Source organism: Leptosomus discolor, chromosome 3 (assembly GCF_034619465.1).
Source record: "Leptosomus discolor isolate bLepDis1 chromosome 3, bLepDis1.hap2, whole genome shotgun sequence".
Classification (NCBI taxonomy): Eukaryota; Metazoa; Chordata; class Aves; order Leptosomiformes; family Leptosomidae; genus Leptosomus; species Leptosomus discolor.
Window position 1 is genome coordinate 8,754,802 of NC_141393.1, and position 288,358 is coordinate 9,043,159.

General features: G+C 42.8%; 3 protein-coding genes across 9 annotated transcripts in view; 2 read left to right on the top strand and 1 right to left on the bottom strand.

Moving 5' to 3' along the window:
• HSPA2 (heat shock protein family A (Hsp70) member 2) overlaps positions 1–2,141 on the top strand; it is a 2,401-nt gene extending 260 nt beyond the window's left edge. Inside the window, exon 1 of the mRNA XM_009948412.2 lies at positions 1–2,141. This exon is cut by the window's left edge and continues 260 nt beyond it. Within this exon, the coding sequence (XP_009946714.1) occupies positions 1–1,736 (1,736 nt within the window). The 3' untranslated portion in view covers positions 1,737–2,141.
• Positions 2,142–49,228: 47,087 nt separating this feature from the next.
• BRF1 (BRF1 general transcription factor IIIB subunit) lies at positions 49,229–220,254 on the top strand. 3 transcript variants are annotated; one of them, XM_086463613.1, is made up of 19 exons: positions 49,229–49,415; positions 63,176–63,256; positions 94,573–94,746; positions 119,357–119,388; positions 128,622–128,694; positions 136,877–137,026; positions 138,615–138,708; positions 149,130–149,256; positions 150,858–150,897; positions 150,986–151,078; positions 151,838–152,113; positions 175,792–175,853; positions 178,026–178,107; positions 178,205–178,260; positions 180,032–180,288; positions 214,676–214,727; positions 215,018–215,020; positions 217,785–217,953; positions 220,184–220,254. In XM_086463613.1, the coding sequence occupies exons 1-19, from the start codon at positions 49,229–49,231 to the stop codon at positions 220,219–220,221; spliced, it is 2,046 nt and encodes a 681-aa protein (XP_086319739.1). In that variant the 3' UTR covers positions 220,222–220,254. The 3 variants fall into 3 exon arrangements, with proteins under 3 accessions (XP_086319739.1, XP_086319737.1, XP_086319740.1); XM_086463611.1 differs by lacking the exon at positions 215,018–215,020; XM_086463614.1 differs by lacking the exons at positions 136,877–137,026; positions 215,018–215,020 and having other exon boundaries at positions 49,251–49,415.
• BTBD6 (BTB domain containing 6) lies at positions 130,304–133,561 on the bottom strand. 5 transcript variants are annotated; one of them, XM_086463619.1, is made up of 5 exons: positions 133,353–133,561; positions 132,789–133,089; positions 132,421–132,511; positions 132,034–132,152; positions 130,304–131,831 (listed from the first exon to the last, which is right to left on the bottom strand). In XM_086463619.1, exons 2-5 carry the CDS (start codon positions 132,998–133,000, stop codon positions 130,799–130,801), a joined length of 1,455 nt encoding a protein of 484 aa, XP_086319745.1. In that variant the 5' UTR covers positions 133,001–133,089; positions 133,353–133,561; the 3' UTR covers positions 130,304–130,798. The 5 variants fall into 5 exon arrangements, with proteins under 5 accessions (XP_086319745.1, XP_086319744.1, XP_086319743.1 ...); XM_086463618.1 differs by lacking the exon at positions 133,353–133,561 and having other exon boundaries at positions 132,789–132,895; positions 132,959–133,140; XM_086463617.1 differs by lacking the exon at positions 133,353–133,561 and having other exon boundaries at positions 132,789–132,907; positions 132,959–133,140.
• Positions 220,255–288,358: the final 68,104 nt, after the last annotated feature.

Consider the following 288,358-nt stretch of genomic DNA (forward strand, 5'->3'; position numbering starts at 1 on the left):
AGAACCAGGTGGCTATGAACCCTACCAACACCATCTTCGATGCCAAGCGTCTCATCGGCCGCAAGTACGATGACCCCACGGTGCAGTCTGACATGAAGCACTGGCCCTTCCGTGTGGTGAACGAGAGTGGCAAGCCCAAGGTGCAGGTGGAGTACAAGGGTGAGATGAAGACCTTCTTTCCAGAGGAGATCAGCTCCATGGTCCTTACCAAGATGAAGGAGATTGCTGAGGCCTATCTCGGGCGCAAGGTGCAGAATGCTGTCATCACAGTGCCCGCTTATTTCAACGACTCCCAGCGCCAAGCCACCAAAGATGCTGGCACCATCACTGGCCTTAATGTGATGCGCATTATCAACGAGCCCACAGCAGCTGCTATAGCCTATGGCTTGGACAAGAAAGGTACCCGGGCTGGAGAGAAGAACGTGCTCATCTTTGACTTGGGAGGGGGCACTTTCGATGTGTCCATCCTTACCATTGAGGACGGCATCTTTGAGGTGAAGTCCACAGCTGGTGACACCCATCTGGGTGGGGAGGACTTTGACAACCGCATGGTGAACCATTTCGTGGAAGAATTCAAGCGTAAGCACAAGCGCGACATTGCTGGCAACAAGCGAGCGGTGAGGCGGCTGCGTACGGCTTGTGAGAGGGCGAAGCGCACCCTCAGCTCTTCCACGCAAGCTAGCATCGAGATTGACTCCCTCTACGAGGGCATTGACTTCTACACCTCCATCACTCGTGCCCGCTTCGAGGAGCTCAATGCCGATCTCTTCCGTGGCACCCTGGAGCCGGTGGAGAAGGCTCTGCGTGATGCCAAGCTAGACAAGGGCCAGATCCAGGAGATCGTGCTTGTGGGTGGCTCCACTCGTATCCCCAAGATCCAAAAGCTGCTACAGGACTTCTTCAATGGCAAAGAGCTCAACAAGAGCATCAACCCCGATGAGGCTGTTGCTTACGGCGCTGCCGTGCAGGCGGCTATCCTCATGGGAGACAAGTCTGAGAACGTGCAGGATCTGCTGCTGTTGGATGTCACCCCTCTGTCCCTGGGCATCGAGACAGCTGGTGGAGTGATGACCGCTCTCATCAAGCGCAACACCACCATTCCCACCAAACAAACTCAGACCTTCACCACCTACTCGGACAACCAGAGCAGCGTCCTGGTCCAGGTATATGAGGGTGAGAGGGCGATGACGAAGGACAACAACTTGCTGGGCAAATTTGACCTAACAGGCATCCCCCCGGCACCCCGCGGAGTCCCCCAGATTGAGGTCACTTTTGACATCGATGCCAATGGTATCCTGAACGTCAGCGCCGTGGACAAGAGCACGGGTAAGGAGAACAAGATCACCATCACCAATGACAAGGGTCGCCTTAGCAAGGATGACATTGACCGTATGGTGCAAGAAGCGGAGAAATACAAAGCGGAGGATGAAGCTAACCGAGATCGGGTGGCAGCCAAGAACTCCCTCGAGTCCTACACTTACAACATGAAGCAGACGGTGGAGGACGATAAACTGAAGGGAAAGATCAGTGACCAGGACAAGCAGAGAGTGCTCGACAAGTGCCGGGAGGTGGTCTCTTGGCTCGATCGCAACCAGATGGCCGAGAAGGAGGAGTACGAGCACAAGCAGAAAGAGCTGGAGAAACTCTGCAACCCGATCGTCACAAAATTGTACCAGGGAGCCGGAGGGGCCGGGGCGGGTGGCTCCGGCGGCCCCACTATCGAAGAAGTAGATTAAAGAGGACTCAGTATGGACTGGTTTATGGACAGTCACTCCATTCTTTGCTTTGTATTTTTTTTTTTTCTAACGTTTAAGGAAAACGTCCTTGCCGATAACAGAGTTTATTCTGTTGGGTGTGTATAAAGGCAGATCTGTCAGCTTGGTTTTGATAAAAGGGAAGGCACGTCCTGCTTTATAAGGTTAGTAATAGACAAGTTTTGTTAATTCAGATACAGCTGTTTGTACTCTGGATGTTTGTCTCTGTTAAGTGTCTCTTCTAAAGTAACCACTCGACTGTTGCAGTTGACAAGTTTCAAATTATGCATGAAAATCTTTATGGAAGATTTAAAAAAAAAAACCCAACCATGCCACATTCGGCTTCTGGAAATTTTGGTAATAAATAAAACATATTTAAAGCATAAACCTATCCTCCTCCTCTCTGTGAAGGGGCAGCGGGGGGGGGGGGGGGGGGGGAGTGTAAGGAAGACCTTCCTGGCCGTGCGGGCAGTCCCCCGGCTCCGCGCCCCCCGGACCTGCCCTGCCCTGCCCCGCCGCGGGGGGGGTGCCGGCAGCCCGGGTCCCCCGGCCCCCCAGGGGTGGCCTGCACCCTTAAAGGCATTTTGAGCAGAAAAGGGGTAAGAAGCGGCCGCTGCGGGCTCGGTGGTGTATCGGGGGGGCGGCTGGCCCCAAGGGAGCCCAGCCCGGGGAGGGGGGGGGGGGGGGGGGCGAACCGGCTTCCCACGCGGGGCGCTGGGGGGGGGAGGAATGGGGGGGTGCCGTGGTGTGGCGGACCCCAAACCCCGCGGCTGGTGTGAGCCACGGCGGGGGAAACGTTTCTGCGAGTTGCGGGGGGGGGGGGTTGGTTTTGGGCAGGACCTGATCTTCATCGGCAACCGGTGGCCAGGGCTGCGGCGCTCAGCCCGGCCGCTCCGGCAGTTTCTGTTGGTGTCGCTGAAATAAAACAACGGGGAAAGAAGCGCAACAAAAATAGTCCCGCTGGACTGGAGGCTGGGGTCGGTAAAATAGAGACAGGTTTGTGGCCAGCTGTATAAATCGCTGAGTTATTCTTGAGTTGCTAGTATGGAAGCTGAGCTTTCTATACTTCACTGAATGTGGGTTTTTTTTTCCCCTCTTAAGACGGTCAAAAGTGCAGCTGCCAAGGACACCCCGAGAGCGCTGAGTAAGGACCTGAGATGCTGAACTTGGTAGGACAGACACAATTTGTAGTAGTTAAACTTGTCTGGCCTTACTACAAACCCTCTCCAGCGCTTTTCGTGTGTTTCAAAAAAGCAAAAAAAACCACCGCAAAACCTGCTGCGTTTAGAGTCCGAGGAGCTGCGAATTAACGAGCTCTAATGGAGAAGCCTGATGACATGCACATTTTGGACTGGCTTGTCCTTTAAGGGAAAAAACCGCAGAGCAGTGGGCAGCTGAAGGGAACCGTCCGCCGTGTTTTTGTTTGGTTGCTGGTCAGGCAGCAGGAGGGTGTTGGTGTGCTGGGCACGCAGGCAGGCCCTGCCCCGCTGGCTCTCTCTGCTACAGAGAACTTTCAGGGCTCCGATTCCTTAAGCTTGTAGGTGGTGTATATATATATATATAAAAAAATCTATAAAAAATACTTTGTGATGAGAGGGCAGACAAAATTAAACTCGTTTAGTATTTGATAATTGGCAGAGATGTAAGACTTCGGTTTACTACGTGCATTTCTCTCGGCTGGTTTGCAGGGGCACTGACTGCTGGTTTCTCTTTGCTGGCTGCACGAAGGGGTTACAGTTGCCCCGGGGGAATGCGAGGCTTGTAAAAAGAGTGTTTGATCAGCCGTTGTCACAGGTTTATTGAAGGGTTCGTAGGTAAATGGCAGTGCCATCGCAGTCAGAAGTCACTTACAGCACCTGCTGAGTGCTTCGGTGACAGCCGGAAAGGCTGTGATCAGGCTGGGTGCTTTTGGTGGTTTTGGGTTTCCTGGCAATCAGCCTCTTGATTTCCAGGCTGTGATGTATATGTGACCCCTGAGAAGGAGAAGATACCACGACTTTTTCATTTTGTTTCCCTAGGAGCTAGTAGGTAAATATGTTTATGAATAGCTGTAGGTTATCTATAAGTGAAAAGTTGTTGCTGCAAACTGCTGTACTTTGTCAGATACCCTTTTCCTAACCGAAATCCCACTTTTATGGGACAACAATAAGGATTAGGTAGCACCCATGTTCGTTGTAAATGCAGGTTGACTATTTTTTCCATTAACTGGCTGGTAATTGCCCTTGCCACATAGTTTCCTTTACTTTTCAGCCCTTGGTGTGCATTCCTTGGCGTCGCTTCCCAGTTATTAAACACAATTTTTTGTCGTTTTCCCCAAACGTCTATTTAAGTGTATTGCAGAGCTAATGTAGCTAAATGTGCACAGCAGATAGTTTGTCACACGCCTGTGCTGTCATCTCCCCTTTCCCTCACCTTGGCCACTGCTCTCTGTGCCCGTTTCAGCAGTGGGGCAGGCAGGGAGTAACAGAGACCAGAGAAGTGAAGTACCCATCCAGATGGTTAAAATTCCCTGGGGGCTGAGGGCATGAATATGTTAACACTGGAGTAGTTGTATATGTGTATATATATATATATATATATATATATTCTTTTTCATAGGACAGGGATATTTTTTAGTATGGACACACCTACACTGTGTGTGGGATATGTAAAGGACGAGAAACTTCTGCTGACTTACATGATGGGAAAAAGATTTGAAGTCTCAAGGCAAAAAGTAGCCTTTCAAATACGTGAACAACCCCCCAAAATGCAAGAAGCAGAAAACATGAAGGGCTCAGAGCTAGATTCCTTACATTCATTCACTTAGTTTATAAACAAAGAGTAACTTTGAGTTGATTTTCAGTACATTATACTTACTGTAGAGTGGAGTCTGATCCTGTTAGTGGAAACTTCCCACGGACTCCTGTGGGTCTACATGTTCCACCCCAGTTTCTTAAAGAAATAAAGTAATGTCAGAGGGTAAAATGGTGCTCCTCATTCACAAATAGGTGTATTTGGTGTATACATGTAGTTCTGGGGAGTAGTTGCACATTTCAAATTCATTTGGTGAAGCCAGGAAAATAATCTTGTCTAAAATCTGCAGTTTCATTGCTTCCACATTCAGCGTCTCTCATCCTTTGTACTGCCCTGACTCACAGGGAAAACCAGCTCCTTCTGTCAAAATCATGGGCCTGGGTTTCTGAACTTTGCTTATCCTTGAACAAGGCTGTGCGAAAGACCAAGCCCATAGGAAGGATATAAAGTGGTTACAACCTTGTAGCGCTCCTGTAACTACAGTGTTAACTTCTGATGGCTCCTTATATTTGCTGATCGAGTTTATATGGATGGTATTATTTCATATAGAGAAACACCCATAGCATTAATACTGGAGAATTTAATCACCCAAATTAAAACCCTTAAGCTCCTTAGCACCTTGCTCGCAGTGCAGCCAGGTGTGGAGCAATGCAAAGCAATCTCTCCTGCGCGCGATGCAGGTCGCTCTGCAATTCCCCACCATTGCTTTGCAGGGGAGGGGGAAGAGCCAAAAAAAAACCCAAACAAAGACAAAAAGATTACTAAAATGACATGCCATGTGAGAGCCCTCGGAGGGAGCTGAGGACAAGAGAGCTGTCTGAGGGCAACCCACTCAGGAGCTGGAAAGCTGAGACGTGCTCGGACGGGCTGCGTCCACCCAGCCGGCCGGGTGAGTCAGCCCCGTGCCCTGCCGCCTCCAGAGCGTCTGTTTGAAGTTCTGCACAGAGGACCTAGCAGACAGGCTGCAGCCCTGCTCATCCCTTGTGATACCATCTTAGAGACAGGAATGAATAGATCCCGGCAGCCTTCCTTTTATCTCTCGGGAGACACTGCGTAGAGCCCTGCAGGCTGGGCAGCCTTTCTCTTGGGAGCTGCCTGTCATTTGTTTGAAAGGTTCTCCTTGGAGCTTTGGGGCACTGCGGGGTGCAGCCAAGGGGTGACAGCTCTGGAGGAGACGTGGCATCTCAGGACCGCACCGTAAATTTTGTCTTCCCCATTGCGAGCCACTCCCACAGATACATATGAGGAACAGGAAGAAAAGAGAATTCACATTTCCAGTCTTGGCACTGACGTTAAATGCAAGGCAACATTGAAAACCGTGTGCTTACACCCAACATGCATACTGAATTTTAAAGTTCCTTCTTTCAGTCTTGTCAGTGCGTTGCAACATAAAAGCATTTCAAGCTCTACTTATTTAAAAGGTGTGCCACAATTCTCCTCCTTTGCCCTGTGCCTGGCATGAGTTTCCCTTACTGTGTCCCTTTAGAAAGCGTGCAGTGGTCTAATCTCTGCCTACGTCAGGAACGCTGTACCTTGCACATGGGAATCCTGTGATATTAAACCAGCAAAGTATGTGGATGCTCTTACAGCAGCAAAATTGTGTTCTGTAGTTGTTCATCACAGGAAAGTTATCACCCCTCCCTACCCCACAGCAAAACAAGTTATGCTAGTAAAGCTTCTTTAGCACACCTATGTGGGTCAGGTATCACATCTCTCTGCCACTCTCATCCACATATTTATGCAGGCAGAAGCCTATAGCGTAGACCTGCCTCTGGAGCAGATTTTGCTTGCAGCAGCTTGGTGATTATATAGTTGGGCAGGCCAGCATTTCCAGATGCAACAACATATTTCACTTCCACATATGAAACAGCAGTATTAAAAAACCCTGATCCACCCTTGCATGACCCATTTCCCTTTACTCTCTCCTGCATCAGTAGGGTGGAGACACGGACAAGCTGGTTCCTCTTGTCATCCCAATAACAGCACCAGCCAGGAATTTTAGAGAGGGGATAAATTTCCCTCTAAGAGCCTACGCGTTTTTTGTAGTCTTTCTTTTAAGGAAAATCAAAGGCAGTATAGGACATTTTTGTTCCTTTTCCATTGTTGAAGATACTCTCTCCCAGCATTCAGGAACTGGTTTTTGTGTGTTGACCTATGCAAAAGTTGACAGATTGCTGTTGCATCCTGGACCAAGAAGGGTGAGGTCATTCTTGCTCGTGCTTGGGTAGCAGTTAGCAGCACCTGTACTCTACCCGTGGGAGCAGATCACAATGTCACTGCTCCAAATGATTGCAGGTCAGCAGTTTAAAATATGTTTTGAATAGGATTAAGGAGACAAAAACACTTCCAGAAGTGCCAATGCTATGTATTTCAGGCAGGACTCTATAGAAAACCTCGTGGGTTTAGGGATCTTGGCTGCTCTGCTATTTACTGGCAAGCATCGTGAAATATTTTCTATCAATCCCTGTAAGAGCTGTTGCACAGTTGAACTGGCAGTCTAGCGATCACATGTCGTAGCTGAAAGCAGCATTTCTTTTTGCCAGGCTGTGTCTAAAAACGTACATATTTCTTTCAAAACAACATTTATTTCTCATTTGGCATACTCCTTGTTGCTGCAGACCTCATTCACATGTTTGCAAGCGTACTAACACGGCCTGGTTAAAGGCAACTGATGCTAGCGAGTCCTTAGTCCTATCCCCAGTGCTATGGGTGGAAGATGGCTAAACTAAAAATTCTAAGAAGCTAAAAAGCCTCTGTGATAAACTAAAAACTAAAAGTAAAGTTCTCTGCAATAATTACCTTCAAAGCTCAGATAATTGAATAGAGGAGATCTTGTCTATAGTACATTTTCACTTTTTTTCCTAATTCTATATCAGGGAGATAGTTATTATATCCTACAGAAGAAATAGAAACTAGGTTATGACATTTTTGTTAAGCTACACAGATTTCTGAGCACCTCAGAATACAGAATCAAAATCAAAATTTTGAAAATACAATTGAGTACATTTAAATACTTCTTCCCTTCTGTTAGAGACATGTTAATAACAAAAGGTTGATTGTTAGGAGCACAAGGCAAATGCCTAGCTGCATGAAAATAGCTGACAACTGCTGATGTTCAATAATCTCATCTGATAAAACCACGCAGAGGGAGTAATTGCATGAGGATTTCAGTAAAAGAATGTGCAGCTGGTTTTTCTGGCTGGTTTTTCTGCGTTCCGGTAAGCCACCGCTTAGGCAATTATTGCCTCCTGATTTCCATTGGACCTTTGGTCTCGACTCAGTAGCTAATTCTGCCTTTGCCTATCAAACACCTTTAGTCAGTTTGCCTCTGTGGATACAGTTGCCACTGAATGCAGCAGGCAGCCAGGCCACAGGGCTCTGAATGTGGGGCAAGGCTGGTGCTGGTGTCCCAGGAAGATGAGGACACGAGGTGGACACGGTATCTCTCCAGAAGTTGCAGTGCAGCTGTCTCACAACCCTTTGCTTTGCATGATCCAAGGAACGGGACTGAAATGCGGCAGTGTTGATATGTGGAAACAGCGCCAATTGCTGAAAACAAGGAATTAGGAGCTTCAGTTTTGCACAAATCTAAAGTGAAAAGCCACACCAGTGTTCATAGTGTTACGCCTAAGGACATTATTTATTCCATCCATATAGCACGATCCTGTTTTTAATGAGCAGACAGAAGCACTTGGCAGGTAGTAGTCATGGCGTAGTCATGGACCAAGTATTAGCTACTGTGAAATTGAATTCTGTACTTGTGTGTCTAATGCAAACAGTAGTGTGAACACACAGAGTCTAATCTTCCCAGAGAAACCAGGGATAACATTTAACTGCCCCTGGGAAACGAGGAGGAAATTAATACGGTGGGTATGGAAGGCAGAGACTTGACACAGCAAGAAGAAACAAGAGGCAGAGAAGAGGTGAATGGCTGGATGGTGAGTCAGTGATATTTTTGTGGAGTTTATGCATGTGTTTATTTTCTGGGTGTGATATCCAAATTAAACATTAGATATACCTAAAGAATGGATACATATACATACTGTTGAGTGTTCCCAGCTACTGGGACGCGCATGAACACACAAACACCACAAGAAACAACATTAAAAGAAGCTTATTAAGGCTGCAAGGTCAGTTGTTCAGTATTATGATGATCAGAGCAAGCCTATTTCTTGCTTTCTTTCTGCTTATGCCTCAAAACCAATTTTTAATTACACAGTAACAGGTTTTTTTAAATTTTTTTCTTCTGTAGGACGCCTGCCTCAGTTGATGCGCATGATGGGCAGCGTATGCTCTAAGAAAGTAGTATTTCCAAGTTCAATATACACCTTATTTACTGTGTGCTGTCCACCCCCAGCTCTGGAGAAGAATTATCACTTAGGATGGTGCCTGCGGAGCTCATCAGCAACAAATCTTGAGTGCTTCACAACATTATCCATTTAGTTTTCAGCCCTGAGATGTGTATAATTCCCACAGAATCCACACAGAAAGAAGGTGATAAAACAAATTGGCAAAAGCCAAACACCATCGGTCTATTATGGGGCTTCCACTGGAAATGCCAAGGAGCTCTTTTTTCGGACAGCTCAGTATTATGCACCTCTTGGACTGTTCAAAGTGGTGTTCCTGTCGGCTTCGGTCACAGCTGTGGGCACTGAGTCCTGCATTTCAGACTGCCATGAAGCCAGGCCATTTGCTCAGAAAGAAGAGAGCATGCAAATAATGGTCATTAGGGTTGAATGCGGGTTGGAGTAATTTGCCTGGCATTCTGTGACTGAAGCCCATGTGGAAATCAGTTTCCCACGTAGCCTTCAACTGCTTCAACCATTACCCCTTAATTTAACTTCTTGTAATCTTCTGGCTCACTCATTTTACAGCTTCCGACCCTTGCAACAGCTGAAGCAGGGATCCAACAGGCACTAATCTCCTTTGCTACACAATGCCAGGCTTTTAATTTTTTTTTCCTGACTGGTACCCATTTGGGCTGTCAGCACAGGTGGGATGTTTGGTGCTCACCTCTGCAGCCTTAGCTCTTGAAATACTTGGGCTGAACTGATCTCCTCCAGCAAGCACTTGGTTAAGGGCAGTACAGTGCCGCATCTGAGTATCCCAAGCCTCCTACCCTGGTAACACAGTCAGTCTCAGGGTTCCCCTTAACAGCATTTTCTGTCCTGGCCCCTGTGCTGGACCACAGCCAATTCTGTCCCACTCCACAAATCCCTTCTGGATTTTTCTTAATTTTCCCCTAGTTCACCTGTTTGCTGCACTGATTCTGAGGCTGTCCCTGCCTGCCTAGCCAGCTCTGTCTTTAGCTCTCAGTGCCTGTCTTTACGTTCACAGTTGTTCTCCCTGTAGGTAGTTCTCAGTCTTAAGTTTCTTCCCATCTTTCGTCTGTGCTTTTTGTGCCAATTTTCTCCCAACTCTAGTACAGCCGAAGGCTTGTCCCCCCTGCCTCCTGCACTGCGAACGCTAACACAGGTACCCCTGAGTATCTGCAACACATCCTTCACTTTTGCCAGTTCTTTTGGCATGACTTTTACTGGAGCCAAGATCGGATGATGGTCTCCTGAGGCTGATGACAGCCCTGCTCTATAAAAATGAGTTGATGAGCCATCAGTTCCATACCTCCCCCTTTCCCCGATGGGGAGCCTATTTCTATAGTGCTGCCTGGCTGCTGTGGATGAACCTGCTTCTCTCATCCTCTTAAATATGTAACTTGGCTGCCAAGTCATGGCTATGCACTTGGCAGCCTGCAATAGCAACTGGAAACACAACATACACAATACGATTGTCAAAAAAAAAAAAAATAAAAAGAAAAGAGACGGCTGTAGACAACAGATCCAGAGCTGAATTTTCAGGCTGATTTGAGATTCTTGCTTAGATATCCATGAACTGATTGCGTTTGCATGGATAAACCTTTAAAGAGTACAACATGAGAAAAGATGCAGTGTTTGGAAGGCTATGGAAATGAGGAAAAGTTAGGGACAGGCTGTTTAATGGAAATTTTCTTTCCCATATTGTATTGTTCATTTGTTCTTCCATGTGGTCATGATCATCCCAGTGGTGCTTTCAAGAGTGTTTTCCCTAGTTAGAAACTACTGCAAAAATGAACGTGTCATCTTTAAGAGCTGAAAGCACAGGAAATGTTCCTTCTGTCTTACTGAACTGACCTGTCTAAAAGTCTTAGGTCAGGGTTTTTCACCTCTTCAAAGTACATACTGGCCTAGTGCAGCTGTAGTAGCAAAAGTTTCCTAGATTGTGGCTGGTTTTCACCTTATAGCTGACTTGATCTATTGAGACCAATGGTCTTCCCCCTGTCGCCTTACATTTATCTGCATCTCTGCTGGCCCTTCTCTGACTCCACCATGAACTGATGTAAAATGCTAACTCAACAGAAAGCTTCTCATTTACTTTTACTGGATTACAATTTTTGACAGTTTAGGGGGCCGCCTTGCTGTGGGGACAGAGAAGATAAAGAATCAACACAAAGATAAATGATGGGAAAACTGTGATATGAGCAAGAATGCCTCTTCCATCAACAACTCTTAGGCTGCTTAGCTGTAACATGAAACCTCGCCCTTCGTGAGGACTTGACTTCTGTTGGCAAAAAGTGCTTTTGTCAATATAACTTGTACCAATTTTGGGTGTGATCGAGGCGGTACCAGTTATACATGGCACTGATCCACTGTGAATGACTACTACGAGAGGTTCTCTGCTTGCAAAAACAAACGCTTCACAATGTTGCGAAGATCAAAAGCCCTCCCTCAGAATCATGCCCTTAAGCGACCTGCCTTACCGTGCAGGAATTATTTCCAGGGGCAACTTGCAAAGCTCAGGCTGATGATTGCTCGTGCAGGGACCTAGGTCGTGTCACAGACTTGTGACCGGTTTGATATACTTTTAAATCTTGCAAAGTCCCAAGCTAAAATACGTTTAACGTTCAGAGCACTGTACAGACATCAGTGCCCAATAACAGAGGGACTAATGCAGCTGCCTTCACTGCTGCCAGTCCTGGGCCAGTAACCAGGGAAACCTCTGCAGCTCCTGACCATCAAAACCACGCTAAGTCCAAATGAGTGGCTGTGGAGATGTTATTGCATTGAAAGCACTTAATTTCCCTGTTTGCACTAAAATGTTACCCAGGGAAGCTGCGTCCCAGTCCACAGAGCAGGCTGCAGGGGGATTTACGTGCTGGGATCTGTGGTTCCTAGGGGATGGCAGACTGTCACCAGGATACTGCTGTAAACAGTGGCTGCCTTACCCCTTCGCTGCTGGCTGTGTCCCAGGCAAGCACCATGCTGGCTGTGAGTCTCACCACCCCTCCCAGCTCCATCTTGTTGCTGCTGTTCACATTTGCCTCCGCAGCAGATCCCTGGGGCCAAGGGAGGCCCCATGGGGTGGGCAGGGCTGGGCAGGGACCTGTCCCACTGACCCAGCCAGGGAGCACAGTGGCCAGGGACAGTCATTCAGCCATCTGTCCTAGTGAGAAGCAGCTGAGATGTGTTTTGAAGACACAGGAGATATTTTCTCCTTCCTGTGATGTGTTGGTAGACCTTGCTATTCCGTACTACCACCTTTTCTATTTTTCTTTCGTGGTTCATAATCCTTTGTGTGTAACATAAAGGTACAGCATTTGCATGGCCCTTTTCATCCAAGAGTTGTAAACCAGAATTAGAAAGCTGGAACTGAAGACTTGAACTGACAAGTTGAAATAACCACTTTTTGTCAAAGGATTAGAGCCACAGTTTCCTAATAGTCATCTCTGTGGTCAAACCATCGCATGGACTGCTGGCTGCTGACGTGAAATTATGCTGGTGTCCCATATCCAGCACTCTACTACCAAATTAGATTGAGCAAGAATTTGTGAGAGCCTTGTGGCTGGCTGGCTGAATGGTACCTAGCAGAAAGTCACAGAAAGCCTTAAAGGTTCACCTGGTTTAAATTTGTAGGCAGATGGATTTTAGCAATAAGAGTAATTTTGCTTTAAGGGTGACCTGCAAATAATAGTTGCAAGCCTCTCACGTTATTTAAGAAAGAACTAATAGATCTTATTTATTTCCAGGAGATTTTTTTTTTTAATGGATTTTTAAAAAAAATATATAGATACTGTAAAATGCTGTTACTAGTAGTTTTGTCCAGTGTCCCCTGAAGGGTCTATCTGCTGTTTATTTAAAGTTCTCAGAATATCAGGAAAGTGCATAATATATTTTTAAACAAAGGTTTCCTTTCTCCTGATACTTAGTCTCTACAATTACGTAAATATTATTTAAAAAACCCAAATGAAACCAATGTGCAGTTTAGTGGATGGCTCCATTTGATTTCTCAGTCTTGATTCACTGTCAATCAAAGTGATGTGCCTTAGCAAGCTTTCAGTTCTTTATTCATAACCTGAAAGACATAAAGAAGGACAGATACATGTTTTTCTTTCTTATGCTGGCAACCTTTATTCTCAGAGTACGTCTGTTCAAGTAACTCACACACAAACAATATCTGGGTGAGAAGCAGACTGAAGAAAGATAGAAAGTGGTCCATACGCACAGTGCTTGCATTATAAATTATTTGTTGGGCTGAGAACTTGAGCATAGATTTATGACATATACTTTCTATGTTCTTTCTTGCAGATGATAAAACTAACTCCAGGGGTGTGATACTGGAAAGATGAAACTAACACACTTGAATTTGCAAGGTAAAAGAGTGATGTTTAGTTTCAAATTATGCAGGTTTAGGGGGGTTTTTTGGTTGTGTTTTTTTTTTGGTTTTTTTTTTTGTTTTTTTTTTTTTTCCAATTGAGTCTGGAGCTTCTTAACTGCTGCTCTGTGGCATCACGGTAATGGAGAAAATAAAAAGTCAGAAATATGCATTTACTCTGTACTGCTCTCAAGCTGAACCCACTACAGGACAGCTAAAGTGTGTGGCGAGTCCTGCCATGTGTCAGACACGCGCACCACGCACTGGAGCAGCAGTGCTGGATGCAGGGGCCAAATGCCACCCCAGGTGTCTGTAGCTGGATGTCCACAGACTGATGTTCCCTGTTGCCGGTGTTACGTATGACCCTGTGCAATGGTGAGCACCAGAGGACTGCAGACCTTTAGGGAAACCAAAGCTCTGCAGGGGACAAAGTGCACGTAACTGTGCTTTGAATGTCTGTGGCAGTTGTGGATTAAGACTTTATCAGGCCATTTAAACCATGGGGGCAAAAAAACCCTGAGCACCCAAACTACATCTGCCCTGCTCTCTTCTCAGCTGCAGGGCAGGGATCACAGTGGAGAGTGGCGGTGGTGGGTCAGTCACACACTGCTGCCTCCTGCCCTGCTGGGCATTTTCCAAGCCTTTGTCATGGTAGAGCCAGGCTGGTCACCTCTCTCCTGGTCACACGGCTACTGCAGGTGCCTTTCATGGTCTGTGTCTCAGCAGCTCCAGCCAACTTCTCCGCTGGGGCTGGGAGCACTGCTGACACTGCCTGGTACCTCTCCAGGGAGAGGTGTGAGCTTCCTGGCGACCTCTGCCTGTCTCTGCCCTCAACGGTCCCAAAGAAAATGGGATGGAGCAGCTTTAAAATCTTCCTAAAGCCACTTGAGACACTGATTGCTTGAAGGGTTTATGTGGTGCAGTGCGTATGGTGGCAGGAGACAGAGCAGGAGGACCTGGTGAAGCCCCTTTACTCTTTGCTTCTGTGTTGTTGAAAGCAATGCCTCACGTTGACCTCGCCACAACCCAGATGAGTTCTTAGTGTCTGTTAGAGGCCAAAATAGATATGCCTTTGCACTGTGGGATGTTGACCATTTTGTACTGCTGCTAGTAATTTAAACTCATACCGCTGCATGCTCATACTCTCTATGTTTCAGCTCCAATCCAGCAGCTGAGGAAAACCCTAAGGAAGGAAAAATATTCACTTTCAGGAAATGCGTGTCAAGACATTAAAGAGGTATTTCAATTCGACTAGCTCAAAAAGAAACAAGATCTTCTGGGTGGGAATATTTTCCTCCACTCTCTGAGGATCATGTCTGAACAAAACATGTGAAACAGGAAGCCAGCTGTCATTTCAACAGGGTGGATGAGCGGTCTGAACATAAAAACAGAGCCAGACATGTCTGGTGTTGAATGCTAGCTCAGGCACTATCCTGGTATGACTTTGGTAAAGTCATTCAGCATCTTTGTTGCTGTTTCCAGATCACTTAGAACGAGGTAATAATTCTCATCTACCCTAAAGAGTATTGTGTGGTAATTAATTCATCTGTGTAAGGCACTTCAAAGATTAAAGTATCATTATTATTATTATTATTAATTTTATAAATTCACAACATGGTATAGCTGGCTTTCATCCATTACTTAAAACCTCTTTGATCTAAATAATATAGTCACAATTTATTATATTAGCAACTAAAAGTGCAACTTCAGACACAACCTTAGAGGTGAAATGTCCTATTTCTCTCAACATCCCCAGCCTGTTTTGTGGTTATAATAGTTGAAAGTTAGTTCAGGATACCTGCCAAACACATTTCACTGCCTGTCCCTTTGAAATTGAGTGCAATGAAGAGAGTACATACCAGGTAGATGGACACTGTGTCCTTAAATGTTATGTCTTGGTCAACCACTAGCATCTTCCGAGATGACTGCAGTGTAACGCTCCCTGAAAAGCAGCTGGGTGACAAAGAAAAATTGCATAAGCTGTCCAAGTGGGTACAACATGAATATGTGACATTGGATGATGTCAAATCTGAGTAACTGCTGGTATTTCGTATCAGCAAGGCATCGCCCAAACAGATTAGAAAGCTATTTCTACTAACACTACCAATTTTTTTGAGGAATTATTGTTTTTCTCCTCTGTATGTTCTCAGATGCTGCTTTGCTTTTGAAATAATCAAATGAGTCACATCACATGTATCATTTGCAGCAGTTATGAAGTATGTCATTTGGAGTTTCGAGAATTACATGTGTGTAGCTGGTAGTGGAGGGACTAGGGTGTAAGAGAAGTAGACTGTGAAATATCACAGGTTTAAAATCTCTCATTTGTGAGTTTCAGTGGGAAAAAATACCAAATGCATGTTGTCCTCGACATATGCAGAGGAATAATCCTATCACCTGTTTGAAAGCCTTCCAGTCTGTTACCTAAAGGAAGCCAAGAACTTGGGCCTAAAAACCCGAAGGTTGTTATCCATTTTACTCTAAGTTAAATTCCATCTGTTACACGGCATGCACCAGGAGTGCTAACACGACTGGGAACCTGGGCTGCCTGCCTGTGCTGCTGCTGTTCCCGTCAGTGCTACAGGGCTCATTATTTGCTGCTGTCACTTATCAGCGTTGCTTCCCCGTAGGCTAAAAGCGAGGAGGCAGCAGGCAGAGCTTTATATCTCAGAGGCATATACCTGAGATCACCAGGGCTGTACACTGGCTGCATGGCCTTTGACTTAGGAATGTATCTGTAGAACTCATTGGTCCGTAGCCGTACTGTCCTTTCAGAAGGGAAGAGGTGTCCGAGTTGTCCCCCTTTTCCTTTGAATGTGAATGTCACTCTTCCAATGTGTCCAGTGCAGAAAACATGCTTCTTGGAAATATGTCTGGTAATATCCAATTCAATCCACTCCTCAGTGTGTTGATCGGACTCTGTTAGTAATTATCTCAAAGCCTGGGGTGGAGTGCTTGCTACAGATATGTCTCAACCACATAGCTAAATATTTGGTATAATGCAGGCCCTTGAGCAGAGACTTTGCTCTTTTTCATAATGGTCTGGTGGTGTCTGTCTCTGCAAATGTGCAGACTTCACAGTGACCTTTCTACCTTCCATTTAGGAATGAGAAACTAGATGAGTTCTTCATGGCCCTGCTCTTCTACTTATCTTTTTACTTGGAAAAAATTGCCCTGGAAAAGAAATGCAGATCCTTGAATTTGTGAGTACAAGACTTTAGGGGTGTAAGCACACAAAGCTTGCCCCAGCAAATCTGGAATCACAGGGCAGACCTTTGCGTAAGAATTAGCGTGATTTTGCATATGAGCAAGGACTGTTTGCTATACCAGCCCAGTCTATGTATGGGATACTCTTGATCTCACCATTTATGTCTCCCCTCCCCATGTCCTCTGTGCTCTCCAGGACATAGCTCCTCTGGCTATGTAGAGAGACAGATTTTCTGGGAGGGTTTGAACCCTGCTTTGCTCCAGCCTCGCCCTGAGTGGCATGCACTGTTGTTCACGTGGCATGGCACCACCGTAATCTCCCTTTCAAGATGGTAGCTGGATCCAGTCCTCCTGCCACGGGGTCAGCAAATAATTTGCCTCTTCAAAGGAACGCTGCAATTTGAATAAATCATTACTACTACCACCTGTGATAAATCTATGTGAGTGCCCTGCATGGAATTACCATCCCTTAATGCCATTTCCCAGTAATATCGTTAGCAATACAGAGCAGCAAAGAGTTGCAACTGAGTCTGCCGGGTCTCAGTTTGTGCTGTGGTCACACATCGCTTTAAGACTTCGTTTCTAAATACTTTGGCATGACTCTCAGGTGCTAGAAACATGTTACAGCATGAGGATTATATGCTAAGAAAGCAGTTCCCAAGTGAGGGTGTGTGACCACACTTGCTACTTTGCAGACTGGAAGTGGGGATGCCAGGGGAATAGTTTAGGAGCTGCTGTGTTAGAGGGTTGTATGCCTTGGGAGAAAGCATTGCAGAGTTACAAACCATGATTGTAAGAAAATTCAATGATTTTCTGGAGTCTAGAATAGTCTGAGAATTGATTGGTCATTTTCTTAAAACACTTAATGATTCTTTAGTTCACAATTCATGAAGCCTTGATATAAAGAGCAGCTGATTTATCTGGATTGAAGAAAAGACTGTTGGAGGATTGCTGGCTGTAAGGAATTGATTTGTTCTACAACCATAGATTGGCAGGTGTTTCTTTCATTGTGCAAGGAATAATTCATAAATAAAGAAAACTATCAGTGTAGTTTCATGCACAAAGGTCGTAGAATCAGTTGAGGTGCTCTGGGCTGCAATCTACAAAATGATCCCCTCACTTTTGGCTGGTAAAGGATAAGGAGGCTACTCCGTGGGTCGTGACACCTTAATATGGCTCATATCATCTGTCATCTACTGCTGTGGCAAATACAGAAATGGACTGAAACAATGAGGAGTTTGGACCTATTGCAATCCAGGGTTATGTTTCCTGGATCAAGGGGGCTCTGTGGTTAGTAGGTATCAGCTATAAGCACTGGATCAACACTGCAGTGCTCCCAAAGTGAGTCGTAGGAAATATATACTGACTCTCCACTTCTACAATACTGTTTTATTTAGATTCATTACCTCCCCTGAAAGGGAGTGGCTTGCTTGTCAGGATTACCTGCATGCAGTGTTAACATCAGAGAAGCTTAAAGAAGAGACACTTACCATGCAGAAGCAGGAACTCAGGATATTGATCCACTGAAGCATAAATACAAGGAATGAAAATAAAATGACAAAAGGGAATTTTAGGTCCTATTCAGTGTTGAAGTTCATCCTTAATTGTTTTAGCATCCTAGCTGACTTGGAGGACCAGGGAGATATTAATCACGGCGTGAAGAGCTTTCTGATATTGCATCTTGTTTCCCTGTTCAAGACCTCCCATTTCCTCTATTATCCACCTAATCTAATTCTGAACTTGGTATGTGCTATATTGCAAATCAAATGTAGCAAGGACTGTCTTTTACCTCCTGTGGAGTGAAGTTCTGAAATGGTCTTCTACTAGGAAGTAGTGGGGGAAGGCACTCTTTTTCTGAAGGTGGAGCTCTCTGAGCTTGTGAAAGGGATTTTATAACTACATAATAGAATCATAATGACATAAAATTACACTTTTGATAAGAATCCTTGTGTTTGTGGTATGCTGACGTATTTGAGAGAATGTGAAAGAAGACTGCATAGCCATTTCTTTTCCTATAGCTACCCCAGATAAATCCCATGATCAGGGCTGTTGCTAGTGGCCTGCTCAGGAAGAAAACTCCCTCCCCCTTCCTCCAAGACATAATTTAGTTTCAGAGGCTTTTTTGCTTTCCTATGTAGTACTGGCTATGTGCCACAAGTAGAGACAGACTGGAGGCAAGACATGCCAGTACCATTTCATGTTTCTTGTTAGTAATACTTATAATTTGCTCCCAGTTAAACTGACAGACAAATTACTTGGAGACAGGGCTTGGTGACTCGCCTAGTCCTTTATCAGCCTTGTGTTCCTATATGACTGACACATCCAATGGCTGTGCAGTCCTTGAGCTGCTCTTCTTGTAGGCCCTGTGTGATAACCTAGTAACACAGAAAACAATGCTGGTTATTCCTGCTCCTAGATGGTGTGTTTTGGGGTTACTGCCATTTGGGCTGCCTATTAGAGATGCCTAACTCAACTGTTGCGTCTACCTTTGTCCACAGGGAGCCAGGCCTGATGGTCTGAATAGCTCCACAGCTGTCTTCAACCTAGACTGTGTAGAAGTATTGGTGTCCACAGTGCCTCAAGAGAACATCCAAGACCATCCTGGCTTCAGAAGTCGCTGCTTCTGTGCATTAAACTTCCTTTGAAAAAGAAAATATTGGAAGGGGTTCCTGTCAGAGAAAGTCAGGACGAATCTGGACATATTTGACTTCTTGTGACTGTCTTTTGTTGATGCCATGCTGATTCTTTGTAAATCAAAACCTGAGGCTTTTCTGGCTTTTTCTAGGTTCAAGAAGAACTTGTAACTAACTTCAAAAACAACTGACCAGTTTTCCAAAGCAGTGGGCATGAGGCATTCCCCCACTGGAGACAGCTTGGGAGTATTCACCTCTGAAATATGTGACTCTAAGAACAAAAACTCAGCAGTGGTGAATGAGACATGAACGGAACAAGGGCTATTATTTCTGTCCTGCATTTTCTTTCCTCTTTAGTTTCTTTCTCTTTCTGCTTCCAACCCTTTCATGTCTTTTGAGGAAAATCTACTGAGTTTTATTAGCAATTATCCTTGAGCAGCCCAGAGTAATTGTCCTAATTTATTGAAGGTGGGTTGTGTAGGGAGCTTTAGAGCTGGAGGCCGTCAGGGATAGGACAGATAAAGCCAACTCTCCTGAGCGTGAAAAGAGGCTGGTAACTTTTAGGCCGGCAGTGCTCCCAGGCACCGGCAGACAGTCAGGTGGATTACAGGGAAGCAGAGGAAATAGAAAGCTCTTTGGTTTGGTATTTCCTTAGTGTTTGATCTGAATTGGTTTAAAATACAGGCTTGTGGTGTCAGCCATTCCTGTTCAGAGGCAGTCCCAAAAGCACTTCATGTGCCCTTTTGAAGAGGAGTAAGTGCTGTCTCTGAATGAGCCAGACCCACCGCTCCAGGCCGCCCGGTGACAGAGCCTGCACCTGGAGATATCTACATGCACCTCCAGGGCTTTTATGCATGTTGCAGAAAGGGTTCATAAGCTATGCAGGATCAAAGACGGCAATCTGGCGGGCTGTGGGCTTGCAGGTTCTGTTGTGGGGGGCAAGAGGGACTGTCTGGGCCTGAGCCCCAGGCCCTGTGGCCCCACTGGCATTGCCAAGCTGCGCTGGAAGCGTCTGAACCCAGCCTCGCGACAGAGGGGTCCCCTGATGATGGTGTCATGCAGCGTGTTGTTTTATGTGCCCAAAAAGCACCCTTACTTCCCAGGAAAAGTCACTCTTTCTAGCATCCCTTCTGTCCAGAGCACCTTCCCTGAGAACTTTTTTCCCTTTTTGTTTTAAACAGGACTATGATATTTTTGGAGAAGAAAGAAATGGACGATGTGTTGGCGAAGTTAGCGGCGACCAGGATTCACCTTGCCAAGGTGTACTGTAACCTTATTCTTGGACAAGGCATGGCACAGCAGCACCCCATGCCTAGTGGAAAGTAAGCCAGTCCCTTCTGGAGGCTCTTGCTATGTCAAGGGTCACAGCAGCCCAGGGCCAAGGCCTCTGTTGAGTGACACAAGTGAATGCCCAGGGTAATAAATGTCTTAGGAGCCAAGGAGTCACAGAGGGCTAAGGGACCATGAGACAGAGTAGTGTCCTGATCTCCCTGCAGCTCTACCTCATCCCATAACCAACTCCAAAAGTGTTTCTGGTGAGCTGTCGCCAACTGATTTGGCCACAATGAGTTGCAGCAGAGCTCTGGATACCAGACTGGAAAGCTCTAGCCCTGGTATGTGGAAGCCTTGCTAGATGTGCGGAGCAGGAAATATTAAAGTCAGCAGGGCAAAAATCAGTGTCAGCCCTGGATCTTATCCCTGCCACTTCCACTTAACTAAATATTGAAAGCAAATGGTTATGTACCTGCTGGCTGCCACTGATCGCTGCACAAATTTCCTCTTATGCCAAGCCTGAGATAAGACTAGTCTAGCAAGTGAAGGAGACCATATTCCTGAAGGGCAGCAAGCAAAGTGAAGAGATAAGAAGAGGTTGTGCTTGGGCATTGGAAGTGTAGGACTCCTACCTCTGAGCAGGGAAGGCGGTGCCTGGCTTTCTCAGAATGGTGGAGAGCAACTGCTCTTGAGATGCAATGGTCCCAGTGATGAACTGAAAGGGGAGAGAAACCCATAGTGGGAATTAAAAAAGAAACTGAAGAAGGCAGGAGAGGATGGGAGGGTGTTTGAAAAGCAGGGAAACAAAGTGAGTGATGAGGACAAGAAAAGGGGAGTTTTAACAGGGGACGAAGGTGTTGTGGTTTAACCCTGGCCAGCAACTAAGCACCACAAAAAATTGTTAGTGGAAGAGGAATGTAATAACAGAGAGATTATACACCATGCTGGTATTAGGGACTCTTTCCTCAGCCGTGTATATTCCTGCACAATGTTTCCTTTTCCTGGCAGTAGAAAGGAGCTGGCAGTCCTCACCCAGCACCCCATTCCCACGGGATCTTCTCAGTGCAGTTTCAGGCACATTTTTTCAGTGAGTGAAACTGCTTCCAGGCCCCCAGAGGAGTCACAAACATTCGCCTGCCTTCCTGCAACACATCTCCGGGCAGCCTTGCTGCTGGCTGGGGTGTGGGAACCTGGGTTTCCTTCTAAGCGAGAGGAGAAGGTAACCTGTGAAATGATGGAGTCAAGGGGGAGCTGAAATTTCTGTCCCAACAGGGCTTTCGTTTTAGTGTGCCCCATCCCACAAGGTGCTGGACTCTGAGAATTAAGAATGTGTTCCCTCCACATCCTGGCACATCAGCATTTCACCAGGCAGTCTGGGGAGCAGCCTTCTGTGCCAAATCCCTGCTCCCAGATTACTGCTGAGCAGAGCATCCTCTTAACCTTCTCGCTGGTTGGACAGGGAGGGTCACGACAGCATTTCATTATTTCTGTTGGGTGGCCCTAATGTCTGCACTTATGACACTCAGTTGGAGGAACTTCTTGCAGAAAGTAACTTGAATCCAAGAACTGGATGCAGCTGGATAAGACAGCCTGTGGTATACCCAGCTAGTTATCTCTGCTGCCTCTTCACTAACTTGTATTGTCTGGTGGGAATGGGCAGGGTTGAGGCGAGAAAGAAGTCTAGTGGCAAAAAACCACCAGCATGGGAGTGAGAGCAGAGAGCTGAAACAAGAAACTGTGTTCTTTAATATTTCCATCACAGTGGGGGTTAGAGGCTGGCAGTGGATTGGGATGTTGGTGTCCAGGCTGGGAAAACACAAAAGCTAGAAAAGAGCTGTGGCTTAAAGCCTTCATGGTGTAAGGTGCCGTGTGAAGCGAGACCTCACTGAGTCACTCATAGCAGGGTGGCGGTAGCTGACTACAGCTGACTTCAGAGTTAGGCTAATGCTGAGCATGTTATAATGTAGGGCACTTCCCATACCATACAGCAATGAAACAAATATAATCTTTTCCAGGCTGACTCAGTTTAGCCTTAAATGTTATCTGGATCCTCCCACACCATTATATGAACTGCCAAATACAAGAGCGAAGGGACAGAACTGATCAACACTCTTAATTATAAAAGATGGTTAGGAATTTTTTGAGCACATATGTTTTCAGATGGGAAAGGTCCTTCATCAAAAAGGAAACTGTGGGGAAGGTTACTTCTGATGACTTTTTTTTTTAACCTGAAAAATGTTTAGATTAAAAAGCTGAGAAGCTATTGATTATGTACCACTCCCAGTCCTACTATATTTTCTTGTATCCCACCTATGGGTTCATGATAGTGTTGAAGCTTCTGCTTTTCACTCTACTTCACCATAGCAACATTTAAATGAAATCTTATACTATGTTGGTAAACTGCTTTCCCTTCCAGATCTGCCAAGTGTCTATGTGTTCATATGAAATTATTGATTTTTCATGTAAAGGTTTTCTCTGAAATTTTAAAAAGCGTGGCTTAGGTGGAGAACATCTTCATCTTAACGATTTACATGATTTGTAAAATGCAGCATTAAAATCCTATCTTAATACTATCCCAGTCTGGAATTTGAGAGAGTTCCTCCAGACCTGTTATTTGCGTGTGTTAGCATTAGTCCTTTTGTGCCTCCAACGCCGAGGAAGGAATAGGTGTGTCTGGCTTTCTCCTTTTAAGTTGATGGGGATTGTGCAACCTTTTTGTGTTGCCAGTTTCCTTATGGGCGTTTGTCATAATGGGGAAAATACAGAGTGTTCCCCAAGGTGCATGCATCAGTGGCGCAAACAGAGTTGAGCCAGCCCTTACTGATCCTTGAAGCTGGCTTGATCCACGGGCAATGGAGTCACAGCTGTGGTGGAGGGAGCTGCTAAATGGCACACATGCACATGCTTCCGCTCGTGCCCCTGTGCACAACAGTAGTTCTTGTAGATGTCTGAAGCCGCTGTCATCTTACATCCCAAACCCCACGCTTACTGCACTGTCTGCCCTTGGCTGTGCTGTCCTCTTTTTTTATGCATGAACTTATCCTGCCCCCCTCACATCTCTGAGAAGAAATCACTATTACTATACTACTAGAAGGCATGATGCTTTTTGCTCACTCTTTCATGTTTCTTACAAGTCCTCTCCTGAAGCTTGTGTCAAGTTTGATGTTTTCCTGACCTTTTCTGTATTTTCCTAGGTAATTAGCAACTGGGTCCTAGACATGGGAGGTGCCTCCTAATTCAAAACTTGTTCTAGGAAACTTTACTTCAAGTAGGTCTCTCAGCTTAATACCTCACCTGAGGGAAGAAAGCACTGGAAGAAAGAAGGGTGGAGACCCCTGGCCTTATTTGACTCTAATTATTAGCTTTATTTTCTGTTGCTGGCCTTTACGTAGGCTTCTCTGCTAAACTAGGGACTAGTTCTAAGGCACTGCATGAGCTGTATAATGTTAAAAGGTGAAGCTGGATTTCACATTTAGGTTTAAGGAGCTGGGGTCACTTTAGATTTCTCCACTCTGGCACTCTGAGGAGTGAATACTGTGCTTTACCAGAATTCATAAGGAATCAAAAGCATCAGAGTTGTTCTGGGAGTTCTGCTTTGGCAAACAGCCATGCCATACTTGCAGAGTCAAGCTTCTTTTCCCTTGCACAATATGTGAAGTGTCAGGAGGGTTACGGCTGGTGGAAGCCAGGAAGGGAGATACATGGTCTTCTTGATCAAAAAATCATTAAATAAGTCAGAAGATGGTAAATAGAGCCATAGGGCTGAAAGGTATTATCTTCATGGTCTGCTCTGCAGTGATGTTTCTGGGTTGATGGCAGCTGGGGATACCCTAGATGTGTGGAACACTTGATGTTATGAGGAAGATGAGGGACATGTCAGGAGTTGGTGAGCTGATGCTTGGACAGGCTTTCCTGTGCATCTGGCAGGACCAAGCTGAGGACCTGTAGGCTATCAGGGAAATTTTGCTTCCATTTCCATGAGGGTGAGTTGTGCCATCTCCAGGAGAACTGAGTGGCTGTTAGGATGTGTGCATCACCCTCTGCTTTGATGGCTGTTTCCATGATGGACAGGCATTTGGCTTTGTGGGAGAATCCCCAGGCTCAAGTGGGAGGCGAGAACATCTCTCAGGCTTCCACTGGGCAAATTGCTGCTTCTTCAACAAAGGCCCTTTGTCATTCTTGGGCATGTTTTACATTTCTTCTTGGAAATACATCAGGCATCTCCTTTCTGGTTTTCACGTTTACCGTCTCAGCATTGGCCTGGCTTTGTGCCCTCGGTAACTCTGCTTGTTTCTCTTCCAGTGATGTCAGGAAGAGTTTTTTACTGACTTCAGTGGGAACTGGGTTAGATCAGCGCTGACCACTTTTGAGAGGCCCACGCAGAGAGCTCAGTCTAGATAGCATAGCAGGGGAGCCTCGTTCGCTCATCACATCCAGCTTTGTTCTCTGTCAGATTTAATTAACTAAGCCATACAATATTTTGCGTTTTCTCCTTCTGAGGCAATGCAGAAGTCCTGCCTTTCTTTTGGACAGTGGGTCTCCACATGCTAGTAATGAGGATCTACCAGCAACAACTTTATTGCCCTGGTGAAATGCCAGCTTGGCATAGCCTCATGAGTCATATTCAATGCTCTGTTCAGAGAACTGAAAGGACGACCGCTGCTATTAATTTTGTGCTCTCGTTCACTGCCTTAGGAGAAAAGCATCGTTGCAAAAAGATCGGAGCTTCTTTGAAGTAAGAAAGACACAAAGATAAATGGAGAGTGTGACTGTCAGCCCAGACCATGTCCCTCCCTTGCACTTCCAAATGTTCCTTTCCTTTTTGGTTCCCCTAGTAGTTTACTTGTAGGGCACAGTTCCTAGAAAAAAAAAATTACCTCTAGGGCCTAGATGTCCCTATAAAATACCATCTCTTTGCCCTTCAGCCCAAGCCTTTTCCCCTTGGAGCCCTCAGCTGGGGAGTCTCAGTCCCTCTGTGGCTCTCAGACCCCAGGCGGTTCCCACCACAGCCTGAGGTCCCTGTGGGAAGTCTGGTCTATAGATTTCTTCTCATCGCTGGCCTCATAGTTTCATCTCTGTAGGTAAGAAATGTTACAACCTCCTTTCATCTCCATTGCCCTTGGTGACATTTCTCGATGCCAATAAGCTCTTCTGGCCTGCAGCATACAGTTCCATCAGCCATGTATGAGAGTCACTGTGTGGCAGGCCTTCAGCAAATTAATACAGAACGGCTGGGCCCAAATTATACTTTGTACTTCATAAACTGGGAAGCCTTTCCTTGAAAGAGCGGAACTGTGGATTCAATTCCAAGGATACACAGCAGTCCCAGCAATGCCATCTTTTCAAAAACAGACTTAGTAGAGATTCAGTTTATTGGGAGTTGTTTCAGCTTATGCCAGGGATCACAAACGTTAAATAGGAGTGAAAAGATAGATTTTATTTTTTTAATCAGTGAGCAGACATGTGGAGGTGAGATGCAATGAGTTCATATTTGGTAGTAATATTTTCTGTGATCATAATGCTGTCATTCAGAGAGGGGATCATCTTGTTTACTTGAAGCTGCCCAAACAATAGCTGTCCAGTCAGACCATGCCCTTCGGCTGTCTGGACAGCTATTGCAGAAGAGAGAAGCTCAGCCAGAGGGTGAATTGTTGCATCTTGAGACAGATGTGTGTGGTAGGAACCCCCACAGAATGACTCATCCCGTCAGTCTCTTTCCATTGATTATTGAGAGAAACTGGGTGGAGATCTCAGGTTATCTCCTTAGTTTCTGGCAGCAAGACTAAGCCAAATTGGCCAGTTGAGCAAGATTAAATCCATCTGAGCTAACTCTGTTTCTACCCTCATCTGTCTGCACACCTTTAAAACCCCAGTCCTTTCAAATCTTCACTGATGCATGCATAGTAAAGTTTGATGGCAAATGGTTGCTGGAATTTTAGCGGAGTCACGCCAACCTGCCCTCTGGGATGCAGTGGGACTCTGGGCCTCTTCCCAGTGAAAAGGGGATCTGTGTTTTCCATTTAGGGCTTCTACAACTTCTGCAGCTATGTGACTTGGCTTGTGTTCAGACGGAAGCACTTCCAAGTGATTCGGGAAGCAATCGGCAGGATCCTTTGCTCTGATGTGTTCAATCCTGCCTGAAGAGACAGGAACAATGTTGACTTGCAGAAACTGCGAGGCCGGACTGCTCATGCAAATACAGTGCGATTGCCGTGTCCGAGGTACACATTTGACATACTGGTGAATCCTTAGGGAACCTGACCCATCTGAGGTAACACCTGCATTTGTTTTCTTGAAAGAAAAGTCCACGCCAAGCATCGTTCCATAAACAGCATGGTTCACCAGTGCTCACCAGTGCTCAGTATGCTGCTGCCCTTACCGAAGGACAGTACTCAATATCTGTCCCAGAACCACTACTGTCGGGGCAGAGACCCTCAACCTTGCATGTGTGATGGCCTGCCGGGCTTCTCTGAGTTGTTCGCTACCAAGTAAGGGAATATTTTTCTGCATAAATAGGTTTGGTAGTGCTACGAGGAAGGATGTCAGACAGCTAGGTCTTCCTCACCGGGAGAAGAGCCATTGGACTGAGGATTTGTTAGAGAGGAACAGGAGGTGGTCCTGGGAGACCTGACAGAGGTGGTACTCTTGGATAACTGATAGCAAAGCAGCTACTGTCCATCGTAGTGCTTTGTTAAAACTCAACTTTTCTGGGGAAAGGAAATATGCTTTAACATAAATTTGAACAGAAATTAATCAAAACCTCTCAAAATCAAAATGGGATGTTTATTATTTTCCCTCTCATGATTCATTCCAACTTCTTATTTCTTCTTGACTTTTAGTTTTTAATAGTATTCTGATCAGACATTTCTGATGTAATTTATTCTGGAAAAGTAATTTTGTTACTACATTGTACTTTTAAAATATAATTTTGGTTGTAATAGAAATAGAACCTTTTCTTCTGATTCATCATAAACCCCAAAATATTTCAAGTCTGGGTACACCACATGAGAGGAATTCCATTTCCCATCCAGCCATGGTTAACAGCAGTATCACTACAGTACTTTTTAATGTAATAACTCATTTAAACACAACCACTGTAAATCAGTTTTGCTGTGCTGAAGTGTATGTAAGACTTTCCCTCATAAGTCTTCTTTTTTCTGCCTGGAAATTAGAATTTGAGAATGACCTTCATTTGTATTGGATCTTCAGAGTTCTGCTAATCTAATGAATGCTACAGCACTGTATGTGCAAAATCTTTGGACATACCTACAACACGTGACCAGCAAGTCTGATATTTCTGAAAGTGTGAAATTTGCTACAAATGCACATATAATTGTTTTGTGCATGCCTTGGAAGCTGGGTGCATCCCAAACATCTTGGCTTTATAGCTTATGCAGAGTCATCTAATTTGTATGCAACAGGGCCAAACTTTCCAGGGAGCGCTAAGCTTCCCTTGGATGTATGCAATTCACGTTGTGTGCATGCACACTCCAGCCAGAAACATGACGTGGTGTGCAAGGTGCTGAGGGTATAAGCATGGCTATTTGTTTTATCCTGGAGGACAGCAGATATTCTCTGCTAAAGAAGGCAAGGTTCCTTGCTGGTTTGCCTGGGAAACACTACAAATCTGTCCCCCTTCTTCCTGTTTTCCTTTGCTTCGTTGTGTCAAGCAGATTTACATGATGTTTTTTAACAGGGTTGGCATCACTGGTACTCATTGTAGTGAGTTAAAATCTTTTATGCCTGATGGGACGATGGAGGAGGAGGAGGAGGAAGAAGAGGAGGAACAAGAACGAGTAAGGAGTGGTTTCTCCATCCTGACAAATGACCTCAGTTTGCCACCTCTGAGAAGCCCCCAAACAGGGTTAGTAGTCAGAGCATTGTGCTCTCAAGAGCATGGCAGAAGGTGACTGTAAGCAACTAGCAGAAGTGGTATCTGTGTTGGGTGGCACAGTTTCACACTGCTAAGTAAATCACTCTGAAATTGCAGCTTAAGAAGCCTAACTCATTTGTCAGAGGTGGGGTGATGTAGCACACAACGGCCCTGACTGGGTGACTGGAGACCTGGACTGTAATTCCTGGTTCTGTCACTAACAATTCCTCCTTCATCTTAATGCCTTCATTGCACCATTTCTGAGCAGATTATTTTACTGACTTATTTTGGGAAGTGCTTTGACACCTGCAGATGAATGTGATTATTTGTGTCAACTCTCATTTTCTAAAGGATTAGCAAAGCAACCAGGAGACATGGCTTACTACAGTCTAAAAGTTGCTGAAATTTTGCTTTTGAAGGGAGTTACTCTGGAATCTTTAACATATTGTCTTCACATTTTTTTTATTTCCATCATCTCTCATTTTGTTCTCAGATATAGCTAGCCTAATTTATGACTCATTGTGAAATAAACATAGCAAAGAGAAATGCTGTTATTTAAAATATCTACCAGGTCCTCATTTCATTTTATCTTTTTAATGATATAAATATATATATTTATTTTTATCATTGATTTTACATGATTATGAAAGCAGATCTTAGATGTTCAAACTTAAAATAAGCAGTTGGGATGTCAGTATCTTGAAACAAAAAGAATTCATGGTAAGAAATGGTATCATTTTACCTATAAGACTATCTGTACATACTAATCATTAGCATCAGGAGGAAAATTTAGGATGAAATCCCAACTTTGTCATAGTCAATAAGAATCAATGGAAAAACAATGGATGATTAAACAGTGGAACAAAACCAGAGAGGTAATGTTTTCATCACTGTTAAGAGGAGAAAATTGACATGTTAGTGCTGATTTGGAAGTTTTTCAGCAAAAATATCTATGCTGGTTAAAATAATACTTTTTTCCTTTCCAGTTTTTAAAAGGATGAAATTTTGCAGCACAATTATGATGAGAAATTTACTACTTCTGGAGTAAGCAGTAGTCCGGGGACTAGATCACTTACGTGGGATGGCCCTGCACTGCCTTATTGAGACAGACACTTGAATTGCAGATTCACAGCTGTTATTTAGTCTCTTCACTTAGAGTGGCACATGTTATATTTACACCTATGTAGCGTTGTGGCCTAGGCTTGTTTTCCATGTATCAGGTGAGTCCTTTTACCATTGGATGAGGCTGTTGTGGCCTGCAGTTTCTCTTTCAAGCTTTTCATTAGACATCTGTTTTGGTATAGAGCAAAAATATTTAAAAATAACCTCTTAGAAATTTTGTGGGATGGAAAACACATATTCTCTCCCAAAGGAGAAGAAATATAAAAGATATATTTAGAATTGTGTATGAGACCGCTATATCTTCCTCATATATGTGACATGGAATGGTACACTCTTTATTAAAAATTAACATTTCTAGGTTATATATTCATCTTGGGCAGACAAGTTAGTGCTTATATGGTCTGAAAAATGGTGATGAGACCTTGAGATGGTGCTTTAGTTGCAGAGAGCCTGTCTGGGCCAAAGCATGTGCAACTGTCCTGGCTGCATGGACAACTTCTGGATGGTGCATACCTGGCTGAACACGCAAGAGGCAGTTGTGGTATCATTGCCCTGCAGCAGCATGGTTTCCCTACTGAATGATGCAGCAAGATGTTGGCTAATACCTGGAGCTGAGCTACAGCACAGCTTCCTTCTCATGGTCTTGGGACAAACCTTCCAGTTCCTGCATTAGGAGTCCTCTACATCCTAAAGGATGGGTACAGCTTTGTCTCTCTAGCTGTGATGCTCTGATCTGTGGACTGACATCCCAGTACACTAGTCCTTGCAAAAGCGCCTTGCTTTGTCATGTCCAAGCAAACAAGTATTGTATGGGGCCTTAGAAAGCCACACCAGTGCTGCAGGGCAGTGTAGACGTGGTATGTGCTAATACTGGGATTTGTGAACAGTCCCTGCAGTGCCTGGGGCAGAGATTTCACGGAGTTGCACACTTGGCCTGTGGTGGGCCCAGGATGACAGGAGAAGACCAAAGGGTGGAGCATGCGCTCACGTAGGCAGCAAAGCTCCGGGATGTGAATGAGCTTTTTGTGCACTGTCGCTTACCTGCAAGGTCTGTGTCACTGCAGAGAGGAGGAAGTGCAGAGCAGCTACTGGTGTCGCTCAGAAGCAGTTGAGCTCCTGGAACTGAAGGATGATGTTCACCATGTTGCGTTTGCCCCTTTCCAGATTCAAGGCAGGTTCCTCACAGTCTCCTTAAGCAGAGCAGCTCCATGGGGCTACTTTCTTACCATGAAAGAGTGAGCAACAAGTGACTGCTTTTGGCACACTGTTTTCCTTGGACAAAAGGCAGCTCCGGACCAGGCATGGTCTCAGTTACTTCTGTCTGCACCTAGAACATGCTGTTTGGCTCACTCTGCAGGAGTTACCTGGGTAAAATCTGATGTTCCTAGTTCCCAGTGAGCCCTGGTTTAAAACACTGTGATCGTCAGCCAAGCCCTCAGCCATGGCTTTGGGTCTAAGTTTTCTGTGGTAATCTAACAACAACCTTGAACTTTCCAGAATGGATTGAGAAATACCTTGAAGTTCAGATCCTTTAGTCAGCAGAGTCCTTTCCAGGGCTGCCTTCTCAGCGTTAAGTGTCTGCTTCTTCTGAGGTAATGTATGTCTAACACAGACAACCCATGCTTGTTTAAGCATGTAAGTAAGACCTGGCAGCCTTTCACACATGACGGTGAGTCATCTTTCCAGCAGGAGAGAGTGAGTCAGAAAGGGCAGTTGACAAGCTTTATTTATCAGTCTCCTGTTATTTGGCCCAGGAGAATTTTACCCTGAAAAACCCACCCTTGTTAATGACAGGCAGAGCTCAGACTTGTATCATACAACTACTAGCTTTTTTCCTATAGACTTTGCATGCAGCTTCATATCAGGAGATCATGGCAGGTTGGCCATTTCCATGAATTTTTATTTTTAAAGGGGTTCTGAACGTGCCAGCTATATTGGAAGAACTTGCCTGAGCTATGGTTACCAGTAAGGGTACAAACTCCAACGCCCCTCAGTGATGAAAAGAGCCTGGGGGGTTCTGTGCAACAGCATTTATAGAGTTCCCATTTACTTTCTTCTCTTAGGGCTGCTTTGCTCCAATCCTTAATTTAATGCTGCTAGTGTCTTGACTGGCTTTTGATTATGGTTCTGCCACTCATAGGCTCCATATAGGGTGTGTCAGGCTTCCAGTGTAAGTGTCTATTTTCAGAAGTTATATTGCTCTGTTGTAGAAATTCCCGCCAAGCAGAAAGTTGGCAGGAGGTGTTGCAACTCAGAAATGGAAAAAGACACAGAGAAAAAAAAAAAATCTGCCTGATGATTAATTAAGGAAACTCTGTCCTTGGGGATTTCAGGCTTTGCAGCTGGGAGAGAGATGGCAGTGTATCAAGGGGAGCCATCTACATCTGGGTTGACCATAATGTGTAGTTGGGTGTCTTGAGGTATGGAAAGAAGCAAATTAAGATCAAGCCCATTCTACTCGTGTGGCAGGTGGGTTTGGAGCAGTAACCTATGAAGGCAGCACCCACGTAGTAGCAGGGCTACAGGGCTCAGCAAGTTCCATGAGCTGGCATGGCAGCACCTGGAGGTCTTGTGGGTTCCTTGTCTCTGGTCCCTCTGGTTCAGTCCTGTTCTTCTTGTCCTGTCAGGGGCCAGTGCCTGATGTACATGGAAAACCAAGGCAGTCTGACCCTACCCATTTTTCTGCATGAGAGAGACAGGCTAAAAGCAGCATTTTGTCAGCAAATAATAGGTTTTGTCCATTTTTGCTTGGACTCATACAGGCATTTTAGTAGTGTTAAGCTCCAGTGAGACCAGGGGACTAATACTCCTATATGCGTTCAGGAATGCAGCTTTTTGTTATTACTAACCAAGTGGGGACTCACTGGGTGCTGCAGTGGTGAAAGATGCCATCATGTTACCTGTCCCCTCTCTGTTGGGGCAGGGGGGAAATAATTTTTAGTCCATATTCCTTCCCCTCTCAGATAGACAAAACACTCCATGAATCCTTGAGAGCTCTGAAGATGCTTCTTATTGGTCCTGTTTTTTCTGTGGCTTGTCTCCCTTGCCTTCTTAAAGTCAAAGCTGCACATACCAACCATCCTTCCGGCCAAGGAGGACAAATAGCAGCTCCTTTGTACAGACAGCTGGCACCATCACCTCACTTGCTCCTCACCTGGGAACGGGCGTCTTACTTGTGATGCCTTTTTACCTGCAGGTGTGCTGGGGGAAAGAGAGCAGCAGTCAAACTGGAAATTGGACTAGGCAGTGATTTGCAGTAGGAAGAGAGGTTGTCAGTCTGGATTTCCTTAAGCAAGGCTTCCAAATGTTGGTGATATGTGTTCCTGCTCTGGCTGGGACTAAGGCCTTCATCTTGTAAACAAACTGCACTGGAAGAACCATGTACCAGCTACAGCTCCTGTGGCTCAGACTAAACTGTAAATTTTTGCAGTGAGATTTTTACAGCTTGAAGCAAAGAAACCAAACTGCAATTCACAGAATGTGAAGATGTTCTTACCCCAGTTCTTCTTCCACGTGAGAGACAGCATTTAAAGGTTCAGAGAACGGGCTGTAAGTACACCGTCACCTATTACAGCATTTCTATTTGGAAGAGACACTGATAATATAAATGTAGTGTATTTCTCCCTGTGATTTATTTACAGAAGGATAAACAGAGCCTTTTCCCCTTTCCTTGAATACAGTAGAAACAAATACAAACAAGTAGTTTTTGGACACACATTCCCAAGTCTGCTGGTCCTGACAAGGTCTGACCTCAAAAGGGTCCTCCTCTATGTGGCTCCTTGCTTTTCTCTCTCCTGTATCAAGCCAACACAAGCACATCAACTATGACCACGTCTGGGCAAGCAGGGAAGTCCCTGACTTTGTGAAGTCCTGCCATGGAAACCAGATCTTTGACAGAGGGCTTCCATTGTTCATCTGTTTTCAGTGCATTAGGAAAGGATAGTTATTCTTTCTACTGAACCTGGAGAAGTACGCATGACATGTTTCTGACTGCAATGGGATGTGTGGGGATTGTGGATTAAAGACTTGCCCCAAGGCTGTTATTAGCATTTTTCAGTGTAATAATCAAGAGATGAAGGTACACCATCTAATTTAGGTGTTCATAGCAAGTCATCTCAAGCCAGTGCCCAGATCTTTATATTAATTGGATTGGGAGACACAGTATTGCAGACCTGGGTAGGCAGGGGATTGACCCACCCATTGCTCTTTTGTACTTAGAAGCTATAAGAGCTCTAACAGCTCAAGGGCTGTGATGGATGGATACGTTGTTTTTAGAAGGAGGAAGGTGAGATTGAGAGAGCGTTACGCTCCGCACAGAGAGGAGCAGCTCAGATGCATGGAGTTCTGCTATGGACTGGGTGATGGGACGGTCAGGAGCTTACGGGCCAGGATCAGAGGGAAGGCCAACACAGGTAACATTGTGGTAGGCATCTGCTACAGATCACCTGGACAAGAAGACAAAACAGATGAAGCCTTCTCTAGACAAGTGAAAGAAATGTCACTGTTTCAAGCCCTGGCTTTTATAGGGTATACTGACTGACCTGAAATCTGCTGGTCAGGAAACACAGTAGGCACAAGCAATCCAGATTTCTGGAGTGGGTCAGGGACAATTTCTTGACACAGGTGCTGGACAGGCTGAGTAGGGAGATGCTCTGATTGGTTCGCTGCTCAAAAACAAGGAAGAAGTGATTGGGGTTGTGATGGTCAATGGCAGCCTTGGAGAGACCAAGAGGTGGTAGAATTTAAGATCATGAGAAAGCAATGACCCTGGGTTCAGGAGAGCAGACCGGCTTGTTCAGGGAACTAGCAAGCAGCTTCCCTTGGGATATTGCTGTGAAGAGTAAAGGGACACAGAGGGTTAGATGATCTTCAAGGATCATCTCCTCAAAGCCCAAGAATGGTCCATACTGTTATTCAGGAGGCTAAGCAGGCAGTGCATGAAGCCAGCTTGGGTGTACACAGAGCTACTGACTGAACTCAAACATAAAAATAAAATGTGTAATGGGGGGAAGCAGGGACAGGCAGTCAAGGAGCAGTGTAGAACTACACAGGCATGCAGGGATGGGATTAAGAAAGCCAAAGCTGGGCTTGAGCTGATAACTGGTGACAATGTGAAAAGCAACAGGAACAGCTTCTACAGATACATTAGCAGCAAAAGCAAGACCAAGAAGATGCAGGTCCACTGCTGAATAGAGCAAGTGATCTAACAATGAAGGACACACAAAAGTCTGAGGTTTTCAGCGTTTGATTTCCCTCAGTCTTTACTGACAGAGTCTGCTCCCAGGCATCCATGTCTAATGGCAGAGTTTGGAAGAGAGAGGTACTGCCCACAGTTGAAGAGGGTGATGCTGGGATCACTTAGGTAAACTGGACATATACAAATCCATGGGACCAGATGCGACGCAGTCCAGCTAGGCATAAGGAAGAAAACTCTTCACAGTGAGGGTTGTCAGGCACTAGAGAAAGTTGCCCAGAAAATGTGTGCAATTTCTATTCTTGGAGGCACTCAAAACCCAGCTAGATGAGGCCTTGAGAAGCCTTTTGTTTCATTAAGCAGAAGACTGCATGACAGTCCTGCAGAAGTCCTTTCCAACCTAATTTTTTCTATGATTCTCAGTAAGCATCTGGATGAAGAGCCCCTGGAAATATGCCCCTGAGATCCCTGGGCACATATTCAGGTTGCTAGGGTGGGCTGGCACCTATGCTACCGTATCTTCACAGCTCTTGTTACCTATCCTGGGAGCCTGCACCTTGCACATCTCCAGCACACAGTGCAAACATACCTCATGCTTTTGCCTTGTCCCTGAATGGCTGCTGCTTCAGATGTTGCTGGTTCAGCAGGTTGGCACCCACAGAAAGGCTACCATAAGAACTTCAGGTTTAATTTAGGTTTAATCAGTGTTTTGGACATGTTAACATTCTTTATTTCAACACTATTTCAGAAGGGCTGCCTCGGAGGCTACTTAATTCTCTGGAGACTTCTGGTTGGAAGCATGAGCAGATTTTCCAGGCCTGTAGCAGCAGACTGTGTATTTCGACAAGTGAGACAGTCTGTCCACTGCTCACTGACTACATGGAGCCATGAATGTCCTGGAGCAAAACTCAGGAAGTTTCTGAAGCCTCTGTGTGGATGATGAAATCTTGGGGAGCAAAACCCTGCAAGAACTGAGCTTAACTTTGCAGTAAGGATGTAACTTTACAGGACAAAGTTGCATGTGCCTATTAGCAATTAGGTAGACAATTTATATCATCTCTTTGAACAGTAGTCCTTCTTCTCGATGTTGAGTCTGAACTATTGGCTGATGGAAGTCCAAATGTCGCTCCCATGTATAATCTTTCAGCACAAGTTCTGTGACTACGGAAGTGTGCGAAACCTTGCTGAGAGCATATCTGCATTAAAATAGGATGTTGCTGTGCAGTTTTAAGTGTTCGTTTCTGAACAGGGCTTGATTACTGTGTTACAGTCCACTTGGCATGAGTAGAACTATATTCTTTTTTAGTTTTAGACCTTCTCTCCACAGTCAGAAACACCTGGCTGTTGTGACTAGAATACCACTCAAGGGGGGACATTTTCCCAAGAAGGGAAAACTGATGTACACTGAGCAGAAGGTTGGTAGCAAAGCAGGGAAGTCAGATAAAAATCCAGGAATCTAGCTTTAATATCAAGAGTCATCTACTGCTTTAATGGGCTTACATGTAATACAATAAGCACTGCAGGATAAGAATTCTCTATGGATTTTTTTAAAATTATTTTTATATTTATTTTTTTTTTAGCAAAGATCACTGAAAGATTCCTTTCAAAATAAACATCACTGTATCCGGAGAAGAAAAAGAGTTACCGAGTGAGAACAAACAGACAAATTGGCTCTGAGTTTTTGATTTCTCCATAATGTTCTAATTTAAAGCAGAATAAGCAAGAAAAAAGGAAGCAGAGGAACAGTAACTTTGCAGCCTGAAAGAACAGAATTCAAGTGTTAAGAGGACATTTACAAATACTGTTATTAACACCAAAACATTGTTTTACCTTTCCAATGAGTTCTAGATGTGTCTTTGTCAGTAAAATTGAGGATCAGAAACTTGTCTGTATATTGTATTTTGACAGAATACTTTTCTGTGGTTTCACATTCTCATCTGAGGTATCATCCAAGCCAAGCTCGTCCCTGATGAATTCATATCAATGGATTCACAGGCCAGGAGTGTGGCCGTTTCAGTACCCATTAGTCTGGGATCAAATTGGTAAACTAATTGGCCCAGTTTGCAGAACTGACCCCTGGCCCTCACTCAAACCACCCCCTGCAACAAAACATGGGCACTTCAGAGCTGTCACATCCTTCTGTCCCCTCACTTTCCCAAGCATCCACAGACAGACCTTCTCACCCAAATTGGTGAGATACATTCAGGCAAAACGCACCACTTGGCTTAGTGCAAATCTTTCTGTCATGCTTCTGCTTCTCAATGAGTTCAGCCATTTGTATGTTTTAGTCCATTTGTGCCATCCGTAAACCTACTCTGGGAGTACAGAGCATGGCTGAAACCCCCAAATGGGGCCCTGGGAGAGGGAGCTGCTGAAGAGACCCTGTGCCTGCAAGGGAGGGAGAGAGAGAGGAGTCCATATGGGTGCTGGTATTTTGCCTGGGATCTTCATGGCTCTGAGAATGTTGGCAGATTTTGGAAACAGAGCACTGTTACTCACAGAGTACTTACAAGCAGGTCCCAGCTTCTCGGTGTCACTGTCTTGGAGGGTCAGAGAGGAGCCCAATGGCTGTTGAAGTCACACATGCTTTTTGCCTTTCAGGGGAAGACAAGGACCCTGGCTGGTAACAGCAGGTACACGACAGCCAGTGGGAGGTACTTTCAGTGCACAGCACAGAGTTATTTTGGTCTCACAAAATGCAGTACCTTTGCTATTTATCCTTGAGTGTCTTTTACTAGCACTGTGTTTATTTATACTCACACAACTATAGCACCCTGCCTAACAACGTCAATAATTCTCAATGCAATGGCATCTGTAGTGGTGAGCAAAACGCAGGAGCTGGCCCCCGTCCGTGGCAGACTGTGCAGTGACGACGGCAGTATATCACAGAGAACTCGGTCATTCTTGGCTTGCTCTCACCTGGAAAAGGAACGGAAAAAGGGAGCTGGAGCTCAAAAAGGCAAGTCGCAAAGGCATCCCCATAAAGGCTTAGTGGTTTTGCCAAGACAATTAAAAATGTTTTACAAGGAATCCAGTAGGTTTATAGGAAACTTGGAGATCTACGAATGTCAAGAGCTTCTCATCCTTACAAGGCAAAGCTGTTAGCAGCTTGCTTCTTACAGTTACTTCCTGAGATATCCCGTGCTTAGCACATTCCTCAACTCACTCAATTCATGCTCTAGTGATGGTATTCTAGTCTGGCAAAAGGGAAATTAATGGTGTCCAACAACATGCCATTTTACTCTTCCAGGAAAGAGGTGATACAGGGAGAGAGCAGATTCAGCATACTCATTAGTTAATATTTACATCAAAGAAATGAGCTGGTCTTTTGGCTGACCTCTGAAAAAGGAAGATTAATTTGTTTGAACAGGGCCTTTTAAGGGGTTTTAAAAATCCTATTTGATAATGTTATGCAATAATCAAGGCACACATAGCATCTGGACGTACATGCTCTGTTGGTAAGTGTGCCTGCCTGTTCAGAGGGACACAAATTTCCTGGCACTGACAAGAGTGATACCTCAGGGCTTTTTGTGGATTAAGCCTTCTCCGTAAAGGTCAGTTAGCCTTTCCCGTGTTCCCTGTCAAACTCACTGACACTGAGCCTCTTTCCTTTGCTAAAGATGATTCAAGCCTTGGAATATGCCCTTGACTAATGAGCTATTTTGGTTTCAGAGCCAGCTGTTTCTCTAGTGCAAATCGGTGTAGCTCTGATTTGAAGTAAAAGGAGACGACTTTGGCTTTGACAACCTTAGCTGCTTTGCCAGTATGTCTGTTTTGGCAAACCCTCCAAGCAGAAACACAGCTTATATCCACAAAAGAGTGCTTCGAGCGGTAGGTCTGATTCCAGCTCCCTGCATGAAGGGACATAGAGAGGCAGAGGCTGCTTGGCTGCTGTAAGGGTATCAATACAAGGCTTTAGCTGTCATGGCTATGAGCATGATTTCTTTTGCCATCATGATGGAAAAGGCTAGTCTGACAAATCTCTTGAGTGTGGGCCGGGCCTGAGGATCTGGCTGTATATTTGGATGCCCCCTACTGTCATTTTCACTCTGCTGAAAGATCTGTGAGCTTCTCCATTCATCAGTATCTCCTTGATGTCTCTTAAAAACTTCCCCTTTCTCTCCCTGCCCTCTGTGCCTTCCCAGCATGCCAGCTGCAGTGCCATGCTCTCAGCTGTGGCTTTGCCTGCTAAAACCTGTGCCTTTCTCCCAGGCAGGTCTTTCCTCCCCACAGTGCTAATTTTTCTGACAGCTCAACAGCAATCCCTGTCCCACCAGCTCACCACCATGCCCTCTGCTTGGATGAAGGCTCTCCTTCAGCCCCTGAGCTTGCCAAACCTGTGCTTGGCTGGTTTCTTGGATCAGGTCACATTCATCTTTGAGTGGATTCTTCCACCTCATCCTTCCCTTCCTTCATGGCCAAAGAAATCTCTCTCTTGATCTATGTCTCTATGTAACAATATAGGAGAGCCAACTAAAAAAAGTAAGGGGCTTTAAGTAACCATATCTCCATTGTATAGCTAGATAACTTGGGGCCAGGAATATCTGGTGCATAGCCCAAGGTCATAAAGAAAGTCTGTGTCAGAGCCTGCAATTATAACCATTTTTCCTGAATGCCAGACCCTTATCTTAGTCATTACAGCACCTGTAATAGCTCTTTTCTAGACACTTCCTTGCATGTACCAATGATTGTTTTTCCTTCCATATTTAACAATTTCTGTCATGAACTCTTTATTATGTACTCTGATGCAGTCTGACAAAACTATGTTTTCCCATTACTAAAGCAATGGAAGCATATAATTCTGGTGAGATTTGGCTTCTTCAGCTAATGGAGCAGCAAAGTTTTTTCTGTTGCTGAATTTCCCTTAATTCTTGAAATCAGCACTGAGACAAGTCCATTCGCATGACATTTATCTGCTGATAAACTGGGATCGTGAGTATAAAATCCAGACTTCTTACATCAGTCTGAGCATACCAGACATTCTCTAGGTCAGTACTTGGAAAAAGGCAGCTTATGGGGCAAGAGTGGATTTTATACATATGACTTATACTCTAGTTTTAGCATAGGAATATCTGAAGCATGTATTGCCGACTCATTTGTTAAAATACTGAATCTTGAAGCGAGGACTGCTTGTTGTCATAATCTTGCTGATTGTGTTTCTGTGCTTTCTAGTATGTGTCATGGAAAAAATTGTCTGTCATGCCAGACGTTGCCTCTGAGGAAGGTCATATTCCTTTAGCACCTGTTGATTAACACAACACCTGAAACACCCTTCCTTACATTTAATTATTAAGCATGATTGAAACCTCTGTGGGTTTTTCTAATAGTTGTTGGAATGCTGAGATAGTAGATATTTACCTGTTCTGGCCTGCTGGGTTGGAAGAACCCAGAAGTAGTCATTTGTTTACATTAAGATTTCTATTATGATGAAGTTTGCCCCAGAAGACTCCACAGCTGGAGGGTGCTATATCTGCTAACATCCCGATGAGTGCTGTGCTGCTCTTCCAGACCTCCTTCAGGGCTGACTAGTTTTTGTCATTTGGGTCTCTCAGGCACCTTTTCTAGTACAGAAATAATGCAAAGTCTCTTTTACACCCTGGAGGAAATATCAACTAGGTGGGATTATGTGGCAGTGAAGGACCAAAGCGACAGTGTTGTGGATGGTGGGAGACTGATGGGTCACGGTCCTGTGGCAAATAACGGGTTGAAAACAATGTATGAGCTACTCAGTGGAATTGCACGGAGCTAGATGACACCTCCCTGGCCTGACTTTCTCTCTGAGACCCCGTAGGGAGAGGTAGCCATCCCACGGGTCATGGTGCAGGTGGGCAGTCATGCAGAAGGAAAGAGGCCATGATGCGGTACCACAGGTATAAGCGCTATGAGCTCGTCTGCAGTGGAGTTTGGATGGGAAGGTCTCACCCTCAAGTCAGGATTTGATGGATTGGATAGGGCTGATGAAGACACACAAGGGACCCAGGGTAAGCCATGCCCTTTTACTCCCCTTGTGGATGCTGCATGTCAGCGTCCCCCCATGTCACTAAAGGAAAGCAAGAGTCCTGTTGATGTAGAGAATACATATCTGAAGCCAGTTACATCAGCCCTGTCCCAGCTGCCAGGCATGTTGTAGCACAAATGCAGGATTTCAGCAATGCTGTTCAAGGTTCATAGGCTTTTCAAGAGAATTGTCAACCCAGGCCGGTGCTGGTTGCGTTACAACTGAGTGCCTAAATCAGCAGGTTAGGATTTTATTTCTGGACTGGAAAAAGAATGTTTGCCTTGTGATTTCCCAGCTTAAAATCTCTATGTGGTAATTTTTTTTTTTTTTTTTTTTTCATTATTCCTGTAATTTAATTGTGGGATTTACTCTTTGGAAAAAACCCAACAAACACAAATAAAACCAAAACACCACAACAACATTTCAGTTCTGTTATTCAAAAGAAAATTTGTTAGCAGGATACATGCAGCTATAAATTAGAATGTTTATTAGTTGTTCATTTATTTCTTAAACTATGAGAGGAAGTTTTCTCTTTCTCATTTTTCCCAACCAGGTTCTGTCTGGGAAAACTGATAAAATCTCACCTTTTAACTGCAATTTCTCATCCTGTTTTTAGCAGACGTGATGGTTGCAAATGAAAGGTGACCACAGAGGGAGTGGTTAAATTGTCTTTGTTTTACATTGTTGTATGAGCTGATGATTATTAGTCACAGTATATATTGGGAAAGGCTCTTCATAATTTTATATGCCACAAAAATAGTTGGGTTTTGCTCTGAGCCCACTAAATTGCTGTTTCAGCTGGATATTTGTTGCAGCTTGTTTGATTACAAAATCTTTGGTCATCTGGATAGTATTTCTGTACCACGGATGAGAAATTACAGTAGTAGCTTTAAAGCTTTATTAGGAAGAAAATTCTACTCTTACTATTTAGCATGGGATAGACTATGAAGGGAAGATAGGATATGTGTTAGAAATGCCAGCATCATAGTTTTGGGTTTTTTTTGGACATCCTTGCTACTTCACATCATATATAAAGCCCCTTTCAGTAGAGGCTCTATACATGTAAAACATCATAGGCAAAAAATGTATAGGAACATCCTCTTCTAGCTTTCCCTTACAAAGCAAATCATATAGTAGTAAAGCTTAACATTTTCTGAAATGCTGCATGCGTATGGGTGTGGAATTGAACATGCTTAGAGCTCTCTGAAATGCTTCTCATGCTGCTATTAGTACACACACTTTACTAACAACATGTATTATTGACAACGTTGATGTCTACTGTACTCATATAAAAATTGATGCTTTTGTGTAATTCAGCAATATGGTACAAACATAATTCATGTAGTGAAAACTGGTTCAAAAAGGGACTGAAGACCTCATTGTTCAGTGGAATACATAATCTGCTGACTGCTCTGTTCAATTTGGGCTTCAGACTGTAAACTCCTGGGTCAGGTTTTTTATAATCTTGGTGTGAGCTGACTGATTGAAGCACAGACAATGGAAGGGCAAGCCAAAGGCTCCAGATCTTACTGGCATATTGTTATATCAGATTCCCAATTTTAATTTACTGAAAAAAATACTTGTTTATCCCATGAGATGGGGAAGAAGAACCAAAAACGGTGACAAGTGGTAGTCTGAATCTGCAGCACCTTGAAACAGAGAGCTAAGAGAGGTGAACCAACTGTTCCTCCCAGGGTAGTGCTGACTTCCAGACCTGTGCCTCAGTCAGACCATCAGTGCTGCAGCTCCCAGTTCCCATCTGAGAGGGTGCACTGTGAAATGCAGGAGACAGAGATGATCCAACCCTTTCTGGGTAAAGCGGAGATTGTCACGGCCATGGTCACAGCATTCCCCCTTTGCACTATTGCTGTGGCATTTTTTTTTGGTGAAGAAATGTCAAGATTTACTGCTTTGGGAGGGAACCTGTTTTGCTTCTGGAGGTGTAAAAGAGATTTCCTAACTGAGTGACAGTGGGGAAGGAAAAATGTGTCTTGCACAGCACTAGAATTCGTCTCTTAAAGTATTTTTTAATAGAAAAAAAATTGATGCACTGAGACCTAAACTGATTATAAATATAAATACATAATTTTGAAAATTTTGGCAGATTTCACCCTTTTGATAACATCACATTTAAAGAAAATATTTAAATGATTTAAGTGATTTTCTTTTTTTTCCTTTTTTTTTTTTTTTTTTTTTTTTGTAATTTCTGCGAAGTCAAATTATCAGTGTGAAATAGTTTGACTTACTCCAAGCATTTTTTATGGCTGCCCTCTGAAAAATGTTAGTCATCTAATTTATTCAACTAATTCAAACTAGGAAATCTGCCAAATTCTTGAAAATTCTCCAGTGACAGGAAAGGATTATACTGTGGCTTCTCTAAAATCTAGCGTTTTTATTTAGCCGGCTCGTAGCTCTAGATAGTGGCCAACAACTTGTAGTATTGACTGATGATGTCTTTAGCACTGGGTCAGCTTTGGCATATTTGAAGTACTGGGACTCTCTCTGCAGAAAAGCAGGCAATGACACACAGCTCATTGAAAGGATAATTCTTTGATGTCTTTTATGACCCAAACAGGAGAGAGCTGGCCTCACCTACAGGCAACCAGTACTTATCCAAGCTGCTTGCTCTTGTACTCTTTCCTGGTGCTAACGGGCTGTGTGAAGGAGGACACCGTGTTCCTTGCCCTGCTTCCAGCCTCTCTTCCACGCTGGCAAAGGCAGAGGCTTGTCTGCGGCTGCAGCAATGTTTTCTTACCTCTGCAGGTTTCAGTCTGAAGGGGGTCCCTGATGGCCAAAGGAGCCGCGACATTATCATATATAAATACACACTTTTGACTCTACGTTGACACACAGATGTTTCATGGTCTTAAACAACACTTGACTGGCATATTCTTCTTTGATGCTAGCACAGTCATTCTGATTATGGCAGACTTCTGCCTGTGAAATGCCAATAAAGAGAGTTTGGACTATTAATACTGCCTGGTGACAGCAGGATTTTTAATATCCTGGTCTAATGTAGCTCATGAACTCCTGTTCAAGAGGCTGCCTTTTCTCCTGATTCTATTGATGACTTGCTAGGTATAATTTGTAAATGGCCTACACTATCTTAGGCACTTTACAGATATAGTTTATAGCATTATTTTTAAACTGCATTGAATTTACATTGATGCTAAGCAGATAATCCACTATTGTGCACCTATTTTTCCGAACTTATTCTTCAAAACTAAAGGAAATTCTTGATATGCTTCTACAGCTGCCCACTTGCTAGTCTGAACTTCTGGCTCGTAGTTCCAAATTTGGGAAAAAATGGAAACTATCAGTAAGATGTGCAGCTTGCTTCTGCATTCGAGTGTACAGATCCATCCAGTGTAATTTCCCTGTTTTTTTCCCTTGCACGTGAATATTAACATTTAGGGAAAGTCTCATTTTCAGTCTATATAGAAAATGTATGTGCACCAAAGTGTCCACTCATCAAGTGTGCACACAAAAATGGCACTTATAACCAGGCATTTCCTCATTTCAGTTCAATTTCCAGGTACACAGACAGTTGCTTAAATTAGGCAATTAGCTGACTGGAATGGTTCTCTGACGGTGAGTGATGAATTCATTAATGTTTGAATGAACAAGTCTCAGAATACAAGAGCTGCAGACAAGCGGAGTTGTGTTTTCACAGGAATATTTGCCTGTGCTTACATCCCCAAGTGATAGAGGCCTTTAGTTATTCAGTGCAGTATATAACCAATGCTTCATTAAAAAAGGTTTCCTCTTAAATGACTTCCCTGAACAGATTCTTTTGTGTTCAGACTGTGGCTGATTAGCACTGCACTACTTATCTGGAGGAAGAGTTGCTCTTGTGAAGTGATCCTGATTGAGAAAAGTTGTAAAACACACATAAAAAATCCCAACTGACATGCAAGAGGTGCGATGGGAGCAACTATTCACCACTCATTATAGCACAAGAACTCAGGATTACCAACTAGAAATGTTTAGGCCATTTTTAAACTTTTAAACTTGCTACCCAACTAAATTGCGATACACTCCAAACCACCGGATGCTGCAGATCTTGAAAGCATAGACAGACCAAAACCTGATTAAACAGATAAAAAGTCTGCTAGTGTGTATAAGCCTTCAGCTGACAAAATCCTTAAAATGCAGATTGCTAGAAATTAGGAAGGCATATCTATTTTTGCCTTGCTTACAACCTTCCTAAAAGCACTCACTGATCAGCCGTGCATCTTCAAGTGGTGTGCTGGCAGGGGGAGATGTTCAGAACAGAACAGCTGCTCACAGCTTCCAGAGGTTTGCTGATCAGAGACTTCCTCAACTGGCAGTGGCTTCTGGATCTTTGTACTCCATATCCTTGGACTTTCCTCCTGCTAATTTCTTGGTGGATTTTCTAAGCTACAGTATTTGTGCTTTCTGCTGTCCTCACGTACTAAGGATCCTGGGAAGGTAACTGGGAAAGCCATGGGGTCCCTGCCATTTACTCAGGGATCAAGGTTCAGCTGCAAAGTGCTGTCTCTGAGCAGCAGGGATGTGATTGCATGGAGGTAACTTCAAGTGTTTGCTAAGCTGGTTTACTACACGTTTTAATAGATGCCAAAAACTTTTCTTCTTAGAATGTTCTTCCCAAAGCTTTTTTAATCACAATTTATTAACGAACGTCGTGAAAACAATGTCAGGAAATAATTAGAAAAGACTCAGATCAAAAAAAAAAAAAGAAACCAGATGGGAAAATCGGCCTAACCTGCGGGAGCAGTGCAGGTCCTCGACAATTTCATTTTCCTTGGGTGCCCCCTCGTGTTCATCGCTAGTGTAGCCAAATGCATCCAAATGCATTTAGATCGGCACAGACAAAAAAAGAAGTATCCACTTGTTATCACCTTATAAGGTTAATCCATTTCGAAAACCTTTGTTCCCCCGTCTATCTAGTATCCCTATGACTTCATCTCCAAAGAACCCTTGTGCAAATTTGCAGGTTGAATGACTACTTTATGCCTTAGACAGTCCAAAACCAAAGAAGGCTTCCTCTGCTTGTGTTTTGTCCCAAGTTATGTGCGTATTCGAACATCTTGAGAGACTTCATCAATGGTCTTAGGCCTCCTTTTAAGAAGAGCAATTCCAGCTGAAATGCCAGAGCGCTGAGGATGCTCACAGCAGCTGATCAAATCACAGGATTAAACTTTGTGCCTCTAACTGAAAATACTTCCCACAGGGGCTGGTGCGTTGGGACGCTCAGTACTCAGAAGGTTGAGCTACGTCCAAAAAGCCAGAGAGTCTCTGGCTTTTCTGTCATGTGACACTTAAGCATCTGCTTCAAATAATTATATTTATAGAAGAGGATCCATCTCTGGTGGAAGTACGGTAACATGTCATTGGCCTGCTCTAGTGTATTCCCTGCTGGGCTGTTCAGCATTTGCAGGAGCGGAGTGGGATTCCCTCACACTCCAGTCTGGATTTGTACAGCCCATTTGCATTCTTCCTACTGCTGTATGAGCAGTAGTAAAAAAAAATTTCTGATTTTCAAGCATATGAGAACAGTTCCTCTCTTTGAAACCTCAACAACTGAATGTCAAATGTGCACACCCATGGGTGGGTTATTGTCGGGGTTCCTGGAGACACAGCAGGAAGGAAATTGGTCGCTCTGGGCTAACAGACATCCTGATCACCACTTTTTGTCATACTTAGGAGTGAAAATAGGAGGTAAGAAATGTGATAGTAGGTGAAATGGAAAACAGGTCCTTTCATCCTCTTAACTAAAAGGGCAAAATATTGCAGGAAATGGAGTTTTGTCAATACTTTTTTTTTTTTTTTTAATCGGTCGGTTCTTCCTGTGATTCAGGCTTCACACAATTTACTGAAAGGTTATTATTTTGTTAGCCTAACTGAACCGAGTTATGAGTTATTCATTCAGCAGGCTGAACGTTACTGGTAAAAAAGATTTTAGTTAGCCCTCTTGCAAGCAGAAAGGACAAAGATCTTACAGAGGTGAAAAATTACTTACATTTTGTCCAGTAGAAAATGATCCTACAGAAATGTTTGAAACATTTAAGGGGTATGGTGTAAGAAAGCTTTCATGAGTGGGAGGCAAAGGACTTCAGTCTTCATGACTGGGAACCCATTTTCTTTCATCAGCACTAACTTCACCTTATAAAATAAAAATTAAAACACAATTCCTTCTTCAGTTTGACATTAAATGAGCTTTTTTGCATAACAGCTGTATATTATACTCTCACTAGGGCCCTCTGCTGCTCACATTCAAAGTGAAAAACTCTAAACTTCTTTGGGACTCCCAAAAGGCTCACAATGCTTAAAACAATCAAAACACTGACAATTTTGGAAGGGATGTAAAAATGAAGCCCTCACGGAGCAGGACTACCTTAGTCTCTACCTAAGTGAGTTAAGAAGAAACTGTTTAATGGAAAGGTATTCCTGCTTGCTGCAGGATTTCTTGTGTTCATGCTGGCCTCTGTCAGAGGCACAGTATATGACAAATGAGCTGATCTGGCTTGACAGTTGTTAACTAAGATATTCTGATATTCAAGGGACTTTGCTGAGAGAGGAAGATTATTTATTTCATGGGGTTTTGTCTTCCTATTATCGCTAAAAATACTTGCCTATCAGGGATATCATTTTCCCCTGACATTATCTACACAGTGCATAATTTTGTGAGATCATGCTTGGCTGCTGTGGAACTCATTACCTCATCACCTCACAAGCAGCAGGAGGAACTCCAGGAAGGAAATAAACTGCAGAAGCAGAAGGAATCTGAAGAAACCAAAAGTTCTTATTTTCACAAACGCATCCCTGAGAACAGAATAAAAAAGGACAATAAGAAGCCAAACTGTGTATATAGTGGCACAATCTCCATTATGATATTGCTATTTTCCTTTTGCAGATGACCAGAACCTGCAAATTTTTAGGCAAATGACACAATCTCAAGCCGATGAGACGCTCAGATTTTTGCATGGAACAATAAAGCTTTAGTATGTGCCTCTCCATGTGCTACAGCACGTCATTTTGTACAATGGATCCAGTCAGTTTGTAGAGATCTGTGTGATACTTGGCTGCATCCGAGTCATTTGGTGGAAGACAGACACTGACAGCAGCGAGTTTGTAAGAAGGTGAAAGTTTCTACTTACTGCATGAACTGACTTGTGTATTCCAAAAGCCGGCAGATGAAAGTGTATACAAACATCCAGCCACAGTATCTATTCTGTCATTTTCCTTCCCATCTGTGGCATGGCACGCTAATTTACTACATGCAGGTTGAGTGCTAAAGCAAGCAGAAACTTTCTTGGATGAAAACTGAGTTCTTTGATTCGGGAACTAACAACCCAAAGAGTTATAAAGCACTAGACTTTAATGTTATGGCACCTTTGTTACACAAAGCTTGAAGTGCTTTACTGAAACTGATTCATCATGCCTCACAAAACTTTTATCTATGTATTACAGAATGATCAAATTAGAATTGATTGATGAATTAATCAATTTTTGAAGCATAACAAACATTATACTTTTGAAATGCAAATACAAGTGTTGCAGCCCCAATTCTATCTTCAGGGAACACAGAAATCGGCATATGGAAGGTGAGAACACAAGGCCCACGTTTTCCGCTGTGCGCCATGTTGTTTTTACATAACTTTTAGTTGTTAGTCAAAAATAATGTACCACTGAGCCGCAGTGCAAATTTCATTCGTTAGCGATACCATTTTCCCCACAAATCAAACCACCTAAATTGGAAGGACAAAGATTGGCAGAAAGGAAGCGTTATCACCCTTGTTTTGTCACACAGAAACCATGGCATGAATTTATTAACTTACATAAGGTTAGGTAAGAAGTCTATGATGCAATGAATGAATCCTGGAAAAAAATTTAGGGAATCCTCATGTTCTGCTTTGAGCACAAGGCCTATCACTTAAGACCTGAAGCACCACGGGCCCTGTTTTACAGAGCTGCCAATACCCAAGTGCATTGCCTGATGCTGGTAGATGCTCACCACTGTCAGCAGAACACTTTAAAATGGAGGAATGCAAATATAACGCTACTTTTGGGAGCCGGGCCCGCAGCTGCTCCTCGAGAAGCACCTCCAGAATCATCCCGGTTTCCCCCAAATCTGACTGGCAAAGCGCCTTCCCCCCAGCGCCGCCTCAGGGGCCCGCCTGCCGCTGCCCGGGCCGCGGTTCAGCGACGGCCGTCCCCGCCCCAGGGGGGCAGCGAGGGCCCAGCGGGCCGGAGCTCCCCGTCCGGCTTTGGGTCGCCCCAAGCCGTCGGGCCCCGCTCCGGCGGCCGGTCTGGCCTCCTTAACCGGACTCCTCCCCCGCGTCAGAGCCACGCTCGGAGCGCTGGAGGCCAGGCGTGGCTCGCAGTCGCTTATTTGGGGGTGGAGAAGGGAACCCCCGAGGGGCAGAGGGGCGCTGGGGCCTCCCGCGGTGAGGGGAGCACGGGGCACCCACCGCACGCCGCGGGCGGGGAGGAAGGGGCCGCCGCGGAGGTGCGGGGAGCGGCAGGCGAAGTCTCGCGAGAGCGCGCGGGGGCGGCCGCCGCCGCGCTCCTCCCGCTGCCGGTACCGGCGAGCGAGGCCTGCGCCGAGGCCGAGGCCGCGCTGCGCCGCGGTTAGCGGCGGGAAGGAGGAGGCGGCGGCGGCGGCGGCGGCGACGGGCCGGCCGGGGCCTGGCCCAGGCCGGGGCGCTGGGCAAGATGCCGGGCGGACGGGTGTGCGCAGCCTGCGGCTGCTCGGAGATCGAGGTGGACGCGGCGCGCGGGGACGCGGTGTGCACGGGCTGCGGCTCGGTGCTGGAGGACAACATCATCGTCTCCGAGGTGCAGTTCGTGGAGAACAGCGGCGGCGGCTCCTCCGCCGTGGGGCAGTTCGTGTCGCTGGACGGTGAGCGCCGCCGGGCCGGGGCGGGGCGGGGCGGGGCACACGTGCGCCGGGCTGGGGGAGCGGGGCGGGGGGCGAGAAGTGCTGGGGGACAGTGTGGGGGACGAGGGTGCTGGGGGACAGGGGACAATGTGAGGGGCGAGGGTGCTGGGGGACAGGGCACTGTGCGTGGGGAGAGGTGCTGGGGGGACAAGGGACAGTGCGTGGGGAGAGGGTGCTGGGGGGACAAGGGACAGTGCGTGGGGAGAGGTGCTGGGGGACAAGGGGCATTGCATGGGTAGAGTGTGCTGGAAGGAGTATGGAGGACAGGGATATTGCATGGGGCTGAGGGTGCTGCGCCAGAGGGTAGGGTTACAGGGATGGTGCATGGGGGAGTGGGTACGAGGGGGTGAGGACAAGGTGTAGGGAAAAGGGTGCTGGTCAAAGGGGGACAGGGTTGTTTCGTGGGGGACAGGGTGCTATGCAAAGGGGTGTGGGGGACAGAGCGTTTGGAGAAGAGTGTTGTGCAAAGGAGGGGCAGGGATGGTGCCTGTGGGAGCTAGCGCTGCACAAGATGGAAATGGGAGATAGTGCATGGGGTGGGAGGGCAGCATGGTGTGCAAGGTGAGACAGAAGTGGGGTGGGTGTGAGGCTGGAATGAATGGGGAAAAAGCTGTGCAAGATGTGAGAGCTGTTCTGTGTGTAATGGAACTAAGTGTATGAGGGACTGGAGCTCTGGATGGTGTGGGGTGGGTGCATGAGGGAAGGTTTGCAGCTCTGTGTGGAAGGACTTGCTGCACAAGGAACGGGGAGGTATATAGATTATTTGGGGTAGAGACAGGAGAGTTGGGTGTTTGGGTAGAGGGAGTAGGTGGAGGCACAGAGGCAGTGTGATGGAGGAGGAAGAGGCTGGAAGTGAAGGGTCAAGACTCTCCTTCTGTAAATAGATGGCTTGGGGGTGTGTGTGAATTCCTGGAGGATAAGGCCTGTATTCCTGAAAAAAGGCTACCTGAAGAGGACATAGAGTTTGGAGAGAATGAAAATGAGTGTGGGGAATGTGTATAAGGAGAAAGAAACATAAGCAAGAAGCATGGGAAGGAGCTTAGCAGTGAAAAAAGAAGGACTGATAGATTGTATGGCTGTAGGGAAGAAAGAGGATTTCTGGTGGAGAGGGCAGCACTGCATATTGGAGTTTGGAAGTTTACTGTGGACTAGGATTTGTCTGATACCATTCCTGTCTTCCAACTCAGGGTGCCGGTGTTACTTTTTTTTATAGCTTATGAGCAGCTCTTGTATTCTTCACTTTTTCCTGTAGTGATGTGGAGACTACATATTTAAGGGCTTATACTGCTTTTTCCCTCCCACCCAAAATTATGCAGGACAGATGGCATGCAAGCAAGAGCTCATTTTGGGATGGATTTATCCTACAAAAAAAAAAATTACAATGAAAAGAGAGAAGTGCACCATACTGAGGCTTTTTCTTCTGAATGAATGAATTGCACAGTAGTTCCCCAAGTTCCTTTAAGGGACTTTTTCCCTTTTGTACAAGTCCTGAGATGCTGTTGTTGGCTGATCTTTTTTGATGAATAGTACATTAATTCCTTGATCTTGTATAGCTAGTTACCTGTCGTATGTTACTCTAAAAAACAGTTCTAGCACCTATGAAGACAGATAAGCACCATGAAGATAGGTGGGTGTGTAAAAGTGAAAATGTATCAGGAGCCCATTCTAGCGTGTTTGTGGTGGCTTTATCTCGCTGGCACAAGATGTGGTTGCAGGGCCTTCACTGCGTGTTCATACTGTGATCTTCTAGCTAGTCCCCATGTGCATTAATGTATATATTTTGGTAAAGTGTTGTTTGTGGAAACAATAGAACAGGACTTTCAAAACAATGTTGTTGGTAGGTTTGGTAACTTACTGCAAGAATGAGTGCAGGCCCTGTTTCACACAGTGAATGTTTTACGGAATTTGGATATGAGTGGTTTATGCTGGTATAATTCTTTATGTACCCCAAAAGATGCTTCTGTTGTGAATAATTTTTTTTGCTTGACTTCAACTGGGCGATGGAAGCTAATCTGAAAAGATGTATTTGTGCTGCAGTAACACTGTCTTCATGATGTGTGCTTGTCTATTATGCTTGTATGACACTGATTTAAGTCCTTGGGAATGGGGAGAAAAGTCCTTTCCTGTGTGCAAGATAGAATTTGTATCTCTGAGTGTTGTGCTGGCTGGAGAATTTCCAATGGAACGTACATTTCTTTTAAGTCAGAAAACATGTACTTGCTGAAAGCAACATTTTCTGGTAAGCTATAGCTTTCAGTGACTTCTGGGTATGTAAGCAGGTTTCTATCGAAGTTACCTGTTTTTAACGCTTTTTTCTGACAACTTTGTCAGCTCTTTAGGTCTGTGGCTCTGAGGGATCCCCTGTGTATGAAATGCCTTGGGCTGAGGCTCCTCAAACCGCAGTCTGGTGTTCATGGGAAACCCTAATGTATGGAGGGTTTGAAGTGTCAGAGGTGCATGGACTACTGTTTTTGAGACCCTGGCTCTTGGTCGGTAGGGCTGGGTGACTCAGGGATTGTTGTCTAGGTTTTGCAAAGTATGAGGGCTGTCGGTTCTCTGTAGCAGAGCCAGGAGTTGAATGGGGCTCTTGGTGTTTATGGAGTTCAGAGCTCCTGGTTGTGCAACAATATTCCCCAAACCCTTTCAAGATCCACGAGGGCTTCTATTTGTGTGCTAATATGTGTTGAATGGTGTTAGATGCCTTTATTCGTAGTTTATTTTCATCTTCATCATAAAGAAGCAAGAGGGAGTGGAAAGCACTGAGATACTGTTAGTGACTTCTCTTTGGTACATCTAGCAAAACCTTTTATTTTGCCAAGCTGTTTGTTAAGGATTCAGAACCTTGCATTTGTTTGCTGAAGGAGGAAGAGTCCTGCACTTCTCTATATTAATACAAAGTGGCCTGTCTAGATCATGCCAAGTTCTTGCTAATAAGCCCAGTAACCTCACTATAAAATATGGGAAGTCCCTTCTTTTGTTCTCTCAGGGTTGGAAGAAGGTGCAAGATAGCAGTTGAATTTTCCCAGGCAGCATTTACATTCAGCTATCAATGTGCTTAGTGTAGGAAGCCACAGCCTCAATGCTGGTGCCTTTCACGGGGAAGTTTGGTGTAGCCAGTGTTTTGCAAGTGTGTGAGTCTCTTTCTTTCCACTATTTTGAACAGTTTTAACAACTGAGCATTAGTGTGCTGAGAAAGTGTGGGCTTGTGCTTGAATAGGACTGAAAGATCTTGCTTTGCTACTGTAGCAAGGGTTGGGGAAGTGCAGGCTGGTAAGTCTGTGGGGCAAAAGGGCAGGTGAATATGGGAGAAGAATATTTTTTGGCAAAGTGAAGGCATGCCTTGTGGATCTTTTGGATCTTTCTGAAGAAGTTAGTAAGTGGACAGAGCAGATTATTGGATTTGCAAAAGGAGGTCAGCAAGATCCTTCATCAGAAGCTTTTAAAGAATCTGAGCTGTCATGGGTAAGGGAAGATCCTTACAGAGCAGAGTAACTACTCAAGTTATGAGAAACAGACTAGAAATAAACAATAAGTCTCTTGAAGGAGGTGCCAGAGAAGTTCCATAGAATCTGGGCTGATGATCTAGAAAACAGGTGAATGATGAATTAATGAGGTTTGCTGGCAACACTGAATTATTTGGGGTAGTAAAGGCTGTAGAAGGACCTGTTGCTCTGGGTAGTAGGATAGCAGATGGGATCGAGAGTTGCAGTGAGAGTTAAGATTGTCCCTTTCTTCCACATGTGGGATGGTAAGCATCTGGACTGGCTAGTATAACTTGGGAAGGAGATCCCTAGGTCTTAATGGATAGCTGTGTAAAAACATTTAGCCCAGTGTTCATTCGCAGTACACAAAAACAGAGTGACGAGGGGAATGTTAGAAGTTATCAGGAAAAGAGTATGTCAGCATATACATACACTGTTACATATCCACAGCACTGTCTGCAACTTAAATACTGTCTGCGGTTCTGGTGTCTTTCTCTTTTCTTCCCCCTCCTCAAGAAAACCTCTAATAGAAATAGAAAAGATACAGAGAGGAAGATGAGGTGATCAAGAGGAGCGCTTCCTGAAGAGCTTCTCAGTTAGAATGACTGAATAGGCTCAGCCTCTTCAGGCTGGAAAAGAGATGATTGAATGGGGACGTAGTAGAGGTCTGTAAGTACAAGTAGAATAACATGGCAAGGATGAGCAATTGTTCGGTATCACATAATGCAAGAGCTAGGGAGCGCTGAGAAAACTAGCAGGTTATTTTAAAGGTAGCAAGTAGGAGGTTCAGAAGCATTAGGAGTTTTTGGTTTGTTTTGTTTTGTTCAGCAAAAACATTAATTAAATTCTGAATCTTAAGTTGTGGATGTTAGAAGTTTGCATGAGTTAAAAAATGATTGGGCAAACAGAACGAAAATGTGTCCCGGCCATTAAAAAAAACCAAACCTATTTCTGGCTCAGGAAGTCCTTGAGCCACAGAGCTCTAGACTCTGGGAGACTGAGAAGTACCGCGACAAGCTTTCCTCCTATGTTTTGTGTTCATTTGTAGGCATGTATATAAATGGACTTTACTATTCAGTGGTAGGATGCTGGACTAGATGGTCCTTCGTCTGACTTGGCACAGCTGTTCTTTTCAGTCTTCAGAGGAGGGTCATATTCTTTGAGCTCTGCAAAGATGCTTTTGAGGTTTTTGCCCATTCTTGTAAAACTGGCCCAAGAATTGGGCAGCTATGGTTTTGCAGGATAAAGTGTAGGTGTCACTGGATATTAATGCTGTGTTTGTGGGGTTTTTTCATCTTGTGTTTTGGGAAGTGGTGAGCACAAAACTCTGACTTTGACAGTTATATAGGTATGCTCTCTTCTGAAAATGCTTAGCTAATTCTTCTGATCTCCTTGCGAGAAGTTGGTAGTAGAGATATTTACAACTGTGGGAGTCTGTGATAAGATGTCCATAAATCCAGAGTGCAAGGCAAACATTTATTCAGAGTGAGGTTTATGAATTTGCGTATGCAGTACTTTGTAGTAAGGACCTTGGGATCTTCTCTGATGGTAGTTGGGGCATATAAAAGGAGATAGTGTGCTTATATAAAGATGCAAAGAGAGAGCTAGGCCATCCCAGTCCTGATGAGATGCCCTTTGGAAATGGGCATGACCTGTCTGTCTCAGCATAACACTGATTCTCTTCGTTGCCTTGGTCTTCATGGAAATGGAGGATATGACTGCTTAATCCCACAATTCTTATTAACGCTGCTTGTCTTGGGGAGTGACAAGTCATCTCTTCTTGTGAGGTACCTGTCGCTTGCTGGGTCATGAGCTGGTAAGTTCTTTCACTAGCAAGTGCTTTGGAAGGGGACTTTTCCATTGAGGTAGGAAAGTCCTCACAAAGCAGAAACTAGTGAAGGCTTTGATAGGCACCATACTGGTGCAGTTAATTATAAATCCTAGTTCTATTGCAAGTGGTCACAACCAGGTGGGAGTCTAGCTTGAGGCTTAACCCTGGACCTGTTACACTCTTGAAGCTTGTGAAGGCCATGTGTGGAAAGTGAGTTTCTGAGCCTGACTGATTTGACCCTGGAAAAGTCTCCAGATACTAGGGGGAAAGAGTTGTCATGCCCATTTGAGCTCCAGGAAACGTTGTTTGCACAGAAAATGAGGCATGTGCTTTTTGTAGCTGGAGTCTAATTTTGAAGAATAACTGTTCACATCATAATTGATAGCCAGTTCAGACTATCTCAGACCAGCCAAAAGAGGTTGCTCTCTGTGGCTTCATGTCAAATTTGGGGAGCATTTGAATGAAAATTCCTCATTCTGCTAACTGGAGTGAATGCATCTTGCTTTTTTTTTTTTTTTTGTTCTCCTTACCTATGTTCTTAACAGACCTCTATTGATCATAACATTTGAATGCATCCCAGCATGAAGTACAGCGAAACAGGGTCTAAGAGTGAGCTACATTTCTCCCTCTCCATTATACTGTAATTGCATCCTGGAAAATGGAGTTCCACTGAGCCCATCTCCAGTCTGTGTTGGTTTTACGGCACCTGCCTCTGCAAATAGCGAGTTGTGAGTCGTGCGCTGCATTTGAAGGCAGAAAATTTTCTGATCATTCTTTCACTGTGTCTGCGTGGGAGTCCCCTGTCTTGTGGTAGTTGTTGGGAGAAACTGTTTCCACAGGTAGTTTCCCTGAGGCTGACTGATTATGAAGCTGATGAGAGTGAGGGGAGGAAAGCTCAACATGGTGCAAAAACTGATAGTCCAGATCTCTCATCATGTTTTTTTTTTAAAAAAGCTGAGAAGTGGAAGTCTAGGGCTTCAATCTGTCACTAATCAGAGGAGAAGAAAACAGTCCCGTCTGAGAGAGCTGATGTGCAGGCAGCGCAGTGGCAAGCTGCAAGACTCAGCTGAGAAAATACAGCACGAGAAAAGGGCACTGCAAGGCGTACTGAGCTTGTGATCCTGAACATACTGTGTCTGGGGAAGCTCAACTTCCTTTGTTTTAGAAATCGCCTTTAAATGCTAGGTAGTAAGTTGAGAAAAATAGCACCTGATCAGCTTCTTGGGCACAAGCCTTAAGGCAGTCTGGAAACCTGCCCTTTAGGAATGTCGGGGATCTCTCTGTGTGCTTGGTCCAGTGGCAGGAGAGCTGCCTGCTTTACCAGGCACTGCTGGCCCTTGCTGTCCCTGACCAGCTTCTCCCTGGGGCTCCCCCAACCCTGTCCGTGGCCCCAAACCCCACATCAGACCCCTGGGGGCATCAGCACCTGCCCCAGCAATGCCACATCAGGGCTGGCTTGGAGATCAGACCTCCCTGCAGCCCTGTCCTGCCCAGTTATGGGCCCCGCCGAGCCAGGCCCATGTCCTGGCCTCAGCCCATCCCTATGGCCCTGCCTGGCCATCCCAGGGATGTGTCTGACCCTGGTTCCCCTTGCTGGGCCTGATCCTGACCCCCACATACAGGCTGACATCCCGCCTGGCCTTGGCCCATCCCTGGACCTGATGCCCTGGGCTGTGGCTGCCCCTCTCCTGCTACAAAGTTCAGGGTCACATCTCTAGTAAAAAATTAAATCAGAATTATTTTTCAGAAGCTTTTAGCTAGCTCTTACTTAGCGTGTGTCTTCCCCAACCAGCTGCCTATTTTTATAAAACTGACAGAAACCTCGTAGTTTTGAGACCTCTGTCCCCCTCTCAGGTTTGTTTGAAAGGGGGCAGAGAGAGGAGAGGGGGGGGCAGAGAGAGGAGAGGGGCAGGCAGCGCTGCTGTGTGCACTGTTTTCCCTGGGGAAACCAGGGTAGAAAATGGAGGTTAGCATGATGAAATGCAGGGTCTGTAGTCTGAGGCAACAGAGCTGTGGGATGGAGAGGACAAGTTGGTCGAGCTAGGGGCATTTCTCAACTCCAGATAAGACCTACAGGGTACTACTTCAGTAGGAGGGTTATGGAGCGATTGTAGGCTGGTTGCCGAAGTGGGATTCTTGCCTCCCAGGACTTGCCCTGCCTTTGGGATCGCAGGTGAATGTACATCACTGGTGTGTCTGTGTGAGATTGAACAGTGTGACTGTCTTGAATTAGCTGTACTGTTTTGTGGTCGATTGCTTGGAATTTCTATTTGTTTTGGTGGCTTTTGATTAAAAATACGTAATAAAATTAGTAATGCATATTCTCTTTGAATGCTAGGTTGGCATTTGTTATTTGAGATTTACAATAACTGGTGTGAGTTAAAGTCTTTGAACTTACTTTTACATAGTGACTAGGCCAGGAGGTTTTAGGGTGGTGATGGTTATACAGAAGTAGTGATAGAAATGGGAGGCTGCAAGGGGCATTGACAGCATTGTTCCAACTTCAACACTGAGTCAGGATCACATAGAGCTCATGGCTCTTGTGCAGCGTACGTACATTATGACTCTCCATCTCCAAATGTACAAAGATACTTATTTGAGGCTGGTGGGAAGAATGCTGCTTGTGGAAAGGTTTGTCCTTGGTTTGGCTCATAGGGAGAAAGGAAAGTTTTGAACTAGTAGCTCTTAGTACACCAACAAGTGTTTGTTAAAACTTCTGGTGTAGGATGCTCCACAACATCTGTAAATAGGCTGTTTCAAATATTACAATATCAAGGAAAAGTTTCTTCCTGCTCACACAATTATTTTTTTTTTGCTGGAAGCAAATTATAAGCAACTTACTGCAGTGACCCATTTGCTTTGCCATAAGTGTTGCACGTGTCCCCTTACTCTGCAGTGTCCCTATCTAATGTAGCTTACCCTTACCCTTTAGTAAAGCTGTGGTATGCTCATTTTTTCAGGTGTGCGCCTATGGAAGCTTACTGAAAAGTTTTGTATGAGCTACATTGACCTCAAGCCTGGAACTTGACTGGTGTTTGCATTGGTCAAAGTATTTCAGTCTTTTGGGGTTTGTGGAAATGGAAAGTTATGGTCAGCGAACTGGAAAGAAGAGAGGGACTAGATACAGGGAGGAAAAGCTTTCATAAAATCTAAGCTAAGCTTACTAGCAATTCATCTTCTATGCCCTTTTTTGCTCTGGGACTTCGTAAGGTGGACGATTACTGCTACAGTGAGTGCTAGTGAGAGAGTTGGTAAAGAGGATGAACTCTTTATTTGTATCAGATTCTGTGTTTTCGTGTAGTCAGTTGTTACGTACAATAAAGGATTCTTCTGTATTTTTCAGTATTACAAAAGTAAAAGGAGTAGGGGTTTTCTTTTTACTTGATAGTTGTTCATTGGTTTCCATGTAGGATATATTGATAGACCAAATCCTGACATAAGATATTTCATACAGTGCAGCCTCAAACAGTCCTGAAGTGGGTTCCACCAGTAATACACACACTAAACTTGAAATGAAAACACTGGATACTGAAAAGTGAAAATAATGTTAATATCAGCAAAATTCCTCTTACTTGTGGTCCAGATTTTTAGAGATGACACTAATTCACAGTTAATTTTAAATTACGTAGAGTGGTCATGATGGAATTTGCAACACAGAAGAAAGTATGGATATGCTAGATTTGCAGACCTTTTTAGGGAACCCTGAAAAGTATTTAGCGGTTATATTTTGTTCTAGGTTTTCTCATTACAAAACTAATTCATAATCATGTTGTGTTGAGAAGGAAAAGGAAACTTGCATCTACTTTATGCAAAACATAATTATCCGCTATATGTTTTAGTAAGATGAACTTGAATCAATTTTTGCTTCTCCTGAGATCCTCCAGGTGGCAATCTTGCATCACAGTTAAGTGTATAGTGGTTTTTTTTTTGGTTTGTTTTTTGGTTGTTTTGTTTTTTTTTTTCTGGTATTGAGTCTTTTATATGCTGTTCTTGTGATGGCAACACATGCTTGCTTGAAGTGCTGCAGAGTATACGGCTGTCAGTTGTGAAAATGCTGAATCGTGCATGTAACTTGGACACAGACTCGTTTCATAGACTTGTGCAGCCCTAAACTTGGATGTGGTGGACACAACAGTATATTTACCTCTTCAGTTGGTAGTTATGAAAATAAGCCCATAGATAGCTAGCTATGCTGGAGTAGATTTAAAGTTTGCCTATGTAAGTTTATTCAGCAGTACCATTTCAGCAGTCTGTGGTGCGTGCAGATCTGTTAACTCCCCTGTGAAAATGACTGAGAAAAGAATTATTTCAATTGCAGACTTCAGTAGTTCTGTGCATTTGGAAAACTTTAATCATCATTTTGCTATTGTAGGCATGAATTGTAATGGGACACTTACTTACTCTCCTTTTGACTTTGATAGTCTAACTTAAGTAGGTAGGTCATTAATTTTTATATATTAGATTATCCAGTCTACCTTGATTATGAAACCATTGGTGTGATGCAGTCTGCATTCTTTACAAGACCCAGATTTTATGCTGGGTCTGTAAATACGTGTTTTTTAAATTGAAGGTTTTTCTCCTACCTTGTCCTGAAGAAAGGGCTGGTGTTTTTTGGTTTTAATTTCACAGGGAAGGATTTTGGTAGGACTCGTCATGTCAAATAGCAGATACACTTCAGTTCAGGTTGCAAGCAGCTTCATTCCCTGTCTTCACTTGCTCATTTGTGTAGAGGACACAAAATCCATAACACTGGGACTGAATCTGTTTCTTCTCCAGGTGTTGAATCTGAAATTCAGCATGTCACTAGCTCTCAGAAAAGTGCCCTTTAAGCTGCAGGTGCCCAAGTGGCTGCTCTTTGCCCTGTCTGTATGGAGGGATGTGATAATCACTGTTCCTACTGTTGGTCGTCTTTTTTGTTGCTCTTCAAGGTTACCACAGACTTCAAACTTTCTTTGCTCCTTTTACTGCTCGAGGAACATTTTTGTAGAGAAGCAGAGTGATGTGACTTCCTTCGTTAGTGAGTCAGTGGAGCAAAACAGAAACAGCCAAGGTGCCTGGGTCTGACCCTGCACAGGGCAGCTGTGCCCCAGGCTGTGCTGCAAGGAGTAGATGTGGGGACAGCTGCTCCTGGCTGCTTGAGGGACAATCACTGTAGTTCAGCACTTGAGTAATGCGGGGTTGTGGGCTGGGTCTGGACCTGTGTGAGCTTTGATGGAGTATCATCAGTTTTCCAGGTGTATGATCTCTTGCATCTTCAATTCTCTTCTTTTGATGTCTCGGGGCACTGTAGCCCACTGAGAGGACGACAAAAAGATTGAGTAGCTGTACTTTTGTGCTGCCTAACACATATCTCCACACCTTTTGTTGTCCAAAAGTTCATGTAAACGTCCAAAGCTAACTTGAAGAGGAGAGGAGGCTTCAGTTACGCAAAGCTGAGAATCTGAGTTAGTTTGTAAAAAAAAAAAATCAGTAGGTGATAATGTACCTTGGGAGGAGCCACCTCATGAAGGGTGGGTGTTTGAGTTGGCTTAGGGAAATGTTAGTGTTAATGTTGAAGACTTGGCAGGCAATATTTGAAGACACAAAATACTTCTTGGATATATTTTTGTGTATTTTGAGAGCTGAATGTGAAAAACCAAAAGCCTGTTTAATTCGCTTTTGAAGTTGTAGAAGGAAAAATGGAAAAGGTCAAGAAATGTAAAAATTTCAGTTAAGCTGGGATGTTAATTTGGTTGTGCCTAGTGATTGCTGTTCCTTTCCTTTGTACTTTTTAAATGACTAGCTTTGTAGGGATTTTTGTCTTTAAATGAATTTGATGATTTCACAGTTTTCTTTTTTTAAGAGTTTATCTTTTTATTACCCAGCTGAACAGTTACGTTAATGAGTTTGGTTTGCATTCTGCTTGTAAAGATTAAAGCTGATGGTGAGACTTCATAGTCAATGGCGATATTAGTTTGCAGTTCTGAGAGTGTAAGTGCTCAACAGACTAGTTTTCTGTCAGTTTTCAAAGCCAAATGCTAATTAGAGATGTACAGTCTTTCCAGTTATCTGGCTGAGAAATGGGCCATTCTGATAGCAGAATTTGTCTTTCACATAGCTCTGCTAGTATCTGCTGCAGACTGTATAGCTTGGAAGGAAACTACTTTTATGTTCAACGTTATGTCTTGATGTCTAATGAGGAAGAGTCTTAACAAAAACACTGAAATCTCAACTTAATTTTATTTGCTTGTGTTCTTTCTGGATTTTAGCTTCTAAGTAAGTTAAATTATTTTGTTAATAGGATTGTTTATTACCACTGTGAGATTGTTTTTGTGCAAGCTTTTCAGTAGTAACAGGGAAACCTGTAAAAGAGTAATGTAGCTGTTTTGACAATGATAGTCTATTCAACAGAGTTCAGTATTGTGGTGTATTCAAAGATAGAGGGGACTGAAAAGTGGAGCTTTTGTGGACAGGTGGGGGCAGTGGTGCTTTTGACGCAAGTGCTGGGTGAACCAGCCTGCCCTGCTGTTTGTTCCTGCTCCTGCCCTGCAGTTTATGGTCTCCTCCACTGCACTGATGCCTGAGTGTGTGCTCTCCTGCTGCAAATCAGACAAGTGAGGTAGCCTGTGGTTAAACCAAACCTTAAAGCAGCAGAAAAAGAAGGGTAGAAGGCAGAATTTCTGAAGTTAGATTTGCTACTGAAGAAAAGGAACATAAAACTATTGCCACTGTTGATTTATTTTTTACCAGGTAAACCATTCTGATTAAATGTACGCCAACAATGTTATGTGTACTAGGGTAGTTTGGTAATCTCTCTCTGTTTTGCCTCATTGGTTTGTTTTGGAGCATCTGGGGAAATATAAAACTGTCGCTATAAAAATGGCAAGGAGACATTGCAGTCTCTAATAGTCTGGAACAAATACAGAGTTGGGAGGATTTACCTCTATATCCAGTGGTATAGTGGTAAGTGAGGAGGTCACTATCAAATACTGTTCATTTCTAATTAGGATGTTGAGCTGAAGTACTTTACATGAGAGCTTCTGATTATTGTTTGTTGAAAGGATCTGTTAATGAAGTGACAGTGAAGTCAGTTTCTGTTGTGGATAGCACTGGAAACCTAATTTAAAGGTTGTATGGAAAATTAAGCTTCGAAGGCTTATAGAAAATAATTCTGCAGGAATATTAGCTTTTCTGTTTGTTGTTGTGTTTTGTTGGGTTTTTTTGTTTGTTTGTTTTCCCTCAATATAGATGTGCATTAAATGCAGCTGAGAGGAGACTAGTTACAAAGTCTAGGTCATAGCTTCTTATCACTTGTACCTGCTATGGAAATATCTTACTCAGGTGTGTAGGAGAAATGTCCTGAACTGCTTTCAAGGACACTTCACTCCTCTGTATGTTTCTATCCCAAAGCCATTCTAGTTTGTTCTAGAGAACTGGTGTGAGATGAGAAAACATAGCTACAAGGACGTGAGGAGAAACTGTAGGCATCGCAGGCAGCGATGACTTTTTTTTTCCTTATTCTGAAGAGCAGACTACTTGAATTAAGTAGAAGTCCAATTACTAACAAATTACTTGTTTTCAATCCTGTGCAATTTAGCTTTTTGGTCTCACTTGCTGTTAAGCTGATGGATTAGAATATCCTGCTTGAGGTAGCCTGATTGTTTTTTGAAAAACTTCCTGCTTTAGTGGAAGACTATTTCTGTCTTCAGTAGTTTAATGCCCTGTTCTGCAAGATTGGTTTGCATGAGTAGTTCCATTGACTCCCAGCGGACTCTGCATTCAGGCTTCTCAGCACTGGCACAGATGCATAAACCTGCCTCTAGTTTACGCTAATTTACAACTTGGGCTTATTTTGTCTCCAGCCTTTCAGGATGTGAAAGTAGCAGATCCAGACTTGCAGTTTTTGTAGCCCAAGTGTCATGGTGTGTGCCTAATGTTAAACTGAAGTTATTTTAAAGTACGTGTTATGTCTGTAGTAGCCAACACAGTCATTATTGAATGTTAAACATGTTTTATGTTCTGTAGTGCCAGTAATTAGCTATGAAAATTCTGTATTGAATATTCTTCAGACAAAAAATATTAACTAAGCAATTGTTCCATCATTTAATTTGAGAAGTATTTTACAGTATTGATTTCCATGTTCTGCCTAAAATAGGCATTGTGACATTTTTGTACTTTCTTTGGAGCTGAGATCAGGAGGGCTTTATGGAGCCATGTAATTCTTACGGTATCCCAAGGAAGAAATAAATTGCACGGGATTTGTACTCTGTCTTAAGCCCTTCAAGCACTTCTGTTGCCCTTCTTAATGTAATTTGGCATGTTGTAAATTATACAGATACTAAATATAGTGGCACAATAGATTTTCTTTTAGTATTTTAATTCATTTATTACATATGACATGTCTGGTTTGTTGTTTTTTTCCCTAATAGGTGCGGGCAAAACACCAACTTTAGGAGGAGGATTCCACGCCAATCTGGGAAAGGAGTCACGAGCACAAACTCTACAGAATGGTACTTGCAAGCTTTAGTCTTGTAGATATGACTTTTTAAATTTTAATTAATATAGTTGATTACAATTAATTTTTAGTTGTGAATCTGACCTCAAAACCTTGGCAGGCCACTCATCATTCAGTAGACAAGTCTGCCTAGTGCTGATTTTACCTTGTGCTCTCATTTGGTTGTTATACGTGATTTATGAGGTCAGGTAGCTGGCTGACAAAGGGTAATGGCACCTGACAATACTATCATAGTTCAAAAAGGGCTTTTTCAAGGTTGACATGCCCATTGCACCTTTTTATTATTGGTTAACCTGTTGTGGCTTTTTATTTTATCAGTTTTCAGGGTTCTTGAAATGCTTTATGAGTGTTTATTTTTAAGTATAATTGTTCAAATGCTTTTGTTTTTATTCAGTGTGTGAGCTAATGTGTATATTTATGCACACTTCATAGTAATCGTGCTTAATATATGACTGTTGAACAGAGAAAAATGGGAAAAAATATTCTCATTATGTCCTATACATTTTATTTGAGATCTGCATAATCTACACTCTTTAAAGAGAATGAATAAAACCAGCTTTTATTCCAGAAACGGAATGGCCTTCCAGTTTCAGTTGCTGTTACTTGTATCAATGGAAAGTTGTCATCATTTTTTGGCTACTTAATACTCTATTCTCATGACTCTTGGCGATGACAGCTGATGGACTGTCATATCAAAGACTCAGAAGCTGACATGTAATTAACCAAGGGATGGAGATGGGTTTTACTGGTATGATGCTCATTTTGGGGAGATATTTTAGATAAGGGTATTTTCCTAAATTAAAGTTTTATACTCGCAACTTAAACACAGAAAATCTTACCTGATACTATGCCTGCATAGGTATATAAAGGATAAAATTGATCTGATATTATATCTCCATAGGTATTGAAAAGTTAAGATTGATCTGTGTTGTTGAAATACAGCCAGATTTGCTTAACTCTACATTATTCAGTTGATTTATATACAGATTGTTTTAAATACAGAATGCTTTATTCAGCTGTTTGTACTGAACAGTACTGAGCCCTGCTTGTTTGGCAGAGTAAAGCTTAAGTTTCATGTGAGCTAGTTTCAGTGTTAGGGCCAAAGTTATTATCTTACACAGACATTTTAAAAACTCATAAAATGTGACCTGTATAAGCAGTGGAATAAAACCACTAGAATACCTTTTACATTTAGTGAGGTTTGTCTTTGGATGAAGGACTTTAATCAAAACTGTAATTTTACACAGGCTTTTCAAAAATAAATTGGCTTGTCGTGCATAAGGACTGCCCAGTTTCTTGTCTTTAATTGTAGAAAAGTAAAATGCTGAGGGGAGAAAACGCTGTCCTATTGCTTCTTGGAGCATTTGAATCCTTCAAAAGCCCTTTTGGTTATGCTGAAATGTAATCACAATTTAAAACAGTGTAGGCGTTCTTCTGGAATCTAAACATGGCTTCTTTCTTGGATGAGTGTTTGCTGGGGAATATGTCTGAGCATCTTCCTTCCCCACAGCTTTTATGCGTGGGGCTTGCCTAATTGCACACAATGATTCTGACTTGGCTAAAGTTGATCAGCATCATATCCAGGAAATTATAATTGCTTTAAATGAAATTATCTCCCCAACAGTTTTGAAACAGGAAAATAATTTTTCTTTTTACTATACCTGTCTGAGGCTCTTAGTGTGTTTTCTTCTCTCTCTTTTTTTTTTTTTTTTTTTGTGACTGTCCTTTATATAAGAAAAAAGTATTTGATCTTTGATTTCTGTAGCCACCCTGTATTTGTCACGCTGCTGGTCTGTTTCTGGGAAAGTTCTTTTCAATGAGTTAAGTGATGTTCTTGTTCAGTCCCAGGCATGACAACAGCAGCTGAAATTTCAGGTAGAGCAATTGGTGTTTGAAAGGCTTTTCTTTCTGCTGCTGTATAATGAGCTAATTGTCTGCTGCGTTTAATCACACTTTTAGCTTTATATAATTTTTAATTGCAAATTGAGCTATGGCAATGAACTTAAAATCTCGCCCTGTCACTGTATGCCCATGATCATGGCTTTTTTTTTTTTTTTTTTTTTTTTGTGAAATCATATTAAAATCCATTGTGTTTAGACTTGAAAGTGTAGCAAGGTAAATGAACTTACTGTATATACTTTAAAGAAAAAGTATGAGGTTGTTCATTGAGTGAAACTGAGGTGCACTGATAGTTGACCATATTGAAAAGGAACAGTTATCCTTGGAGTGCTATGCTGCCTGATCAGAAAAAGCGCTGAGCTACTTATTTAGCCGTTTGCTGGTGCTACCACTTTGCATTCCCAAAGTTAACTGAGTGGCAAAGGAAGTGCTGAAGTGAGCTCCCTGTGGGGATGCTGGTGTGGCACAGCTGGTGAGAGTGCTTCAGTAGGCCTGTTCTGCAACTCGCTGACGGCCCTTACGTCAAGGCTGCTGCTACCTTCAGCCGTGTCAGCACGGGATTTTCTCCTCGATGGTTCTGTACAGGCTGTTGCCAAAGGGAAGGGAACCAGACTCTGGAAAGCAGGGGTGGATGGCGGAGCCCAGGCTGCGCTGGAGGTTGTCCCCAGTGTATCCGAGAGCAGCTGAGAGTGTGTGTGTGTGTGGTCTGGGAGCGCTGGCAGGTCTCGCACTGTGCCGGGTCTGCTTGCCAGCAACCTGCAGGCTTGTCATGATGCAGGGAAAAGTACAGCAATGGAGCAGAGACTTGCTGTTTTTTAAAAGACAACCACGTCCCCCTGCTTTCCCTTCCCTCCCCCATGTAGTTTGGGCCAAATTCTTCCTTGCTTTAATGTCTGTCTTTTCAGGGGAGGTGAAAGGGATGTGATCTGGGCTCACTGTTACTTAATCACTGGCAAAGCATCTGGGATTGGCTGAACGTGTGATGCTGAAATTTTTTGAAGCTTATAATGAAAGAAAGTTTAGAATTAGATGAAAAACGTTTTTTTTTCATTAGGATACCCAAGGTAATAATTTTACAATTTGTTTTCTTTTCCTCCATTCTGAAGTGAAGAAATGCAGAAGTAAAATCTCCCAACAACTGCTCAGCAGTTGTGGACTCTTCTACAATGTTATTACTTTGTGCATTGGTGTTTTTGTATATATGCTCTAAACAAAGCCATGAGCAAACCCTGAAGGTGTTATAGATTCCAGGTTTATACAAGAATGTCTGATACACAGAACTAGTCTCACTTATCACACTTGCCTTTGTTGAATGTTTCCTTGCTACTTCCAGTGTGGTGGTGCATGGCAGTTCATAGTCTCTGCCTTTCTTTGCTGAACCAGCTGATGTTTGTGGGTGTTCGTTTGGGAATTGGCTGCTTATAAAAACTAGAGTCTTGTTTACACTTGCTAAAATATGTATGCAGGAAAGACCTAATAATTTGTATTTGTTCATAATCAGTTTAATTTTCAGTGTGCGGTACTGTGCTAATTCAGCGTACTAAGCTCCACAAGTTCAACAAGCTTGGGTCCACAAAATGCTTAGTTATCTGTTCATATAGAGCTCATTTTTGTAGTAAAAGCCTATGAGATTATGTGAAGAGTTTCAATTTTGTTGTAAAGGATTTGACAAAATAGCCAGACAGTACTGTTTTTGTAAGGAAAGAAGAATTATGAATAAAATACTATCGCAGAGAGGGGACGCTTTGACGAGACTTCTTCCACTGGTGCCTGAGCCTCTTCAAATTGCTACAGTATTGCTCAGCATTTATGGTTTCTTCCAGGGCTGAAATACAGAGTTCTGTCTCTTTAAAAATCTCATTTTACAGCACAGCACCACATTACATAATCTCTCTAAATAGCTGGTTTATTCTTGTTTCCTTGCAGGCAATCTGCTCTCGCTATATCCATGTCACAGTCGTAGTTACAAGGGAGTTGTTCTTGACTTGGAGCTCTGATACTTTCAATAGTCAATAGTGGCCAAAAAGCAAAGGGAGAGGGGAAGGAAGGTCAATGGCGTGATTATAACTTGAAAGCTTCAGTTGCAGATATTCAAATTTGGTTTAAACTGAGTTTGAAGATTGCAGCTGCGTCTAGCTTAATCCAATTTCTGAACTGTTGTGCTGTGTTTTTAACCACTTCTTTAAATGAATGTGTGTTTTCCATCAGTCCTCTTAAATACCAAAACATAGCTAACAGTATTTTAATGCTAAATGGGAAAGCATTTCTGAAGATGTTCTCTAATGCATTTTTGACTGTTTGCAGTTAAACTATTTGCTTAATTCTTTAGCTTTCATTGTCATCACTAATTTCATAGCTGGTTTATTACAAGTGATTATGGAGGGCTCTACTTCCTGCCAGAACTATACAGCATGAATTAGATGAGTATAACGTATTATATGCATGAAGAACAGCAGTGTCCAAAGAAGGGGAACAGAGAATGCTTACAAACAAGGGAGGAGAGGATAGTAGAATCCTAGAATAATTTAGATCGAAAGGGACCTTCAGAGGTCCACAAAGTGTTGGTTTTGAAGTTGCATTAAGCTGCTCAGGGCCTAGTGCAGCTGAGCTTTGGGTATCCCCAACGAAGGGTATGATACCGTCTTCCTGGACAACCTGTTCTCTAATGTTTGGCCATCCTCACCATGAAGAATTTTTGCCTTGTATCTAGTCAGAACTTATTTTGTTGAAATATGTCTCTTGCTTCTTGTTCTTTTGCTGTTCATCTCTGATGATTCTGGCTCCATCTTCTTTATAACCTCCCACTGAGTAGCTGAATACACCAGTGAGACCTCCCCCTTATCTTTCTCATGTTAAGACTGAGCAAATTCAGCTGTCAGCCTCACGCCGTGCGCTCCAGTCTCCTAATCATCTTAGCGGCTCTCTGCTGGACTTGCTCCAGTATGTCAATGCCTTGTCTGGTGCAGAGGAGTCCTGAACTGGACAAAGTACTCTAGATATAGTCCCACAAGTGCTGAACAGGGGATAACGATCACTTCCCTTGGCCTGCTGGCTACAGTCTTAATAGTGCAGCTCCAGGATGCAGTTAGCCTTCATCACCGCAGCTGAGTGCTGCTGAGTCATGTTCATCTTTTTGTCCATGAGAAATCTAGATCCTTTTCTGCAAAGCTACTGTCTAGCCAAACAGTCCACAGCTTGTATTGTTGCCCTGCAGTTCTTCTGTTGCAGGTGCAAAAAAAAAAAAAAAAAAAAAAAAATTGCATTTGCCTTGAGGTTTCTGTCAGCTTATTTCTGCAGCGTCTTAAGCTTCCTCTGAATAGTGGCTCTGCCCATCAGTGTATTAACCGCTGTCCCAGTCTGATGTTGTCTACAGGCTGGCGAAAGGAACCTGCTGTCCTATTGTTCATGTTGTTAATGAAGGCATTAAACAGTATTGACCTTGCTATCAATCCCACTTGTAAGTCTGATGGTTAAAGCTGACCACTACCCTTTGAACCTGGACAATTTTTCACCCAACTTGCAGTTTACCTGTCTAGCCTCTATCTCCTCAATTTGACTGCCAGGGAGAATGATGAAATGGGATGAGGGAAGAGCAGTGGTTACTGTTTACCTTGACTGCAGTGTGTCTTTTATTCCAGTCAGGCACAATCTGCCTCCATTAAATCTGTGCTGGCAGTTCCTGGTACCCTTCTTAACCATTTGCAGACACACAAAAGGTTCCAGGTAGATTTGTTCCATAGCCTTCCAGCAAGCTTAGGGGAGGCTAACTTGCCTCTACTGTCCTACTTCTGCCTCTGGAAGAAAAGCCTGATGCTTGCTGCCTTCTAGTATAGAGAACCTCGCCTGAGTCCTGCAACTTCTTAAACATGGCAAAGATGCATTTTTCCCAGTGCCCTTAGCATCCTCAGATGTATCCCATCCAGTCCAATTGACTTGTGTATGTAGATTTTTCTTTAGTGAGCCCTTGTTTGGTCTTTCTCTACCATGGATAATGCTTTGTTTCATCCAAAGTCACATAGAGAGACCTGTGAGACCTGAAAACAGCCGTTGCAACAGAAGACCAAGGAGACTTGTAAGCTGCTGTAAAGCCAAGCTGCCGCACGCTCTGCCTGCTCAACTTCTTGGACATCAATATGGAGAGTCCTTGTGTTTGGGGAGACTGTACTTGAAGACTGACCAGTCTTCCTGGCCCCTTTGGCCTTCACAGCAGTACCACAAGGGGTCCTGCATACCACTTCTCTGAACAAGCTGAAGCCTGCCTTCTGAAATCCAGGGTTGTCATTATGCTACCCATCTTACTCACACTCCTCAAGATCTTAAACTTTATCATCTCAGGGTTGCTGTAACCAAGCCTGCCATCAAACTTTATGTTCTCCACCATGTCTTCCTTTCTAGAGAATAGTAGGTGTACCACAGTGCTGCTTCTACTTGACCTGTTCCTGACAGAACGCTGAAGTCCACTGTATTGCTTATGCTCCGCTATGATTTCACCACGAGAACCAGGACATCTTCCTGTTGTCTAAAGAAGGCTTCATCTTCAAGATCAGGTGTTCTATAGCAGGTGCTCATGGCAGTGTTTCCTTTGGTCTTGCCTCTCATCCAGACCCATGAACTCCTTATTGGCCTCTTACTTGTTTTTCAGCACAGCTTCACACACTCAAGCTGATCCTTTGTGTAAATTAATAAGTCCCCTGTCACCTTCTCCATCTTCCTTCTTGTGGAGCCTGTAACCACCCATCTCATGACTCCAGTCGTGTGAGCTGTTCCATCATGTATCTGTCACCCCCCAGTGAATTTGTAGTTTTGTAGCTGTGCATAGACTTTGAATTCTTCCAGATTGTTTCCTTTGTGGGATGAGGTCTTTTCTTTGACTCTTCGTCCTGTATCAACTCCCATCCCTGGCTTTGATTTCAATAATGAAACGTCTGGTCTAGTCTCTCTGCCATTTTCTTGTCCTTCTTGCTTTCATTTCTTCAATTCATACCCCATTGTCTTTTCTCTTGTTGACTTGTAAACTAACCCTTGCTTAAAGTTCTCCTTTTCAGGTCTTGTCTTGTATCCTCTAAATCTCTTTAATCACTAAGGGTTTGAAAGACTTCTTCTTCTAGCCAGACCATTGCTTCAGTTTTACCCTCTTTGATCTGTCTGTCTACTGCCTTGTTGCTTATGAGTCCTTTGTTATCATTAACAACTTCTGTCTCAATCGTTTCCTTCATCTCTCCATTTGATGTCTTAACATCTCTCCTTGAAGGATGATAAGGTGCATCTTCCCCTTTTCATGTAGGATGATCTTACATGTTTTTTGTGTATGGGTGTGTTTTGTTGTTTGGGAGGTTTTTTTTTGGGGGGGGGGGCGGGGGCGGGGGGTGTTGAGTTGTTGTTTCAAGTGCAACCTCTTCCTTTGGTAAACTTATTAATTCTCAGCATACCTCTTCCATCTAGTCCCATGTCATGGCTTGAGCTAAGGTAGCAAAGTTTAGATGTCTGTGTGAACTGTCATCCTGAACTCCTTTTAGGGTCTCTGCATAGAGGCAGACAGATGTGGGGGGTGATTAATTTAATGTGAAAGGAAGTCGAATGACTCATTCTCTTAAGTGTCTGTTTCTCTTCACTCAAAGGAGTCTAGATTCACTAAGCTCAGATGCTCATCTCTGAAGATCACGGTGCTGAATTGTAGGCTTTTGTGTCTGCGGGTTTGTGTTATCGCCTTCCTTGTTGACACAGACTTAAAGTGGCCAAAACTGAACTACTGAATTGCATCCTACTGCTCTGCCCTTTTGCATGTTAAGAAGTTTAAGCTTCCTCTCTCTGAGGCCACTCACAGCTTTCCTTCCTCTTGTCTTGTAGATGCATCCTCTCCAGTGTCTGCTAAGACATGGATGTGTCCTAGCCATAACACTCACATATTTATTTCTTGCACAAGTGTCTCTTGACTTTCATTTCTCTTCCTTTCTGATCAGAACATACTCCAGAGTCAGGAAAGCAGAAAAGTTGTGACCTGGGATGTTAAATCTTTGGTACTTTAACATCTTCATCAAAGAATTTTTAAAGGAATGTTATTTTCCCAACCTGTTTGCCTTTTCACGTTTGTGATTGCTGTTACTTAGCACGTAATGGTTCAACAGGGAACTTTTCTGTTGTTATTAGGCTGTTGTGCTTGTGTTCCAGCTTCCTCTACCTCTGTGCTTCTGAGGCTGGGTTGAGCGTCAGTAGGTATGGGCTTTCCTGGTCCTCTGCTTTGATGCAGGCTCTGGTAAGTCACAGAAGTATAAGCCATGGCTCAGATGCTGGAGTCCCTGATGGCTGACCTTCAGGGTATCTCAATAGCTTACACACCTTTCTCAGAACTTCAGCTTTCAGGGTTTGCAGGCAACTTCACTAATCAGCAAAGACTTGGAGACAGACAAACCACGTATTTAAGAAAAACGAACAAAATAACCTTAAAGGCAGAAAACCCACTCTTTGGCCAATGTAAGGTGTTCCAAGAATTTGGATAAAAGCAGCAGAAGAGTGCATTTCCCTGCCTATTTCCCTATTACTCTTGGGGACCCATGGCGTTTGATTCCAAGGAACCTGAGGAAGCCAGGATCCTTCTGGTACTGTGGCTTCTCCTTCAGCACATGGAGAATCTCTTCTTTCTCAGAATGCTAATGAGACCCTGTGCTTCATAATCTCCAGTTATCTTTGATAAATGACCAGTCAAGTTCATCAGCTGATCTAGGACAACCTTTTGGTTATGCATTGATTATTTAGTTCCTACTTGAGTTCAGATTTGAAAATGTTTATTGTCTTAAGCCTTGGCCATCTCTGTGTTTTGATAGAGAATGATGAATAAAGTACGTGTCTCAGAGATGCTTTGGATGTGCTGCTTGTCCTCACAGTGGCAGTATCAAGGGAGAAGAATCCATGTCTCCTTTAATGAGATCTGTTACATTTCTAATGAAAAGGGTCTGGGATCCTTTAAGTAAAGAGTAGAGGATCTGCTGGAGGTAATGTATGGTAGGATTTTGCCAAGAAACTGATGAACTTTGAGCACAGCATTCCACCCAGTTGAAATATGTGAATCGAGCTTTGCTGGTCGTCCTTATTCTGTTCTGTGTTTGCTTAGCCAGAATTGGAAAAACTAGAAAAGGCACTTCTAAAATTTCTTGGAGGTGTTGATTCAGTCTGTATGTGGACTCAGGACGCTCTCTGTTGTTACTTTTAATTTTGAAGCTTGTCCTTGAAGTTGAAAAAATAAAGAAAAACCATTGAAGTCTTAATCAAATGAGTTAACAGATGACTTTTGTTGTCTTAACTAATAACAAAAAACATTTGCATGTTCAGCTGCTTTGAACTGGCCTGTTTGTGACTGGGGCTAAAGGTGTCTTTCATGATTCCTTTGCTCTGTTTCCTCTCCCGTCTCTGTTCTGTTTCTTAGTTTATTAGTTGACTGTGGGCAAGAAGACTGTTGTGCCAGGGAAGCACAAATCTCTGCTTCATTTTGACAAACAAAAGAAGAAATGCCTTCTAGATTTCTGCATGCTTGTGAAATTTCTTGCTTGGATTTTAAAGTTTTAGCTTCTTGTGTCTTAAAATTTCTCCTTGTTAACTTTGACAACTTCTATGTGACATAAAGTAAAACAATATATATCACGTTTGCTGAATTCACTGATGGAGATTTATCTCCCTACAGCCTTATGTAGGTAATTGGAACCTGTCATTTCTCTTGAGAGCAATCCTTTACTTAAAGACAGTTTACCTAGCGGGCTAATGTTTTTTAAAACATTTGCTTTTTATAGTACCATTCACAAGGAGATGAACTTGGATATTAATAGGTCTATCTTCCTTCATGTAAAAGGTGGCAGAAAATAGGCAACTGCCTCTCTCCTCCTTCCTCCCCCTCTAGTAATGTCTATATAATTCTTTGCTGGTAATCTGCCTCTTCTAACAAGCTTTTGAATTAAACCATTTTAGCTTTGGAATGTTATATATGTCAGGTAAGATAGCTTTGGTTTAAGTTCCGTGTAGCTGCTGCTCTGCTTTTTTTGGATAGTGAAAATACGTATGCTACTTATATGGCATAGGACTGACTTTGAAATATTCAAACGTGTGTTTTGAAGTGTTTGTGTCATTTTACAGGCACTATGGTTCAAAACCTGAGAGGGAGAATCTTGTTGTTTATTTGTAATGCTGTGTTCTCTGATAGCACCTGGATCCTTTTCCGTGTGTTGAAAGTGCCTTCTTGTTTTACTCTGAAATAAATTGGAGAGCTGGTGATGTGACAGTGCAGGGGAGCATTCCCTTAGCTGGAGGGCCTGCAAGTGTGATTTGCAGGTGGAGCTGTTGGAGTTTTCTTAGAATCACAGAATGTTAAGGGTTGGAAGGGACCTCCAAAGGTAGTCTAGTCCAATCCCCCTGCCAGAGCAGGACCACCTAGAGAAGATGGCTTTTCTTAAGTAATTGCCACAATGTTAAACTTCTGGACCCTCTATAGGATTAGCAATAAATCCAGTGCCTGTGTACACTGTTTTAATAAAGACGACTACGATTTATTTGCTTGTGTTCTTGCAGACATGCTTGTACTCATTTCACCTGCGCTTGCAGCTGGACATGAGTTAGCTGAGATCCCAGTCTGCTTTCATCTTCTTGTGACTGATGGTCTTGGAGGAACCAACATGCATCTGATGTGGGATACAGGTGACATCAGCTCAAGCGTGTCGGCAAAAGGATGTGCGGGCACATTGTATTCCCATTGTAGGGCTGTAACAACACCTGCCCAGGCACATCTGGCACGGCATCTCTCATAGACATCCAGCAGTGGCTGAGGGAGCAGTATCAGAGCAGTGTACATGGGGATGCTTCTCCACATTATCACCTCATTCCTCATGCAGAAGTGCATGTGTAGCTTTGATTGTCCTTGTTGTCTTCCCAGTTGCGTGATGTCTCCTCGCAGATGGACAAGCGCTGCCGTTGCGTGTACCAGTCAAAGACTCAGGCAAAGACTTTGGCTCCTGCTCAGTGCCATTGGTACAGCAACCTTTCTCAGCCAAATACAGTGCACTGGTGGAAGACCCAAATGTAGGTATTAAATACAAATTAATAGAAACTACAGCCTTGCACCAGGTATGAAAAGTGTGTTCAGTGGGAGGGTCCGGTGTACAGTACAGCCACACCAGCAAATTTATCAGCAGACTGACCTATGTCAACCCCCTGCTCGAAAAAAGAAACCAACAAAAACCTCAAAACCAAACCGTGGTCCCAGCCTGAGCCAGACCAACTCTGTGGACACATGCAAGTTACTTTTAACCTGGATGATTGCTGTGGTGCGCTCCTGGCAGGTAGTTGCATCAGCCCAGAGAGCTGACGTGCTGTGGTGTGCGAGTGGGAATGAGGTGCTGTGTAAAGGGTCAGGAACTCCTTCAAGTGGTGTTGCCATCTGAGGCCTTCATCTTGTAGAGCTGCAGCTCTGGAGTCCAGTTCCACGATAAACATCTCTAACAGCAAAGCCAGTTTGGTTCCATCCTTTCCCATCCCTCAGCTGCCCTTTCCCATTCCCCTCATCCAAATATGCTGGGCCTTAGCTTGGGCAATGTGTCTGTTTACTGGGACAGTGAAAAGATCTGGGTTTCACAAGCAAAAAAAAAAAAAAATAATAAAAAGAAGCAACCCTTCTTTTTTCTTCTTTCTTTTCCTACTTCCCTTTGATCATTTAACTCCTCCACATGCCACCACAGAGTGGAGGAGGGAATGGATGACGTAGAGATGAGCACGAGCCTCTTAAACCAGCTTTGCAGCAGGAAAGGCTGAATGCAGAACTGCGTTGTAAGCTTCTCTCTCATTTAAAAATTTTTCTTAAACGTATATTTATAACCCACTGTCCTGTTACGTTTGGTCCTGCACAGTCAGAGAGAAGGAAGGTAGTTTCTGTTCTTTTGGCTTGACTTCTTATGAGTGGGAAGCTTTTTAGAAATGTTCTGTTCATTGACTGCTGCTAGCAGATGGATGCTCTCTGCTTGAAGTGCCTCAGGCCTTTATATCTTCCGTTTTCTTCCCCTCCCTGCTCCCAGCACACACCCTGGAGTGCGCAGGCTGTGCTAATTTAGTCGCAACTTAAAAAGGAGCGATGAAGAAGAAATGCTCAAGTCTAATAGAATTCTTGTCGCTTGCAACGTCTTTAGGGAGTACTTTTTCATTTCAGGTTCCCTAAGGATTTTTCCAGCATGTGTATGAGATGTTCTGTGATACTTCACTGGAACAGCAGTAAAATTCTTAATGCATTAGGACCAAAATGCTAATTCTGTTTATATATGAATCAATTCAGAATATACAGCATACGTGACATCCGGTTTGATTTTTCAAGTGATCGTAATAACCTAGACTTGACTGTTTCTAATTCTGAGATGGCCTTTCCATCTGTACGAACTATAAACTTTAAACAAACAGCTCATTAACTTACTATGTTAAAACATTTGATCCAATTACTGAGTTTTACTAAACTGCCTCTTGCTATGTCAAGAGCTTTCGCCGCTTACTGGTAGAAGTCGTCTGATGCTAGCTTTGAGGAGTTTGATTCAATTTTTAACAGAATCACAGAATGTTACTGTTTACTAGTAGAAATTGCATGTATTTTAAATGGAAAAAAATTATACATAACCAGAACTAAAATCTGTTCCATGCTGATTACTATGCCTTAACTTAGTGGATGTCTTAAAAATACTGTATAGCTACAATCACCAGGTGGTGCTGTTCCACACCGCTTAAAACACTTTCTGAAAATAAGTTGAAATTCTGACATTGTCATAGTTATTCAACTGTAATTTCATGGGAGGAGCAGTGAGAAAGAGAATTTCTTTCTTTAATCATGTTATTAAAGTAGAGCCTTTCCTGAAAATTTTGGGGTTTCTTTTCTGCTAGCTGCTCGGAGTGGAATTTCCCACACGTAGTTTATGACCCTCTCTCATGTAAAAATGGTATATGAGATAATTTCGGAGGTTGGATGCTGGGTGTGTGGGACTATATGTGGGCTGTAGCCTATGTGATTCCTTCTTGGGTGATGAGTTTATGAAGGCTTGTATTAAGTGAGGTGGAAGATTGAAGAATGATGTCTCCTCATAAACTGAACATAACCTGTTTCATGAATGACCTTTAATTTAACCTCATGAGTTTTGAAGGGCAAGAACTCCAGCCCGCTCTGGAAGAAGGGTCTTCACAAGAAAAATTCTGGGCTTCTAATAAACAGCTTCTTTTTAATGTCTTCAATAAATGTAATGTTGTTCTTCTTATTTAGAAAAAAACTTTAGATCATACATAGAAAATAAAGTCATTTTTTCCCTCACCAGTTTTACAGTAATTAGAGTTGCAAATAAAGTTGTTTTTTTCCTAAGGCTTTGCAGAACTGGCTATTTATGGATAAGCTGTGGACTGGGAAATCATGAGTTTAAAGCTGCAACCTTTTCCTTTAGATGAAGATTTTTTTTTCCTACTCGTGATACTCAAATAATTGAATCCTTTTGGACAATAAAGACAACTAAGTACTAGTCTGCTTAGACTAAACCTAAGTACCGTCAACCATATAGGTAGAAATGAAGGAAGTTCAAGGAATTGCAGGAGGGGAGAAGAGTTATCAAACGCATACCTCTCCTGAAGGCATCATTGCTATCATTTTAGATGTAACTTCCTACATTGAGAATGTCACACTCGAAAAATGAATTGAATGTTTCCTACGTAGTGATTTTTTTAACTTTGTTTTCTAATAGAAATTGTAAGCACATGATACTTAACCAGTAGAGACAGAAGTACAGCGTGGTTTTCTTGAACCCAGGCTCCAGTGTCGGTAAGGACTACCAGCAGTGTGGCAAGGAGATGCTTTCTGCACGCTTAAACCTGTGTTTGAGCTGTGCTCTTTAGACCCACTCTGGATGTCAGCGGGAGCTATGTTTGCTTGGCATTATTGTTTGGGATCCCAAATATGTACCAAGAAGTCTGGCTTTAATCACCTAGGTTTAAAGCCTTCATGCTGTTAATAACAAAGCTGTCCCAAACAAACACAGCATAAATTAAGTGAAAAGGTAATTGAATACTTAGCTGTTTAAAGTCACTTCAGAGTATTCCTGCATTTCCCACCCAACGAGGCTTCTCTTAAGTTTGAACAATAGAAAAATCAAACATGGATCTTTCTTCAAAGAAAGGTCATTAGGACTGAATGCATCAAAACAAGTGGCTAATTACATTCAAATGTGTTACTCCCTAAGAAATGATATTATGCTAATGAGCATATAAGTGATTTATTTAATAAAATAAATTAGGAATGGGATTTTTAGAAGAAAGCTGTGTATTCTTCCTTTATGTGCTCTAAAACCAGTTGATTACTGGTACTTTTGGGTAGTATGTTATGAAATGCATAATATTAAGAAAACGGTTTAGGATCATAGTTCCAGTTTCTGGGGATATATACAGAGCTGGGTTCACATACAGGAATTAGAGGCAAATGTTCTCCTGTGTGACTGTCACTCAGTAAAGAGAACGTATATGAATAATGTTTAGATTGTACCTTAGATATGTTATTTGATTGCTTTTATAAATCAATATTCAGGGAAAGCATTCCATGCATTTTTATGGTAGGAATCATAGTATTGCTACAAAGGGAGCTGTATAAGGTTCAGTAGTCTGTGCTTTGCTTTGTGGTCCATTTAGGATGAATTTCTGAGAACGGGTTGCTTTCCAGACACTGGTCATTAGGTCTGGTCTGAGGGGTTTTTTTTTGATAGCAGTATAGAACATACTGAACAAGAAGATCACTTGTTTCCTGTCATTGCAAAATTGATATATAATCATAGAATAGTTTGGGTTGGAAGGGACCTTTAAAAGTCATCTAGTCCAACCCCCCCGCAGTGAGCAGGGACATCTTTAGCTGGATCAGGTTACTCAGAGCCCCGTCCAACCTGACCTTGAATGTTTCCAGGGATGGGGCTTCTCCCCCCTCTCTGGGTAACCTGTTCCAGTGTTTCACCACCCTTATGGTAAAAAATGTCTTCCTTGTATCTACTCTAACCCCATCTTTTTTTTGGTTTAAAACCGTTGCTCCTTGTCCTGTCACAACAGGCCCTGCTAAAAAGATTGCCCCCATCTTTTCTGTAGCCCCCTTTAATTACTGGAAGGCCGCCATAACGTCTTCTTGGAGCCTTCTCCAGGCTAAACCACCCCAACTCTCTCAGCCTGTCCTCACAGGGGAGATGCTCCAGCCCCCTGAGCATCTTCGTGGCCTCCTCTGGACCCGCTCCAACAAGTCCATGTCTTTCTTGTGCTGGGGGCCCCAGAGCTGGATGCAGCACTGCAGGTGGGGTCTCACCAAAGCAGAGTAGAGGGGGAGAATCACCTCCCTTGACCTGCTGGCCACACTGCTTTTGAAGCAGCCCAGGGTACAGTTGGTTTTCTGGGCTGTGAGTGCACATTGCTGGCTCATGTCCAGCTCTTCATCCACCAGCAGGGTTGCTCTCAATCCCTTCATCCCCCAGCCTGTATTGATACCGGAGGTTGCCCCAACCTAGGTGCAGGACCTTGCACTTGGCCTTGTTTAATCAGACACAGATATCTTCGGTGTTCTTTTGTTTTTAGAAAGCATTACATTATCTTGCTTAAAAGAGAGGTATAAACACAGCAGAGTCTCCAGTCACACTGTCATGGGGTAGCATGTGTGATCATCCTTAGTAGTCATCCTGGTTCTTATTTTCAGGGGGTTGCGGAGCCACTTGATGGCAGAAAGGCATTTCTGGTTCCTTTGGGCATGTGTGCATATACATGCAAGCTTAGACAGATGCATAGAAATCCTTTACATGGGAAAAGACACTTCCTAAATCAGGTTAGGAGACTGACGTCTTTGCTCATGGAATATGTTTACTGCATGTTTTGAGGGAGTACACAGACAGCTGAAAACTTCTGCTTGGAACTCTTTTTAGCATCTTGGATAAATCAGAGGAGTTGCATGTTACTGATGAACTTCTCTCAAGACTTACTGCTGTGCTTCTTGCCAGTGCTTGTCTCACTTCTTTTCCTTGCTCTGGCTGATGCCTGTAGAAAACTGACTGCTTTTTCTTTTTTCCTTGATTTGTGGCTCACCACAAAATCTGAAGAGCACTGGGAGCTGATGCAAGGTGTGGTGGTGGGATGGGTGGCGGATGTTTGATTTCCCCTTTCAGCTGTCTCTGGTAACTTCATCCTCTGATATTTTACGTGATTTGTGATAAAAGAAGAAAGTAGATTTCTTCTAATCAGTAAAAGATTAGGAAAAGGCACTTAGAAAATAAAAAATTATGAAAAGTACAGCCCCAGCTGCCACAGTTGTACCTAGTCTTTAGGCTGAGGCTTTTGTGTGTTCTTTCCTGTTTCTTACCCTAGGTTTGCTGTGAAGAGAGGAAAGCAGACTTTATATGAAAAAGCAATAAATCAGTAATAGCTCTTAGTTTATCATTCACTCCTCTCTAATGACCAGCCTCCATTTTAAATGTGAGATGAATCCTCAGTATTTGCTAATCCGAATTCATCCTCATTTCTGAAGATAAGCGCAGCTATCTTCCTATCGTCAGCAAGTCAGCATCTGTAAATGAGGGAGATTTTAGAGGGATTGCCTTATTATTCTGAGTCCCATGCAGCTTGCCAAATCCAAGCAGGTGTTACATTTGCCTACTTCCCTGGCCGCAAAAGCTCTGTGAGCTCAGGGAAATAGCTAGAAATAAAATAATTGAATGTCGACTGAAGTCTTGTACTGCTATGAAATCACTTACTAATGTGGGTGAATAGCTTTGCAAATACAGTCCCTTTCCATTAAAAAAAAAAAAAAAGGTCTATATCTAAAGGCTTCTGTCTTTTGGGAGGTGGGGAAATAATCTGACGTTTTTAGCTGGATGAAATCTTTGTTTTTAATCTTAAATACAAGGAAAATAATTTACAAGCTTGCTTAGTGATACTGTGCAAAAATATGTATCTTGAGACTATTCAAAATCATCTCAAAGTAGATTTAGAAACTATGGTTCCTAATGTGCACTAGGAAAAAAAAATTCTGCTTCTGGTGCAAGCTGAATCAGTCCTTGAGCGTGTCAAGAAAGAATACCACTTTTCAAGTGATTTTTGGAACAAATCCAGGGTGCTTGTGAGGTGACGTTTGTTGTCTGAGTGGTCTGTGTTATTCCAGCTGGCCCTATACTAAAAGTTAACTCTTGCTTGCTGCCAGCTTCTTTCTTGAGAGAAAATGGGTATCTCTAGCGTTGGTCAAAATAAAGTTGTTAGACATCCTGTGGATCATAAACATACTTCTGTCTCTTTCCATTTTGGTCCATGGTGAGTCTACCATGCATTGATGGCAGATGGTCTTCTTAAGGGTAGTTTGGACCCTATTTCAGATCCTGGAGAACTGGGAAAAGAAATAATGTTCTCTTTGAAGGATTACAGTGGTGCTTACGTGCTCTTTTTGCCATCAACTAGACAGTTTTCCTACTGTATGTGTGGGTAGTTTTGTTCCCCCCAACTCTGCTCTTTGCTTTTCGATATGACATATGCAACAAATTTCATTCCAAGATCATTTCGGTGTTTGATACCAGCTTTAAGAAGAAAAGGAAATTTGATGTTGATCAAGGTCTTTGACACAGAGAAAAAAAGCTTTGAGTTGTTTTGGATTTCTGAGAAACATTGATTTGTCGTGCCAGGAAAGTCAAATTGTGGGATTACAGTGGCACTGAATATTAAATACCAAATATAATCCTAAGAGAACTTCAGCAGAAGGTAAAGATAAGCATAAGGGAGTGTAAACGGTGACATGGAAACAAAAATAAAGTTCTTCGAAGAGTACATTTGGAGTGGTTTGTCTGCTCTACATCTTGCAGCAGAAGTGAAGGACTGCCACCTGCCCCCGTGGTTCAACGCAGAGAATCGTGTGTGGTTTTCCATCTCCTCCAGACGTACTCGCTCACTATTAAGCTAAGAAGAAGGATCCTTATGTCAGATATCCATTCCTGATTTAGTCTGTAGAAAGCATAAAAGGGAGACAACATAATAACAGCCACTTGGAACAAAATGTTGTTGAAGTTTGAGTGCTGCGATTTCAAAACGATAAGGGGCACAGTTACCAGAAGCTAGAACCACAGTTGATTTAGGGCCCTCAGAAATGTTTGGTTGTGCCAAGTTCAGCTTCCCATTTATAGGATCATCACTGTCGATAGGAATTGAATGCTTATGATAATTAAAGCTGGATTAAACAAAGTGACACCTATACTTCTTGTTGTGCAATGATCTAAGATGGTGTTTGACAGGTTCAGTGTGTCTTGTTGCTGCCATGGATATGTGGGCATAAGGTAGTCTTGCACAAAGCTAGGCAGATTTTCATCTGCCTATCTGCCTTTCCTAACACTCTAGAGTAAAATACAAAAGGTAGGAAGGAGGAAGGGCCAGATTATAATTGTTTTGTGGGGGAAAAGGCTGATCTTTGAGGTTGATTAATGTAGCAGTAGAACTTCTGAGGCCTTCAGTGAGGAGATGCTTGTAGCATAAACAGGTCTGAGGCAGGCAGTTGATTGAAGTGTTTGTTTATTCTTGTGGATCTTGAAAGAGGTCAGTAAATACTATGGACTGTGCCAAAGCAATATGTTAGTTAGGTTTGAGATGATGCTGATGTTAGTGATTCCTAAGGGCAGCTTCCTTGATTGCAGCTCCACAAAGTCAAAGAGGACAACAGCAAAAACCTCATTTTGGTGTTTACAGCACCTGCCTAATTGAAACTCTGAGGCTGGTAGTGTTTTATAGCCAACTTATTTTAAAAAAGAGATTTTCCAAACACTGTCACTAATCAGAAAAATGCTGTAAAGTCGAGACCTGTCTGTAGTCAGACTCAGGCAATATTAAATTCAGATAGATCATTCTCGCAACTGGTGTAAGAACTATTTCTGGGGTATGTGGCAATCAATATTCTCCTTGTGTTGAACATCAACATCTACTCTGTAGGAGCAGTGACAGTATCAGGGGAGAAGAATCCATGTCTCCTTTAATGAGATCTGCTAGGTTGCTGCATAGCAATCATCACATAAATCCACTGATTTCTGTTTAAGTCTTTAGTCAGTATGGTCTCTGGTAGCTATTTTTCACCATGCCATATTACCTAGGGGAAAATGAATTAATAATGCGTCTAGTCTTGGATATGTATGCTTAATGGATGATCTCACATCCTATCTTGGAGTCATACTGCACAGAAAAACCCCTGTTGTAATTGATCTTTGATGTTTAGCCCATAAAGAACAGAAAAATGTCATCGTTCTTACCCAAAATTTTCTTTAATGACTGGCAAACTGGAGGCAGGTGGATTGTCTAGAAGAACAAAGGAAGTTGGTATCTAAAGATTTGGTTATGACAAAATTTCTCAGACTTTGTTACATGAACAAGTGTTGAGGTTGGGGTTTTTTTGGAGTGTATTGTTAATATATCTAATTTAGGAAAACTAGAATGGAGGGGTGACTATGGAAAAGAAATTTAAGAAATTTCTTAAAAAGGGAACCTGAACAGGTGGAGCTTTGCTATACAGGTCAGGTTGGTCTGTCTGATTGACATTGCGTCTGTAGTGTTCTGCTGCCAAACTGTGAGCAGGCTGGAAGGCTGTAGTACAGAGTCAGCAGAGATGGCTATTTGGGGAGGAAAGGGTGGGGGGATTTTTCCCCTGTTCTGTACACTCAGAATACGGAGTGTTACTGTCATTGCAAAGTGGCCTCTCTCTTAAGCTTAAAGTTTTGCAGGGCATAAGGACTTTAACCTAGTAAATCATTTCAGCCCATTTTTCTTACACAGGATCACCCCATATCATGCATTTTTCTTGTGTTTTGCCCTTCCCGGATTCATATGTTACAAGCAATGGGAATTTCCACCCGTTCCCCTGGGAAACTATTATGAGCTCCAGTGAATTTTGTTGTTAAGTTCCCGTTAACATGGCGCTTACATTTTCCTTTAATTTCATGTTATTAGTCCTTAGGCATGAACTCACACTTGTATCTATTTATGGCTTAAACTTCCATTGTCTTCCAGAAATCTTGTGATCTTCTGCTGTTCTCTTAACAAATCATGTTTGTTAATTTGGTGAAGGCTCTTAAGTTCAATCTCTGGGTATTTATAAACACCCTCCTGCTATCCCCTCGCCGTGCTCTCCATCTTTAATTCCAGGGTGATCAGGGTTCCTGAGGAGGAGAACAAAGTCTAGTGAGAATTCCCTCCTCCAAGAACAGTTGCTGATGACATCCTGTATATAAAGAGTAGCCTCATATAAATGGAAGGGATCACAAACACACAGATAGATAGTGTTCAAATATGCCAAACATTTTCTAAGAGGGCCGTGTTGGCTCTGTAGAAATACATAGATGGCATTGTAATTTTGATTCTTTACTGGAACAGTCTGTACATCTGACTTGTATAAACATTATTGCTTAAAGAAATATAAGGCTGTTCCTGAAATATGTGCATTCTCTCTTTAAATGTAAACCTCATTTCAACTCCAAGCTGAAGTAGATAGCACGAGAGACTGGCTTGATAAATAGCTTCACTGATTCACTGCATTGTTTAGCTGCGATTTGTGGGAACTTCACTTATTTTTAGTTTAGAAAGGAAGGAAATTTACAAGTTGAGGATGAAGCTCTGTCCGTAACTTCTTCCATCATCTATGGGCAGTGCAGATAAAATTATCAGGGGCAGTTGTAGCTCTGATGTAAACAGGCCTTTTCTAGTGGTAAAGGAGAGCAGCTCCCTTAGATTCATACTCCTTGTTATCTGTAGCTGATGGACTCAGCTGCCAGGGACAAACTAAGGGCAGAATTTCGTTCTTTAGCTGCAGCCTGGATAAAGATTGATGCTCTCTTACCTAAGTGCCGGGTTTCTTATCCCTTTCATATGAAGGAAGAAGTATTTTACCACTTCTGTCAGCTTCATATAAAAATACCTTAAATAAGTATTAACCTAATGGAATCTTTCTTGCTTTTTTAACGGCTCTGTACCTTTCCCAGCTTGATTTCGCTTCTTCTCTTTTTCTACTTCCATTTTTAGATCATGTTTTATCTCTTATCCCTTTGATATCTCTAATAACTGCCTCTTTTTCTTCACCCCCCTCAACTACTTCTCTCGGCATCCTTTTTCCCTTGATGCCTTCTCACCATATTTCCATTTTTTGAGGTGATACAAGAGATTTGCCAATTAGTTGATATTTATGAAATTTTTACTTTTGGAATGACTGTGTCATACATCGTATTTGGCTGCCAGACGAGTAAGGTCTGGATGGGCAGAGAGTGCCCTTTGTTAGATTTGCTTCTAGAATTAGAGGTGAAGGAAAGAAAAAAACCCAGAACCCGAGAGTACCTTTGGGCTCACAGGCCTTTTTTCAGTGCTGAAGAAGAAGCAGCAACCTTAAGTCAAATACAGGTTGAGAGCAGAGTGGGCGTTAGTCTCTGTCAGTAAGGTCTTTCCTGCCTACACAGTCGGATGATGGAGAGTGGAAATAACTTACCACTAACAGTTGTATTTTGACAGAACAACTGGCATGCAGAGGAGCGGGGCTGAACTGTAGGGGAGGAAAATATTTCTGCCTGTGTCTGAGGACAAGTAAATTCTCAGACATGTTATAGAAGGTAAGTAGTAAAGCTGGACAAGGAAAGTAGGGAAGGTTCATAGAGATACGCAGGAGCCTTTTGGCAGGAAACGGGAAAGGCTGGACTGGCCTTCATAGGAGGGAAGGTGGATTAAACAGCAAGATTTTTTTTTTACTTTTTTTTTAAACAATCTTAGTATGTGTGACCTTAGCGAAGAGTCGCAGCAGTGCAGCTGAGAAGGGGTAATTGTTCAGCTGTGGTAACTCAGTTACTTCTGCTCTTGTCCCTGTCCCCTTGGCCTGAGTGGCAGTTCTGGCCAGGGGATAACCTTCAGCTCCTGCATCCTCCTTGTACATGCAAAGCACCTCGACTCCTGGGGCTCCTGTCTGCTTCTGTGGTGTTCGCAAGAGACTGAAAAATGGCTCCTGTCAGTTTTCACTCTTCTTTGCTTTGCAAAAGCCCTGATCTGCGGGGAAAGCACTAGAACTTACTGTCAGCAACCAGATAACGCTGCACTGATTTATATGCTGTTCACATCTGTGAAGTTTTCCATTGCAGCAATGGATCCTTTTGTGTTTGGTCTTCATTTTTGTTTTGTTTTAAGATTTTGATAACTTTTACCAATTGGCTGTATTCTTGAATTTTTCTATCTGTGTGGACTGATGACAGTTGCTTATTAGTTAAATACTTTTTGCTTTCTAAGTATGAAACAAGTTCTGATCTCTCTCATAATACTGGAATACAGGTTTTTTAAACTTTAAAAAAGTGATCTTTTCAAAACTGTCAGATTATGTCCTGAGCAAATTTTTTTTTTTTTTCTTGCAGTGATGTAGAAATGATTTTGGATAGTTGAAGGTAGTATTTGGATCAGCAGTAATGCTGTGTGACAGCAGACATGTTTCATTTCTTGTTGTGACAAGAGTAACAATTGGTAATTGATAAGTGTGGGGAGAAGGCTTTACATGTATATAGATATAGAAAAATCTCTAAGAATAACTGTCATTTAAAATGTAATTTTAAAAGAAAAATTCACTGTCCAAACGAAACAGAGGAAGATTAAAGCAAAGTCTAACCAGTGGTGCTTTCAGAAGGAAATCTTGCATGCTCAAAAGCTACCACTACCTAAAAGTTCTTGGTTTGTTAAATTTGTCTTTCTAATTCCCTTAATGTCAGATAGGTAAGGGTTATGCTACATTAATCATACATGTGCTCACAGTTCTTGCCGGTAGTGCAGCCCTCCAGCTGTTTCGACTTTGAAACAGCTGCAAATCTTACATGAGTAAAAAATTCAGTTGACTAAACTTTTGATATTAAAAAAGTCCATATTTGCTTTCTTCCAAAATTAAACGACCTGAAGCATTATAATATACAAATACAGCTAATGAACATGTTAGCATTTATTTAAACTGTGATAAGTCTGGCTTTTCTGTAAGCTCACTTGTATGAGCGGAGCAGCAAGGGCTGGGAGCAGTGGCAGGGAAGCAGGAGGAAGCGCAGGGGTAGTGTGTACTTTTCTCTTTGACCCATTTAGGCTGCAGTCTCACATTTGCTTTAAGTCGATCCACGTGTACGCTGCTGCTGACAGTGCTTCTCCTCACCCCAGCCACATTCTGCTGCCGTTAGTGCCTGGGAGTCTGCTTCTTGACTTATGTGAGGGAACTGGTCCAAATGAAAATTCAACTTTTTGTTGTTTGGGCTAATTTTCAGCAGAGCAAGTTCCCTCATCTGTGTCAGCATGTGGCCATGTACATGTCATGCTGGAGGGGGGAATGCTGTCTGCAGCAACAGCTTGGGCGTTAGCTTGACTTAAAACAGTCGTGATCCAGCACCTTCAGATGCTAGTGAAGCAACAGACTCATTTTTTTATTGTGTTTTTTGATCTCAGCATTGGCTGTGCTTTTCCAACTCTTGACACCAGAGGTGAAGTTCAATAAGGACTTCATTAGCATGAAGTTCTTTAGCTGTATTAAAAAAAAATTAAGCAAGGATAAGAAGCAAGCAAGCAACTATCTAAGGATGATGGGACAAGATTAGCAATAGGTTAGGTGCAGCCCATGAATAAACTGTATGGCTTTTAGTCTGTTGTTGAAGCAGGGGTAGCAGTTAGATGGATAATGGGAATGAAATGGCAGCAGTAAAAATACCACCTGTGAGGGAAGCAGAATTCTGGGAACTGAATGCAAAAAGTCAGAGGAACCACTTACAATGCCAAATTTTTCAGAGTGGGTAAGGCAAATTAATTCAAATGGCCAGTTGCTGCTTATGCAAAGAGGCTGCCCATGTGGGAGTGGTATCATATAATCGGGGAATGGAAAAAGTGCTTGAAGAGGAGGGTGGGGGAAGTTACGTGGGCGCTTTGCAGGCCTGCTTTGGCGTTAATGGAATACAAGGGCCAGTTTTGAGGGAATGAATATTTAAAGAAGTACAGATAAGTGCTGGGAAGAGATGTTAACAGCAGATTTTCTAGGTGAAAGAAAAGTAGCTTGGTATCAAATATTTAAGAAGTGGTTGGAGTAGTGACCACTATTTGGATTTTTAAGCCATTATTCTTAAAGACGCATGCTAGTTCTCTTTAGCTGAATGAATGAATGAATGAATGAATGAACATTTGATGTGCAATGGAAGGGCTTTACCAGGAGAGAGCAGGAGCTGCACCTGGTAGTTGGGGTGCTCTCAGGGGAGGCAAAATGGATGGGTTGGATTATTGTCAGCACGCAGAGAAATTGAATACAGGACTCTGTGCTGAGATAGTCTGGTTTTGGCTGTAAGAAGATAAAGCAGAGGCATCAATCCTTCAGTAAACAGGTCTGGATTAATTTTTTTTTTATTTCACAAGGTTATTTTTATCAAGGATCAGTTTACTGGTTTGATTTTCTGTGCATCCCCACAAACAGTTGTGCTGGTGCAGCTGGTGGAATATCACAGGGAAAGGGCCAGTGACACAGGCATGGGGATGCGTCAGTTGGAGGGGGGCTGAGCATGCACGGACTCCAGGTTGCTCAGCCCTAGGACTGACACATCCCGTGGAGGAACTGGGGAGTTCTTGTGTGGAAGAGCACGGATCTGGGGCTGTGGGGTGCACCCACAATTAGATGGTGGCGAAGCGGGGATTTGGAGCTAGGCTGAAGTTAGGCAGAGCGTGGGAACAAGGCCAGCACGTTCATCACTTTCCTCACAGGCAGTTAGGTGTTACTGGGAATAACTCTTAGCTATCCTTAGTAATATTGAAGTTGTTATTGTGCGTGGTCAGCACTGCTGTAATGTCCTACTGTGCTGCTGCTTTTGCTGTTTGTTGGCCTTTTCCATTACAGGCTCGCAGAGATAAAGCTGCTTCTCGCTCATGGGATCGTGCGTGTTGCTGGAAATGCTCCGTATGATTGCTGCAGCCATCGCCTCGGTTTCCTCCCTGCCTCCCTCCATTGTTTGGACTTGTAATTGTTTTCTTGTCTTTGATCACGGGACTCTACCCTTGATTAGACTTCTGGGACCAGCCTTCATAAAGTAGCCCTAGTGTTACTTGTGGACTTTCCCTGTTGTGGCTTTATTTGTTTATTTTACTTATTTGTAATACAAATAACATAGAATCCTGGCATGGAGCAAAGAGCAGGAAATTCATTCAGGCTTTGAGCTGGGACTTGCTGAAGTTGAAAGATATGACAAAGCATGCAGGGATGCCCACACATAAAACCTGCTCTTTTTTCCTTTTCTCAGGAGTTCTTTTGGGGAGCCTTTTCAAAGAAAGAAAAGGAGTGAAAACCCAAATGCAGAATAAAATCTGCACATAAAATTCAGTCAGTGAAGTAATTCAGATTCTGGAAATGAATACCCAAGCAAAACCCATCCGAAATGTTTCCTTTAATAGAATCTAGTGTTTGTTACCATAACAATCCTTTCTGCAAAAAAAAGGATTAGTGCTGTTAACATGACTCCATTGCCCAATTCAGGGAGTGCTAGTTGCCAGGGCCCCTCGAGCAAATTGCAGAAAGGGGGAAAAATCTGTGTGCCTGAGTTTTGATGATGCAGTTTAGTATCGTAATAACAATTCAGTTAAGCTCTGGCTGTGTTCTGCCTGTTATTTCCCTGGAAACTTATGCTTCATACGGAAAAGTACTACTTTGAAAGAGCAGTGTTACAGTCTCTGTCAGTCTGAGGGGAGGGTTGCAGATGAGCAGGCAGAAGCCAGATAAGAGTAATATATAGCTGTAGCTGCTTGACATTACTGACTTTTAAGGGATCCAAAAAAAGGTGTGATTCCTCTTGAATTGGGGAAGAGAACAAGATGTTTCGGTAGTAACGAGATCATAAAAGAAAGAAAATTGGTTGTAAAGAATGGGATGATTTTCGCCCTTTTTCTGTTTTGCTGCTGTTATAACTTAAGCTGCAGTTTTGCTATCGACTGCCTCTCGTGTAAGCATTTAATATTAGCAAATTTTCTGCAAAGTATTTTTGTGACAGTGATTTCTAGTCTAAACGTTTTACTTTGTAATAACCACTGTTTCCTCCATCAAAAGAATAGAAATTTTCTGAAATAAAAGGATAGTAGCATTCAGCAGTTCTATCTGAACTTGTCAGTTCAGGTCTTACGTGCCAGTTCAAAGCATTGAGGTTGATTGATTGAGAAGAGCGTGGTGTTTCTTTCAGCATGCTGGGAATAGATGGGTAGAAACACTTTTTTTAGTAGGCTTGGAACTGAAAACTGAAAAGGTCCTTTTGTTTTTAGATGCAGATTCAGGAGCGTGATAAACTTTACTACTTGGTAGCCTGGGAACTTGATTTTGTGTGTTACTTGCAGAAGTGCAGGCTTCTCTCTCACTCTCTCCCCCACTCTCTCCTTCCGCTGCCTCCCCCTCCACCCCAATGATATGATGAGCCTTTGAGAAATAAATGGGAACTGCTTGATCTGTGTCCTGTATGTTGCAAAAATTCTGTGGTTTCTAGACTTCTGGTCTTTAAAGAAGAATAATTTTACTGTTTTACTGATGAGGGAAGGAGGATGATTTTTGTAACCTTGCCGATGAGCTTGTCCTGCTTTTTTAAAAAGACACCGTTCCTTGTCCTTTTCCCAAAGATTGTTAGACACCACTTTAACGCCATCACTAAATTGCAAGGGCAACATGAAGTAAAGTTTTGACCTTAGAGGCTCTGTTTCTTTTAGTTTGAGAAAAGAATCCCAGGATCTGTAAGACCCCAAAGAGGCAACTCTTATTGCAAGTTACTAATAAAAGATGCACCTACTAGGAGACTTGTTTTACCCCTGTATATTTTGTCTTACATGTTTTAGTCTGCCTAGCAATATAGAAAAAAAATGCAATACTTATTTCTGACTGTTCCACATGATGATGTTCCTTTATAGTACTGAGGGACAGTAGTTGCAAGTTTTTAGACTAGTGTCCCACTCAAACTTTTTAAAAAACTGTTCTACTGGATAAAATGGATAAGGAAGTCAGGGAGCTGTTGTCTTGAGTTTTGTTTTATAACCCAGAGCACGGCAGGGTTTAAAGGTCTGGCAGTTCTTTTTCATCCAGTAGAACAGTTCAATTCATTTGAGTTTGTAACACTGCAATGTAATCTGGTGAATACCGAGTTGAGCAGATTGCTAATAAATTGCATTGTAATGTCGGATATTCCCACTGTTTTGGCTGAGATCATAAGGCTTGTTGCATTCTTGCAGATAGCTGGACCAGCTCACTGCACACTGGGACCATATGGTCAAACTGGCAGTAAGGGCATTAGCCAGCCGTTAGGGCTGATTGAAGCCACGCTGGTAGTCTAGAGCAAACTAAAATGACAGTCAGGAGATAAACAGCAAATGGAAGGTTATAAAATGCCACCTAGCTAGCAAGGAGCCGTGGGAGTGGGAGTATGTTCAAGGGCTGATAGACATAATGCATTGTTGTGGGTTTGCTGGAGGGAATTGCTCATCTTCCCAGCCCTGTAGCTTGCAGCTGCTCTGCTGCTCCTCCCTGCACTGACCATATTGCTGGGGGAGCAGTCACTCATGTAAGAAGGTATGTGAATGCTTAGCAAGGTTTGTGGCTACCATTGCACAGTTATGAGGACTTTTCATGTTGAGGACTGGCAGTACGAATGGGTATTTGGTCTCTGTTCTTGTTTGTCTTTGTCAACAGTAACTGGAGCAGTGGTTAGAGAATTTATTTTGATCAGTTATTTTCTTATGCCAAATTTCTCTAAGTATGAACATCTGCTCTTCAGATACCAATAGATGAAATCACTATATTTATAGTTAAATAAAATATTACGGAGATGCATTTTTCATCTCTGGAAATGTCAGGTCGGTGAGATTAGCAGGAAAGGTTGGAAGTCACAAAATTACATACTTTTGGTTGTCATCTGACTGGGATGAGGGCGCTGTAGAACGGTTTGGTGCTGTACTGCAGTACTGGGGCAATAGCATTTATCTGCTACCTGCCTTTTCTTGGAGTTACCTTTTTGATGGTGATGCTTCTTGAATCTGTAAAGGAACCAGAAGGAGAACAAGGTATTTTGTGTTCTCTGTGGAGGAGAAATCTAGAAGCGTGATTGCTAATGCTAATTCCAGCCTTTTGTTTTGTTTTTGTTAGTGTTACATAAGATACCAGAAAAACAGAATTTTGTTGTCATGTTAAATTCAAAGGGCGGGGGTGGTGATGGGGGAACAACAAAGCTTTTGATCTTTCTTTAGTAAATAGGAAACTGGTTACAGAATGTAAATATTTATCTTAGGTGATGCTATAAGCAGTATATTTCTTTCTCTCTCATAACAGATAAGGACAAAATCAAGTTAGTCATCAAGATGCACATCTTGTCCTATGTTAAGTTGTTCATTTTGGGGATCAACGGCAGTGTAACAGTTGTCTTACTTTTCCACTAACTATGTGACTGACGTAATACTACAAAGCAGATTGAGGGAGTACTAGCACACAGCATTAAAGCCTTCACTGGTGTGCTGAAGGTTAAGTAAAACATTCAAATCAACAGCATTTCCTAAGTGGACGAGTACCTTTCTGTGTTCAGATCTCTTTGGTATTTATCAGTAGACAATGACTAGTCACCCCTAAAGTTAACTGCATTTTAAAATATTGATGCTGGATGAAAAGCTCAGCTAAAAAAGCATATATTACTCAAGACATGCTTGCTGTTTACCTAGGGTGGATTATGATGAATTATATTTCAACACTTGAAATTAAGAAAAGGTTTAATACTTGGAGAATATTAATGGTTGCTTGGGGATGGGACCAGCTCAGTGGGAAAAATAGCTTATGAAAGAAATGAATCTCAAATATCTTCCTCAATGTTGTTGTTTTCTCTTCTGGTATGTTCTTTGTTTCTAAAGTGCCCTCTGAGGTGTGGAGCCCTGAATGAGAGTGATGTTCTTGGGAGAAGGATTACCTCGTAATGAGGAGTGCTGGGGGAGAAGTCTCATGGATGCTTGTCCTGTTCTTAGCTGCATCTCTAGCTCAATTGAGCTGTTCTCTGGTGTGTGCCCAGGACCACAGTGGCTGCCGCTGTGCTGGTGGCATAGGAAGCTTCCTCATCACCTCTTCTTGCTTGGTGGCCTGCACAAGCCTGGTCCTTGTGGAGCCAGGTGGTTCCTGCATACCAGTTCCACATTAGCCCAGGAAGCATTCAGGAGAGTGCATGTGGCACTTCTTTGGCATAGGAGCCACTGTTCTCTTTTAAGTTTTTACAAAAGCTTTACTTAAAAGCAAGATTCAGACTACACTTAAAACTGCTGAAGTTGTGTCTTGCTATCAGCTGCCTTTGTGACTTTAAGGACATTGAATTGGACCATCTTACTTAAAGGGAATGCTGCGCGCTTGCTGCTGCAATGATTCCAGTCTGGATCTCCCTGCAGCTGAGGGAGAGGTATGTGGGCATGGTCATGCCTATTTATTTCTTTTCTAATGGTTGTACATCTGCATGTAGTGCCTAAAATCTATACAGATGACAGTTCTTTGTAACTTCATCTCAGCAGCCATGCGTGGCAAAATACAACCAGATAAAACAGGCAGCTTAGGTGATAGGAAGAGGTATCTATCACTTTAGATAGCCTCACTGATTCATGCTGGCCTCCGCAGTGGACTTGCTCGGGGAGGGGAGCAATCAGGCAAGCTGCTTTGCTGCCACTGCAGAAACGAGTTTTAGTACTCAAGGATGGGTAATGTTTTTATGCCCTGCCCTGATGAGAACAAATTGATGCTTTCTTAGGAGCACTGAAAGCCTTGAGCCCACTTCAGGCTACAGATTGTGGAGTGTGAAATAAAATCAGGGGAGGAAGAGCGCTAGTTAGTATCAGTTTTGGGAAGATGAATTATTTGTATTTGGGAGTCTGAGGCTGATGAACACCAGTCCAGCGCCTGCTGATGACAGTGGAAAAGCTATTCACTTAATGGGCTTTGGATTACTCTTAAGTAGCTTATTGTACCCACACCTCCTGTGGAAGGTGACGTATTCTTCCTCTGTCATTACTTCTTCATCCACATGTGTTACACCTGGTTGACCAACGTGCCTTAAAGGAGATCTTGTTGGTGAGTGCACTCGTTGCCACTTGTGCAGGAAGGAGAAGCTGTTGCTTTGTGGCCGCTCCTGTTTGCCCAGAGTCTTGCTGACCCTGGCTGCATGTCTGGAGTCACTTTTTGTTAAAGCTGAATTGAAGCAGCATCTTTGGCAGAAGATTGTTCAGAGGTTAAGCATTTTTTATTGTGCTATTAGTAATGATCGTGTAGGGATTTGTGTAAAATTAAGATGTGTAGTCTGTGCAGGTTCTGGTGTGGCTCTGGTAAGCATTGTTTGGTCACTATCGCTTTCTGTGAGCAATGGTGGCTGAGGCTTATGGCAGGCATCGTGCCGCCTGCAGCAAAGCCAGTCATGACATCTCTGAAGGGAACAGACGAGCGTTTCCTGTAAATACATGTGCTGGAAACATCTGCCCGGCACATTGAATTAAAGGATTTTTCTTGATGTGCTGTCTGACCCCGTATGCTGAGGAACTTCAGTACTCTGTTTTCCTCATGACTTCCCCCATCTTAAGCTGTCTTTTCGGCACACTCTTCCGAAGCTGAAGCTGTGAGGATGGACCAGACCTCACTTCCTGCATCTGTCCCAGCAGATGTACCACTTCCTGCCATGAATCATCCCAAACATACTCCTTTTTTATTGTTTTATTTAAGGGTGAAGGCACATTTGGTTTTCTGAAGCCACAAACTAATCTCTGCAGTCTTGCAGCCAAGCCTTAAATGAAGGCTCGGGTGTGAAAGTGTTCATAGGAAGGAAGCGCCTCCCATCGGTGGTGATCACGGGCAAGCCCGGAGCAGAGCTTCTTTCCTTGTGGGCTTTGGCTGTGGTCAGAGGAACTGCAAACTTCGTCAGTTCTTGGAGAGATGCAGCAAAACGTCTCCTCTGTTTGCACGTCAGTGTCAAACACACCATGACCTCCGGTTTTCAGAAGTACATTGCTACAGCTAACCAAGTGCTACTTGTCAAACGATGTTAAAGGAGGGGGGCATAATCTTTTGTCTGAGAAGTCTTGGCTAGGTTTTGGATCCTCTCTGGGGCTGATGTTTGCAGCTTTGTTTTCCAGGGCTCATTTATTGCATGTATTTCAATTCCAGCAGTCCAAAATGAGGCAATTTTTTTGTCCTGAGGAGCTGAGGATGCATAGTTCTTGAAACTTGAGAGCTTACTGTATTTCACACAGAGATGAAATCCAAAATCCAACCCCTCAGTTTTGTCTTTAAAAAAAACCCACCAAAAAAAAACCCAACCCAAAAGCACATTAACTACAAAGTTGTTAAACGTTTTTTTTTTCCCTTGTTAATTTTTCTAGGGAAACGTCAGATTCACCACTTGGGAAACCAGCTTCAACTCAATCAACATTGTCTGGATACTGCCTTTAATTTTTTCAAGATGGCTGTGAGCAAACACCTAACCCGGGGGAGAAAGATGACCCATGTAATTGCTGCATGTCTCTACCTGGTGTGTAGGACAGAAGGAACTCCTCGTATCCTTTCACATTTCAAACAAACAAATAAATAAGTAAATAAAAGATACTTGTAGCAAGTCAGCTATCCCAGTTAGATCTTGTTTCAGAATTTGAAAAGGTAAGTGTTTACGAGCTAACTTTGTCACTGCTGGTTTTATATAATGAAGTAAAGGGGAATTTTTCCTGTGGTTCAAGTAAAATTTTTCCCTTTCTAAATGTACAATACTTAATATTTACAAGGAGCTATAAATGTCACTCTGCCTCTCATCAATAACTCTAAATTTCTTCTTTCTCAACATTTTCTTCTAGTATAAAACTGCACTTTTCCTGTGCTATGCTAGGGATTTCTTGTTTGTGGTGTAATTTTTTATTTGTTTGTTTTGTTTTTCTTTTTTAAAACAAATGAAAATTAACCCCAAGCCTCCTGCAGTGGCAGCATTAAAGAACGGATTAGCATTCCAGTGGGTTTTCCATCAGATATATGGATTTCCTTCTCTTAATGCTTGCAGGAAGGACAGTATCGCTCCCGTTTTAGTTTTGGGGAAAAAGGTGTTTGATAAATTCTGAAATTTGTTCAAAGATCATACAGGAAATCAGTGGCTGGAGGTGGGACTGCTTACAGGCCAGATCTGCAAGTGAGTACTCCTTGCTCTACATCATCCCTGTTTTCATCTTGTAGAACTTCATTACAATCCATATAAGCTTTAAGTACTGATGACCATCCAAATGTATTTGTTTTATATAGTTTTATTTCTTTTATTTGGTGTTTCAGTTGCTGGAATTTGGAGTTTAGTATCAAACAATTACTTCTGTGTTATTTTAGTTCTTTTCTACTTTAAAGCGGTATGTGCATATCATCAGTATTCTATTTGATTTGACACTTTTTCTAGGTTGCTGTCCTCATTCTATATTTTAGCAGTTGAACAGCTTAGCTTTCTTTTTAAGATTGAGATGATTTTTTTTTTTAGTTTAGAAACTACATTCAGTATTCTAAAATTAGTGCTTTCTGATAGTGTTTTGGTCATTGCATTTGCATGTTTAAAATAATGTGGTTTTGCAGGAATAATATAATTAAAAGGAAAGCTTGCCTATTACCTCGTCTTCTAACGTAAAGTCTCTGTGTGAACTTTGAACAGTATAAATCTATCATTAGCATAAAGACAGTGTTGATTTAAAAGCATTACCAATATTTTTTATGCTTATGTCACATTTTTAAAGTAATTTATTTGCAGTTGGTATTTGATACTACTGAATGATAGCCTAGCCATAATATGCAAGTCCATTTTCCCCCACTGGTAGTGATAAAAAAGCGTTCGAAGCAGTATAAGCTGTAAGAGGCAAATAGGTATATTGTAATGTAGCAGCCATCTGTGCATCAAGTGTGGCTAACTTCTCTAGCAGACAGTCCTTTGCTTGTTTTATATCCTTCTTTAAAGTATTGTATCTCAGTTATATGGAAGATGTACTGTTCTGGTTGACACCTCATAAATAACCTAAATTAATTTCCCAGCTTTTTTCATTAAATGGAGATAATATCCTGTGTGACACTTCACATAAAATACTAGGAGTAAAGTATGAATAAGACTGCAAAGACGGGCTCTGTCTTTCTATATAGATATCACGAAGTACTCCGTCTTCATCTGCATGGTTACTGTGCTACCTGGGAATCAAGAAGTGGTAGTACATGACTGTATGGCTCAATTCTGTTAATGTTGATTTTTTTAAAAATCCATTAAATAGACTTAATTTTGTAGTTGATATTAAGTTTTAACTGTGCTACTTGTGAGAGTGAGTTCTGCTTCTGCCTTTGTTCTACTGTTTGGATTTTGTTTTGTTGTTTTTTTTCTTAGTATTTAAAGTCCAGTGTCATTTGAAAAACAAACCCCAAATAAATTATGGATTCTGAATATTGAAATATAAGTTCCATTTCTGGTATCTTATCCTTTCATTAGACTCTTGAATACTTGAGAGCCACAGGTGCGTATTGCTGGCCTTTGAAATTAAAAATATGTTCAGGCCTCCACAGATTAATTATGATGATCATTATCAGTGTGCTATGTTTGTTTCCAGCTTAGATCCAGCAATATAGAAATGTGCTACAGGAGGCAGATGTGTTCCCAGGGCCTTTGGTCCAGAGGGACCAAGAGCAGGTGTAGAGGGTGGCCATGTGACAAGATGCTTTAGCAAGAATGAAGATGCACGTTCAGGGTGATAAGCTTGCAGTTGGCTTTGGTCTTCTGGAGAAGCCAGCAGAGGATGGCATATGCTGTGTGGAGGAGAAATGTGCTGTGTGATATACTGTTCAAAGGAGATACAGTTTTCATAACACTTTAAGATTTATATGCACTGCTAAGTAGATTTGCTGAGTTGAAAGTGTTCATTGTCATTGTGTTGGTTGTGGAACTCTTATGAAGAAATTTGGGATAAATTTTGAAAAGGAAGTTCAAGACTGAAGATTGGTTAGTGTGTTTTAGAGGGTTTTAGAGGAAAGAGATAACATGGAAGAAGTAGTGATGGGCAGCAGCATCCTCAGAGCTCAGAGACAGCACCTTGGTTTTGGGTGGCCCAAATGAATTAGTGGAGTGACTTGGAAGTCATAGAGGCAAGAGACATTACCTGGGGACAGATCAGTCTCTGAAGTAGAAGACAACATGTTTCTTAAAAAATATTATGGTAGAAGGAGCAAACTGTGTATGTGGCTTAGGGAGGTACAGTGGGAGTAGTCAGGGGCTGAAGTAGCAAGAAATGTTGTGTTCTCTCCAGTGGCAGAATCAAAGGAGTGGGAAGCGTTTGGAGAGAGAAAACAGGATTTAATTGTGTCTGCATTGAGTTCAGTTTGAGGGAGTGGAATGTATTTATCTGACGTGGGTATCTGCTTATTCTTCTTTTTTTATAATGTACATGTCGCCAGCCAGCCTCTGTGAAAATGTGAGGAAAATTGTAGCCACGTCTACTGGTGCAGTCTGAATTATGCCTGAATAAACCTCAGCCTGAAAGAGGAAAACATTAAGTTGTCCTTGGTTCTTATGCACTGTTTAATTAATGCAAAAATGCAAACTATTCCAGTAACATTATTTTTTTTAATCTGCAAATAGTTCAAAACCATAAAAGTTTATTTATCTAAAATGCAGCTTTTATTTATAGTTCTTTAGAAAGTTTACTATATTGTTTGAGATCTGAATTGATTTTACATCAGTTCATGGTTTTTATAGGCTTATTTGACACAAAACCCCACAATGCAGCAACTTTGACATAGCTTTTCATTTGCCTTGCTTATATTACTTGTCAGTGTTAGTGTTTTAAATGGAAGATGGTTACTAGCTATTAGCTGAATTTGGGATGTGTTTCATCCTTTTGATGAGCTGCCTATAAAAGCTTTAATTTATTGCGCTCTTTATAAAATGTGTCTGTATCATCAGTGTCAGAAGTAAAAGTATAATGCAAAAAATACATCTGAAGGAGACACTGATTTTTAAATCCTCAGATTTGATGGGAAATGGTTGCCCCCCTCCCAGGAGAGTGATGCAGAGCATTTCCAGTGACATCTGACTTCAGCTGGCACTGCCAGCGCTCCGGGCATTTCAGACTTTGGTCTTGATTTGTTTCTTGGAATAGTAACAGTCCTCAGTTGTTTCTCTTTAATGTTTTGAACAGCTTTTCCACCCCTACATATGTTTAAATGGAAACAAAGGGCTCTTTAGCTGGTCCTGCCGTTCCCAAGAGAGGGGACTTGGGAAGAGCCGGGCAGACTGTTTCAGTGACTTATGGGCTCGGCTGTAACCCGTGGCTGCCCTAGGGTCACTCAGGAACAATGAGAGCCTGGCCAGGATTTTCCAGGTGGGATATGAGTTTGTTTTAATCAAGGAACATTTAATTCTGTTTGTAATCGTTTTTACTGTACACAACTGTTAGAAAAACTGTACAACTGTCCACTATTTTGTTTGTAATATTTTCCAACACTACCACCTGGGTTTTTTACAGCAGCATTTTACATGGCCAGTGTCTTTTTTCCTCACACACATGCACCTTTTTTATTTTATTTATTTATTCTTTTCCTTTGAAGCTCTCTGGAAAATGCACCCGTAGTGGTAAACAAAATCCTGTCCTGTTAGAGTGTAGTAAATAAAACCTTTTCCACATGAGAAGAGTCCTTGCCAAGTTCCCTTAATAGCTGTCTTGTGTAAATATCCCTCTGTTTGCCTCTGGAGGTAAATTTGGGGCAGGTTTTTCCCCCTCCAGTAAAGCTGATCTGTCTAGATGCCAGGGGGCTCTCCGAGCCCTTCCCACCACCCAGGGCTAGGTCAGCCTCCTGAGATTGAGCTTGCCCAAGTTATTCAGATGGTCTTCAGCGGCTTTGCATGTTGTCAGAGGAAGGAGATGGGGTGCTCCTGGGGTCTGTCCAAGGCAGCCAAGTGAGGCCTCTCTTCTGAGTTTTTTGCAGATGAACCTTTCTGCTAAATGTCTGAGAAAAGTAACCTCTTAAATTTGAGCGTTGGGAACAGAAGGCTGACAGGAGAAAGCTTGGTGCCTTAGTGTCTTTTACATGTAAACTTGCCCCGGGTGGGAAAGCATAAGGCACTTTTCCTCCCCTGCTTCCTCTGCCCCGTGAACCTCCCTTTTGTTTGAGGGAAGATCATGAAGGCATTGCAGGATCCCAGCAGGCAAGAAGGATTTGGAAAAGAAATGGGCATCTCCTCACTGAATGGGGCTGTACTTTGTTATTTCCTATTTGTCTGCAGTACTTGTACTTTATTGCCAAGCTATTTGAATGCCTCCTGGTTTAGTGTGTTTATTTTCATGTCACAGTAAGGGAAGTTGAGAGTATTTATCTTCATTTCCAGGTGCAGAACTGAGGCTAAGTGACACATTCTAAGTTACCCAGAAAATCTGTGGTGGAGTAAGGAACCGGTCTCTTTAATCCTAGATTAGGCAGCAGCTACTGAGCCTTTCTGCCTTGTTGGTCTTTGCAAGAGAAGTTCAGCTAATTTCCTCTCCAGCATTAGCAGGCTCTGTTGGCTTCCATACTGTCTTGGGAAGCTTTGTATAACCTCACCATGAGAGCCTTTGATGGATACGCTCTTTGTTTCCCTACTAACACTTCAAGGTCTATCTTTGCAAGCAAAAGGGCAAGACTTCCTTTTTTATTAGAAATGAAAAATTAGATCTCCAGCAATCTTTTGACCTCTACTAAAAACTTCCTGGAGCCAGCAGGCCCTAGTGTTCCCAATTAAAAAGTTAACTTTTGAAATTAGGCTTTAATCAACAAAATTTTAGAGCTCTAGTTAGGAGAGTTAATAAAACCAGTTTCTATTACTGTTTGGTTAAGGACTTTCTTTTTAGTAACTGACCTTTTACTATTGATTAAATACAGTTGCATTCAAAATGTGTTTTGTTCAAATGTTGAGTGTGACAAGGACATAAAAGACTAAAAATGGATTTTGAATTGCACAGTTAAAATACATATAATATTTACAAAAGCAAATTACTTTATTTCATGTCACTAGATTTTTTGTGTGTGTGTGAGGTAAAGGACACCAAACTCTTACTTCATAGAAAGTTGAATAGAATATTTTCAGTTGGAAGGCACTTACTGCCTGACCACTTCAGGGCTAAACAGAAGTTAAAGCGTGTTATTAAAGGCATTGTCCAAATGCCACTTAAACACTGACAGGCTTGGAGCGTCAACCAGCTCTGTAGGAAGCCTGCTCCAGTGTTTGACCACCTTCTTGGTAAGGAAATGTTTCCTAATTAAGCATTTGCTTGGACTTGAAGTCTTGGAAGAGCCTTGTCCACTTCATTTCAAAATGAAGTTTTAAAATTGGTATGCTTTTGAGTGGATGCATTTTAGCTGGGAGAATTTCAATCTATTAATGAAAAATTGCCGCCTTAAATAGGGTGCGGCTAATGTTGCCCCGTGTTATTTGCATCTATTTCCAAATAGTTAATGTGTTTGGTAATGCTTGGCTTGTGTGATCATTCCTATTTGGTCCCACAGGAGAAAATGCTGGAGAAGTAGGGAAGAGGGCAGCCAGGGATAGCAATAGAAATTTAATTTCTGCACCTTAATTTCTCCCCGTCACCCTCTCCTCCAGCCAGGGTTGGGACTGCTGAATTTCAACAGCAGGGCTCATGACCTAAAGCCAGCATGTCCAGTCACCTTTTCCATGGAGTGAAGGAGAATCATATGATTTCTCACTCACAGTACTGCCTCACACTTTTTTTGCCATATAGAGAGAGATGTATAAAATGGAGAGAATGAGGTGCTTCATGTTTCCCATTGTTGGGAAAGTAAAATTTTCCTCTCCGTGTGCTCGTTGACATTGTGTGCTCCATTGCGTGGCTCCGTTCTCTTCCCCGCTGTGTCCCATTACTGCAAGGGCTGGTCCTGGCTGCTGCCCTGTGCTCGTGGACGGGCAGCAGTGAGGCAGCAAGGCAGGAGGAGTCGGGATTGTGTCACTCTCAGGTATCTTGCCTGGCTCCATCTGTATTGCAGAAGAGCCTGTGTTTCCCTAGGTCCTGTGTCTTATTTGTCAGTGCCCTATGGATGTCTTTGTAGTATCTGAAGTCATGCTGGGTACTCAAACTGCTCCACTTGTATCTGGTGATTTGCAGTGTCTTTTAAAGAGAATTCCCTCTCGAGAAGAAAATCTGGAGCCTTTCACACTGGTTGTATGGTCCTGTACCTGGAGGACAGGGCTGGGGTGATGGTTAGTGCCCCTCAGGTTCTCCTTTTGTCCCTTGCGGGGGAAAGCCATAAACCTTGCTTGTGTATGACTCAGATGTGGCAGGAAAACAGTGAGTGTGATGGCTGACTAGCATCATCCTGCAAGGTGCCCTGTCACTGAAAGTCGTTGAAGATTTCCACAGGGAGACTGTCATTTGAATGTGGGGATTCTGTGCTTGGGTGATTTTTTTTGTTCCTTTAAGGTTTTGAAAATATAAAAAGGGAAGGGAATTTACATTATGGTGTGTGTCAACTCAACATTTTACTGTTTAAATCCTTGTGCTAAATGCCCATTGTGGGTGCTGCAGGGAGGGAGGGGAAGAGCTGCTGTAAGTGCAGTAGTGATAATTGACCCACTTAAGAGAGCTGCTCTAATTTTGCATGTTACAGCATCCTGGAAATTCAGATAAGAATGTTGATCTCTCCAGCTAATAGGATTTCTAAATATATCATCCAAAAGAAGCAGGAGGACTGTAATTTTGTGTGTGTGTGTGCTCAAGCTAATGTTTTGTTTAAGAATTGCACACTCTGAAAATCTGCTTTTCTGTTAACTTACTAACTCAGGATAAAATAGTGTTTGACCTCTGGTGCTGGCAAGGAGAGACCTGATCCTGCCCCATTGAATTTGGTGATGAAATTCTCACCAGCTTTTGTGTAGACGAGTGACCAGCTTTTTTCCCCTTCAGGATGTTGGTTTCCAACAGGTGGCTCAAATTGTCAACTTTTCCATAATGCAGCATTAAACAAAATACCTGCAGAGATAGAGAGGGGGACAAGGTCACAAGATGGCCTATCAAGATTACAGTTTTCAGCTGGTTTTGATAGCTTTGTTGGTTTTTTTTCCTCATTTAAGGGAAATTTTGAACAGTAGAGGTCAAAATAATCCTCTTCTGAAACTTGACTGCAGGAATACTTTATTGCTTTATAGAGCAGAGTGTTTCAAGTCTCTCTCTAGGCAGTTCTTTCTCAAAGCAGATTTATGAGTACGACTGCTAAAACCATGGGATTTGCACTCAAGAGAGCTGTTGCACCTAGATTGTTTTAATTTTGGAGATCCTTTGCTCTTGCTCATCATACCTTTCTGTGTTGGGACAAAACCAGTCATCACAGTCCCTCTTTGAAAGGAAGGGACAGGCTTTACTCTGTAGGCTTCTGGATTAGGTCTACTGAAGCCTTTGTCGCTGTGGGCTTGAATTATGTTATGGGCAGGTAGAAGAAATGTTTATGGTTTGGCAGTCCTGTGCTCTGTCACCTTGTCAGGCCTTGTGTAACGCAGAGGTACTTAGAGCAGAAGCATCTGAGCCAGATTTTTAATGTGTGTAATAGTGGTCTGTTATTGCGTGCATAAAAAAAATAATAAAATTTGTTGTATGGTCTGTCCTCTTAGTAATTAGGTTCTAGTTTGGGGTTTGTGAACTGATGAGACATTCTTGTGGTAAACGTGAAACAAGGAAAGAAGGAGAAGCAAGGAACAGGCAAGCTATGGAGGCATATGCAGGGCAGCCCTCACCAGCAGCACTGAGAGGGGGTGATGCTTTGAAAGTGGTGGCAGAGACATGGGAACTAATGAGGGGAATGAAGGCGGGACGAGTTCTGGGTGATGGATGAAGGGAGGGAAATGTGATGGCAGAGAGGCCTCCTTCCACTGAAACAAATACAAAGGAGGGATGATAAGGAAGGGGATCACACCTCTGATGTCTTTGACCTTCAGCAATCCTTGCATGCTTGTGAAAATAAATATTTAACAATCTTCTTAAAGCTTGTTTAAAAGAGGAAATGATTAGGTTGGCTCTCTGCTTAATTCAGAAGTTTATCTTTGTATCTGAATTTTGGTGCTTATGTCAGCAAAAAACAGCATTATAACTGGGTGGTGTTTTGACCTGATGGGAGCTAATATGTCGCAAACACCGGCTAAATAAAAACCAGTGTGGTACAGCCGGTCATTGTGTTGCACATTCTTGCTTTTGTCAGAGGATGTGCTGGATGTGGTGTGGGATGTAGAAGAGACGCTTCCCCTTCCTTCCCTGCACACCCACCCCCCTTAAGAAAAGAAAAAAAAGGAGGGGGGAAAAAAAAAAGCGCGTTACCTGATGCTTTGTTTAAATAAATCCTGGTAGCACACATGATCAGTTACAGTCAATGTTTTTGATCCGATCACTGAAAAATATTTCTGGTTGTAGCCATCACTAATGTTTTCTGCATTTTAATACTGTAGAAGTCAATTAGAAAATTAAATGCTCTCCTTCATTAAAATAATTTTGAAGATTGTGTATTTGAATTTTAATGCAGTAAGAATGATGCCTTAGAAGGCAAATTCATATTATTAAATAGTTTAATTAAGATCAGTAATGCAAAATAGGCTGAATAAAAGCCAGTGCATTGAAACCTATAAGCACTTCTGTGCTTGCTATCTGCAAATACTATTTTAGCTTGAGGTCTTCTAAAACTGTGTCCACTTTCATCATATTCTTAAGCTTTTTCTGTCTTCAACTTTTTGATGTTATAAGAACAAGGTGAAGGTGTATCAGAGAAACAATATTACCTTTCAAATTTGTTTTGGAAAACCAGTATTCATTCTCATACTGGCCCTGTCCTCATATCTTGAAAGTAGTCTTGATAATGATTTCTTACATCCTAATAAAGTATAAGCTTTTTAAAAATTGGTAAAAGTACTTCTCAAGAGCTGTCTTATTTCTTCAGATATTTGTCACTAGGATTTTGTTTGCATTACGTAGTCTTCATACACAAACTTGATATTGGAAATGCTTCTCAGTGAAAGAATTTTAGTATTTTGGAGTCTCACCTGGAGGAAAATTGTGAGCTGAGCTTTTTCTAACCTTTTCACTGTTAGCCTGCCTTATGGCAAGTCCATGTCCTTCCTCGAAGGCAAAAGAAAATGTCTTTTAAGTTTAACTGCCAAACTGGCTCAGTATTGTAAGTACAAATGATGTAATACTCAATCACATGGTGGTATGTCTGCTATTTTCCCCCCTTTGAGAGAGAGAATAATCATTCCATCTTACCCTGTTTCAGCAGTTTGGGAAAATAGCAGCCTTAAATGAGACCCAAAACAACCAAAATCTTGATTTCTTCCAGAGCTCTGCTTTTGAAGCTACATGTTCCCTATGCCTTCTTTATTTTGACTTGCTAATTGGAAATAAGATGTTGAAGATAACGTGTGCTTTGAAGCTTGTGTATTGTGTATTTTATTTAGATTTAATCCTTTAAACATTTGACAATAAAACATAAATTGTGGAGCTCTCATCTTTCGATCAGCTGTAAGTGAATCATTTAAGTTTTCAACATCCTTCAAGTTTGGGAGAAACATAGTAGTCTCAGTGATGTTTTGACTGTATGTGTTGGTAAAGTGCTATGAGATTTGCTAATCAGTATTTTTAAATGGCGATACATAACTGTTTCTTCAATGAAGGAGCAGCTTGTCTGCCAAAAATAAAGTCTTAGCTTATGCCTCGACAGGGAGTAGAAATCAGCATGCTCTTCAGATTCCTTTTGTATTGGTAAGCAGGGAGGAATGGTGAATGATATATTTTATGTTATCATGTATGAACTACTCATGATGGAAAGCAAATTTTGAAAGAGGGGAAATATATAGACTGAAAAAATACCCTTTTAGTGTGGACAAAAATTGTGACTAACTTATAGTATGCCATAATCTTTTTAATATGAAGATAAATTTGTGCAGTAAAAATACATATTCAGCAACATGACGTGTACTAACTGAAATGTGAAAGTTTATTACAGAAAAAAACACAACTCCAAACATTGCCTCTGTCTTATTGTCAGGAGAATTTCTCACTTTATCTGTTGTACAGTATTTTTCCTTCTATAATTGGTCCTTTTAACTTTTTATTGTGCTTGTAGAGAGCCTTTTGGCCTTGCCGTTTCCAAGGGGAAACGAAGTTGTTCTTGTCATTTCAGGTACGGTAATGTGTGACACAATTCTAGGACAAAGAAAGAGCTGGTGTTTCAAGTTTGACTGCAGAAAATTTGAGACGTTACCTGAACTTGCTTGCTTCTGAGAAAGCACCACAGTGTCCTTGCTTTGCAAGGATTTTATCCCCTTCTAGCTAACTTGCATTAAAAATACACTTCTTCCCCCCCTAATGAAGCCATGGCTTCAGAGTAATGAGGTTCTGCCTATTCAGCTCCAAAGGTTGTGAGATTATAGGTGCTTTTCTGTGACTTTTCCTGTTGGGCAAAAGAGGTGGGCTGTCTGAATTGAGAATATTTCCTTTGAAATTTGCCATTGAAATCACCAGTCGACCATCCTTGATCTCCAGGGAAATGAGGAAAGAAATTAAAATAATTTTAAGTCAGAACTGAGGAAATCTTCTTTTAAAGAAACATGGGGAGGTTTCAGCTGCTGTGTCTCAGTTGGTACCTGAAATCAGAGAATGCTCTGTTCTCTGTATCTGGAGTTGAAAGTTTGATTTTCTCACGTGAGTGCTGTTAACTTCTGCAGAATCTAAGTTGAATTTTCTCTTCTATATGAAAATTTCTGTCCTTAAAGGATCAGTTTTCTAGAGAATGCAACAGATGGACTGCATCTGTGCTGCTGTCTCTGAGGAACTCCCAAATCACTGCATTCTTGTCACATCTGGAGGACCTAGTTCATTGCCAATAATTATTTCCAGCGCATATTCAGATTATAGATTTTCAATTGAAAAATATTTTTGTCAATGTTCAGTTTAATATTTAATTATCTTCCACCTAGACTCTAATCTTTTACTGTGGCAGAGGAAAGTAGCTCAAGTATTGGTTGCTGCTGTACTTATTCCTCAGTCTTTGAGCTGGTGGTGGCTTCAGTATCTCAGCTGTTATTCAATGATGAAACAAGAGAATGGTCCAGTCCTTGGTTTTTGCTGATAATGTTGGCAGCCCTCCCAGCAGAGCTGTGAACTGGTCACTTTCCTCCTGTTGCAACTGGAGAAGTTGGGAGCATAATCAGGAGCCAATAACATTGGCTGAGAGGTAGTATCCAGAACACGAGGACAGCATCGAAAAAAGAAGCCATGAAAAAAAAAGTAGCTTGATGTAAGTGTTTCATCACAACAGTCCTTCCTACTGACTGGTTCTAGGATGGGAGGGAAGAGCATACAGAAGATTTTCCACCAGCTCTCCAGGAGTCAGTGAAGGTGTGGTACGTACAGGAAAATGGTTATATAGGCAGTGTATCTGAAGGTGGTGAAATACGCAGGAGGCAATCCAGAGAGCCTGTGCTCTCTGTAGGATTGTAGAATAATTTAGATTGGAAGGGGCCTCTGGAAGTCATTTCTCCAGTGACCCACTCATGTCCTCATTAGATTGCTGAAGTCCTACTCTGGTGGAGTGTTGGTTGTCTCTAGCAATGTACATGTCATACTCTCTCTGGGTTTTACTACTTTCATGGCAAAGATTTTTTTCTTCTTAATACCTAATCAGATTTTCTCATGCTGCAACTTGCATCTGTTGCCTTTGGTTCTGTCTGCATATGTCTGAGAAGAATATGACTCCATATTCTCTGTACCCCCTCATTAAGTAGTTAAGATGACATTGGATCTTCCCTAAAGCTTTCTCTTTCCCAGGCTCAACAAGCCCAGCTCTCTCAGCTTTTCCTCATATATAACATGCTCCAGCCCCTCAACCATCTCTGTAGCCCTCCACTGTAGTCGCTCCAGAGTATTGAAGTTGTACTTAAGAACCTAGACCTGAACATGGCTGTCCAGATGCAGCCTCGTAGATAGTGAATAGAGGGGAATGACCACTTCCCTCGACTGCTGGCTGCACTTCTGCTAATACAACTCAATATGTGTTTGGCCTTTCATGATGCAAGAGCATGCTGCTGACTGCGGCTCAACTTGTGCCTGGGGCCCTCCAGCTCCTTTTGGGCAAGCTCCTCCTTAGCTGGTCAGTCCCAGCCCGTACTGTAGCAAGGGGTTACTCTGTCTCAGGTGAGAGACTTTTCAAGAAGTTCGAAGTTCAAAGACAGATGCAGCTCCTGATGGTTCTACAACTTGCTAAATCCCCCTGGATGGCAGTCACACCTTCTGATGTATTGACCGCTCCCGCAGCTTGGTGTCATCTGCATACTTACCTGGGGTGCCTTCTGCCTTGCTGTCTCATTGCTAATTGAGACAGCGTTGTCCCCAAGGGATGCCTACAGTAACTGTCTGCGAGTTGACTTTGTACTATTAATCACAGCCCTTCAAACTTGGCAGTCCAGCCAATTTTATGCCTACCTTCTAGGCCTGCTAGCGAAACTATGATGCCTCGACAATTTGGTTTTAAGAACACCATGGCACACCATGTCTTCAGCTTTGCTGAAGTCAAGATAAGCAGCACCCACCTCAGTGCTAGTTTCAAATAACTGTCTTTCCACTGGGCTGTTTAAGTATTTGGCTAGTGCTCTGTATAGAGAATTTCTTTTTGCTGAGAGTCCAGAGGCATCTGTCTTCTGATGGGGGACACAACAGGTTTATAAATCTGCTCACAAATTTATAAATTTTTTAAATTATTTTTTTGGGGCTGGTGAGTAAAGCTTCTTCCTGACTTGCAGAAAACCCAGATTCGGTTCCATAAGGGGAGTTAAAAGCCAAGAGAGTAGTCAGGGCTGAACCCTGCCTGTTCTCCTTTTGAAGCTGCTGTTGCTGTGCAATCTGAAATGCAAGAGTTCTGGGGCCAGGAGAAGAGCAAACAAGTGGAAGCTTTTGTAGGTGAACAGCCAGGCTTTGAGAGGGTGCATACCTAGTTCAGCTTCTTTCTCAGGTTGTTTCTATGTTTTTTTCTTACTGGTGTATTCATTATATATGATTATATTGACTTAATATGGAAATAGTTTTGGCAGCAGGATTGTAACTCCAGTTTGTGTCCTCCTAGCTGAGGGTCCTGGTGGTGGAGGTGTAGAATTTATAGCATTTCACGGAGAAGGTCAGTATTGCAATCCCTATCCGCTGGTTGGAGAAACTGAGGCACAGAAGGGAAGCAAAATAACTTGATCATCAAGGCAGTAACATGACGTAGGTATGTTTGGGTCCCATATGCATCTATACCTCATACTGCTGTCTCCCATGATGTAGGAGTCCTGTTCTACATGCTACTCTCCCATTTGATTTTGCTAAGACCCTGGAATACACTTTTCCAAGTGTATTGGCTAAAGCCCTTGGAATTTTTAGCCAAAATTGTGAAGAGGAGCGACTTCTGCAGGCTCACTAGCTCTGGTGTTGTACTGAGCTTGTTGTCAAAATCCTAGGCTGAATTTGTAAGTCTCAGTGGTGGGAAGAAAGTTACCATTTTTCTTGAAAGCTTTGCAAATACGACACAATCAGTGAGCAGCTGTAAACACGAGACCCACAATAGCATTCCTAGTTGTTGTTTGGAGCAGAGCTGTATTTTAGGAGCTTGCCGTCAGTTCACTGTAGAATGTTATTTGAAATTACACTGCTAGGTTACAATAAAACTACTGCAAGACTGTGTGAAAGGAGTCTAAAGAGATACTTTCCAGCATATTACTGGCAGTTTTTATTTTCCCAGAGGCAGAGGATATGTACATCATTACTGATTTTTTTCTTTCTTTCATGAAGAATTCCAGCAGCTGAGATAAGTTTACAGCTTCTTAAAAAGTGATAATGAAAGAGCAGTCTGTGCTGTGAGAGAGACGTGAGATAAGTGCTTGCCATTGCTACAGCATTCAAAAGAAGATAATACAGGGATAAAAGTTTAAAATGACACTTCAGGAAAATATTCCTCAATTTCTATCTTGATTAAAACCATTTAATGAAGGTTCTTAACTTTTAAGAACGTGAGAAATGCCATTTGCAAGTAAATTAGCTTCAGTGTGTTCACTAACTGATGCTGTGCAACATTGTCTTGTGATGCTTTGGGAGTTCCTACTTAAGTGAAGTAAATATTGACAGTAATGCCAACAGAATTGCAGTATCCGTGACAAGTGGAGAATTGGAGCAGATTGCTTACTGAAGACCTGAGTTTTCAGTAGGATACGAGTACGTGTATTCTGCCCCCTTCCTATCCTCCTCTCCCCGTACGTGCCTTGCCCCAATAAAGGATTTTCCTTTTGCTCCTTAAGGATCCCATCATAAAGATGAGTAACCAATAAACAAGGAGTTGACGCTTGATTTATCTTTTTTAACACTGAGAATTCATGTGTGTATTTACAAAGTGATTTTAGAGCAAACTGGTGCAAAATCAAATATTAAACTGAGTAACAGATTTTAAAGTTATTGTAGGAGCTTCTTAGCTATGTGTTTTGGATAATAGGGGTATGAAAATTAGGACTGGCATACTTGGAAGGAGGGACTGAATCTGTGATACGCACAGCATCTCTTTTTATTATAAGGAACTCAGGATGTCACTTCACTCTTAAGCTCTTTTTGCATGTTTTGGACAGGGAGACAAATTTCTATGTTGATTTGCATATTATAAACCCACTAGTTAGATCAGGATGTTGCATTAAGACAGGAGGTAGCTTGGGTCTTTCAAAGGCCGGGAGATGGTCTGAAAAATAATTATTGACCATAAAGTTAGTTACCTACTAGAGATTATAGCTGAAATACATTTGAAAGCTTGTTTCTCTGACCCTTGGGAGAGACTGGGAATGCCGGAGTCAAAATGTGTGTTATAATAGTAAAATAATCAGAAGATTTCAGAGCAGTTTACCAAGGAAGGGGAAACGGTTGTCTTCAGTATAAAAACATGATACAAAAGGATGAAATGTTTCTTTGTGGGGCAGTGGCAAAAATAGAAACAGAAACCCAGTGTCCTGAGGCAGAGTCCCTCTGGGCTGTGCCTTTCAATTTCTTGGGAAAAACTAACTCCCAAAGGGAAGTATTTCTTTCCCACCCTTTCATGTAGATAAAATACAAAGTGTATCAAATGCCTGCGACTGTATTTTCCCTGCTGAGTAGATCATCTCAAAGATTTATTCTCGTAGTTGAACTCTCTGAAAAGTTAGCTATCTTAAAATCTCAAATATGTCATCTTTCTTCCATGCCATGTAAACTCCTCCCTCCACCTGCTGTATTATACTTGTTCAAGGACCAAATTTAATCTTTTTCTAGGGGCAACTTTTCAAGACATAAATTTGTTTTAAACTTAAAATCCGGTGTATTACATCCTTGAAGAGGAATGTGTCATGATGAGAATTGTATCCATTTCAAAGTATGATGTATCACTAGTCTCTAGCCATGAATGGTATTTAAAATTGGTATTTGATATTTTTGAAGTTGGAAAAGCTGTTGCAGTTCTTTTTCTTTTCATTAGTTCTTCTTGAACTGTGTTCAGTTGGGCTCTCAGGAAGGGAAGGTATCTTCTTACCCTGCCAGTGGCAGCTAAAGGTAATCTCATCTCTGTGCATTGCTGTGAAGTAGAAGTTAAGACATGGTTGCATATGGCGGCTTGCCCACAGGTTGGTAAATTCAAACATGCTAACTCAGTTGCTTCTGTCTGCGACCGTATCCCGAGATACCGGGATAACTGCCTAAGGAGGTAATGTGGATTTTCTACTCCCGTACTGCTAAATAACCCTCCCTTGAACACTCTTACAGTGATACTCTAAAGCATATCCTGTGCAAGATGCATTATTCTGTATTTGGTAAAATGCTTAATAACTTATTTGGGATAAACTGCTATTTATGAACTATAAGGCAAGCCCAGTTTCAAAAGTGTAACTCTATTAAAATAAAAATAAAATTCTGTATACCTCTGTGCTGTTATGACTTATGTAGGTTTCTGCTGCAGTGAATGTGTATCAGTTTAGCTCCATGTGTTCCTGTTTAGTTTATTGATAATAACTAAATCAGACTGTTCTGAGGAGTTCAGCCAGTGTAAAACTGGTGTGCTGTCCTGGCTTTCAAGCACTGCTGATAACCTAGTCCTGAGCACCCCGTTTTCGGCTCCGTGATATGTTTAAGTTCTGTAACAAAGACAGGTGAATGGGGACATTATTGTGAGTTACTGTAATGTCTTTAATCAAACATGCTTTGGTTACTACACGACTAGTAGTTAACAGTTTGGTAGCATTTCTGCAAGTGTTGGTCAGTTTGTGCCCCAGGAGAGAGCTGGCCGCATCCATGAAGCTATTATGCCTGGCGTTTTCCAACGGAGTGCTGTGGGTGTGAGGGAGGGTGGGAATGCAGAGAGCTCTCCTGCCTGCCGAGGTGAGGTTTTCTGATCCACAGGAATATACCGTTGAGGGGAAAGGTATTCCTGTGCCGCCTACTTTCTGAATACAAGGGCTCCCTGTGGTGCCTGGTGGCAAGTATCCAGGTCAAGTAGTGACAGAGGTTTCTACAGGTATGTGCCTACAGGCATCTGATACAGAAGGATTTATTCTGTCACTGTGTTACATGACATATGGTGATATGATTCTCTTAAAGGCCTTTGAGAATGGGAAATTTAACGCGTCCCATTGTAGTACTTCCCACTGAAGGCCGTTAAGGAGTCAGCAGCCTTAGAACAGCAGAGATGCGATTCATTTTTTTGAAGCTAGACTTTTTCTTAAAACAAAGACTCTAGTGTCAGAAATTTTCTGCTAATTGAGTCGCACTGTTTCACATGTAAGATATTAGATAATGCCTCTGCATGGATAAATCAAGTTGACTGGGAGTGGCAGGAAAGCAGCGCCTGAGTTTCTGTGCAAACTTCCATGTCCCATGCTGGTACAGCAGCTGCCGTGCTCCCATCCCAGCAAAGGTCTGTCTGTTGAGATAATTCTCCGAGGAGCACTTAATACCAGTGCATTAGACTCAGTATGGGTATGAAAGCAAAGATGTAACGCTTGGCTTCTAGCATGGAAAATGTAAAACATTCTGTGTCTACAGAATTTGGTTTTGTTCTGGTTTAGTTGAGCACTGTAGTGCTACTTCTTGGAGAGTATAGCTGGATGTTCACTGTGGGTAAAGCAGAGCAGTACTAAGATGAACTTTTGCTCAGGAACTGTGTACGTACTTACAACAAGAAAGGTGTTATCAGTTTTATAAGACTTTGGGTTACTATAAAGCAGTTATTCTGCAGGCTTTTGCTTCTTATTTATTTTAAGGTTTCTCTTTCAGATAAGGTAGGTCTTTGTGTTTTGGAGCCAGCTGGGGGAGAACTCTGCAAACAGCATTACTTTAAAGAGAAATTTGAGAAGGTGGGATGGGTGACTGGGAGGTTGTCTCAGGCTCTAGTTTGATGAATGCTTTAAGCCGGTGTATGCTGGCGCGGCTTCAGAAAGAAGTCATCTTGCTTTGCCCTTGCCTGCTCAGTCTTCTCCCAGTCCGTCCTCTGCCTTCTATCAGCCCACGTGTTTGTGCAGTTACATGTGAACTGGGGAGTGAATCTAGCTGAAAACAAGCAAAAAAAAAAAAAAAATCAGACAGTTCCCTGGGCTGGTTTGCCGCGTTGATGCACAAATAGCAGCCCCGGGGGTGGTAATGGGTCAGAATCAATCCAGTTTGGGGCAGACTGGCAGAGATTATTCTGTTGGTTTTGGGGGTTGGTGGTTTTTTTTTCTTCTTCTTTTTTTTGCATCTTTCCAAACTCTTCCATTTGGAGTTTTCTGAAAAGCAGAGTGTCAGGCTCATGACAGTGCTGGTTTTCCTTTACGACCTTTGAGCAGGCAGTGATTTTTCTCTGCTTCTGGTTTCTGCCACTTCTCTGCCTCAGCCAGCTGCTTCACATTTCCAAACGTGTGTGTGGCTGCTGTGCTGAATACCCGATTGTCATCTCAGAATAGTTCTTCCAAATCCGCACCTCTGAGTTTTGTGAAACTTTTCTTTCACTGTCGGTACAAGAGTCATAACCTTTACAGACTTTGTATGCAGGGAAAAGAGAGAGAACTGAACTCCTTTATGTTTACTTAAATCTTTACTATTGGTGTCCTCCTTCCCAGCTGCTTTTTTTTTATGCCTACTTTATTATCAAATGGTCATTCCGTGCAGATTTTTGGACTGTGCAATTTCATACCTGCTTGTGTGTTTGAACTCTTTTCAGACACAGGATGTTTTCTGCAGCGATTTTACTATTTATTCTTGTTTCTTTTTTCCTTGCAGCTTGAGCTTTGCTCCTTTCCTGGTGCCTCTCCCATTCTTGTCTGCCAACCCCGCTCTTCTTTTAAGTTCTTCCTTAAACCTTGCTTCTCCTAGCAACGTCTCTTGTTTTCCCTCACCAGCGCTCGTTCAATTTACTGTTCAGGGGCCGGGGTCTCTCTTTCTTGTTTGGAGACTTTTTGTTGTTTGAATATAGCCAACTGTTATTTATACATGGTCACATCATCCAGGTTGAAGATTAACCTCATTAAATTAATATTTACATTTTCATTCTATGCCTAAATTTTCTTGTCCCAAAGTAAATATACTAACTAGATTATCTTTCAGTAGCTTAGTACAGATATTCATCTGTATCCTGAATATTTTATTCATCTGGTATCCTGAATAATTGAGACCTGACTGTATAAGCATTTTGGGACAAGAAATGTATTTTTTACTTTTTTTGATTGTGTTGCACTGTGTTATAAATTTACATGCGACTATGTAAATACTTTGCAATATCTCACAAAGCAGGTTATTTACTTGAAGTCAGTAACACTAGGAATACAGCCTAGCCCCAATCCTTTGAAGACCGTATTCTCTAAGGGCAGCATTTTCAAAAGTGCTGAACGCTCACTGCATATTCAGCTTGCCTGGTGTGCTTTTGAAGATGTTCCTCTAAGTGGGAATGACTCTGAAGACAATTATTAAGAAAAGTTACAGCATTAATTTAGTAAAGACTGAACCGTACGTGTATTGGGGAGTCTGGAGGTTAATGTAGCTCGCAGGCATTGGATCCATCCAGTCTAACCAGCTGTGGCGCCAGTCAGCAGCCCAGTTGCCCTGGATTTTGTCTGCAGTCACTGCAGATACAGGAGGGTAGAACTGGTGTCAGAGGCTAATTCAGATCTTAGGTGAGCTAGAAAGCTACACTTCTAAGCCTTTCAGCTAATGCTATGAATCCAGGCAGGATGAATGCAGCCCAAAATGCTATCTTCTTTTTAATAGTCTGCCTAGGTGGTTGTATGATGATGAATTACTGCCGCTAACTTTGTCTTAACTGTGAAGATAGTGACGTTGCACGTGCTGAAAGGGAACTGCTGGAGAAACATCCTGATTTACCTGGGGAAGGAGTGCGGCAGTGCCTTTTGTCCTTAAGTTGGGTATTTTAAATACAGAATATAGAAAAATACAGTTTTATGAAACAGACATGCAGCTGTGTACAAAGAAGGAAAAAACCCCCAGAGAACAAAATGCAATTCTTTTTTTTTATCATGCATTAATCTCCACATAAATAAAGATAGCTTTTTATAAAAATCACATTTGTGCTTACCAGTTTGATTTGTTAAATGCTGGTTTTGTTTGTATACTGGCGTGCAGCCTGTGCTATGTGGACTTCTTTGCACAGACAAAATTGCAAACTTAAGAAACTTTGGAAGGTGGCTCTGTAGGATTTCAGCCTCAAGGCAAAGCTTTTATTAGGTTATCAGAAATGAGTTTTCTACAGAAGAATTGGTTTTGGTTATTATTTGCTAATAATTTTAGTTCAGTGTCATTGGGAAGACAAATGTTTACCTTAAACAATTAGTGCTGTCAGTCACTTTTAATTAATTGCTAATTAAAATGGTGAAAGTTTGTAAAGCAGCAGAGATAAAAGCAGCAGAGATATAATCGTGATGAAAACATGGAAAGGGAAGTTTGTGAATGGGGTGTTGAACTGAAAGGTGGAAACCTGGGTTCAGGGCCAGCCAAATGCTGTCACTAGTTTTTCACCCTGGTATCACTCCACTTCTGTGTCCACCCTCCCTTTTGTCTTATCTCTGTGTGTTTGTTATTGTAAGTGCTTCTGGGAAGTTCCCATCTCTTACTTAGCTTATACAGAACGCTAACATTGAAATTGCAAATATTTAATTTCATTCAGAACCTGAGAAAAATTTGGCTTAATATTCAGAAGGTTTTTTTACTTTTCAGTCAGATTTTCTATTAAGCTTTTCTTTTTTGTTTGCAGCAGGTCACAGAGAGTGACTTTATGTTTAAATATTTTATATATTTAATGGATCTGGTTTTAGTTTTTGTTAGAAAGCATTTTAACTTCAGCTGAAAAAAGGTAACACTTCGTTAGTGGACGGCACAACTCTTACGGATGTCAAATTTCTGCTGAGTGGCTTACAGTCACGATTCCTTGGCATTAGTCCTCTTTCCGTGGTATGGCTGATTTTGTAGTAAGCTTGTGAAAATAAGTAAAAAAGTCCCGAGGGTAGCTTACGAAAACTAACTAACTAACTAAAGTAAATACTAGACTGTTTTATCTTCTCTGTGCTGCTTATATGTGCCTGTATCTCCTAGATATGGCATGCTACATGTGGAAGAATTTTGACATAATAGCATGAAATAATCTGTTTGAAGGTTTCCTGATTATTATAGATTGTCAGCCACTAAAATATACATTTTTTTTTCTAAATATATTTTTTTTAATTTTCTTTTTAGGAGGAGTAACAACCCTATCGTAAATGATAGTTGTTATTTTAAAAGCATCTTCCACAATTTATTCCTGCATCTCTATATATAACTTTGGCAAATAGCAGTTTTCCCTCCTGCTAAATGTTAATATTGAAAACCAAGGGGATTTTGCTGCATGTAAGTACTTCAGGGTTGCTGGAGTATGTAAAATGTAGGTCTGTCTGAAGGACAAATGTGTGCTTGTTTGGGTATTTTGAGGTTTAGGTTTCCGGTACTGTTCATTTCATCATGAGCTTTTGTTTCCTCTGGTGCTGTGAATGAGATCATCATTGCTGTGATGATTCATGGTGCTCTCACATTATCCACAGATTACTAGATTATAAAAGCAGAAAGGGAGTGTTCTGGCCGCTTGGTCTGATCTCTTGCATCACGTTGGTCAAAGGATTCTCTTGAATTAAACCTTTTGAAGTAAAGCCTTTAGAGTCATCTCATTTTGATTTAAAAGTTTCCAGTGATGGACAGTCAATTGCATACTTTGGTGAAATTAGCTTAAAGAATGTGCAATGAAAAGCAATTGAAACTGTTAACGCTTTTTTCTTGTCCTTTTTCTTTTGTTTTTAAATTGGGTGCATTTATAACCTAAGTCCCCTTGTGTTTATGTCCTGTTATTTTGTATGTGTGTATCTACGATATCAGTAGCTTTCTATCCCTTTAAGAACTTTTCCATGTGCCAGCTGTCTCTGTATGTAAAATTACCGTGTTTTCTTTCAGCCTCAAAGAAAACATTTATCTTATGATTGTATAATTTTTGAATACGTATTAAGTATTATCTGCTGGTTTCAGCTGTTGTTGTATGCTCTCCTGAACTGTTCCAACTCTGAAAAGGAGTTTGAAAACAACAGCCTGTTTTTACAACTACTTCCTGCTGATAATTGTGCTCACAATATTCACAGTAAAGGCCAACCCATTGCTACTGCATGACTCAAATTTCCCCTTTGCTTTTGCTTTGCTGTAGCAGCTACACGTCTAATCAGGGAGAGAGATTGCTGGAGGCTACCTTAAATGAAACCCAGAAATGCCACATTTTTACTGTGACCTTTGCTTACAGTTTTAGTGGACACTTGAACTAACTTCTCCATGGAGCAGTGCAACTGTATGTTGAAGCATCTATAGTGTAGCTCTAAATTGCTTCAGAGTTGCCTGAACCCTGAAAGTGAATTTCCCAGCTTCTGAGCTCTAATCTTGTGTCGTTATAAATGCATGCAATGCTCTCTGTTTCTTCTTACTTGGACAAAAAGGTGTTTGTTTTTTTTTTCTTACAGTAATAAAGCCTGAGCACTCGTAATGTATTGTTAAGTTTAGGTCTTCCACCAAAGTGTGTTTAACAGTTTGAGAGAAAGAAGAGTGCTTCGGTATACAGATTTCATGACTGTAACTGAAATGCTTAGGTTAGAAAAGTAGCTCTCAGGCTCACCCAAGATCTGAATTGGCGTTTGGCACTGATGCTCTCTGACTCCTCCTGTCTCCAGCGACAGCAGACAGACTCTAGGACCACTCAGTTGCTCACTTTGGTGCCTCAATAACCTATGAGCTACTTTTCTCTTGGTGGTTGGTTTTTTTTAAAAAAATTATTTTCTAGGTTTTTTTCTTTCCTAAATTATAGTGAAGTCTATCAGATATGAGTGATAATTTTAGTTTATCTCAGTGGTGAAGGTATCTCAGAGTGGGCGTGGTGTAACCAGATGCTTCAAGTCAGTAATGAGCTAGAGCTAGGAACATTTTCAGACCTAAATATTTCTCAAGCTTAAAATTGGTGTAGTGGTTTCTTCTTAGATCTGCTTGATGAACTGACAATTATTATGGTTCCTTGGCAATTACATTGTTAAAGTCTTTCCATTTTCCCCTTTCTTATTACTTTGACCAAAAAGTTGCATTCAGTAGCGCTCTGTGCCGATTTCTAAGTTGTATAGTTTACAGATTGGTTTTGTTAGCAATTTCCTTATTGTGTTAAAATTTAAGACTACTCTGATGTCTTACATAATACTATCTATAATGGATTTTGGATTTTTTTCAGAGACATACTGCATTTTCAGCTAATTAAATAGCCATCTATGCTGTGTTTTTTAATGCTAAAAGTAACTTTCACCAAATAATATTAACATAATGTATTGAATTTTATAACAGATTTGGAGTACTAAATTCATACAATTTCAAATGCAAACTAAGGCAAGAAATGGTCAAGGATAAAAATACTTAGCGAGGCAAAAGTTTATGTATATACTGATTATGTTATCTGAATTATTCTCCTTCCACAGCTGATAGTATTTAGGCGAAACATGTACTATATTACTCTGGCGTACTTTAAGAAGAACGTACACTAATACTTGCGTTACTGCGATGTACCAAACTATACTGACATCCCTGTATTTTTTTAATACTGGATTTCTTAACACATTGCTACATACACAAATGCACATACACCCCCACATACATGTTGTCTTTGCCTGCCTCACTCTATCTCTCTCCTTCTCTCACACTTTACTTTGACACTCCTTTTTTAATGGTAAAACTAGAACCCTTTTACAATGTGTAAGCCACACCTGAGTAGCTGATAGGAGATCCAGCATATGTTTGTTACTTTGATAGCAGCGAGAAGGCTACCTTTGCACCTTAAGCTTAATGGTGCTTGTTTTTTTTCATTTTAGATACTGTGAAGACAATGTATTTATAAGTTTGCTTACTTTCAGTAAAATCTAGTGAAAACTTTTAGTGATTTTGGCTTGGTTTTAGCTATTACGAGTTCCAAATGTACCCATAATGAGTAGTAGATGGTGATCTAATATTTTTGCAGCAGCACAGGATATGATGGAGGGAGTGAAAACTGAAAGGTAACAGCTGATTTCTCGGTCAGAGAAGAGAGCAGCCAAAGCAGCTTTCTCCTCCCAGCTCTCATTGAAGAGGACAAAAGAAACTGCAGTTTTCTTAGTTTGCTCTTCCATCTGTTTTTCTGGGATACTGGGCACCTAAGCTGGCATAGGAGACTGATGATGCTTTATATTCTTAAATAGAGTGTAATAATAGTATTCTATCGTGATGCTATTATTGATTTTTGTTATCATTGGGTCTTTCTTAGGCTGCAGTATATGGTGAGTATTATAAATCACACAAGGTGTTGCCTTGTTCTTTGAGACCATCGCTTGTGCAGTGAGTGGAGTGGGTGCTGGAAGGATTTTCTGGGGAGCTGAACTGTCAGCTGGATGTTGGCTGTTAGCAGAAGTGGTGTGTCCCAAGTACCTAGTCCATATTTGGTTTGTTTGACAGTTAAAACTGGGTTTATTTCTTCCTTTTCTTAGTGTTGTTAATGAAATTAAGAAACACTGTCACATTCAACAAGCACATATATTCCTTGACTTCCTCACAGACATGTTACTTGACCTCAGTGACCTTCTTCAGGTATTGTATCCTTTTTAGTTTAAAACTTTTGTTGAAATGTTAAACTTTAATTGCAAGCAAAGAGCTGTCAGCATGCGCTATTTGGGGTGTTGCAATTTCTCTCTAAAAATTCTGAATTTGAAAACCACTGGGTTTGTATATGAGAATAATTGTTCAGTGAAATTAAATATCAAACAAGTATTTTTTGCTTTTAATGTTGCAAATAATGTGTCAAGCATTAGCATGATCCTTTCATCAGGATTCAGTCACTGTAACAGCACAGGGTCAGATGTTACACATTTTTAAAACAACAGCTGTTGAAGACAGAAATAACTTTTTTGGTAGGTAATACTGTGTAAATGGATTAGTGCCCTACAGAGATGTGTTTTATAAAATGTATTTTGAGAGAAATACTTACTTGCTCTGTATGTGGAAACAGAAAGCTCTACGAACAGATGCTGTCTTACCCTCGTTCTCCATGTTACTATTCTCCATGTTTTACATACAATGTGAGTAGGTTAGTTGCATCTATTTTTGACCTCCCAGCTGTCTTGGTAAATGGCATCCCTCTGAAGACTATTTATTGCTTGAAGCAATCTGCTGGAATTGCAATAATCAAATGAATCTTTAATTCTTAACATTAGTAACTTTTTTCTAAATTCTTATTGAAGTATTTTGATTGCTTATAACCAAATACTGCATATGTAGAATGGGAGCTTTATTTCCTTCTAAACACAGGTGATTCTTCATAGTGATTGTAATGAAATAGCATAACAGTAATGTGAGGAATAGTCACACAATGTGAAGAGGAAGAAGAAAAAGGTGGTGTATTTGTAAAAGGAAAAAAAAAGATGTATGGTCAGCACGAAAAGACAGGAAAGATTGAATGATCTGTCTTTTCCCCTCTGTACATTCCAGCCAGAAAAGGCGTCGAGATGGGGCATATGAGGACTAAAAGGTTCAAGAAGGGTAACTGAAGAGATGGGAGAGACAGAAATAGATTAGTAGTAGGGAAATAATCAACCCCGGAAAGAGGAAAAATGCAAAATTTCAGTATCATGATCTGTATTTATGTATTCAGCTGTGTGAAGGCTTCTGATGTGCTCTGCTTTATAGCTTCTTTAAGATGAATATGAGCAAACAGGAATCTTAAATGGTATTGTTAACTGTATCTAGCCAGAAAGTCCTGTTTAAGAACATATAAATGAGCTTTTCAGGTCCTAACTTGGTTTCTTCCCCACCCTGAGTTTGTTTAAAAAAACAAAACAAGAGGAAATGGCCTCAAGTTGCACTGGGGGAGGTTTAGGTTGGACATTAGGAAAAATTTCTTTACCAAGACAGTAGTCATACATTGGAACAGGCTGGCCAGGGAAGTAGTGGAGTCACCATCCCTGGAGGCGTTCAAAGAATGTGTAGATGTGGCACTTCGGAACATGGTTTAGTGGGCATGGTGGTGTTAGATCAGCGGTTGGACTAGAGGATCTCAGAGGTCTCTTCCAACCTAATGATTCTATGAAAACAAAAAACCAAACCAAAGCAAAAAAACCTCGGTGACAGAACATTTATGGCCCAGGCAGAAAACTGCAGTACATTTTGCTTTAGATCAGGCTTTGCTCACAGATTGTGTGCCTGAAAAAGAAGAGCAATTAGTTCATTAGGTTGTACTATATTAACTTGATGTGCCTCTTTTTTTCAAGGACAGCTCTCCCATCCTGAAGCTGGGATGTGAATGTCATTAAAGAAAAATAAAGGTTGTTAGCAGCAGTAGTAGTAGTGGCAGTCGTGTTACCTTTCCAAAATATTGAACTTGGTCAGATTCATCTGTACAAAATACGTCATACTGGTCCAGGTAACTGTTTTTCTTGGTAAAATGAGAAAGGTGTCAATTTTGTATCAGAAGAAAATCACATCTCAAAGTCTAAAAAATGAGCTACTGCTGACCTTCACCAGCTCTTGCTTAGATGCTAATAGCAAATTTTGAGATTTTTCTTCAGAATTTTCTACTTGATGCAGCTCAGTTGCTGCGGGAGGTGATGTGACCTGTGGGGCTGCTAGTCATCTGACCACAGGTATTTTTTGAAGAAGGTTACCAAATGAAACGTCCTTGTAGAGTGTTTTCATGGAGGCTACTGCCTGAATTACAGAACACCTTGAAATGGGTTTCAGTACATTTGAGGGGGAAAAAAAGGTTAACCACCTTTTGTGTATTCATCTAAAAGCGAAACAAAAAGTAAGCTATGTAACTCTGGCTACCAGCAAAAAAGATAATTGAAAGCCTGTGAAAAGGCCATCCATTGCTTCCTTTTGCCATCTTGCAGCTGGTAACAATATTAGCTGTGCTATTCTGCATCCCACTTATGGCACCCTTCACATCAGTGACCTTCAGTCAGTGTCTTGCAAGCGCTGGGAGAGCTGGTACCCGCTGTAGCTCACATCATAAGAAAGGTGGTAGCTAAAAGTAAGAGTATTATGAAGAAGATTTGAATCTGCTGTTGCCTGCAACTCAGTATTTGTTTAATGACCTAAGCATATTTGTGTTCTTTCTCTTTTGTTGTTCTGTTTACCTTTGTTAATTTAAAAAAAAAAGGGGGGTGGGAATTGTAAGCGTGGCCTGTTAGGCTGTACAACCTCTCTTCCTGTCTTTGTTGAGTTGCTTTGGGATTTTGTCCCCCATTCTCCATAAAAAAAATTTTAAAATGCTGTCCTTTCTAGTGTAATGTGCTTTTAGAATAGTAGTATGCTGCTAAAACTTAGCAATAGAGGAAACTAATTCTCACTGTTAATGGCAGTCTGTTTAAGAAGTCATACCAGTTTTCCTCTTATGCTCATGACCGAGATGTGGAAGTTCATCTTGCCTCACTGGAGAACAGCTACACTTCATAATAGTTTTTGGAGCTTCAAAATGGCTATCATCTTGGAAAACAGAAAAGAGAAAATTTTTTTTAATTGGAAAGGCAATTTCTTTTTATTATTTTCTCCCATTTTATCTTCAGTTGAAATACATCCTATGTCTTGGAAACCTCCTGTTGGAAGTGGTGTCAGATTCAGTATTCCTCTGGTACGTTAAAACTTTAAAGCATTATCTGAAATGAACTGAAAACGTCCAGACCACTGCTACAAATCAGGCTCCTTCCTTGTACAAAGCAGTCATGCTGCATGTTGATTGAGTTGGAAGGACGATCAGTCATCAGTCTCTGACAGAGAAACTACTTGCTTATATTTTCAGATAGAGCATTTTACTTGCAAATATAGTCTTTAGAGAGGTCTGTAATCAGGCCTTTTGTTTGCTTTTTTGTTAGTCCAATCTGAGCGACAGGCCTTGCTTGTTTAGGAGAGTTGCAAAGCTTGTCTAGCCTTGGCCCAACTTTTGAACAGTTTAGGTTTGCTCATCTGTTTCAGAGCACCTTGTTCCTTGCACCTGGAGAACTATGTGGCTCGATCAAATCAAAACAAATTTTAATCTCAGTGTGGTGAAATGCTGCCATTCTCATCCTCAGAAATGGCAGTTTCTTTTTTAGCCTCTTGTAATCTCCAGCGTCATGGTCTTTGCAATGTCGTCATAAAAGATTTTGGCAAGAGGTGTGGGCAGTGCTTTGATCTCCAGTTTCAGCCTAGTAGAATACAATTTTAGTGTGCCTTGTGGTGTGTCCTGCTGTTAAACAAGGCTAATGCTTGCTGAAAAGGTGTTAGACAGAGCCAGGGTCTTTATAGGGGTGCACAGCAGGAGTATTAGCTGCAATGGACATAATTAATTAAAATGAGATGTTTTGACTTGATACCAAGAAAAGGTTTTTCACCATGAGGACAGCCAAGCGTTGAAACAGGTTGCTGAGAGCAGTTTTGAAGTCTCTGCCCATCATGTTTTTCAAGATTTCGAGCAACCTGGTCTGTTCTGACCCTGCTTTGAGCAGGAGGTTGGGATGGAGATCTGCTGAGATCCATTCCAACCTGAACTATACTGCTGTTCTAGATAAGGGAAGTAGTGCTTCCTTGGCCTAGTCCTCCTTTGGTCTCTCTTCCACTTCAAAACAGAACTCTCACCCCCTATTTCTTTATCTTCAATTCTCCTAGTCAAGTAACAGTACTTTCTTGTCTAGAAGGATTTTTATTGTGAGTTATTTTTGGACACTTGTTTATATTTATTTCTTCTAGAGGCAGCATTGGCCTCCTTGATTCCTCTGTGCTTGTTGCAAATTACTCTTTTGACTTTCTTGCATAGATGGTATGACAATGGTCTATTGTACCACTGTGGTGTTGGAAGAAGAATGCTAGGAATACCACATAAGCGATTAGTAAAAGTAGACTCTCCCTTTGGAGTCCCCAGACTGAAGGCAATGCTTTAAAGCATAGCATGAGGGGAGGCTGCTTAATTTTGATTTGTGTCTCTTTGAACTGCAGTCTGACAAGCTGGGTTTGGTACGTATTTGTAGTTTTGTGTATTGTCTTTCGAGGTTAAATGTAATGTTCCGGTTGCAATATGGATCCAAAAAATAAGAAGTTTCATTCTATTGTGTGGAGAAGGTTAAAGTATTTCTTAAAGACTATACTCATTTGGTTCAGTTTTTAATACCCTTTCTTCATTTAAAGTTATTAACATGTTGACTGCATTTGCCTTTATTGCCCCTATGCAAATTGCTATGTTGATTGAGTTAATTTAAACAACCTGGTTGGGACCTTCAGGCATTACTATACTAGAAATGTTAATAATGAATCAAATAACCACAGGTGCCTCTTTCCCCAGCAACAGACACTCTCCTTAAAAACTCATTTGCTTTTCATGCTTGCTTAATTATTTAGGCAAGCAGCCATGGATGTTTCACAGTGTGAATTCTCATCGTGTTCCAACTGCCTGGTCTTTCTTTCTAAAAGACAGAATACCTTAACCACTGTCACCATTTGTAATATTTTTCCAGAATGCCACACCATGGTCTTGAAATTGCTTATAGTGAAAGGGTATTGATTTATAAATTTATGGAACTTATGGTCCAGCCAAACCTTTTATTCAATGATTGCAGCTTTGGTTTTGCTACTGTCAAGAAGGTAAAGTGACCTGGTAACTCTATGAATGGGAGATTCCCTGTTTCCCAAAGAGAGTTTAAAATTCTGGAAGGTGTTAGACTGATGAACAGCTGAATTCCTGTGTTACTGGAAACGAGGTATTTGTTGTTATTTCTAAAAGTGGAAGTATATTGGTATTTGTGAACACATCAGGCATGATGTGAAAGCGAGAGGAAATTATGAAAGGATAAGAGTCCCTGTGGAAGTGCCCTGTTGAAATCAGCATCTGATGACTGACAGATGTGAAATGAAAAGACCGTGTCTCCAAAAAATACTGTGAAGGGCAAAGAGTATAACAAGTAAAAGGATCTTTCTGTAAAGATGTAGCTGAATAATTGGAAGCCATTCCTTCTCTAAATGCCCCTTTTAACAAATATAAAGTGTCCTGTAACAAGAGCAGAAATTAACTAGTGGTAAAGGACAACGTCTTAGAGAATCTTAGGTTCTCCTGTAGAAACTTAAGCGTAAAACCAGGGTTTTTTTGCCTTGGTGAGCACATACTTTTTGTCTGAAAGATTTCTTCCTGCTGAAGACTCTAGTTGTTTTTTTAAAAAAAATAACAACTCGGTGGCAGGTTCGTATGTTTGTAAACTTAGTTAAATGTGAACTGAATGTAAAATAATATTGTAAAAACTATCAGGGTATACAGATACTTTAAAATATCCCCTCTGACAGAGGTGGACTCTCTGTTGTATTAGGTGTTGATGTTCAAACCTAGTGATGGCATCAAGTTTAGGAAATTTTAATTTCTGATAAAAATATGCAAAGAACACAAGTCTTTTGAAAATCTATAAAACAATTGTTATACTTTGACAGTTTTGATTGGGGAGAGTTTGAGGAAATACTTTTTCAGTACAATCCTTCTAAATTAAGAAGGGGGGAAAGAGACTGAAGTCGATGTGGTAACCTTTAAAGCAACACCAATTCAAGTCTAAGCCAGAGACATCCTTTTAGAAGGGCTTGTTGTTTATTCACCATTCTAAGGACTCCTATAAAATTAGGTTTTATGAATGCAAATGTCATATGGTTCTAAATTTGGAGCATTAAGCTTTTGATGGATTGGAGTATATGAATTTTTATAAGAAGTTCTTAATGAAGAAAGAACTAAAAGTTAAAGTAGGCCTCTAAATCAATTTTCTTAATTTTCTAAGCTTAATGGAGCACAAAGCCCATACAAATTATGAGAGTAAAGAAAGACTCTATATGCCTCGTATATCATATATCATATCTCGTCTGTCACAGGATGTGTGTGTGCATGAGTAAGAGTTGAAATTAGTGGCAGTGGCATGAAATTCTAGTGAAAGGGTCTTCTTCCACTAAAACCAGAAGTTCTTTAACACTGTGTTTCAGCAGTTCAATGCCATTACAAATTTCTGGGTGAGCTTTATGCCATCTTTAATTTCCCATTTATGAGAAATGCCCCAGAACCTGTGAATACCTGGTTTCTTTTGAAGAGGAGAAGCATATTGTTTGAGAGGGCCTGAAGTCTCTTTTCCTACTGATTTGCCAGGAAAACTGGAAGCAATTAAATATTCCTGATTCTTTTTCTAACTTTATCCTGGCATTAAAAATGTGTGAGCTTCATGAGAAAAACAATATAGAGCATGTAATCCACTGTATATTATGGTTTCTTTCTAAATTTGTAGTAACCAGAAACTGCAAAGAAATGCACATCAAAAGAAAGAAATTCCCTGATGTATCATTTCTATTTGAATTTATTATTTTGTGTAAATACACTACCTACACCTTGATGTTGGGTCATAAAACACTGATGATGTGGGTGAAGTGGAAAAGCAGGTTAGATGTAAGTACATTGTTTCTCAAATAGACCATGGATCTGGAGACTTTTAGTTAGGCCAAGGAGAGGAAGATAAACAGTCATCAAGCAATTTTATTGTGCATTTGTCTTTGCCTTAGATTTAATTCGGTACCCACTTGGATTGTTAGAACTTCACTAAAAAGCCCTGCTTCTTTATTTGGTCTTCATATTTATTTGTTCTTTGGTGATTACATTTATGGAAAGTTTACTCGGGAGGAGTTTCTTAGAGAGTGATGTGGTTTGATGGGGGCAAACATCAAGTATTTGGATGTCGTGACCAAAAAAAAGCCAGAAGGAGAAATACTTGTTTGAATTTGAGGGTGTTTTTTTTCTAGACTAAAATGAAAGAACAGGATGAGTTTGTGAAGCCTCTGATGGAAACATCATACGTACTTGGCTCCACTGAAGTAACTTTATTGATTTGTTCAGTGAAATCGTCCTTGCAGACCAGGATCTAAGTGATGAAGTTTAAGATTTATAGTAACTTGGTCAGCCAACTTCGAAGGCTGAAACTATAGCCAGACCCTGCTTTATGTTAATATTTTTAAGCCAAAAGGTCAAAACAAGCCATTCCAAGCTTGCAACGAATTTAGAGCATCTAAAGCCAACTGAAACACTGCAGATATTTGCTGTAGTAATGTCTGTTTTTTCTCTTTGGCTCATGGAAAGTCACATGCTCTCAAACTCCAATATGAATTGCCAGATTCAGTAGGTGCTTATTTTTCTATGTAATTTGGTGACTTATTTCCTAAGAAATATCCTTCGTATTCAAAAGTATTTTTCTGTTCACTTCCTTCCCATAGAATAGTATTTCTATGTTGTCTAGTATTTCAGGAAAAAAGGCAGTAAAATTTAAGACTATACTCTTGTATCTTCTAGGCCAGTCAAACCCGTTGGTCAGTCATATGGAATGAAACAAATTCCAGACAATATGGAATGAATTGCCATCATACCATGTACACTTGATGGCACAGTCGCTTTCAGGATACATGATCATTCTGAGGATTTCTTTGAAGTTCTAATTTTTATTTTTTTTTCTTAATTTGAGTAAAATACACATTAAGAACACTTTCAGATAAAAATTTAGAAGTGCTAGGTGAAAATGTGTCAGGTTTTTTGTTTTGTTTGTTTGTTTAAATATCTGTGTTTATTTTTGCTAGTTTGGTACAAGCATCTATACACTTGGGAGCAAAGCTTGCCTTTAAACTGTTGGTAAAGCTCTGTTGTGAAACTGAAAGAGAATATACTTAGTAACAGGATTTTTTTATTTCCATAGCCTTGTACCATAATCAACAACTCAGTTGTGTAATTGACTGCATAGTAAACACCTTCACTATCCTGGCATATGAAAGAGAGGGGCAGTTCTGTTACATAAAAGCAGTAGAGTATATACTATCCTTAAAAAAAGCAGAACACACTATTTGTTTGGAGTGTAGGAGGATGGAGTTTTTTATACTAACTTTGACCTTTATATATGCCTTGAGGGAGCAAGGTGTTCATGGAGCTTCATGGAAGCGTTTGGGGCTGATTGGGAACTGAAGTATATCTTGCCTTTCTTGCTGACCACAAAAGCACATCTTAAGACAGTGAAAGAAAACTTCCTCAGACTTTTAAAATACAAACATAGTTGCTTATGCTATAAATTGCAAATCAGACTATGAAGAGTAACTCCTCCCCTCAGTTTACATCCTCTGAGTGCAGCAGTGAAGGAGGGGAGGGGAGCGGAGCACGACTCTGTCCCTTAGCAGGTTTGGTGTGGTTTAGGGTTTTTCTGAATTTATTATCATTTTTTTAATGTAAGGTGATCTGGGGCAATGTCCCAACAGTGAGAAATGACAAATAACCCTTGGGGCAGGTAGCACCACTCCTTGCTTTGGTGGAAAAGTTTGGTGTGTGCTTGTGCAATACTTAATTATCCCACTTGCATGATCGTGCAGAGCTGAAATTTGCACTAACTTGTATTTGCTCAGGTTTTGTTACAAGATAAATAACACTTTATATATATATTATATATATATAAATATATATATACACACTGATATTATACTAAAGTCTACTTAATGCTTTTTAGATATTAGGTGACAACTGAAAAATTGTCCAGTTTTTCCATCAGCCCACTGAAGAGCATGATGAACAGCTTTTAATTTTTTCAGTGTAAACTTATGCTTTGATTTACAATGTTAATTTGTGCAGCTTTTGACAAGCACCAAGTATTATTCTATACCTATGAATATTGCTTGTATTACTTCAATTTAATTTTTTTAAAGCAGGTTAAGATTTAAAAGTTGGTGGGTGTTTTTCCCTTTCTGTATAAATGTTCTATTAAAAACATTTGTGGTTTAAGATTTAAAGATTTTTTTTTTTTGTCTTTTAATAGGTGAATGTCTATGTGCTGGGAAAAACTTTCCTTCTGTTGGCCAGAGAACTCTGCATAAATGCTCCAGCCATAGGTATTTTTTTTTATGCGTTGACTTTTGAGTATTTGAGTGTATTTTCTGCATGGTTACTTGACAAGAATATATATGTATGTGTGTCATATATGCATAGTATTGTGTGCTAAATACCAAAGTGGTAACTTAAAAATGAAGCTGGAATCAATCCAGGCAGAAGAGCATTGCTGACTATGAGAGCCTGTTCTCCTTTATGTAAGAGTTTTTTTGGGAGCTAGATGCTATTTGTTGCTTTTTTTGAGTAGTTTGGGCCAGACTAAGACAATGGGCTGATGTACAATTTGTGTGCATCTGCAAGCGCACACAGGCCTGTCACTCTTCAGTTCCAGAGATGCAACATTTGATAACTATTATTTGCCAAACTTACTATCAGTCCATCACCTATAGCTGAGGTGTTCAGTGCCTGAAATACAGGTGGCTTGATGGAAAATGAGGAGCAACTTCATAACAGTGATAGGAAGGTGGGTTTTAACTTGTCAAAAGGGCAAAACCCCTATTGTCTATGCTGTAACTTTTAAGCCGAGGGAATTCATGCCAAAGAGAGTGCATTTATAGAGAGGTCTTACGACTGTTACCCACCTCTGCACAGGAATCTTCTTCCTGTATCTTTACCCACTCTCACTCTCCTTAATCTGTACTGAGAGAACCAGATGGTTTTGTGTTCAAGAACACCACATGCACAAGCGTTCAGAGGCATTCAGCTGGGCATGTAACTGCCTGCCTTTGCAGCAAGAGAACCAGCAGCTTACATACTGAGCATCGTCATAACAGCATCCAGATAGTACATGGCAGCGCTCAGCTATTGGCCATCGTGGCGCGCTGGCTTTGTTAGCGTAGCTTGATGTCTGGAAGAAAGTTGGTTTTAGTAATTTGGTTTCCTTCTTATTTTTCATTACTTTTTTTTTTTTTAAAGACAGACTAGGTAGAGTTTGTATTGCAGCTTAATTTCAAGGTGAAAGTATTTTTAATAGGCTCATCTGTAGTGATTGTCAGACCCTTGAGAAAAACACCTACTTTTAGTGCTCTTTGAGAGAAGTGAAGGGTACTAGCTATAAAATGAGTGCTGACAGTGGATGGGACTGTATTTTTAGGAAAAATAGGGGGAAAGGAGAGATCAAGCAGCTTTTATTTAAGGTGGTTTATTTCTAATTAATAATTTTGAGTGAACTTAAGACCCTATTACAAGTATTTCTAATATCTGCTCCTAAATGTGAGATGGGGTGTATGTTTAGATAGGAGCTGCCAATATTGCAGCTCTGGGCTAAGGCTGGGATGAAGCCCGTCATTGCATTAAGCTTTGTCCATATGTCTTGACTCTGTCCCTTCAAGTGGAGTGCAGTTTGACAGGTGAAAGTGTCAGTGCTGCTGTTTGCTGGGAAGGCTGGAGGATAATGCAGATGATGCGTGTAAATGGGCAATAGAAGCTTTCAAACATAACCACAGGATGATTTTGATCAACTTTGATTACACTCCTGGTTTGTCTCTGTTCAGCTTACGCAACACACAAAACACCCTGAGCTTCCACATATGTCAGCTCCCTTTTCTGTGAAGGGAAAAATAAAGGCTGCTGATGAATTCTCAGTTACCAGGCAAAGGAACCTTTGCATTTGAGGTGAGAGCTCATGCCCCGTATAGATGCATACAGGGGACAGACTACAGCATCACCACCCCTGTTAACTGTACTGTAGATGAATTAACAGACATGAGCCATAAGATCAGCAATGATCAAGTACACAGGATTTAGGGCAAGTAAAAATGTTTTATATTTCACAGATTTGTAAACTGCTCTAGTTTAGAACATTCTGTTTAAGTCAGCTGCAGTCTGCAAGTTAGTTATCTATATACAAAATAAATGCACAGTACGTGCGAAATTTAACATTTTTCTGCTTGTTGCAGTTTTAATAATTAAGTCAAATAGCTTATGAATAAATAAAATAAGATTAAATTCAAGAGCATTCCTTCACTTATTTGTATAGCCTGATGTAGCAGATAGGTAAGTAGCGTAACATTCCATACTGCTGCAGAGTTTGTAGTACAACTGAAAAAAAAAAATCCCTTAATGTGCATCATTGCAGTACTGGAATACAATCAAAGTTGAAATGCATCATGCATAGAAAATGAGCTCAGGTATCTGTCCTCCTTGTACTCCGGTTCCATTAGTACTGTCCGAGGAGCACTGGAACTGGAACGTCACTTTCCCGCACTGCACTTCAGTCATTCCCTCTTGCCCAAAGTAACTGAGTTCGTTACCATCAAGAATAGCACTTACATTGTAAAATGTGTCTTGCTCAACCTGCACAGGGTGTTCAAACCACACAGAGAAAGTGTTACTGGAGCCGTCAGAGGTAAACTTTGTCAGATTTTGAGCAAGGACAACTCCTAACCGCTTCAGTTCAATTTTGACGCTGTATTCAGCTTTGCCACAGCTCGACCCATACAATCCCAGTCCTGCTATAAATATCCGTTTGTCTACAGCAAACTGAATACTGTCACATCGCCCTCGGTACCTCCACTGATTGCTGCGGTATGCAGACGACTGAAACCGATGGCATCGCTGAGGTACAAGTCCTTTTCTTTTTGTCAGTGGAAACTCTAGTTTGGGTTTATTTGCGGCTGTGTACCATAGGAATATGTTGTGAGTTTCCTCAAGGGTGAGGATGTCAGACTGGGCAGCTCCGTTGGCAAACTCTTCCAAAGTCATGGTTGGAATCCGCACCAAGTACAAAGCTTTACCTAATACATTCCTCTTGTTGCGCGGCGTAACCGGCAGCCCTTGCCTTTTGCATTCAGCCTCTGCCCAGTTGAGAACAGCTTCGAAAACTACCACTTCCTTGGTGTTGAGGGCCTCCCGGGTTACAATGATTTCTAGTGTTTGTTGATCTATCTCACAGAAGCCCTCTGACTTCAGTGCCATTTCTGCTTGAGCATCAATCACTTCCCAGCAGCGCTGCGTCAGCTCTGGCTCCTCAAAGAGCCTGCTCTGAGACAGCAGGACACAAGCGTTCTTCGCTTCTAAACTGGTCTCCAGAAAATTCACGCAAGCCTTTGCTAGGGCCGGCACGATGTACTTCTTGGCAGCGTACAGCGTAGCCAGAACAGTGTCAGCTTCCAGGTCTATTTCGTCACTATACATGTATCTAGATGGAGAAAAAAATTATAGGCCATGAAAGATTGATCTATGGTCATCTTTGCTGGCAGTGAATCTGACATTCAGTATTTGTCAGCACATTAAGTAAACAGTAATAACTGCATATTGCACAATGCCAATTAGGAGATGTCTATTTTATAAGCTACTTTGATTCTGTCCACATAATTAGTAGACTTGTAGTGGGCACTTACTTTAATAGGATTAGAAAGGCTGCAGGTTCCACATCTGGTATATGGATTTCGGATTTGACCTCTGCAAGATCGCCATAAAACATAGCGTAGAAGACAGAGCTACCAACTGCCAAAACATACTGGAAAATAAAGAGAGAGAAGCCTCAGTAATACGTACTGGTAATAGCTGAGCGTGCTGGCTTTCGATAAGAGCTACGCTTAGGGAAAGTTAAAAGCTGCAGCGGAGGCAGAAGACTGCCTTACGACTGTTCCCTTTAATTGCAGCCTATGTGAATTACTTCTGGGATTAGAAGAGAGCTGTAATTAGGAAAAAAAAGTGGAACCTGTAAGGCAGGGGGAGAAGGCGACATGCACAGCATTAAAAAGCCAAAAATTATCTGCACAAACCTTATGGGCAGGAACTTTCTTGGACGCCCCTGGCGGGCCCACGATGAAGTGGACGTCGGCCATGAGTTCGTTATTGAACATCAGCGCGTTCCTGCAAGCGAGGGGAGGGGGGGAGAAGCCCCGTTAGCCGCCGGCAGCCCCTCGCCCGCTGCCCCGGCCCCACTGGCACACAGCCGCCCGCCCCTCCCGCCGGCGTCCCGTCCCGTCCCCCCGCCTCGGGGGTCCGTCCCCTTCCCGGGCCGCCCTCGCCGGGCCGGCCCAGCCCTCACGCCCGGGCCTTGCCGCAGGTGCACAGGGCCGGGCACCGCGCTCGCCCGCCCTCCCTCCTTGCCTCCCCGCCGGCCGCCCGGGGAGGGCCCGGCCCTTACCTCTCCCGCAGGGTGGGGTGGAAGGACTGCCAGTTGGCGCTCTCCAAGTTGTTGTTGTTGAGGTTCTGGAGCTGGGGCGGCGGGGGCGGCTGGGCGCTCTGCTGAAGCTGCAGGGCGTTCTTCTTGCTGTTGGCTGCGGTGGCGGCGGCGGTGGCGGCGTTGCTGTTTGCTATGTTGGTGTTGGTGCTGGCAGGGTAAAGTTCTGCGGCCATCTTCTTCTTCAGGGACAGGGGCACTATCTCATAGCATCCTGGCACCTTGCCGTTTGACCTCACACTCTTTTTGGACTTCTTTAAGGTCTCTGGAAGCAGAAGAAAAAAAGTCAAACACTTCATGATCCTGCCATTGAGGCAACCATGGGGCAGTGGCATGAGCAAGAGAACTAACAAATCCCAAATGCGAGTCCTACTATCTGGATATTTTGTATGCTTCTAGATGCAGGGCGGCTTTTGGTTTGGTTTTTTTTTTTTTTTTGGTGTGTGTGCGCGCTCTTTGGTTACAAGCCCGACGCACCTTTCCGGGGGGAAAGGGATGATGCTGTATCGGATCGGTGCCAGCGCTCACCTTGGCGTGAAGGGGGGGTCCCAGCCTCCACGGCACTGCCACGATTGCAGTGGGGAACTCGAGCGGGGCTGGCAGGCAGTTCCTTCCCCCGAGGAAAAAGGAGAGAAAAAAATAATAGTAAAAATAAAAAAAAGCCAAGCCAGAATCCAGCAACGCAAGCCCACAAATCCAGCCGAGGCGGTGGGTCAGGAGCGAGAGTCAATCCATAAATCCTCCGAGCGCAGCAGCCCGCCGAGGGTGAAGCGCAGCCAGCCGCCCGAGCTCCGCTGCCAGCGACCGCGCTCCGCTCCGTCCTTCCCCGCCCGGCGGGGGCACATCCGCGCCGGGCCGGGCCGAGGCGAGGCGGCGGCTCTCCGCAGTCCCGCTCCCAGGCGGCCCCGTCGCCGCCGCCGCCGCTCGCACCAACTTTCCTCCTCTCTCCGCGGCGGCCGTCGCCACACGGCGCTGCTCCTCCGCGCTCCTCCCGCCCGCGTCGGGGGCGTTGCTGGCCGCCCCGGCTCCTCCGCGGCGGGCGGGCGGCGCTGCCCTCGGCGCTCCCCTCACGGCGGCGGGACGCGGCGCTGCGCGGCCGGGCTCGGCGCGGCTCTGCCGGGCCCTGCCTCCGCCTCCCGGCCTAATAGGCAGCCGCCGCGCCGCGCGTCACGGCCGCACGCGCCAATGGAGAGCGCCGGGGCGCGGTGGGGGGAACCGCCCCCCCGCCCCGCCGTGTGTCAGTCTTCCGCACGCCCCGGTGTGCACCCCCCCCCCCGCCCCCCCACGCGCCCGCCCGGGGGCGCTGCGCCCGCGGCACCGGCCCGGGGGCGCTTCTACCTGCGCAGCGCCCCCGCGCCCGCCCCCCTCCTCCGCCCCAGCCGGCACCGGGAGGAGGCCCCGCAGTCCCTCCGTGCCCCCACTCCCAGCCTGACTACCGCAGCGGGAACGGGGGCGGGGACACGGGGGACCGGCCCGGGGGCTGCCGTGGCGGGGCGGGGCGGAGCGGAGCCCTCCCCAGCGGACCGCCCTTCCCGGTCGGCCCGAGTGGGGGCGCCGCCGCGCCGCACACCGCCCCGCTCCGCTGCTGCGTAGCTCCGCGGGGGCAGCCGGGCCGCCGCGCTGCCCCGCCGGGGGCGGCGCCTGGGGCGGCTGCGGGCGGCGGGGGCACGGCCGGGACGGAATTACATTAGTCGAGGGAAGTTGCGGGGGATTTTCTGGCCCTTTTTTCGCAGCCCCGAAACCGCCGGGCCCCCGTTGTGCGGGCCCTCCCGGCCTGGGTCCCCGCTCGCCTTCCGGGGGGGGTTTCAGCGGGGACCGACCCCCCTCAGCCGCGCTCGCAGTACCCGGTCCCGCGGGGGTGGGCTGGCAGCGGGGCACGGCTCCGCCTCCTCGCCCCGGGACGGCCGTCCCGGTTGCCTGTTTTGGTGGGGAAGTCGCTCTTTTAAACAGTTTCCGAGAATTTTGTCTGTATTCGCGTTAGTGACTCTGTGGCATCTAGGTTCTGCCAAAAGCCCAAGTTCCAAGTCATGAATGGGATCGAGAAAGAAGGGAAAGTCTTCAGAAAAACGGGTGCTTCTTTCTTAAAAAATAGAATAATGTTTTTCTTGCTGTCTGCTTCCTGGCCCTCTCAGTGCCCGTTCTGGAAAACCGATGGGTTTTGCTCCACTTGTGCAAGGGTTTCAGTGCCAGGGGGCTCCCTGAAGGCAAAGGGGACTCCACTGGGAGCAGGGCACCCTCAGTGCATCTGTGCTGGTTTAGTACCTGTGGAAGGAATCAAGGTGTTTGGGTTCTACAGCTTCTAAAAAAAATACTATTTTTTTAAATGTTTGCATCCACGCAGGACGTGTTTTTGTTAACCTTGGTCCTGCAATTAATTTATGCATTGGTAGTGTTACTTTCTAGCCGTTTATGGCCTCTTTAAGGCTGTTCACTTAAAACCCGCTGGTGTATTTATTTTCTGACTGTTTGGTAGCTTCAGAATTTAAATTAACGATGTGCAATGTTTTGTCAAATGACCTGTGGGCATGAATGCCAGCAAAAATGTCTGAACAGCTACAGCGCAAATGTGTAAATGCTCCCGAAACTCAGCTCGGACTTGCTTTGCTCTGCTCTGCTCCGGCGGCGCTGAAGTCAGGCCCTGTCGGGATAAGAAGAGATGGGAAAGCAAAGCTTTGTAACATGGCACGTGTTTCTGTAGTGCAAAGAGCAAAGTTTAAATATCTGTTGAACCCCAGGCTCTCAGTTCTGAAAGGGGGTTTTTTGTTGTCGTATTTTGGAATTGGCCATTTCTGTTGAATACCGTTTTGTAAAATCATCCTTCGAACTACAGAACAGCTGCCCTTAAGAATCACAGGGATCGGTTAATCTTTCCTAAACCTCTGATTTTTAGGGTCATGTTTAGGAGTTGACTGCACTGTGGCATTTCTTCAGTTTTGAGGGAGATGTGTTTGGAAGTTTTTGTTTGATAAATGCTTTCATTTAAATGCTTCTGCAGGGCTGACAGGCGTAATCACCTACGGTGTGATCTTGGTAATTATGGATAACAACAGGGCATCATTGTTAGAACTTGATGCTAGATGAAACTGCTTTGATTAATTGTAAATCCGTAAGATTGTTCCAGTGTTTCTAGCTGAATTTTCCTCTTTATCAGTTTAAGTGCCCACACAGGGGATCAGCTAAGGAAATTGAGTTGAGACTTAATAGTTAACAATTTACCGTACATCATGGATTTTCGGTCCAGTGATAAAAGGCTGGCAGGAAATGAGAAATTGATACCTCAAATAAGAGTAAACATGTGTTAAGTGTAGCTTTTACAAGACTGTTTGATAAATTATAAATTGGTTTAGGCAAAGCACAGTCCATACTGACATATTTCTGTTAGTTTGAATCTGATGACACCAACACTTGAAATAAATTTATACATCTGGAGGCAGATCCGTAGCTGATGTAAATTGTCATAGTGCTGTTGACGTTAACTGGCTTCCAGCAATTGATGCTGATGGAGAATATGCCTTAGTATCTGTAATAAAGAGTGTTTTGTGTTGTTGGAATATGAGTCAGAGCTGGAATTAACTTTGAAGGTGTAAGCAGCCTTTTGTTAGGGCCATGGGATTTTAGTAAACAAATTTTTTTCGAAGCTTAGTTTGTAGTTAGGTGTGAGATGAGACATTCAAGTTACCTTATTTGTTACTTTACAGGAGATGTTAAAAGTTTTGTGTCTAAGTCATATGCTCATTCTGCGAAAGCTTCCAAATACTTATCTTCATGTGTAATTTCACTGATAGTGGTAACACTGCTCAGGTGTCGGAGTCAGCATGTGCAGCCTTGGACCCCGAAAAGCATGTAAGAAGAACTTTGAGCAGTGCTTTACAGGTGTCTTGTCTGTAAAGCAAGAAAGGATTTTGTTTTAGCTTAACTAAAGAGGTGCTTCTAAAGAGAAGAGACGTGAAGCGAGCCAACCATGACAGCACTGCTCAGTGCTACTGCTCAGATACTGCGTTTCCTGTATCAAAGGCTAGAAGTAGAAATAATTGTATTACTTTCTGTTGCAGATCCGTGTTTATATATTCCTCGTTTTGCACACATGCTGGAGTTTGGGCAGAAGAACCATGAGGTGTCCATGACGGCTCTCAGGCTGTTGCAGAGAATGAAGCGGGACTGGATGCACACTGGCCGCCGGCCCTCTGGGCTCTGCGGAGCGGGTATGTCAGATGCTGGCTGTATCACTTCCCCTGCAGCGGGTTGGACGGGAGATTCTGGGAGCTGGGAACAGATGAGGACTTTCTCATTTCCTCGGTGACGCCGTGTTCTCTGGGTTTTGTGCTGTCAGACACCTGCAGATTATGTAGGTCTTCACTGAAATATTTTACGAAACTCAAACTTGATTTTTGCCCTTTCTCCTACATTACTTGCTCAGATCCTTTGTATCTTACGTTTTGGACTTTTTTAACCTCCTTTCTGGTGCTCTTCTCGCCCACACTCTCTGCAAGCTCTAGCTGCTAAAAGGTTTTTTTGTCAGCTAAAATGACACCATTAGTGCAAGCACTTTGATTTGTGTCTTTACACAGAGTCTTATGCAAGAAATGCCCTCTTTGACCTGTTCTGTGAAATTATTTTCCTCTCCTTCATCTTTTTCCAAGATCCATTGCTGTCATGATGCTTACAAAAACCCTGCTGGTTTGGGAGGGCTAGGTTAAAAGCTAGTCAGTGCCAGCCAGTGAGGTCAGAGTAACAAAGAGTGTAGACAGTCACAGAGTTCATGTATGCGCTTTATTTTATTTGAAAGATCCTACACGTGCATGCTGAAATGAGAAATAGGGCTGAAACCTTAGGGAACCCAGGACTGTGCAAATCTTCTTGAAATTTCTAGCCTCTTTTTGTGATGGTACTTGCTTATTACACATTGCTAAAAATTTGAGTATAGACTCAATGGGAGACCAGCTTGGTCTTTGATTCACTATGTAGACTATATCCACATGAACAAGTAATTTGATCCAACAGACATGGATCAACAGATTGAAGCAGGTGGTGGTGAGTCCCCTGCATCCGTCCATGCATTGTGCGGTTCATGTGGTGCACTGTGGGCTGGGTTTAGTTTGGTTCCCTGGCCTAAATGTCTGTGCCACACATTGTTTGAAGGACTGGTGGTTAGTTCAGCTCCTGATGTTCCCATTAGGAACTTGGAGCACTTGAAACGCATCCCTGAAGTGGAGCTCTGGTGTCGCTTCCTGTGAAAGGATGCGCTTTTGCATGCTTGAAGCTGTTCTGTGCACTGAGCCACTGCGCCGTGAGTGGGGGCGATGCTTCAAAACAGAGCTAGTACTGTAACTGCAACCAGTACTAGTTGTCTAGCTGTAGAGAGGGTCTTGCAGGAGAGCACTTGGGCACTAGCAAGACAGTGATAGTGAACAACTTAAGTAGATTCAATGTTTCGATGGAGATCTTTTTACTCAGGACTAGTAAATTCTGCTAAAAAGGTGATAACTTTGAAAATACGTGATCAATGAGATGTTCTTGTGCTGTATCTTAAGTAGCTGACCGTGTTTTCCCAAATGTTAAAGCACAGAGTTTTTCGGGGTGCAATTTGCAATAGCTTAATTTTGTTGGGTAGGGAGCAAAGTTTGTAAAGTCAAGTCAGTCACCTGTATTCAGGGACACAGCTGAGCATCAGCACTTACAGCTCTTTAGCTGAAGGCAGGGGCAAAGAGAGGGTATAGTTATCTGACTGTTTTCTGCTTTTCTTCAGGAAATTTTCCTTTTTGACATTGACTTTCCCTGCTTATTCTCTAGCTCTGCTAGTGGCAGCAAGAATGCATGATTTCCGACGTACTGTTAAAGAGGTCATCAGGGTGGTCAAGGTTTGTGAGTCTACATTAAGGAAAAGGTCAGTGCAGTTTTATTGCTTTTATCTTTCGTTTACAGTACTGAAAAGTGGTGTAGTCTAAAATGAATGTATGTTGGAAAAAAACAAGTTCTTTTCAGAAGTGCCAACAATAAAATAAGTAGAAAGTGTTTCAGCTGGTCGTTTTTAAGTACTAACACCTACTTCTTATGTAAGGCCTCAGATGCTTAGCAAAAAATAGTAAGGAGCATTGTGCCCATTTAACAGGTGAAGAGTTGAAGGCAAAAAAGTGTTGGGTCAGAAATGTTAACAGTGTTGTCATGTCCTCAGAAGAAATAATTGATTGATTCTCAAACCTGAGGGTGTACTATGGGATTTTTTTTTCATTAATCCAGAATACAGTGCTGAACAGTCTTGTCCTTTAGCTGTTATTGTACAGAACTTCTCAAAGTATTTTGCTGAAATGTTCATTTTCGATAGTGTTGCACTGCTAATAAGTAGAAGTCATTGCAGTTAGTCTAATGATAAGTTCATTGACGGGGTCCAAAGTGGAATTATCAGCAGAATGTGAGCCTGAAAGAGGGAATTTCCCAAGTACCTTTGGTATGTTTGGGTTTTTAAAGATCTGGTAGTACTTTCCATATTTTGATGAAATAAACAGTCGTCCCGTTTCCCTCATTTTAGTTTTTAAAAGTTGTAACATTTTCTTTCCTTGTAGGCTCGGTAAAAAATGACCTAATGGTGAAATACCATGCTTTCTGTTGCCCCCAGTAGGACAATTTTGTACCACCAGTATATTCTGAGGTTTGTTCCACCAAGGTCTGCTTTCAGAAAGCTCCCCTACTGTCTCTCTTTCTCTCCACCTTGCTGAGACCAGCTTGAGCACATCCAGCCAAGTCTAATACTTGTCAATAATATTCACTTCTTAATTGTGAAAAATGTTTTTGCCTCAGATCATCCATTTGTGGAACAGGAATGATGCTGTTTCCCTACCATGCAAGGGTGGTATAGGGATAAATTTAAAGTGTTTGAAGTGCTTCCAGGTACTACATCTGTAAGGATGGAGCAGTACAAATGCCAGTTTTTTCTGTGGTCAACAGGTCATGTTTTTTAGCGTGCATTTTGTATGATTAATGATTTGTGCACCAACAATCTACTTCAAGATGCTTTAGTTAGATAGTTTGTTCCTACTAAGAAAATAAGCATAATAAATTAGAGTTGGAAGGAAAATTAATTTGAGCAATTGTTTCAAGTGAAGGAATCTTACTTCAAAATTCATGCTTTGAAATGTTTACTCAAGTCACACACATCAACTAAAATGACAGCGTTATTTACTTTGACAGGGTAAACGTGACAGCTGAATTATTTTCAGGCAGCTATAATTACAACTGTATTTATCACGAATCTATAAATTTGATTGATGTTTTTCAAATAAGAGCATGTTATATAGTATTTAACGAAGGCAAATAAAAAAAAATACCTTTGAATAACTCCTTCTGCACTCCAGTTTTTTTCCTTTTCTTTCAAGAATTCATCTCAAAATGCCGTCAAGTAGAAGTTGTCTAAATTAATAAGAATTTGTTTCACGTTCTTAAAAATTTCTTTGCTTCTCAATTTGATGTACAGTTTTATTTCCTTTTAATTAGTGCTATAGTTACTCTGGTTTGTAAAGAGCTACTGCTGCTTTGTGCATTGTGAAGGTGTGGAGTGTCGTTTGGCGAATGCTCATTAATGGACGGCGTTGGATGCTATGCTCGCTGCTGATGGCTTTGCCCTGACAGCTCTTGAAGTGAAACCAAACAGGAGTCCACATAACGCTGAAACATCCAGCCCGCAGGTTCTGCTGTGTGGTTTGATTTAGCTCCCAGTTGGCTACATGGCTCCTGGGGAAACACAGACCATGAGAAGATGGATTTGCTTTCGGTGCCACCGGAATTCCATGGCAGCAATCTGCAAGGGAAGGGGCAGCACTGACATGAGGTGCCTTCTCCCCCTGCCCTGTGGAGGCATCCCAGCAGCCTGGACGGGGGGGGCAGGGCTGTGTTGATCAGTGGCTTGGCTGAGGATGCGGGAGCGATGCTTTTTAGGAAAGCTCTGCTTGGCTTCCTGTTTTGGGAAGGCCCTCAGCGAGGGGTGGCAGCCCCTTGAAGGGGGGGTGCCCTAAGAAGTGTACTATTTCTGATCCTGTGCAGTGCAGCTGATGCGACTCTGTGAGAGGAGATTAGTTCACCCTGTTGTCCATCAGCTGGAGATCACCAAGCCCTATGTGCCCTTGGTCTATCGCCTCTTGCAGTGCTCTGTACTGGAGGAGGAGCTCTTAGGAGGAGGTTCACAAAAATGTGACATACCTTTAGATCATAAAAATGAATGACCCGATCATAAAGAAAATCTGTTTTGGAAGCAAAAAGCAACAAAGAATGGCCCATGGACTCTGTCACTCATCTTCTAATCAAGAGTTCTTAATTTAACCTGTTTGGTTACAAGCCAGTGTGTGTCTGTTTTTAATATGCATGAGTTTTTGGTAGTATCTTGGTAAGAAAACTTCATAGTTACTTCACAGGGCCTTCTAGCTTTATGTTTGGAAGCATACAATTAAAATGTAAAGCTTGTTGCTGTTGAAAGTGAACGTATTAAATATTAATAAATGCACTGATAATTCTATCTCATTTCCAGTTTAATTGAAATGATATTAATTTATATATCACTTTATACAGTCAAAGTACTGTACAAATATTAACTAATTAGTCAAATTGTTATTTTCTGTGTAATCATCTGTGGAGATAGGAGAAATTAACTTTTAATAAACCCAGCCCTTTTATTTAGTTTAATCCTCACGTTTGTGCCTGTGTTCAATGCACCTGTCTTTGCTGCTGCCTTTTTAACCTTTACATACTCTGCCCCTTCATCTGTTTATTCACCTATTGCATACTTTCTTTGCATACTAAATTCTGTCTTGTCTGCAGTGAGAATAATTTTTGTGGTATTAGTCCATTGTGCATTATCTAACACTGTGCGGCCCTTACGCCTATTTGAAGATCTTAGGCACTTCTTCAATAGAAATTAAAAAAAAAATCAGCTTATCTTTGTTAACACTTGCATTTTACTTCTTTGGCTTACTGTCTTTATCTTTAAATTGAGCTGCTTTTTACATAAAAATATTTCTTTCAGTTCCATAAAGTACTATCTGTTAAAAAAACTGTTTGTGATGAACTTCAGAAGAAGTAAAGCTTCATTTAGAAGGAATTGGAATGAAAGGCCAGAATGGGTTTAAAGGGCTCATTTTTGAGGGGAATGTTTTTTCTCACAACAAAATAGCATTTTTGGGGAAGGAAGAGAAGACTTGTTACAAAGGAACTCCATTTATCAGTTGGAGATGCTGCAGAGACTTTCATAAATGGGGTCCGTTGCTCATATCCTGGGAACTCAGCTACAGCCCTTTCAATGACTGCGTTGGTAATTTTCTCGAAAAATTAAAGATTCATGCATAGAGATAAATGTATTGCCTACAGCTTTTCTTACTTTCATTTCTGCAATATATAGCTCACATAAACTTCATGTCCAAGCTCCCAGTGCAGTCTTAAGCCGGGTAGATGTCTGTGAGAGCAGGCAAAGTGAGGAGCAAGTTGCTATGAGTCCAGAGTCAGGGTGGGAAGAGAAGGTAACAGGAATGTGCATAGCTGCGAGGTGGCCGTGAGGTTACATTTTCCGAAATACCAAAGGTGTGTCAAGGCCAGGGCTGAAGGAAAGGTGTGGAGAAGTCTATGTTTGGCTGTGATCCAAGTGAAGCCATGTCAAAATCTCTTGAAAGGTATCTGATGGCCTGTATCAGAACTGGTGTGGCCAGCAGGAGCAGGGAGGTGACCGTGCCCCTGTACTCGGCGCTGGTGAGGCCGCACCTCAAATGCTGTGTGCAGTGTTGGGCCCCTCACTACAAGAAGGACACTGAGGTGTTGGAGCGTGTCCAGAGAAGGGCAATGAAGCTGGTGATGGGTCTGAAGAACAGGTCTTGTGAGAAGCAGCTGAGGGAACTGGGGTTGTTTAGCCTGGAGAACAGGAGGCTGAGGGAAGACCTTATCGCTCTCTACAACTGCCTGAAAGGAGGTTGTAGTGAGGTGGGGGTCGGTCTCTTCTCCCAAGTAACAAGCAACAGGATGAGAGGAAATGGCCTCAAGTTGCACCAGGGGAAGTGTAGATTGGACATTAGGAAAAATTTCTTTACTGAAAGAGAGGTTTAGTGGGCACGGTGGTGTTGGGTTGATGGTTGGACTTCATGATCTTAGAGGTCTTCTCCAACCTTATGATTCTATGATTCTGTGAATTAAGTGAGAGCCATTTAACCAAGGTATTTGAGCACAGAGAAAGGTAGAGGATGTTCAGTACATCGGAGTTGTGTTAAGTGCTCTTGGTTGAAGTGTGGTATGAAGAGAAGCGTTCAGAAAACTGGGGAAGTTACTTCGTGTAAAGGAGATTGTGGTGGTGTCTGCTCTGGTCTTAGCTCAACAGCTGTGGAGATCCTTCACTGGCCGCTGTTGGATAAGCATTAAGAAAGTAAATGGAAAAATATTTTATGTCTCCAGTTAAATTATGTCAAGTGGCTCTAGAACTCTTTCTGGTACAGCGAGTGAAATGCAACTTGATCCATGCGGGTTGGTATTGCATACCTTTGTAAGTTGGATTGGCTGTTTTAATGGAAAAAGGTTTTATTTTTGAGGAATCCGATTTCACAGGCAATGGTCCTTTCCATAAATCCAGCTTCTATACATCTAGTAAGCCAATATATGAAGTAGTTTCCTAATATATTGTAGTACTTTGTACTTATTTTTAAAATGTCATTTCAAAATTATTTGGTGTCTTGTTACTTTTGAAACAATAATTGACTTACTACCACTAACTCGGGCTTAGATCTTGTGAACAGTTTTCTCTGTCATTGACTTCCCTCATCTGAGCAGCTGTTAAGAAAATTAAGCAGTGTGCTATTTTTCTTTTCCAGGAGATCATAGAGTGTTTTTGACAGACCACAGTGGAGGAACCATGCAAATGAAACAAATTTTTAAGGAATGCTAGAGCATTTTGTTTCATTAGCACTTGAATCAGGGGGGAAAAAAGAAACAAGAACAAAAAAATCCATGTGGTTTAAACTGACGGACTTCTGGGATGGCCAGGGGGATCTGTCAGTGGGATTACTGGTGGGCCAGCCGTGTGCACAAGAGTTATCCTGAGTTAACCGCATGTGGAAGCGTTTGCAGAAACAGGGCTTTAAAATTTATGCTAATGAATTTATAATAATTTTAGTTCTCTGTTTTGGTGTGAGCAAGTAAAAGCAACTGATTCTAAAGGGTGCTTTTATTTAGTACAATAAATCTTCCAAGGTACCTATTCTTTAATACTTAGAAAAACAACAGAGAGTTGCCAGCAAATGAGCACCATAAATTATTAGTCACCAATTAATTTGCAGTAAATGACTGTGTGTGTATGCTTAGTCCATTGCAAAAAGAGATGAAATGTATTAATGTAGTACACCATGGAAGTTGTTTAAGTGAAAATACTTCTCTTTACAGTTGCATGGGGCAGGGAACACAGACAGACTTAATTTAGCACAGCTTGCTCGAAAAGTTTTAAGTTGTAAAACCACAGTAACTGGATCGCCTCTGATTTTGTCCTTACCTTTAATAATGAAATGCTCATTCATATAGGTTTTAAAAATACCTTTTTTATATTGCTACAAGTACATGTAAAATTATATATATGTACAATGATTACATATTCAAGGAGATTACACTTCTGTTTATTTACATACCGAAGGATACTGGGAACTTTTTTATGTCATGTAAGAAGCATTTAATAACTATTTTTGATACATGTTCTCTATTATGTATCACTTTTAGGGTCTGTTTACATAATTCCATAAATAGTTCATGCATAAACGTATGGCTTGGAAAAAAATGGGGAGAAGGATGATGCAATCAACTGTTAAATTTTTACTATAAAAAGTAGTGATGGTTTGCCACATCAGTGTGAATTCTGAACTTCTGTCCTATGAGTGAGTGCATGGGTTTAGAGTGGTAGACAGCACTAATGAACATCAGGTTAAACCTTGAGTGGGGATATACTGCAATATTTTGGTACTTCACTAGGATACAAAAGTAAATCCCTTACTTTTCCAGAGCTTGCAAATGTTGGAGTTGTCAAATCAGCTGATCTATTACTAGAATATTTATAATTGATGTGACAGTTAAGATTATGTAGATATCGTGTAAGTTATTACTTGGGGTTTTAATTATACTGTTAATTTGTGAAAAATCAGAGGAATTTAATTACCACCACCAGCTTATCTTGCGATAAAATTTTTTTCATATGTCTGCTAACAATGTGCCAATATTCACCTTAGTACTCTTTTTTAATCCATTAATATAATATTTTAAGTACTTTAAAAAAAGCTCTCACAACAGGTAACTTAAAGGCTGACTGCTCAGGTGGAGTTTCACGTTCACACTTTAAAAAACCAGTCGTCTCTGAAGTTATAATTTGTTTGCCTTTCTGTACAGAGGTCCAGCACAAGATACCTGTGCTTTATGCTGTCTGCTTTCTAGAGCTGGATGCTGATTGTGTATATGTAGGAGGACACCGTGGCTTTTCCTAAATGGCCTCTGCTTAGAAGTCCCTGTTGGACTTTGAACTTGGACTCCTGAAGCATTTGTGAGTTGGACTGCAGAAGACCTTGTTCTTTTATGTGCTTTTGTACCCCATTGCTGCAGAATTTCAATTAAACATTAGAACTGAGCCGCTAGCTGCACACAGGAGTCTTTTTTTTCGCTTGGCTGTAGACTGGATTCATAAGTCTCCACTGGACAGTATCCCTGGAACAAAACAAAGTTAAAAAAAACATTGCTCCTAACTTCAAAATGACTGACCCATTTTCCCTTATTGGGAGCTAAATTAAGTGTGAACAGAATCAGTTTACTGTTTGTGCACAAAAGTGCTTTATCAGAAGATGAGGTGTGGTTTTGTCCATAAACGGTTGACACAAAAGCCATGGAAATTTTTCTTCGGAAAAAAAAAAAGGTTGGGGTTAGGGGCAGATGACACCAAGCTCTGGAAAAACTTTTCTCCCAAAGGAATTTGCTTGAAAGAGTTTGCTGTGAGAAACTGTAAGAGGAGGTTTTATACTGGAAGTTGAATCTTAGCCTGAGCTGTAGTGGTTGCCTCTGCTTCAGCTATAAATAGAAAATACTTGTCTGCCAAATTTCAATTTTTAGAGTCCTTTTGAATTTGTGCCAAGGAAATAATATCTTAATTTGTGTATCTGTTTATTTTCCTCCTTCTGTGCATAACTTGAAATGGCAACTCTTATTAGATTTTTTTAGATTATCAGAAGTGCAAAATGAACTTGAATATCATTTTTGTGAGGGGCTTAAAAAATAGCCTGTAGCTGTTATATTTTTTTTGTGAGGGCACTCCCTTGCCCCTGAAATTATTGTGCTTATAATTAAGATGGCGTCAGTTTTCCTTAGCTGCCAAACTAATGTTACCTTGTTTCATGCGGTGTAGACTGCTGCCTGCATCAGTTTGTTGCCTTGGTGGCATGTGTCCAAACACTGGATAAAATTAAAGAAATGTTTAAAAATATGTAGACAGGATATCAGCCAATGTAAAATGTTGAGGCAGGCAAGTGGTTGGCAAACACAGGTATTTATTTATATCAAGTTAAAGGAGAAAATGTTGTGTGAACAGCTCGCTCTCCCACAGAGATGATGCTCAAGCTGTGATCCTGACCATCAGGGATGGTTCATTTCAGGAGGAAGGCTAGAGCCTGGTGCTTAAGACCGTCAAGAAGTGAAGAAATAACGTACTGCTCAAAATGTGGGCTTGCCACTGGGCTGTGCGTACACCGTCACGCTGGCAGCCCTCGCTGCCGGCTGGTCAGCCCTCGCTCTGTTTGGCTTGGATCAGGACTGAGGAAGAGGAGGGCACAAGCATGGGACTGGATGCTGGTGGCCGAGTCAGGTGGTTAAACCGAGCTGTGCTGTGGGTTTGAGCTCCTTGGTAGCACCACCAGCAAACAAAGCGTAGCTCTGCCCTGTCCTAGTGCAGATGCACTGCATGTCTTACGCAAGACCCGTGCTGCCGTTCAGGCTCAGGGCTGAAGCTGGCGCTTCAGGTGAAGCTCGTGCCAGCTGTCGGCACGTCGGTTCAGCCGTGGGCTAACGTCTGATGGGTGCAGGGTACGTGACGTGAGTCACATGACATGGTGGACAAGGAGATGGACAGACAGAGCCGCGGGTGTCCGCAGGGAGATGTGCACGGGGTTAGGTGCTGAAACCCAAGCACGGTCATCTCGTCACCAGCCTTGCTTGATGAGCGACTGGTTTTGCCACTGGAGTATTCTATGTTGCTCCGCGTGCCTGGAGGTGTTGCTGTTTTGGCTGGGCTCTGGGTCTGGCTGCTCATCTCAAACTCGGAGCAAGTGTGGGGTAAACAAACTGGGCATCTTTGCCAAAGTGCGTGTTGGCTTTTTGCAGTGGGAGGAGAATAACATTTTAATGAGGCGAGGCTGTTGGGGAGGAAAAGTCTTGCTGAAGTGGGACTGCCTGTGAGTGCATGATTCATACATGGAGAGATGGATGACTGTAGTTTAATGATGGTGGCTGGGAAGATACATGCTCCTGAAGTGATGCTTGGATTTGTCATTAGGTGAACCCTGAATTAAAATAATAATAACAATGCCCTAGCCAGGTTTTTCCTCTAGCCTGATAGATGAGGCTCCCTCCTGGAGGGTGGGTAATGCATGCTGAAAGCCCGTTAACGCTGAGAAAGATTTCTAGTCTGTTAATTAAAAGCTGGGTGCTGCTGCTGCCAACAGCATCCTCCTCTCCTTTCCAATTTGATCTGAAAGAGAGGAGGAGGGAGCTGGTTCCTGGTACTCTGAGGGAAGGTTTTGGGCTGTCAGTCACTCATATACATGGCTAATTTGGGGCTTTGTGGAGATACCTGCACTCCAAAAACAAGACTGGGTTGCAGAGGCTTTCTTCCCCTCAGCAGCACTAATTCTGGCTCGCATAGCTGTGCTGCTTGCTGTTGGTTTTGCCTAGAGGTGCCCAGCTCTCCCTGCGCATTTCAGGACGTGAGATGCTGTGCATGGCTTGGGGTCTGTGTACCGGGAGCAGGGTGCCTCCAGGCAGTGTCCTGGAGTTACGGCATGCCTACAACCCTTTGTATGGGCTATCTTGTCTTGCTCTTTAGTTTATAAAAAAAGAAATACAGGTACTGTTGAGGATATAGTGAGGGAAGGAGTGTGGGCATGTGCTCTGGGCTTTGACCCTGGAGTTGGTTGGAAACTGGATTTCTGTCCTAGAGAAAATTCCTTCTTTGGAAGGAGTTTTGTTGCAATCAGAGGTAGAGGAGAAAAACACAACTGTGTTTAGTGGGGGAGAAATGGTGAAAGGTCCTGTGCTGGGAGTACTGAATCACAGGTTTTAGTTTCCTAGCTTTGCAGATGGAAGCTGTTGTCAGCTTTGCTTCCTCTGGAAGATGGGAATATTCCGGTGAAGCAGCTGCAGACCCATCATTGCCGCTTTCCCATGGAAAATGTTGATATTATTAAAGGGGCACTTTCTGTCAGAAAAGCATTCTGCCAGACATTTCCTGACCTGGCTTTGTACTTAACCTTTTGTCTCACTTTCTCCATCTGTAAAATGGCTCATTCTCAACCACCTGTATAAAATGCTGAAATTTGTGGATGAAGTTAGGACAACGTGGTCTCGTATAAGATTCAGTTCCTTTGAAAGATTCAGCTGCTTTCATGGCAATTCCCCATGGAGCTATTCCCATCTCTCACATAGGTAGGAACTTTTAAACAAATACAAAGTATATTATTGTAAAATTACATGCATTCATCTCTTCCATCTGTACAAAATGCAGATGATCCCTTTATTTTACTACTGCTTCTGTGTGTCCTGGGAAGATTACTTCTTGTCCCTCTTCCAGTCTGCTGAAGATATGTTATTTTAACATTTGCTTTGCATAAATTAATCATACTATCATATCAGGAATATTTTTGAGCCTACTTCTAAACTGTGATGCGGGTATTTTGGTTTGGGAATCTGTTTTGTTGTTGCCGTTGATAACAAAATCAATGAGACAGGATGAGTTTCTATGTTTCTCGTCTTAGTTTTGTCAGTCCTTAATTGACCGCAGGGGCTGTGGTCTTTCTGTTCAGTCTTTGGTCATCAAAAAAAGCATGTGTTACATACTCTAATAATTCATAAGCTAATTTGTGTTATGAAAAGATATTTCTTTGCAGCAGATGAAACGATTATTATCACTTTGGTTTTAATGTAGTCTGTATTTGAGCCAGAGTTTCTAAGGATGACATGTTTATTCTGTAACTTAGCAGTCTGACAAATTTTATTACTTTTAAAGGAGTTCTTAAAGATGTTATGGTAATGTGCTGTGTGCTTTGGTAGGTTGACAGAGTTTGAAGATACACCAACAAGTCAGCTAACCATAGATGAGTTTATGAAGATTGACTTGGAAGAAGAATGTGATCCTCCTTCATTTACAGCTGGTCAAAAAAAATTGAAGATACAGCAGGTGAATTCTGAATCAGATGATCTCTATATTGCTTTCCTGTCTCCTCCCTCTGAGTATTCCTTTTTGAATCAGTTAATACTAAAGCATAACTGACCAGCCTTTGATAAGGTTTAGTTATATTTATTTTGAGGTTCTTAAGAGAAAGGTGAGCATTAGTGCGCATGATAGCCATTAACTAAAGGATATCTTTTTGTTTTACTGGCAAAGGGATAGCTTCCCAGTTAAAAACCCATATATATATATATATATATATAAATATAAATATAAATATATATATATATATATATATATATATATATATATAAGTTTTTCTCTATAATTTTTGCTCACTCCTCTAGAGACACACGCTCTTTCAGATATGTAGCTTTAAACATCCCCTGATGAGGTATTGAAGTATGTCTGCCACCTTAGCCAGCCGCTGTGGGAAGCACAGAGCTGCTGCTCTCGTTAGTGCAGATCAGGATGTCTGGGTGGCCGAGTAAACGAGCACCAGCTGAGCTTCCGAGTTTTGCAGGACACCAGTGTTTGGTGCTCAGCCCACGACTGCTGTATTGTAGATGAGGGCTCAGCACAGTCTGCCCAGATGCTTCCCCATTTGCCAGCTGATGCGGTTACACTAAGCGCTATCTCCTTTATGCTTGCTTCCCTGCTGCATGTGTGTTCCACTTCTTGTGCTTTGGCCTTTTACCAAAGTATCAAATCTTTTTGTCCTTATAAAACTGGAGGTTGTTATGCGACAAGTTAAACTGAGCTTGTGGCATGGAGGTCTTGGGTAGCTGTCCTTCTGTCTGCACTTCTCTTTTATATGCTGTATGCACTCTTACACCCTGGTTAGCAAGGATCGGGGTTGCAAAGGTGTAAGCTTTGTGATTGGATCAGGAACCGTGCGCTGTTTTTAAGGTGATACCCATGGTCAGGAGAAGTGCCATTACATATAACTATTTTTAAAACACATATGAAGACCTAATTACTTTAATGAGACTGCTGTTTTTTTTGTGTGGTACAACACCTGCTTCCTCAGAGATTAGTTCCCATGTGGCTTAATTTCTTTACAAAGCATGAACTAAAGCTGGCACCAGAGAAGGTTTTACTAACGTCATAGACAATTCATCCATTATTAATTTTTCAAGGTTTTTGTTTTTACTGTTCTAAATATGCGATAATTTAAAGGTGTGTAGGTGTGTTTATGAGTTCTCAAGAGTGTGCCAGGTGCTGTAGGTCAGTGCCTCAGTCTGCTGTCACCTGTGTGCTATGGCTGGCCTAGGCACTGCAGTTTCAGCGCTGTCCTTGCACTTGCTCACATCTACAGACACAGTCATAGAGTCTGACTGCTGAAGAATGGGACCTTTTATTTGCAGCTTGCCAGAGTGAAGGTTCCTTTTGTAGTATAGAGATGGGTGAGATAACATTTGAAATTGGTCAGTATTTTGTAACTTTGTCTTACCTGTCTGACACTACAAAGTAATTTGAGTTGGGATTCGAAACCTGCTTAATGCTTTTAAAATACCCTGTGATTCTGTGCCTCTATATACAGTTCACAAACAGTACAAAGTTGGGTTCTTTTAATAATTTAATCTTTATTTGGTTTATTTTCATTTCAGCTTGAGAAGGCGTTATCAAAAAAGCTGGAAGATTTTGAAGGTACGCGTTGGGTTTAGTGTAACATACCACTCATTTGTTCAAGATTATGTCAACGATTGATGAGTTTTATTTTATTTTATCACCACAGGTGAAATATCAAGCTATCAAGATGAAATAGAGATTGAATTAGAAAACAGTAGACCAAAAGCAAAAGGCGTATTTGCAAATTTCACTAAAGATGGTAAGTCTGTAAAGTCTTGTGACCACTTGAGTAATAACGGGTTCAGGTCCTGCAGGCAGTCTTAAGTGTATGAACTTTGTGATAAATGTGATCATATTAATGATTGGACTCAATGATCTTAGAGGTCCTTTCCAGCCTAAATGGTTCTATGATTCTATATATATGCTTCCATAGTACAAGATCTCTATTGCATTGGGGTTCTGTCTGCTGATTAGTTGGTTCATATATCAGTCTCCAGAACTTCATTGTTCATTACAATGACAGTTCATTAATGATTTCAGTTGGTTTTCTTTCCTGGTGCAGTATAAGCTTGGCACTGGCACCTGAGAATGTTCCTATCCGTCACTGAAAGTGCGGTGGACCAGTATCTAGACCCTTCTGTCACTGAATCCCCTGGTTGACTAAGTGATATGGAAAGACCCTGTGCGGGTTTAACTGGCTATTTTTCATTTGTAATTAGACCAGTAAGTAGTTGGCGTCTCTCACAAAGGCCTTTTAACCTGCTATAATTTGATAACACAGTATTTCTATTTTAAATTATGACTATATTTGCAAAAATACATTTTAATAGCCAAGGTAATGAATTTGAAGAGCATCTGGAAACTCCATGTATTCATATATTGTACTAAAATATTATGTATTTCTTCTACAGATTTTCTCTAAAGATTTTTATCGTTTAAGTGAGCGCCTCTCTATTTATTTAGTTTCTGTAACAGATGGTATGCAATGATCTGTTGCGTTTTTTTTTTCCCCTTACAGATTCTATAGAAGATAATACCTCGAGTGTACTTGGAGAGGAGGAGGCAGAAGATGAGGAACTGGAAGCAGCTGCTAATCACTTAAACAAGGACTTCTATAATGAACTTCATGAGAAGGATAGAGTAAAAGAAAAAGATGGGGAATGCGAAAATGGAAATGAAGCTCTTGTAAGACCACCCGCACTGGAATCCTTGCTTGGCCCGCTCCCCACTGCAGCTAGTCTTGGCATAACAGAGTCCATAAAAGAGTGCATATCCACTAAGGACCGAGAGCCTGGTGAGTAGGAGATCCGTTCAGCTCCGAGTGGAAACGGGACACATGCAGCCCCGTGTGGGTTTATTGTGCAGTTTCCATGTATCTTGATAGTTACTGTGATAGCAATTCCATGAATCCCTCTAACATTGAGGTACAGGAGCTGTCAGGCTGGACGGGAACAGTGGTCTCGGTTGTTGATGTTGGTCATTGGCACCTGATGCTCAGGAAGCTGCAGGGAAATATGGAGTGCCTAATTATTTTCTGACGCCTGAGAATGTGTATTTCTTAGTTGAGTAGATTTGCAGTCATATGATAGCTGATGGGCATATTTCAAGCCATGCAGTCTCAATTAGGAAATTGGAGAAAGCAGATTCCTGTAAATATGACTGGGAATTAAAACCCAAGAATGAGAATTTTAGATCAAGGCAGACTTTCTCAGGAGACATTTTACTGGAGTCAAACATGATGCAGTCTGTCTCTCTGATTGAGAATCTTTGCAAATGGCAAATATTTAATACATTTGTAAGAGGAAATAACTGGCTGTATTTTTTTTTTCTTTGATACAGACTTTGGTGTATGTTGTGGTGGTTTTACTTCATTTTTCTTAAAACCCCCAGATCTGTCTGCATCATATAGCTCTGTAGTACAGTGGATGCAGGACTGATCAACTAAGGAAGCCAGTTTTGCCAGAGCCATTAAAGCAGACAATACTGCAAACAGCCAGTCATCCAGGCAGATTTGTTTGCTTCTTCTTATGTGTGCTTGAGCTTTATGGAGATGGCATTTTTTTAAAATTCCTTCTGCATCTTAATGACTCCAATAACGGAACATATCTAAAGGGCATTTTATTCTTTTCTTCATTGCAGTTAATTTTTCCATCATAAGACACACCTGTCTGAATCTGTTTAGTCAGCTTACTTGGGGGGTTGATGCAGCAGAACATTTTGTTATCCAAACTCTTCTGATGCTAATTTTTGTTCAACAGCACCTACTTATAATAAGATACTCCCTGCCTCAATAGATGAACTGAATGCGTTCAGATTCCTATTATGTTAGTGTTCACATTCCAGAAATGTAGCAGGATAATTGCACGCTTATATTTTTTACGAACAAAATCATATAGAAACGGTCGAGTGGTTTTGGTTTTGTTTTAATTACGATTAAGAAAATGGATGGCTCATGGCTTGTCTTTCCCCTGGAAATCAGCGGTTCATGTTGAAGAGAGGTCAGTAATGGCTAGAAGCTGTTGTTGTCTGGCTAGCCAATGACCTGTAAAAATGAGTTCCCAGTGATGGACGTTACTCAGCTGGCATTGCTATTGACCATTTTAATGGACGAGCTGAGGGCTGAGTTTAAAGATGAAGCTAAGGTTGTATAGCCAGAGATGTTCCTCTGAGTCGGGCTTCAGGCAGGTGGGCAGGAGAGTGCATGGCTGCTCATGCTATGGCTTGTCTGCATTTGCTGTTTGTTTTCTTTCGAAAGTGGAGGATGTGCCAAATGAACTGAATTTCAAAACCGAATAGGTTTCAGTATGTTCATTCTCTTTTAATGCATCTGAGAAATCACTGTGGGTGTTTGAACAAGTACCTATTTTCTTAACTTGTTGTGAAGCTCGTATGCCAAATTACTGGTTTGGTTTTATTTTGATTGTAGATCCTGCCCCCAAACTTCTTTTTTTTTTTTCCCCAGTGACTCTGCTCAATTATTTTAATAATTTTAAAGTTTCAAGTTAAGTTGTATTCACTTTGGTTGTGTCTGTACTGCGGGGTAGTTGTGCTGGGGTGCAGTTCCCAGTCTAAGCCCTTGCCATGTGGTGCCTGCATGGTGTGGGTGCATCGTGGTGTGCATGTGCATCATCCCCCTGAGCACCTGGTTTCCTTCGGGAAGTCATCTGCATTCAGGAGCAGTAACAGATCCTTGATGTATTTTGGATGATTGGGAACCAGGTCTAGCAGACAGGCTGGGAAGTACACCTGGCTTGCAGTTGGCATGTTATTATGCAGAATAAAGAAACCTTCTTGTTAAGATGCATCCCGTTGGTCACCTGTGCATCTTAGCTCTGAACCCTGATGAAAACCAGTGGAGATGTTTCTATCACCTCAGGCAATGATGTCTTGAGTTCTGCCTCCTAGCTCTGGGAAATTTGGGAAAGGTTTGTACCTGGAGGTGGTGTCTTCTTCCATCAGGCCAGCTGGTATAGTTGTAAAAATTAGACAATTTTCAGGTTTCTGGGCCCTTCTTCAAGTCTGGAAAAGAAATGGCAATTTTCAAAACTAAATATAGGATTAGAGCAGTTGCTCAGAGTTTAATTTGGGATGCCACAATTATAGATCGTCTTGAAACAAAAGCAGTTGGTACCTGTGGAGGGAGAAGGAAAAGTTCATAAAATTTCCTACATTTATTTATCCTGTGTATTTAAATTGATTTAGATGAGTTTATATTGTGAATCTCAGCTGGCCATAGGTTTGCTATGGTATTTCATGTTCCGACGGCTAAGTCCATTGGAGAAGCGTGGAGTCATTGTAACGTTGCACCCTTAAGGTGATGTTTTGCTCCTTTCCTGCAACTGTGTAAGTCATAAACTGGGAACCTTTCCCTTCCCTCAGCCCTCTCCAACCCTTAGTCATCTTCCACTGTGTGGACCATCTGGGTCAGGTTGGGCTGGAGACCTTCATCGGGGTGGTTTGCTATCTCCTGCTGGGCTCCACGTGTTGGATGGGTGTATTACATCCTGTCAGTGCAGCAGTTGGAAACAGGATGCCTGGTGCTACGTGGTGAGGATTCCTAGCAAACCCTGGTGGTTGGGCAGGTGGCTATTAAATAGGAGCTCAGCAAGCAGGTGCAGTATGTGCAATGCTGGGCCCCCTTAAATGCAGGGTATCTCCTCTCCTCTCTGTAACGATCTCTCTTCCCCAAAAAACCCTCTGCTGTAGGTACCTTCTACGAAGTCTTTTCATTTGGCTTTTGCATGTGGTAATTCAGTTTATAATTGCCTACATCAGCTGCTTTGGGAAGTCTTCCACCTTTGTGCTGCTGTGGCTGCAGCAACAGCAGAAGGTTTCTCACAAACTGCTTATGCAGATAAGACTTAGGTGCAGAGCCCAAGTATTAAGAGAAATTTAGTGTATTTTTGCTCCACTTACAATTGGTATTTGAGCAGTGTGAGCTTGTCTATACGAATGTTTTATGGAAAGCATAGTATTGTAGCAAATTTGCATTACAAAGAGAGCACATAAGGTACAGGGTTAATGAGTCTGAGGCAGTAAAGTGCTTGGAATAAACACCACATTTGACTGGTTTTTTCCTACGAAGTGTATTAATTTGCAGAGGCATTTAAGCTGAAATCTGTTTGAGTCTTTGCAAACTGCTTCTTTCTTATTCTTCATGATAAAGGTGCTTTATAGTGAGATCTCGGTTTCAGAGGTGGAGATCAGGCACATCAATCTGGCCATTTTCCTGGCCGTGCAGCGTCCCAGCATCCTTTCCATGCTCTACATGCTCTTTCTGATTCTGCAGTTCCTCAGAACAGAGCACCTTTTTCTTTAGGAGATGGCCACAGTCAAATATCATGGACTTCGTTCTCAAGAAATAACATTCTTTGGTGTAAAATTTCCCTTTCCAATTTATTTTTATATCACTTTTATAGCACTTCAAATAATTTGTCATCTTTCTTGATGTTTCTGTCCTTCTGATGTTTGCTGGCTGTCACCCTGTCCTTCCCATGTCATGCTGCTAGGCTGTACACTGCCAGTTCATCTCTTCTTGCTACATAAAGCAAAAGTTGTAAACTTAATTCTTGGCAGGGCTAAGAGTGAGGAAGGTCTGATAAAACCAGAGATAAAGGTAACATACAGGGTGTAAGTTACCGGCTGACTTTATATATAACTTGCCCTTCATAATCTAGGTAGTGTTTGAGACCTGATTTAGTTTTTGTTTTCAATCAAAATTCGCATGCAGTCATTTAAGAAAGTAGTTTCAAGTAATGTATGTGAAGTGGGTGGTAACACGCTCCTGCACGTCCGCATGAAAGTAAGCAGCTTTTGGAGTGAGAAATCACCGTGCATGTACCATCTTGCACTTGGTTAGGCACCCGGCTAACTGCGTTCACTGCTAATTTCAGAAAGAATACCTGAGAAAGGTTTTGTGCTTGTTCATGATAAATAGTTTGCTCATTTATTGCTCCTTGTATTTGTGCCTCCATTACTGCTGCTGGCATGGGCTGAGGTTGATAAAGACCCCATGCAGACAGTGTTCATTGATCGAATAGTTGATGTCCCTGTGTACCAGCGCTTTTCCACTTCTTACTCAAGTAGGATGTGAAAAGTGACTAAAGATGAAGCTAAATGAGACAGGGATGGGCTCATCCTCCAAGTTCTTTCTCTTTTCCTCTGGATTTCATCCCCTGCAGCTGCCAGCTCCCACTTCATACTTTGTCCTGGCCTTGGGGCTTCCCTGGTCTGTCCGTGAGCAGACTCAGCTCCCTCGCCCAGCGAGAAAAAATGCATGCATGTGCTCCCTTTTAATTTTTGGCAGCAGCAGATGACCAGTGCTGGCAGCACTGCGGACAGAGAAGTTTGCAGTGACATTTCTAGTAGGGTCTGAGCTGCTGTGGAAGGATGCCTAAGGGCCTACAGGCTGAAAATGGTTGGAGAGTGGCTGTTGGCGGCTACTTGTGCCACGGAGAGTTGTTTGCCCCATCCAGGATCCCAGCTCAGATTGCGGCATGGCAGGGACAGGCTCACTGCTCTCACCATTGCTTTTCCATCAATGGATGGGTGTTGACCCCCTCTGTGTGCTGGTTTCTTCTTCTAGCATCCTCTCCTTTCTTCATCACATGTTGTCTGAGTACATTGGTGCCAGCTGTTTGAAAATATATAAATGTATATGTGCATATAAAAGTATACAAAAAATATAATCAGTAATTAGAGAGAACTTTATGAAGCCCTATTGAATCATAATTACTGCATACATGAGAAATAAAGCTGCTCAGATTAGCGCTAATTGTGTTATGTATGCAAAGTACACTTGGTCATCAGTGCAAGCGTGCATGTCCTCATCCTGATCTCTATTCTGGCTCTGGCTTCAATGCTGCAGTTGCTTTGGTGGTTTTAAGCCCCACCACCTGTGGAAATGAGCAGTGTGCGTGACTTGCTTGATGCCACCTTCCCTGTGTGATGCCTTCTGAGCACTTTGAGGGTTTGATCTTTGTCTCCGTGTGCTGTTTGCTCCTTGGGAAATATTTTCTGTGGCAGGACTAGCTCTTTCCCAATTTTGGGATCTAAGCAATAAAAACCTTGGTTCAAGCTAATCTTTCTAATCTAGCCTCTCTCTCTATGCCTATGTTTGGCAGTTTTGATAGACTGTATCCCTGATTGAGCCTTCATTATGCTGTTAATGAGATGTGAAGAGCTTGCTGCAGCCAGCATGGTAATAGGAGACCACCAGCTGCTTTGAATGCAGTTTTTTGATATGTGAAGTCTTGGGTATGAATTACAGATGACATGATTTTCTTACTTGACTATGTCACTCACACATGAGTATTGCGTGTGCATGTGTTACTCCAAAATCTGTGTACATGTTTTTTCATGCGGGATCTTTGCATTTCATTAAAGGATAGGAATGCTATAAATTCATTCCATATTCATGCCGTGAGTAACTAGGAAGGTTAAGGGATGAAAACTAATCATGTAGTTTGGCTGAAAGATTTCCAAACAAATCTAGAGCGGAGTTTTGGAGAGAAACCTGCAGTTTGTTAGAGCCATCAGGGAGATAAATTTGAGTGAAAGCATAAGCTGAATCATGTGAGTACATTTTTAGAACATTTGTGGATGTTTTAGGAATTTTCCAAAGGATTGCATTATCAATACAGACGCTTGTTATAGGAAAATGTGTGTCGTTTTTGTCAGAAGTCCTGGTCAAAAAAGAATTTGACCCCAGAGTAATGGGTGCTGTGGATGGGAGAAGGTACAGGGTTTGGGTTCCTGAGCCAAACGGAGCTGACTCATCTCTTAAACCTTACTTGGCCCCATCCCATGTGAATGAATGCCTTTTGCCCCTGGCTGTCCTGTTATCCTGTCTGTTTCAGGGGAGGAAGTCTCTTAATGCCCTTCTCTCCCCTTCTCCTTCTTTTTTCCTCCTTCTCCCTCCTCTCCTCCTTTCTCTCCTTCTCCTTCTTTCTTACCTTTTGTTTCATAAAATGTTTTAAAATCTTGAAAGGTTTTCCCAGCGTGGATTTTTTTTGGTCTGACTCTTGCCTCATCCTGACTGTGGAGTGGGAAGTGGGCAATGTGTCTTTTCTGTCTTGAATTCTCCCAGTGAAAGCATGATGAAAAATCAGTTTTATTTCCAATCTGAGTTGCGTAAAAGCCTCACATTGCCCTTTGATGAGGAGGCAACCTGCTGCTTAAGGCCTCATCCTCCCTTGCTTCAGGAAAAAAAGGCAAAAAAGCTGCTTTCTCCTCTCTCGCTGCCTCAGCCAGCTGCTGGCCACAGGCTCGTAGGAGAAGGAGGTGGCCACAGGGCTGTCTCTCTGGTTTGGAGACACGCATCTGAGAGAAGAGGGTGAACGTGCCAAACAGGGGCTCTGGTGCGTCATTCTGCGTGTTGGTATTTGATGTGTGCGTGCTGTGCATCAATTCTACTTTTTAATGGAGCAAGGAGAAGCAATCAGCTCGAGCAGCTTTTTAGGCCTTGTTTTCCCTTGCGTTGAAGGGAAGTCCAGCTCTGCTGTCATCTGCCCAACCTAGACTTAGGCTTAAGGAGGTGGAATTATCCAGGAGCACAGAGGCGAGCAAGCAGGGAGATGAGGAGGCTTTAGAAAGGGTCCTTTTCCCATGCCTAAATAGCAGAATTACAAAAACAGTTGTGCGCCACATATTAAGGGAGGGTTGTGTTTTGTGGTTGACTTAGATGCCTCAGCATTTGTAGGCGCCAATATAAGGTTTTCCTTCTGTTGGGACTTTTTTTCAAGGTTTTCTCCTGTCTGTACTCCCTAACATCTGAAAAGATACTGGTTCTCAGTGTGGGAGATACTTTCAGGGGCATTTATAATTGCTCCTGTCTTTCCCGGGGCTGATTCTCAGGGAACCTGTAGAAACATAATCATCTCAGGGATCACAGCCCTGCTCCTAAATCTTTGTTGAAATAGGCTGCAGATTAAAACAAGATGGGGGGAGGTGATGTTGGGGGATGATGATGCAGACACCTACAGGCACACAGGAAACATAGCAAAAAAACTTGAATAACTCCGTGCTAGTATGAGAATTATATATTTCCTTTTCTACACCTGCCAGAATTTGAGCCCATTATTGCTCACAGTTATTTGGTTAGGCAGCCAGTTTGCAGAAGAAACAGACATTCCTGCCCTGCCTTTCTGCCAAAAAAGGAAGAAAAGTCTTTTACCAAAAAACTCACTGAAAACTGAAATTGTTCATTAGAGAGTTGCGGAAAGTTAAATGCGTGGAGGCTGTGGAGAGGACATTACTTTTACAGGGAAAGCTACCCGCTCAGGAGGATGTTATTTGAGCAATTCATCACGGTATCTGAAATTGTCAGGAGTGAAGGCCTGGGTTCAGTTCAGGGAGTCTTCATGGTCTCAGTTGTTATTGAGAATAAAGACTTATTAACCTAGGTCAAGAGGCCACAAAACATGCCCGTGGAAGAAGGAAATACAGCGCAGAGAGATTTGCAAGGCTTAGCTACTTTGGGTTTAATATGATGGTTAATAAATCCATGTGCAGTGCTGCGGTGAGTCTTGACCACTTCACATTTGTCTTGCATCTTCTGAAAAAGCTAAAATAATCCTCCATTTTGTACGTTATTTTCTTGTGGTACAGGTTCAGCTGTTAAAGGCAATACCTGCAAACTGAAAATTCACTGAAGCAAACCCTTTAAATGGAGTGCCACTTCTGCAAGGTTTTAATATTTTTGTGTAGCAGTTTGTTGTTTTGCTTTTGTTTGGTTGCTTTGAATTTAGTTTGAAAAATTAATTCCTGTATCCTCTTAAGGATTAACTTCATAACACCCCTACACACTTCATCTGTTTTGTTTGTTGGTCTGAAATCTGTGGGACTGTCGTAATAGTCAAGATAAACATGTGTATGCATGGGTTGGACTGCGGCTTGTGTAGACGACCCTTGTAATTAGGGATTTCAGATATGGCGCTACAGACTGTTGATGAAAACAGTCATGAGTTTAGCCTTGTATAATTATAGTTTGACATTTTTGGTTTGCTAAATGCTTTCATAACTAAAATGGATGTATTATCCAATAGAGGAATAATATTAATGTTGACACTGTTGGCAATTAAAAACAATTTTGGAAACTGAATTTTACTATCCCTGATTGCTTTTGAAATAATTTGTTTTCCAATGTTACTTTAGGATTGGTTCATTTATTAGGTCTTTTTTCTTGTGTGACAATGAGATAATTGCTATTTATTTTTTACCCTGTAAGCAATTATAATCAAAGCAGCCAAATATAGCGTCTGCTTTGACCTGGAATCAGTGTGACCTGTCAACATGAGGCTACTGTAGTCTTCAGCTTTTCAATTTATTTTTTTTTCACATGCACTCACCAGAATGCATTCAGTTGGGCTGAAAAAATTGCGTTTAGAGTTTTGGGTGTTCGTTAATGACAGTGGTGCAAAGCTGTAGAAACTGGCAGATAATACCAGCTTTGTGTTGGTTATTAATAACAAAAATTGCTATTTTTTTATGTAGGTTTGTGTGGACTGTGGAGGGTGAAATGTCTAAAGTGGCTGGACAAGGAGATGCTGGCAGGCTGTGTGGGGAGGGGTAGTTGCAAATTAGGGGGAGAATTTCAAAGAGTTGACTCTAGGGTTTTTTTGCAGCCAAGTTTTGCTAAAAGGAAGCAGAAAATACTTTTACTTTTAAAGTCAGCAGTTTAAGGTAAGGCTCAGCTTTCATATTGAAACATATGTGTACACCTAAGACCGTAGAAGTTGTTTTCTGTCATGAAAAACCTTGTCATTTACAACTGTGTAGCAGAAATAAGCGAATGAATATGAAATGAGAGAGATTAAATAATGCTGTTAAATAGTACCTGGAAAGAAATTTGAAACAAGAAACGTCGCTCTTGAGATAGGTATAAACGCAGAAGCCAGAAGTAAACAGCTGCACAGTGGGTGGATCGATACCATTTTTCAGCAAATTCACTACCTAAATGCTGTGTTTAGTTACGGTGGGGAAGTCACCGTGTGCTCACAGATGGGAAGGAAGGAGAACAGTGGTCTGTGACCAAATCGTTAACACTTATATAGGAACAAGGTGAATGACTCATTTTGGAAGTTATGCTTAATGGTCCGTACTAATTTCCTGCTACAGGTGAAAAATGCAAATCCACATTACCATAGAAGTCATGTATTGAGATGCAGCAACATCCGTACCAACATGAAATTGTGTCACCGGTGGTGGTATTGTATTCTGTCAATGTTTTTCATTAAATGAAACATACTTCAGTGAGAAGTTACTTTTCCATAAAGTGTCTTTGCACTTCAAGCCGCAAGTTTTTGCACTTGGTGAGACTACTGCTTTCTGTGCTACCACTGTGTCTCATGGCTCTGTAGCTGCGGCAGAACGAACATGAAGCTCCTGTGCAAAGTTCTTCCCCAAGAGCAAAGATAAAATCCCTGGTTTATACTGCACTATTTGAATTTGGCCTCCAGTTTTAACGTGGAGCAGCTGTGTCGTGATGTGATGTTGTGGGTGCTGTTGGTTGAGGTTAAGAAGTGTCCTGCCTTACGGGCTCATCCCCCTCCTGTCTGCTGGCGTTAGTGCCCGTGTAACTGCCTCCCTCACCCAGGTCTGTCAAAAAAGGCTTATGCAGCCGTTTTTAACAACAGGGTCATTTGGACAGACACGTGTTAGGGAGCGACGCCCTGACGGGTACGGCAGCAGGCGGGAGGGAGGTGGTACCCGCCGCAGAGGGATGGGGCACCGGGCTGAGCTGCTGGGGGCAGAAACCGGCTCCGCCAGTTCAGCTGGGGTTGGAGGAGCACTTCAGATGATGTCTTTGCGGTGGCAAAGGACATGTATTTTGGAAGCTGAGAGCGGCATTCGTGCCTGCATTGAGGTATCAATGCTGGAGAGGTTTTACAATCCGCAGTGGATGGGAACCGGCAATTTCAGATACGCTGTTGCCCAGGTTCATTTTATATGCAGGGTCTTTGTATTGGGAGTAGGGTTCATGCTTGAAGTTCAGCTCCAGAAATGGAACACTTGGAAATCTGTGAGCAATGAAGAAGTTTGGTTTAACAAGGTGGGGAGGGAATTAAAAATGTACGCTGAATTCTCTCCTGGAAAAGCCTTCTTTTAAATTTAAAGTTTATTGCTTTATCTCGACTTTCAGAAAGCTTGTGTGAAACTTTCTTGCCTTTGAAAGCTTGATAAAAAATCTTGAAATACTTTGACTGAAACAGAAAATGTAATAGTGAGGCATTTTGAACATGGAACGATGTTTGTGGGCAAGTGATTTAAACAGGTACTAACACGAAACAGTGTTGTACTTGAAAGGATACAATCAGTGTACCCACACAAACTGGGTAGAATATCACTGGGAGCAATAACATCTAGGAATTCTTCATACTGCTTTCAGTGCAAACAATTTTTATGGTATGGCTGGTGAAGCAATTGAAATGCAGAGAGCTGGCACATCACTAGATTGATAATTCCTCCTGCTACTTACAGCTTATTCTCGGTACAGATGTCCCCAATTCTTTCTTTCTATCACAAAGTTTCTTGTCTGCTTCAATTTCATGCCTGTCTCAAACGTAGCATTTTTTTAAATTGTCCCTCCAATTTTTTTTTCCTCTTTAAAAGTTTATATCAGATGAAATCTACCTGCTGTTTTTTACCCTAAGGTTTACACTTAAAGTTTTAACAAGCTTGTTTTTAAGAACAGTCTTCCTTAAGAGAGCACTTGGCTGATCCATCAATAATTATGTAGTAATAAAGCAACTGTGTAAAAATGGCACCTATGTGCTGAACAGATTGGTTTGCAGAGCCACTGACAAAGATGAATGTTTATTACATTTTACTACTTTTGGTTCTGCAGATGCAATACAGCTATTTTCTTTTTGGCATAAGCATCACAAAAAGTAATTTCCAATTGTGGAATGTTTATGATAATAAGGATGTATAACTAGGGAGAGCCCAGACTGACTTTCAAATACCAGCATGGGTTTGCGATGCTGGTAATTTTTAAAAAAATAAACAAATAACTTTTTTATTTCTTTACTTAACAAATTTTTAACACACAGGCAACCCCACAGTGTCATGTGGTTACTCTTCTGAATTAATTGCTATTATATTAATTGCTGATTCCCCAAAATTTGGCGAGCTTCCTTATTCTCCTTGCTGCATCCAAAGATTTCTATTTTTAAATTTACTACAATATGGAGGAAAATGTAGTGTCTAAAAATAACATGAAAGCCTGAAATTCTTGTTCTTGTTCCCTTTCGTTGTTTTTTTTTAAGTGCCAGTACAATTAAGATTAAGGCTGTGATTTAGATCACTCTGTGTTGTTCAAATGTGTCCTCTTCTTTTGGGCAAAATGTGGAATAACGTGGTCTGTAAGCCTTTACGGCTGGTAGGTGTGCAGTCATTTTAGTCAGTCAAGCTGGCTGATTGCAGGGTCACTGCAGTGATGAAGTCATCTCTTGGTAGCAGCTGAGAAACACCTTGAGTATTACACTTTTGTTTAAAGAGATGTTGGGATCCCAGCCTCCGGCATGGCCTCCTGGTACTCCTTCGTTGGATTTCCCCAGGGGGATGCTGATGGGTACGGATGCCTTGGCACAGCCGCGCTGGCTGCCTGTCAGTGGTGTCCTAGCTATAAGGTGCTTTCATCAACTTGCCAGCCTCTTCTGGGCAAAGACCAAAAGTCACAGGTTCTCTGCCGTTGCTGCCAGAAGTAGTGACTTGGCCTTATCTTGGGTCTGTTACAGCCAGTTTGGAGTGAGGGGTGCCGTTGGTCCTGCTCCCAAAAGGCCCTCAGTTGGCTCCAGCTTCATCCCCTTGATCCCTGGGGGCGATGGCAAAGTTGAGGTCCATGTGCCTGGTTCGTCTCGGCAGGGGGTGAGGAGCTATTCCACAGACCAGTTTGCTGCCACAGCCCTCAAGTCTTTGTGGCAACTTCTAGCTACGTCAGCAAACGCTTTCAACCCGGATCATTCATTTCAGCTGACAGTCGTTGACAGTGAGGTTCCTTTGCTTGGCTTTATTTTCGCATTTCAAGATTTTTATGTTCATTTTGATGGTGTGAAGGGAATCACATGGGAGTGTTTTGTCTGGACTTTAGTATTCACTGCTTTGTCTTGCTAGTAAAATTCAAAGTCTTACTGTTTCAGGAGACAGGGCTTTTGTCTGTGCACCTTGCTAGCTCTTTCCTCATCGGTCCCTTCTGTCAGCCCATTATCCCAGGCTTATTTCGCTGCACATTTAATGATGCTTAAGTCTGCTGTGGAGAGAGTTTACCTAGTTAAAACTAACACAAAGAACAATCCTTCCTGGTCTTATCTAAAGAAGTAAAAGAAATAAAATATAAATAAACATCTGTTCCATAGGAAAGGACAGTAGGTCTGAATCTGAAATGATGATCTGGTGGGTTGAGTTTCATTTTGTAATGAAATAGCAAAAAATTATCCAGAGCTTATTTTCAGAAGATAACTTTGGTTTAGTTAATTCAAAATCAAATTTCCTGATTTTAGAGAAATCAATATTGCGTGTAGTGCTGTACGTGTTTAAATGAATCGGTACATGAAATGCACATTCCTCTCTCCAAATAGGCTGTGGTCATGTAGTCATGTTTCTGAGAATTGGTGCCATAATACAGTGTGTTATGGTGAACTTAGATTAAGCCTCATGGGAAAGCATCATTACTCAGTTAATTAAAGAAGAACAACTTTGGTACTGTGCCATATGCTGTAAAATAAAATGGGTGCATGGCAGAAAGAGCCATGAATCCTGTTAGTGTATGTGAGACTGAGCCATGATTTGTGACTTTCTTCTTGCCTCTGCAATACCGTGTTAAGCAGAGGCCTGATATATTTAAATAAAGAATCAATTACGCGTGGATGTGGGACCTTATCTTTTCCAGTGCTGTCTTTGAAATGTGTTACCAGTCTTTGAAATGTGTTACCAGACTACCTGGTTTTCGAGCCTCGCTAAAATCTTTCCAAAGTCTTCACTTCACTCTGCATCTGTTCAACATTTAAACAGGGTCCTTTGTGTGCCTGTAACCTGGAGAAGACTGGCAGACTTGTGAGAAACTGTAAAGTCAGCAAGATGTAACCTAGCTAAAATGACATTAAATATAGTCCTGTTACTATATAAACTTTATATACAAGTCAGATGTTGAGATTAATCAGAATGACAGGTTGTACAAGCATATGGCTGGCCTTTCTGATAGCCATTAGCTTGAAAGGCCAGCTTTGAAACCGGCTTCATTATTTATAGGTGAATCATGCTGCTGGGCTTTGTCGGGAAAAGGTTATTTCTCCAGCTCCACCGAAACCTCCTGTGCACGGAAGTACCTTTTTCCACTGTTCCTGGAGAATAAGACAAATTATTCTCCAGGAAGTTCTCCACAACTTTCTTCTTTTGGAAAGTTGTGGTGTCGGAGGGCATTCCAGTGCTGTAATGATGGATCTCAAGCATATGGAGTACACATGCTAATTATGCTGTGCTTACAGTTCAGTCTATCCAAATGCCAAGGCATTGGGGCCTCAGAGCTGCTGCAGGCAAAATGTTAAATCCTTCACTACTGTCTACTGCGCATCGGGAAAAAGGTTCGCTGCAGTCCCTAAAACATCTGGGGAGAGGAGGGGGAACAAATGCATGCCCTCTCGAGGTGTTTGCTGCAGTACATGTGCTGTCTGCAGGAGGATTGTGCTATAGTTTGGCCAGATGACCAAGTAAGCTTGCCATGCTCTGCTGTCACCTGGAGCCACCCAAGCAATGCCTATACTTAGAACTGCAGAGATCCTTATATGCTTCATGTGGTTGCCTGAATGGACACAAAACTGCCTTTGTCCCTGGAGCAGCGCTCCTATGAGAGCTGATAGAACAAGGCAGAGAAGTACTTTACCACCTACCTGTTTCTCAGCCGTTAGGCGTGGTCAGAGACAAAAAGATAACACTTCATCTAATGTGAAATGGCGCAACCCTCGTGATTTTTGTTTAAAAGCATAGTCTGTGCTGGCTGCAACCATCTGTTGCATAATGGGCTAATGTTCTTAACATGGATCTCCACTTCTGTAGCTGCTACCTTTTAAGAATTCAAACCCATATCTCCTACTTCCGGGTTTGTAAACCCCAACTGGTGGTCCTGATCACTGAATCAGAGTCAGGATCTTACATGTGTGATCTCTCTCTGCTCCATGTTTACATGTAGTCCTGGTAGCATGAAACACTGCCCAGTAGCTGCTCTGAATCCAGCCCCCATCCACCACAGAGGCTTTCTCCTTTGGGCCAGATTCCCACCTAACTACTTTGTTTACAAATCTTTTGCTTTTTGCAGGGGAGTTTCTGCTCTTGCCTGTTATTCTGCTATGGTAATAGTAAATAATAATAATAATAATAATAATAAACCTTTACCTTCTCTTTCCTCTCCCCATCTCTGTAATTCCCTGCTTGCTATTTCTCATTAGCAATGAAGGAAGGAAGAAGCTGGGTAACAAAATGAGAACTTTCTCACCTGATAATTTTCTTTTGGTTAACAGCTTCTCACCATTCAGCCTTCCCGGACAGCGCAGTAAATGGCCAGGATACAAATTGATCTTTTTTTCCTCAGGTATATAATTTCATACACTGTATTGTAGTGTTGTCTTAATGCTAATAATTGCCTGCTGAAGCATTTCTGTAGGCCAGGTGGCTTCTGGTGCCTGGTGCTGAGCTTGTCACCAGATCTAGCATAGACCAGCTCTGAACCTCAAAGGAGGGGGCAGAAGTTAGCTCACCTTTGCTGGGAGATGGTGAGGGTGATTAGAATAAAATTTAAAGGGGAAAGTTCAACTCACTCCTTTTTTCTCACTCATGTGGGTGAGTTATTTTGCTAGGCTGTTTTTAACCTGGAGTAACTCTTTGGTCCAGACCACAGTGCTGGGAGCACGAGGAAGACTGCTTCTTTAATGGGAGAGCTGGCATAGGCTCCACACAATGCGGATGTGAGTCTGTGGCCTTTGGATGCTCAGCGCTGGCTGTGTGGCTGTCCGGGAGGTGGGAGTGCAAGGGTAAGTGTGGTAACTCTGACATGGCAAGAGATGTGTCGGAGTTAGGCTGGGCTCTGGTTTGCGCCTCCTCGTGACAGTTCAACCATTTGTACTTCTGCTAAAGGAAAATTGCTCTAATTTTGGGGCCATCATCTGAGCCAACTTTGACTTTTCGGTGATGTCCTAGGAAAATAAGTTAGCTTTGCTTTTGACTTTTGATCAGTCAAATTAGCCTTAAAATGTTGTATTGCAAGTCTCCTCAAATTTTTCCTATGTCTTTGTAGCTTTAAAACTGTGTGTGTATATGGCTGTATACATTTAAAAAATTTTCCTGGTGGGATAGGAATTGATTCATGATTTAAAAAAATATAGATAAAAATACTCCAAGCAAGATTCCAGGATTTGCTTTTAAGTTCTCAGTAGTCCAGAGCTCACTGTCTCATTTTATTTGGTGCGGGGAGAGCGGCGTGTTACAGGAGTAGATTTACTTCTCAATAAAACATATGTCCTTCTGCTGGAGTGGCTGAACGCTGGCCAGGCAAGGATCCTGGGCTTGCAGGAACAGACAGCAGAGCATTTAGCACCCACAGCAAGACCCGGCTGCTTAACCGGCGAGCTGCAGTTGCAGAAATGATGTTTCAGCACTTAAGCATTAAACCAGCTGTTCCCTTTACGGCTGGCTCTGGTGTAAAGCGCTGTCGCTGTTTTACAAAGTGGTCTGGCATCATGGAAAAAAGGAGCTGGAGATTGATCTGAGCCCGGCTGCCTTTGCTGTCGGCTGTCCAGGGCATTGTGCAGCCCTCACCCTCTGCAAGAGATATGGTAGCGCTTCACACTTGTGGGGTTTGGAGAGGGGAACTGGTTGAGATGCTGGTTGGTTCTTCTCCCTGGCCTCTCCCTTCATATAAGCTATTACTGTTGGATAACCCTGCAGAGAGTTAAAAAAAAGTGCAGAAAATACAGACCAGAAGGCACCAAAAAGAAAGAAGGGTGGGGGAGGGGAAAGGAGAGCAAAGATGCCAAGAGCAGTGTAAAAGGCAAAGGAGGATAATACAGCTGGGAATTGGCAATCAGATGGAAAAGAGCAGTTAAGTAGGGGAAACCTGTCTTTATAGTCTCCATTTAAAAAACTTTAAATTTCCTAACTACTCAGGCAGGAGGGGATGAGCGTGTGGACGAGTGCTGAGATGTGTGTTGCACCTTCGACAGGAAGGCTGTGATCGGTCTTGGTGTTGCTAGATGCAGAAATGATGAGTTGGAGACTCGTGTGTGTATATGGGAGCTCAATACCATTTCTGGGCTTTGGAGCTGAAAAATGTCATTTCTGGTAGCTAATTAGTGTGTTTCCAGATGAGTGTTTGTCAAGTTGGTCATTGATGGTTATTGGTTTCAACAGCAAAGAATAGATTTTGCCATCTTGTAGAGAGCAGCCGTCCTCTGAGCAGTTGGTTATGGCAGCAGGGTTGTGAGCTTAAAAAAAGAACTGTGAGTTTGCATCAAGTAGGTTGCATAAAGGAAAGGCTCTTTTTCACTGTTTTCAAAAGGTGTTGGGGGGACACGAACGTTATTCCAGAAGAGGAACATCTGCTGCTGGCTTTGAGGACAGTGTCAAGATGTTCTTCAGTTCAAAAGCTTAACTTTCAGCTGTATTTATTTTGGGAGGTTGAAAGGATTTTTCTTAAGGGCTTTTTTATATTGCTATGTAGTTCAATAAGCATGAGCTTACTTTTAAAGAAAAATCTTCAGAATGAGAATAGCATTGTTTCTTGCTGGTCTATTTTTGTACTACCTGCTTTAAGAAACATGTATATTGCAGGGGGGATTTCTGGAAAGAATGGAGAGATTAACTTTTTCTGATGAGTTAGTGTTTAAGTTAACAAGTTTCCATATCTGTTAGTTTCCATGTCTGTTAGACTAGTGGCATAACCTTTAACTGGATATAAAATGCATGGAAGTGGTTTGGTTAGATCATCTGTGCACTGTGAGGTGAAACAATAGCATTTGTTTCAGTGTGGATGTGCTGCCAGAAAAGCAGCAGGGTTGTTGTTGGGGTGTTTTTTTCCAAACTGAAATTTGATTTACAAAAAACATGTATCAATATCTAAGAAACGTTGTCAGAGATGACTGACTGTAGGAAAAGCTTTTATCATAATTCATTCCCATATATCATTACGCACACAAATTTGAAATTTCTTTCCTGCCATGGGATAATTGTTCTGCGACCGCCGTACGAAGGCAGCTAATGTGGGAAGGCCGTTGGATGTCAGTCAGCTGGTGCAGGACAGATGTTAGACCCAGAGCTTGAATCTCAGTGTGAGGAAACAGAGATGCAGGCACTTAATAATAAAGATGTTTTTGTACTTCTGTGCGGGGTTAAGGGAGAATCTGGTAGGAAAACCTCCTTCTGCTTACAGTAACGTGGACTAGCCTGATGCAGTGACTGCAAACCAGCCAGGGCTAGTCCCGGCTCTTTTTCCTCTTTGCTTTGTGAGGAGGTCCTATTTTCAGCAGACAGGAGTGAGGAAAGAGCAATGAGCTTGTACATCCCTGCTTTTGGACAAGCTTACCTTGCACAGCAGCTCTTTCACGCTTGCCATAGCAGGGTGTGTAGCAGCTATGTGAAACTTCTTTGTTTTTATTAGATCATGTCTTTTCCCTTTCTGCCGTTCCTTTGCACCCTTTTGGGCTTTGCCTCTACATTTCTTATTGTCCAGGTCTGAGGAGCCGGCCTGTGGGTGCTTTGCAGTGCCAGGGCTGTGTGTCCCGGTGCTGCTGGGCAGCCCGGCGCCAGCTGGAGATGCCTCCTGCCATCCCTTGTCGGCGGGAACGGACATTTCTGGGAAGAAGGGGCCTCACTCTGCGTGGTGGGGTGTGTTTGCTTTCTCTGAAGGAGCTAGCAGGCTGGAAACTTGGCTTCGTCTGGAGAGGACCCCTTAACCTTGCCTTGGCAGAAGGAAATAATAAAGTGACAGACTTCATTTATCTTTATACTGTATGCGTGGCCTGATGTGCTCTGTGTGCCGTCAGACCTAAATCCTGGTGTTGAATTGGCACTATGAAGGAGTAGGCTGTAATTTTCAGGGTGGCTTCAGGTACAATTAAAATAAAAAACATTTTCTCTTAAATACAAGTGTACACGTCATGCATTTAGTGACCTTATTTCATCAGTAAGTGCAATTAATTTTGCTCTGTCCTTACATTCTGGTTTTGTGGTGTACTTTTATTATGATGGCACAGGATGACATTGCCAAAGGTGACCGGGGGGAACCCAAGCCCTTGGCAGCCGCGGGGGTGCATGCTGTGGGATGGGGGCACAGCGAGGCCAGCTGGGATTGCACAAAGAGGTGCCTTATCCAGAGCAATGAGACTGGCAACAGCTTAAAACTGCCAAGATAACCTCCCAGCCTGCTCTGGAGGCTCCTAGCCCCATATTAATAAAACTCACCGCGTACCCTGCTTGTACGGCCCCGTGGACTCCGCGCACACCCAGACGCGCGGCGGGTTCGTTTGCACACCCATCGATCTTTGTACGCCGTGCTTCATGCCGCGCTGCTGCTGCAGCATTTTCACATCCATTTCTCTTCCCTACCTGATCACTACGGCACTCAGTCTGCCCTGCGCCGCCGTCGCTCCCCTCCCCGTTACCCACACTTAATGACTGTTCTCTTCACGCCCCTCGATAAATCAGTTATCTTCCCCTCCAGATGGGTTCTTGTCCCCTCTGATCAGCTAATCAATTATATTCTGGTGCGGTTGTGCAGTGCCTTTTTTGACACTAAGCTACTGCCTTCCCTTCGCGCTCCTTGCAGCTCCCAAAGTGACACCGGCACCGCTCATCAGATTTAGCTGCAAAAGCGTTGCTGCCCTGTCGGGTTCCTACGACGATCTGCGGGAGCTTTCTGTGGCTCCCGTTGGTTTTAATCCTTCCCTGGAGAGCAACAATCAATCCCACTATTTCTGATGCCCTGGGCTCAGGTTGTTTGATTTGTTGCTTAACGGGATTTTTAGTGAAAAAAGCCTCTCCCAACTATGTTCAGATTTTGTCATGCTCTAGCCCCAAAGAATTTCTTGAATGCTGGGGGTGCTTAGCATCTGGTGTTGTGCTGAATAGGTGGAAGAGTTCTTTGTTTAAACTCTTTCGGCTCTTGACTGCCACAAAATGGTGCGACAGAGGGGGTATTTGTTGCATGGGACCAGAGCACCAAGTGCCTTCTATTAAATCTGCTCCAGAGGATTTCCTGGGAAGTGTTCAGCCTCCATTTCTGTCTGTAAGGAAATCCTCTTATCTGGGCAGAGCAATAAATAGTGCTGCCTTCTGTAATAGAAACAGAAAAACACATTCTTCACATGGCTGTTTTTAAAAATATGTGATTTAAAATATATCAGCTGGAATGATTCTTCTGTAATAAATCCCTGTAATAGCGTGCTATGTATACATTTAACTAGCTGCACAGAGGTAGGGAGAGGGGGAGACAGTGTGTTAAAGGAGAGTTTAGTGTGCATTTAGTAATGACAAGAACAGTAAATAATCCTACAGGTTTACAAACCTAATCCCCAGTGTCTGATTGTAGCCCTCGCGTTTACTAGAGTCAGTTGGAAAAACGTTAAAAGGCTGTAAAGAAAGGGCTTTGCAGGGGGGGGGGGTATTTTTAAATATTGGGGGAGCTGGCTGGTGACTGATGGTTTTAAGTAGCATGAATGTAGTTGATTCGGGACGTTGAAGGAAAGCTCTAGAAGCGACTGTCCTTCTTCACTTGCCATGGAGTTGTTACATGAGGATGGAGTAGGCTGCACCTCGCTGCCTCGCTCTGCGCTCTTCCCAATGGAACTTTCATTTAAGAACTGGATTTGGGGGAGGGGTTGTTGTTTTTAACGCCCAACTTATTTTCTGCCTGTGCCCTGCAGTAAAGTGGTTGTTTTTCTTAACAGAAGAAATCCGTGATGTCTAAGAGCCATGCCACGTGACGCTACTGCTTTTAAATAAGCTTTTAAGAGGTTGGACCAGATGTTGGCCACATCTGTGTTTTTATTTCGTTGAACATTTCATTTCGACCCTTTTATTAAAAGAGAAAATGATAATTTAGAAATTGTTTTGAAAAGTTTAGCATCTGGGAGGATCTTTCTGGTATATAAAAAAGCAAGAGGTTTACTTTCTGTGCCCTGGAGTGAGCCGTATAACATCGAGCAGATGGATGTTTATGGCTGGTAGAGTCTACTCCTGTTGGAAACAATCATCGTGGAAATTTTCAGATCAAAATGGATGTATTCTGTTTTGGATTGACATTCTGTAACAAAACCCTTTTTTTTTTTTTTTTTCTCAGTGAAAGCGTTAAATTAGGAATTTGAAGGCACCTTCTCTTCTGAAAAACCCCTCACATTTAATGAATGTCTATCACCTTGGCAGGAAAAAGGACGACTTGCAGGCAGAGGGATGTCCTGCAGTTACTCCCTCTACTGCTGTTATGGGGGGCTAAGAAATGCTTATTACGTGTAACTTGCTTCTGGATTCTTCTCTGCAATTCACCAGTTGGAGAATGAGTTTTCCATCTCTATTGCTAATTGATCCAATGAGAAAAACTGGCACCTAATTCAGTAACAAGTTATATTTAAAATGACATGTGAAATTTTTCATGGTTCCTGAAATTACATCATTTTCAGTCTGGCATATTAGGGCTGTATAAGGGAACAGACACCTACTGTACTGTGACATTAAATTTTAAACCTCTGATCCAAAAATATAGCAGGATATAGGAGGAGCGAGGTGTTTAATGATGAATAAAAGCAGTGGCAGTTTGATTTCAGTGGGATTTTTTTATTGTTCTTAAGATGCTGTGGCATTTTTTACAACAAATAATTTTGGGACGCAATTTTATGTAAAGTTTAGCAGTGACTTGAGTAGTTCTGTCACCACATCCAAATTTTTATTTTCTAGCACATGATTTTCAGAGCTTACTAGTGGTTTTTGAGGTTGGCTCCCTTTTCCGTTGTCCCTAATTCCAAGCCTGTGTTGATAGTTGTCATTTTAGTTTATCTGGTGCAATGAATATGGAAAAAAAAAAAGAATCTTTTATTCACTCAGATAAACCAAATTAAAAGGGGGGGGGGTGTTCCCCAAAAACATTGAGCAAACAAAAGGTAGATATCAGAAAGAAGGGGGAAGCCATCCCCCCTTCTATCCTACAACTTGGTAGTTAAAGCACTTATCCAGAATATGGAGACCCAGTTCAAGTCCCATTTCTGCACAGACTCCTTCTGACCTAGGAGAGAGGTTATTCTGGCCTGGGCACACTCTTGCACTCTGCTGTCAAGCTCTTTTATTTTGACCCAGGTGTACAGTCTCCTGGGAAGGCGTCTCAGACACTGGACTACAGTATTTACTCCTTTCCACGGTGAATACTTAAGCATTTTGCTCACTGGAAATTTATATCTCCATTCCAGCAGGAGAGACGTGTAGTGCTGTTTTGCAGAACGCCCTGGACTCCCGTGGGTGATGCAGCATACAGTGATTCCTCTCTGTGCTTTGCATGATTACGGTTTGCTGTGAAAATTCCAGTGACTTACACTGAAGAGGCAGCAAACCACCAGGATGTATTTTGTCACCTTGCTTGTCCTCTTCAGTCTCCAGAGTGTGCTTTGCCGTGTCCTCGGGTTGCATCCCTGCCTGCCTGGTAGTGGGGTGCCTGCACGAGGAGCTGGTGGCCCTGGTGCAGAAAATTCTGCTCTTACTGCACTATATGGAGATCACACCAGAGGAAAAGCATATCTACTGAACAATTACATAGTTATTATAAAATCTTTTACGCTTTTAAAGTATTTTTGGGGAAGAAGGTTGTAAAGTGAATGTGGTGCCTGGGACCGAAGTACAGTTAATTTCTAAGAGTAACAACAATAAGTGATGTTCCTTAAGGTCCTCTCAGTCCTATTAGCATCAGATTATCAGAACTGATAAAGTTGATGCTACGTTTATGAGACAATCTCAGGAAAAAATCAAAGCACACTGTTATGTTCCTTGTGACAGGACATTTTCTTTAGGGTGAAACCCATTTAGCATATGACTTGGTATGGAAAGTTTAAAGCTTTCTGTTGGTGGTTTAAAATAGACTTTGAAAAGACATTTGTAAGTGCTCAGTATCTGATACCGGTAAATGTCTGTTGAGTTGAGCAGCCAGACCCTTCCAACCACTTCAAGGAGTGCAGCCTTTATTCCTAACCAGGTGTTTTGGTTGGATTCCCGACCCTGTGATTTTATGTACTTCAGGCAGCTGGCTTTAAACACCTGAGTTTTGCCAGGCAGAGCATCATTTGTATCTCCTGGGAATGCTTGTAATGCCTGCCTTCGGTTGCCGTAACCTGCCGTTGGATTGAAGAGCTGCATCTGCCTTCCCCCTCTGCCGGTCCTGCGCCGCGCTGCTCAGGAGCTCTGCTCCGCAAGAGAGCACCAGGCTGGGGAATCAACCTGTTCAAAGGTCTTGGTTCATGTGGAGGAACATCCCCAGGACGAGGGAGCAGGAACTGTGAAGATGCCAAGCTGTTCTGTGCCATTTTGGTTTTAATTCGTTATTGCAGATTGTGGAAAATTTGTTTATTTTTTTCTACCTTAATAGCCTATTACTTCTGTACATTAATGTGATGTGGAAAATCAGGTTTTGCTGCTGTGGCCTGTGTCCCAAATTAGGCTTCAGTTTTGTGCTGTTATGCTTTTTAATGGATAGAATATTAAAAAAAATGTTTTCAGAAGAATTCTTAATAAATACAGAAGTCTTCATTCTTAATAAATACTAGAAAAATTACAGTGAAATTGTAATTACAGAAGGTCGTTATTGTTTAACATTTATCTAGACCCTTCCATAGCTTTTAAAACTTATTTTTAAATTTGGAAATGTTTTAATAATTCCCATTTTAGATGGAAAAACTAATACACATCTTTTTACAGAACTGGTATGAGGTAAGTGGCTCAAATGATGATAGATCAGAATCAAGAAGAAAGACATCGTATGACTGTCGGCATGATGTGTTATTCACTGGTCCACGCTGCTTTTCAGAAAACAAAATATTTTCTAAGTCATAATTTACAGATAAACCATTGACCTATAGTCTCTGACAGAGAAATTCATGTTATCATGAAAGAAAAATAGTCATCTTTTTAAAATGGTTTCCCCAGCTTCCTCCTGACCATTTATGGCTGTAAATTAAAATGGGAAAAAAAAGGCAGCTGGAAGTGCCTAACAGATTTTATTACTGAAGAAGTCTGTGCTGATTCCTGAATTTGAAATTAATTCAGTGTGGTCAATTTGTGCATGCGTGTACCCCCATATTGAAAATACTCAGCAATGTGTTAAACCTCCTGGATGAATGCAGAAGGATGCAAATCTCTGAAGAACAATCAATAAGTCTTACTTTACTGAAGAACTTAAGTTGCTATAGATTTTGAACAAACATCTGCATGATTAAAATGTGTTCTTTTCTGTAGGTGAGAATACAGGAGATGGTGAATTAGATCTGAGCGGGATCGACGACAGTGAAATAGATCGGGTAAGGTGCCCTCTTGTCCTGGGTGTCTCTGTATTTGGATAAGAAAGACAAAATGGTTCTTGTCTGGTTTATCCTCTCCCCTCACTGCCACTTCACTCTGATCTATAGAGAGGTTCAAGCGATTTCACTGATCTGAGATCAAAACTAATGTTCACGCAAGCCTGTGAATTTGGTGTTCCTTGCCCAAGTTATATATATGTATGAGACTGCTGCTGCTGCTCACTTTTACAGTGCTGGAATGATTTAGAATGTCTTTTATCCTAAAGAAGGACTTTTAAAAGTTTGGTGGAACTCTAAATTCATTATTTAATGAAGATATTTTCAACATAAGAGGTTGACATGGAAACCAAACTGTAAAACCAGCACGTACAGCTTCTGTGTTCTTTCAAAGATTTCTGTAACATTTTCTGGATTTATTATTATTTGTGTGGCAGCAAAAGATGTCGTTTACCATATAGTCTGAATATGACAGACATATGTGGAAAATGGCTTGTTGAAGACCTCACAGCAGGTCAACACTTGGACACACGACAGTGTTTGGCTGTCCTGACTCTGAGCCTGATGCCCTCTCCAGCCGCCACACTACTTTAAAGTGTGATTTGAACAGATAACAGAAATGCTAAAAACTCCTTTTGGGGTACATAATCTTTGAGAGCAAAGAGGTTCTGGTCTGCAGAACCTTGTTAGTGATGGATGAAGGAGCAGGAAAATGCTCAGCTTGACTTCAGCCATGAAGTGGGTTTTGCTAGGCTGGGAGTTAGGAAGGATCTTGTGAATCAAGCGGACGTGGTATGGAGAGAGCGGGGAGGCTGAAGGGTTTCAGTGTAGCGGGTCCATAATTTAAACAATCGTGAGGGAAGAACAAGCATGTTTTCTCCTGCTCCTAGGCTGTGTGATGAGGTCATAACTCTCCTTTTATGACCTCATATTCATTTTTATGGCAATAGACTGTAATATTGTAAGCCCAAGATTATGAACTCTCTAAAAGCGTAAGGATGAATAACTGAACTAGAAGGAAGCGAGTTTTACTATTATGGGCCACTTTTAATAGAAGCAGATGAAAAAGTGAAAATATTTGTCTGATAAACCAGGACTTGCACAGCTGTTTGCTTGTCTCGCTTGCCCTTGGAGGCAGGACTCCTCTCTGCATTAGTTTCATTTGACTGGAGTTATTTTTCTCATAAAATCCTATATGTACATTGTACTTTGGAGAAAATCTCAAATGCCCAAACCCATAAGATGGAGAAATCTGAAATTGTTTTTCTTGCACTTAAACATCATTTTACAAGTCTTGAGTCCACTGCTTAAAAATAGTGTCATGTTCATGAAGGATGACCTGATTTGTCTTCTCCGTTCTGCATGAGTTCTTCACTCCCAAACAGTATCAGCTGTAGAGAACTTTTGTTTCACAGACAGTTGTGCTAAATCCTGGGTTTATATTTACATTTAAGTAACTGGACATCATCTACCAACCTGCCATCCTGCCTGCTACCTACCTGGTTGTTGATTTCTGTAATTCATCTAAATAGTACAGCTCCACACCTACTAATGATGTTACCAAGACTAAGTGGAGTTAACTGAAAAAAGTCTAGATGTGGTCACTGAACCCAAGTCTCTAAAATCTAGAGGACTGACACTCTGGCAATCTAAGATGGTTTCATTTACACAGATGTGGCCATTGAACTAATAATCTCGGTAACTGTGCCTAAACCTTCACAGAAACCTACCCCGAAGACACATGTTTCTGTTTTGGTAACGCAGGGCAATGGTTCCCATACTGTTTTCAATCACAGACCACCATCAACACACAGAATTACTTGCAGACAACCATGTTGTCATGATACCCTCTCATATCATCTGAAAAAGATCATAAACCCAGGATCATTTTAGGTTAATTACAGACCACGGACAATGAGTCCTGCATGGGGTTTGGTCACCCCATCACAGTTTGGAAACCAACGCTGTTTTTTGAAAACATGTTGTTGTTTTTTGCCAGCATTAGAAGTTAGTTGAAATGCTCTCTGATTGTCACATCTTAGTCATGTTTTCTTTTATTAATGTTTTTTTAAAAACAAAATGTGAATTGACCTTGCCAGTGGTTTTTCAATTCAGTTTTGCTCTATGGTTTTCAAGCTGATTTCTGAAAGTAGATAAACTGGTTTTGTCTTTTAGTATATACTTAACGAAACTGAAGCTCAGATAAAAGCAGAGCTGTGGATGAAAGAAAATGCAGATTATCTCAAGGAACAAAAAGGTAAGTATGTAGGACTGAAATTCTCCTTTTGGCTGGTGTTGCTGAAATATGCAGTCTGTGTAATCTTCATGCTGGTTACCCTTTTGTCATCTTTCAGAAAAGGAAGCAAGAATAGCAAAAGAGAAAGAACTTGGGATTTATAAGGAACACAAGGTATTAAACTGTGTGCTAATTTTGTCTGTCTGAAAATGTCCTGGAAATTCATTACATTTGCTGATCAACACTGTGTAGGATGTATGGGCATAATGATACAGGTCACCACTAAACAAGCAAAAGCTATTGTATCTTGCCCAAACTTTTAAATTACTATTATGAGAAAATTCTGTGCATGGCAAAGTCAGAGGTAGCTCTTTGCATTTATGATTGCTGTCCTAATTGCTTGCTTATTTAAACACAGGTCTTAAGACATGCCTAATTTTTTTTTAGCGTGTGCATGGAGAATTTGTTTGTACTTGCCATAACTTCAGTAGCTTTCTTTGCTCTTACAATAATGATTTCTTTATGAAGAACTGAACAGATCCTTGTTACAGTCATTTGAAGGAATATTTTGTTCTACCTTTCATAAAGAATGCGACTGTTATGTTAACAAATGGCATGTCCTGTCTCCATGTTTAGCAGTTTAAAGCAGCCTAATTGGCCATATAGTCACGATTTACAGCGTTAGTATTTTGTGTAATTGAGCAGGTGACAAGTCAAATCTTCCACATGCAACTAAAATCCATGTTAGTTTTTAGTGCTTATATCCTCTATCTTTTTTTCTGACTAACGCGAAAGACAGTTTCCTACTTTCCCTAGGTATTTCAACAATAAAAACAAAACCAGACAATGAAACACTGTTTTATGCTTCAGAATTTCTCATTCATCCTGTGCTTACGCAGACATGGCAGTCTACCAGCAATTTTCAAAATTGTATAACTCGTTGGCACTGCCAAGTAGCCCAAACACCCACTTTTTTGTTCGGACAACACAGGAGTTTTTCTCTAACTCTGTATTGTTTCTGACAGCTCGAGTAGAACTTGATTAATATAGTGCTTTCCAATTTCAAGGTAGCACTTGACCCATGTAGGTAAACAGAGGGGCTATTATCCATTAAAAATAAATCTCCTGCAGAGCTTGGTGTTAAAGCCTTCCTTTGAAAAGGAAAATGTCAAATGAGAAACAGAGGTTCTTTTTTTTCGTACCTACCCAGGCATGGGACATGGCTAGAAATGTTCTCCGGTGTCATTTCTCTTAGTCTGGCTCTGCGCAGCGTCAACCTCCGCAGCGCAGCGCTGGGCTTGGGCTTGCAGCGTTCGCCTGGGAAGGGCAGTTGCACGTGACATTGCTGCTGCGCTCGTGTGTCTGCAGCCTCCTGCTTCCTATCCGTCGGTGTTAATGCCAGTCCACGCTTAGAAAGCTGCTGCTAATGTTCTTGGCGTTTTTCAGTGTGGAGGAGGAGTTGGGTAGATGCTCTCCTACGCCGCTTTCGGACTTGATATAAAATACTGTTGCAGTTTTGATACGGAGTTGTCAGTGGTTACAGGAGTCGTGACCCAGCTTGGCTCTAACTTTAAAGGCAATTTCTTTATTTCCATGCTGGGTGGTGCTATCAGGGTCCCTGTAACAGGAGTTCACTCCTTTTTTTTTTTTTCAATGTGTGAGAAACAGCCCATATTTCTTCTCCTGCAGCATTACAAATACTAAGTAAAGAATGTGTAATAAACTGTGTGGGCCTTTGGCAAAAAGTGAACACTTGTCTCTTGGAGAAAAGGGACCTCTTGGTCCTGTTGAGTGGCAGGAGAGGGAGCGCTGGCTTAGCCTGGCCGCATCGCCTGCATCCCCACATCAGCAGCACCTGAGCCAGGACTGCTGAAGTGCAGCTCACCCTTCTGCTTCACGGAAACTTTGTTTGTACCTACATCACTAATTTTATATTTTAATTAAGCCAAAGAAATCTGCAAAGAAGCGGGAGCCAATTCAAGCCAGCACAGCAGGAGAGGCAATTGAAAAGATGTTAGAACAGAAGAAAATCTCGAGTAAAATTAATTATAATGTGCTAAGGGACCTGAACAGCAAAGGAAGTAACACACCAAAGAAAGAGGATGGCAGCACTGATGACAGCACCAACACCAAGAAGCTGTCAAGAAGAAAATCTATTGCCAGTAGGAATATAGCCAACCCTGTAAACAGTGTGGGAAAAAGGTACTGCAATTGTTCATTTATATCTCTGTCTGTGAGACTGTCTATGTATCTTTCTGAGCCAGACAATGCAGGGACTGAAACGTTTGTTTGAGGCTAAAATAATGTTGGGGCTCTGTTTTTATTTATTTTGCCTGCAGTGTCGCAGAGGCACCTTATTTATAGTGGCACCTTATTTATAGTTCATGTATTAGAGGTCTGCTTTGGTGCAAGTTAATCATCCTGAATCCAAAAAACAAAAAAAAAAATCAATGGAAATTCATAAACGTGAATCTTTCAGCTGGGGACACCTTTTCTTCATATAATCCTGACATTTGCTGTCCTGCCTTTCAAAGTTGTCCATATCAGCTGACACGACACTAAATGTTAGCAAGCTTTGGCTTTTTAGCTTGATTTGAAAAATATAGTTCCCATCTGTTTTGACAGCTAGCTGTTTTGATTAGCTTTTATTTTAGTTTTATTCCAAACTTTTGTTGTTAATTGATGACACAAATATAAAGCTTTACAGTAAATACGCTTATTGGTTTTCTGGTCTACGTTTGCAAATGTTTTATAGTGTAATGAAAGCTACTATTTTAATGAGTAAAATATTTGACTTGCTGGGCAGATTTGTAGTGTGCTGTAAAGTGTAGAAGGAGATTGATGTGTCCTGTCTGCAATATTTAACTATTTTATTCGTCTTCAGTTTGTGAAATCGTGACAGGTGATCATTTGAATCGTGTCTATGTATAGTATTTTCTTACTTGGGTGTTATTTATTTATTTATTTGCTACCTAAAAGACATAGGTTTTTGCCTCCAAGAAGTATAGGCCAAACCCCACAAGGAGATTTAGGTATTAAAGTCTGAAACATATGGTGATGTCTTTGCACCAGAGTGAAGATTTAGGCATGTGTTGCAACCGAGTAAAGGACCAGGGAGGGCAGAGGGGCAGCCAGTCACAAGGTGCGAGGAATCATCTATTTGTGAAGAATGGGTGGTGTAGGATACTTGAAAATGTGAGGCTGGGAGGCATTCTAAGTGCAATAAGAAGCTAAGCAAAATAAGGATGACCAGACCCAACGCCTTCATTTGACAGCGAGGCCAGAGGCATGGTCTTTAGTTTTGGCTGAAATGCCAAATGCAACAGCCAAAGCAAATTGAAGACCACATCACTGGCCCCACTGTCACCGGCTACAGGTTTTTGCATATACAAAACATCTGTTCTGTCTCTGTTGTACCTTCTTTATTCTGCATTTTAACAAGATAGCTTCATCCTCCTCCAACTTCTCACCCTTAATACCAACAGTTTCGCTTCCCAGTTCTTGTCTCACTGTGGATTTTAGTCTCCTCTGTAAGTTGCTACTTGAGGTGATGTCTAATGACCCAAGCACGTAAGTTTTCCACCAGTGAAGGAAAGTGAAGATGCATTGAGGATTAGCTAACAGCATTTAGCCTATGCTTTATTTGTATTTAACAGGTATTAATGAGTCATATTTCTGGTATTTCTAGTAAAATGTAGCTGATTCAGTTGTCTGAAATGCAATGCTGTGGTGGGAAGTAGGGGCTCATAAGGATCCCAGTTGCATTTCAGAGCTCAGCAGTAACATCCGTGCTCAAGCTGCTTTGCCACATCCAAACCTTGCCACTTCGGGGGTTTGCAGAAGTGTTGGGCACTTGGAGCTCCTGTTGAAGTCAGCATGTTAAACTCTTAACAGGTGTTAAACTCTTTGGAAAATCATGCCATAAATATTTAATTTAATGGTGGTGCAACTTGAAAAGGTTTCTAAATAAATACAAATCAGTATTTTCCAAAAGCAGTTAATAAAACATGTTTATTTTTCCTCTTGAGAGCCTAAAGTACGTCCTTAAGATGCATAACAGAGTTTCCTGATGATGATTAGCTGATCTTGGATACAATGAATTTTGCAGCAGAACACTTCAGAGGAGGTTGAGAATACATGCAGATATGTGAGTAAAGGAGATTTTGCACTCCAGAAGCAGGCAGTGTTCTTGCTTAAATAATATCAAGGACTTGGCAAACCATTAGTTAGACTTTTTTTTTCTTACAATTAAAGATTTATGACATACTTTTGATTTTTTCGCTAGTAGTCTAAATGCCATGCCTTTTAAATGGCGTGCATAAATTTCTGTGTTCTGCATTGTTCTTATATGCCATGCGTTCATTGCCTTTGTTCAGCATTGTTCCTCTGAGAGGTGAATGGCTAAATACTTTCCCAGTGATACAAAAATCATGGTAATTTATATGCGATTAATAATAATAAAAACCCTGAACATTGCTCATTAGAAAATGAATGGAGCATGTAATGTATCTTTATCCAGGAGGCATTTGCAGAGATCTTGCTAACCATTTGGGTTTGTAGTGACTTACAGTCCTGCATGTTTATCTTTATATATGTCTTAAATATTTAGTAAGCTGCATCTGACTGCAGTAGCACCTTGCATAACCATGCTTTGATCCGATCCTTTAGTTCCTCTCAGTTATAGTCAGATTTTAAAGAGCTACTCATTTAGTCCTTATCCCAATTAGAAGGTACCAGTACCAAGTTACAGGGCGCTTTACAGCCTAGGAAAGGAATACTCATTCTTGGTGATTAAAGCAGCACTTCTGTAAAGGTATAAAATTAGGAAAGTAGCATTATTTTTTAAAAATCTTTATTGCTTTCCTTTTGCAAATCAAGATTTTACATACCTCACCAGGTTTGGACAGATGATGCAGCCAAGTTTGTCATGTATCTTAGAAATCATCTTCATATACAGTATGTAGCACCTTGGAAATAGGAAGTTGATCTTCATCTCCATCTTTCTAATTGCCCCTTGCTGTAAAATACTCTGTGCTGTTATTTCCACATAGAGGACTTCAGATTATCTCTAAAAAAATGATTACCCCAGGCAGACGTGGTACAATCTCTGGCTGGTTTTTCTTTTTTTAATATGACATAAAGTAGCAGTTACAGTGTTGGAAAAGCTTTTGTTTACTGATGTGATAATGATAAGCAAATTTTACAGTCTTGTAAAAAATTGTTGATTTGCAAGAAATTTACAAAGAGCTGGAATGCTAAGCATAGTCCCAGGAGCATGCTTAAACTGGATATTCTTTCAGTTTGTAGCCCTTTTAATGTAGCTTTATTGCTACCATAATCACTTAATGGTTACTTGGATTCCAAAGGCAATATAGTCTATCTATATATTATTTCATAAAAAAATCCTAATTTTGAAATCTCTGAAATGTTTGGTATTTTCTGAAATTTTCTTCCAAAGATCATACAGATTTCTCCTTTCTAGATGAGCAGACATTATATACATCAATATTTTCAGAAGCAAACTGGATTTTTGAACAGATTTCTTTACTGTGACTGCTGTGCAACTTTTTGAGTTTCAGGAAAAGACAACCTTTTCGCAGACACATCTCCCAGAATTATACTGGGGTGTTACTTATTGTGTCTGTCAAGATGGTAGAAGACTAGTAATGACAGTGTAAGTAATTTTATCTTGTGTAAATGTATTTCATTACACTTCTTAATGCATTTTTGTTCCACTGGTATCACGATCGGTGCTTCATAAGCAAAAGCCGTTTCATTCTCTGTGTGTTTGAGATATGGCACAGTGGATGTTACCATAATAGATGTTGCAACTTTAATTTCAATTACCAGTTGCACAGTTTATCTTCACTAATGTCTTCTGTGCGTATGAAGCATAGGAATAATATGTTGAACTCCTAGAAAAGAATGATTGCCACTTTGAGCTACTTAAAACCTGAACTGCAGTTAGAACTGAGCCATGTGCTGGAGCTCTTCAGGTCCAATAAAGAGGGGTTTGGGGACTGGAAGCTTTTGGTTAGAAGCTTAATAATTCATTTTTTATTTACTTGAGCTGAATCTTACAACATTACTTGTGAAGTGAAATGTGTTGTACCAAGAAAATGTGGAAACAAGAAACCTTTCAAGTCACTACTTTTTAAAAATTTTAATCCTATTTATTGCTATGTGCTTGAAATTGGTAATGATATCAGAAAAGACAGGATGTATTATCAGGGGAGTAAATGTGTCAGGTTAATCTCCTGAAGAATTTGCCTTGGAAGAAATGAAGCAGGACTGCGAAGCACAGCTGAACCCGTTGTAATGAAACAAGGTTGTTCTGAATGGAAGCATATGAATATATAATAGAAAACCAAATCATGCCTGCTATGGATATGACAAAAGCCCTTGGTAGAGATCTCATTTGATTAGATTTGGAAATTCACCTCCAGATTCTCTCCATGGTCTCACTTGTACTTACCAACTATCCATTTTGCTTGTATACGTTGACACGTGGCTCCACCTGTGCTTTGGAGCCGGGGGATCTGTATACTGTGAACCCTGTGTTTGCGGGACCAGGGACTTGTTCTGCTGCTCAGGTTCCTGCCCTGGGATGCAGGCTTTCAATTAGCATCTGCTCAGCTACATTTTTGTTGGCTTTTCAATGGGTGTCATGACCTCAGAAAAATCTCCTTTATTATTAGGAAGAACGTATGTAATACCTTTCTACAGCCGAACATTTAGCATCTCATTTAACCTGATAAATTACTTGGTACTTTCTCGGCTCTAATTGGAATCACATTCCCACAGGGGAGTAAAATATGGGCAGAAGCCTAATTTAGGTGCTTTGGAGGAGCCCAATGATCCCATGCTGCAGAGGGAGCCCGGGGAGACAGAGTCAGCTCCCTGTGGCGAGCTGGGAACACTGCCCCTAGCTGCCCCCAGCTCCCACCCTCATTTACAGTTGGCCCTTTCTGGTGCCCAGGATGGCAATATCCTTCCATAAGGTGGAAATTTATTTTGATTTCATTGGCTTTGCCAGATTAATTTTGGTAAAGTTATGGGAGGGAGGGGGCATGGGGTGCTATTTATCGCACCCAGCCTGAAAACTTCCTCTTCGCTTATTGATACTGTGGATGTCCAGCAGAATCTGTATTTCTTTCTCCTGGGGAATAAAGAGGGACGAATCCCCAAACCACCTCTTTCCCTCGCATCCAGGATTACTGAGAACGATAATCCCTTTACCTGTAGTTTTTCTGTTTTGGCAGGTCAAGGTGTTGTGCTGAGTGACATGCTGCGTCCTGGCTCGGTGCTCCTAACTCAGCTGCAACTCTGAATGTCCTGAATGCTTATTCTATATTGGCCATGGCTTATAATTTATTTTTATAAACCCAAAGCAAATGGATTTTTTTAATGTATGGTGTTTTTAATTTATTTTACATGATGAGACTGGTATCTGTGGAGGGGAGTAGCGTGAGCTCATGTTTTCCAGATTACTTAGATCAGTCCAAAACGGTGAGAAAACAAAAGCTCAGCTTGAATAATCCAAGGGATTCCTGGGTGTCTGAAAAACCTTTATATCAGTTAGACCCAGGTGATTATAAAGGTTAAAGCACTCTTGAGTCACTGTGTCAAGAAGAGAGGTGTTGTTTCAGAACCTTTTTTATTAGGAAAAATGACATTGCAGTAATGGTTTAAAAATTTGGGAATGAGTATCGTAAAAGTTCATTGACTGCAACTGATGCAGTGGAGTCTGGTGGGCTGATTGGCGTCTACCGTGAGCCCTACAGGTTAGCAACTCATGGTGAAGCAGAGCTTTCTGAAGAGGGACAAGTCCCCATGTTTGGCAGATACAAAGCTTTCAAGAGAGAGTCTTTTCCATGCTAACTTTGGTGGTGTGCATTCTCTGTACAAATTGGCCCTTTAAGATGAGATCTTCAGAGTGTTTTTGTATGCTTTAATTTTCCACCATATATTTTTATTTTTCAGAATTGCCTTCAGCTCTTTGTCTAATTTACCTTTGATATCCTGTTTTTCTCTCTCTGCTTTGAAGTCTGTTACATGGTTTGGAATTCATGTGTATTTACTCAGAGTGAGATATTAAATTTCGTTTCTTGTCTTGTGCTGCTTCAGGCCTTCTTTTTGTATGTGACTAACGTGCTAGCACCCATTTCCCACCTGGAATAAAGTTCCTTACAGAAGATACTTGTTGAGATGGTAGGAGTTTCTTCTATAGCTTAATTATTATTTGGTTGGTATTTTTGTTTTTTCCTCTGGAAGCAGTCTTGTGTTGGCTACAGGATTAACCAGACTGCGATTCCTGAGTATGAATGTACATGTGGTGGGAGCCTTCCCATTGAGCATATGGAGTCAGCTTTTGGTTTGAATATTATGTACGTGGTAAATAAATTCTCTAACCACTTTGACATAACTGTTTTCTTATGTGATCTGCGCTTTGAGATTTTCTTTGGAGTGTAATTTTATGTATGTTTGTGCTTTGCTGTGGTATATAATCGTTTAAATCAAAGGTTAATCAAAATGATTAGTCATTTTGAACAGGAAAATGGTGACATTTGATAAGTACCTCCACTCAAACTAAATCTTACCAGTATTTTCCAGTCTTGTAACTTTTAGAGGGACAAGCTTATACAAATTATGTTTAGTATTTTATTTACAAAAAGCAAAGCCAAGAAAAAATTAATTCAAGACTTCCAAGGTTCTGCTTTTCAAGTCATGCATCTCCTTATTGAAGTTAGCTGTATGGGGGAGAGCTTTACGAATGACCTTGAAAAGAGCTGACACATGCATTTACTTGTTCACAGTTGACTTGAGAAGTTGATCTAGTAAAGCCTGTAGTAATGTTGTAACCTGGCTAATGCTGCAGGTTACTGCTGTTCATATGAGCTAAGAAGCCTTTTGTAATAAGAAGATAAATCAGAGGCAAGAACTGGAAAGAAATGTATCTGACCCAACATGTTTTAAAATGGAGGGAGGAATGGGGAGGCAGGAACCAGCACATTGTTTGGGGAACTGTGCGGCAGGTTATCCCTTTACCCTCAAATTCATTTCTCTTGGCACTGAGATAGGACAGAAGGATGGGGAAAGAAATTTTTTTTTTCCCAAGAAAGTAAAAAAAAGAAAAAACATTTCCCCAAACCTGTCCTTCCAGAAGCTGGCAGTTGTTTATCAGGATTTGACGATTATTCTGGTTACTCAGGCTGTTTTGAAGATCAGCTCCCCCTGATACCAACGACAGCATTTTTCTTTCACATCTGACAGGATCGATACCCCTGAAAATACAGCTGCATTAAACTCTGAAACATGTGTGGATAGTGTTTTGCATGGCTGTGCTCCTCACTGTTGAGAAAGGAGGTCCCTTGCAGCCATCGCCCGGCACAGCTTGCATCCCCAGCCCGCAGGGTCTGGGCTTATTTGGGCTGCTGCTGCAGGAGCTGCTCTGCCACTGACTCCCAGGTCATTTCACCAGTTACCCCAGCAGCTCTGCACTTTTTTGTCATGCAGCAGTGGTTTATTCGGGTGAGGTTACCAAAAAAGCTCATTCCTTCATCCCTCAATCTTTTCCTTCCTCCTAAGGGAGGTGAGTTACAAAATTGTTTCTCCATTTTGTGCCTGTTCTGCCAGTGAGTTAAGAGAAACAAAGTTAAAGGTTTTCTAGCTTGTTATGTTATTAATATGGAGTATTTTTTGTAAGAATCCCAGTTTGGGATTTATTAGTTTTTGAGTACTGGAATTAATTTTTGAGTACTGGAATAAAATGCCAAAATTTCAGTACAGCAACTAACCCACCTGTATTTTCACTCTGTAAAATATAGTTGGAGAAAAATGCCCCTGGAATAGCTCAGTAACAGGAGAAATAATGTAAAGAAGCCTTCTCGATCTGAACTGTACTAGTTTCTGTAAGTTCAGTTATGCTGCAAATCATCTCTATTTGTACATCATTCATGAAGAGCATTCAAATTTTATAGTACAGACATTTAGTGTTGTCAAAATTTGATTTAGTGTAAGGATAAGGGAACATGGTCTGCTGGGACAGCAGAGGAGTGTTCCTGAGCTGTCACTTATTTGGACTTACCTTTGAGAAATACGTGTAAATAAACCCTTCAAGATTGGGTGAGGACACATCTAGGCTTGTGCTGAGTGTTTCAGCAGTAACAAGCATCTGCCAAATCCAGTGCTTGGTTCCATTTACCCCAAATGATTAGAATGCCTTCAATTTAAAACTAAAAAGGCATTGATCTGGCTCGACCCCGTGGCCCAGACCCAGGTCAAGTCTCCTTATTTTTACAACAGCCCTCTTGTTTGTTTAATATAAACTGGATATTGCTTTTCTGCCTCCCACTCAAGAAAATTGTCTCCTTGTTAGATTCCAGGGGAGGTTGGCTGGGCAGCACAAAAATGCAGAGGGGATTTTTGTGACTGTCTGAAATAATTTCGCCCTGTGTTTTAAGACCAAATAGGAGCAGTTTTAGCCCAGAAGATAATTTTGTGTGACAGTTGGATTGTGAGTGCCTTGTTTATCTATGTTCTTGTTTTCAGGTTGGTTATAAGAAAATGCTCTGTGAGCTTTTTTCTTCCAAATTACACTCAGTAGGTCTAATAGGAGACTTAATATAAATATATATGCACAGTCTCTTAAACTTTAATAATGTGTTAGCAAAAAATAGTTATATGTGATGTGGGGGATGAGGAGAGTGGGAAGAAACAAAGAAATTGGAAGTGTTATGGCTCTTGTTATCAAACCCTGGAGGTGCATGTCCTGCTGTCACGGCTGAGAGTGCTTCAGCGGTGTGAAATGCTCCTTCTCAGTCTGTAGGTTTTTCCGATTTATTTCGTTCTGTTTTCACGGGTGGAAAATGGTTGATTTCTGAATTGATTTTCCTTTGACCCTAATCCAGCAGGGTCTGCTTGTTGATCTTTACAGTATATATCTGCTCATTTTTTTAGTGTAAACCAAGGGAAGTGTATGTCAGATGTGTTTTAGATTTGCGAATGAAGTTGAGTCTTCAGCCAGTATTTGTTAAATGTGCAAGGAAAAGGAACAAAACAAACAAAAAGTTAACTTCTCCTCAGTACAATATGGCATACGTTATTTTACCAAGACTAATACCCGAACTAGGAGAGCAGTCATGTGAAGCTTCTTGTTTCTTGATGTTTGCACACATTGCCATATTCCATAGCTGGCAGTCATTACATGGTTATGACTGCAGTTCTTTCACCATGGCTGGGTAAAGTATTGGAAAGTTATAGCAGTTTGTTGCAAAACTTGAAGTACTGTTTTTTCACGTAATATTTAACAGCATCTATATAATTAGTTTTAAATTGGCCAGCGTACTGTAACTTAGTCGTTTATGTAAGTGCTGTTCCATTACCCAGTGATGCTTCTGCTGTGCTGACTGATTTCAGTTTTACCTTGCTGCAGTTGTTACTAAATATAGGATGAAACATACTGAGATAACTGCAAATGTGGTCTTGGAAGATATATGCAGCAAATTTAACTTTTTCTTCTGTTGCTGAATTTCCAGTTTATTATGAGTCAGAAAATTTCTGCTCAGCATTTGCTCTTTCCTCCAATGCAACAGAACGATTGGACAAATCCATTGCCGTGTTTAGCATATGCAGGAACCAAGGTTCCCACCCACTCTAGAACAGCCTATCTCCTCTTCTCTCATACAGACCCCTTCCTTGTGACCCAGAAAGAAGTAAGGGAGGAAAACATTGACTTTTACATTCATTTCCTGTCCCCCGATGTTTTACACTTGAAAAGAAACCCGTGTTGCTACAGAGGTTGGATGGGAAGGTACAGAGCAGAATATAATGTGTGTGGACCTCAGGACCTGCAGTCCATCTCCCAAGCGCACGTGCGAGTGCAGAGCCTCTCACCCTGAGTGCTCTTTCAAGGCGTCACTTAGCTCAGCGGCTGTCAAAGACTGTAGGCGATTTGAAATCTTTCCATTCAAGCAGGACTGTGATAGCTGGCGGGGCAAGGATACAACGAGGCTGTTACAGCCCACAGCGTGACGTGGTGCAATAGATTTGAAAATTTGGTGCTCAGAGTTGAGTGCAACCTTGCTGAATTGGAGCACTGGAAGATGCTTGGGCGTTGAGAGTGCTCTCAGGCCCCATACAGAATGGAAGTGCTGGGCATGTATTTAATAGTCTCTTGTCTCTTTAGTCAGAAACGGTTTTACATGTGGTGTTTATGTGAAACAAGTATATTCTACTTTACAGCATAGTGTTCTTTTAAGAAGTTATCAACATATTCAATCTGAGTGTTTTGAGATCTGAAGTATGAAGGACATGCATACAAATTTGGGTGCAGAATGAAGTGGCTGGTGTATTTATTTCATAAGGTTATCTTTGCCTGTCTGGAGTAGAAACATGGTAGTTTTAGTAGAAAAAAGGCTTTGTACGTTTCTGCACGGATTTTATCATGCAGCAATAAATAAACAAAATAATATGGAGTCCTAACTAAAACTATTGTTGCTGAAGTTGAGAGAGGCAGTCGTTAGATTAAAGCTGTACTTGAGTCAGTCAGTCATCTGATGGAGATTAAAGTCAATGTGAATCAAATGATTAGATGAAGAGAAGCAAGACAGAAATCAGGGTGGTTTAAAACACATGACTGGTTATTACAAGGCAGCATCACCTGCTGCTGAGCTCCTGGAGGCAGAGATGGGCCCTTCCAGTCTGGGCTTCAGTAAGTCAATTTAAGGGTTAATTCTGTGCCTAAAGGTGCTACTTAATTGAAGGTGTTTCAGGCAGTTGTTCTTTCTCCTGCCAAATGAACTGTATGCAAGCAATATTGGCTTAAAAAATTGATATGCAAATATAGCACGTCTTAAACATGTTTGCACTTTATTCATACCTTTTGAAATATTACAGAAAAAAAAGATGGGAACAGAGTAGAACAAAGGTGAACTCCTTTGTGTAGGTTGTTTGTGGAACAAGGTGGGTAGGAGAGCAGCTGGGGTTGCTCATAGGGCCAATGGATACCTACTGCAGCCTTTCTCTGGGTATTCCCACGTCAGGCTACTTTTTATCCTTGCATCCATATTTTCATTTTCCTGTTATTTCTTAAAATATTCGTGTTCCTTTTCACCATCAAAGCATTGGGGTAATGAAATAATTTCGTTTAACTGGATTACGTAGATTGACCTTGTATGGCTCAGATAGACTATGTCATACATTTCATGAAAATAAACCTGAATACTGGTTCATCAGCTCTAAAAGCATGAACTGACAATACTTAATTCTGTTCTATGGAAAAAAAAAGAAGAAAACAAAACAAAAAACTGAACAGAGGGAGAGGAAGCTGTGAAGGGAAGAAAAGACAAAGAAAGGGCTAATTAAGGATTTAAAGCCACTGGGGTTTGGGGGTTTTTGCAACCAGTGAGCTGAGTCCAGTGTAAAGTGTGGTGTGTGTAAGACGTAAGAAATCATAAATTCTGTGTAATGCGAAATAACTTACTAGCAAGTGCCTGACTAGATGGAGAGGGCTTGGTTGGAAGGGAAAGGTTTCTGTAAAAATAAACCTCATCTCGCTGACCTTTGCCGACCCTGGCTGCCTCTCTCTTAATCTAACCTGAACGAGATTAGAAAAACCCTTAACATCAAAAGGAACTGTAGACACTATTGTCTCCCAGAGTCCCATTGTGTTTAGGAGTGATTTATCAGGAGGCAGCAGCCTGCTCCTGCTCCGGAGCCTTCACCCGCTGGCACCAACAATGCAGCCATGGCTGTAGGTCAGGCTGGCGATCTCAAACGCTGCCTTGGAAAAACAATGCACAGCTCTCAACGTGATGGATGGGAAACTGATTCCAGGATTCATTTGCCCAAACTTGTTTGGAAGATTTGCTGGTTTTGCTGAATCAACATTTTTCAGGTGCTTCCCGTGTTTTATCGAGGAGTGGATAAATAACCCTTACTTTGTTCAACTACAGAAAACACAGAAGTAGTTAAATCACATGAAAAGTTTGTCGTTGAGCACACAGTAATCTTCGGGTTCTGGATTTTTTTATATATGTGTGTGTATATATATAATTCATAATATATGTATGTGTGTATATATATAAACACAAGTTTTATAGAAAAAGTTCTTTAAATAGCTGTTGGAGGAAAATGCAGTTTTTATGTGTTCATTTCTGTCTCATCAGGGGAACTGACAGAGAACATTTCTAAGATACAATGATTACTAAGCTGTAGTTTTCTAATAGCTTTGGGTTGCAATTTAAAATTACTCCTTAAAACATAAGGAGGCCTTAAATTATGAAGCAGTAGGAAATCCTGAGATCCAAGGCATTGAGTGGGCTTGAAGTATAGTATGCATTCATTATTTTGTTGCTACTTCAGTAGCTCATGGGTATTAAGCACAGTGTTACATTAACTTTTTGGTGAAGACCAGACACTAAAACTCAGGTTTATGGTTCAGCATTTCCTGATAGGATTTGCGACTCAGGGAAGTCCAGATTTAAGATGGTTTTTGCAGAGTGCTTGCGAGAGGCCAGCCGCAATAACAGATGCATTTTTGTCTAAATTACTTTCCCTCTCTTTTCAATTTCAGTATCTGCTGATTTCGTTTTAAAACCCATTTTAAAGCAGATGAAATAGCTAAGACTTTTTCTAGCACAGTAATCAAGACCTTTAATATCCTACCTCTCTACAGACCACAGTTTTAAGAGCTGATGTTTGTGGTGCCGTTTCCTGTGCTGGGCAGGGTGCTGGGCTTACGCTGCGGGAGACGTAGTGGAGCTGAGGGTACCCGTATTAGGCTCTACTTTCAAGTAATTTTAAAGGTTGATCAAGATTTTCAGGTTTTTATTGGAAGACTTATCTTTTACAAAAGCACTCTAAACAGCAGAGCTTCTCTCCCCTATGCACTGTGCTCCACATCACAGCTCCAGAGATATCTGGCCAGCTTCCAGTTTAAATTCACTTAACAGGGTAAATCTGAAATGATTTAAACACTCTCAATTTACCAGCATAACCAAAGGGTCAAAGCCAGGAGCTGTAGAAGCACTAATATTCAAGAGAGTTTTTAAAGAGGAATTTAACCGTACCTGGTTTTAAAATGTCATTAAGATGAGAGAGGGAATGCTTTAGGTAAAGTGATTTCAATCACCCAAGTCTTCTATTAATGGATCACCTTAAGATTTTCAGTACTGTAACATACATAGGACTGGATTTTGTCCCACTGACCTCGGTGGACTTCGGTTCATGCTGTCGAACAGTGGAGCAATGTGTATTTTGGTATGTATACAGGAACCGCAGAGTTGTGAGACTTCGTCCCTAACGAGGCAGGTCGTTAACTGAATGGATGTTCTCAGGCTTTGTGCATGCTTTTGAAAAGAAATGGTAAAACAATCTACTAAAGAACATCTGAATTTTTGCCAATTTGTGCTACAGCTTTCCCTGACAAGTTACTAAACATGCTGTCGCTATTGCTGCAAGTATTTTCCTTTCTTTTCTTTTGTGAGATATTTTTTAGGATGGGCATCACCCTTCTGTTTAGTGATCTTGCTTTTCTTCAGCTCTTATCAAGTGTATCTCAGTGTTATTTATTGTCTTTCTGTCTAACTTAGGCTCTTAGGTACTGTTTTGACTGTAGTCTTTCTCAAAATCTAGAACAAGAACCTTTCATTTTGCATTAAAAGGAAAAATTACCTGTATTTTTCTTTTCCTTAGAACTTCAAAAGCACACAAAAAAATTAAATAGGAAAATAGAGAAAAAATAATTCAGAAACATTGTAAGGTGCTCACGCTGATTAAACTGTAGGGAACATTGACATAACTGCTGTTTGGTTTCCTGAAGATCAATATTGTGAGACTAATCTATGATGCTGCAGAGGTCTATAATAACTCTTAACATATTATCTTTCAGGGTATTATTACCAGAATAAAAATTGTTGGGTTTAAATGTTGAAAATATTGGGATACTCATCCTGGCATTCATTATTTCATAAAATGGATCAACAGTGTTCTCTGTGCACACACAGTTCGATGTTCTTTCAAAATGATATTGAAGGGTGATCATACTGTTCCAGTGATCCTGTCCAGCACAGTTACACTTGGATGGATGACAAAAAAGCAAGCAAAATGTGACTGCTTCGTGTGTGATGCTCAGTATTACAAAGGTGTCATCTCTCTTATTTGGGTGATGAAGGGAAGGCAAAGTAGTGTCTTTGTCGGCATGATTTTGCCCAGTGAGAGTTGCAAAACCAGCGTGAAAGTTTTTTGCAATGACTCGTGGTCTTTGTAAGTTAGATACTGGGAGTTTGTAATTTGGTGGGGATGGAGAAGCATCTTCAGTAGTGTATTTATTGCTGTACTGATAAACAAGTTATGAAGTTTGGGCTAATTATAATTTCCTGTGTCTCCATTAGTGGATTCGAAATGACTCGTTTGCACTTGGGCTGTAGTAACTTTTGTCATTTATTCTTTTTTCTTTCAAGCAACTGAATGCCATATTGCCTCTAAATTTGGAAAATATTAGATTTCCTTAGCCTAATAGTAGATTCTTGGGTTTGCAATTATATTTCAAAACACTGATGGACAAGATTTGGTGAAAGCAAAAAGACACAATTCTTACCGAGGCCGAATTTGGAGGCCTCTGTTAAAAATATGGTTGTAAAGCAACTCATGTGCCATGAGCAGTTGAAGCAGTGAAATCCAATTTTCCACTGGTTGCCATCTTTTTTCCCCTTGGTCATTCCCTTCCTTCCCTGGAGCAAGAGCCCCAGCTCTCCTCTGTGAGCCTTTCCTGCAGACAGAGATGGGTTTTCTGGTGCAAGGCACGGAGCTGTCGGCCAGCTGATACCTGTGTGGGACGTGGTCAACTCTTTCCCCTTTGATGGGGGAACTCTTTTGGGTCTTCTCTTCCTACTTCTGATTTTCACAGAGGGCATAGGAATTTGTTCTTTTTGTGACTTTTACCTCTGTTGGATTTTGTGGTCCCCAGATGTTTGGAGGGGTTGGAGTGGAGTGAAAGAGAGATGGATGGACTGTCAGCATGTTGCGTAGTTATCCTTTTATAATTATCTTTTCCATACAGTGGAGAGTGCGCCTTGTGTGTATAGGCAAAGATTTGAAAATAAGGAGTGAATTTCTGTTACATAGCAGATGATTTAATAGGACTTTTGGAGCTTTTAGTGTTGGGGTTTTGGTTTGATTTTCCACAGCTGAGCTACTATCTAAATATCTTTTAACATTTAGTAACTTTTGAGCAATTTTCACGGTACATCCAAAATCACATCATTGCTATGGAAAGAATAATCTTTAACCCTCAAAAATGCTTATGTTAAAGTTACCCAGTATTGGCAATGAATACGTAGGTGTGATGTGTTTTATCAGCTTTTGTTGTAGCGAACCAAAGGCAGTTTGTCATAAAATGAGTCGCTTATTGATGACACAGTTGTCTGTGATTGATTAAAAGTGGCAGATTTATTTCAGCTTCAACTCTTTCCATTAGCATTCCTATTGACCATCTGGCAATGGAAAACCTCACTTGTAAGATAGACTAGGATCTTGTTAAAAAAATTACAAGATTTCTTGGGGCCTTTTTTTTGCCAGTATCCTGATGAGCCAGAAAGTTGTCACTTTTAGTGACAGTTCTCATTGCCTGAAAGGGTTGAGACTGATGCTGGGTCAGCCTGTGACTTGTTTTTAATGGTTTTTAATTATTGCCTTAATCACAACAAACATTTAGTTAATGGTTACGCAAGTATAATTTTGTGGTCTTTGTAGCTCTTCCATAGCATTGAGTTGTTGGTCAGAATGAGAAGAAACATATTGCTGTGTAAGTGGGAGAAACAGAGCAACCGACCTTTTTCAAAATGGTACGTACAGAAAACTAAAACTTTCCCTGAGTTAGTCGATTATGAAAATGCAATATCATAATCAAAATCATTTGACTGTGCTTAAGATGCCCTAATCAAAATAATTTAAAGATCACGTACCAAGGAAGGATGCTTAAAGGGCAAAAATGAATTCTAAATGAATTGTGATGTTCCAAAATGTGGAGTTGCCATGTCCATTAGATAGTAGATATATGCACTGATATGAGAGAAATCTGGAGCTGACATACAGTGGGTGATGAAACCTCAGGACATTTAGTGGAGCTCCTGCAACAGTACAGTGAATTACATCACGATCTGAAATGCAGCAGCTGCTCTGGCCCTACTGTCCCCTGATGAGTAATAGTGTATCAGGGCTATCTTCGGTAAACAGCTTTATGGGGCTTTTCTGCTGCAGTGTTTGGCACTTGGAATTGTAATGCTCTTTCTGACTTCCCACCTGCAGCATCCCTTGCTCCCCAGGAATACAGTAATTCAAAATAAAGGCGTGAAATCTTGTGGTTCGGACCCCTTACATCTAGATTTTATAGGGGACATTGTAAAGATTAATGTTATCTGTGTGTTGCAGGGAAGTGAGTTGTGGACAGAGAAAACATATTCTACATGAGTTTCCCTGTATCTGCAGGGTTTGATTAAAACAATGTGTTTAAGTCTTTGTTAAACGTACCCTTTTGAGAGGAGGAGGTTTGAAAGAAATATTTCCATTTCTCAGACTGTGATAGATTTCTGTCCAGGATCTCCAGAGCTTGACCTTGGTGGCCGTAAATATTTTAAATGGTCCCATGGATATTTCAAGCTTGTGGCTTGTTGAGGCGTAATGCACAGGGGACTTCTTCCTAAATGGGCTCCTCGTTGCACTTAGACTCACACAAACATTGCAGCAAGTGAAGGTGTAAAAAAAATATGCATGAAGGTCAAAGTGACAGGTTTTATTAGGAGATTACTGGCAATAGTTCTCTTGAAGAGTAATCTTCTAACAATTTATTCTCAATTTTGTATTCAATTTTGGAAATTGTGTTGAAGCAGCATTAAGATTACATAGATGGTAGTTGCTTGTGCAATACTTAGCATTAGAAAGGAGATGAATTCCTTCTAGTTTTATTTTGCATCATTAGTAATGTTTATGCTGGGAGAGTATGCAATTTCTGAAAATGAAATGGTTTTGGACAGTTAGCAAGGATTATGTGAAACACATACATAATGTATAGTCTAATTCATTTGAAGGTCTCCTATGTTATCCTTTTTATGGTTTGAAGTAAGATAATATTGGAGCAGAAATCAGGAGGAAATTTATTCAGCCACTTGAAGGCATTTTGTGGAGGATTAAGATTTGTTTGGTTTTTTAAGTGTTTCTCAAAAGTGCTTCTCTTGTCCGCTATTTTAATTGTGCCATCGCATCTGTGAAAGATCATTATCATATTCTTTTATACGGGCACGTGTCAAAGTGTTACTCACTTCCAACCATCCATAGACTATTTGATACAAACACGTCAAAAATGGAGCTAATAGACAAGGCACCATCACTGTATCAGGAAGTTCTTGAATTTCCTCACCTACAGGGTTTTTTTGTCCTACTTACTACTATGTTTTGTTTCAGGAACAATGCCTTTTGGCCGCTCCTCTTGTATTCATACTGGGTTTTGGATAACTGGCCAGACTTACTCACACCACCATCTCGGTGCACTCTTCTAGATCCCTTGCCAGTTTTCTGCTTGAACACCATCTGTTCCTGGCAGGAGTTACCTTCAAATACCTAACAAAACAGGTCATAGGAAAAACCAAAATCTTCCAGGAGCTAATGGTGTTAACGTACCCTGCTTCTCTAACACCATTAGTATTTTCCTTGTAGCACTTCAGGAAACTTGGACTATTTAGGCAGGTTCTCTTACCCCAAGATCTTCCGTTTTGAGGAGTACCATGTCTGCCCAAGCAAACAGTGAGGAGGGTGCTAACTTGCAAGAAGATGTTTTGTGGAAAGCTCAAACAATGTGTGAAATTCAGTCCTACTTCATAATGAGATGGAGAACTGTGCTAATGAAATCTGCAGGAGACAATAAAGTGAGTCATACAGCAAAGACGATTGAAAATGGCCATGCAAAGCAGTGCCACTAAGAGAAAAAGATATAACTGAGAGCAGGAAATAAAAAAGAGCATCTTGGAAAAAGTCCAGCCTAATGCATCCAAAGAAATATAATCTGAAATGCAGACATACATGGGAGCAGAAGCTGTAAAAGCCATAAGGCTGAAAGAGATAGAGAGATAGTGGTCTGCAAATTAGATATGAAGCTCTACAAAAGGGCTAATTTGGGCCACGCATTGGAGAAGCAGCACGTGACAGATTAGGGAGCCGTTAGGCCTGCCTTGGAGAACCATTCGCTTCTGTGGATGAGAGAATTGGAGTCATTAGGGTGATTTCAGCAAGAAACAAAATAGTGATGATCTAGAGGAAATGCTGAAACGCTATCCATAGTGTGATGATAGGAGCCTACAAATACGTGAGCGTGCAAGCATTTAGAGCATAGATGGGGGAAACAGCAGCATATGGCATGGCAGAACTAGGCTGCAACTGAGGAAAAGCCTAATTTCAGTGGGACGGCAGAAGGAACGTCTCGGTGGTGGTAGGGTTGAGTGCCATGTTTGAAGACAGCGTAGTCAAAATACAGATTGAGGGCCAAATACTCAAGTGACGTAAGAAGATCCTTGTCTCTTTTTGGAGCTGTATCTGATTAGATTAAGTCTGAATTTGTTCCTTAAGGCACTCATTGACTTGAAGAAAGAGATAAATGGTGATGGTGAAGCATTTATTCACTCCCATGGGTCCTCTGTAGCTGGAGGTGAACTTAAACTGTGTCAAAGCAGAGGGTGCTGCGTGTCTCAGTCACTGATGGGTGAAAGAGGAGGATGCCAGGCTGGCCCAGTTTCATCTCCCTGCATGGGAGTCAGCACCCGCAGACTAAGAAGTTTGTAAATCACTGGGGCTGGTTTGCTTCTCCTATGGGAGTGTTTCAGGCTCCTTGCGGTGGTGGGCAGCCGAAAGCTCCTGCCTATGATCGAGGGGAAGTGCTGGTGTGAGGGGGAGTCGTCTTGAGCTCTCTCCACTGTTGCTTCTGTTGACCCTGTTAAAGTGGGTTTAGTCCTAGAGAAACAAATCTTCAGCTAATTATTTCCCCACTCCAGTGGCCATTCTGGTAGAGGTTTTACTATTTTAAGTAGAAACAGTTACTTTGAACTTTTTTTTTTTTTTTTAGTGCAGCAAGCAGAAGGAAAACTAAAATCTGATTTACTGTGATCCTGGATGCAGGTCAGTTGTTCATCTTGAGAAGGTTACATGAAAACAGGTTACTTGGTAATTTTGAAAGCGGTCCAGTTTGCTGCTTAGTAGGACTACATTTTGCAGAGCCTAATTATTCAAACTCCTTTTTCTAATATTAACATTAATTCCCTTATAGCAGTATTAGAAGGTTGCTTATTTTTCAGTCCTTTTAAATGTGGGAGCCTGTCAGTAAGCACAGCAGACAGCTTATCAGCTCAGCAGCCGCCGCTGCTTGCCAGTATCGTATGTTTGGTAAATGCTTGCAGTCAACCTTGAGAGTTTACGGACACTGGCTTGTGTTTCTTTCTGTCTGTATTCACTGCACTGTTTAAATCAGGAATATTAAAAACCCTGCTAAATTTAGAGAGAAGAGGGAATCTGCGAATACACCAGCCCTGCCTCTTCCCACAAAAAATGCATCCGCTGGCCAGCGAGAGCTGGAGCCAGCCGTGGTGTGAAGGGGCTCGGGATTCTGGGGGGCTCTGCAGACATAGCCCTAACAGCACTTCTGTGGGTGTGAAGTGAGCCCCAGGGTAATTTATGATTTTGTCAGAGAAACGGGGAGGGAGTGAAAAAGCCTCCAAAATAGCACTTTTAATAGCTCAGGGTGTGTTTTTTTTTCTCCTTTCAGATGTTTTTGTTTTATTATATCTGACACCAGTCAAGGAGAGAGGAAGCTCTTTAACCTTAATGCAAATAAACCAGTAGTGCTTTAGAAAAGAAATCTGTTCACTTTATACCTAGAGGCCAATGGTTCTGACAGACCATAGAGTTTAAAAATAAAATTACTCATTAGTTGGGTTTTTTTTTGGTAATCTGTTTAGCTGTATTGATCCATTTGAAGCCTGATTTTTGCTTAGGAAGAGTAAAAAATTACCTATAGCAATAAATCCATCTGTCTGTCACGCTGTTTATCTGTCTATCTCTCTAGCCTATAAAGACTTTAAAATGTTGTTTTTTATTTCTATACCATTGCTGAAAATCAATTGTGACATTTTCTGTTTAGGCTGCTAAAGGTTTTGGCAGATAGAACATGGATTTTGTCTTTTGATGGTGAATTCAATTCAGCATTTATTGCGAAGTCCTCAAGTGTTTAAACGTGTGATGATAGACAACTAAAACTCCTGCTGTGCTAAACTCCGCCAGGTCCCTTCAGTAGTTCTGCTATTCAAAAAGAGTTGGGACTTGTTTCATCTGTTTTTAATAAATGTGAGGCTTGCATGCTATTTATGTCAGAACTAAAGCCAACTTTGTGGTGCAGTTTGACATAGAGAGTTAACTTTTTAGCTCTTGCTTCTAAAGACACCCACTCAACTTATGATATTGTTACCCTTTAAAAAAAGGTGAGGGTCTTGCGCATCATCTTATCTGAACTGTGATGTTGAAACGTGTACATGAAAGGAAAGCAAATGCTGGTTATGCGAGAGGGTACACAGCTGAACTTTCTTACTGGCCAAGGTGGGTACCGATGTTTGGGAGCCATTGGCTTTGACTGGGTCTGTCATGCTGTTGCTAAAGCTGGGGAGAATCTGATGGAGTTCTCTTTTGATTATTGGAAAATGAAAGGAGGACAGAGCCGGCTTTGGTGGGTCAGGCATCAGCATCAGCCTGGCATCTCCTGCATCATCTTGGAGAAATTGTTGAGGTGATGTCTACAGGAAAGGGTTTGATGATCCCAGGCTTCTGAGCCTGTGCCCTCAGCTTCCTGGGAGCTGTAACATGCTGTAGGCATGATCTTGTGTCTGAGCTAATGTGCATTAAATACTGTCAGCTGTTTATTGGGGCCATGGAGGTGTCACAGGGATCGGTGTATGGCAGATGAGGGACGGCTGTTCCAACGTGGTTTTGCCAAATACGCTTGTTGTGCCACCGGGAGGACTGATGGGCCACGAGCCCAGGGCGTGACTACAGGGACAGCACTCGCTCAATGACTTCCCCATATTTCTTTTGTCGAGAGATGAGAGAAATCTGTTCCAGGCCTCTCTGCGTGGTGCTGCCATTTGGTAAAAATACCACATCACTCGTATGCTGTTTCTGAAGTGTATTTTTTCACTTTTGTCCTGTGAGATGGATGGGGAATTTGAATGTTCAAACTACTTGCATGGACATCGTAGTTCAATGGGAAGATGTAGAGGCAGTAAATAAGTTCAGTATTGGATGGATCAGCTTTTGCCAGTGTTGGCAATTGTTTTTAGCACCTTTGTGTAAAGCGGGTTCATAGTAGAAGCACGTATTTTGTTTATGAGATTTATGCTGCTTTCTTATTCATCTTTAAAGATTTTCAAATAAAGTATTAATACTCAGAAGCCTAGAGGTAACAAGAACCTTAGAGAAGCTTCAGCTGTAATTCCCCTATTGACGCCAGGCAAAACGTAACACTTCTGAACTAATAGATTCATGTTCTAAAAATGACTGTGAAAGTTCACATCAAGGGGTCATAAATTGCTACCAAATTAAATTCCAAATGTAAATCTATTGTGCGTGTGCTTAAATTTGACCCAGTTCCTTTAAAACAGTTTACTCTGAAAAGCTTTTTCCATAAAAATATGCACAGTGAAAAGTGTTTACGTTACAATATGGCACTTACATTGCATTAAAAAAAAACCACTTTATACATCTATTTATTTGCTGTAACATTTTACTAACCAACAGAGCAAAGTAACACGGAGATCTGTGGTGTCATGCTAAAAACCCAAGTGTTAGGTTGCCAAGTATTGATGTTCCCACGATACTTTGTAGACACAAAAAACTTAGGCAAACTGGAATGATGCTGTAGTGCTGATAAAGGAAATAGAGTGTATGGAGATTAAACAGCTGAAAGGCAGACATGTATTACAAGTGAGTCTGTGCAGACTGTTGTCTCACTGGGGCCAAGCACTTCTTGGGCGTTTGCTGCATATTTTGACCAAGTACAGAACGTAGGAAATCTAAACTTAATGCATTCAAGACTAATGTTTCTTAAAAAAGGGGGGGAGGATGTCACTTTTTTTAAATTAGAGGAGTTTTTTCTTAACTGATGCTTCAGAAATGCATTTAGAGAGCAAAATGAGCGTGGTGATGAGGAAGAATGTAAGCAAACTTGCTCGTTAGACTTAGTTAGAGCGAAGTTGATCATTGATACCAATTTGCATTATTTTCCCAGCGTGGCATTCGGTAACAACTTTTCTTGGTGTGCCTTTGTTTCAGTTGACATTTGCTTGAATGGCCAAGCGAGTTGGCAAATTTTGTGCTGCTGGTCTTTGAAGTTGTGACTTCAGCCCAAACAGCCTTCTCTTTGTGTACAGCGGGGAGCCCCTTCACTTTGGAGAGGGATGCGTGTGGCACAAAGACTAGAAAGGGCCCGTACATACCAACTCTCACAATACTTCTTAGCACTTAACTTTAAGTAGCTCAGGTCTTGTAGGAATATTCGTTTGTTTTCTATGAATTTTTAATGCAAGCAGTTAAAGTTCAAATTAATAAAAAAAGCAGAAGATTTACCTGAAAGTACATTTTTTATTGATCTTCAAATATAGGTTAGTATATAGAAGGATTTAAAACTACAGTGGGAATTCACTGTCTTCTCTGTTCAATACAATTGTTACTTCACGACAGAGTTTGAATGCAAGCTCTCTTAGCGAGAAAGAAGGAGGTAGGAATTTACTTGAGATGGATAATGTTTGTCTCATGTTTTGCTTATTCTCACTAGAGTTGTGTGTCCAAAATTGTCTGAAAAACTTGACAGAATGTGGAGACAAAATAGGAATGATAGGATGGGAAGGAGGAATTTTATATAAATAAGACAGTGTATAAGTACCTATTTATTGTAATATTTGCACGTTTCATGGTCAATTGAACTTCTCTTTCTGTTCACAGTCTGTCTTAATAATTGTGATAGGTATATAACTTGCACAGCATATTATGGGACTCCTCAGATGGCCTGATTTCATCCTTAGCTCTGCATGTCAAAGAGAGAACCACAGTGCTGAAAGGCAACTGCAACCGTTACAGCTTTTCAGTATTTCTGTGTGCACGAAGTTGAGGATGTGCATGAGGAGTTTTCGGGTGGAGCTTTATAGATGCAGTAACTTTCTTTTTTATGTGTCTTCTGTAGCCACTGCGAAGTGGAGGGAAGGATGTTGTTCAGCAATAGGAATCGCTCACCTTGCTTTTACGTTGACCTTTCTCAGAATCTGGATTTTTGATGGCCAAAGAACTAAGCACTGGGGGCCACAATTTCTTGTAAGGGCTGGGTATAAAAATAAGGTGGAATAAGGATTTTTAAACAGATCTTATCACTTGGGTTTTACTGTGTTTTGCTTTGACAAGGAGTGACTATTTCCCAGTTACACATGTTTCAGCCATCTGAATGTTTAAGATTGGGGTCAACCTTCCACCCGTCCAGGTGAGGGCTTGCTAAAGAAGAGGCGTTGGGAGCCATCGGAGTGGACTGTAAGCCAAGGTCAGGGAAATGTCTTCCCGGCTGAACTCATCTGCTTCTTGCCGTCCCTCAGATCTGCCAGCTGACCTGCTTTTGCAGGTGCCCTTTAACCGATTTCAAGAACTCCAGCAATTTCAAAGGGTAATGGTTAGCAAAGGTCTCTTTAGGCTGACCTGGATTGTTTTGACTGAGCCAAATTAGGGACTGGTGACCCAAGCAGAGCTGCCCTGTTCACCTGCCCCATGCAGCCCACTGCGGGCAGCACACACTTCACCTGGAGAGGTTTTCTAATTGATCCTGTTAAACTAGCACGAGAGGCTGAGAGGCATCTCCCCTGCAGTTTGAATGAGGTTTCTATTGGTTAATTTATATGTTAACACTAGTATTAAGCTGTATTAAAGCAAACCACTATTAAATAAGTCTGCTTTACATGTAGGATCCCCTACAATAGCTAACCTAACTTAGTTACAGATGTACAATGTGGAGCTTACACAAGACATCAGAGAAGATGGTGCTATCTGCTCCCCACATCAGAACTTTCTTGAAAGGAGTTGCACAAAACAGCAATTAATTTTGATTTCCTTCCTAACATTTCCATTTGGAATTTTCTTTCCATAAGAAAATGTGGCTACATTTTTAAACTCATCTATTTATATGTACCAAATGCATTGCAAAGGAGATAGGCTTTTTATAACATGAAGGGCTTCTGCAACCCAGTTCAGTGATTCTTTGGTACATAACAGTATGTGTGAGCAAGTGCACATAGTGTGTAGCGACACATCTTTTAAACTTGTGTTGTATTCAATGGTAAGTAGCCATTTTCCCCATGATTTGCACTGGTTTTGCGCTTTATTGTCCCTGCATACTTATACCCAAGTAGAGATTGCCATGCAAGCAGCTTCCAAGATTGGAATAAAAGCATACAGTTTACTTTCTGGACCTTTCTTATGTCAGTAGAGGTTGGATCCAAAGTTGTGAGAGAGCTGTGTGAACTTGCAGTTTTATAGGAACTTTGACTTGGAGGAATATTCTTCCAGTAGAGCATCCTGTTGGGTTTTTGGGATGGGATGTGGGATCAACTTCATTTTAACTTTGAAAAAGGCTGTACAGATTAATGTGTACATGTTCACAGTGTATGCTGACATCTGGTCGATTCATGCACTGGATGCAGGCTGAACTTGTCTGTTGCTGAAACAGTGCAATTTCGGCTCTCTCTACCAGTCCCTGGTCCCTTTGGTACAGCATCTCCTGGTGAGGTGAGGACAGGTATCAGACAGCATACCTGTAAGGAGCAGGGAAGTCAGATGCAGGCACACAAGGCATCAAAGCATTGGTGGCAACAAAGCCTGGCTTCCCTTGTATGGCAGAGATGGGAGAAAGACCTGATGGACCTGTCCTACAGGCTTTGTTAGGGAGCCCAGTTTACACAAGACAGAAAGTACTCAGGTGGTTGCATGGCAATCCCATGCCAGCCTGACTTCAGCCAACAACAGAGCATCTCCATGGTTATTAGCTAAGTATTTCCATAATGGGTGTCTCTACAAGTTATAATTAGAGCCAAGCCTGCCCCTAATTACAAGCTTGCTTAGAAGTATAGTTTATATAAAGCTTTTAAAACTTTATATGGGGAAGATACACATCCACAGGCATAATAAGAATGACACCTTATTTTCAAAATGAAATATAGAGGCTTTGGTGTCTGTTTCTCCCTCCCTTTACAGTTTTGTATAGACTTTTTTGTTGCATCCTCATCCAATGTTTTTGCCAGAAATATTGCCAAAGTTTCACCAACATCAAGCCAGCAATTTTTGAGTTTTCTTCTGAGTGTTTTGTTCTCACTGCTGAGAGAGTAAACCAGATGTTAAGATGTCTTTGAACTTTGTGTTTTGAGAAGAGTAGTAAATAATACTTAGGTCTTTCATAAAAAGAAGGTAAGGAGTTTTGAAAGTGGTGAAACTTTTTGTTGAACACAACACTACAAGGTCTACATAAATAATGATCCATCTATGGAGACTTGCTATATGTTTGCTTAGTTGGTGCTGCACCTGTACATCTTCAGCTCGGTCTTTTAGGAATAAAGCGATGCTGGCAGCATAATGCCCTTAGACCCTGAAGTAGCAATACAGGCAAGCCTTGGTGATGAGACAGGTTGTGAATATGACACACGGTTGTAAAGTGGGCTGGCGTGGCTGTGGGTCTAACACTGCATTACCTGCATCCGGGTGGTTGTTGCAGCACCATGTGTTAAGCACCGTGCCGGCCAAGGCTGCTCTCTGGGATGCCTCTGGGTAACTGTATGGCAAAGGCAAGGCCAGATGGTACTGACATGGTTGCCACTGCCCTTCCAAGGGGTTCTTTTTGGATTTTCTTATTTACTTGCTGTCTTTCCTTCCCCGCTTCCAAGTCCTGCTCTCTCAGGAAGGCACGGTGTCTGAAAAGGAAAGGGAACACAGTGGAGCCTGCAGAGCTTGTGCACTTGGCTTTTGACACCTTTGGTACAAGGAGATGCTCACCTAGCCTCCATCACCACCACTCTTTGGGAAGCAAAAAGTGGGGTGCATAACCCTCATGTATGGCTGAGGAAAGGAAGCTCATGAGATAACTCCTGCAGCTGATGAATTTTCTCTCCTTGCTTCTGTCTAGCCATTTTTGAATTTGGTATTTAGTTTGATTATTCAGGTCAGATCAGATTTAGGTCAGTTGTGATGGATTTTTTCCAAATCCAGTTCCCTTGATTCCTACTGTAAACGCTTACCAGATGACACAATGCGAAGCTGGAACAGACTTGAGCTGTGTGATGACCGAATAAAATCTCAGTGGGAACCGCTTCCACGTTCCTGAGATCAGTTTCTCATGTAATAAATTCTGTATCCAAAATGGTATCAAATACTTTTCTGACAAGAGTGAGGTTTTTTCCCTAACAGACAAATCCCAGCAGAGCTATTTATAAGAAGCCTCTCTCTTGTGTTTGCACTCGCATGCCTGTTATTCAGACCTACACGGAAGAACAAATATGAGTAAAAACTTCTCCGTGTCCTTGCCAGTTCTTTAGGACCCACCCTGTTTGGTCCCATCTGACATGCTCCACTACGTTTCTTTGATGTTGTTCTGTTGGTAAGAGTTGCCATAGGAAGCCACCATTAAAGACTTCTCCCCGAAGGAATAATCTGGATTTATTTGGAGAACACCTTTACTTTGCAGACCGTTTAACTGCTTTGTTCTGCCTGGTCCTCTCCAGGCCATGAGGGATGGGGAGGAGTGATCTGAGCGAGTGCCATGCTCATGCCAAGTGCCATGCTGTAGGCTAACACCTGCAAAAACTTGTGCAACAAAGAGTCGCCGGGCTGGCAAGCACTTGGGCAGTGCGTGGTGGTGTCCTTCGGCTTGGGAGGAGGAGGCCAGTCCATTTCTCAATGCAAATCCAGGCATGGGAAAAGCTACTTGAGTTGGGTTTTTGAGTATTAAATTTAGAGCTGTGTTCTTTCACCGTTAATTCCTAATATGAAATTAGAAAACATCCAGAACTTCTTACTAGACCAGCCTACAGCTTCTTCTCCTGTTACAGCCTCTTTATTCATTTCCTGATACGGTAAAGGGAAGCCTTGACGCCAGACTTCCCTGCGTTGTGTCCTGGCTCACGTATCACTACTTGTCAATCTCTTTGCATTAATGCAGACAGAGGAGACCCGTGCTTTCAGCTTTGAAAAGTCCTGGTGTACCCGGCGCACAGGGGAGAGCAGGTTCTTCCACATGTGTCTCCTTGATGGCTGCAAAAGCCACATTAAATCGTCATTCTACTGTTCGTCTGCTTGATTAGATGTTCTATGTATACCTCAAAATATGTGATGTTTTAAAGCTAGATTTGCTATTTAAATAAGAGGTTTGCCTTAATTGGCTGTTATAAATTACAACCAAGAAGGAATGATTTATTGCTTATAATTAGAAATGAGTTACGAAGGGGAATGTTGGTAATCATAAAATAAAGCTTGGAATACATTGATTTCCAGATCACTGGCAGTGAAATTGCTCTTTAATGTATAATGGACCAGAGACAAGAAAAAAAAAATCTGTCATCCATCTTTATTCATTGATGGACTACTTGTATGAATCTATAGTTACCTGAATTTTGAAATAGTAATTTTGGCTGTGTAATCAGATGAGAGAAAATTAATTTGCACAGAGGTATATGCTATCAGAGGTGGTGGAAGACGTGAGGTAGTATTTTGCCTAGCATGGTTTTTGTCCTTGTAGTGTCAACGGGGAAGATCTAATGATAAGTCTGGCATCACCTTTGGGTGTAACAATCTCAGTGGATTGTTCTCAGAGACTGCAGGTTACTAAGATGTTTTTCTTGTCATCTTTTGCCTCATTAGCTGTTTTTATGAGCTTGAGATTGATCAAAACACCTGTCCAAAAGCAAATATCTGTAATCCTCCTTGCTTGAGTCTAGAAAAATACATTTGCACCAGAAATAGAGACAGCAGTGCTACTGCTGAGAACTTTTGAATAGAATAATCTTTCTGTTCAGATGATAGTGTTCTTTTAACTTCTTAAATTTCGTTTCTGTTAGTATAGTTCCAAGCATGAATTTTAAATGATTTATATTTTTGCCTTATCTGCTAATAAAGGTGCTTGCTGCTGTCACAGATGCATTCTGCACTCTTACCATTTGAAAGACCATGCTACAAGATAGTTAGACCTATTTGGACTGTCAGCACATGAGTTGTCTCATGCCCATTGTTTAAAAGTGACACTGTCATTAGACTTGCTTAACTGAGACCATCGTGATTACTCATTTACCTTCGTTAGAATGCTTCCTTATTTTAAGTAGCTTTTCCCAGCAAGGTGCAGATTTGCCTTGCTGCCATCATTTGATCTGGAAAAAATTCCATGGTGAAAGAAATAAATGAAAATGAATATTTTCAACTAATATTTTCCTGACCTGTGGAGAGATGAGCTCATCAGTATCTTTATTGACAAACCCAGGAAGAAGGTGTGTCGACCAGAGATATTAGATCAGTCAGCCTTTCTTGTCCTGGAGCAATTGTAATTTCCCATGGTCTGCAGCAATTTCCTTTAGAAGCAGATATGTGCAGAGATTGTTTTGGATCTGCTGCAGTAGCGTAATTTCATTTGGTCTCAATAAGGTGGCCTTAGATTTTATTATTTTCGTTTTTGCTGTTGAAAATCTTTTGGTTTACTCAGTGGAAAGAACAGTAAGTTGCTATTTTACAGGATCTAATTGAGGAATGAGCGCTGCAGCTATGCAGAAAAATATTGTCCGACCTGAGTTGGGTTATTGAAGACAGGTATCATGGCCTCTGCCCCTCTCTGAAAAGCCTGAAATAGGTGTTTAGTTCACTATATCTTAGCAAAATCCCTGCTTTTCAAAAGCTTATCAGTGACTGGTGTAAGAGCTTAGTTCCTCGCTGCCAAATACATCCTTTAGTGAGTGATAGAGGTTCTTATTTTTTTGCCAGTTTACTCCTGTGAGCTTTGGTCCCTAGATACTTAAGCCTGGGCATTTGCTAGAAGAGGCCAATCTCATTAGCACTAAAGATGTTCTCAGCACTGTGTTGTCTGATGCTGCACTGATGAAAGCAAAGCTCCTCTGATCCAGCATGAAAGAGGACTGAGTGGGAATCAGAAGTGGGAACAATTTCTCATTTCACTCTAGTTTTTGTTGTCACTTCAGCTTAGTTTTTTTTCTGCTTGAAATGGCTCTTTCTGTAGTGTTGCTTGTTCGGAAACAGGAGGAAAATGCTGGCTATGTTGGTGGAGTTCACACAGGCGTGTTGGAGCAGAGTTAGAAATAGCTGGCTCAGGCACTGCTCAACACACCCTAGTAGTCTTGCTGCCCGGGTGTCTCATAGCATCTAGGAGGGTTCAGCCCCTGCCTGCTGCTCCATCAGTCACATTTGTACAGCTGGTAGCACTAGGGTTAGCCAGCTCCAGTGTGCTGAGCTCATTGCAATGACTTCCCCTTCAACTGGTGTCTTTTGGTCGTTGGTTGGGGTCTCTACAGCCTTATCACTGGGGAGAGTGATTCAGGGAAACTCCTTGGGGCTTTCATAACTGATGGTGAGCTGGGCTGGGTGAAGGGCTGGTCAGCCTGGCCTTCAGAAAGCCAAAAATAGCTGCCTGCCTCACATTCAGGCACACGTGGTTTCAAGGTGTGAGCATCGAAGACCCTTCGTCTTTCTGCAGAGCATGATGTTGTCCGTTGTTGTATCTGGACTTATGGTGTGCCACAGTGCACCTTTGCACTCCAGCCGCTATCCTCAAGGCATCATGCAGCCATTCATTGGCATCACAACCAGCCATCCTCGGCCACGTGCCCGTCTTTCCTCTCTAGGGGAGGGAACAGCCTTATGAGCACCCAGCCTACAGCCAGAAGCAGATGTGGAAGATGGTGGGATTCACAGCTGGATGTGCAAACCTCAAAGTACTCTGGGGTCATGGTCATGATTGCAGTCTCTGTTTCACCCTCCGGAAAAGAGCAGTGGTCCAAGTTCAGGAGGGTGACCCCTTTGTCCTGACCTAATGGCAGAATGGTGGGTCAGTATCTCCTGACGCTGTTGTGTTTCCAACAAGAGCATTAAATCCTTGCAGAGAGGTAATTCCCAGCTTTCCGGTAAGGATAACATTGACTGTACCTAATTAAAGGGCACTCTGAGCTGGGGTAAACATTTATATTAATTTCCTTCTCACACAGATGTCTGGTAAACTGACCTCCTGAGGCAAAACCATCTGGCCTCAGGTGGGAGGAGGATCTCGGCCAGCATGGAGAACCTGACCAGTCTCTTGCTGAATCATTTCTCAATAGCTTTTTCTGTCACTGAAGTGGCATATGTGTGAAAGGCCTGTGGTAAGAATAGATAGGTTTTATGGGCATTTGTCTTGGATGACCTGCATAATTACACTGCAGGCTTGTGGCTGCGGGCACTGTTGTATCTCTGCTTTCCATCGTGTATTCTGGGACCATCCGCGTACAAAATTAGTATGGGTGGTAAGCAGCAATAAGATGTTCCCTACTTGGATGGATTAAATTAAAATTCAGTAAGAAGCAGAGCTTTGGGTGAGTTTCCAAATTACTTGCAGGATTGCACTGAGATTGTTATGGTATCATAAACCTTTTCGGTGGGTGAACAGCCTGATTCAAGTGAGGAGGTTTTATTACCTCGCAGTGCTCTTTCTACTTTATGTACTGTGCTGTGTAATCTTTTGTTATTAAGTAATAAGCAAAATAAAAACAGTTGTTTGTCACAGCCAGCCTGTTTTCCAGAGAATTTGCTCACTTTGGAAGTTGAGTCTGTGTGATCTCCATCCCTGTCAGGAGCTATTATATTGAATCTTCTTTTAAATTGTTAAGCTGGAGGACAAACCTAGATGTTATCGTGCACATCTCAACTGCGAGTGGAGTGGGTTCGTCAAGGAGCGGCTTCTGATGCCATGTACTGTGCCAGTAGTTTTTGTTGCGAACATGTAAAGATTATCTGCTTCCAGTGTTACGTGTGTTGGCTGACATGAGCATTTGTAGATCTGCATAATTTTTGAAGTAGTTTGAAATGTGGATATAACACTTGGGGCTGTGTGAAATCTTTTTTTTTCCCCCTTTTGCGGATCACATTGCTGTTCAGAAAGTTGCTTGTTTTGTTACTCCCTCCCACAACGTACTGTATTAATTTGCAAAGTTCATAATGAAAGTGCCCCAAACTAGAAATCATCATAAATAGTGAACTACTGAAACACTTGGGAAGACCAGCTGCAACATTACATTTTCGGTAGAGACTGTTGATGCTTTAGCATATGTGGCCTCGTGTCATAATGCAGGATATTATGGTTCTTTATGGAACTTGGCAACCCTGAATTCAAACTGGACTGTGATGGACAGGATTTTTCATTTATAGTGTGTACGTGCATGTGTGTACCTTGGTAGCCTTTTACAAGTGAGGTTGAGTCATGCACGTTAAAAGTTGGATGAGGTACTTCAGTTACTTGTTTTTTCAATGTGCTTTTTTGATCAGTGGTACTCAGACCTATCCCAGCCTCGAAAGCAGTCATGCTTTTCCATGAAGACACTTTTTTCTGCCCTCTGTGTTGCAGCCAGACAGCAGAAGGAGCCTCTATCTGTAGCCATGGCAGCCAGTAATTTATTGCTCCATATGGCTGGTGTGGCAGCAGCTGCTCTGGTTTAAGGAGGTCAGGGCATCGGGGCATTTAAGAAACAAAACAAAACCCAACTATAAACCCTTCCTAAATGGTTTTATACAGTAATGGTAGGGTTCTTCATAGGCATAAGGACAGCCAAGGGAGAGAAGTGAACGTCTTTTTTTATGTATTTCTAATTTTTATAACTTTTATAGAATTTTAATTAGAGGCATTATTTCAGGGGAGAATTAAGTTTTTATCTCTCTTTGCGGTGGTTTTACCTTTTTTTCAGTTTTGATCGCTAGTGTTTGTAGGTAGCAGATAGTACCGAGGTGCAGCGAGTGGGGCTGTGCAGCCCACATGGCCAGTGACCCCTTCAGATCAGCACTGCCACAGGTGCCCAACAGCCAGAGCAGGAGCAGAATCCAACCCACTGCTTTTGGAGGCATTTGGTATTACGCTGAGAGAGAAGCTGTGTTACCAAAATCGAATGGCAGCACTGTATTTCTAGTAATGAAGTGAAGATGTATGCTTTGTGAGCAATTGTCATGGAACAGAAATACAGCTTTAATTTTGGTTTGGGTGTGAGAGTCACTCACTGCTGAAAAGATGGTATAGAAGGGCTCCTGGATTTAGCACTAAAGTTTGCAAATAGGCTTTTCATAAGCATGAATCTTTTTATTTTCATTAGGAGACCATTTTAATTAAAATGAAACTGGAATGTTTACTCTGCTTCCTATAGCTGTGATTGTTTTCTTCCCTGTGTGAGCACGTGTATAATTTGCTCTAAAAGAAATGTCAGCAGTTTCTGATTACCTTGTGAGACTTACTCAACAGCTTGATTTTAATTGGGGGGAGGAAAGATTTCAGGGTGCTCCAGGGAGGTCTGATGTCTTTTGGTAGCAGGAGGAAATAGGTGCTATCTTTGGTACGATGTTAATTGCAATAATCACTACTACTGGTTTAAAATAAAAGTCCTTCATTTCTTACCCCTGTTGGGTTTTTTTTCAGTCACGTCAATGAAGTACAACCTGTTTGATAATTAGCATCCTCCAGCTACATAACCTTTTGACATTGCTACATCTGTGTGTTTCTGTGCGTCTAAACTGGGTGACTTTTGGAAAACAGTGGTTGACAGTAGGTGGGTAGTCTCAACATTTAGGAAATAAGGAAGAAATTTTTTACGATGAGGTTGGTGAAACACAGGAACAGGTTGCTCAGAGAGGTGGTAGGTGCCCCGTCCCTGGAAACATTCAAGGTCAGGTTGGATGGGGCTCTCCGCAGCCTGATCTTGTTGAAGATATCCCTGCCCGTGGCAGGTGGGTTGGACTAGATGACCTTTAAAGGTCCCTTCCAATCCAAACCATTCTAGGATTCTATAATTCTGTGAAAATTCTACAGTTCAGGTTAGATAAAGGAAAGAGAAGACCAGGAACATAGGGAGGAGTGCCTTCTTGCCTTCAAATACGGTCTCTCTAAGCCCAGAAGTCCACCAGGATTTGTAAGTATTAGATAGTTTATGTGAGTCAAGAGTATCTCTTCCCTGAAATTTTTTGTAATTAAGAAAAATAACAAGAAGTATCTGTAGCAGAATAACATGCTCTGGACCCTTCAGTGGTACAGCTCCTGAAGTATTCCTCTGGCTTCTTTTTGTTTGGATCTGTAAGGAGGCATCTTGGACTACTTTAGCTGCTGAAATGCCTTTCAGATCTTGCAAAGCATTTCAGAGATGACCAGTATCTGAACCTTTTTGGGGCTTAGCCAATATCTTGTATTTTTAGATTGGCTTCTCCATCAGAGATAGTGATCTGAGTCTCCTCTGCTCATTCTCTGGGGTTTTACTTCCTCCTGCTGATTATTTGGGAAAAAAAAAAAAAGTAGGAAAACAACCAGTATCTGAGTTTTAATAGGGAGGAATGAATAATAGAAAATGAGAGGAAAGATACTGCTTATCATAAAAGTCTCTATCTCTGGAGACATAAATTGGTATTCATTAAGTTGTTTGCCTAGACTTAGTTAAAAGATGTACTTGGGGAGCTGCGTAGTGTTTCAGTAGAAAGCAAGTCGTTCTCTTCGTGACTAGATACATCTAGATGAGGAGGAGAGACCAGAAAGCAACAGTAAATGATGGATTGAGAACAGTCTTCATGGCAGTAAGGAGACAACAGGCTCTGAAACATTTTTCAGAAAGAACAATATTTAACACTTAGCTGTAAAGTAATACTGATCCATCTTTTCTCCCCAAATATGCAGGTCTTTTTCATATCTGATGCAGAATTTTTTAAAATGTTTATGTCATTCAAGGTATGCAGGGTCCCCTTGGTTTTGATTATGATTTCTGTAGCTGGAGGTTAGAATTTTGCCTGTGATGATTATGATATACTGTGTATAATCTTACTGGTATCCTGTATATATCATCAAATACAGGGAAGCAGTTGCAGAGTGGTGCTGGGTAATTCAGAGTGTGGCTCAGCTTTGCCATGTCTGCATTCTTCCAAAAGATCAGTTGTCTTTTCACTTTGGTAATGTGTGACAAAACCATCTGTGTCAAAGACCTTCAGGATGGGCTGGGGCTGCCGTTTGAGATGAGGTTTTGCTACTGTACTTGTTGACTGGCATCTTTTTTTATCCTGAACTGGGGCAGACACTTGCAAGGGAATGTATTAATTATTGTGGAGTCTGTGGCTCTCCGCTCTTTATCTGATAACTTTAAAAAAGTAATTGCACAACATAACACTAGCAAAATGCTTTCACTGTTTGGAGAGTGAATGCTCTGTGTCAAAATTTTGTGTGTGTTGTAACTTTTCTGATGTTTACCATCTCTTCTTTCCTTCTTTGCAGATTAAGACCCCTGATTTCAACACAGCCTGCTAAAAAGGCTGCCACTGAAGAGGTATGTAAAGTCCAGCACTTCTCCTCGTGCAACAGCTTGAGTTTGGAAATTCCCACAAGCCTTGCTCAGCCTGGCTCTGGTTATGTGGTAGATAAGGGTGAAAGAAATGAGAGTCTTGTCTCTCTGATCAGTCCAGGAGCTGGTTACTGCAAACCCCGCAAAGCTGAGGTTGCCTAACCAAGATTTGCCCTTACTTATCCATCAGTAACATTAGCACAGCCTCATAATGCCTGCTTAGACAGCAAACAAGAGAAAACTGTCTGCAAGCATCTAAAAAGGTACCTATCAAGCAAGTGGGTAGGAGAGTAGGAGAGGACAGAGCTCGTGCCTGTTTCTCAGCACTTGGAGTGGCCCCACGGAGAAGGGGGACGATGCAAAATGCCACTTTTGTGCAGCCAGTGCTGACCCAAGGGAAGGGCTGGGCTCTGCGGGAGACTGGTGAGGAAACACAAAGTGACAGCTTACCCTGTATAGCATGGCTTTCTCTGGTTTGTTTGTTTGTTTCGTTTGAAAATACAATAGTGCCATAGAAAAGTTAGTGCTAGTAACTGGCCACCGCCAGAAACCCTGCTTGAGTGGCTTTGTGCACCTGCATTTTCTGCCAAAGGGATCATGAATATTATCAGAGTTGCAGCAATAACTGCTTTCTTTCGCTGTTACTTTCACACTGTGCAGAGTAGACATATGTATTTTGTGTATGATAAAATAACTGCCTACTGCTTCTCTAAAAATTCTGTTCCTAATATACCAAAGGTATTTGTCCTTCTTTTTCCCATGAATGTATGACACTGTCACCCTTTGGAAAGTGAACCAGTTACCCTGGGTAGTTTAACATGCTTTGACTCTTGCCCATCCATACATGAAGATACGTGCCAGACTCAAGTCCAGGATGTCTGGAAGTGAATTCAGGAAGTTCTATTTAAAGGCGTTGTTTAACTGCCTTATTTTTAAGATTACTAAACCCCATTGATTTTCAGAAACAGTTTGATATCCTGCCTGGGGAAATACATTTTCACTTCTTATGCTATACTCATTAGAAGACTCCACACATTTTTAGAAGTATAGCAGTCTGGAAGTGGACATGATAATTAGAAGAAGGTCACATTTTAATTAGCATGGTGCAATTTTAAAAAATAATGACTCAGTTGTAGCTCCTTTATATTCACCCACTTTTTCAGAGCAGATGGATAGTTTTAAGAATATAAATTGATATATATATTATGATGCTGATTTGTCTCAAACTGTTGTGTCTATTTCTGCCTATACTGAAAATATAGATGGACTCGATTTGATCACTCTAAAGGCAAAAGCAGTGGTAGGAAATATAAAGTAAACTGGAGAGAAGTTCTTCTAAATAATATGATTAATTTAGGCATTAAAAAAATTGTGAAAACCTGTCTTTGAGTCATCCGAATATCTAAATACTTGATTTTCTATTAAAATTAATGGGTGTCTTTTGCCCTATTAATGAGCTATTGGAGCAAACCCTTAGGTGATGTTGAAAAACTCAGGCAGATTCTTTAGGTTGACTGACACAGTATATGACAAGTTCAGGAACAGCTTTGATGTTTGAATAATTAGACTATCAACTTTCTGGTACAGGGATTTTCTCTTATGGTATATCTCTAAAGTGCCTGGAGTTACAGGGATTCTGGGAGTTGCTGCATCCCAAGTAAATACATTTATGAATAAATAAATAAATAAAAATTACAACTCCAGATCAGAACTTAATGCAAATGGACTTGGAGAAGATGCAACAGTACAGTTGCATACTGTAACTTAAAACCTAAAGCACTGTAGGACTTTTCTTGTGGTATAGACCAGAGGAGTTGGGCTCTCCTGGTCTGCTTTGACCATTCATTGTTAGGAGCACCTCACCACTGTCCTTGCCAAGGAAGTGGTCCCAGCCTTTTCCATCTTTCCTAGGAGGGGAGATGGCTCTCAGTGCTGGTAACTGCTGACTGGTGACATGCACTGTTAAGTATTCCCTTCTCAAAATTGCTTACATGGCAAAGCAGCATGAATGGTTAATCTTTAATGTTCTTCAGGTTGTCGCTAATGGGATGTATTTTTGGGACACCAGCTCTGGTGCACAAACTCCACATAGTCCAAGTTCAGAATGGAGGTGAAAAGTGCCCTCTTACAAAGGTGGTGGAGATAAATCTCCTGTGGTGTTTCTTCCCTGGATGAGAGAGGGAGGTGGAGCCCTAGACTGAGCACACCATGGAAATGAGAGCTCCAGAGAGACCAGAGCCTGGCCTGTGCTGGGGCAGACCATGTTGCTGGTTCCTGCCCTATTCACAGATCTGTCATTAGTGAACTGAAGACAGTATTGCCTTCTCCAAATTCACCTCAGTCTCCTTGCAGCGTTGCCCTTTATCTCTCTCCCTGCTGTGTCCTGCCTAACCTTGGAGCAGCTGGGGACGCGCATGTACAGAATGGGTCCTGTCAGTGATCAATTCCTAAGTTACTGTTTGGAGATCATTATTCTGATGAATTTCATAGGCAATGTTACAGGTGCTGGCGTGTATTATTAACCTAGTGCTCTGCCATCACATTAAGTGCTGTCTAAAGAGTGCTATTTGTTCCACAGCTCATTGTGCCTCCAAATAAATCCAACCAGAGCTGTCAAAACTAATACATGTTGGGTTTTTTCTGATTTGAAGTGTACATTTTTGCTATCATTGAAGTGTCAATAATATTGTTATTGTGTAATAGGCCTGATGTGAGTCGAACACAATAAGGAAAAGGTTTTAAGTTTTCCTGCAGAGCTTTGCTGAGGAGCCTTCGCTCCCAGATTTCTCCTTACCTTGTGCTGGAAAGAGGAATCCTGTTCTGCTGTTGCCATCTCTGGATATTTCATGAATTACATGAAAACTGTGGATGTTTGTGCCCGACTCATTCAGGCAACATTTCACTTAGCAGCTTTCATGTGCCCTGAAAGAGCTAAGCCTCTAGCACTGGATGTGGGCTTCCCTATGTGAAAGCTGCTAATGTTTTGTGCAAATATTGAACAAAAGGAAGGGCTGCTCTACTGTCCCCTCTTGTATTTTGCAGGTGACCTTTCCAAATGCACAAGCAGAAGCACCTGACTTAGAAAAACCAGCAGCTGTGCTAGTGGAGAGTGGCCCAGTAGCTTATAACCCTGACGAAGAGGTGGAAGAAGAAGAAATGGAAGAAGATGATGATCACTGCATGAGCGCCTTGCAGTTAATGGGAGGAAATGGTAAGCTGGAGTACTCTCTAAATTACCATCTGCTGGTGCTGTGGGGTTTGTTGTTTCAGGGCTGAGGACAGACAGGATTCCCCTGCTTGTCCCTGTCCTCCGGCAGCTCGTCCCATGCAGAGCTCCTGCCGCCTTTCCGGCATTGCCCATTCCTGTGGGAAAGCCTGGAGTCACCCTTGTCTGAAACCTGACCTTCTTAGAGACTCCTCCTGAGAAAACTGCATCTCAGGCTTTAGGCTAAGAGGGCTTCTCGAGAACGGACTGATGTTACGCCTTCTTCAGAATTAGGTTTATTAATGTGGAACTGAGGAATTACGGGGTCAGTAACCCCTCTGTCAGCAGTGCTTGGGGCTCGTTGCCTCCTGAGCCGAGCTGCCGTGCTCCTGCCTGCCTCCTCAGCTGGGGCTGCAGTGACGTCCAGGTTGTCCATGAGCCTGGGGACGTGGCTGTCCAGCTCAAAATGAATCATCATACTCCGTTTCTGGGGAAAGGGTTAGGAGGAGAGAGTTCTTCAAGTACAGAAATTGCATTGATAGTGTATGGCGTGCTGTAGGGTGCACAGATGTGTGCTAATTTCTTTGGGTTACCCAGCAAAGCCACTGATTTAATGAGGTTTCTTTGCTGGCAGGAAAAGGCAGCATTTTCTCTGCTGTGGTTTTTCCTAGCTGGACACATCCACATTTATCCTTTATTAAAAACTTCCCTTCCCCTTAGAAGTAAAGCTTTGAAAATATACAAAAATATTTTTAAATGAGAGCTGCTAATTATGGGTTGTGAAAAAGCAAGATGGGAATAAGTTTCCTAATGAAATGTTATTTACTGCAAAAATCTTTCCAGTACTATTAGTTTAGCTTTCATGGACAATATGTATACATTTCACAAAAGTGTCTGTTGCTTTCAAATTGATTTCTCCACTGGAAAATAATTGCTGAACTGTAGGAAAAACAGTTTGTTGCCTGCATCTATTATTAGAATAATGTTCCCAAGAAAAGGCACCCATGTGGGGGAGGGTGGGTCTATGTTTGTTAATAACCCCCCCACGAAAATAGAATAAAGGTCACTGAGCCTTTTTCCTTTGTAAATGTTACTATTTTTAAACCATTCTGAGAACATTCCACTACTCCCTGTCTGGTCTGGATAACAGCTGAAAAATCAGACTTTAAAAAAAAAAAATAAAAAGGAAAGGAGTATTCCCAGAACTCAAACACAGGTGTGCAGAGCTGCTCAGCAGAACAAATAACTGCTTTCTGACTGCTTTCTTCGTGGGTTTTAGACCTGTTTACCTGGAATAACTGCAGGAATTACAGATGGTGAACTTTACCCATTCCACGCAAATTATTATAGATTACACTTAATTCTGCTTCTGAGCATTTGCTTGACTCTTTGGATGAAATGTTGCACTATACTGAACTTGGAATACAAAGGTTAACTTTACTGAATGCTCATATGTAATAGTTACCCGTAGGTTTGACTACGCAACAGAAAATACCTGTTTCACTGCCTTCAGAAGCACAGAGAAGAGAAATGGGTGCATTAGAAACATGCAGACTTGCCTTCTGACACAGTCATCACACATCACAGTCTTTGCACTCGGCATTGTTTAAGAAAATAAAATTGGATAAAAAAATATGGGCAGACTTTTATGTTGTTCCTCTAGGAGTGAGCAGATACAGGAGATCTGAGTCAGATGCGTTGGTCAGGATTTGTTGCATGACTGCTTTGATGCTGATGGGAACTCTGAGCTATCTCTGAACCCTTGCAGTTTCAGCTTATAAATCCATGAATAATATAAACAAGCCAGCTTTTTTTTTGGTGGCTATGTCTAGTGAGAACCCTGCCTGCTTGTAAATGTATGCTGCTGCTTATCAGCCACCATGTTCCAAATTACATGTGACAATCAGGCTTGATCACCTTAACCTCTAAATTAAACCAAGTATTTCATATATCCGTGTGCCAAATATTCCTAAATGAAGGTCCAATGACAATTGAGAAGAGATATTTACACATACATGCTTACAAATAATTTTATTTCATTGAGGAAAGTACATGCAAGAACATTTTATTTAGCTCTGAGGAAATATATGATTTTTTAAAATGCTTGCTTAAGGCAAAACTTACCATCTAAGTTACACAGCAGGAAAACAACCTGAAAGCAGCAATACTTCTGTTGTATCTTCCATCTACCTGGAATATTTGCGTTTTTATATGCTTTTGTCTTTGTGTGTTTCAGATTATGGCTGTGATATGGATGATGATGATGGCTATTAGTTCCATTTACTTCCAAAGGACATGGACTCTATCTTGCTCCCAGCAAATCTTCAGTCTTCAAACTGTATGAATAGTGAAAGAAGCTGTCTATGGTCAGCAAATGTGATCGAACAATCCTTACTTTTGTAAAGCGAATTTTAGGTTGGCATTGACTCTGGTCAGTTTACATTGACCCGTAACCCAGCAATAATGTTTGGGTTTGTACTTGAACTTTTTTTTTTTTTTTTGGTGGATCGTAGTTTGAGGATTAAATTAATGGGTGTAATGTTTCCAGAGAACAAAAGACAAGAGACAAAACAGACTGTGTATAAAGCATGTGTGGCTGAAAGCAACACATCTCTTATTTATGTGACTCCGCTTTTAGGCATGCTGTTGAAAGGGAGCAGATTGAAGGACAGATAGGAGGACAGGTAAAAACGAGAAGCGTGCCTGTTGATTATTTGGGTACAGTAGCATTAGTTGTCTCATAATGCTACAACTGAAAGAAAGAAAACATTTCCAACCTGTGCTGTGGACGTGACCCTGTTACTGTATACAAGCTTCCTTACCTGAGGCTATCAAAAATTAATGACAAATTATATTATTTGCAGGGCAGCATTGGTTTCTCTCAAAAGAAGTAAATACTTCTTTATATTAATCAATTCATAGATTTCTTAAAAGATATGACAACAGAAGGAAATGTTGGCAGCGAAGAATCATCCTCCACTGTGAGTCTGGTGCGGTTTATGTGGAAGGAGGGAGAAGACCGGGGTGAGGCAAGAAGTGGAGAGAGCAAGCAGGCAGCGTTGCTGCGCTCATGGGCCTTTGCTGGGCGTCCCTAGGGACAGCCAGATCTTGTTGCAGCCAGTATTGCTGCAGGAGAGTCACTCTGGCCATCTCCATGGAGCTGCTCTTGTCCAACTGAGAGTGAAGGTCTGCTCCCGAGAGCTGCTTGTCTCTAAAACCAGTTGAAAGAAAGAGAAAGCTGAGCTTTTTAATAAAGAAGCTAGCATCTGCTTTGGCTGAATTTAATTTAATGTAATTTATTTAGCTTTCTATGGCTAGATTAAAGGTCACTGTGCAGCAGTCTGACTTTCATGGCTCAAATCCCACCCTTGAACAGTTGCTGCTACATGAATAATGCTGGAGCTCCAGCCCTGTGTGCCCCGAAATGTCAACAGGCGGGTGCTTCCCTTCCGGATACATCAGCTCTCACAATTCTGTGAGAGCGGGGGGTGAGGGGTGGGGCCCCTATTGCCAGATCCCACCCTGTTACCTCTGACCTACCTTTCCCTGGCACTGCTGGGTCTGAGGCTTTTGGCTCAGTGGGAAGCACACAGCACTCTGGGTCACGTTCTTGGTCACTGCAGCTGCAGGAGCCAAGATGTTTTCATCTCTCTCCCTTGTCTAGTGACAATCATGACAACTGTAGCGCTGCAGGCTTCTCCTACACCAGGCAAAGATGGATATTTATCTTACCAACATGGTTTCTGTTAAGCCGTGTCTCCTGGTCAGCTCGTCCTTCCTACCCTTTTTGAGGAGCGCTTGTCACTAAAGCACCATCCATCCTCCCACTGCGGAGGGTGGATCATGGCAGGAAAATAAGCTGCCTTAGGAAACTCTAGCTACTGCCAGCCAGAGTGACGATGATGCTCGTACCTGTGGTCATCACCAAAGAGGGGAAGGGCCATGTGGCCTTCCATACTTCTGTCCCCCTCAGTAGCATGCGTAAGAGGAATCATGTAAGTAGAGCAAGAGCGAGTGTTTTTTTTAGGAGCAGACTTGATATTATTTGGCTGGTAGACGTAGTTTGTTGGGTAGATATTTTTGAGCCCTGTATGGGAATATTTCTGCAATTACTTCTTAAAAGCAGAACTTGGTAACAAAAATGATGTAGTGAGGCTAATGGGAAGAAGAGCTCTTCTGAACCAGATTCCAGTTACTTAGTTTGCAGCACTTCAGTGGAAAGAAGAGATTCCATATAATTCTTAGGGGAAAAGCTGGCATTTTCACAAAAAAACTGTATATTTTTTTCTGATACTTTATAAATACTGCACAGAAAATGATATTGAGGGGATAAACATTTCTACCTCTCTTTTATCTACACCGTACATGAAAAATCACGCTATGAGCAGACAATTTTTTGAAAAGCAGATTGTTGTTCATGCACTACAAGTCCTTGAGACAGTTGAGTTTGAGCATTTGGGTTTGAATTAATCTGCCAACAATGCTATTACAAATACCCATACACTCAGTATATTCTCAAAGCTTCGGTTTTATTCCAAGGTACACATTATTCTCTATGCAGGAAATAAACATGCATAAACATGCGTATGACTCATGTAGGTCGAGTGCTTTTCTCAAATGCAAGATGTTGACTCTTAAAAGAAACCGCTAAGATGAATTCTTTATTGCCAAGGGTCTTTCCTTCAGTCTTCTGTGTAGATTTTCATTGGTTTGTTCCCCCAAAGGATACTAAACCTGCTGCCAATGTAGTGATGTTATGTGCGGGAGCTGAGAGTCCACCCAAGTAACTGCTGATAGTAAATTTGAATTTCAGTGCACATTGCGTTTCTGAGAACATTGTTTCCTGCACTGGAAGTAGAGGATTGCAGCTTTTGAATGCTCTTGTATGATTTGGTTAGGAAAGGCTATCGCATAGTCTGCTAGAAAGGCACTTGGAGAGCAGAAAAAAAAAAAAAAACCCCTACAATTCCATAACATCTCAGTATTGCTGGTGAAGTTAGCAAACAGCATGGCTTCTGTACAGGAGTCCTAAAGGAAAGGTTGTGGTATCAGATAGGCAGACTTCGCTGTGAGCATTGTAAGGCTTCTTAAGCTATAGTGGTTATGTACACTTTTAATTTATTGGTGACTTAGCGGGATTTTTATAATGTTCATTCCTTCTTGATTTAACTAAGCTCAGGAAATGTAAACAGATTAGAACATGATAGTTTCTGTTTTTATAGCTAATCATTAAAATGTAAAAAACACTGCGTTAACTCTGTTTACTACTGTTCATGTATCTGGACAATTTTGTTGTATGTAAGTGAGCCTAAATTCACTTGGAGTAATTTGGACCCTGCTTTTCTCAGGATTCTGATTATAATGAAGAGAGCTTACAAGGCTTCAAGATTTGTTGTTCTTAGATCTTCTTATTTGAACCCACACAAGCAGTGTATCGTCTGTTTTGTTGCACAAAGCATGTCTCTTGCTGCAAGTCACTTTGTTTGACAGGCAAAACCCTCCAGCTGTTGCATCCAGCTTGTCTGCCATGCAGCCTTTTAACACTCTTGTATTGTGGGAGTAAAAAATGAAAGAAATTAGGAAAATAATGGGATTCTTCACTGTGGTGAGTGTGTTTTCAGTGTCTTAATCATCTATGACATTTCTTTAAAATGACTGTGTTCAGTACAGCAACTTTTAGATGGTGCCAGACAGCCTTGTCTTGAGGGTTAAACATGTCCGTCAAAGAAGTTCTTGCCATCCTGATGACTTGTTTGTATTCCTTGGATTGCAATGAAACTCCAGTCGCAGATGTGTGCAGTTGATGTAGAGTTTGCCTAATAAGTGGTCTGTTTCTTATTTTTGTGTTGAATACTTGCATTTGGTTCAGTTAGTGCCAAGGAAATTAAACCTGTTTGATGTAAGCACATGTATCATCCTTACACAACCACAATATGAGCCACGTTAAGCTTTTTTACTGTAATATATTTGCTGTAAATAAAAAGTAAACCCCTTGCATAACCCATCTTTTATCATGCTGTCCTACTAATTTCTGATTCTTCTTTATGAACGTTCGCTTTTGATTACTATGTGATTGGTTGATAGTGGCCAAATTCGTAATTCAGAGCTTTATTTCGTCTCTAAAAGGGAAGACACTTCTTATCAGTCAAGTGTTTTTGGAACAAGATACTGTTCCACCAATAAATGTAGATACTTCTCTAAACTGGATAACATTAATGAGGTTTTTCGACTAAGCTATATAATTAAGTGACTGTGGGAAAAATATCTAGTGTGTGTGTTTAGTGGAACTGTTCCAGTGCTTGTTTCTGAAGTTGTATCTTGATAAATAAGGTGTGTGCTGAGTTAAAAATCATGTTATTTTATCAGCATCTGGCCGCCACAATTTGGAGGCCAAAGTCCACATCTACTCTCGGTGCCCATAGAGTTTTGTTCCTTTTAGTTTTTTTCTGGAAGTGGAACTACTGCTGGATCCTCAGAAGTGTGTATTGCAAAGTTTTCACAGGTAGCAGGACAATTAAAAGAAGTTTTGATAAGGCAGTAAGTATGTGCCATTCCAGCATTTCACTGGGTTCCCATACTCTCATGTAAGTGCACTTTGCTCTCACTGACATTGGGATGCTTTTATCTTAGTTTCTTTTCATCTGTTCCAACCTTTTCCCTGGCAGGTGATAATTTCTCCAGTGATGTCCATCACTGATGCTCTCTCTACTCATAACATCCAAGCTGTTAAAAAGTACTGGCCACCTTGGCCTCATATTTTCTGCCCTTCCCAAGCTGTACAGTTGTTGGCTTTGTCCTGTAATTTTTCTCTTCCCTACCATAGCAGGCTTCCATAGCCAAAACCATTCTGTACCCCCAACTGTGTTCAAAGACACCTCCTTTAAGGGTCTGAGAAGTTAAATAATGTTAAGAAAGCTGAAATCCTGCAAGGCTTTGTATTATCTTCATTTGTCACTGGTAGATCATAGCACACTTGTTCTTAGGTTCATGTTTTGTAACACAGAAGAGGCTGTTGTAATTTTCTACTCCCATCGCATGTGTAAGACGACTTAGAGGGTATTATTCAGTATTTCCTATGCCTGCCCCTGGTGAGTGGTGGTTGTTTAGTGAAAGAGGTTAAGCACGCAAGAAGTGAGGCTAGGTGAAAATTCATGACTTACAACAAATTTACTTGGTGAGTTCCTTCATGATTATTCTTCTCTTACGGGACTGTTGTGCATTTTCATGGAAATGAGGGAGGTACATGCATTTCATAAAAATGAAAAATGAAATTCCCATCTTGCCTTGTGACTCTAGGAGCACAGGATTTTATGACTTATATGAATCTTATATTTGTTACTGCATGGTGGCATTGTACTGGACACCAGGATGGCAGTCATGGTGTTGTTATCCATTTCTATTGCAAAATCACAACAAAAATGCTTTCTTACGGGTCTTAGTAAATTTTCTCAGTTCTTCAAAAGAGGAAAAATACAGCAAATTAAAGGAATTTGAACAAAGCAACAACAAGAAACAGCACCAACACTGTGCTTACCAGGTAATTTTTCTTCAGTGCTCTTTTGTGGGAAAGGTAAAAGTTATTTACAGGCAGAGACTAAGAGGGGCAAAAGTTGCATCTTGGCAGCAGCAGCAGAGGTGAGGCAGCATTGTCTATTTTCCACGCAAGAATTCCAGAATCCTTGTGTTTCAGGATATGTCCTGCACCATGTTCATCATTCGTAGCCTGGGCAGTCCACTGGAGGATATTGAAAGAGGCAGGACACCTAGTCAGGCCAGGCAGAGGAGACGGCAGGGTGTCTTTGCTTCACTTGAGTAAAAACCAAAGAGGTTAATTATTTAGAGTTTTTTTAAGGTCTGTAGTTTGATGTTAAGAAGAAAAAACAAGCTACATTAAGAAAATCAGAAAGATTAGGGCGTATTTCTTTGCAATGGTGTGCATTGGACCATGCAACAGGCAGTGAGCATCAGAATGGACCAAGAATAATACATCTCTGGAAACACAACTGGTCTCACAGCTGCATAGAAAAAATTAAGTCTTTGGCCGTGCCACTGTTTCTGACATGCCTCTGTTGTCAGGTCGAGGTGTGATTTCCAATTCTTCCCCAAGATGCCAGCTGCCCCTGGGTTGGTTAATGGACGGCAGTGTTCCCCACCCATGGGCTGGCAGACACATTTCTGGCTTGGTGCAGGTGTTTCCTGCCCCCCACCCATAGCTGCTCATTGCTAAAGAAGAATCTGCAAGGTTTTTGGAAAAAATAAAAATCAAAAAGCCACATGCTCATTTCTCAACACTGCCTTTTTATAACCATGACAAAAAATAAGCTAAACTGCTGCTGCACAACCCAAGCTGGCCTTGCATGCCGCCTTGCTGCAGAGCAGTAGCATGTGTGGGAGGACAGCACTCATGGTGGTGCAGCCACCCATCCTCAAGCAGCTTGGCAGGTAGCGTAGCTGTGTCTACGTTTAGCCCATATACAGAGCTAAGCTACAGCAGTTGCTTTATCACCCAGTGACCTCTCACCAGCCAGGGAGGGGAATCAGGAAAAGGAGGGGAGGCCCATGGCCGGAAGTGAAAACAAATTTAATGAAACAGCACTAATACCCCAAATGAATGTGCAGCAGTCACAATTGACAAGAGAGCAGCCCTCAGGAGCAGGGCCAGAAGAAGAGCAGGAGGCACTCCAGCCAGGACCTCACCAGGAGCCCTACAGGAGCTCTCTCTCCTCAGCAAACCTTCCCCCTGTATAATGACCATGACATTATGGTACAGGCTACACCTGTAGCTTGCTCAGGTCAGCTGCCCTGGGTGACTCCAAACTGCTAATGGCCTGCCTAGCATGGCTGGGTTGGGATCTTGTCCCAGCCGAACTGGGACAAGCTGTCATGTCTTCTCTGTCTCCTGACCTTTTTGATGAGGGTCTCCTAAGTCTACCGTTTTTGGAGAGGTGCTAATCCTGGTCATCGTTAAATACCCTTTAGCACATAAGGATTTTGGAGCAAACATTTTTGAGTAAAAGTCCCATGTGAAGAGTGTGATCTGAGCCCTGAGCAGATGTCTGTTGGCAGTGAAGGCTCTCAGGTTCCTAAAAATGTGACCAGTTCATAGGAAGGTGATGTGAAAATACCCATGGTAGATATTCAGTTACTGTAAATTGGTAGAGTTCCAGCGACTTTGCATCAGGCAGTAAGAGTTTTGCTCTTCTACGTCAGCTGAGGATCCATGCCATTAGCAAGTCTTGGGAGGTGGTAGCAGCAGTGAAGGAAGGGAGGAAAGTGCTCTGGGGTGAAAACAGTTTGTGGTGTTGTGGTATGTCACCCAAAGCCACTTCTCACTCTGTTTGTCAAGCACAACTTACTGTCTTGCCTAATTAACCAGCAAAGTGGAGTTACCTATTCTGCGGATTTTAAAATAAATGGGAAAAGGGAATTTGGTGGTGATACAGCTGTAGTGTGTGGCATGTAGTGCATCTCTCTTCAGCTCTGCATGAGGATGGCTGCAGCTGTTGAAACTTTCTCTCTCTAGGTGGTCATAGACTACTCTGGCATGGATCTGTTGTAGTTGAATAATGATTCTTCAGACCAGCATCATGTCTTTATAGCTGAATAATGATTCTTCAGAGCAGCATCGTGTCTGGGAAACAAGCTAAATCTTTGTATCTGCTTTGATTCCTGCCCATACTCCGAGAGCTCATCAAAGGAGGGTCTACACATACATACCGGCACAATTCAAGTAAGATTCATGGGTTGACACAGGGTAGAATATAGCTAAAGCAAATGGTTTCAAAACTCTAGTCACTGTTTTCAAGCAAACCCTTACACAAGGCCACTGGGAAATTGTTTCATACTGCTGCATGCTGCATTAAATCAGCAGGACCTACCGTAAGCTCTGAGGTCTCCAACAGCAAATGGGTGTGATGTGAATCATCATGTTTTCTTTCTGTCCCATCGGGCACCACGAGGAAGAGTCTGAGTGGATTTTGCTGCCTGCAGTAAGATGAAGGATGTTTCATCTTGTTGGTCTTCCCTGTATATTTTATGTTGGTTTAGAGGGGCTGGCTGCACTGCATTAATAAAATGCCATCTAAAGCAGTTTTGGCCAGTGTTCTTGGCACACACACAAGTGTAGACTTTCTGATCTACCCTGGCCACTTTAATGCAAAAGGCCTCTATCAGCAGGTGTAGTGCAAACACCTGTAAAGCTGCCCAGCATAGACCCCAGGTATTGTCACTGCTTCTGGGTATAATACCAGTGTGAAAGGGGCTATATCTCAGATGAGAGATGATGGTACACCACTTTAGATTATATTTGTCCCAGTCTGCTGCACATGTGAGTGGGGAAAAGCAGGTGTACTAATGCCACTAATACCACTGTGCAGAGAGGTAGGCTGGGCTGTGTTCACCCTATGGATCAGTCCCATCTGTTAATCCAACTTTACTACAGCACGTGTGATGCTCAGAAGGAGATAAGCGATCGAGGCCATCCATGACACCTGGAGTGAAGATCAGAAGTAGGCAGGATGAAGACACAGCTATCACAGGACTAAGCCGAGGTTTGGAAGGAAGGCTGTGGCTCTTCTAATGTCATTTCAAGCCTGCTTTTCCAGCCAAACTGAGCTATCATTAAATTCTTGGGTAGATCTTAGATTGATTGGGGAACAGCATGGCTTGCCATCCAAGAAACTGCTTTTGCGGGGTTTGGGACGGGGGTTGTGGGTGGGTTCTTGTTGCTCCCTCTATTGCGGTAAACTGCAAGGACCTTGCTGTGGATTGCAGCTTTCCTTCTAAGCAGAGTCCTCAGTGCTCAGCAGGAGTAAGCAATGACTACTGACGAGCAGAGGTGCTAAATGAGACAAAAAGGGGGGAAAAAAGCAGCACAGATGGAGAATTGGGGTGAAACTTGGAGTGTGAAAACATCAGTTGCTCCAGGTGTCAGAGCCACATTTGTCCCACTTCAGGGATGGAGGAGCAAGCAGCGAACACAGTGGAAGAGACTTGGTCTGGTAAGCTGCGACCTGAAATTCTTCCTCATTTCACCTCTGAGATAGGCTACATGTTTCCTAATGCTACAAAGAGCGGTGGTGAAACCATCTCAGATGGCTCCCCATGACATCTCTGATTCTTCACCATTAGCTGCTCACATGGGCGTGATGCGTAACTCTGCTAGTGGTTATAGCTCACTCACTGCCAGATCCTGCCCAGCTCTGTGTCCCAGCAGGTGAAGGGACTGGGGCATCACAGCAACAGCTCCTGTTCCTGGAAAGAGAGCAGTGCTGTTACTCAGGGTTTCACTCATACCTTTGCTCTGAGCCTGGCTCCCTTGCTGCCTCTGTTTGATGATCTCACCCAGATAATTTCTTGTTTCTTGTACAGTTTCTTGTGGGTAGCATAAAGGAATGAACACAGGAGCAGAGGGAATCTAGAACCAGCAATGGCTTTTGGCAAATTGGTATGGGGCTGCTAAGTCCTCTCTGCATGTAGACCCTTAGCGCCTGTGTTCCCTGCCCTTCTCTGTAACATACCAATCACTGGTATTTTTGGAAGGGAAGAATGTTGGGAAATAGTTCCTGGAAGCGCTGCTCTCAGTTGCTGTGTGTTAGGCACTGTTGCAAGTATCGTGAGATCAGTGCAGAAAGCAGCAAGGTCCCAGCTGCAGCAGCATTCAGGAGTGCCAAAAAAAGAAGCCATAAGGAAGAAAAGAGTCCTTGTGTCTGAAGGTGCAACGTGTGAGAAAGGGCTGAGCTGGGAGCATGGCACAGACAGTCCGGTTTAACTGGAAAGCAGGGGTGATAGCTACTTCCCAACAATGCTGGAGGAGAGCTTTAGGGACGGGAGTGGGTTTTGCTTCTGGACGGCATCTCTTCAAAACCTTGGGCTGCAGCCTCGGCTGGTGCAGCCATCGGTGCTCGGCGAGACTCAGTCCACCACCGGAGAGTCACCCTTATGGCTGGGTGGAAGCCCTACCTTGTAGTCACCTCGTCTACCAGCAAAAAGGGAAAATGTCTCTAGAGGAAGCAAAATTACCCACTGGAATCCCTGAAATCTGTAATAAATATTTGAGGTGTAAAAAGCTAATGAAATAGAATGGAGTCAGACATCAAAGTGAAACCTGCCTTTTTTTACTTGAAAACAGTGTGATATCAGCAATGCTGCAGTGTCTGGGAGCAGTCTGCGTAAAAATGTGGGTGCATTTAGGAATTACGGTATTTGTACAAGGAGTGTTCAAAGGGCTGAAGTCTTCAGTCTCTTTAATTAGTCATGGGAGAAAACATCATCGGCTTTCCGTGAAAGCACAGCAGATTGTTGCTGTTCTGTCTTTCTAAATACATGTCCTGTTTTCCCCTTAGTATATTTCATGATAAAATACAGTATTAAAGCTTTAAAAAGTCTTTATTAGCTAGCAGATGGTTTTGCGAGTCACTTTAATGAGATGAAGAAAACTTTAATGGCAGACATTTAAAGTTGTGCTTAGACAGACTATTGCCTTTGGAAAAATCTCGGGAATATTTTCTCCTTGGTTTTGGTGGAGCTTGGCACCAGATTATGTACAAGGAAATAGAAGGGGATGATTTACACTGACTGGTTCCCTCCCAAGAGTGGTTTTACATCAGTGTAACATCGCAGAGTTCCACAGTCACGCCATGATTTACAGAGGTGCAAAGGGAGAGGGAAATGTCATTAACTTGACGCAGTTCAGGAGAAATACTACATTTCTTGTATACTTGCCTCATTCCGTTACCACAGTTAAGAGATTTTTGGGAAGTTTATAGGCAGAACCCTTTCAGGCAGGGCAGCAGTGTGCCAGCTCCTTCTGGACATCTCTTTGTGGATATCAGCATCAGCAGCATGTGGGGGTAAGAAAAAGGAGATGGTAGAGCCTTGAGACTCTGTCTGCATGGGACAGCCTTGCAAGTCCTGGCTTTCTTCTTCCACCCTTGCTAAATTTCCTGAGGTATAAGATGATTGTGCTGAAAGCAAGTGGGAGCATGGTTGTTCTCAAAAAAACCTTTCAAGGCCCTGATGGTTCTTCCAGGCTTGTGTTTCTCTCTTGAGCAACCAGTGCCATGTTCTTCGGACATAGGAGCTGTCTCATAATGAATATACTCACATCTGGAACACCTAGTCCATGACAAGAAGGGTTTATATCCCTTTAAATATGCGAGTTCTTGTTTGTGGTCTTTTTTTTTTATGTGAGTGGTTGCTGACACTTTCAGACCTGCTTCCTCCAAGGGTTTGTTTCGGCTGTGCAGGGTCTTGGCCTTATGGGAGCAGAGAGTGGGGAGCGTGCGGTGATTCATTTGCACAGCCGGAGGATTGACTGTCCCTGCACATATTAAGAGATGAATCATGCTTCACAAAAGCAATAAAAGATGCCTACTGAATGAGTAATTGCCTGGCTACCTTCTTAGTCTGCCCAACTCTTTGATCCTCCCCTGGACTGCTGACCCTGCTACACCTGGCCAAGCTTCAGTGTCAGCTTTTTGCACTGTTGAAGACCTTTGTCCTTCTAGTTTTTCTAGATCTAGCTGATCTAATCTTAAAAGCCATTTTTCAGATTTGGAAAAGCCTTGCAGCTATATGCACTAGACAGGTCATTAAGGGAAGCCTTCCTCTTTCTCTCCAGATAGGGTGTGTTGGATAACCTACACACCAGCAAGAAAAAATGTGCTGTAATGTGTCTAGGAGCTATAGTGATGGACTTGTTAGAAATGCCATCACCAATGTATGGAAAGGAAAGCAAGAAAGTTTGCTGGGACATTAATACTCAGCAGAGGAGGCTTTCTCTACTTGTGAGCCCCAAGGACCCTAAACAGTTGCTCTGAAAAGCCCTATGAGCTCCAAAGACTTGACATGAAGAAGTTTCCTTCTTCTAATGGCAGTGTGTTTCCCTGCCCCACTGCTCAGGGGTTGCTCAGGAAGGAGATTGGGGTGAACTGCCCTTCAGGATCCCAATAGCAAAGGTGCCTCTGTATCAAGGGAAATACCAGCTCTTCATCTTCTCCCCTGCTTTGCGATACTGATATTAAATTGGAAATGGAGGGGCATCCATTGTCATTTTGTCACCATCCCTACAGTCACCTCCATTAGCTCCTGGGCTATTATTTGATAATAAAGACGCTTGCCACGTTCTGCTGTTCTCTCTGTCCGTGGGTGGGTATTTCTGTGGAGGCCTGTTCTGAAAGAAAGGGCACTTGCCAAGAGAAAATCAGTTCCTCCGTTTGCCAGGGACAGACAAGAAGCATCTGTGCCCCCACCGGCAGATGCATTGCGTGATGAGAACATCTCTTCAGCCCTGGCACATGCCTTTCGCACACTCACAGGGCTGATGAGTAGCAAATTGCCATCCGCAATGTTGTGACTCGTGCAGAATGAAAGTCAGCCCACTCCTGCTGGCTCTGCCAGGCTCGTAACTGCAGCGGTTGCAATACCCAACTCCTTTGGAGTCACAGCGTTGACTTGTGTGGTGGCCAAATGGACAAAGGGGCAAGACAGGCCTCTGCCATTTCAGGTGGGTGAAGAAAGGCCATTGCAGTTGGGCGTGTTTCCATGCCAGGTTGTTCTGAGAACAAACAGACCCACTTCTCCATGGTCGCGCAAAAATGTACAGGGACTCGCTTATCTTCTTGCTCTGTTTTGACTATGCACCTTTGCTCTGGTCTATTTACCCCACTGACTCCCAAATTCACCACTTTGTGCTCTAAGGCATAGCAGTGCCAGGCATGCCCATGTAAATACATATGGACATCTATTCTGTAGAGCTATAGACTCTCTAGGAACATTTTGCTTCATTTAAAGCCATCATCTTTGCTTGGTGACTCCCTGAGATGCCTGTTTCTTTCCACTGAATATAAAGGAGGTGGTGGTGAGTTGCTGGGACAGAGTGTCTGCCTTGTAGGCACCAGGAGAGAGGTGAGGTGAGGAAATCCCATTCACATCTGTCTCAGCCTTAAAGTCCTAATTGTTCTGAAGAGCAAGAGACTTGAGTGCCTCCCTTCTGCTATTAACCAGCTATCACGCGCCACAAACAAAACAAAAGAGCTTTTAGTATATAGCTAGGCTGACTAGGCATTGTAAAATGTTGCATTTTACAATTAGATTATTAATTTGTTTATTTGCCACTTCACAATAGGCAGGGGGAGCATTTGTGAGGCTGCTAAGCAATGCTCATTGCAGCTAAATTTGTCATCTAAAACACGCTCACAAAACAACAGGCATCACAAAACTTGGCGAGGAATGAAGGTGATTTAGAATGTCTGAAGCACGTGCAGAATACATTGCAGCTGGCCTGTTTGCCCCACACGTTAACTGATGCGCTACTAAAGTTGTGACATGTCCTGGTGCGGGTGCACGTTTCCTTTGGGCTCCATCAATGAAATCTGAGGCTCATGTGAACCAAGTTAAGCCACGTCCTGGATGCTATGGATCTCTCTCTGTCCCTGGCCCACCACTGTGGTGCCTGGATCCGTGTGCTTGTCCTCATCAGAACCCGTGAAGGAACAATCCCACGGTGCTCTGATCCCTCCAGAATTGACTGCTCTAACCACCTCTGGAACTCTTTTGACCCAGAGTCACAGTGACCGTGAACTTTCTCCACTCTCTAAAACTAAAGTATGTTTTGAATCGAGTCTGTTCCCAAGGGAGCACATGGGTTACAGTGTCATATGGACCTGGAGATGAAACTCCTGCCCGCTACTGTCCCTGAAATCTGCCTGTGCTCCACAGCGCTGACATCCATCATTGGGCATCCCCAGCAGTGAAGATGCCTGGTGTTTCACCAAGGATGGGGACTCGAAGGGTAGAGATGGGAAGGCAGGAGCTCATTAGGGCCCAGCGCCAGCTGCCCTCATACCTGGACTCAGCAGCTACACACGTGTGTCCATGTAGATGTTTGTGCCAGCCGCATGTGTTGGAGAAATGCTGCATGGAGAAGGTCACGTGTAAATGAAGCTTCACCTAAAGGATGTCATTGTTTTCAGACAAATGGGTGAGACAGGGAAGAGAAAAGGGGAATTTGTGTCCTTCCCTGGGGCAAGCAGTCATTACAGGGCTGGGCAGATGCGTGAGACTCTAGGAGACACTTGCATCCCATGGAGGGCAAGCTGTCCTTATTTTAGTTGAGCAAAGCAGTAGGCCATCTCCTGGGCAGCAGGAATGGGTTGAGTTTCTGGGCAAAAGATAAAATCTGTCAGGTCCTCTGGAAGGCTTCAAAGGTGGGCTGTAGGCTCATGTAGAGGGTGCTCTTTCTCACCAGTGAGGTGTGACATGGGGTCAGCTGGCAGGGGTGGCTCAAGGCACAGGGTCGCTGTGTGTCCAGGAGCAAGGGAAGTGGTTCCATGCCACCCTTGGGATACCAGATGCGAGTCTTTTTTTTTTGTTTAATTTCTCACTGGCTTTTACAAACACTTGTGATGGTGGTACTTGTTTCACAGGGTCTGAGAAAGTGCATGCTGCTCTTGATATTTTACCTTCACCTGGCTTGCGTGAGCCAAGCATGATTTAAGGCACCATGTAACCCTACTGCTGTTCTCTCTCGGGAGCTGGGCAAGCCTATAAGCAGGGCACTGGGGCACAAATCCCAGTGCAGCACCCTCCCAGTGCCCCATGCCAGGGGAAATGGAGAGACCCTGCAGGCTGGGGCAGAGCTCTCACTGCAAGCTTGGGAGAAGCCATCAGCAAAGCAAAAGAGTTCAGTTCCTTCCAAACAGATCTCTGGAAGAGCTGCACGTGTGCTGGTGCATTTGAGCTTCTGTGTGTCTGTGCCTGTGGAGAGCAGAGGTAGATGAGAGCTGCCCTGGGATGTGGCAGGTGGGTGCGCCGGGAGGAGCCCTGGCCACGGCTGGATAGACAGCATTCAGGTTAGCCAAATGCAAGGAAATCTGTGGGGGTATGCATCCCAGACCTTTGAGTCATGTGGAAGATATCATTGTCTTGTGCTTTGTTTCTACATGGCTGCTGGAGTTTGAGACGTTTCCCAGTTGTTTATGACTGCTCAATAATGCTCATTTTGGTATGGGGAAAACAGGACTCTATTCTCTCAGGAGAGACAAATGGCCCCATCCAAGTTGTACAGCGTGTTAATATTTCATTTAAAATTCGCGTGTTCATTGGTTTAAGAAGTGAAGCGAACATGTGTTAGAGCCTTGTCAAGACTGTCATCTGGGTCTCCCTTGACATGCAGCCCCATATTTTGCCCCTGCAACCAATGACCCTGTTTCCAACATCCCCTGTCTTCCCCCTTCTCCTCCTCTCACCTCCATGCAGGGAACATTTTAACCTCTGTTTCCCTCTGGCTGTTTAAGATACAATATGCAGCATGCCAGGATTGACCCTGGGGCTCATCACTGGTGCTGCAAACCTGGGCCCGTGGATATGCTGCTGTGGGAGAAGAGCCCCAATTTGCCAACGCAGCTCCTGCCCCAGGAGAGCTGGGCTGAGGAGATGGCTGGAGAGAGATGCAGGAGTCCAGAGACATAGCCTGCTGCTGGGTATGAGGCTGTGCAGAAAGGCAGCTGGTGTGTTTGCTGCTCCCAGCTAAACTAGTTTGTATAGATATGGGCTGCATTTCTAAATGGGCAGTTTTTATCTACTCTTTAATGCTAAACTCAGGCTCAGGTTTCTATCTGCGGTAGAAATTCCCATGGGAATTAGTGCAGAGCCAGAATGGGAGAGTCTTAAAGCTCTTAGAGCAGCACTGGAAGAGGATGGTATGTCAGCCTTAAACTGGAATTTCCTGTAATTTGTCAGTTTTCACAATTCTACAATTATTAAAATGAGAATTTTCTCTTTTTGTTTTCTTTGCATTTGCTGGATGCCATGAATCAGAAAGTGGCTGGAACAGTTATCTTGCTCCAATGTAATTTGATTCTCTCTCGCCCCCCTTAGTATTTGATGAGAAACCTTTGTATTTTCATGCTTTAATACAATCTGGCACATAATTACAAATGACTCATAGATAATCTTGGTCATGGAGCTCTCTGAAATTAGATGATAATTTGGCCTGGAATTTCTGTAGAAAGAACGAAGGAAAAGACAATTATAATTATTCTAATCAAGATATCTTTTTCTTTGCCTGGGGTATTGCTCTATGAACTGCCAGAGGCCTGAAAGTATTTAGACCATTTCTGCCGCTCACTGTTTCCCAGGCAAATGCTGCTGATCACTGTGTAGCTTCATTGCCATGAAATTCCCGTAAGCACTACTGACAGAGAGAAGACGATGAAATGTGTGGGGGCAGAATCGCAGAGCTGCTTGCTGGTGGAGTGGGAGCAGAGCAGCCACCAAAAAGTGATGGGTCCAGGAGCTTGTGCAAACCCCCAGGGCTTCAGCCAGGAGGGACCGAATCCTGCACAGCAGCGAAAGGGCATTTTGTGACATTCATCGTCAATTCCCACTCCACGGATAGAGGAGTTGCAGCTGGCAGAAAGGAGGAATGGGTGCTCCTGTTCACATCACTGGATCTTGCGCATCTTCCCTTCCTTGGCTTTGGTGCCGATTTAGGTCCTTCCAGTCAAGTGCCGGGCTGCAGGGAGCTGGGCTGCGGGGACAGTGCCGCCTCACACAACAGAAATCACACTCTTGTCCTCACTGTTGGAGCTGGTGCTTGGGGCCCATTTACAGAAGGGATCTCTGGCCGATGGGAAGTTAAGCAAGAGAAAGGTCACCATGAGGTATGGCCCTAAAGGAGAAGGAGTTGGCTGTGTGTGGCAGCCCCTGGCCTGGTGTGTGTGGCTGCTAGAGCTCGTGTCCTGGTCACTCCTATAATGCGGATGGAAATACCGATTGCTAGGAAAACAGAGCATTTATCTTAGGAAAGGCTTGGAAGAGTGTGGCTTGTCTCGCCCAGCAAAGGCAAAGAGGGGATCTGAGTGCAATCTATAAATACTTCAAAGGGGCAAGCACCAGGGAAAGGAAAAAGCAAAGAAAACAAGGTTGCATAAGAATAAATTAACCATGAAGTAATCTAGGCTGAAAACTGGAAGGTTTGTTGGTATTCTAGGGAGCCTCTCCTGGGTTTATGTTGTTTATTTGAGAGAGAGAGATAAAGGCTGCTCCCTTCATCACAGAGGCTGAGTCTGAAATGTGATGACCAACCAGGTCCATGCCGACATCGCTGACTGTCCTGCTGCTGATTGCTTCTGGCAGCAGCATAAAACGCATGTGCTTATGAGTGATCCTGAGCCCTGCCCTGCACCTCTGACGGGCAGCACCCTCCTTCCCATCTCGCCTCTGGGGCTGCCTGGGGCTGGCTCCCGGCAGTGTCTTGAATAGGTTCAAGCATTGGTGATTCAAAACCTCTTCTGGTTACAAACCAAGAGATGTTAGGCCAATAGAAAAGTGAATAAAACCAATCAGAAAAATGCCAGAGGAAGAGGGATGGGATTGCACCAATTTGCATTGATCACTCTTGGCATTTAATTGAATAAAATTTAGTTTTCAATCTGTGCTGGGTGCAGGTTTCTCAGCCAGCTGCCCTCGCGTGCAGCAGCATCCAGACTGCACAGGACCTGGCACGTCAGGTGAGTGGGACCTGAGATAGCTCCAGCCCTCTGAGAGAACAGGGTTTCTGGCACACAGATCCCTTGCACCAACCCTCCCATAGAGCTTTACCTTGGTTGTCTGCCTGATGGAGGAGCAAGGGCTGGCGAGGTGACCTGTGACTGCAATAAGCATGTTTCCCTCCCCTTGCACGGTGGGCGCCAAGTGCCGCTGGCACAGAGGAAGCTATGTGTTAACAGCTGAAGTCTCACCTCAGGCTTTTTTTCCTGCACCTTTATAGCTCCTAGCTTTTCCCCTGCCAGCTCTTTTCCCACCTACCACTTCCTAGCACACATCATATGGCAGTGTCACACCAATCACTTGGTGAATGGATCCACTGACGAGGACTTGACCAATTTAGCATTTATTTCTTTTTAATTAAAATGTCTCCCTCTCTCCCCCAGCTACGACAGCATTTCCAGTGCAGCACGTGCCGGGATGCCATGTCAGACCAAGGCAAGGTGAGATGCTGGGGCCAGGCAAGGATGAAAGTGCTAATGTGCTGCGAAAGCCATTCTGGGGCCGTGGAAGGTGATAACATTTAGTTAATTCTTTTTGCCAAGCCACTATCCGGCTTTGCAGACGTGTCCCCAGCTTTGGTTCAAACCCTGCCGGCAGCTACATCCTGGCCAGTGATCTCCTTCCCTGCACTGCTGCAGGCTCTGTGAGGGGTGAGGGCAAAGGGGGTTCGCTACAACGAATGAAACAGGAGTTTCCCAACTAGCATTAAGGGTCTCTGTCTGAAATGGGGTTATCTGCCTTTCCCAGGAGCTCACATCTGCAGGTTCTTGGGGATGAGCCTTCCCATCCCTACTCTTGATGCATTGGGGTAGCATCTTCCCACTGTCCCAGCTCAGTTAGTGCTTGCGAAACAGTTAAGCATGAGTATTAACTGTTGCTGTAGGATTATGCAGGCAGCACTGTTACCCTGATGGATTTCATCCCTTCACCCCCCAGGAAAGCATCCAGCAGAGGCTCAGATGGCTGGGGGAGGCAATTTATCCTTATTTTGCTATGATGCTGTGCTGCCAGCAAGTGGGACACGCTGGCCTCAAGCACAGAGGCTAAAGGAAGAAAAACAGCAGCAGTTTTCATGTTTTCCCCGCTTATTTATTAATTGCACATGCAGGGCAGGCTGTGAGGATGGGAGAGCGATCGACTCCACCATATGACTGAGCCGTGGCTCTGGGGCCATGAAAGAGCTGGGCTCCCCACAGGACACTGCTCTGCTGTGGGGTGGTTTGCAGCACACTTGAGTGTGCAGCGAGGCAGGGTGCTGGCTGGGCTGCCGGGCAGTGCTGCCACGTACACGATGCAAAATATACACCACCTCCATCCGCGATGCAAAAAAACCCACCTTGTGGGAGGAGCAGAATGCAGCAGGGCTGGGGGACTCCCTGGGGCTGTAGGTCCTGGTTCCCACCCTGTGACCCCACAAAGCTCAAGGAGTTGGGGTTTTTTTGGTGCAGTTTTCAACAGAAGCAGGTGAGAGCATGCTGTCCCTCATTGCCTGAGCCCTAGACAGGTGTACAGCAGGGGTGCTGGTGATGCCACATCAGTTTTTGAGCATACGATGTACACAGAGAAGCGCTGACCCTGTGCTGTGGGGAGGAGCAGGACAGACAAAGCTGGAAACCTTGGTCTCTGTCTTACCCACCTGGACTTTGCTGAACCATGCTGGAGCAGGTATGTGAGCAAACCCTGGTGGTTGCTGCTTTCAGGGAGGCAATGTACTCTTTTTTTTTACATGCCTGCAAACCCTCGTTATCTCAGTGACAGCACAAACAAACTACTTTGCTGTAAAGCAGCTTGTGAGAGGAGGGCCTGCTCTGCCAGGGCTTTCTCGAGGCTGTCCTGCTTCCTGAAGCCTGTCAGAGTTGGGTTTTAAGATGCTGTAGAAGTAACAGGAGACCAAAGTCTCTGATAGATGCAAAAATAGCAAGATCAGAGAAAAATAAGACTGGATTCAGAGCAGCTGCTGGGAAACAGACTCTTTGCAATAAACCAAAATGCTCTTAGCACTTGATGTTTGTGCACTACGATGAAAACATCCCTGGTACAGTAGGTTTATTTTAACTACAGAGGACAGAACCTGTCAAATGAATGCACAGCTCCTGATTTGATCTAGTTCATTTTTGTGTGTGTGTTTCTTCTGCTCCTTGGCAGCTCTTGTAGGGCTTGTTGCAGCTGATTTACTTGTGCTGTTTGGAAGGTGGGCTTTATGGGAAGCCACCGCCTCTGATCCCCTTGTGGAGATGCATTATCTGTGAGCTCAGACAGGATGGAAGAATAAGCAAGGTGATGATGGATGTTTAGATTTGCCAGCTGAGCTAAAACACTGAAGAGGGGGAAAAAAAGCAGTTCTAAACATTTCGCTTGATCTAAATCCAGATATCTTATTTCACTTCAGATAAACTGTGTCTTTTGTAATATTTATTCCCCACACACACTTACATGTGAATTACATTTAATGTGCATTTGTTCTAATGTTTATAGTAAGGAGCTTCTTGTAAACTTTTGAAACACTGCTTGAAAAAGAAAAGTTAATTTAAAAAAAAAATAATAATACTGTAATCAAACTTTCCCCTGTCACACAAACCTTCAGGCTCTGTTTTGCTTTGATGAGTCAAACACAGACCTGCGAACTCTTTGGGTCCTTCTGAATCTGCATTTTCAATTGCATAAGCTCTGAACAAAGAGGTTTCCTCGTTGCATTGGAAAAAGCTGCTCTGCTTCCTCTGCCCCCAACACAATCACGTGCCCCTGCTCCTCTCCTGCCTTTTGTTCTGAGCTTAGAAGTGTTTGCATCACTCCTTTGGTCCAGTGGCAATTTTGGAGCATAAAATATGAAAGCGCTATCCTGTATTGATGCACTTGAGGAGCAGAATAACTTGGTGTTTTCAGGGGTGCAGCCAGAGCCTCACAGTCCTCCCTGCTCCTGGTTGTGCTTTTGTCTCTGTGGGGACAGTTTCTGCCTGTCCTGCTGATTTCTGAAGGAGAAAATTAATAGGCATGAAGCCAACAGCTTTATAGAGGTGGGACTTTGTGACAGAGAGGGACTCTGGTGGTGCTGTGAAAGGAAAATTATTTCTATACAATTTAACATGAATAAATGTCTCTTGAAGATTAAAAAAAAAAAAAAAAGAAAACCACCACCTGAAGAACAAAAAGGAAAAAGTGTTTTGCTTTTAGCACTGCAGTGGTTGTGCTGCTCAGTGGTGGATGCAGGAGACTGATGTCATCTTTGCCCAGGCAGCAAGGACAGCAGGGCTGGAAGCAAAACACATCTTCGCTGGTGGAGGGTTCTCAGCAGGACAAGGCTAGTGGGGCTTCTGTAGACACGGCTGAGGTAGGCATAATGCCCACTTGGACCCAGTGTGGCTGCCTTGTACTTGTTTGGTTTGAGATGCTTTCTAGAGCAGTAATGCCACAGAAGTGTAAAAAAAGCGGGTAGGTGGTCATGTTTCCGCTTTGTCTGAAGGCAACACCAGCTCTTCTTCAGACACCTTAGGAAACCTCGTCTCATGTGTAACTTTTCCCTCTGTGGCACCTCAGAAAAAAGTAGAGACACATGCATCTGCTCAGCTTATCACTAGGCACAGATTTGGGAGTGAACAGGGAAAAAGTTTTGCAGCAGTGTGGACTCAACTCCATAACGTGCAGCAGGAAAATCCACCAGGTGTCCATCTTGCTTGACCTTTCTGACGTTGCCTTCAGATTCCTGTAATTAATCAGCTTTTCCTATGAAAAACCCAGAATGTTGCAAGCCAGGAACAAGACAGTGGTTGCTCGTAGATATGTATCTAAATTGCTGAACTGGTGCCAACCAAATAACAAATGGGATTTTGACAAATGTTCCTACTGCAAGCAGAAGCTACAACACTTTGAGGAGCAGAATAACTCAGCCAGCAGGTACCCAACTGCAAAATTAAAGTTTGATTCTCAATTCCATATTTATTTTGAGGTGTCACCTTCATTTTACTTTCCCCTGTACCTACCTGAGCGGGGATGATTAGGTACAGAGGAGTTGATTCTCACCCATCGCACAAAACCATAACAGCCTCCTGCAGAATAATCCCTGGACCTTGGGAAACACTGTGGTGGCACATGGTCCTTGGACCCAGGACCAGCTGCTGATGGACAAATTTCAGAGGGAAGAGATCATGGCTGGACAGATACAGTATGTTCACAGACAGAGAAAGAATTTCTTTTAAATTTGGTTTATGATAAATGGAGAAAGGGCGGGACTTCCCAAAGCAGCTAAGGGAATTAGGTGACCGATTCCCATTGATTTCCCTCTGACAGAGATTAATGTACTGTTTTCCACTTTGCGATGTGCCCAGATGCTTTGGCAGAGGAGGATATTATATCAATCAGTGAGTAATAGGTCTGCTTGCTGATGTCAATGAATGATAGAAGGATATTTTACATTAGGCTGTGAATTTGGCTTTTGTCTGCTTATCATATTTTGGGTCGGGTTGTGTTGGCTGTTTCTTTTTGGTGATTGCAAGATGTGTTTTGCAGTGGTTTATGGGATGCTGCACCAACAGTGGGTAAGGCTGAACTGTGAAGTGCTTTTGTTCATGGGGTGAGGCAGCAGCAGGTTTTAGAGAGGGGAAAAACTCTGGTTCATTTTAATTTCCCCAAATTCACAGGCAAATGCAGCAAGAATAATTTGGCTAAATGATATTTTCCAAGCACCTTAGGCATTTTGCTGAGGCTGCATTTGCATGACAGAGCTTTTTATTTTCCACCTTCTGATACTCAGCAGGAGAGGGACATTATTGTCACTAGAATATTCCCGATTCAGTGAAATTTGAGTGGGCTAATTAAATAATGTAAAAACCTTGCCAAAGCCCAACAGTTTTGTGTGAAAGGAAATGGCGTGGCGTCCCGTCTCTTTATTTAAATGGAGAGGAGAGGAAATATGTGAGTCTAATGAACTCTATCAGTTCCTGTGGCTTATTCTGAGCAAAGCAACCTTTAGCACTATTTGCATTATTAATATCCCAGATGGGCAAACTGGCTGACACTTGACACCAGATAGAAATCACATGGAAAAACTTTAACTTCTTCCTGCTGTCTTCTTGGGATTCCTCCTCAATCGTAAGGAGTGAACATCAGTCCTTGGACATGTGTTGGAAATGGTGAGCCCTTTCTGTCTGTATTAATTCCACATTCTGTTTATTTAAGAACTGGAAGTTTCAAGCTTCAAAGTCAATACCAGGCTCCCATTCATGACAGTTGATTTTGGATGAGGCACTCATTGCTCCAGGTCTTTTTAGAGAGGGATGTGAACTTCCGTCTTGGCAGAGGGAAACAGCCAGGCCTCCATTCCCACCAGAGAGTCACGCATTTTTGTTTTTAGGGGATTTCAAATTATTTGCACACTCCTTGGTGTCTCTACTACCTCTGCAAACCGTTCCTGCTTACCCAGTGCTGCTGCAGGACCGATGGTCTAACCAGGGTCCCTGGGGGCTGACAAACACAGGCAAGTCAGAGACACATCATCATGCCCTTCTCTGCCCTGGTAATGGCTGAGGGGTTCTTTTGAGTCCCTCCATACTGAATCCCTGAAATAATCCAGGTTTAAGATACCCTTCTTTGATACATGCCCTTTTAACAGCAGGTTAAAACCAAACCAAACCTGGCATGATTTCAGTGGTCCTGTTTGCAACTGGAGCTGTGGGATCAGCGGGGAAGGAGGAACTTTGGAAACTGGATTTGCCAGCAAAAGTGAGGGTTCAGGAATCTTCACCCCCTTAGTAGCAGCAGAGCTGCCTCCTCGGCAGAGAAGGCACAGGAGACTTAAACCGCACCTTGTCTGGGGGGCTGCTCTTCGATCTGCAACCTGAGGATGCTGTTATTCTCCTCATCCATCCTTCATCTGTCCATGTGACTGAGATGGTAAACCCGGTGTACTAGGCAGCATTTCTGGTGTGCAGTATCACATGAGGTGTCTAAGGACTTGTGTGGAGCATCTAGGAACTCTGTGTTATGGCCAGGCAGGAACTGTAAGAGAAATCTCATGCACAAACTTGCAAATAGCTAACAGGGATTCCAGGGTTTCCAGGAGGGGAACTGTGGGATGATCCCATGTTCTGATGTGTCAGGTAACCCTATGGAGAAATGATGTCTCTTGCTCTCCAGAGCTTTGCACTAGGAAGATGTCTCGTGGTTTGGTGTTTTTTTTTGGTTTTGTTTTTTTCCTGTATAACATCTGAGATGTGGTGAGAAGAAATGCTTAAATTGTTTTATGCCCAGATTTTTGTTACAAGTGAGAGCCTAAGGCTAAATGTTTCTGAATGATTTCACTGTCCAGTCAGGACTGCTGATTCTTCTCCATCAGGTGTTGGCAGCTTGCTGGATGTGTTAAGAACTACTGGGCTTTTAAAAGGCCTTTAATATATAGTCTACCCTTGCCAGTGCTCTGAGAAACTTTGTAAGGTCCCCAAAAGGTCAGACAGACCTTGGAAATGTCCCAAAATGGAATAAGAGCTGCTCTTCTGGTTTCACTGTCCTGTGCAAGAAGGCACTGCACCGACTGCCAGCCCCTCTGAGGTCCTTGGCTGCAAAGTGTGTGCTTGTTTTTCAAGGAGTGAATAATATTGTTAAAGCCAATAAGGACATTAATGTGCCTGGCATTTGGTTTGTTTTATGCTCTGCTTTCAGTCAGGATTTGATATTTTATCAGCCTCCCTTTGTGCTTGTGAAAACTGATGCCTATTCCTGTGTCTGCTCCAAGCCCCCGTCCTCCGCGTGGCTGTCCCCCTGTCCAGCTGCACGTCCCTCTCTGCGTCACTCCTTTGCTCCAGCATCGGCGTGGTCCCCCTCCACCTGCCTTGCTGCAGAAGCGTTTTGTGCAGCACAAGGGAAGAGCGAGCGCAGCTCCTCTTGTTCCCCAGCTCCAGTCAGTGGCCGCATAATTCAGAGGCCAGAGAATGGATGATACTGCAAATGCAATCAGACAGGAGGCAACAAACTGAAAAGAAGCGCTATTAAAACTGCAGTGGCTGCAGGTTGAGCTGTGCACAAAAGTTTGCTGCGGTACTGCTTCTAGCCTCCTCCTGAAATGGGCAACAGCTCTGTGGCTTGTGTGCCAATGCACAGCAGGTGATACGCAGTCCTTGTCATCACCGCTGTCCCCTTCTTGGTGCTCAGCAGCGAATTTGGAAGGACCCTTCCTGCTCTGTGGCTGTGCTGGAAGTGGTGTGAAACCACACTGGTATTTCTTCCACCTAAAAGGCTGCTTCTTTTGGTGGTTGTTCAAAGACCTACTGAGACACAGCTCTGCCGTGCCTCTTCCTTTCTCCTGGGGAGGAAGAGCAGCATGTGGCCTGCGCTGTGTCTGCCTGGGATTGTGCGCATCCTGCTTGTGTATTGCTGTCTCTCCCCAGGCTCTCTGCCCAAGCTGAAATCTGCAGACCTCAAGAGCCTTTGGTACTTCTGTGGGACGTCAGCCAGTGCTGTGGGGTGAGGGAGAGGCTCCTGTGCTGGGCTGCATGGGGATGCATGCTCCCAGGCAAGACAGAGCAGCAGCTGCTTGTATGCTGAGGGTGGCTGCCAGCCTCGGAGCAGGGCGTGTGAGCCAGCTGAGTGCACTTCATCCTTGAATGATGAAACTTCACAGGGCTGAATCTGGCTCTTGGGCACCACCGAACCATGCCAAGGCACATGGGATGCTGGAGACCACTGCAGCTCTGGAGATGAGCTCCTGCAGGCACAAGCAAGAGATGTCATGCTGAGGAGGAGTCATGAAATGTCCTTCCATAGGTTACGGATGCTTCTTGGCATCCTGTAGTACCCAAGATCAAACGCAGCAGAAGGGATGCAGAGGAGGCTGAGAAGATCAGCAATGCCTGAGTCCCTGCAATAACAACTTCTTGCATTACCCCCCTCCCTGAAAAGCTGCCTGTGCTCCCATGCTACAGAGGGGGCAAGATAGTCCTTGCAGTACCTGCCAGTCTATCACTTGACTCTGCTGACAGGTTTAATTCCAACATACTTGGAGGCTGAAGGAAAACTTTGTGTCCTGAAGCTGCCTTTTCTGCTGGGCCAGTTCTCATCCTCCCATTTTATGTGCTTTTTGCTTTCTATTTTTATCTGGTGCACAGGTTTGCTGAGCAAGAGTGCCCTCAGTCACTCCTAATCAGCTGCCTCCCCAGTCATGTCTGGATAAATAGAAGTGTAACATATGCCCCAAATGGCAGAAGAACAGAAAAACTTCAGTGACTAATCACTGTGAAAGCGTGCATCACAGCCACCAGAGCCATTTCTGCTAAACTCAGGCTAAAAATCCCAGGGCAGATGCTATTTATGTTGTACAGCACTTCAGAGGCAGCACTGCAAGAAAGCAGATAGACAGAAACGAAGGTCAGTCCAGGCCTTTTAAACACTACATTACTTAAATGGCTTTTCCTGCCTCAGCTGTCTTGCTCTGAGATTAGCCCAACTCCAAATGAGGAGAGTTTTTTCCCCTGACGCAGTAAATCACATGCATATTTCTGTGATAGTTCTGTGGCTGGAAGATACAGTGTGATCCTACACATTTGCAAACGGAGTGCCTGGCTGGGAGATCCCTTCTGAAATGGTTAACAATTACAACATATCCTCAAATTGCATCAAACCTTTGATCTGCTTGGTGTTTAAAAAACCCCAGCAACTCATTTTCTAAATTGCTGTCAAGTCTTTAATTTTTTAGATACACAAAGCTGACATGTGACACACCCATGTCTATAGCATAACCTTGGCTTCTCTGAATTTATGAGAAGCTTGGCAAAATTTGAATGACTGAGTTACTAAAATAACTTTCCATGTAATTAACATGCATTGCCTTTCCAGGTGCTGGGGAAATTGGATAACTGAAGTTCAGGTGATGGAGGCTGCACATCTCTTTGTAAAAGCACAGTGTCCGCTGTACCTCTTTGAAGCAACCTCATTGAAATCAATAGAGCAGCATACTAAAACACCAAGTAGTTTATGTTTTGGGAATACTTCTGCTCTTCTGTCTTCATTTTTTTCTGATAAACTGGCTGGAAAACTGGTTGGGTGCTCATGAATGAGGGTTGGGTCGTGCATTCAGCGAGGTCTGGAGATGCTGCAATGACTGTCTCAAGTGTTCGTGCCTTCTGACACTTTGCAGGAGCAAAGGACAGACTGCATTTTCAAAGCAAGTGTAAATCCAGATTTAGCACCCTATGGGTTACAGATTTAATCCAGTATAACAGAGAGCAGCATGTGGCCCATACTTCAGAGCTATCAGTGGTTCTCGAGTAATAAAGCACTGGCACAGACCTGAATGCCTCAGAAACCATCTTTTCCTGACTGTGACCCCACCCTGACAACTGCATGCTGCAAGAATGCCTGTGCTGTGGATTAAAATTGCATTTACCAACATAGAAGTTAACTCAGCACTTTTGTAGCGTTTGTAATTTGAGTGGCTTGTAAAGGCCTCTGTGTACCAAAATGAGTATGTCCTTGACCTATTGCTATTTAGGTAGGTTGCCAGATTATAAATTTAGTTATTTTTTTCCTGTCTTGCCTTGAAGACCTGTAAAACAGTGCGGCTGCCCTGTAAGCCATCTCTTGATCGGCTGAGCCAGGCATCCCAGAGACCTTTGTTCCAGGCTCTCAGCAAACTCAAGTAAATACCTCTGCATCAGCTTCATTTGTTCCACACTTTGTAGCTTTTCTTTGGAAACAGAATTGCTAAGGCTTTTTAAGACATTTGAGATGCCTCTGCCCAGTTTCCATGTCCTGAGAGGAGCTGGGCAAGGTGGGAGGTACCGGTGCTGCCTTTCACCAGGTATCAGAAGAGTGAAAGATCTTTTCTGGGTCGTAACAAAATAGGACTTCCATTTGAACACAAGGAAACTGTGCAAATGCTGGATTTCTTTTTTTGTCCATTGACCAAACTGAAAAGGAAGCTCAAGTAAAATCAATTCAAGCTAGATTTTTTAAAAGTATTTTTGCAAGGTGAAATATTAAGAAAAATGTTTTGTTTTATCAAGGATATGAAGTCTTACTGCTCGGATACTTAACTTTGTTATTTTTTCATTATGAAGTTTGAAATAAAGCCATGTATTTCATGTCTGAATTTCCAAGAACTCCACTCCCCTATTTTTTTTTTTTTTTTTGGAACATACCCAAGAAGTTCAGTCCAAGCTAATAAAACCTGACCATCTTGAAAACTTCATTTTTTAGTAAATTATTGTTTCACCTTAATATTTCTGGCTGGTTTTCCTACACAGAGCACCCAATCCAATGCCCTCAAGTCTTGCCTCTGGCACTGTGCCCCGTGTGAAAGCACTGGATGAATCGACATTTGTGTTGTCAAGCATGACGTGGGCTTGAAGCTAGTGGGTCCTTCAGGATGGTCTCAGAGACAACTCAGGGCAGCTTCCCAGAGATCAGGAGTTTTCTGAGTAACAGAAGGACTAAAAAATGTTGGGAGGGAAAAACTTTTAGGCTCTGATCTACATAACCATCATAGTGAAAAGTCTGTGTGTTGCATGGCATCCAAGCTGTAGCAGGGCATCTTATTTTGCTAGCTGGGTGTAATAGGAGATCCAATTTAAAATATTTTTTTGTTTTAAAAAAAGGGCTTAAGCCCTGGCTCAGAAAACAGTTACAAAGTTGATTCAACTCAGCCCAGGGTAGGACACCATTTAAATGTGTTCCCAGCCTTAAGCCTGTACTAAAACTTTACTTAAACTGGACCTAAGCATGCCCTTGAAAACGCTTACGTACTTTCCAGAGCTCAGTTAATTGCTGTCCAAAAGGTCTCTGTGGAAGCTGTTGTCTCCTTGGGTGAAAAGAATGAGCCTAGTGAAATGTAAAAGCTATAATTAAATAAAATGGCAATAAACGGATTTATCTCATCTCAATTTTCTTTGGTGTGAAATCTCCCATCTGTATGTGGGTGAAAGGATTTCTTTCATCTTTGCATAAAACACAAGAAGTTAGAAAAGTGAGAAGGTATAAACATATCCTTCAGCTGCAAGTGTTGTACTGAATTGGCAATTCTTCTGCAGCTGAAGTGAAAAGATGGTGAATATTACTATATGGTAGTGTACACATTAGTAGAATATTATACAAAACCAGTGTTCACTGTTCTCCATTAAATAGAGGTACATATGCATTTAAATAGGCACATCATGACTTGGCTTTATTGCACCAATATTTTATTTATTTATGGCAAGCTTATTTTTACTGCTGACAAATATTTTCTGTGTAGTTTGAAATTCAAAAGAAATAGTCACAAACAGTCATTAATGTTTAAAGTCACGGGTTATTATTTAGTGTAGCGCTAGTTATATTATACATTATGCATTAAATACTTTTCGGTGGTACACATATTAAATACAAATTGAGGCGAACCAATCCCTCAGTGGGAACAGACCTGCCAAATAACTATTTTCTTTTTACTTTCAATCTGACATACAAATGAAGATCTTCTGGATTTCAAAGCTGGTGCTGTTTTTCCCCCCCTGCTCTGTTTTCAGTGTGGATTTCCAGGACTATGGGGACTTGTTAAGGAAAGATCAAACATAATATATATATGTATTAATGCATGAAACAGATATATTTACCTCACAGGGGCATTGAGAATTAATTAGTTGCTGATTAGAAAGCGGTGGAAAATGAAAACCACTAAGCACTCGATACTATTTTTCCTTTGAATCCACAGCTGAAAATGAAGCCAGTCAGAGACGGTGTCTTGGGACATGTCTGCACCGTTCACGGTCTGGGCTAAGCCAGGGTGCAGCCTCAGCACAGCCTGGCAGCCGCTGGTTGCCTGCACGGCTGCACTCCGTACAGTTTATCCAACTGGATTTGTGAAATAGCTTGCTTAGACTGCTCAGGTGTGAATTCTTTTAATGAAGTCAGTCTGTGCCGTGAGCCCCTGACTGTGTTGCAGGTGTCCCCAGGTGAGCTTGGTGGTGGAGTGGCTTCTCCACATTAAGTCCGTGAGGTCTCTTGGTTTGGCTGAGCATGGGAACAGCCCAGGGACCCCGCAGGCTGCTGGCACACCTGGGTCCTGGCCACGCAGGGAAGAGGCTAAGAGCAGAGCCAACATGAGAGATAATGGTTCTCCTCAACAACCCCCAGCCCATACCAGTGTTCAGCTCAGGGACTGAGCCTGATGTGGTGCCTGTATGCTTAACCATCCCCAGAAGATTTATTTTCTGTGAATGCATTCTTTTTTCCCTCAAAGCTGGGTAAAACCTCAGCATCCCTGGGGCAATGCAGCAAGAACCTTCCGGAGGTTTTTTCCTAGAAAACCTGCTTTTTTTGTTTGTTTTTAACCTGCCATCCACTGGTTTGATGCCACCTGATTCTTGTGCTGTGGAAGGCAGTGAGTCACCATTCCCTGCCCACCCTCTCCATATTACTCCTGAGTTTATAGACCGTTATCACATCTCCCCTGACATTTCTCTCGCAATGTGAGAAGCAAGTCAAAGCTTGTTTAGCTGTTTCTTGTGTGGGTTAATTTTCCTGTACTCTTCTCGAAAGGACAAGGCTCATTGAGCCAATGCCGAGGGATGGAGATCTTGGTAAAAATTAAGTTACTAACCGTGAGTTTTTCTGCAACGCCTTTGGGAAAGGGAGAGCTATCATCAAGCTGGGAGGGGAAGGGGAGGCCCCAGGAGATGGGCTTAGAAAGAAGATTTTCGTAGCTAGCTCAGTGTATTATATTAGCGCTCCTGTGTGAATTTTTGTTTCTGAATGCTGTGGCAGGTATTAGGATATTGGGATTGTAATTAGGAGGCAGGACAACCAGGGGCTTTATGTAAGTGTCTTTTGTTATTTAAATCTTCTACATATAGTCAAAGCAAGCTCCCGAGTTGTCTGCACTCGCTGTCTAGCTCACGTCTAACCTCAGTGAAACCCATTTAAATCATGGAGACTGAGTCAAGTCTCCCAGCTGTCACAGCCCCCTGCTACAAGGGAAGTAAAAAAGGCTCTCTACCACCTCTGGGACCGAGTTCAGAGAACGTGATTTGGGTTTTTGTGTTGGTTGGAGGATGGTGTGATGGGTGGGGGTCACAGGTGTCCAGTGCAGCCCCCACATGCCCAGGCAGCATATCTCAGACCACCTCCGGAGAGCAAAAAGAATGCTGGAGAAGCTGAAAAAAATTCAAAGAAATGAAGCAAAACACTTAAAGAAAGAAAAAGAATAGATTGTGATGGTTTTGTGGGATTAGAGATACACTCTTTAGGCACTGCTAGTGCCCTCAGACATCCTACTTGGATGTGACCTGAAAGCAGGGCTTTGAGAAATACGGCAGGAGGGTATACCTTGTGGACCCTTCCTGCTCATAAGACTTCAGCTGAAAGGCAGGGATGTTGCCATCAGCCTCTCAGAGATGCTGCAGCTGGGCACAATTTTCAGCCCTTGCAGAAGTAGCCATGCACTGCAGCAGTGGCCAGCCCTGGCCACAGCCTGGTTTCTTCTTGCCCGTGTGCTGAAAACACATACACTAAAAAGAAATTTTAAAGAGCTCTGTTGAGGCATGCTCTGAACTCCACTGGAGTTCCTTGACACAACATTTTCCCTTCCCTTGGGGACATATAAAAGCATCCATCCGCTCCTGCCACGTGGGCTGAGGATTGCCGTGGGAGAGCGTGTACATGTGTGTGGCTCCAGGCGCGGGCTGTCAGGGTACTCACATGCTGTCGTTTGCACAGGGCTCCATAAATTTTAGCTAGGACCCTTTGGATACACATCTTGCAGCACACAAGTAGCATCTTCCAATATCAGTCTTTCTGCTTTGGAAGTAGATGGATTGAGCAGCAAGTAATTCCTTTTTTCTTGAGAGCAGACTGAGCCACAGCACCTGAATCTCTCATTAAACAAGCAGAATTACTGCCTTCTGCTTTCCTACAGATTTTGCCTTAGCCTCTTATCTGTTGCACCTCTTACCCTGTCTGGTCCCTATCCAGGTGGCAAATAGCAACAGACTTAAAGTAGAGTTACTGGGCGCGATGCCTGCTGCTTGGCAGGCTGGTGCACGTGTTCTGCCTGACACCAACCACTGCCTTTAACAACAAGTGAGGGGCCGAGTCGTAGCCACGATTTTCTCACCGTAAAGGCGTACCTTCAGGTCTCAAGCTCATTTCATCCAAATCTTTTAGGACTTAATGTCTTTGGCTGCATGTAATTAAAAAGCCACAAGAGAGGACAGGCAAGTAAGTGGACAGGCAGCAGCAGAGACCAATGGGGTGACTGCTGAGACAACCAAGATGAAAATAGGGAAAATAGGAAACAATACTAAAAATAGCTCCAATTTTTTGAGCCACAGGTTTCCCTGCAAGCTCTGTAGAAACTGAAGTACGTTACATCCTTACAGGGAGGGTCATAAATCCATTAATGTTACTTCCAACTGTATGGAAACAGGGGCAAAAAGGCACTATAATGTTTTTACCCTCCACTCAGCCCCCCGCCAAGAGGAAAGGGGCTGGATGGTGAACAGCTTCTTCCAGACAGCGGGATGAGATGCGGGGAGGGAGAACAGGAGAGGTGGGTTTGCTCGGCTGCTCCCAATTAAAGCATTGCTGTTGATCACTCCAGCGTCGGTGGGAGCAGCAGCACACCCGGCTGCCGGTGGTGGGCTGGGCGGTGAGGCAGTAAAGGCAGCGTGGGCTGGCGCCGGCTGCTCTCCCAGGAGAGGTCTCGGCAGGGTATGGATGGGGTGGTGGCTCCTCCCTGCTGGCCTGGTAGCTGCCTGCTCTTCCGACAGCCCCGTTTGACCCAGCTTGGGAGAGCCAAAATCCAGTCTCTGGTTGTCCGTTGGGAAGAAACCATGAGAAAACAGTAACATTGTGAGTCAGAAAAGAGCCTGTTTACATCTTTGGTAGAGTGGATGAAAGCATCCAACTGGCCCTATTTATTTTAGCAAATGTTTTATGGATCGTGAGGAATTTTCATTAAAGGGTTATTTTTAATTTTTCTTCTTGTCCTTCTGAATCAGGGGAGAGTGCAAAGCCAAGGAGACCCTCCTGAGAGCTGGTGTGGAGTGCCTGACAGGGCAATTAGTGCATGTTCTCTAAGAAACTCTCCTTCAAGTCTCACAACTTCAAAGAAAAAAAAAAAAACCCACAGTACCTCTGGCTGCAGGGTGTCCATGTTTTGCTGTCTGACATTTGATGCAAAGGGGATTCATTCTCCCACATCCAAGCTGAAATTCCCCAGGTACTAATCAGCAATTTCACATTTGCAGCTTGAAACAATTTGTGTGAAAGCCATTAGATGCTAGGAAAAGGGGTGTATGAGAGATGTTCTTGCTCAGTCTTTCCAAAGAGGAAGTAATTTTTTATTTCCATTCCTTGACTGGTGACATTTAAGATGTTTGCCCCAAAATCTTAAGCTGTAGAAGGAACTAGACCACCCTGTGCTTCAGCATTGATGGAAACAAAATCTGGCTGTTGAGTATTTGTGTGTTGTCTTAAACCTGAGCTTCCTTGCTGAGATATCTTCTTTAGTGGAAATTAAATAACATACAGTTGCCCCTGTCTACAAGGCTCATTACTGTCTGTCAGTTCTGACCATTATATCCACTTAAAATACCACAGGGAGAGCTTATTGGGATTCTTCTGATATACTATTCCTCCGAAAGTCAATCAAAAACCAATCTAGTGCACTTAAGGCTTTTACTGCTTTGCTGAAGACAATCTCCCAATATTGGCTAATCTGCACAGTCTGCTCCGATAGCACAATGATTTTTAAGGGTATGTGAGAAGAGATTACCTACCTGTTTGTAAATGAGAATAATGGCTCACTTTCAGTGGGTTGTGGGTGTACGATCAGAGGTGAGAAATGCAATTACTCCTCCTTCTTCAACCAGAGGGGGAAAAAACGCAAGTGCAACGTGCTTGTTTGGACTGTGTCATGAAATCAGTGGAGAGTTGCTTGGTGGGAGGAAATCATCGGTGGGATCGTTGGTCGAGGAGGTGAATGGCAGGCAATGGAGCTGAGTTATTTCCCTGAGGTGCTGGTATGTGAAGCAGACTCCAGCGTGGGAGGGGAAAGGTTTGTTTTCAGAGCAGCTAATAGTCCCAAAGGGTCCTGAGGCCCTGTGCATCGCTTTGTTCTGTGGTAAAGGCAGGGCGATGGAGAAACAGAGGTACAACTGTGCTGCAGGGTTTATGGAGAGGCACAGACTGTAAGAGGAGGGGGACAGGACAAGCGCCCCAAGCAGACTGTGCGCAATGCTTCCTGCAGATGGAGAGATGGATGGACAGATGGACAGGAACAGCACTGTCCAGTTAGAGTGCCAGAAATGTTAAGAAAATACCGTGTCCCTAAAGAGGGTCTGTGTAATCCTAGAACACTTCTCAGGGGTAGAGCAGCATTCCCCCATCACAAAGATGGGGAACTGAGGCACAAAAACACTTCAGCGATTAGCACAGATATGGTTAACAGTAAACCAAAGAACAGAGCAGAGGAACCCTTGCTCCCTGTCTTGCTTTAATGAAAAAGGTGTCTCTCTGCTTCCTTAGTTTAAAAGTAAGTTTGATTTATACATTTTTCAAGACATGCAGTGTCTCTGAGGGTTGTTGTAGTGGAAGTTAGTGTCAGTTCAGCTTCCAGATGACACAGACAACCTCCACATAAACTGCCACCATCCACAACCTGGGTGCTCACCCTCACCCTGATGAGCTCACTGCCTTTGAGGAGAGGCAGCCCAAGCTCTGTGCCCTTTCCCTTCTTGCCCTCTCATAAAACCCGGGCCCTCCTTCTGTGCCAAAACTCCCAACTCAAGTGTCAAATTATGCATATTTCATGCATAATTGAGGTATCCTCTGCACAGTTGCACTGAGCATCTGAACAGAAGGCAGATTTCCCCAAGTATAGATCATACGGAGACAGAGAAGTGCAGCGATGGGGCTTAGGACAACACAAGCATTGGTCTTCTGTGGATGTAGCAGTAGTGTGTCATCTTTGGGATGTTAGAAATGACTAGTGGCTGTCTCAAACTCCTTGGGGCTCCTTGGAGTTTAGGTATGCGCCAGCCTGCTGTACTCCTTGTCAAACAGTTTTCCTGATTAGGCTGAACAATGAAAGTCACTTCTTCCTTTCCTGAACCCTGTTATGACAATTTTCATGCCACGCTGGACATTTGCTCTGTTAGCACATTGAGCACTCTTTGAATGCCTAGGAGTTGTGTTTTAGGGAGCTGGACACTTGCTATGATGTTTCAGGACCTCATTTTTAATATCCAGGGCTTAATCTCTCAGTTTCTTTTTCTCTTTCCCTTACATGAATCCGGAATCACCCTCTGTTAACTCAAGCTGGATTTCCCTTGCCTAAGGGCAAAGCACAGAACAAATGCAATGCTATCCAAAGCTAAAATGATCCAGACTTGCTTATGCTCTCCTTCAGAGTCCTTCCTTCATTGCTTGTGGAGATGGGGTCCATGAGACCACATGATACTCTGGGACTAGAAAGGGGTGGACTCATCTTACCCGCTCCATGCTTTCCCCAGAGGTTTGTTGAGTAATATTTCTTTTTTATGCTTTAACTAACAGTCTGAACATTAGGCTACTTGTTTCTCTGATTCCGTTCTGGACATAATCCTGTAAACCCTTGTACATCATACTACGAAGATATTAAATGCACAGTCTTTTGTGATATTTATGTGTAACATTATTCTGAAAGCACAAGAAAGAGGTCATTGTACCACAGATGGTTAAATGAGAAATGTGGTTCCTAATTTGAATAACATCTTTCAGCCCTTGTAGAGATTTACACTTATAGGAGTGTGCTCTGGGATGCACCGTCACAGCAGTCCTGACAGCAATTGCAGGTGAACAGATGCAGCCCAGTCTGCACTTGCAGTTCATCGCTGGGGCTCTGTTGCCTTCAGTGGAGAAAATAGAGCAACAAAGGTTCCTCCCTTCCTCCCCAGCCTGGAGGAAAAAGTCTGTTTCTGAAGCTAGCAAAGGGGGAGACGTAATCACTCCTGTCCTGCTGATTACTCAAAAGCAGAGTCTGACTTTCTAAGCTTGTGATTTTGCGTGTCCCTGCACAGACACAGCATCTGACAGCATGGCAGAGCTTGATGTGTTTATCCTCAGCTCCCCGGGATGCAGAGGAGTGTGTTTCCTCTCTTCTCCCTCTGTTTTATGGATGAGGAGTGGAACAGAGATGCTAAAGCTCAGCCTGACTGTCTTGCCCACAGCCATCAAAAAAATCCACAGTAGAGGAAGGAGCCTGTCACCAAGTATTTCTTGTGCATGCAGACGAGCTCAGCGGCATTGGCCAACGTGGCCTGCAAGCACCAGGGAGGCCCTGGCTGGGTCTGGGGGAGCATCTCCCTGCCTGGGCAGACCCACACTCCAGCGGCAGGGAGATCCCCTGGCCTAAGCCTGCTCCACAGTCATGGTCACAGGTCACCTGCGTGGAGTTCATGTCCCCATTGCTTCCATTCTGGTCCCTCCAGCTGGGATTGATAATGACCTTGTTACCGTCTTTCTAACATCTTAAGCACAAGTTTCAGAGGAAAATGATCCCACTGCTCTGTGCACGACGTAGCGAAGTCTGGCTGCTGTAAATGTTTAACTAGGCTTAACTAGGTGGTTACATGTTGGGTTTGATCTGCTAAAGCCTGCATTTGCTGTTTGAGACTTAAATAGTGTAAAAATTGTAAAGTGACTCAAAATGACTAACATGACATCTATATAGACTTCAGCAGACACTTCATACCCTTTTCATACCCAATCACAGATTAATTCATCAGTTTGATAAAATAAAAAGTAATTAATATATTTCTGTCATGTATCTCCTTGCAGTCAGAATGATAAAATATTCACAAGAGAGGTGGCTTGGAAACATGAATTCGATGAAGATGATTTCAAAAGAAAGAAACTTTAATTAAAGTCTAGAAAGGTCATTGAGTCCTACCATCAGATAATGGTGAAATTATAAAATGGATGGCAAATGTCCCCAAGAAGAAGAGAAGCAGTGGTCTGGAAAAAAAGAAAGAGATCCTGTTAACAAAGTAAAACTCCACTTAGCAGAGGCATCACTCTAACAGCCTGGAGAGCAAGGAGAAGTAGCCAGACAATTTGGACTTGCAGAATTAGACTTCTAACTGCTATTAAAACAGATTAAACTTTTGGAGAAGGAGGATGTGTTTAGGTTTATCTCAGTTGTTTCACTGATTTCTTTTTTCAGGTGCATTGTGGTGGAGGAAGACCTTCTGATGTCTCCAGAGAGTAAACTTGAGTTGATTTGAAACCTTGTTTTTGAGGCAAGCTAAAGGTGAGGACCAGCTCACCCTGCTATTCCTGGGTGACTGTTCAGTGCTGAAACTTGGAGTCAAAAGGTCCTGTTGGCAACAGACATCCATGTGTCTTGATCCCACTGGCTGAATGAGCTGTGTGTGCTTGAGAAGGGCTGTGGACTGGGTTGTGATATGGTCATCCCAGGGTTAGACCCCCATTGTATTAGAAGCTGTAAACACACACAAAGCACTTCTGTGCTCTTGCTATGACCATTCAATCTGGCTACAGCTGGAAATGCAAACAGTAAAGATGCAGTGGCAGAAGTTTTAAATCAAGCTGGCAACTGGCTGCATATTTTGGTGGACTTGCACTGTTTCCTCGCCTAGCCTGCCATGTCATTGCTGATAGGGAAGAGAATAAAACCGGCCGTATCATTCTGCAATGGTATCAGTGTGTGCAGCTATGACTGGACCCATCCCAAAAAAGATACACAGATCTAGAAAGACTGCAGAGATGAGGGGAGGTTTGGAGTGGCTTCCTTGCTCCGAGCTCCTGGCTAGAGAGGGGTTTGCAGCTTGGCTGAGGGCCTGGAAGACACAAGCCATCAGCAGTCCTCCAATGATGGGATAGAGTAGTTACAACATCAGGAGCAGATGAATAAGGAATAATGAGACATTCAGCCAGTTTTTTCACTCTTAATTCTGTAGAAAAAAAATGGGACTTCACTAGATGTGTACAGGTTCAAAGTAAACCACAGGAGACGGTTTGTCACATGGCTTGTATCTTCACTGGAACTCATCACTAGGCACTTCAAAAAGGGATGGAGAAACACTTGGAAGAGAGTCCATTGGAGTTTATTAATATCAAAGATGTTGGTTTTGGCTCAGGAAGTTCTCAAATTGCAAATTTTGGGAGCTAGGAGAGCTTTCTGAGGAGGTATTACTATATACTTGCCCCATCTTCCTACTCTTCCCTAGGTGTCTGCTGTTGGCTGACTGATTTTGGAGATGGGGCATCAGGTGAGATAGACTCATAGTATAACCCAATAAGGCCATTCTTACAGTCTTATGGTTATGTTTTCAGCTAGGTTAAAGCTACTCATGTCCCTACTTCTGTGATTCCTTTCTGACTCCAAGGCCTTAATGGTGGCCACAGATCACAGGAGTAAAGGCTTTAAAGAACTGCAGGAGCTCATCTAACCGCTCTCTTGGCCCTTGGCAGGGTCACCTCAGCCTGACTTGTTCCTGGCAGATGTGTGTATCTTGAGAACTCAGGACCACCTCTTCAAGGGCTGTCATTAGTGCTTTCATACTGTAAGGCCTAAACCCATCATGCTACAGTCTTAATCTATTCTCTTTATTCTGTCCCCAGGGGGCATGAAGACCAGGGCATGAAACTTCCAAACATCCTTCACCTATACACAGAAACTTTTACTTTTTTGGAAGACCATGGTCAGGCACAAGAATAGGAAAATCAAACAGATAAGGAAGCCATGAGATCATAGTGAATGCATCATTATTGATCCAAGAAGCAGAGGTGCCCCACTTGCTCCATGGCTTAGCTTCCATATTGTAGGACTAGGAGACTTGTTGTAATGCAATACTTGTGAGGAAGAATTGTGTAGCGTCTGTGGGATCATGGTACTGTCAAGGTCCTATATTCTTTCTGTCTGTTTTTGAGGAAAATAAGGAAGTCTCAAAAAAAAAACCCTCTGAAAACCTGGAGTATTTTTGGTTGCCTTATCCACATCATTGTGATTACTGTCCTGTTCAGTGTTGGCTGTTACATGCTGCTTCCCCAGAAATCCCACTGCTGCTCACAGAGCGTTGCTCAGTCTTCAGTGTCAGAGAAGGCCAGGCTCAGGGTTGCTCATGCAACCCTAATTCACCATGATCTCATCTCCATTTACCCTGTCACAGTCTATTTTTTTCCACTAAAGCCTGTCTCAGTTAATGCGGTGAAGGGATGGCGCTCACTTACTGAAGCTATTGGAGACACTTTGCTCCTTATTGTTCGATGCACAGCCCCTGGCATGAGCCATTGTGCTCACTTTAATCTCTCTTCAGTTTTCTTGTGCCCATTGCTGCCAGGTGAGTGAATGGAGAACTGAAGAGATATTAAGAGCAAAGGTTTGCAAGGAGGCTGAGTACCTGCCTGCAGTGTACCTGATTTGTCGGGGTACCTCACCTCTTACAGCACAGACATGTCCTGTGGCACCCAGGGGGGTTCAGCCCACATCACCAGCCCACCTCTGGCGACTGAGCCATGATGAGCAAGTGGCAGGAGAGGGAAGTGGGGGGGATCACACTGTGATTCTCAGCTAAAACAAATGGATTTCTCTTCTCTTCCCAGCCCTTGTGCCTTTCTAACCTTGCAGACAGAGAAGTAAATGCTCTGTAAATGCTCTCCATCACTGCCTGGCGTTGACTCACACCTCAAGCATGTTCATGATGGTGAGGAGTGCCCTTGTGGAAGAAATGTCAAGTGGCTATGTAATGAAACATGCCAACAAAATATATATATACCAAATGAGTTCCCAGGGTCTAATGCTTCACAAACCAAACAGTAGGGCACTTTGCGAAGGAATCTCATTGATTTCAGCAGAGAACGGGTTTCTCTCATAATCTGAGTCAGCCTTAATGTTGCTGACTGTCAAACAGCATCCTTGGCATCTGTCTCAATCTCTCAGCAGGGATATGTGCAATTTGAAGTGATGGTCTCAGACATTTAAATCTCAGATCCTTGTCCCACATCGTAGATAAACGCAGGTGAAGGCAGGCAAAACTAAGCTATGACACATGCTACCTGTCAGGATGGGCTAAGGGAGACAAACCATGTTCTGCCCACAGTTATACACACGGCTTCTCTGCCTGGAGTGACCCCCTCCTGGAGCAAGCCTGGCTGAACAGGGTGCTAGTCCCTGAACAACCATAATTCTCAGGGATTTCTTGAATACTTAAAAGCACTAACAAAGATAATCAACGATTTTCAAGGATATGGGCTGTAAACTGGCATATGAGCCCTACATCCCGTGCAGGAGTCCTGCTAACTGTGACTGGGTGGACAGCATGAGTGGGTATGTGTATCTCCACTAGTGCAGTGAAATTGGTCTGTGAACCTCAGCTGGGGTCTGGTTCATAAAACGGTCTTCAAATATCACCAGTCAACTCTGCATCCTCTGACCCAGCACCCACTCTGCTTTTCAGTCATCTCTGTGCTTCAACATTGCCTCTTTATCACAGCAAACTCAAAGACCAAGCTGATTTTAATGCCCAGTGTTTTATTTGTATAGCTCATGTATGAAAGATCAAAGGTGGGCTAATAGGGCTGCTCTTTTCCCTAACATCTTCAGCATCCCTTTGGCTAGTTGAGATATTAAAGACGGATGACAGCATAGACCAAACTCTCTTGGTTATCTTTTGGGCACACATTGGATGAACTGAGGCAGACAGAAATCAGATCTACATGCCTCTTTCTTTTCTTGTTCTGAAGGAAAATCCTGCACCCAGGGAACAGGGATCTAAGACACCAGAGTGATTTTTTTTTTGTTTGTTTCTATAGCAATTAGTTGAGTTTCTTTTTGTTTGTCATTTATTTGTTATCACGTCTGCTACATTTTCCTGAAAGTTTCTTTGATTTGCAGTGCGTTATAGATTCTAAAGGAAATAAATTCCCTTCCTTTCGCCTGTTTAAATTGGTTAATTTTTAAACATTTTCTCCTTCTGCCAAAGACAGTATAAAATAAGGGCTTTTGCAGTGGTGTCCTTGGGGCAACTCACTGCTTTCATGTACACACCCAAGTTTACACAGTTCCCCTCCGTCACTTATAAATTCCATCGTCAGAAATGGGGTGATTTAGGCATACTTTGCAAAAAAGAAATTTGAAGGCTGTTGCTTAAGTGATCTTTTTGTCATTTCAACCCACAGTTAATGTTCTTAAAACAAAACAAAACTTACTCTTGTATTATTGAAATCTAACCCAAAGCTTTTCTTTTAGAATCAGAGCTAAGAAGGATGTGCCGGAAGTTTCGAGACTTTGAGGAAGTAAAGTTGAAAATGAGCACCTTTTTGCAAATTGACTCCCTTCAGCTGGCAGGAGGGTTGGGAACATTGTAATTTGGGTCTCTCAGAACACTCCAAGTGGACTTTAACTTTTAAAAAGGTTTAAATAATTGCTTCGGTGTAAATGAACGACAAATGCTGTTTATGACAGATACCCAGTGAATATGGGGGGACACCCTCCTGCAGGTGTTCACACCTGCAGCACATTTCTCGGTGGCATTTAAGTGATTCATCTCCAACAGAGCAGGAGAATATCACAGTATTTCTCGGAGGTAGGAGTGGGGGGGTCAGTCCCCCCAAAGGCCATTTGCATCCTAAAGTGACTGATTTCAGTTGGGTCCGGTCTCAATCAAGAGGCCTTTGTGAGCACCCTGCATTAACATATGTGCATGCCTGGAGACAGAGTTGAGCCAGCAATTTGCATGTGTATGTGACAAAGTATGCAGAAAGACTTCGTGTTGAGGGCTGCATAGCACCTGCCCAGGTAGAAAAAGATCAGCTTATCCTTTAGTAGCTGAATGATTTGCTAATAGTTTTCAAGCACAGGAGATGGCTGCACCTGGCCACCCAACTGCATATTTGCATTTCCAAAGACAGGGGAGCTCTCCCTAGCCCAGAGGGTGAATTGCCTCCTCTTGGAGGGGGTTGTCAATGCATCCTTGATGCAATGAGTAAAGGGAGCTTTGAATTTAAGAAGGAGAAGCAACAGGCTGATATTTTCTTTTTTTTTTTTTTTTTTTTTCCTGTGAATGCAAACCGAGAATGTAGAAAGGGCATCCTATGAGCAAGCCACTGGTGAGGTAAGTGTCTCCAGACTATTGACTCACTACGGTGCAAGAAATTTCCTGTTGGTTTTGCCTTTTTTTTTTTCCCTTTCTGTGATGGATGTCTTTATGAACCTTTGAAATGTTATGGCCCACTTTGGAATTACTTTTTTTTTTTTTTTTTTTTTTTTTTGTTAGGCTTTAGCTTAACCTGGCTTGTGTTAAGCGTGATTTCAAAGTCATGGCCTAAAATCAGGGTATTCGTTTCTATGGTGTGGTGATCCCTCATGCTGTGCACCAGTCCAGTCTGGCAGTGCTCTGAACCCAACATATTTTGAGAAACATGCAGGTGAGGTTTTAGGCAGCAGGCATGTTTGAATAAGCCTGTAACAGGGGTACAAACACATGCCTACAAACACACGTGTTCAAGAGAAAAGTGGACGAAAAGTAATCATTGCCACACACACACAGCGTGTGCCAAATAAGTACCAGGTAAATACACTTACGTCCAGAAACAGTATAGTGTATTGCCAAAAGAAGCAATGCATTTGTATCTGGAGATACGGGATGTATAGCTATGTTGTTACAATGTACTTATCGCCAGCTGGATGTGATAGATAGCCATATAAGTATATCTTGTTTATTAACTCATACTTATGGTATAAGGCCATATAAATACAATGTATTCATTGACACATAAAATCTCTCCTACTTATCAGCTCATCATCTCACTTCCTATCTCAGCAGAAAATACCTTCTCTCTTACTGAATCTTCTTGGCTCTCATTTCTAATTTAGATGAATGATTCTGCCCTTTAGCTTCCCAGATGCAATGTGGGGACAGGGCTTGTACGAAAATGCTTGGTGTAAAACAGAATCTGAAAACAAGTCTGGAAGAGTCTTTGCAAATTATGTTGCTGATTCCTTGGCTGTGAGCAAGGACTGGCAACACTGTGTCATACTTGTGGCAATTGCATGACTACCCTGACAACTGCCCCATAAAAGAAGGAGAGCAGAGCAGAACCATCCCACCATCCAGTGAGGGAGCAGGGCAGGCCGTGGGGGGAGGTAAGCCCCAACCCAGGGCATCAGGCACCTCTGTGCCCACAACTGCAAGACAGCAGTGTTAAAGTGTGTGTAGTGGTCCATTTTTGCTCTTTATTTTGATCTGTTCTTGCTTCTGGTAGTGCCTAGGGTGCCTAAAGGACAGCTTGTCTACACCTGTATGTGGAGATGTACTGCAGTGTTATTTTTTTTTTAATGCAGTAGCAAGTCAAGAAAGTGCTAACATTGAAGGCTATGTGACAGCAGGAGATTAGATGTAGTTCACAGTCATCTTTTAATGTCAGTTTCTGTTTTTGAAGCCCTTTCTGAAGTTGGTTTGAGGCTAATAACCCCATTTTGTAGTGGGGAAACTGAGTCACAGGAGTTTGTTAAGGTCTCGGACCAGGGCCAATAACAGAATTAGATTTAAGCTTTCTGAGGCACTGTACTACTAAATAAACAGCATATAGAATAGCTGATTCAGATGAAAGATGCTTGTCTACTTTATTGATTTACACAATTATCTGTGACCCTGACACTCTAGGACAGATGATGCTATTACAACCTCATAGTAAGGAGATATTACAAAGGTTTTGTCAGGCTCATTTTGGTCTGATCCTTTGCTCAGGGGCATCCAAGCCAGAAGTAATTCATAACTTGTTCCTCCTGGGCAAATTACTTTAAAAATCTTTTCATCTTGTTCTTTCCTGTGAGGAGTTGTGGATATACAAATATTTCTTAGAAAAGCTGTTCTGAAGCATTTTCAGATAATATAATTTTGTTTTCCTAGAAGAACAAGGCATATACGGTTGCAACAGCTATGCACCCGCAGTCTCTCCATCTTCTTCTTGACCTTTAACAAGGGTGAGCCCCTCAGTTGATTCCAACCATAGCTGACAGAGGGACAGAGATCTCAAGAATACTTCGTTCTTGGGAGTTTTGTGAAATTGACAGCAGGAGGAAGTCCTGGGGGGGGTACCACCGGAGACTCCAACGTCACCTTCCCAGGTGTGGGCAGAGCTGGGTGGTAGATAGGGGAGCACCTGAACCATCATGGGTGTAGAAGGGGATGTGGACTGTTTCAGAGGGATAAACCAAAATCCAGGGCACACAAGAAAACTAACCAGCAGTACTTTTACTCTCACGGAATCACAGAACGTTAGGGGTTGGAAGGGACCTCAGAGGATCATTTAGTCCAATCCTCCTGCCAGAGCAGGACCACCTGGATTAGATCACACAAGAACACATCCAGGTGGGTTTTGAATGTCTCCAGACAAGGAGACTCCACAACCGCTCTGGGCAGCCTGTTCCAGTGCTCTGTCACCCTCACAGTTTTTCCTTATGTTAATGTGGAACCTCCTATGCTCCAGCTTGCACCCGTTGCCCCTTGTCCTGTCATTGGACATCATCGAGAAGAGCCCAGCTCCATCCTCCTGACACTTGCCCTTTATGTGTTTATAAACATTAATGAGGTCACCCCTCAGTCTCCTCTTCAAGCTAAAGAGACCCAGCTCCCTCAGTCTTTCATCATAAGGGAGATGTTCCACCCCCTTAATCATCTTTATGGCTCTGCGCTGGACTCTTTCCAGCAGTTCCCTGTCCTTCTTGAACTGAGGGACCCAGAACTGGACACACTATTCCAGATGGGGTCTCATCAGGGCAGAGTAGAGGAGGAGGAGAACCTCTCTCACCCTACTGACCACACCGCTTCTAATACACCCCAGGATGCCATTGGCCTTCTTGGCCACGAGGGCACATTGCTGGCTCATGGCCATCCTGCTGTCCACCAGGACCCCCAGGTCCCTTTTCCCTATACTACTCTCTAACAGCTCAGTCCCCAACCTATAAGCCCAGTAAATGACACTCAGTGCACATGGGGTTGTTCTTTCCCATATACAAGACTCTACACTTGCCCTTGTATGTCATTAAATTTCTCCTTGCCCAGCTCTCCAGCCTGTCTAGGTCTCTCTGAATGGCAGCACAGCCTTCTGGTGTGTCAGCCACTCCTCCCAGTTCTGTGTCATCAGCAAACTTGCTGACAGTGCACTCTATTCCCTCATCCAGGTCATTGATAAATATATTGAATAGTACTGGTCCCAGTACCGAACCCTGAGGGACTCCACTAGATACAGGCCTCCAACTAGACTCTATCCCATTGACAACAACTCTCTGACTTCTTTCCTTCAATTCACAATCCACCTCACTACCCTATCATCCAGACCACACTTCATCAGCTTAGCTGTGAGGATGTGAGGATGCTGTGGGAGATGGTGTCAAATGCTTTACTGAAATCAAGATAAACCACATCCACTGCACTACCATCATCTATCCACCTGGTTATGTCTTCATAAAAGGCTATCAGGTTGGTCAAACATGACTTCCCCTTGATGAAGCCATGTTGACTGCTCCTAATGACCCTCTTATCCTTGATATGCCTAGAGACAGCACTGAGGTTATGTTGTTCCATCACTTTTCCAGGGATGGAGGTGAGGCTGACCAGTCTGTAATTACTCGGATCCTCCTTCTTGCCCTTCTTGAAGACTGGAGTGACATTTGCTTTCCTCCAGTCCTCAGGCATCTCACCTGTTCCCCACGGCTTACCAAAGATGATGGAGAGTGGTCTAGCACTCTCTTGGACTATTTTGTTCCGTCTCTAAATTTCTCTGTGGAACCTCTCTGGGAATCACAAAATCCAGTTGCTTGAGGAAGGGGGTGGGGAATGCTAAACAAACCAGGAACCTCCTCTAAGTTGCTTGCTATCTTATTGAGACTTTGCTGTGCCACGTTGGAGGGATGGAGACATGGATCAAGAACTACATGTTCTGAAGAATCGTGATTTTCCTTCCCAGTGATGTCTTGTCTCTCCCATGATACAAATCACTGGGACTTTGCTGGCTTCAGTAGAGCCATGCCAGCTTCCTCTGGGTGAGGACCTGTCCTTGCATCTTCAGCCTAGAGGGCTTGTGTGATAGCGGCTGTTAATTCTCTCACTGGTCCAGGAATGATTTCAGCTCCTGGGAAGGGGCCACCTGGAAAAGTGAGATAATACAACGCACACCCCAACTACATGGAGGCATGGTCCCAAACAAGATGCTCCGGTGTGCAAATGTCTATCTTGTCCCACCTTATGTTCAGCACCATGCTTTCCTGTGAGATGCTGAAGTGTAGCTAACCCTTGGCACATGCAGGTTATTCACTCCTGGATGGGGGTGGACAATTGCTTGTGGGTCACATAGTGGTTTGGTTTGGTTTTGAAAATAGGAGGAGCAGCAGGGAAAGCTCTTGGTCGGACTCTCAGTCCTGAGCTGTTTGCTGAGCAGAGCAAGAAGGCAGCTGCCTTTTCCTAATGAAAGCCCTTGTTAAGTCTGGAAAGAGCACAGTGCAGCTGAGATGACCTGGTCTCATAAGGAAATGTAGAAGGGCTCACAGCTCATCGCATGGTCGCTACAGCATGTGTGTGGTGCATCACTCGGAGCAGAGAAGGTTGCTGTAGCTGTAGCAGAGAATGCTGCTGGAGAGAAGCCTGTATGTCTGCTGAGCAAAGCGGCGGTGCTTTTAAATGACTGGTAAAGCAGTGAGGTGCTGCTTGGATTACACTGATTTGGCCTCTTAATTTTGCCCTCTTTTCTTCACCCGGAGCACTTCCATGACATGAAAGCCCAGTAAGTGACACCCAGCCGCTATCAATTCTGTTTTAATACGGACTTTTCTGAGGGAGAAAAAAAGAAAGAAAAAAGAGCTTCTTCCAAGGTCATTAGCTGACAATTGTAGCCTGTTTGAAAATGGCTTGCACTCTCTGCTAATTGTTCTACCAGACCTGTTCATTTGTTAATTTGATGCCATTAGGTAACTGGCACATCTCTGCTGCAGACGGAATAAGGCAAGGACTGAAGATGCTGTTTTGATCTTTTTAGATGCTTTGAGAGGATCTGACACAGAGCAAGGCTATTCTGTGCCTACCAGGGGGGACCATCCTCAGGGTGGTAAGACACTGTAGAGACACCCTGGGCTGGGTGTCACGCCTTCTGCGTTGTATGAAACCTGGGCTCTGGGCTGAAGGGGATAGGCTGAATGAATAAAGTAACTCAACCTTAAGGCAATTAATGCAATTACTTAGATTGGCCCCAAATTGACTGGTTTTGGATTTGCAAAGTGAAGGAAAAGAGATGTTTCAGGGTTAAATGGATGCTTTATTTGGCCAAAACCAAGTCCTGTAAATAAGAGTGAAAGGTTGGACCCATAGATCAGGTACCAACACCTGCCATGACCCTCTCCCTCTCCTCTCCTCTCCCATTATGAGACCATAACCAGGGATGAGGACTTGGGTCTCAGTCACCAACCCTCCAGGAAGGTGCCTTGGACATGGGCTGCTTTCGACCTCTCCTGCTGTTTGTGAAACACAAATGGGCAGAGGCGGGGAAGAGGCAGACCGGCTCTGCTCTTGGTCTGGTGAGGCCAAACTCAGGAGGGAAACACAGATCATAGTATGTGGGGATATCCTGCTGTGCCCAATGCCTGGATATGGATGGGTAGGCTATTTTTGGAGGAGAAAGGCAGGAATGAGATTTGAACTGAGATTAATGCCTGAAATCCTGCAACAGAGAAGAGACATCAGCTGTGTCTCGATCTGTGAAAGGTGCCAAATACCCTGGAACTATTTATACATTTAAGAGCACTCATTGAGTGTAACCCAAACTGTTTCAGGTTGGCTGAAACATTATCTTTTAGCAGCTTCACTGTATGCTTTAAAAAAATTGCTCTTCCCCGTATCAGGTCTGTCTCCTCCAGCCTGCTGCAACATGGGGCCAAGCAGAAATGCAGCCCATCTGCAAACCAGTGTTACTGGTTGACAGTATCTCTGTGTTAAAGACCTGCTTTTTTTTTGGTGAATGGCAGCCGTAATTTTTTTGGTATGGAGAAGGAAAATTAATTAGCTCAGTCAGTGCACAGAGCTGCTGGGTCCTGCCAGGAAAGGGCTCAGCTTCAGTGCCCTGTGCTGTCCTGAGTGTATGGGGGGATTTGTGTCATGGTTGGATCCAGAGGTCAGCCTGGACTTTGTCTCCTGCTGTCCAGCAGCTCTGACTCACTCTGGTACTGGTCCCTTACTTCTGTGCCCTACAAACAGCCCTACGACCAAATACTGTGTTGATCATCCTATAGGGCTGCTCACCAGCCCCCTTGTGTCTTTCACTTTTATCCTTCATCCTTGTCCTTCGCTTGTATCCTTCATCCCAAAGAGACCAGGAACATCTCAGACTCAAAACTTATTGCTTTAAAAGCACCTGCTATTTCTAAGCAGCGTGTTTGAACTCCACACTTTGCTGCCACGCATGTGAATTGTAGCCTGTGCTCCGCTGCAACGGCAGCAGAGTATGATGCGAAGGGTTGCATTCAGGTGTGGGAGTGCAAACCTCTCCTTCATCTATATGAAGGGCCTTACTGATGGCAGCATGAGCTGAAAAGGTTGTCTTTTCAGCAAGACCAATGGTAACAACTTAAAAATCCGACTTCAGAGCAGTTTTTCTGTTATTTCTTTTAAATTAGGTAGAAAAATTATGCCTGTTGTTACAGGTCATTCCCAGTTCCTGGCTCTCGCTGGCTGAACTTTGCGACCTAACACTGCTGCTTTTTTACCCCATGCACCTAAGAAAACACTATTTTTTGTGTGATCTAGGTGTTGGGCACAGTGATTGAAGCAGATCCCAGGAGCACCATGCCAGGGTGGAAAGTGAAAGGGACACTTGATCCTACCTTGGACCTGCCATTGTGTCAGGCCTAAGTCCAGATCGATATTCAGAAAGCTTGGAGCAGGGAACTGGTCAAGCACCCCTGGAGAGGACCTGGCTTTGAGTGTGTAACCTGTGTTTCGGTGATGTTGAAGGAAATCAAGCATAAGCCCACATAATTCTCCCTAGACTGAGGCTTTTGCCAGCCCAGCTATGTTAGTCACAAATCGCACCTCATTGCACCCGACAGCCACAGCTAGGCTGGAAAAAGCTTGTCATCTTTACCCAGCGTCAGGAGCTGAAGGATTTAGTGGGCTCTTCCTTGCTGTGTTTTGAGAATTTCTTAAGAAAACACTTTCCTTCCGTGGGTGATTTCACAAGTTGGGAGAAAAGCAGCTGTTGGTGGTTCACAGCTCAGATTTCCCTGAGAAGTGTAAAGCCTCAGCTGGACATCACGATGATAGATTTTTATAGATTTCCCCCCACTCCCTCCACATCCACTAGGCAGCTAAACCCAACAGTAAGCTACAGTGTGTTTCTCTGTGTTTAAGTTCTCCTTGAGATAATCCATTTGCCTCTGTTCTTTGAAAACTTACTGAATAAGCCACTTGTTTCACACTGGTGGGGAAATAACACTTTGGGGGCCCCTTTTGCGCCTGTCTTATGTGTAACAGAAGTGTGGAGTTTTATAAAGTCTAATAAATACCCAGCTCTGCCAGATGTTAACTTTCCTTTTTTTTTTTTTTTTTTTTTTTTTTTTTTCCTACTAGAAAGGAGGTCAGAATTTGAGTTCCAGACTTTGGCTGACTGCAAATAAAATGGGACTGTTTCTAAGAGACATGTTGTGACAGTGTAAATTATCACATTTTAGATGGTGTTAAATATAGAAATGCCACTTAAGAGGGGATGCATTTTGTTCAGTGTCTGATATTTGTCTCGTCAAGACATCCTTGTGAGATGGTGTCTGTTTATTATCTTCCCACGTTTTTATTCTATTATTCTGCTCTGTCTGCTGACAACGGCTAATGAAAAAGTTATAGCCTTTTCTGTGTTTCTTGGTGCTTGAGAGATGGGGGCAGGTCATTGAATATCTTGTGGGGGCTGACTCCAAAATAGGCTGTGATAGAGAAATTCCCACTTGCAAGATCTGCCCCTTCCTCCCTGGGAGAAACCTCTGGGTTAAATGTAGGGAGCAGAGGCAGGTGAAAGATGCCAAAAGGCTGTGCAAATACACAGCCCCACAGCTACAGCCAAGGCAGAGGGGCTAGAGAGGCAGGCCCAGCAAGGAGATATGATCCAGCTCAAGTCAGGAAAGACAGGGTGAGGAAAAAAAATATTTTCCTTAGGCTGGAACAGACAAAATTCACTGGAGTGAATGGTTTTGAAGTGTGTTCAGTTATTTTGGCTACATGTAGCTCGTTGATGGCTCTGTTTCCTTCTGCCATTGGAAAAGCATGTGTTTGGTCTCATCTATAAAATTTAAAAGTGCCATTTTCTTTATGGTGTATGCTCTCTGCTGCTTCTCAAGAGTGGTAATTGCATGGAAACTCGCATGGTTTATACGTAAAGGAATCTTAATTTTAATACATACAAAATTACACCTATTTAAGCCTCATTTAGTTAGAAGCAGTGCAGTTTTCCATCAAACAGAAGCTGGTTTTGCGCTTAAAGTGGATTCTCAGTTGTAACTTTATCTTCCCCACCTTGGTCTCAGCTCCATTAAACTTAATCACCATCATATACTATTACCCGTTCAGTTAATGAAAAATAGTTTTCTCCAAAGGTAAAGTGTTATAATTAAGGGCTCTGTATAGCCACAATAACTTTTGTGCTTTCAACCTTTTTTCATTTTTAAAATTGGTTTATTCTGTGCTGAGCAAAATGCTAGAAATGCTTATGAGACAAAATAATTCTGCTCAGATGATGAGAAAAATAATCACGTAGGATTACTTGGCCACAGATAAAATTTTGCAACAGCTTCTTGTCCCTGACGTGGATCATCAGACAGATCTGATGAAACTCCTAAGTAGGCTACTGTTGCCCAATAAGTTAATAGCAGCGTTGCTTTTATTCAGGATGATACCAGGCTGCTTTTAAAGCCGTAATGAGACTTATGCATGATGGCTCATGTGGTGTGGCCAGAGAGCCCAACCTGTAAAGAACAGGTCCATCCCTCCATCTACAGCACCCGGGGACGTGCCAGCAGTTTGGAGAGGTGATGGTTCAGGCCCAATTGAGCTAAAGTGAAATAATTTATTTGAATATTCACAATATCTGATTGTTTTGTCAAAATTACTTGTTTTTTGCCTATGCACTGAATTAATTTTGTATTCTTTTCCTCATCTCCTAAATTAAAAAAGTCCTGCATGGAAAATTCCTGATCTGCACTAATAAAAATACGTTGTTGTGTATGTTCTTATGATGCACATCCAGCTATATAAATATAGATGATTTGTAGCTGTGCACAAATAAAGCGGGATTTTCAAAAGCAGTCTAACTACTCCCAGCCTAAACTACTTGGGGTAAAAGCAGGCAGAGTTTATAATTAAATTTGCTGGGAGCTGTGCTAGTCCCCTGCTGAGTGCTTTTAAACATTCCTCTCCTTAGACTCTACTGGGAGAGAAATATACTGTATTTATAGACATCTTGTTTCAATATAAACATGTCAAACTGTAAATCTCAGACACAGAGATGGTCTCAAGCTGAAAAATTCAAATCCAGATTTCCAACATTCTCTATTTCAGATCAGCTCCATTGCGGGCTTTGGGTTTGAGGATCTGGGACTGGTTTCTCATTTAGGTCCAGCTTCCTTCCTCGCATTCGGAGAGGGTTGGCTCTCAGACCTCGTGTCTCACCAAATTCCAGTTACACTGTGGGTACTGAATTAGCTCCTGATTTCTCTCAACTCCAAGGTGCTTTCCCGGAGTGAAATGCCCTTTGTGTTTCAGCACGTGTGTCCCTGATAACCTTGCTCCCATTCAGAAGATGATTACGCATTTCCTCTATAATGGGAGCAATGTGTACCTGTCTTTGGTTTCACATTTTTGTTCTGCATGTCCCTGTGTCTTTCCTTCCATGCCCTGTGCTGAAAGGAGCCTAATAATGCAACAGCAACAACAAAAACAGCATCGTGGTTATTATTAGCATTGGACAGGTTTCTTTCTGGGATCTGATCAGTCTGTGAAATGGGCTGTGCGCCGCAGGACAGGACGCTTCTCTTGCCTCCTTGGGCTCCTCTGATGGGAGGTGGAGGTTGGAAAAACACAAAGCAAAACCCATTGAACTTTGGCTAATTTGGGAAATGACAGCAGCTATTGGTGTGTTGATAATCCCAAGCTTGTTTAAGCAGTAGATCCAAGGGAGAAAGGGGGGAAAAAGAAAATGTTTCCATAACGACTGACACGTGAATGCTGTTAGCGTTCCCGTGAGGTGCCGGCATGTGTTCACAGCACACGCATCTCCTAAAAAGGTATGTGTGCTCTGCAGATGTTTTCTCGGAGCAGGAGATGTCCTAATAAGCAGGTACATTGTTCCACATGTTTAATCATGAACAGCAGTGAATGGCTGCTTCAATTCTCCTGACTCTTTTTTTCTTCCCTCTTGACCTTTTCTTTTCCTAGCCTGTCACAAATGAAGAATGATTATTAACAGAAATAAAAAAATAAAAAAGAAAATAAAAAAGTAAGTAAGAAGATTATGCTTGAGGGAGAAGTGGGACTTAGGAACATAAAGGAGAGTGGAAGTGTGTTATGTAGCATTTGTTTTCTCTGCTGCCATTTTATTGCTTTTCTGGGAGCCCTGCCAGAAAAATGGCGAGTAGCACTTTAATTAAAGAAGGCTCTGTGTGCACTCCAGCTGTTCCTCATGTGACCAGCCTGTCTATGGGTAAAGCAAAGGATGCTCCCGCCAGCTTGCCCAAATCAATGCTAACCTAATTCCCGACCACACACTGTCAAGCATTCGTGCAAACCTGCAGCATTTAGGGCACTGTCTGCAAGCCAGACGCTCAGTACCCTGTCCTGTTCCTGGTATCCTCACGTATCTGAAGGCAGAATCTGGCAGTGGGATTGACGGGGGCGCAGGGAGGGAGGTGGGGCTTAACTTAAAACGTTTTCTCTGCCTGTGGCAATATTTGTTTCCCATAAACAGTCTTTGCTGCCTGGAAGGAAAGGCATTTTGGGGTTGTTGGTGGAAGACTGGGCCCCCACTGAAGTTTCTGGGAAAGCAGAAATTGGCTGTGAATGAGCATGACTAATGTTTCAGCAGTAACCTAGATCTGAGATGCCCTAGGCTCAGAGAAGACCAGTGTGTTGTTTTGGGGTTTTTTTGCTGGCTTTGGAAAAAACCAAGTTCAGCTGGAAAAAAAGAGGCCAGATATGCCAATGCACCTAAGCTGAAAATCCAGCTGTGCATCTGCAAGGTGCCGTATGGATTCATCAGCAATGTTAAAAAAATACTAATAAAGCAAATCTGCATAGAATCATAGAATGGTTTGGGTTGGAAGGGACCTCAAAGTTTATCTAGTACCAACCCCCCTGTCATAGCAGGAACACCACCCACTAGACCAGGTTGTTCAAGGCTCCATCCAACCTGTGTAACAGGATGCAAATTTTTGTGATGACACTGTGAGAAAACTGACATAGCATCTTATGGCTTATACATATTAAAACTGTGTTTCTTGTGAAATTGTCCTCTGAACCTAGTTTCTTGTGGAAGAAAATATTTACTGATGTGATGTAGGCTATATAGTCCCTTACGACAATAGGTTGGGCCAAATTCTAGTTTGTGCTACAGGGCCCCTTTGAAGCCCTCTGCCAGCATGAAGGGCAGGAAGATGAATCACAGAATCACAGAACGATAGAGGTTGAAAGGGACCTCTGGAGACTGTCTAGTCCAATCCCCCTGTTCATGCAGGTTCACCTAGAGTAGGTCGCACAAAATCGCATCCAGGCGGGTTTTGATATCTCCAGGGTATGAGACTATACAACCTTCCTGGGCAGCCTGTTCCAGTGCTCTGTCACCCTTAACGTAAAGCTGGTTTTCATCATGTTCAGGTGGAACTTGCTGTGCCCCAATTTGTGCCTGTTGCCTCTTGTCCTGTCACTGGGCACCACTGAGAAGAGCCTGGCCCCATCCTCTTGACACCCGCCCTTTAGATATTTATAAGCACTGATAAGGTCACCTCTCAGTCTTCTCTTCTCCAGGCTAAAGATCCCCAAGTCTCAGCCTTTCCTCATAGGAGAGATGCTCCAGTCCCCTACTCATCTTAGTAGCCCTTTGCTGGATTCTCTCCAGTAGTTCCCTGTTCCTCTTGAACTGGGGGGCCCAGAACTGGACACAGCACTCCAGATGTGACCTCAACAGGGCAGAGTAGAGTGGGAGAATAACCTCTCTTGACCTGCTGGCCACAGTTCTTGTGCCACAAGGGCGCATTGCTGGCTCATGGTCCACTTGTTGTCAGCCAGAACTCCTAGGTCCTTCTCCACAGAGCTGCTCTCCAGCAGGTCGAACTCTAGCCTGTACTTGAGCGTGGGGTTGTTCCTCCCCAGGTGCAGGACCCTACACTTGCCATTACGGCACCTCTCTGCGCAACTTTCTAGCCTGTCCAGGAATGTGATGTTGTTTGTGCCCGCTGTAAGGCCATTCTCCAGTGACAGGCAGGCGTAAAGGGGCCTCTCTGTAAGCGAGAGTGTCATAAAACCCTGTGTAATAAAACCTGTGCTTTTGTTGCAACAGCTCAGTGGCATTACTGCCATTGTGAATGTCACTTCTGATGTACTAATTTAGGTGCGACATGAAACGTCCAAGTGTAACCTAAAGTGTCCCACTGCTGAAGCGTTTTATTGTACTTTCACACACCTCACCTACTAGTATGTAACATGAAGCTGCTTCCTCCCACAGTGGTACAGAGCCAAGCCTCCTGTATTGACCTGTGTGAGACCTTTTTTGGGAGCTTTCCAACCCTTTTCCTTTCATAGCCTGAGAATTGTTCCTTCTGTATTTGCCTATCTCCCCGCACACCTAGGCCTATTCACATGGTTTACGGCAGTGGAGATTAACTGATATAATACATTAAGGAGGTTCAAGACTGAGCTATTGTATTTCCGAAAGTGAACATTGGAGTAGTGGGGACAGGCTGGACTTGCTCCCCATTCCAGCAAAAAGAAGAAATGGAGGCAAAACCTGATAAAGGGGGGATGCTGTCTGGATGTCGCAGAAGCATGGAGGACTGGATGGAGTCTTGGTGTGCAGGTGGGAGGTTAGAGCTCTACCTTGCACACTTTGTCCAGCCTTAATGTGTTTGCAGAAGGCCTCACAGTAGCTGAACAACTGTTGATGTGTGTCAATAATATTTTAAAAAGGGTCAGCTCAGTCCTTTCTGGCGCAGAAGCCATGTTGCCAGCTGTGGAGTTTCTGAGCAATAGTTGGAGGCTCTGGAGGCTTTTGCGCAGTTTGCTTTGTGTGTTTACTGTTTGCTGTGAAATCCAAGTGACGATCTGGGCCTTGTCTTTGCACACCCACCAAGTTGTCATTGTCAGATTTTGGGTCCCACCAAATATAGCAGAGTGTTTTCCTCAGGTATGGATATATGTGTACATGCTGCATGCATACGGGCCCTGTTGTTAGCGGCCCAGAGTCTGGCCGTGGTCATCTCTGCTTGTGAGCTGGCTGCACGCTCTCCTCTTGGCTGGAAATACGAGGAGCGCAGGGTCTTTTTCTTTTACACTCAAATGCCATTTCATTTCTCATTTCAGTGACACCATCTGTTCATTTGCACCCCAGCTCGTTTCTCTGAAGTGATTTATCTGTTTTCTGCAGTCCAGTTTCTCTTTGAGTGATGCCATTATGGGAGTCTTTAATTTCTCTGGTGCTGCCTTTCAGCTCAATACCAGATTGTTTCCTCCATCCGCACAAGTTTCTTTTACAAGAAAACTCATAAATTATTTTCCTTTCCCTAGACTTTATTTTTTGGCTTGCTAGGCAGTTTACCTTCTCTTCACATACATCTGAGTGAACTTTCTTTGTCCTGTCTGCTTTGAAGTACAGGCTCAGAAACAGCAACAACTTCATGAGCTAAAAATTATCTGGGCAGAGTTGGTGCTTACATAGGAGGCCCTTTGCTGTTCTATGCATCAGGCATTGGGGGATAATATGACAAAGACTATTTTCTTGTACAATGACATGGGTTCCTTGTTAGAATTATTTCCAAAGTGTACCTGGAGATGCATTTGTACTACCCTGGTTTACTTCTGATGCTTCTTACAAGCTTTTTCGCTTCTGCAACTTGGATATCTCTCTCCCAGTTACAGGCAGGCTACAGCATCTTTTGGTAATATTTATTTATTTTTGGTACAAATGTTTGTTGATTTGCTGGAGCCAGTGTTTGCAAGTATGCCGGTCACCTCAAGGGCACAGCTTTCACTGTCATTCCGTTGTGGTCTAACAGGCATCCTTATCCTTTAAGCATGCTTGTCTTTGAACTAGGGTTCTGTCATCTTTGCATTATTGTTATTGGCAGGAGATCTGCTCCTACTGTCTGACTGTCTCTGTTGGGTGAGGTAGTCTCTCAATGTTCCTCCTTTGGCTCCCTGACATCTAGACAGGAGCAGCTGAGGGCTTTTCTTGGCCCAAGTCCTGCTCCTGTGGCCATCCTTGTGGGCTTTGCCCACTGCAGTTATTGTCAGCCCCATCTTCATTCTGCCCTGAGTTGTACATAATTCATGTGATGAGCGGTTCCCATGACAAATTGTGCTGCTACCTTTTGTCATTTCTTCATAGGGCATGATGATCAGATGCGGACATGCCTATCTAAGCACAGCAGTCTCTGGCCTGCCTGTGGCATTTATTATAGCTGCTTGCTCTGCTTGGCACTCTCTTAACTCTTTTTCCTTAATCTGTTGTTGGGCTAAGGCAAACTACCCTGCATAGGAAACACAAACATGGTTTTTGGACTGGTAAATCAATTTTCCATGCCTGGATGTTTTTCCGGTGGAAACATGGGTGTTGTAGGAAGTTGAATAAATAAGTTTTGTTCCAACACAAGGTCAGGATGCAGCTAAGGTACATACCCAGCCTGGCAGCTCCAGCACTCCTCATCCTGCTCAAACATAACTATAGTTTCTCCACTTTGTGTATTTCCAAGCTGATTGTGGCCATCATGTTACATGTCCATTGTGAAGAATGACAATGCAAAAGGATCCAGGTCTGTAAATCTGGATTAGTTCAGTATTGACAAACCTAGAAATGCTGCAGCCTGAGATGATATTTCAGCAGTGTGAAAACACATCTGAAGCTGAAACAGCCTCTGTCCTTGGCAAGGATACTGAGGGAAAGACTAGCAAGAGAATAAGCTGTCTACAGTGTATTCAAACATCTTGGAGACATCAGGCTAGAACACAGGGAAGAGCTTAGGAGTGGGTAAGGGCATGCTACATGGTGAACTATACATCACAGGAAGAGGGAGAGGGACAGTCTTTGGGACTCACAGGGGGAAGGAAGAAGGGGGGGGGATAAAAGAGGGAGAGGGAGAGGTGTCCTAAATTCAACTCTACTTGCCTGGCCAATGCCATTTAAACCCCTTCCAGCAGGATCATGGCTGTAGCTGGCCAAGGGCATGTCTGCATCAGAATAACAGATCTCATCCAGGTGCCTCTGAGCAGCCTGGCGTGGCTGTTCAGCACAGGGCTGCACAGCAACACTAGGCTGGTCCTGGGAGCAGGATAGCTGGGTCATGCCGAGGGCCAGGGCATGGTCAACAGGGGAAATGTTCTGCCTGGTGTAGCTCTGTGCTGCTGCGCCTGCTAGTTTGTTCCCATGAGGAGCAGGGATCTTGGCATGGGGCCGTGCTCCACCACACAGCTTAGCCCTAACACCCATTCCACTGATGCTCCAGACCAGCTCCTCCACTGTGGGTCCTACAGAGACCAAACTGGCAATGTCTGATGATGAGTACATGGAGCAGGAACCAGCTGGGCTGGCCACATAAAACAGAATGAGCAGCTACCTCTTGTCTTCCTGGGTCCAAAATGAGACAGCCACTGGCCAACCATGGCCTTGACCAGCTTGTCAAAATCAAAATTAGCACTAAACAAGATCAGTTTAGAGCTTGGTCTCTGCTCAATTCTGTGTGCATTGAAACATGCCTGACATTATGGTACTAAACCACCGCATATCATAAATACTAGTAGCACTGTTTTGGAAGCAGCCTAAAATAACTGCTGAATGACTTCCCGCTCAGCAACAGCAATGCTGCAAGCATGGTGAAGTGGCTCACCCCACACGAGGCACACCATCAAAGCCCGTAAAACATGACTTTAGCTGTAGGACAACAATACCTGTCTCAAGTAGGATGAGGCAGCTGGCTAGATTCCCATGTAGAAACTGTCTTGAATACCTGAGAAGTGCTGATGGGATACAGGGTCTTTGCCTGTCAGTGCTTTGAGTGCAGTGCAGGTGGGTATGGCTACAGTTTCTGCTGCTGGTGGACTCAGGGAAGCTGCACTTGGACAAGAGCAATGGTGAGAAGTGGTATGTTCAGGCTGAAGTGCTCCAGGGAGTGAATGGAGCTGATAAAATACGAGGTGCCTTAAAGCTTTTCAAAAACTGTGTTACATCCACTAGTCTGCATAGATGGATTATGTTATTATGTCAGGACTTGTTCATGCCAGGTGCTGTACTAACAGAAAGAAAAACCCAGGCCCTGCCCTACAGAATCTGCCATTAAAATATAGGATTAGCAGCAGCAGGCAGGTACAAGGAAGCAGTGCCATGATGCCAGCCAGCAGAGTAGGCTGTGGTGGCACCTTAGCAGAAGCTTATGAAGGATCCAGGTTTTTGGAGGTGTTGCAGCAAAGGGGAATCTGAATGATCAGCTCAGCTCACAGAGCAAGGTGTGGAAAGCATCAGGGTGCCTGTCTGAAAGTGTGGCTGTGGAAAATTGCATTGCAGGCTGAGCTCTTAGAGGTGGCCTCTTGGCCTGCAGATTATAGGTAGTGGGGAGAGTGGGTGGAAAAGGAAGTGCCCTGCTCTGGGGAGAGTTTTGGAGGGCATATAGGTACAAATTGTGAGCAGTGGGTCTCTGCAGCAGCATTCAGAGTGGCTCTGAAAGTGGAAGGATTGTATTTTTGAGTGGCAGAAGAGATGATGCTGCAGTAACCAAGAAGCTGAAAATTTGGCCAGGCTTTTGGCTATGCAGAATGACAGAAAAGGCCATGCCTTAGTGGTGTTATTGGGACTGAACCTGGAAGATTTGGCTGCAAGGTGCTGATCCTGGGGAAGGCTATAGCTGGAAATAGCCTTTGAAAGGGTAATCTTGCTGTCTCGGGGACTTGGTCTAGGGTAATAGTTGAGGGACAGTACAAGGCTTTGTTTGAGCAGGTCTGGAGTCAGGATTGAACTAGGAGCCACCCACATGGAAGGGATGGCTGAACTTGTGCCTGGGATGGGAGTGGTCTTGGAGGCAGTGGGAGGAGGCAGCATGGAGAGCAGAACCCAGCACAGTCCTTTCATCAGGGAAAAAGGGAGGTGAGGAGGACTCTCAGAGAGTTTGTGATGGAGGTATGAGTAGAAACAGGACAGGAGGGTATCACGGAGGACAAAGGAAAAGAAATCCTCAGGAAGGTGAGATGCCTGAGTAAGGCTACGGGGAGTACAAGGAGGCTGGAGGTAGAAAACTGGATCTGAGATCATGAAGACAGTTGTCTGGAAACCAGGCAGTCTGGCCAGAAATTTTGGTTTCTGTACGTCTGCTTTTGATCTCACTATGAACATAAGTAAAATATTTCCAGTTTTCTGGCAAAGTGGATGTCCCTAGTCCATGCAGCTGCTTGGTGAAAGCAGCTTTGTTACCAGGATGGTGGCCAACACTATGATGACATTATACAGCTGTTTGGGGCCCTGCGGTCTTGCCTGCATTCATCACCTGCCTTCGAAATGGTCCTAGCTCTCATTGCTGACCCACTGGAAACTTCTGCCTTGCACCGATCTAATGTTTATCAGACTTGAGAGGCTTTGAACAAAACAATTCCTGTTCCAGGGGATTTGACTGTTTTGACAAAATTTTGGTCTCGTCCTGAAATCTCTGAGCAGCTCCAGCCATCGATGACTTTGACATCTGTGATCTGATCTGAGCACAAGGAGGATACGCAGTATTTCTTTAGTTGATGCCAGGCTATTGTGATGGCTGATGCAATGTTTTGGCAGCTAAGCCATAGCAATTTAGGTTTGTGTTGTAGGACCCAGTTCTAACAGGAATTTTAAGGCCTTAATCTTAAAAAAAAAAAAAGTGTGCCTCACTGAATTGGCAAACAGCCAAGCCATAGTACATAACCTCTGAGCACTCCAGGAGTTTTTCCTAGCAGCTGGATGAGGAATGAGTTGATAGAGACAGAGCAAGGGGAGTTCAAAGAGCAGCCCTTCTGATGATTTTTCACCATGCTGGATTGTCCCTTCACTCCCTTGGCAAGAAATGCAAACCGTGCTATAGCCCCTCTCCTTGGCCAACGCCACGTCAGAGCTGCTGGTCTCGGTGTGCTGGGGCATGGGGTGTGAGGGAGAGGTGTTTACACTTTTCATTGCGTGGAAAAGCAGGGAGCACGAGCACAGACAGTTCAGACTGTAATGTGATAACAGGTTTGCCCCCATCACTAACTTCTACTACTACTAATAGATCGAGAGAGGGAAATTCCTCAGGCACGTGGGATCTCTCAGCTGTGGAAGAAACCACCGTCCTGGTCTTCCCTGCTTCTTTGTCCAAGTCAATGGCCAAACCACTGCTCCTAATACAGACTAATGCCATGAAGCTAACTTAGAAAACAGAGACAATACACACAGAGAGGATATCAGATCCAGGTTTCCCAGGGAGGCTAAAAAGCTCCGTTAGCACTGCTTGATGTGGCTCCATGGCCTGGGACAAGAGGGCAACAGGGAGCAAAATCCCTATCCCCAGCAGAGCCACGTCTCCCCAGCAGCAGGGCAATAACCTCCTAAATGCAAGGTGCACAGGCCACAGTGTGTGAGTTTACTAGCCTCCTACTTTTCAGTCAAGAAAATTATTTTCATGGTTTTCAGATTTGGCTTTGAGAGGACAGGTTGTGCTTCAGTGTCTTGGCAGAGAAGTGTGCTGTGTGACGGGGTTGGATGAGGTGATTGTGTGGTACCTTCCTTCTCACTAAACCCACCAGTAGATGAATTTCCCAAATGGCTAAGTTCATGTGAACACCCATCTTTATAGGTGGCACAATTGTTTCTTTTTGTTCCAGTGAGAATTGAAGGCCCCAGCCGAGGCCAGGCCCAGTTTCCAGTAAGGCACCGTACATACACAGCCCTGCTACAGTGAGCTGGGTTGGAGGAGGCTGGAAATAGGAGTGATTTATCACAAGTTGTTTGGTACATCGGTGCTGGAGCCACAGCAGAGTTGTCCCCAGGCACCTCTGTGTCCTCTGCTCACCCGTGCTGTCTCCTCTGCCTGACTTTGACAGATGCAGATGTTCCAGTTATGTTCCAGTTTGTCATCCAAAAGCTTTGAGATTTTCTTCGTCCCCTGAGGTCACGGATGGCAGCTGAAGCTGGCCATTTTGGCCATGTGAAGTAGCTTGGGAGGGTCTCTCCTTGCTGTAAAAACTCTCATGAGTTTCCCTTGTCCTTTCTAGGTTTTTAGTCTCATTGACACATTCAAAGGACCACTTTGGTGGGCTGGGCAGATGTTGCTGTGCTGGGGAGGTGAAGAGGAGATGCAGTCTGACCTGGAGAGACTGCTCATTTTGACAAGCCCAACTTTTCTGTGTGCTTGGGGGTCCAAGAAGCTCCCCAAACCAGCCTATTTGGGTGCAGGGGCCCCACTTGGAGGGAGAGACATCCCCCTGTGGAACTTGTGGCTGCAGCACCCCAAGGACCAATGCTGAATAAATATGTATGTCTTCATGTGCATACACTTTAGTCACTTTTTAAATGTGCAACTCCTCTCCTTCCTAGCAATGTGTTGTAAAAGAGTAAATGGGTGCCCCAAATTCCCCTTTTGCTCCTGAAAACCAGCTCATATCCTCTCTCATGCTTGAGAAACTACTGCAGAAGAGACTTTCCTTCTCTCTCTCTCCCTTTTTCCTTCTGTAATGAGAAGAACAATCTGTCATTGTTAGATTTTAAAATAATCCTCTTCTATCAGAGTTCAACTCCTGCATCTAGCAGCACTGGCTGGACTGTACCAGAAAAATGTGTTAAAGAGGTGATGTGTATCTGACCGCCTGTTGCTTTTCCTCTTAGTTTCCCAGGAACTGCTGTAAAACCATTCCCTACCGCTGTGGTCAGTAGGGTAAAGTAAAGGAAGGGGCTGGCTCCAAGGTCACTGATTGGTGCGCAGTCCCCAATCTACGGAGGATTTTGGACAAAGTCTTACCGGAAAAGTCTCAGGAAGGATTTTTAGGGAAGAGACTACTGCCAAGTGGAGCAGCAGCAGCCTGAAGCTGGGGCTGTCCCCCAGCCCTTTGTTCCTCCGGGTGGTCGGCTTCCTCCGCCCAGTGAGGCGCAAAGAGGCTTTGGGAGCTGGTCCAAAACCGAGGAGTGGCAAAACGCAGTTAGTTCCTCTGCTTTTGTAAAAGGCACGTCTGGCTGCCAAGGGAAGTTTCCGTATCCTGCTGCCTTCTGTTTGCTGGGGCTCAGCTGGGACCCTCTGTGCTGCAGAGTCCTCGGGCTGTGACTGGAGTCTGGGAGCTTTGCTCCTTCCTTTGTACACGGGTGGAGAAAAAGGTCAAGTGTTTTCAGCTTTTCTGACTGATTCGTGCTTATTACAAAGCTGGCTGCTTGGGCCAGTTTCCTGACATGGGTTGGGTGTCCTGGGGACATTTGCTTTCTTTCTGTCCGGGCTGAGCTTGTTCTGGAGACAGAGGGCCTGGTCGGAAACTTGGGGAAGATGCTGAAAAGATGGCTGTGGGCTTAAGGGTGTCCTCCAAGAAAGACCCAGCCCTGGGTAGGGGGTGCGTGGGCTGCCTTGCTCAGAAAGCAAATGTAGTGTAGGGAAACCACCAACCCTTAAAGACACTAGAGACAACTATCTCCCTCAGTGCATTCTGTCTTGAATAAATTGTGAAGGTTGTCAATAAATAACCTTTCTATCTGTCAAGATGGGTTCTTTGGTTCGGATCCTTTTCTTGTGGTTAATCGTGTGGTGAAGAGGGAGTTTTGCCAACATGCAGGGTGCAGCATTGGGACAAACTGTAGCACAGGCTTTATAAAAGAGAACCAAAGAAAAAGGCTTGAGACACATGAGATCAAATGACAGTGTTTGTTGGGAGTTACTGTCATGTGGAGATTAGCGCAATTAACTGATATTAAGATGGTGTTTAAGCTGTAAAAAGCATCCATAATGGTGCAATGGGCAGAGGATTGTGAGGATGGAAGCAGGCTGTCATTAAAATGAAGATGAAATTACAGGGAATGTTTTAACTTGAGTTTACACAGTGTGACAGTTTGGAGAGAAAAGTTTCCTACTTTGGGAAAATTTGGGACTTTTGCTTTTGTTAATTTTCCGATAAGACAGGGTCTCTGGTGCGAGTTCATGTGCTGGAGCACTATAACCTAAGGGCGGTCTTCTGCAAGCACACCTTTCAGGCCATGCAGACAGGGCTTGGGTCCATTAGATTAGAGCAGCTGCAGGCAGCTATCATACTGGATCAGCCAAAGATAGCACAAGCATACTTAATCTCGCATGCGTGCATAATATGAAAATAGGAATAAGTGAAAATCTGCCATTTGTTTGACAAGACGATCCTCCAGTCTGGGGAGCACTCTGCTCAACAGCCACATTTCCTGCAGAAGAGAAGCCAGAGCATGCAGAGACACTCTGAAATGTGTTACATGTTTGATATGAAAAACATGCGAGACTTTTTTCCATTTTCTGGGGGGAATTAATATAATAGAGCTGTCACCTTTCATCAGTCAAATTTGGTGGCAGCTAAGCTCAGGGATGGTAGCGGAGAGGAGGGCGTGCGAAAGGTGTGGAGAGAGCTAAAATTTGCATCATGGAGAGGAAGGGATTTTTCTGTGCATCTTGAGGAGAAGTGAAGGGCTGTTCTTTAGGGTTTGCTTCTGCCAGAGACTCTGACAGATATTGGGCTGGGCTGAGCCCGCTGGGGTGGGCACAGAAAGCATCTGGGTGTGAAGCAGGAGTTGCTGCCAAAGGAAACTAAATCCTTTTTTGGAGAGACTGTCACAGTTATTTAGAGGTAGGTTTAAAATGTGCTGCTGTTTTCCCTGCAGTGAGGAATACCTCCCTCCGAACTCTTCCTGGAGGATAGGCTACACTGCTAAAGAGGGGGGGAAAATCCCTGCCTGAGCTCACATCTAAGCGTGTCTGAAACGCAGTGGAGCTGACACAGTTCAGCAATCTAAGGGGCACTCTAGTGCAGGATTTGGTATTCTATGTATTTAATGTCCTATATAAAATTTTACAACCTATATATTCAGAATTTTGTATTAAATATGTGTATGTACAGTGTTTAGCACACTAACATTTACTCTTACTAGCTGCAGTCATAATTTTGCTAGATACTGTATGCCCTTGCTCCTGCTAACCCAAGTCTTGACCTTACCGGCATGCAAGCACCTCCTGGGCAGAGATGAATACTGTGAAGTCTCACAAGGGGCCATAAAGGTAAAAGACTCTCAGCAGCTCACCAGAGATTACCTGGCCATGGCACTGCCTGGCAGTCCCAGCAGAGCATTTGGAGGGGTTGTACAGAGGATTTTGAGCTTGGTCGCTGCCCTACTTGCCCCTGTGGAGCTGATGGCACTGGAGCTGCTCCTCCGAGATACATTTCTTTTGGGCAGATTTTATATTGGCTCAGTCTTGGCATCTCTGAGGCTCCTGGGGTGGAACTGCTGCAGCCTGCCTCAGGCGTAAACCTGCGGTCCTCCTAATCGCTGCCCCCAAGGCTTTCACCTGTGCTTGGCAATGTGGAAACTGCCTGCAGTTCTCAGGATATGTCAAGCATCTTTTTGTCCTTTACAAGAGCCTCTCCTACTCATGCAGCAACAGAATTAGGCGACCTCAGAAAAGCATGCGTCTGATTGGAATTAAGTAGGTGGAGAGAGCAAGTGTGCTGTTTTCTTCCTAAATTTTTGAGGACATATCTGAAACATTGGGACATTCCTTCAGTGAATGATATAGTTAACAAGAGGTAAGCTCAGCTCTTGTGCCTTGAGAAGAAGGAGCTGTGAATAATCCTATTAAAGCTGCACAGCTGCAGACAGGGCTTGAGGCAGAGAACTGGATCTGCCCACCTGTAGGTGCTGCAGATTTCCTGGGACACATCCTGAGATCCTTGTTTTTTTTTTCTAGGAACCACTTACCGGTACCAAGTTTCAAGTGTTTTCCAGAGGAGGTTGTACAGGGAGAGTCAGAATGAAATTTGGGTGCAGACCTGGGGATCTGTTTTCTCTCTCCTAAGCACCTTGAGTGATGTGATGGGGAAAGGGTCTCTGTGTCAGCCTTGGGTAGGCTAACTGGTTTCACCCAGCATGGGGCACTGAAGAAGGGAGAGATGTGAAAGATAAAGGTTTTGGTGTGGGGGTGGCTGGACAGGGTGGTCTCACTCCAGACAGGAAACATGAAGATATTCACTTGTCTTTGCCTTTCTCTGCTTTTCCCCTCTTGCTTCACTTAATTATAGCATCTTAGACACTCTGCAAGTCCCTGGGGTATGGGCTGGTTTTGTGTATGGTATGTGTACATGGCGCTGCATAGTGCCCCACACAGAAGGGCTCTGATCCTGACTGAAGCCCTTGGGCACCCAGGGTGAGTGTCCGAGATGTCGTACTTTGGTGTGTGGACTGTCACAGCGGCAGGAACCTCTTGTATCGGACAGAAAGCACTGCCTGTTTTTTCACTGTTGAATCCCTTGGCCCTGCTTTTTTGACTGCTCATTCTCTTGGACAGTATAAAAATGAGAAGAGGCTCCTCTTCCCCCCTCCTGCAGCAAGGTGTCATCTGCAAAGTGGTGAGCACTGCAATAGCCTAACTTCCCACTTCTAAACCAACAAGCTTTGAGCAAGTATTTGCTTGGCATTCACACACTGAGCAAGAAAATACCGTGGTTTGGAAGTCGCTTGTTTGCGTGAACCACCTCGTAAGCAAGAGGCAGCTGCTGGGTTTGAGACTGCAGATGGGAATTCTCCTGGTGGAAAATCTCCTTGCTCTAGTGAAAAACATAAACATGGGGATCTTCTTCTTTGAAGCATATCATCACCCCATCCTTCCACCCCCTGCAATCTTCAGCTGAGATAACCAAAATCTCTGGAGCATATTTTATTCAGAATGACCTTCAGTAAACTCACATTGTGACCTTAGTGCCGTGTCCAAAACAGATCTCTCTGTGCCTGCCAATGCAGCCAGGAGCCTGTTATGCAGAGCAGAAGGTGTTGCTTCTTGGTGGACCTGGCAATTGGTGTGAAACCTCCTGTTCAGTTTGAATTTCAGTCTGGCACTGAACGTGGTTTTTTTCTGGCTTCTAAATGGGATAATGTACTTCAGTTTCTTATTTTGTCTGGTAGGCACAGTTATACAGCATATACTTGCAAAAAGACTGACTTTCTTATAGGTTAGCCTTATCCTGCTGTCTCATTGCCACAGTGACTGCAGGCCTAGTAGGTATTTTTTCTTGGTGATTGCATTGAAAAATATATGTTATTCAGGACAGGACACTGGCAAAACTGGTGACATGATTTGTAGGGTTAAGTCAAAGCATTTGGTGATCTCTTAGTTATTCAACCTAAAGAAGATGTCCTCCTACCACCGAACATGATGTAAATGAAAAACTGGGGGGAAAACCTGCTATAGATCCACTCCTCTGCAGATGGTTAATGTACATAAAAAGGATTTTGTATTATGTATTTGCATAAATAAAGGAAAGACAGTATCACTGGTAGGTAGTACCTGGCTGGCATTTGCATCTGTCAAGCCTAAATGAGAGCAGAGTGTTTATGAAGTGGAATGATTTAACATGCCAGTCTTCTCTCAGCTGTCATCTATTTCAGGAATTTCAAATCTTTCTAAATTAATCTTATTTCTCCTTCTTGCCTGGCTCCAGAGTAAGAAAAACTTTACTGGAATAAACAAATAATTAATTTTAGTCAAATTATACTGGTGGTAGGGGGGAAAAGGCAAAGGTAGAACAGAGTAACTACTTTAACTCAGTAAAATACTGACACGGATAAGTGAAAAAGGGAATAAAAGGGAGGGAGAACATGTGATTATCCAGCATCCCAAATGTGCAGTGTAAACAAAACTTTTGTGGTGAGGGATGGCTAGTGATCGGCTCAGCATGTCAGGATGAAGAGGAATTGCTTAGCCTGCTGGGAAGCCTCATTGCTCAGGTGATGAAGCGAGTATTCTGTATTTATTCAACAGCCTTGCTGTGAGCCAGGGAATTGGGTCTTGGTGTCAGGCTTGGACAGGGAGGCTGGCAACTTATCTCTCCTAATCCTGAAAGAAAGTTTCTTCTAACAGCTGATTGTGTACAGTGGAAGCAGGGTGAGTGCTGCCCTTACAAACGATTTCTTTATCATATGCTTCTCAGGAGGGAATTGCAACTCCCAGCCAACTGGAAGAATCGTCTCATGACTAGTCCAGATTTTTCCCTCTCACATCTAGCTCTGATCAGTTCCCACTACTCTCCACTTTTTTTTTTTCCTTGTCTTCCTTCCCTTCCCCACCTTGTCCTGGATTATATCTTCCTCTGTGTCACACCTGATTGGTGCTGGCACAGGTTCTTTCTCTGGGGAAGCTGGATGCACCTGGTAAGACAAATCCTGCTGCTAAAAGCTGTGGACAGTGAACATTAAGCAGCAGTTAGTGTGACCTGAGCTCTTTGTGGTGGTGCAATACCAGGAAACTGGGTATTTGCAATTCCTGTTGGTGGATTTACTGCAGTCACTTGGTGTGGGTGAAATGAGGATGAGAGCGAGCTGTTGATGACTAATTGTACTTCCTCAAGGGCCTGGACTTTTCTTGGAGGTCTTTCTCAATGCTAGACTTCTCCAAGGAACTCCTCATGGTTTCTCACCATCTCACCTGTATGACTTCTTATCAGCCTGCTGAGCCATGAATCTCAGATGGGGGTTTAAGCACCCCGGGCACCCAACAAGGTGCTGGCTGGTTTCACCAAAGTTCAGAAGACCTTGATTCTCACTTGTGGATTGTGATGTGTTTTTTGAAGGTGTAGGCTTTTGAAGCAGTAGGATTTTAAGGAGTAGATGAGCAAGAAACCGTGCCAGTTTTAATCTGAAGCAGCTACGATTTTATTGCTGTGTGCCAGACTAGCAGCTGGAGAACACTGGGGAGTATGTTGTGCTTTGATGTTTCCAAAATGCGGTCCTGGGGGATTTCAGTGTAACCAAAAATGTTTGAAGTGCTGGCCTCTTGCCACAGTTTGGGATGAAAACCTTTGCAGTTCTGTATGGAACTGGAGTATGTTTTTCCCATGCAGCCCCAGGCAGGACTGCGATGGATGTACTGTGGAATTGTCTTACCGGCTTACTGCACCTCTAATTCCTAACCCCAGGGCAGTAGCAAAATGCGAAGGAGCAGATTTCAGGACTTAATTCTAACTGAAGATCTCATTCTTATTATCTTGGAGAAAAGGAATGTCCAGTAGTTCACATTCCTTAAGTGCAATGTGTTTTCTGATCCCTAGATTTTTACAAAGTGGAAGAGTGATGTAAGTTCAGTTTGTGTATATACATCTCCACATCTATACATGCAAAAACCCTGTGGAAAGCAATGCTTATATATTTTATTTCTTGATAAGGCAGTAATGTGTCTCCTCAGTTGAAGTGGCTGTAAAAGGTAAAATACAGAATGTAAGCCATCAGATTAATTGTATTTAGCATGTTTCTAATTCTGTCCTGGAAGGAATTAGTGTCACAGCTGAGGGAAAAATAACTGTGCTGTTTTGTTTTTCTTCAGTGAAGATTCAAATATAAATTACTCACCTATCTATTAGAAAAATGTGAGTTCTGGAACTCATAACATATTAGCAGAGAAGGGACTTTGTTGTCCATT

Excerpts from the sequence above, each read along its gene's own strand:
- BTBD6 (XM_086463615.1), bottom strand. The coding sequence starts at position 133,159 with ATGCCACTGCCCCATGGTTGCCTCAATGGCAGGATCATGAAGTGTTTG. Across the intron at positions 132,153-132,420 it reads AGAAAGTTCCTGCCCATAAG|TATGTTTTGGCAGTTGGTAG; the intron begins GTTTGTGCAGAT and ends TTTATTTTCCAG. Across the intron at positions 131,832-132,033 it reads GCCTTTCTAATCCTATTAAA|ATACATGTATAGTGACGAAA; the intron begins GTAAGTGCCCAC and ends TTCTCCATCTAG.
- BRF1 (XM_086463613.1), top strand. The coding sequence starts at position 49,229 with ATGCCGGGCGGACGGGTGTGCGCAGCCTGCGGCTGCTCGGAGATCGAG. Across the intron at positions 138,709-149,129 it reads GAGTCTACATTAAGGAAAAG|GTTGACAGAGTTTGAAGATA; the intron begins GTCAGTGCAGTT and ends GTGCTTTGGTAG. Across the intron at positions 151,079-151,837 it reads TGCAAATTTCACTAAAGATG|ATTCTATAGAAGATAATACC; the intron begins GTAAGTCTGTAA and ends TTCCCCTTACAG.